Source organism: Oncorhynchus keta, chromosome 36 (assembly GCF_023373465.1).
Source record: "Oncorhynchus keta strain PuntledgeMale-10-30-2019 chromosome 36, Oket_V2, whole genome shotgun sequence".
NCBI lineage: Eukaryota > Metazoa > Chordata > Actinopteri > Salmoniformes > Salmonidae > Oncorhynchus > Oncorhynchus keta.
This window is the reverse complement of record NC_068456.1, coordinates 8,609,917-8,885,639: the sequence shown is the minus strand read 5'-3', so window position 1 is coordinate 8,885,639 and position 275,723 is coordinate 8,609,917. Positions and strand designations below refer to the sequence as shown.

Below are 275,723 nucleotides of genomic sequence, written 5' to 3'. Positions count from 1 at the left end.
CCGTGTGCATCAATAAGCCTCACATCACTAGCTCTCTCTGTGTTGTTGGGTTTCATGTGGCTGCCTGCATAGACAGAGAGCTGCGTCTCTTTACAGACCTCAGATCAGCTGCAGCAAAGTCATCAGGCTAAGCACAAAGACACCCTTATCTGTGGTGACTCGGTTTTAAACAAGCCATGGAAACTCAATAAATAACCCACTGACAGACAGGTTTCAGGGTAAGATATGTGTCGGCCCAGGTTCCCATACACGCAATATCTCATCTCATACCAAAGTGCAGCCCTTTTCAAAGTTTGAAACCATTGACTACTGGCCCTGCCTTCAACCATAACCATGACAAGAGTGTTCTAGAATCTTGATTAGAGTGCAGATTGCGGTCCAAAAGGGGTTTGACCGTGACTGATTGTCAGGTATGGAGGGAAACGCCAAGCTAGTCCCAGTATGTGGGTCACGTCTGTCATCGGCTAATCCTGTGTGATGCATTCTTGTTTGAACAGCCACCAGGTTCTCAGACCTTTGGTTATGTAACTAGTTAATGGATGCCAAGACACCAGAGAGAGTGAGAGAGGGTGAGAGAGAGAATGCCCTCGATGCCCCCTGGCTTGGCTGAGGAAGATATTGGTCCAAGGTGATGGGGTTATCTGGGGTTTTATTTGGTAGCATGGATGGACTTTCTGACAGAACACTCTCACCTTTGAATTCACTGCACCTCTGGGCTGAAATAAAAGCCAAGCCAGGCTCTGTCGCAGCCGGCCATGACCGGGAGACCCGTGGGGCAGTGCACATTTGGCCCCAGCGTTGTCCGGGTTAGGGGAGGGTTTTCCCGGCAGGGATGTTCTTGTCGCGCACTAGTGACCCCTGTGGCGGGCTGGGTGCAATGCACACTGACACGGTTGCCAGGTGTACAGTGTTTCCTCCGACACATTGGTGCAGCTGGCTTCCGGGTTAAGCGGGCGTTGTGTCAAAAAGCAGTGCAGCTTGGCTGGGTTGTATTTAGGAGGATGCATGGCTCTCGACCTTCGCCTCTCCCGAGTCCATTCAGGAGTTGCAGCGATGGGACAAGACTGTAACTACCAATTGGATACCACGAAAAAGGAGTAAAGATTTTATTTATTTAAATGGTACACTTTCAGTACATTATTGAGTGTAACCTATAGATCAGATTCAGACAACTCCAGTATTAATACAAGTCAAAAGGGGAGAAATACAATCAAAATCTCTGTCATATAGTCAATCTTTCTCTTCAGTGGGGATAAGTAGACAGGAATCAGAGGCCTGGACTCACACTGACAGACAGACGCCATGCAGCTTTATAGTACTCCATTACTTTCATTGCAACGGTGTGTGTGTGTGTGTGTGTGTGTGTGTGTGTGTGTGTGTGTGTGTGTGTGTGTGTGTGTGTGTGTGTGTGTGTGTGTGTGTGTGTGTGTGTGTGTGTGTGTGTGACGCAGTGAACCATCAGATCCTCCTCTCCACCCTCTCAGGGCTGGGCGTCTCAGGCTCTGCACACTTTTGGATTGCATCCTACCTGGTGACATGGAGAGGATCTATGTTTGCACCCCTTACTCTCACCACTTGTGTCCACCAGGGCTTGGTTCTAGGCCCTCTTCTCTCTATACACCAAGTCACTCGGCTCGGTCATATCATCACGTGGTCTCTCCTATCATTGCTATGCGGATGACAATCGACTACTTCTCTCCTTCCCCCTTTCTGACACCCAGGTGGCGACACGCGTTTCTACGTGCCTGGCAGATATCTCAACATGGATGTCGGCCCACCACCTCAACCTCGACAAGACAGAACTGCACTTCCTCCAGGGGAAAGCCTCCCCACTCAAAGACCGCTCCATCACAGTTGACAACTCTACAGTGTTGCCCTCCCAGAGTGCAAAGAACCTTGGCGTGACCTTGGACAATACCATGTTGTTCTCTAGCAAACATCAAAGCAGTGACCCGCTCCTGCAGGTTCATGCTCTACAAAATCCGTAAAGTATGACCCTACTTAAAACAGAGAGCAGAGCGGGTCCTAATCCAGGCATTTGTCCTCTCCAGTCTAGACTACTGCAACACGCTGTTGGCTGGGCTCCCCGCTTGTGCCATCAAACCCCTGCAACTTATCCAGCACGCTGCAGCCCGCCTGGTTTTCAACCTTCCCAAGTTCTCTCATGTCACACCGCTCCCCTGCACACTCCACTGGCTTCCAGTCTAAGCTTGCTTCCACTACAAGACCATAGTGCTTACCTACTACCTACGGAACAGCAAGAGGAACTGCCCCTCCCTTACCATCGGGCTATGCTCAAACCCTACACCCCAACCCAAAAAATCAGTTCTGCCACCTCAGGTCTCTTAGCCCTCTCACCCCTACGGGAGTGCAGCTCCTGCTCAGCCCAGTCCAAGATCTTCTCTGTCCTAACACCCCAATGTTGGAACCAGCTTCCCCCTTAAGCTAGGACAGCAGAGCCCCTGCCCATCTTCAAAAACCATCTGAAACCCTACCCTACCAATTTGGCCTGATTTCCAGAAAACAGTATATTGAGTTAAACTGGTGTTGAGAACAATGTAGCCATTGGGCCTGGATAAAAGCGCAGAGAGAGCAAAACTCTCCTTAGTTATGATCATCTGAATTTAAACCAGCTGATCAGCTAATTTAAACCAATAGTCATATGTGGTCATTTTCACACTGTTTTGATTGGGACAGAACCAGCGCATTGCTTTGAGTTCAATAGAGAGAGAGAGAGAGAGAGAGAGAGAGAGAGAGAGAGAGAGAGAGAGAGAGAGAGAGAGAGAGAGAGAGAGACAGAGAGACAGAGAGACAGAGAGAGAGAGAGAGAGAGAGAGAGAGAGAGAGAGAGAAAGGAAGAGAAGTTTTCAGTTGTGTGGTTCATTTAGGGAGGAATTTCTTGGCAGGTTTTTGTTCCAAGTGTGAGATGAGATGAGGTTTGTGTGTGTGTGTGTGTGTGTGTGTGTGTGTGTGTGTGTGTGTGTGTGTGTGTGTGTGTGTGTGTGTGTGTGTGTGTGTGTGTGTGTGTGTGTGTGTGTGTGTGTGTGTGTGTGTGTGTGTGTGTGTGTGTCAAAACCAACATTCATATCATTTCACTCTACTGTTTAACCTTTCATTTGCCATGGTGAAGGCTCCAACTTCAAAACTGATGGAAAATAACTGGCAAAACACCTACAGCAGGGATCATCAACTAGATTCAGCTGCAGGACGATTTTTTTTCTTCAGCAGATAGTCAGGGGAGCGAAACATAATTACAAATAATTTGCAGACTGCAAATTGCATGCAAGAAGCCCAAACAGATATAATATTTGACTAAAGCATAATCATTTTTAACCTTGACTACATTTGTATGCTATTACATACACTGAGTGTACAAAACATAGGGAACAACTGCTCTTTCCAAGACATAGACTGACCAGGTGAAAGCTATGATCACTTATTAATGTCCCCTGTTAAATTCACTTCAATCAGAATATTTTTAAGGCTTGAGGCAATTGAGACATGGACTGTGTATGTGTGCCATTCCGAGGGTGAATGGGCAAGACCAAATATTTGAGTGCCTTTAAACGGGGTATGGTAGTAGGTGCCAGGCGCACCGGTTTGAGTGTGTCAAGAACTGCAACGCTGCTGGGTTTTTCACGCTCAACAGTTTCCCATTACTATCAAGAATGATCCACCACCCAAAGGACATCCAGCCATCTTGACACAACGATGGGCAACGTTGGAGTCAACATGGGCCAGCATCCCTGTGGAACACTTTTGACACCTTGTAGAGTCCATGCCCCATCGAATTGAGGCTGTTCTGGGGGCAAAAAGGGGGTGCAACTCAATATTAGGAAGGTGTTTCTAATGTTTTCTACACTCATTGTATATCTCTCTATTATGCGTGGAAATACGTTTGAACAGATTTCCAAACGTAAAATCACTTGGAGCTTGTTGCTGATATTCTGAAGAAAATGCCCAGTTCACTATTAAACACACTATAACAGTGACACATTGCCACTCCATATTGAGACACACACACCACACCAAACAATCCATTGCCTGGCAACTATCACCTGAAGACCAACAGTGTGCATCATTGACCAAAAGGGAGTTATAATCTGATGTTTTTGTGTTGCTGTGTACTTTGATTTGAGCTATAGTTTTGGCTGTGTTTAAACATGACTTTTGATGTCTTATACATTTCACTATTGCGACTTACTATTGCAACCCTTTTGAGAAGCATTATATGGAAAATGTGTATTGATGAATTGTGCCAGGTTAATTCCAGCCTAGTGTATGCTTATTGTGGATTTATGTTGATTTGATAACTGCCAACTGCTTCCTTTGTTCCTAGAGCCAGTCCTGATTCCGAGTCCCTCTGACAGGAGCCTTTTGGCAGCCATCACCATTCTCACTAAAACTACCCAGACAGTCCTTTCAAAACTCTTACAGAGCTTTTTTTTTCGCTGGTATTTTAGTTTTTTATGTTCAACAAAAATGTAAATATATTATTTTGCGGGGGATAAAATCACCCACGGGTCAAATTCGGTACGCCAGTCGGGGAACCCTGACTTACATTAAATCAGCATTAAATGTTAACCCGTTCTTTGATGGTCCGTTCTGCAGCCCTCGGCCTGAAGCCCAATGACCCAGAGCAGCGTTTCTCTGACCTGTTACATAAAGCCTGGCTCCTGGGCCAACAGTCCTGCTCACTGACTACACGGGTCTGCCGACCAGGCTGCCCAGTCACAATCACTGCCTTTGCCCCTGTAATGATTAACCAGTTGGTGGTAATCTGATTGCCTTCTATTGCACCTGTTTATGTAATATTAGGGTAAGCCCGCTCCCTCCCTACCTACTACCCCTCCTTCTTCCACATCCCACAAACCGCCATTGTTCTCCTTCACATGGAACATTGACTAGGGACAAAGTGTGCGCGCGTGCGTTCCCATCCATTCCTGCGTTTGTGTTTAACTGTCTCAACCATGAACACACAACACTTGAACTACTGTAGAATGGCCTAAGTTTAAGATAATGGCGTATGTGTGTTAATCTTATCAGCCCTATAATGACCGTGATGCTATAATGACTGACCGTGGGTAACCCAAATAACTGCATGGTTGGTTTGGTTTCATCGTACAGCTGAGACGTTGACTTTATTCTTCACAGAACAAACTGGCTCTAACTTGACCTACAATCAGCATGTACTGGTACGTATGCCAGCTTAAGCATTGAAGACAAGAAAAGGCACTATTGTTTTCAATGGGGTTACTGGTATGGGTGTGTATTGTATCTCAAACACCAATATCGACATGTGGTTGCTGTGTTTGGGTCTCTGGGTTTCTGTGTCAGCGATTAGAGGGGACCTGAACCCGCTGATTTGGCCTCGTTTTTTGTCTTGCTCCTGAAGAAATGCTGGCGGCCAGGAAACATGGGCCCGTCACTTTACATGTTGCCTTTAATATTTTTGTTCAGTGCATAACGGTGTACACCTTTCATCTTTCATTGTCACTCCCAGCCAATACAGGTATTTTGCCTATCAGGATTTTGTCTAATGGTAATTGGGCTACCTTTGGCAAACGTGTCAGTGGTCATACCTTCCTGTGTGGTGTCCCATATACAACAGGAGTTCCCCTGATCCTGGTGCAGAATACATTGGGTTTCTCCCTTCTCATATTGACTGATACCATTCAATGCAATAATAAAACAATGACAACACAAGTAAAAGTGTAGTAAAATGTTAAAGCGCAGTGTCAGGTCTCTCTCTCCATTCAGAGACATCCCTATCAAGCCCCTCTGTCAGTCTGGACCTCCTTGCATCATCTTGCGAGTCTCCATGCTGGCTCCATACATGTTTCTGTGAACACACATAATCACTGTTCTATTTGCAATGGCCGTTATGATAGGTAATATCTCGCACACAAACAGCTACTATGTTGCAGTTTGAACAAGTCAGACTAAACCTACCTAATTCCGTTCTCCCCATCGACCACCATTGGTGAGCAGGCAAGAGGTGAGGCTGGAGGTGAGGTCTTTGCCAGAGCCCAATTGATGCGGGTAGCAGCGTAGATCAGCTCCTGAGCCCTCATCAAAGATACTGGGTCAGTCACACACAAACACACACAGAGCACTGATTGCATTATCAATGGTGGTTATGATTGGCCCGGTGGAACCAACCTGATCGCTGCGTTCGCCTTTCTATTTCACTTCAGACGATCAGGCTGGTTCCACCAGACTAGGTTACGCCCTGGACATTGTACGCAACTAAGAAGTAGAAAATAAGCAACAAATAATGTCGATTTACATAAAGGAGGTTTCACAACTGGGTTCTCAAATGAATTCAAAGTAATGAAGTGGGTTACCTTCTGTAATTGTACAAATGATGAGCCTGTGAAAGATGTTCCTGCTGACAGGTGAAGGTTGCTGACCGGATACTTGCCCACATGCTGACTGTTCCATTCTAGGCAAGTCAGTTAAGAACAAATTCTTATTTACAATGAAAGCCTTGGAACAGTGGGTTAACTGCCTTGTTCAGGGGCAGAACAACAGGTCAGCTCAGGGACTTGATCTAGAAACCTTTCGTTTACTGGCCCAACACTGTAACCACGATGCTACCTGCTCACAGCGAGGGCACGTCTGCATGTTGCTGATGAGGGGCCCCTTGCTGGTCTTCTCCATGATGTATGTTCGGCTGCAAACTGGACATCTCTCAAGCAACTGCAGCAGGTAATCTTATGAGGTGGTGTAGATTGGGAGGGCCTGTGACAGGTTGATATGATAGACAGCGTTGGTAAACTGCATTTAGTTCTAAACAAAGCTTTTTGCTAATGGACTTCACAACTAAAATGACTCTATTGTTGTATCTGCTCAGCTAGGGGAATTAGCCTGCTATTTTATCAAGCTGGTTATTTATTTATACAACTTTTGACATAACGCACATTACCTGTCGTTGTTGAGGAAGCCGTCTGTGTCATCAGGGCAGTAACTAAGGTCGCTATCAGAGGCTTCATGATGGCGTGTCCTTTTCATAGGAGTTTGGGAGGGGGGTTTGCACGTGGAGCTTGTCAAAGGGGGCATGACTTGTTGACATAATTGTAAACCTTAATTTACTCGTTGTGACACACTGAGCATCCAAACTCCATTTTAGACTAGACTGGCTTTATGACCAAAATGATCCTATTTACACTTTGTAGTCCATTTTCATACTAGAATAAGTGTTTCTGGCTCATATAGATGCCACATAGCCTACACAAAGGGATTTGTTGTTTTTTAGGGGCAGTCACTCTTCAAGTGTTGTTTTGGGGAACATTTGCGGCCTGAACGGTGTTGAAAATCTGTGTGATGTGTGAGCTATGATCACTATTGTTGAACACGATTATTCACTCAATGTTTCAATGTGTCTGTTGTATTGGTCACTATTCAAATAAGCCATACATTTAACAAAATGAAATATTCTGCTCAATATTTAATCAGTTCAACCTTTAATAAATTGCAAATGCAAATGACATTAAACTCATGAGCACTTTTATTTCCAGTGTCAGATGAATCCCTGGTCAAAACAACTTTTTGTTGGAGTTAAACTTGGCCTTTGACTTGAAGCATGGAAACCAAGAGTTCATTAAAAGGGGAAGACTTACTTGCCCCAGGGAAACAGAACCAGTCAGTCATTTTTCTCATTCCAGACATACTTAAGACTGCAGCAGTCCCTTTCTCCGAAGCGGTGCTTTTTCAGCTGAGTTTAGAAGGGCGAGAGAGAGGATGGAGGGAGAGAGATGATACAGTGACGTGTTGTGGAGAGAGAGAGAGAGACAGAGAGAGAGGATGGAGGGAGAGAGATGATACAGTGACGTGTTGTGGAGAGAGAGACAGAGAGAGAGGATGGAGGGAGAGAGATGATACAGTGACGTGTTGCGGAGAGAGAGACAGAGAGAGAGGATGGAGGGAGAGAGATGATACAGTGACGTGTTGCGGAGAGAGAGACAGAGAGAGAGGATGGAGGGAGAGAGATGATACAGTGACGTGTTGCGGAGAGAGAGAGAGAGACAGAGAGAGAGGATGGAGGGAGAGAGATGATACAGTGACGTGTTGCGGAGAGAGAGAGAGAGAGGATGGAGGGAGAGAGATGATACAGTGACGTGTTGCGGAGAGAGAGAGAGACAGAGAGAGAGGATGGAGGGAGAGAGATGATACAGTGACGTGTTGCGGAGAGAGAGAGAGAGACAGAGAGAGAGGATGGAGGGAGAGAGATGATACAGTGACGTGTTGCGGAGAGAGAGAGAGAGAGAAGAGTTTGAGAATGAAAGATAGTCTACTGTATAGTTAGGCATGACCATTCGAGGCTTACTGCAAGAAAGAGATGGGTCGAAACAGTTATGGAGTTACCACTAAGGATGCATGAGATGAACTGACCGCTGAGTTGTGTGTAGGGAGTGTGGGGTCACTCTCCGGCCTCCTGTCAAGCCCATTAACCTGCCATTATCTCACGCTCCACTGACCACATCACAGCACCTTTACGTAACTCGTCTTCAGTAACCTCGCACACACTCAAACTCCTCTACTCATCACAATAGTAGGATGGGAAGATTCCATACTATACTTTGGGCCAGGGGTTTGTCCTCTTTCCTGACCCTGTGAACTGAACAGGAAAAGCTCCTTGCCAGGTCACATGTTGAGAAAAAACTCCAGATCCTCTCTGTACTGTTAGATGGTCTGAAGCTGCTAGAAGGCATTCTGGCTCTAGTGTCTCCCTGTCTCTGACAGCCAAGTGTAAAGTTATCCTTCTGCAGTGCAGGGCCAGTGACTCAGCCTGAAACAATGACAATAATGAGCTTTCTTCACAGTAGAATGGAAAAGGACACGTACGCAGCTCACCAGCGAAAAAAAAAGCACTGCTTGGATGATTAACATACTTTCATGACAGTGAGACAAAACTTTGCTGAAAGGCCAAAGGACACACACACACTAGAGGGTGTCATGTGGGCTAAGGCACCGAGAAGAACACACACACACACACACACACACACACACACACAAAAACACTCTGGCAGCAACAAGGAAAGAAACACTGTTTAGAACGCCCTTGAAATTGGACAGGGATAAACACACTATGCACGTTTGCAAATACACCAAACAACGGGTGTTTAAAAAAAGCAAGTGCAAGGCCACAGAAATCACAGCTTTGCCAGGGTTATGTTCCATGTGAACACCATAGGGAGGAAAAGTGGCAGTTTGCAATGCCAGTATGTCTGTAAAAATGACAAGTGAGCTGAAAACCACAGTCAGGCTCTGCCCCTCAGTACCTCCCGTTGGGGCCTGCAATGCCCTACTGAGAATCCTTCACTACTATAAGGCAACATTTTCCCACAGTGCACTACTCCCCTCAACAAGACTAGGGACAGAGAGGAAGAGGCAAAGCAAGAGGTTTTACTCTGCCCAAAATCTGTCCGTGTAAATAAGGCCACGAAGTAAGGAATTTTTGTACGGAGGTCAATGAGAGAGTCTCAAATTTGTTTAACAAAAAATGTATTTCCATTACTAGAGCAGTCACTAGAATTGATTTAACCGACCTGGAAGACCAGGTGTGTTGACTTTAGGCAATCCCTGAACTGATCAATTAGCTCAGTTGGTCGGGTGTGGTGACTAGTTGGAACAAAATCCTGCAGTACCTGCGGCGCTCCAGGAACAGGGTTGCCTACCACTGATGTAGGCCCTATAGGGGCTGGAGAGCCTCTATTGATGGCCAGGTTATCTGTAGCGTTGGGGTCAGCTTGACCCAAGGCACAGTCAGTCATCTACTCTGACCACACCCTTTTTTATATTCTAACATAGACGATTGGTTGTTTCATAACAAAACCGTGCACAACTATTGGGAAAAACAGACGGGGTCGGCTTAGATTTTTGACAACATGTCATTTATATTTAGTCTCCAAACTCTTGAAAACATAAATGCATTTGCACGAGCACTTGTTGTCTCCAAAACACATCTGTAGAGTTGCTGGTTAGCTAGCTAGCGAATGTTGCCATAATAGCATTGACATGAAATCAGTCAAAACACCTCAAGACAAGACATGGTTTCGAGAACAAGATAAAACTAGCTGAAACGAGCAACCTACAATTCCCCACATGAAAGCTTCTTGTCATTGTTGCTAGCTATCTGACCGTTCAGAATCATAACAAAGCACATTTTTTTGTGACATTGTCAGCCAACCTGTCTATTAAATAAAAATTTTAAAAATTGTTTTAAAAAATGAGGTGGAATGTATAGCGGTTAAAGTGTGGAGTGTCCAGGGTAGAATCACAGTAATGAACTTTTACAACCCATGCCGCTGGAGATTGGAGCACTTGATGAGATAGTGGCTGCGGTCAAGGCTTCTGTGATATGGGTGGGGCGTTTTAATGCAGACAACCCGCTTTGAGGTCGTGCCAATATGGATCGGAACAGGAAAGTTATAACCACGGATTGGTCTGCAAAAACAATGGAGGTGATTGGGTTTTCCCATTCCGAGCTCTTTTGGCTGAAAACTGTTGGTGGAAGTGAATTAAAGACCTAGACCCTTGTACTCTGAAAAAGCTTGGTGTGAGGAATTTGCAGAGAAATGTGCAGAAGGAGTGAATAAGGTTAATAGTGACTGATCCATTGAAGAATGGAATGAATCCCTGTGTTCAATGATAATTCAAGCTTCTGTACTTACTATCCCACAGAAAAGGCCCCCCTAGGGCACGGATCTGTGTGCCCTGGTGAAACAACGATTGTGACGCTGCGGTTTGTGCTATAAATTTGGCACACAGGGCCCTGAGACGATATCCAATGGACAGTTCAGTGGAGGTGTGTGAAGACCAAAGGGAAGTAGTGAGGAAGGTCATTAAGGGAGCTAAGCGGGAATGTTGGAGGAAATATTGGGGGAAATTGGGGGCGGTACAGAGTGGGAGACTTGTGAGCGGTTATTCGGCGAATGTCTGGAAGTTACAGACGGTTGGCTGTGCCAGTGTTGGAGGATGGAGAAGAGATTGCCGTAAATGAGGTAAAGTTGAATTATGTGTCAAAGCAGGCTATGACATGGCTATGACATGGAAAGTATTGATGTCAGACAGAGCGGATGAACTTGAACCCAACTATGACAATATTGACCAGAGCAACGTGTTTTAAGAACAAATGATCTGCGCCGGGCGATACAACTTGTTGCTACGAACAACTTAAACACCTGGATGATTTGGTACTGGAGGAGGTACTGGCGTTAATTAATACAGTATGGGAGAAGGGGACGTTACCAGCAGTGTGGAAGCAGGCCATAGTGGTGCCAATTGTGAAACAGCGAAAACAAGCATCCCACCCGGGCTCATACGGACCTATAGTGTTGGCCTCTGTACTGTGTAAAGGAATGAAAATAATGGTTACAGACAGATTAGTACATATGTTTGAGAGTCTCTCTTCTCTTATCCCCATACCAGAGCGGATTTAGGTTAGGGCGTTGTACCATGGACTGTGATATAAAGAAGGGGATAAGAAGGGGATAAAAGAAGGGGATAAAAGTATTTAGTCAGCCACCAATTGTGCAAGTTCTCCCACTTAACAATATGAGAGAGGCCTGTAATTTTCATCATAGGTACACTTAAACTATGACAGACAAAATGAGAAAAATAATCCAGAAAATCACATTGTAGGATTTTTTATGAATTTATTTGCTAATTATGGTGGAAAATAAGTACTTGGTCACCTACAAACAAGCAAGATTTCTGGCTCTCACAGACCTGTAACTTCTTCTTTAAGAGGCTCTTCTGTTTTCCACTCGTTACCTGTATTAATGGTACCCTTTTAGAACTTGTTATCAGTATAAAAGACACCTGTCCACAACCTCAAGCAGTCACACTCAAAACTCCACTATGGCCAAGACCAAAGAGCTGTCAAAGGACACCAGAAACAAAATTGTAGACTTGCACAAGGCTGGGAAGACTGAATCTGCAATAGGTAAGCAGCTTGGTTTGAAGAAATCAACTGTGGGAGCAATTATTGGGAAATGGAAGACATACAAGACCACTGATAATCTCCCTTGATCTGGGGCTCCACGCAAGATCTCATCACGTGGGGTCAAAATTATCACAAGAACGGTGAGCAAAAATCCCAGAACCACACGGGGGGACCTAGTGAATGATCTGCAGAGAGCTGGGACCAAAGTAACAAAAGCCTACCATCAGTAACACACTACGCCGCCAGGGACTCAAATCCTGCAGTGCCACACGTGTCCCCCTGCTTAAGCCAGTACATGTCCAGGCCTGTCTGAAGTTGGCTAGAGAGCATTTGGATGATCCAGAAGAAGATTGGGAGAATGTCATATGGTCAGATGAAACCAAAATATAACTTTTTGGTAAAAACTCAACTCGACGTGTTTGGAGGACAAAGAATGCTGAGTTGCATCCAAAGAACACCATACCTACTGTGAAGCATGGGGGTGGAAACATCATGCTTTGGGGCTGTTTTTCTGCAAAGGGACCAGGACGACTGATCCGTGTAAAGGAAAGAATGAATGGGGCCATGTATCGTGACATTTTGAGTGAAACTTGGCTGGGTCTTTCAGCATGACAATGATCCCAAACACAACAAAGGACAACAAAGGGCAACAAAGGAGTGGCTTCGTAAGAAGCATTTCAAGGTCCTGGAGTGGCCTAGCCAGTCTCCAGATCTCAACCCTATAGAAAATCTTTGGAGGGAGTTGAAAGTCTGTGTTGCCCAGCAACAGCCCCAAAACATCACTGCTCTAGAGGAGATCTGCATGGAGGAATGGGCCAAAATACCAGCAACAGTGTGTGAAAACCTTGTGAAGACTTATAGAAAACGTTTGACCTCTGTCATTGCCAACAAAGGGTATATAACAAAGTATTGAGATAAACTTTTGTTATTGACCAAATACTTATTTTCCACCATAATTTGCAAATAAATTCATAAAAAATCCTACAATGTGATTTTCTGGATTTTGTTTCTAATTTTGTCTGTCATAGTTGAAGTGTACCTATGATGGAAATTACAGGCCTCTCTAATCTTTTTAAGTGGGAGAACTTGCACAATTGGTGGCTGACTAAATACTTTTTTGCCCCACTATATAACAAATATTTAAAGAGTAGCTTTTTTCCATGCCATGGTAGTAGCTGTCAGGCGCACTGGATTGAGTGTGTTAAGAACTGCAACGCTACTGGGTTTTTCACGCTCAACAGTTTCCTGTGTGTATCAAGAATGACTTGCCACCCAAAGGACATCCAGTCAATGGCAGGCTAGTGGTCAAAACAGCTACCCAGCACTAAATAAACTTCAGCTAGTGATAAATAAGGTTGCTAGAATCTTGACTAGAACCAAAAAAGGTAATCATATTACTCCAATGCTAGCTTCCCTCACTGGCTTTCTGTTAAGGCTGGGGCAGATTTCAAGGTTTTACTGTTAACCTAAAAAGGCTCCAGAGTGGCGCAGTGGTCTAAGGCACTACATCTCAGTTCAAATCCAGGCTGTATCATATCTGGCTGTGATTGGGTGTCCCATGGGTGGATCACAATTGGCCCAGCATTGTCTGGGTTTAACTGGGGTAGGCTGTCATTGTAAATAAGAACGTAGTTATTAACAGACTTGCCCAGTTAAAATAAGGTTTAAAAATGACATGGACTTGCTTCTACCTATCTCTCTGATTTGGTCCTGCTGTACATACCTACATGTGTGCTGCAGTCACAAGACGCAGACCTCTTTACTGATCCTAGAATTAATATGATTGAGTGTAGTCTGGTCTAGGGGTGCGAAGGTGAGCGGCAAACCACTGGAGTGACAAACCACCCTTGCCATCTCTCTTTCTGGCCGGCTCCCCTCTCTCCAACTCTTTCTTTCTTTGCCTCTGACCCTATTACGGGGGCTGAGTCCCTGGCTTGCTCGTGCTCTCCCATGCCTTCCCTAGGGAGGGTGCATTATGAAATATACGTTTTCTTGACAGAAATCCATTTTCTAAATAGGATAAAATGTTCTATTTAATTTTCCTCAAATCTGCCATCAGCTAGCTTGCTAACAAAAGCTAGCATAGCTGCATTTTACTTAGAAAGATATTACCTCACAAACATTAAAACCCCTAGCTAGCTATATTCATAACCATTCAGGTATATGACAAAATAGTTTATTTTGCTGTATTTGACTCTGGTGACAATAATAAAACAGTCATTGAAATTGAGGGGCCTGTATTTTGTTTACAGGCTATACAATTACATTTCCTGTTTAACTCTGAGCGGTTGTTTTTGGCTCTGTAAAGGGCCTGTTCAGACAGAAAAAAAACTGCTACAGCCCTCGTCTTTTTGGAAATGGAACTCAAATCTTACTCCTCCTTATGTCCTAAAAATCCCCTCCACCCTCCATAAAGGCCATAAATCATGCGCTGTGGTCATATTCATAGAGTATGCAATGTCTGTCTAGTCACCAAAAGTGTGTTACTATTGGAATTTGTACATGTTTAGAGTGTAGTATACAATATTATACGTCTTTTAGAAAATGCCACCAGAGGGTGTTAGAGTTTAAGATATATACATCATCCCACTGAGCACACGCTGGTTGAATCAACGTTGTTTCCATGTCATTTATATTAAATTACGTTACCAATTTCTATTAAATTACGTTACCAATGTTGAAAAGACTTTGAACTGACGTCTGTGCCCAGTGGGATATAATTATAATCAAGATTGATGATATTAATAATAATAATAATATTAAGTGATAATTATTAATGTTCCACAAAAATATCGAAATAATGTTTTAATACATTTCATTTCTATGAATAAATGAAGTTTAACATTAAAATATTGAAATGACTCATGTACTCTCATTTCTACTTCTTCACAATAAAGAATTAAGTGTCCCGCTTTGCGAATCAAGGTGTCCCAATTTGCCAGTATCAACTGAAATAACAATTTGTGTTTGAAGAAGTCATCTATCCTATGTTTAATATTCCTTTATTTTTGTTTAGTTGAGTTCCTAAGCTATTTATCATGCACCATGCTGGGGTTAAGACAATGGGATGATACTGTAAGGTGTTCCAGAAAGCTCATTTTCAGAAAGTATCCCGCCCCAGTTAGCACAATTAGATCCTTGGAAGTTGTGGTAATGTACATTTTTGGTTTCCTATTTGGTATTCTATTAGTATCCCCATTAGCTGTTGCAAAAGCAGCAGCTACTCTTCCTGGGGTTCGCACAAAACATGAAACATGACATAATACAGAACATCAATAGACAAGACCAGCTCAAGGACAGAACTACATACATTTTAAATTGGTTCTGGAAACGAAGCCATACGTTTCTTGACCAGTAAACATTTAAGGTTTTTTAAACATTCTGAGAATGAAAGTGAACATTTTGCCTGTTCCGGTAATGCAAATTCTTAAGTTGCAGGGAGGTTCTGAGAACATTTTACTATGGTTCCCTGAAAGTTTTCCAGGGAGGTTTTAATGTTATGAGAACGGAAATTGTAGGTTATTTGGTGGTTTTTGAATTAATATTTCAATAAGACTTTTAATTACACTGCTAGTGTAACTCAAGCACACATAGGATACATGTACATTTATTTGCTTATTTAAACAGGCACCGTTTCAAAGGAAACAAGTGCTCATTTAGATCAGATGTGGCCAATTAGTGGGCGTGGCCAACGCTGAGAATGGAATGTATATGTTTTTAAATAACATTCTTAGAATGGTGTTATTCCCACAGAAGAACATTGTTTATTAACGTTCTCTGAGCGCTCTGAAAACATAACTTTATAGAGAGCCATGAGGAAACGTTATGCTGAAGTACTGAAACTCCCACCTAAGATACTTATGGTTCTCAGAACGTTATTTGCTAGCTGGGTATCCTGCACCCTTCCCAGAGCGTTGTGGGACGGTTGTATGCAGAAAAACCATAGTACAACCATGCTCTGCCAACTCTAAGAAACATTTCCTCTTCTCTACTCTCCTGCATGATGCTGACCCTATATCTCCCCCCTCTCTCTCTCCCTCTCTCCCAGTGGTGGAGCCAGTCCCTGAACACTGCAACACATCTACTGTAGTCCCTGTAGCTCTACACAGAGACGAATGTTTCAAGGATTAGGCCCTGAAATGGCTGTCATATAAACACTACAATGGGAATCCAAAAATGGACGCCAGGACTCAGACACATCCATCTGTTCTTGTGCAGGAATTTGGCGTGTCTTTTGTCTATTTTCAGAAACACTGCTGTGTACTCCAGTACTTTCCCTCAGTCATATTTTTACTTTACAGTGACCATTAGGAAGCGTAGTCAACTCACTATCTCACTTATCTTCACCTCCTTGACCTGACTGTTAAACTCATCAGCCTCTCTTTCTCTCTGTCTCCATTTCATTTATGGTTCTCATTCTCTCTCTGTCTTTTTCTTGCACCGCAAGAAAAATCTCTCCCTCCAAAAAATCTCTCCCTCTTTATCTTTATCCTCTCTGTGACTCTCACTCCCTCTTTCCCTCATTCTCTATTTCTCTTCTTTCTATTTCTCAATCTCTTCTCTTGCCTTGTCTTCTCTCTCACTCTCTCTTTCCACCCCCTCACTCTCTCACTCTCTCTCTCTCTCTCTCTCTCTCTCTCTCTCTCTCCCCCTCTCTCTCTCTCTCTCTTTCTCTGTCTGTCTCTCTCTCTCTCAACCAGTGTTAGGGTTACCCGTTACGTAATCAGATTACTTTTAATGAGTAACTAGTAATGTAACTTTTTTTTAAACTGGGTAATATAATTATAGTTACTTTGTCAAGTAATGGATGAGTTACTTTCAGAATCATATCTCTACCCGGAGCATGTTTCCATGATCCGATGTCGACTTGTTTCCTCATTTAGTTCTCGAGTGAGCGGGAAAAGGGTGTTTGGAGAAATGTCAGGACAGCTGCAGTCCCTAAAAATGTATAGAGGGCACGCCTTTGATCTTTGTCATTGATCGCTTCTACGATAGCAAAGCCCATAGAGGGCTTCACCGTCTAGTGGCAAGTGTACACTCTATACATCTCTATTGATCTGTGTACACACAGTCTAACCACAACCTTTCAGTGAGAGAAAGGAACATAATGCGCTACGTTTGTTAAATGTAACGAGTAATATATAATAACTAATTCCAACACTGATCATGAGTTCCGCTTTGCTCTTTTAATCCAGAGTACTCTCTCTTTCTCCTTCCCTCCCTCCTTGTGTGCTTAGCTCTTCTATTATATCTAGTTTGCTATCTCTCCCCCTCCCTCTTCGCTCTGTGTTGACCTGTGACCTGCTGTTGACATCGGTGTGGAGGCTGCTGGGTAGGGCCCTGCTCGCCCCAGAGTCATGGCTCATGTTGGCATTCCTGGCGTTGCTGCTCTCTCACTCCGACACCCCCCACTTCCTGACACGGCTCTGTTTATGTTCCAGCGTCCAGTCTAGTGTCTGTCATTCAAAGTGGTGTTGAACTCAATGCCGTGTTGTATTTTCACAGGCAACAGGTTTCGATTTGACAACCGACTTTTACATTGTCCCAGAGTGTTTGAATAAGGAGCGATATTAGTGCCACTAGAATTGAATTCAGAGGCGATCTCTCACATTTTGCTAGAAGGTGTGTATGTGCAGGCATGTGTGTCTGTCTGTCTGGAGGGGCGGAGAGGTGAACGTTATAGGTGGGAGGGTTTATCAGTGGGCTCGACTCAGGGCTCAGGGCTGATGGGCCTGATCTGGGAGAGTTGGAATTCAGCAGCAGGCTGTAGATCGTTGCCTGGGATGACAGGTCAATCTTTAACCCAGGGGCCCTGCCCCTCCACTCCTCCAGTCATCCAGGCCTGCACCATGTACTATGCCCCAGCTCACTGACACAGTTCACATCCAGCAGCAAGGCTCTATAAAGAAATAAACACAGGAGGAGTTTAATGAGTTCAATACACACAGAGAAAGATATGCACATAGACACACACACACACACACACACACACACACACACACACACACACACACACACACACACACACACACACACACACACACACACACACACACACACACACACACACACACACACACACACACACACACAAGCATTAGGTGCATGCACACACACATACACTATCCAGCTAGCACACTTGGTTCCTTTGGAAGTTGTGGGAACGTACCTTTTGGGTTTCCCATTGGCTCTGGGAATAAAGTGATACGTTTCCTGACCCGTAAAAGTGAAAAAAAATTTAACGTTCTGAGAATGGAACTGAGACTTTGCCTGTTCTGGGAACATAAATTGAATGTTTCAAATAAGACTTTTAATAACACTGCTAGCTTAGTTTAACCTGTTGAGTGTAGGGGGCAGTATTTTGATGTTTGGATGATAAACGTACCCAAATGAAACTGCCTATTTCTCAGGCCCATAATCTAGAATATGCATATAATTGTCAGATTTAGATAGAAAATACTCTAAAGTTTCCAAAACTGTCAAAATACTGTCTGTGAGTATAACAGAACTGATATTGCAGGTGAAACCCTGAGGAAAATCAAACCCGGACATGCTGTTTTTCCTGAAAGCTCTCTGTTCCATTGCCTGCCTTCGCTCCATTTAAAGGGATATCAACCAAATTCCTTTTCCTATGGCTTCCACATGTTGTGAACAGTCTTTAGACATAGTTTCAGGCTTTTATTTTGAAAAATGAGCGAGGAAGATCAAATCGCGTCATTGAATGGCTGGGTGCCAGCAGTGTTTTGCATGCGCAACAGCTTGGAGCAGACATTTTCTCTCTCTCTCCTATTGAAGAAGCTACAGTCCGGTTGAAATATTATCGATTATATATTGTAAAACCAACCTCAGGATTGATTATAAAAACGTTTGAGATGTTTCTACGAACTTTACGGATACTATTTGGAATTTTCGTCTGCCTGGTCGTGACCGCTCAAGCCTGTGGATTTCTGAACATAATGTGCCAACCAAATAGAGGTATTTTGGATATAAAAATAATGTTTATGGAACAAAAGGAACATTTATTGTGTAACTGGGAGTCTCGTGAGTGCAAACATCCGAAGATCATCAAAGGTAAGCGATTCATTTGATTGCATTTCTGACTTTCGTGACCAATCTACTTGGCTGCTAGCTGTTTGTAATGTTTTGTCCGCTGAGTGAGATGTCCTTACATAAACGCTTGGTAAGCTTTCGCTGAATAGCTTTTTTGGAACAAGCTAAGCTGTGTTTTGCTATATTGCACTTGTGATTTCATGAAAATTAAATATTTTTAGAAATTTTATTCGAATTTGGCGCTCTGCAATTCAGCGAATGTTGACGAAAATGATCCCGCTAACGGGATGAGTGCATTGAACTCCAACGACAGATAAGATACCTTTATTTTTAATTGTGGCATGGCATCAGTGAGTTTCAAACCTATGATCTTATGTTCTCTATCCATGAAATTAGGCCTCTGCGCCACTAGGTTGAAGCACGGCATTCAAAGCTGTTCAAACAAGCACTCATTAAAATCAGGTGTGGCCAATTAGTGGGTGCGGTCAACACACCTAATCACACTTAAATTCTTAAGGCTAGGGGGCAGTACTAAATCGAGGATAGAGAGAGTTTTGTTGACGCTGAGAACGGAATGTATACTTTTTTAAATAACATTCTCAGAACATTTTCAGAACATTACTAATGTTTTCTTGTGTGTTTAAAGGAATGTTTTCTTAATGTTCTGAGGACATGACTTCAGATAGAACCATGAGGAAACCTGTAGTAAACATTACATTGATGTACTAAAATTCCCACAGAAGAATGCTGTTTCTTAATGTTCTCAAAACAATTTGAGAACATTACTTTAAATAGAACCATGAGGAAACGTGTAGGAAACGTTATGCTGAAGTACTGAAATTCCCACAGAAGAATGTTGTTTGTTAAAGTTCTCTGAACTATTTGAGAACATTCCCAATGTCAAACAAGTTGGAGAACATTCCAGGAACATTACCAAACATTAAATGAAATGCAACCATGTTTGAACTAGGTAAAGTTCTGTTAAAGTAATGAAATACCAAGAAAATAACATTATTTTGTCAAGTCCCTTAAATGTGCTGAGAATTCTCCAAAGCCGATCAACGATCCTGCGCCATTCCCAGAACGTTGTGGAAAGGTTGTATTCAAAATAACCATAAGACAACCACACTCTCACCAAGCTCTAAGAAACATATGGTTCTCAGAACGTTATGTGCTAGCTGGGTAAACACTCCTCCACTGCCAGCTCGCCTTTTGTTCACACAGCCTTGATTTAACCTTTGTCAGCGCTGGTATCTGCTGTTTTAAAAAGTGCTGGAGTGTATCTCTCCGCTGATAGGGCCTTTCCAGAACCTCGGAGCCTCCACTGCCTCTCCACAGTGTGAATGAATAAAACACCTAGGCCACAATGAGCTATGGGGACAATAATTTGTGTATCTTATCGTTTGGGTCCACATCTACAAGGGCAGAGGAAAGAGGAGCAACCTTCACTATGAGACAGGCCTTGGTTCCTCAGAGAAAACAGGCTCCATGCCAACAGAGAATCTACCAAAATGTACAGGGAAAGAAGGTTGATCGAGAAATGAGGAATATCACGAGTCAATAGAAATAAGGGAAATCAAAGGAAAGTTGAACGGATAATCATTTGTTTTACTAATTGGATAATGTTTTTTGTTGAAACCCAACATACTGTATGTAAGTGTAATCCTTATGATTCCTCCTCCATGATTCCATACTTGGATACTGTGTTCATTTCTAACTGACTATCGTTGTTCTTTCTATTTTTTCCCCACACTTCTCCACTACCTGTGATGCCAGGAAGTGTGTAATTTAAAAAAGGTGCTGACACTCGCCGCAGGATCTTCGGTGGACTGACAGGCGTCTGGGGCCAAGATGTCTGAAAGAGAGCGTCTCTCCAGTTGGCCTGGTCTGTGACTCAATGCCAACCAGTGGCGATTTTAGCATGGAAATCTTGGTGGGGCAAACAAAAAAAGATTGGGGGGATGCATGCCAGCAAAGCCACTACACAACACTAAACAATACATTCATTGCACTATAACAGTGACAACCTGTGCCCACAAACTGTTAGGGCCTATATAAGCTGTCCCAACAGCAGAGCTTTCTTTTCAGCACCATGTAGTGAATCCTTACCACTGCTACACCTGGCTATCAGCGGAGCCTTGTCTGGCAACTAAACATTTAATTAAGCCTCATTTACTGCCTTTTATAAAACATAGCTGATATGGCTGACTTCCTTAAACAAATGTGGATTCTACTGACAATTGAAATGTACAAACTATGGCATAAGGGAACAACGAGCAGATAAGAGACAATCGATCATTTCAATTAAGACATTCATGAGCGAGCTAGGAAGGACATAGTCAATATAACTATTTGTTCAGCATTTTTTTATGTACAGAGCCAGAATTCAGAACATGTGCCATTCTTACAGTTTTCTCCCTGTACACCCAGTCAAAACTGTAGGAGAAATAAAGGGGGCATATAAGCAGACAGTGAAAGCTCTTACAATATTCAATTATGATATTTCTCTAAAACAGGCTGTAGGCTACATGTGCACCATCAAGTCAGAAAAATAGGCTAAGTTATGAGGGAGGAAAGGGATCAAATTATTAGGTTGAGGCTCATGTGCTACTAACAGCTTACTACACAACATACACTTTCTTGGCTACAGTATACATATCTGTATACTGGCATATTACATCATTTATACAGTCGGAGCTAGTTTTATCCGAGTTCCCAGTTGTCTTGAACTCACTGAAGTCTGAGATTTCCCAGTTCTGAGTTTCCAGTTGTTTTGAACGAAGCAGAAGTCATGCTGGATTGACTGCTCGCTTAACCCGGAAGCCAGCCGCACCAATGTATCGGAGGAAACACTGTCGAACTGACGACCAAAGTCAGCTTGCAAGCGCCCATCCCACCGGGATGTCGGTAGAGCACTACGAGACAAGGACATCCTGGATGGACAAACCCTCCCCTAACCCGGGCTACGCTGGGCCAATTGTGCGCCGCCTCATGGGTCTCACAGTCATAGCTGGCTGTGACACAGCCTGCGATCGAACCCAGAGCTGCAATGGCACCTTAGCACTCATTGTTAAATTTGCGATTTCCAAGTTGTTGTGTAATGTTTATGTCCAATGGCCGATTGAGCACCAATAGGTTTTATCTCTAATTTCTCTTCATATGACAAGGTTTGAAAATGATTTGCCAGTAGATTGTTGACTTGACGCATGATGATGACTGCGTTTCTAGCTAAGATTTTGAAAGTACGATGTTGACATGATCTGTCCAATCAAAGCTACGGTAGATGTAACGTGATTTGACGTCATTTTATCTGTGGCCAATGACCTTGAGCCTTCTTGGATGGGCACTTCTAATGTAAGTCTATGGTTGCACCCGAGGGGCTTGAACTTTCGAGCTCTACCCGTAGAGCTGCCCCTTCTCTGAATGACGTGTCGCCACTGATGCCAACCAAGACAGAGTGAAAGTCAAATAGACAGGTAGAGGGCTCTCTAGCTGCTCTCTGAGAGTGTAGAAGAGAAAGCATTTTATTTTTTATCTTTATTTAACTAGGCAAGTCAGTTAAAAACAAATTCTTATTTTCAATGATGGCCTAGGTACAGTGGGTGAACTGCCTGTTCAGGGGCAGAACAACAGATTTGTACCTTGTCAGCTCGGGGGTTTGATCTTGCAACCTTCCGGTTACTAGTCCAACGCTCTAACCACTAGGCTACCTTGCCACTACCTTGCTGCCCCAGATAGACAGAGAGAGCGTGAGAAAGAGGGGGAGAGCGCGAGATAGGGAGATGAAGAGAGAAAGAAAGGGAGAGTCAGCTCTCTCGCTCTCATCGACAGGATATGAGAGCGGATGGAAAGACTCCTGAGTGTCTCAGTGGGCCCAGCCTGTGACAGAGCTGTCAACTCTGTGTCTCACATACCCCTGTTTCCTCTCTTCCCTCTCCCAGAGAGGGCCACCAATCTGATCAAACGTCAACCTTTCTACCCAGGAACCACCTGTCCCCTCCTGTCTACTCTCGTCTCTTCTCGTATCCCCTGGGTTTTCAATGGAATCTTTGGTTAATGGGATGGCACATCCGTGAATGAAGTGGTTTTCCGAATTGCACTCTTTTTCCAATGAGCCCCCGGCCGACAGCAAGGAGGAACAGGGAGGGAATTTTTCATAGTCATGTTCCTTCACGTTGGCCCCCAGCGGGGCCATGAAATAACAGTCACTTGTCAGCATCTTGCAGCCATCCAAATCAGAGCTGGGAGCTACTATCATCAAACCTGCCTTCCAGACTGTGTCACGCACGCGCGCGCACACACACACACACACACACACACACACACACACACACACACACACACACACACACACACACACACACACACACACACACACACACACACACACACACACACACACACACACACACACACACACACACACACACACACACACACACCCTAAGCCAACAGTGTGTTATGTTTGCCCGTTTGTGCTTGTCAGTCAGCCTGCCCATGGTTCCCACGCAGCATGATTGGAGGCCAGAGAAGCACAGCCAGTCTGGCCAATAAACAGGTGCAGAATGTATCCCCACGGTGATGTCACTTCCTGTCTCTTCTGCCATAAGGCACCTCTTGGCCCAAGTGCTCCAACTCTCATTCTCTCCACTCTCTCCACTCTCAGCGTCTCCTTCTGCCATCCTTCCTGTCAAAAGCACATTCATATTAAAAATTGCTCTCCTATCTGGCCATTTTCCTGTCACAGATGGCCAACAACACTTCCTGAGGTCACAGATGTTCATGAATACTGGATACGGGATACTAGATGAATGTTAGCTCTGCATCTCACCATCTTCACAAACAGGAATGTTTATGTTGCTGTCATTTTACCAGTGAGTATTTTGATGGAAGTTGAGTCCTGTCCAACATTACGTTGGGATTTGATCCCAGCGACAGATGTTGGTTCCTTATCAGTGACCTGGTCCCATATCAGCTGCCCTACATACTGTATGAGGAATCAGAAGACCCAGTGTGTGTGGGGGGGTAATGTTTCCCAAAACATAAAGTGTCTGAAACAAAGCATGACAGGCTGTTTATCTGCTACAACCAGCAGCGGTGGGTAAAATCACTGGCGAAGCCCAGCCCCATGCAGAGAGACAGAGGGGCGCAGCTAATTGTAGGGCCTGACTTCCCTCAGCATCCATGAACACAACAGCCCATAACCTGATTCAACCTTTATTTAACTAGACAAGTCAGTTAAGAATAAATTCTTATTTTCAGTGACGGCCTAGGAACAGTGGGTTAACTGGTCTAGGAACAGTGGGTTAACTGGTCTAGGAACAGTGGGTTAACTGGTCTAGGAACAGTGGGTTAACTGGTCTAGGAACAGTGGGTTAACTGGTCTAGGAACAGTGGGTTAACTGGTCTAGGAACAGTGAGTTTACTGCCTTGTTCAGGGGCAGGATGGGAGATTTTTACCTTGTCAGCTTGGGGATTCGACCCTGCAACCTTTCGGTTACTAGTCCAACTCTCTAACCACTAGGCTACCTGCCGCCTCCCTAAACAATGACTATGACATGTAATCAGGAAATAATCACAAGGGAGGATAAAACTTCTACTATTCTCTTAACGAACATGAGGCGGATCAGGAATAGTGTCCACATTAGGATAGCCTGAGTCTGATGAACTCCCGCTGAGACTAACGCTTTTCTAATATCGGCACTGTACAAATATCCACTGGATGTGATGGGGTACAGTCAGACATCCTCCCTCCCTGTTAAAGCACATAGCCGGGGTAGTCACATAGTCTCAGCCCTGAGGGCAAAGATGTTCCCTAGTCTGGTCTGGGACTGGACTATCCACAATACAAACAGTTGTCCAACTCAAAGTCCCCAGGGAATGGGTTTTATGTCCCAAATTAGCCTCTGTGGCACAAGTCATAGGCCTCGAGTCCACGGGAACACCCTCCATGAGGTCATGACAGTGTCAAAAAATACAGACACATAGACACACATGTACGCATGCGCACACACACAGAGGCTGCCTGTGTGTGTGTGTGTGGCACCTTAATTGTGGAGGACAGGCTCATAGTAATGGCTGGAACGGAGCATGTGTTTGATGAGCCTGTCCTCCACAATTAAGGTGCCACACACACACACACACACAAACACACACAAACACACACAATTCTCTAAAGCTAGAATGAGAGAAATCAAATCAGAAACATAAAGCTGAACTGACATCGACTTGTTTTGTCTCTGCTTCCTCTGTAGCAATGACTCCCACATCCACGTAAGATAAGTTCCATTAACCAGACACATGAGTATGGATAATGTGGTGCAACAAAAATGATAATCATGCATTGTAGCAAGACATGAATAACTTAACAGATTACGAGTGTTGGAGGAGAGGGTCAGACAGGGACAGATAGACCCCAGACTAATGCTGTTGGAACACTGCGACGAATACTGTGGAAGCTTGTCTCGATCACTGAACTCCAGACAGGCCCTTCTGAGGAAGCCTAGGCCATGTAGGTGAAGAGGTGACTTTTTGGTCTGCAGCTGTGCAGACGTACACACAACCGTAAAGGATGAGATGAGTCAGAGCTGAAACCACGTCAACTCCCCCCTAGACAGTTTCAGTGTGTGTTGAACGCTAACACAACCCAAACACACATGTATATGAATAGACCTGTCTGACGTCATGCCATGTCAGACACTGCACAGACACGGCTGGTTAACACGTCATGATGGGGAAAGGGTGGGAAATGGGTTTGCATAACACAATTTCTCTTCTCTCTATCTCTCACACACCCCTTTATGCACACACACATACCAGTGGAGGCTGCTGAGGGGAGGATGGCTCATAATAATGGCTGGAATGGAGTGAATGGAATGGCATCAAACACCTGGAAACCATGGAAACCATGTGTTTGATGTATTTGATACCATTCCACTGATTCCGCTCCAACCATTACCACGAGCCCGTCCTCCCCAATTAAGGTTCCTCCATTTTTCTTATAGTAGAATATGCACACGCACATTGTGTGTGTGTGTGTGTGTGTGTGTGTGTGTGTGTGTGTGTGTGTGTGTGTGTGTGTGTGTGTGTGTGTGTGTGTGTGTGTGTGTGTGTGTGTGTGTGTGTGTGTGTGTGTGTGTGTGTGTGTGTGTGTGTGTTGGGGTGTCCGTGTAAGTAGAGTTCAGTGTGTGTGCGCACAGAGTCAGTGTAAGAGAGTTAATGCAAAAAAGGGTCAATGCAGGTAGTTCAGGTAGCCAGTTTTTTTTTGTCTTGTTTAGTAGTCTTATGGCCTGGTGGCACAAGCTGTTCAGGGTCCTGTTGGTTCCATACTTGGTGCACTGATACCGCTTGTCATGCGGTAGCAGAGAGAACAGTCTGTGGCTTTGGTGCCTGGAGCCTGACAATTGTTTTGGGCCTTCCTCTGACACTGCCTGGTATAGAGGTCCTGGATGGCAGGGAGCTCGGCCACCATGATGTACTGAGCCGTGCTCACCACCCTCTGTAGCGCCTTGCAGTTGGTTGCCTTGTAGTTGCCATAACGAGCGGTGATGCAGCCAGTCAAGATGCTCTCAATGGTGCAGCTGTAGAACTTTTTGAGGATCTGAGGGCCCATGACAAACCTTTTCAGCCTCCTGAGGGGGAAGAGGTGCCCTCGTCACAACTGTGTGGGTGTGTGTGGACCATGTTATTTCCTTAGTGATGTGGACACCGAGTAGTGGACTTTAGAAGATCGACGTTGTTCCTAAAAATGCTTGTACAGACAAAACATTTTTTTTGTAGCACTTACTATACAATTTTATACTACATTGTAATAGACTGTCCCTTAAGAAATGTTACCATAGTATAATATAGTATGTACTATAGTTTACTACAGAATAACTCATAAAAAATGATACCGTCTTTTTTAGAATGCTAGGCTTACAAATAAATGTGTGTACTATGATAACATGGGGGGGAACAGAGGGTTAAATACACAACAGTGGAGGTCGTGACAACAGTATAGCTCAGTATTTGCATTATTTATTTTATAAAGTAATCATCTTAATCTGACTGTATATTGACAGTGGGCTATTTGTTACTTTTAGATGGCCCCTTTAAAAGCTACATTCAGGTTGGCAACAAGGCACTCTACACAGGAGATTTACAGTATGTCTGCTGATTATATATATAATATGACTCTGTTGCATGTTATTGTCTATCCTCTTTGGGAGCAGTGCAGGGAGTCTGTGTGTAAGAGACCAGGAGACTAAAAGTCTAATGAGTTTATAACACAAACTAAATCTATTTTATAATCGGTGTCCCTAACTACCTCCCTAACCTCATTCCCAGAGACATTTCCAAATCATTACATATTTCCCTACAAAACCCAGATTCGTCTGTTGGACTGCCAGATGGTGAAGCGTGATTCATCACTTCAGAGAAAACGTTTCCACTGCTCCAGAGTCCAATGGCGGCGAGCTTTACACCTCTCCAGGCGACACTTGGCATTGGTGATTCCATGCTCGACCATGGAAACCAATTTCATGAAGCTTTCCGATGAGACGTTGCTTTCAGAGGCAGTTTGGAACTCGGTAGTGAGAGTTGCAACTGAGGGCAGACCATTGTTATGCGCTACAGTGCTTTGCAAAAGTATTCATCCCCCTTGGCGTTTTTCCTATTTTGTTGCATTACAACCTGTAATTTAAATTGATTTTTATTTTTATTTCATGTAATGGACATACACAAAATAGTCCAAATTGGTGAAGTGAAATGAAAAAAATAACTTGTTAAAGGAATTCTAAAAAATGGAAAAGTGGTGTTTGCATATGTGTCCCCTTTACTATGAAGCCCCTAAACAAGATCTGGTGCAACCAATTTCCTTCAAAAGTCACACAATTAGTTAAATAAAGTCCACCTGTGTGCAATCTAGGTGTCACATGACCTGTCACATGATCTCAGTATATGCAGCAGGGTAGGGTAGCCTAGGCAGGGTAGCCTAGTGATTAGAGGGTAGTCTAGTGGTAGCCTAGCTGTCTGGTCATAAATAGTATGACATTGTTGCAGCCCATAGCGTTGAATGCAAAGGAAGCCAGTGTGCATTTGGCTTCCCTTAATAAAAAAAAGCATAAAATAGCCAATCAGCGTTGAGCTAAACTGAGTGAGCTCAACTGTGAATGATCCTGGAGCACCCAAAAACAATTGTCATAAGGAAGCCAGCTCAGATTTGGCTTCACTCCAATCACATTGCATCAAGAGAAATATGTCATTGACAGAAACAACTACAATTGTTACATCTCGTTGTGTTGCTGTCCTCCGGTAGCTAGCTAGCTAAAATTGTCCCTTTCCTAAATTAGCCATGGATGGAGAAAGGGATTTGGACTTGTGGTTTTACTTAATTCTCTGTACTGCCCCAATGATTATAACAGCGATTCTGATCCAACCATAAACCGTTAGACCGTTAGACCGTTTCGACAACATGAAACAGAGGATAACGGCATTGGGGTTTCTCTACAAGTAGTGTGAGTCTACATGCTTTTTCTATTTGCACAAACACACGCACACACAAATCAGTACCATGGACAGCCACATCATACTTAGCTTACGTTGATTGGACTAAATTGTTTTGGTGTCTTTTAATTGTTACTGTATGAGACTAAGCATAGGTGATTTGATGTTAAAATGTTGAAGTTGAAATGGTTCTGGAATAGAGGAGGCAGCTTGTTTTCATTGCGACTTGGGGTAAGTCTCTGTGGTTCTAAATCAATAGTTGTTTAGTAGTCTGTAAATACTCACTTGACCATGCTGTAGGTCATGTAACTGTTTGTTACACGCAATATGCTTTGTGGACTTCACAGGACAGAGGTTGCTCTCCGGTTTTGTGATGAAATAAAGGTGTGGTTGACTTTATTCTGCCACTGTGTCTCCTTATTGTCTCGGCCTTTAGGCCTGTATACATTATCACGGTGTTAAGGCATATGAACTAACAGGTTATAGAGCAAACAGCACAATTATCACCACACGCAGGTTGTAATATGGCTTGTTTTCTGGCTTGGCTTCCTCAGTGATTTTACCCACACGCCTCTACTGAATGCACTAAGGCCTGCTGTTCCTCCAGCCTGACCCCTCCTGTGTTTCCATGGTCTCATGATCAATTAAAACACAGTGGGACAGAGAGCGGTGGCCTGGCAGTGACGTCCACCCTGACATGGGGTTGCCACGGTAACGGCTGGCGCAGCCTTTCATTTTTTTTGTTTGCATGAACGGGCGATTGAGAGAGGTTGAACGTTGAGCCGTGCTGGCTGCTTAGTCAGAGGGAGGGAGGGATGGAGAGAGAGAGAGAGCTCTTCACAGTATCCCAGGTCCATGTTTGCTCTGCGTCAGTCGGGGTGGTGTAGATCATTAAATGTAATCATGTGCTTGGTGTTTATGGAGAAGCGATGCGGTCAAATGATGTTCAACACCTCTTTATTCAACAGAGCACCTCACTTCTCACTGACACAACAAGCTCCATTTTGATACGGCCACCCAGTGTTACATCGTTCCCCTTATCGTTATACGGTGAATTCTAGCTTTTCAGAGTGCAGTCAGCAGTTTAACCCATTCATCTATCTCTCATAGATCCCATTATCAAAACAAAACATTTTTATTTCTCATCTCTCCCTCGCTGTCCCTGTGTCTGCCCTCATGATGTTTACTCCCAGTTAGGCAACAGCTTGGTTGTCTTAAGATGTTCCTCAATGTTTGTCCATGTTTCCTGCCTGCTGAGAAAAGAAAGGGGGAAAATAAATTTTTTGTGTGTGTGTGTGTGTATCTTGAGGTGACTAAATTGCTGTGTGCAGTGATCAGCTGTGGCCCTGTGGCTAGGAGGAGGAATTCCTCTGAGGTTGTACAGCTCTGCCTGGCTGCCCCTCTTTTTCTTTCTCTCAGTCAGATGAACTCTCTCACGCCACTGCGGCACGTCACAACGCCACGCAGGTTCCTTGGGGTTACAACGTGGCAACGAGGGGGATTGAGGTGACGTGGAGTGGGCCCCTATCAGGTGGCAGGGCCCCTGGTGGAGGTCTGGGGTCTGGAGGGGTTCTGGAGGTGGTGGCTGACAAGCGGGCTAGATCCCAGAGACGATGGTGTTTACCCGGGATGCACCAGGCCTTGTGTTTTTATAGTGGTGACAGCTGCATGGGGTCTCCTGTTAATCCACTTCTTTGAACCCTCTGGAATACCACATGCTGCCTGCCTCTCTGACGCGAATGGAAAGTGTGTGTGGGGGTTTGTGTGTGTGTGTGTGTGTGTGTGTGTGTGTGTGTGTGTGTGTGTGTGTGTGTGTGTGTGTGTGTGTGTGTGTGTGTGTGTGTGTGTGTGTGTGTGTGTGTGTGTGTGTGTGTGTGTGTGTGTGTGTGTGCGTGCGTGCGTGCGTGTTAGCCACGCAAACCATTTAGGGACTGGGTGCCCATTCGAACTAAAATAACACATTAACACCACATTGCATGATTCATGCAATTCTCAGTAACAGCCATTTGTTCTACTGCAGGAACACTTAATCTTGATGGTCCCATGGGCAGCGGTGGACGGAGAATGCAGTGTCTCCCGGTGAATAAACAGGATGGGTCCTTCTGTGCTCAGGCAGCTCTCAGACACAAACCAAGTCTCCCAATCGCTCTCTTTCTCTGCTGGCTCCGTGCTGCAAACTTCCTTCCCCCGAAGCTGCACTAGGCAAAAATAAAACGCTGAGAACAATCGCTGGCTCTGACAACACTGGGCGCCTCTGGGAAACGTTTCATTGCCCACATGAGCACAGGGCCGCTGTCAACCGTGAAATCTCCACAGATAGGTGGGGAGAGAGATGTCCCCTTCAAGTGATGGTGACACCCAGTGGTCCCGAGGACATTGATAAGTAGATTTGTAACATTCAAGACGAAGATGACATCACCAAGTGAGGGAATTGGATTAGTTCCCTGATAAAGAAAATGAAAAAGCGCCGGTAAACATATGTTTGGGATATGCATGTCACCCTCCTGATTTCCATAGCAAAGTGTAGAAAGTAAAACAACTACAGTACACAAATACAGCACGAATATGGCAATGTAGCCAATTCTATTTCTAATGGATAACGTACAGGCAGATGTATCTGGCTAGTAATGGCATGGAAGGGTGCAGCAAGGCTATGGGTGAGAGGTTAGGGTCAAGGTAGTTGTTGTGACGTTACAGGATAGTGTAGGTGTGAGGGATGGGGGCGTGTCTGCAGATGTTTCCATCTGTTCTTGTCCCCTACCTGGTGCCCAGGTGATTTGGGGAGGAGTCAGCCTAATGACACCCACACACACTGGGCCCTGGCTTATGTTCTCTACTCCTGCACACACATATTTGTACGCTCAAATATAACAAAGACATACACACATAGACACATACACGCAGACACACACAAAGAGAGACTGCAGGGTTTACATAGGTTCAGATGACGCTCCTCGGGTCTCTGGCTGAACAACACAGATCCTGTGGTGAATCACACATCCCACTCAGACATGATGCCCTTGGGTTCGAGTCCAGGCTCTGTCGCAGCCGGCCGCGACCGGGAGACCCATGGAGCGGCCCAGCGTCTTCCGGGTTAGGGGAGGGTTTCCTTGTCCCATCGCGCACTAGCGACTCCTGTGGCGGGCCGGGCGCAGTGCACGCTGTTTCGAGGGGACGCACGGCTCTCGACCGTCGCCTCTCCAGAGTCCGTACGGGAGTTGCAGCGATGAGACAGGACTGTAACTACCAATTGGATACCACGAAATTGGGGAGGAAAAGGGGTAAAGAAATAATAAAATACATGATGCCCTTAAACCATAGCATGTGTATGTTTGAGCACTCAACTGTGTGTGTGTGTGTGTGTGTGTGTGTGTGTGTGTGTGTGTGTGTGTGTGTGTGTGTGTGTGTGTGTGTGTGTGTGTGTGTGTGTGTGTGTGTGTGTGTGTGTGTGTGTGTGTGTGTGTGTGTGTGTGTGTGTGTGTGTGTGTGTGTGTGTGTGTGTGTGTGTGTTTACCATCGGAAGGAATGTACAATATTTGGTCATGTGAAAAGGAACCTCAGTGGTTGAGGTGTGTACAAACACACTCAGTTTTGTGGGATGGAACAGTATTTCCAGTGAGTACACACAGGCGGTAGTGCCAGAATTGACTTAGTACCCTAACTCCCAGTCCAAGTCCTTCACATTCAGTAGTATTGGGCATGTGCAAGACTATTGCTATTTGGATGTTGCCGTGTTATCTTTAGATAACTAGGGCCTATGACTTGAGGCAAGATAGTAATATGTTTGTGGATATTGAGATGAGATTTTCACTAATCCATCCATGAGAAAGGTGATAACAGCTTTATCTCCTGAGGTATTATCCTGTTTTTCATTAATGACAGATTAAGTACAACATATTTGCAACCTGACTAAACACAAACCTGAACTGATGAGAAAAGAATGAGTGTATTTGTATCCAGTACATAGTAACTTCATATCCTCCAATTCAATCATCTGAATTGATGCAGTACGAGCTCCTGTGTAGCCTTGTTATTTCTCGGAGTGCCTGGTCAGAATGGTGTTGTGTGTTGGTTGTGTAATGTTTACTATTACTACCTGTCAGGGCAATGCGATTTTGACTGTAACCTCATATAAATATCTATAATTTTAATTGATGATGGCCTCTCTTTTAAATTGCATATTCAACAATTTACAAAAACAATGAAGCTGAAGTTGGGATATTATTTTAGGAATAAGGCCTGTTTTTATTTTTCCTTTTGTTTTTTTACCCCTTTTTCTCCCCAATTTCGTGGTATCCAATTGTTGTAGTAGCTACTATCTTGTCTCATCGCTACAACTCCCGTACGGAAGAGACGAAGGTTGAAAGTCATGTGGAGGGTACACCGTGCACCTGGCAACCTTGGTTAGCGCGCACTGCGCCCGGCCCGCCACAGGAGTCGCTGGTGCGCGATGAGACAAGGACATCCCTACCGACCAAGCCCTCCCTAACCCGGGCGACGCTAGGCCAATTATGCGTCGCCCCACGGACCTCCCGGTCGCGGCCGGTTACGACAGAGCCTGGGCGCGAACCCAGGGACTCTGATGGCACAGCTGGCGCTGCAGTACAGCGCCCTTAACCACTGCGGCACCCGGGAGGAGGCCTGCTTTTCTTTTGAAGCCAAAAGGAGGGTAGTATCAGCTACATTTATGCCTTTACTAGACTATGGGGATATTTTATTTATGAATGCTTCCGCTCAGTGTTTGAGATCAATTGACACCCTTTACCATGGCACTTTGAGATGTATTTTAAACTGCAAAACCCTTACGCACCACTGCACTTTGTATAACAGGGTTGGCTGGCCTTCTCTAGTCACTCGTAGGCTCAGTCACTGGTATACTTTTATTTACAAAGTCATTTTTTGTTTACTACCATTTTATTTTGGAATTTTTATTGTTCAGAAATGTGGTGGGTACTCTCTTTGTTCGTAGGACTTTATCCTGCTAACTGTTCCAAATGTCCAAACTGAATTTGGTAAAAGGGCTTTTATGTACTCTGCGCCATCGTCTTGGAACGCCTTACAAAATACTTTTCAACTGGAAGAACTTGTTCCGATTGGTGTTTTTAAATCACTGATGAAGGACTTTGAGACTGATTTCCTGACCCGTCAATGTTTATGATTTTGTTATATTCTATGGTTTTTACTAGATTACTTGTACTTTTTCATGTTGTACGTCTGTAATTGTGTAATGACTTGATGCTGCCTATCTTGGCCAGGACGCTCTTGAAAAAGAGATTACAAATCTCAATGAGCACTTCCTGGTTAAATAAAGGTTAAATAATAGAACATAAAAAATACCTATCCTCTCATTAAGCCTGATAGAGGGAGCAAGAATACAACTTGACCAGTTCTAGTAGAAGGCCTGTCTGGTAGATCAGAACAGGCTCTAGCTGCTATCTCTTTCTCCGCCCGTGGGGAAAAGTAGGTCAGTGTCGCAACCCCCAAGGTCTAGCTGCTGCAGGTGAAATATTGACACAGGGATGAAGACGGGAACTCACTCAACAGGTAACCTGGTTACCACACTGCTCCAGGTTGTCAGGGCAACGCTGAAGGCTATTGTACATCATGAGGCGAGATAATCCCTCTAAATACCACATGGGAGGGAGAGAGACAGAGAAAGAGAGAGAGAGAAAGACGGAGAAAGAGAGCGACAGAGAGAGAGAGACTGAGAAAGAGAGAGAGAGACAGATGGAGAAAGAGAGAGAGAAAGAGAGCGACAGAGAAAGATAGAGAGAGACAGAAAGAGAGAGAAAGATGGAGAAAGAGAGCGACAGAGAGAGAGAGATTGAGAAAGAGAGAGAGAGACAGATGGAGAGAAAGAGAGAGAGAGAAAGAGAGAGACAGAGAAAGACAGAGAGAGAGATAGAGACAGAGAGAGAGATCAAGCGAGTGAGCACGAGAGCGAGAAGACAAGGCAAAAGAAGAGACTGAGAAATAGAAAGAAGAGAAATAGAGAATGTGGGAAAGAGGGAGTGAGACTCACAGAGGAGAGAGAAAAAGAGGGAGAGGGTTCGCGGTGCAAGAAAAAGACAGAGAGAGAATGAGAACCATAAATGAAATGGAGACAGAGAGAAAGAGAGGCTGATGAGTTTCACAGTCAGGTCAAGGAGGTGAAGGTAAGTGAGATAATGAGTGTACTACTCTTCCTCATCTGTGAACTTGTTCACAGATCATACTGTTTTCCTTTAGAGACCAATGTGCTGACAACCAGGCCTCTTCTCAAACTAGGACTATGTTTTTTTCCCCTTTTCCAGGAGAATAAAACCCTGTAAAGCCACTGCCATGGAAACGACTCCCATGAACATGACTCTATATCTGAGATATTTGACAGGAATTAATGTTGACCGAAACCAGCCAAAACACTCCACCTGTAAAGAATCAGCCCATATACTTTTCCAGAAATAAAAAAGCAGGAGCATTTTCATAAACAGTTGATCTAACTCTTCTCTCATAAACACCAAACTGAATGGCAAACTGAAGTACTTCCAGCCTTAAAATGGAAGTAATCTGAAATACATCGCTGGGGCTCGACAGCAGTGTAACGTGCCGTTAGAAAAACATACTGACAGGTTGGAACTTATCGAGGGAGAAATCTCAACCTCTCATTTCCTTAGGCGCCTCAGGAGTCCTTTCGGACCAAACCACTGGGGAAGAAGGGGGGATCAATCAGGGGGGATTTTGGACTGAACCACTTTGAAAACAAGGCAAGGGGGGCAAGGTAAATATGCTTTTTGGCTTTCGGTTGAAACTGAACTAACTCTGTGGTTAGAAATGGTAGTAGCCTACAGTTTAGTCATTGTTACAATGTCTTACAGTGTCTGCTTTGAACAGTTGAGACACGTGACTCCTAGCTGACTAAGGCCATTAACTTCAGTGAGTAAATGGGTTATAGACTCTAAAAACAGTCTGCCAAGCAATTAGACCTTACATACGGTCTGGCTGTAGGTAAATAGACCATGCACTGTACTGTACACGGATACAAAATGTGAGAGATCCTCTGATTCAGGTCAATACATCTGTGAATCACAGTCTAACATTACCACAACGTTAAACAAATGTTCCAAAACCCCTCTTACTCAGTCGGCCTGGCGCAATACGATGGCTGTGAACATTTCCCAGTAACCCCTAAATGATGAATCAAACAAGTCTCGTTCTCAGCCCCCAAGGTGAAACAGAGGAGCGGTTCTTCTCCAGAAGTGATGTAACGTGAGAATACATGGGAGTGTATGTTAGAAGGGCCACGCGGCACTGTGTATTTGACCCACTTTGAGCCATCAGAGATCACACTCTGTCCTCCTGACGAGAGGGTGAGGGTCATCTTTACTAAAGACTAAATGCACTCTGGACCTCCCATTTATTAGAACGCACAGTGGCACACACCCGTTGGTCAAGGACCCATATTGTACATGCTACATAGACATGTTATAAATGGTCTGACATCGCAGTGGAATGAGAGAGTACATGGAAATGTTGAGGGGAGTATAGTTTGTTTTAGCTATTGAATTTCACTTTAATGTGAGTTCTGTTTTCGAAATGTAACGCATCTTTATTGACAGTGTAGTTCTGTGATGCTAGTGTGTGTGTGGTTGTGTCCGTGCGTGTGTGTATGTGCGTGTACCATTGAGAGTGTGCAAGCAGCTAAAGGTGGGCTGAGTTCGAGTCCACAGATGGGGGGGTTTATTTGCTCGGTCCACGGCCGGGCGTGTGTGAGCACACAGGGGCCGCTCAGAGTGTGCGCGCCATGGAGTGTGTGTGTGCTCTCCTGCACTGCCATGAATGAGCAGCCTGAACGTGTAGGATAAAGGTGGTCTGTGCCTGGACTCGGCCCCTGGTCCACTGACCCTTAAAGGCCTTATTGATGGAAGTGCAGCAGTAAGGCTTAGATGAGCTGCACGGCCAAGGGAAGAGGGCTCCATGTCAGGGAAGAGACACTGTCTGAACCACACAAACTAGAACTAGTCTTGACGTCCCAGCCAGAGGCGGTGGTCGTGTAATACCGGTAATATCTGTGTAATAACACAACGTGTGTGATAGACACAGTCCAAAACGTGACTCAGATTGTAACAATCTGGTTAGTGGTACGGTGAAGGTAGAATGGTGTACCGATGATGACTCGTGCCTTTCTCAAAATTCAACACACTTTATATTGTGCGTGGGTAACTCACCCCTCCACCACCAATGTGTAGCACCCATTTGGGCAGCGGTGTTGTAGAGGGTAGACACTTCTCCGGGCACCACTACACCACTGCATTTGGGTGATGCAAAAGGCAGCCATAGTTCACCAAAACACTCACCACATTGTGGGTCCAAAGATAAATATTAGTTAGGCGGATATGGATTTTCCAAATCCACAGACCTGACCACAAAAAAAATAAAAATGTGTTTATATGAATGCTCAACCAGTGTGTGCATGGGTACGCAAAAGCCTAACATAATACTAGACTACACGTGTGGTTCGGTAGAGAAATGGGACATACCAAAGGAAAAACAGAGGGAATTAGGAGAAATATAACATCATTAGCATGTACAAACAGTCATTTCCTGCCCTCTGTAAAGAGATTGTATCAACACAGCCTTTGTTTAAAACCCAGTGATATGAAATATGGACGTGAGTAAAAGCACCGCCCTCTCTCTACCAAGCAGTCAGCCAGTCTCCCCAACCAACATCCGCCTGTAAGACGACCTTTGACCCATTTAACTTCCTCCCAGATGCAGGTAAAACCTCAAAGGCTGTCTCGCCCCTTTTTATAGAACCGTCTCTCTGTGGCTCTCGTAAAATATACCTTTCCAGCTGCATGACAATTCCGCACAGCCTGCCTGGGTAATCACTGAGCGGGAACACTTCTTCACGACCAGGCTCTCCTATACCACACCACCCATCATAGCTACACTATTTGTACAGTATAAACATTTTGGATGATTATATGCAATTACTAGCGATGCATAAACACACATCCACGGATGCGAGCGCACACAGACACACACACACACACACACACACACACACACACACACACACACACACACACACACACACACACACAAGGATTTGTGTTCCATGCTACGAACTCTTTCTTCAGTAATATCGTTTAAGTGAAAGGAGACATGGACTTAAACGCTGCCAAGAACTCCCCCATATGAACACCACTCATTAAATATTTTCATACTAACACTCCCACTTAAGGTGCTATTCCATAATTCTAGTGTGTGTTTGTCTCAGTGTGCTCAGTCCACAGCAACCAGAGTCAGGTTTAATTTACTGAAACAGCACGAATGGCCTACATCCTGTTCATTGCGGGCCTGAGGATGCGGGCATGAGGATGCGGGCCTAAGGATGCGGGCCTGAGGATGCGGGCCTAAGGATGCGGGCCTGAGGATGCGGGCCTGAGGATGCGGGCCTGAGGATGCGGGCCTAAGGATACGGGCCTGAGGATGCGGGCCTGAGGATGCGGGCCTGAGGATACGGGCCTGAGGATGCGGGCCTGAGGATGCGGGCCTAAGGATACGGGCCTGAGGATGCGGGCCTGAGGATGCGGGCCTGAGGATACGGGCCTGAGGATGCGGGCCTGAGGATGCGGGCCTAAGGATGCGGGCCTGAGGATGCGGGCCTAAGGATGCGGGCCTGAGGATGCGGGCCTGAGGATGCGGGCCTACAGATGCGTGCAAGATAATGATCATAAGTGGATCCTACATTCACACTCACAGTGGCATTCCTTTATAGACCACACACCCTGTCAGCTCACTGACACCTGCATATGGCCATGCTCTCAGGTGTCAATCACGTGTGAGCCACAACCAATCGACGTGAAGCTTCACTGAGGTGGATAGGCCATGTCACATGTTACAGCTTCACCAAATACCCAAGGCCATGAACCTCTCTTCTCTGTGAGATTCACACATCCCCATCATGTTTGGCTGTTATGTGTACATGTGTCAAGACGACATGAATAGAACACAGATAGGGGGTTATTTTACATTTACTCTCTTATTGGGTCTCTCCATACAGCGAACGGTGCTGTCTAACTCATACGGGCTATATAATTTGGACTGTTGGGTAATCTGGAGTACTGGTAGCAGAGGGGTGGTAAGAGAGCGCTTTTAAATCGGCTATGAAAAGCCAACTGACCTTTTTATTCCTGAGGTGTTGACCTGTTGCACCCTCGACAGCCACTGTGACTATTATTATTTGACCCTGCTGGTCATCTATGAACATTTGAACATCTTGGCCATGTTCTGTTGTAATGTCCACCCTGCACAGCCAGAAGAGGACTGGCCACCCCTCATAGCCTGGTTCCTCTCTAGGTTTCTTCCTAGGTTCTGGCCTTTCTACTGAGTTTTTCCTAGCCACCGTGCTTCTCCATCTGCATTGCTTGCTGTTTGGGGTTTTAGGCTGGGTTTCTGTACAGCACTTTGTGACATCAGCTGATGTAAGAAGGGCTGTATAAATACATTTGATTGATTGATAATAGTTTCATAGCGGTCCTGGATGTTGTCAGCGCTCGATCTGCTCCATCCTCAGTAAACACTACCCTCTCTCAGATGTTCTGGAAATAAGTTCTATGGTAATAGTCATGATGTGGCTCACGCCTTACTGAGCATGACAAAAACAATGCCAGGACAAGCCAAGCTGCTCTCAAGCAACGCACTGTTGCAAAAATAGGAACATCTAGAAGCAGCCATCCCACCGACCCGGTCAGAAGGAAAATAAAAAAGACTTTGCAGAGCAGGGGAGGTGAGGAACTGGGCTCTTCCTGCCGTAGTCAGAAGTCAGAGTATTTCCTGTCATTGTATGTAGGAGCATGCACCCCCCCACCCCCCCCCGCCACCCCCCACACACAGGTACGTGAACCCTACTTGGCGCAGGCATCATGGGCCCTTCAGCTCTCTTCATAAACACTTCATTATGAAAACCTGAGGACTCAGTAAATATTTGCTCAGCCTTTATCACCCTCCCTTATCTTGGCGTGAACTTTCCGCACTACACAGCTTCCAGGGCTTTATTTTCTTAATGACTTTGTGGGTTCTGATAACTTCCCAGAATCGACAATTGAAAATGGGTGGAGAGTTCCTTGAGGGGCTCCTGAAAAACAAATAGTGCTGCAATACCTTTTAAAATGGGTTAACAACTCTCACTTACCCTGCCCGTTTGACTTCTACCTGCTCCAGACCTGGCAAACAGGCGTGAGACCTTTGCAGATTTATTTCAAGACTAAATCATAACAGGGAGGTTATGGCTACTCTCATCCATACAGATGAAACATACAATGTGGGGATGACATCCACACCTGGTATGATCATCCTAATTTGGTAGCCTATTAGTGAAGTATGTATGGAGACTGCTTTATCACTTAACACTACACCCTACCTACTTACAATTCAGATTTGGTCCAAGATCTGACAAGTATAATAAAACGAAGTCACATAAAAAGGTAGGTTCCTCAGGCCTCACCTCCCACTAGTGTCGGGGTTGTTGTTGTGCTGTGGAGAGTCTACTCGAGTCAACACAAAGCCCCATTGGCCCCTAGCCAAGACAAGGTCAGAGTAGGCCTCTGAGGATAGATACTTGATACAGCTATGCCAGAGATGGGTGCGTTCACTAATGACTCAGGCCTTTTCCCCTCAATGATGCTGGGGGAGTTAATGGGGGGGATTTATAACTTAGTGTGTTTTTGTTAGGAGCATGGCAAACCTGAACATGCTAGTATCTTTAGGAGGCAGTATCCTTCCTGTATGAATGATTGAGAGGGTGTAGTGTTGAAAACAGATGACACTAGAAAAAGATCTTCCCAGCAATACCAAGACACTTGCTTCATTCTTTCTGTGAAGGATAAGACCAAACAGCACAAAACTATTTTCAAAATCATTTTATTGGGAGAACTACAAAAGAAAATGTACAGTACAGTCTCACACTCAATTTGTAGTGAACTGACTCTCCAAAAATAATTATATTACAACTCAGGTTGTCTTTTTGTCCGTTTTAGTTACATTCAAAAAGCTTTACTTCTGATAAAAGTAGTCAAAAAAATACATAGTGCGCATCCCCTGAACTAGTCAATATCAAACAAAATCAAAAGTAGAGGAATGGGGAATTATAAAATAGTATGGTTGTCCCAGGGTCTTATGATAAGTGGTAACAACCTTCAAAAGTAATTCAGCTACATTCAATTATAGTTGTGGAAAAGATATATGTAGGAAAAATACTTTATTTGGTTAATATTAAGGCATGTAAGATGGTGAACCCTGTAGGCACTACAAAATAATACTGGGGCACAATGGATTGCTACATTCTTTAGCGCGTGGCTGGAATCACAGTGTGACCTCGTACAAACAGAACACAAAATACTTTTTTGGTTAATTTATTTACTTGGGTTCTTTGTCACCGAGTCTGATCTATGGAGAAAAAAAAATGCAAGGCTAGCTCAGGTTTGGACGGTCTGCACAACCACATCGTTTATACATTCTACAGAAACATCTAGATAAGGATTCTCAAAACACCTTCCACAGCTCTTACAAGCAACCTCAGAACAGCAAATCACGCAAACTTTTGTTTTAATAAACGTAAACAAAATTTAGGAAATAAATATCACATACGTTCTCTTAAATTAAGATTTTTTTTTTTTTTTAAACTAATTTACAATAAAAATAACCAAGTGAAGTTACAAAAGGAGACCAAAAACAATATATATATATATATTACTGTGAAAAGGACATACACTCCACTTTATGCAGATTAATAATGGCGATCATAATTTAAACATAAAAGAATATAGATCTATTGCTTCATCATACTTGATAAATACAGTATGGACAAATTACCAACATATAGCCTACACTTTTCACAAGATAATAAATAAGTTAAATATTTCATAGCCAGTTACGCACTGCTATGTAATCACTCAAAACAGCTAAAAATATATAAAATATATTTTCAACCATCTGCAGTGATTTCCCCAAACAAACCTAACTCAGATTGCTTCAACTAAGCAACAAACTATACTACTCAAACAAACCACTGCGTGGCGCTGTGAAAAAAGATTAAAGTTCTGGAATGGAAGTTTAAGCTTTCAGAAAGGAACACGTACTTAGAAGAAAAAAAATGTACATTGTGTCAAGGCATTTCTTGGCAGGATGGAGGAAATCTGAATCTGCTTTACAGTCCCATGTCAAGTTTTGTACACATCTATCCCAGGGAAGTGTGGCTTGCCTGAGACAAATACTGCCCTTACTTGCAGCGCAAAAGTGTAAGTCACCGATGGAATGCCTTCTGTTGATATCTACTTCTATACAACCCTCAATACAAAAAGGAAAAACAACTAATGCCATGTCATGGACAAATTTGATCCATTGAAAATAACATGGGATGTCTAGTCATCAGAAATCGACAGCCTGCTGAAGATTGGCAAACGTTTCCCAGCATCCAAACTCGGAGACTCAGAGCCGCTAAGACTCCCAGAAGAGCTGAGGGACCCACTCGCATAGCTCTCCCGGTCTGAGAGGGAGTCGGGTGGGCTAGGAGGGGAGTCGAACACCGGTGAATCGTTGAGGCGGCGCAGGGACTGCAAGTGGCTCATGTTGTATGAGGGGGGAGAAGGGGGGCACATGTTGGCTTGAATGTTCCCGTAGTAGGCACCATTGAAATGGTTGTTGCCATAGCCGTTTTGCGTATGCAAGGCCAGGGGAGCAAGTAAGGCTTTCAGGTCATGTCCAGGAAAACTGAATGCACTGTTCACACAAGACATGGAGTTGGGAGACCGTACGTCCTCATAATAGTTAAGAGAGCAAGATGAGTTTGAGGGGGGTGGTGGTGTGCGCGACGTAGGGCTCTCGAGTAGTGGCGACTCAAGTCCGTGGTGGCTGGAAAAGCCTGAAAAACTCAGGCTGTGGTGAAGCTTTGGTCTGTCCCGGCTGTACCCAACTTGCTGCGGCACGTCGCCGTTTTGACCATAGCCGCAGAGCTCGCGAGACGACTTGGGTTCCCCCTGCACGTTGGCGTTGCTTGGAGCGGGTCTGCGCTCATCCGCGTTGTGGATAAAATGACAGCGGGGACCGTAGGGGCAGAAGCCAATAGTGTGGAAAGTGCGACAGGGCTCGGTTTTATACTTAGGGTGACGAGACAAATTTCTCAGCTCATGGTAGCCGTGCGCGAACTGGCATTTCTCTCCGTATTTGCACGCTCCGTTCTCCTCGAAGGGTCTGCAGAGTTCGGTTTTGTAGCGGGTGGAGTTGATCTGAGAGCCTGGCTTCTGCTGCACGATCTGCAGCTGCTGGCTGCGGTCCCCATTCTCGCTGTATGTCCGGTCGCGGAACTTGTTCTCCTTGTTCATAATGGCAGTGTTGCTGCTCGTTGCGTTCTCCATCAAATTACTGTAGGAGTTGCCAGAGTACTTGTTGCTGTTGTTGGTCATTGCTTCCATGTTGGTGGTCGAGCTTCTACGGAAAAATCCCGGCGCGAAAGAACTATTGGAGCTGTGTGTGGTCACTGGAGGCCCCACCGCTTTCTTGTCCAGTATGCTATTGATGTGATTCACAGCGTTCATGTTCATATCTTGCTGTTGAGAGAAAAGACAAATTAGCAATGCATTTCCAATAACGCGGTTTTGGACGAACACATGCATTCTCATAAAACAAAACTGCAAACGTACACTTTGTTACAAGTAAAAACTGCATGCGCGTGCCAGCAACACGTTATTGCAACCTACTGAAAATAAATGTGTGCTCTAAGTTTGCTAGCCACCATACTTGGTAAAAAAATATTTGCCAACTCCAAACAATGGGGAAACATACCTTGTAAAGCATGTCGATGTCGTAGAAAGCGGACAAGATGGTTGCAGACATCTCTTTTTCGGAAGTTCTGTCGCAGTAACGTTACAGTAGCTCTCATAGAGGACCGACCAGGATCCTTCAATGCACGAGGCAACGGTTGTAAAATGGTGCCACGACTTTTTTTTTTTTTTGAGCGTTAGAAGGAAAAACTAATGTGCAATTCCAGCGATGGAGAGGAATCAACAAGTAGGTGAAAGTTCCTTGTGTATGGCAGGTTCTTCCTTAGAGAAGCGCCGAGCCAGACTGCTTCACTAACTGCTTTCCCTCTGCACATGGATATAAATGCTTCGCGGTAGCTCGCGTGGGTGGAGTTTTCTGAAGTTGTAGCAAAGTTTTCTGCAGGGTACGCCCCCGGTATTCAATCGTCTTCCAGTCACTGGTTGGCCGCCTTGAAATTGTACCCCTCCACAATTCTATCACACCACGAACTTGTGTAAAGTTCCATAGAATTTGTCATTAGAATACTGATACTGGGAACTAAATAGGAGCTCTATGCTTGAATCTAGCAATACCGTACAGTAGTAGTTGCTGGAAAATCTTTTTTTTTTGTACACGTTTAGGCAAATACAAACTGTAAGGACCACTGATCTCTCGCTCTCTCTCGAGTTCGCACGTTTGAGAGGGACAGCAAGTGTTTGGGGACATCGTATGAATGAACGCAGCCAGAGTGCAACGTCTTTTTGTTGTTGTTTAGGTTTGTACCCGAGCGGTTGCATAATGATAATCCACACCCCCTAATGTATGCCCTAGATCAGGGCTCTAAAAACCATGTTCCTGGAAAACTATTGTCCCATAGATTCACTCCATCGATCATTTCTAGGGCATCCGATTCATATAGCGTGTTGATAAACGGAATCAAGTTAGTAACAACTGGGGCTGGTGCGAAAACCTACAGCTCTCCAGGAGCAGGGTTGTGGGGAAGTCCTGTGCCTGGTCTCTTACAACCTGGTGAAATAACAGACTTATTACAACTACAACAAAAATAGACATTGTGTAAGTTGAATTGTTGTGCAGCACAGTTCATTTACACATACGATGGCTAATTGAAATATAACAAGGACACACGAGTTCAAAGTAGCACTCATTGAAGCCACTCGTTAAACGCAGAGCGTTCAGCCATCTATTCTATACTGTGGCTCAACCGCACACAACCTCAGAATACTGCACCGAGACTTGACTGAAGGAATGTGAATCTCTGTAAAAGAAGAAAAAAAAAAGCAGTGGAACACTGCCCCCCTGAGAGCAACGCCCAAAATGATTTCACAGACTTGAGCGCCACCTGCTGAGGTGCAAGGCATGATTTACATTTAAAATAGCCTATTTTGTCAGTGTGATGTAACAAACACTAACACCATCCGAAAACTATGACAGTGTGAGAATGAAAATACTCTAATTTGGAGCTGAACCAAGTTCACAGCCACACCATACAAAGACTGCTTAATTCACAATGAGGTGCAGAGCAGCATGGCTATACTAGGGTCCCCACAAGGGATATATTTTTGTTTGGAGTATGTTACAACACTGTAGAAAACATATCACCAAAAATTGCAGGTTTGTGACACCAGTTACCATCAAGTCTTTCCCAATTGCCCAAATCTGAAAGTGCATTGTGCTTCATTCAATAGTCATACTGTGAGTAGTTCAGCTGCTGAGAGCTGGCTATAAAAAAAGCCAACTAGCAACAGCCGAAACCAAATGACAACGGGTTGGAATCTACTACTACGAACCTTTACATTTGAGCTCGAGCGTTTATGATAAATAGTCTAATGACAAGGCAAGCCTCGTACTTTTGAGAAATCCCTTGATCATGTCCTCATCCTCAAAAAAAAAAAACTCTCCCATCACACAGTGCTGTTTTTATTGGGGGGTGTTCCAAGCGTTCCAAAAACCACTCTCCCATCACACAGTGCTGTTTTTATTGGGGGGAGTTCCAAGCGTTCCAAAAACCACTCTCCCATCACACAGTGCTGTTTTTATTGGGGGGTGTTCCAAGCGTTCCAAAACCACTCTCCCATCACACAGTGCTGTTTTTATTGGGGGTGTTCCAAGCGTTCCAAAAACCACTCTCCCATCACACAGTGCTGTTTTTATTGGGGAGTTCCAAGCGTTCCAAAACCACTCTCCCATCACACAGTGCTGTTTTTATTGGGGGTGTTCCAAGCGTTCCAAAACCACTCTCCCATCACACAGTGCTGTTTTTATTGGGGGTGTTCCAAGCGTCCCAAAAACCACTCTCCCATCACACAGTGCTGTTTTTATTCACACAGGGGGTGTTCCAAGCGTTCCAAAAACCACTCTCCCATCACACAGTGCTGTTTTTATTGGGGGGTGTTCCAAGCGTTCCAAAAACCACTCTCCCATCACACAGTGCTGTTTTTATTGGGGGGTGTTCCAAGCGTTCCAAAAACCACTCTCCCATCACACAGTGCTGTTTTTATTGGGGGGTGTTCCAAGCGTTCCAAAAACCACTCTCCCATCACACAGTGCTGTTTTTATTGGGGGGTGTTCCAAGCGTTCCAAAAACCACTCTCCCATCACACAGTGCTGTTTTTATTGGGGGGGTGTTCCAAGCGTTCCAAAAACCACTCTCCCATCACACAGTGCTGTTTTTATTGGGGGTGTTCCAAGCGTCCCAAAACCACTCTCCCATCACACAGTGCTGTTTTTATTGGGGGTGTTCCAAGCGTCCCAAAAACCACTCTCCCATCACACAGTGCTGTTTTTATTGGGGGGTGTTCCAAGCGTTCCAAAAACCACTCTCCCATCACACAGTGCTGTTTTTATTGGGGGGTGTTCCAAGCGTTCCAAAAACCACTCTCCCATCACACAGTGCTGTTTTTATTGGGGGGTGTTCCAAGCGTTCCAAAAACCACTCTCCCATCACACAGTGCTGTTTTTATTGGGGGGAGTTCCAAGCGTTCCAAAAACCACTCTCCCATCACACAGTGCTGTTTTTATTGGGGGGAGTTCCAAGCGTTCCAAAAACCACTCTCCCATCACACAGTGCTGTTTTTATTGGGGGGAGTTCCAAGCGTTCCAAAAACCACTCTCCCATCACACAGTGCTGTTTTTATTGGGGGGTGTTCCAAGCGTTCCAAAAACCACTCTCCCATCACACAGTGCTGTTTTTATTGGGGGGAGTTCCAAGCGTTCCAAAAACCACTCTCCCATCACACAGTGCTGTTTTTATTGGGGAGTTCATCAAGCGTTCCAAAAACCACTCTCCCATCACACAGTGCTGTTTTTATTGGGGGAGTTCCAAGCGTTCCAAAACCACTCTCCCATCACACAGTGCTGTTTTTATTGGGGGAGTTCAAGCGTTCCAAAACCACTCTCCCATCACACAGTGCTGTTTTTATTGGGGGAGTTCCAAGCGTCCCAAAACCACTCTCCCATCACACAGTGCTGTTTTTATTGGGGGAGTTCCAAGCGTTCCAAAACCACTCTCCCATCACACAGTGCTGTTTTTATTGGGGGAGTTCCAAGCGTCCCAAAACCACTCTCCCATCACACAGTGCTGTTTTTATTGGGGGAGTTCCAAGCGTTCCAAAAACCACTCTCCCATCACACAGTGCTGTTTTTATTGGGGGTGTTCCAAGCGTTCCAAAACCACTCTCCCATCACACAGTGCTGTTTTTATTGGGGAGTTCCAAGCGTCCCAAAAACCACTCTCCCATCACACAGTGCTGTTTTTATTGGGGGAGTTCCAAGCGTCCCAAAACCACTCTCCCATCACACAGTGCTGTTTTTATTGGGGGAGTTCCAAGCGTTCCAAAAACCACTCTCCCATCACACAGTGCTGTTTTTATTGGGGGAGTTCCAAGCGTTCCAAAAACCACTCTCCCATCACACAGTGCTGTTTTTATTGGGGGTGTTCCAAGCGTTCAAAAACCACTCTCCCATCACACAGTGCTGTTTTTATTGGGGGAGTTCCAAGCGTCCCAAAAACCACTCTCCCATCACACAGTGCTGTTTTTATTGGGGGAGTTCCAAGCGTCCCAAAAACCACTCTCCCATCACACAGTGCTGTTTTTATTCACACAGTGCTGGGGGTGTTCCAAGCGTTCCAAAAACCACTCTCCCATCACACAGTGCTGTTTTTATTGGGGGAGTTCCAAGCGTCCCAAAAACCACTCTCCCATCACACAGTGCTGTTTTTATTGGGGTGTTCCAAGCGTTCCAAAAACCACTCTCCCATCACACAGTGCTGTTTTTATTGGGGGGTGTTCCAAGCGTTCCAAAAACCACTCTCCCATCACACAGTGCTGTTTTTATTGGGGGGTGTTCCAAGCGTTCCAAAAAACATGACAGAATTTTTACAGTAACAGGGAACGTTGCCAGTACTACAGAGCGAGACTGCCCAGCTGTCTGCACGGGTCGCAGGCACGGGACAGTGGACCATTGTATTGCCCTCCTAATTACGTAACCTAGGACACCAAGGGGGCATAAAAACCTAAACAAATGGTGGAGAAGAGTCCACTGGAAAATATGTTAAATATATGAAAATTACCTCTCTTACAACATATCCCAGGACAGCTGTAAACAGAACAAATTGAATTCAGAGTGTAATTTAGGGTAAACATCTGCGTTACTCCCTCCTCCCCATTAAAACCACACTGTTGGTGCTTCTGCTTTTGAGGACCTTATGACTCCGGGTGTTGTGTGGATTTCATCTAAATGTCCGAAGTGCACAACATCCTTGGAGGCAATGTTTATATAGGGTAGAGTGCACTGTATACATGTGCTGGTTCGAATCCCCAAGGCCGGCAAGGTGTATACATTTGCCGTTCTGCCCTTGAGCAAGACAGTTAAACCCCCCCCCCCCTCCGCTGGCGCCGATGACGTGGACATCGATTAAGGCAGCCCGCACCTCTCAGATTCGGAGGGGTTAGGTTAAATGCAGAAAACACATTTCGGTTGAATACATTGTTGTGCAACTGACTAGCCCTTTCCCTTTCCCTGTTACAGTGTAGTGTATATGAGAACAGTGCACAAAGTGTTCTTTTTCACATGTAGAGCTAAAGGAATACTATGTCCCAGCACATATGTTGAAGCCTCAGTGCACAGTCCTGTTGTACAAGGTGCTGTGAGGACACATACATACACATAACGCCCTGTGGTTGTTTTCAAAAATTACGAGGCACATGAATTAGGCATCTTTAATTTGAAAAACAGAATCAAAACTCAAACATAAACACTTTCCACAGTACATTCCCTTCTAAAACAAATACAACCGCCGCTGATTAAAATGTTAGTCGTTAAAATGTGTACTGCTTGCATAATTGTTCAAATCAAAATATGTATTGGAGTAGCGAGACCGTTGATGCATTTCCAGGCACTAAGTGATGTCTCACAGCTGAAAAATGTAATTCCATAACTGTGGTTAATAGATCATACTCCACCCCCTTTTCACCATCAGTTATCTTAACAAGTGAAGACTTGACAGAACTCCAACCTGAATACAAATACCAAATCCACCTTTACTCTGGTCTTGACCCCGGAAACCGACCAAGAATGTTAACTTACTAGTGGCTATGGTGTCTTAGACTGACATCGATCTTCCCTGGTCCTCAGCCTGACAGACCAGTCTGTCTCAGGGTCCCCAGTATAGCCAGAGCCAGTGTGGCCCTCTCCTGCTGTAGGGCCAGCCGGGCATGCTCTATGGTGCAGGAAAACTGGGGCAGGGCTGGGAGGCCCTCTAGAGCCTGCTGGGTGGCCAGGGATAGGGCCTCTGCCTGGGCTGAAAGTCTGAGCAACTCTGCCTGGTTCTGGTTCAGAGCCGTCAACCCTGGGGCCTTGAAGAGGACACCCAGGTGTCTGTGTAGTAACCGTGCCCACTGGACAGGCTCGGCCCAAAGGTTCAGATCGCCCTTCTCAAACAGGAAGTCCTCTTCATCCTGAGCAGAGGAGATGAGAGTGAATGGAAGATGAGAACTATTGTGTTCAAATGGAAGAAGGTAAAGAATGGATTCAGATTGAATGAAGTACATTTGATTCTTTAATGCATTTCAGAGATTAGGATGAAGAAGATACTCTGCCAAAGGGCATAGACGTCAACTCTCCATTCCAACTAATCTTATCCAGTCGAATCCCAAGTCTTCGGGAGGTGTGTGTGTGTGTGTGTGTCTCCTTACCAGGCCAGTTGCTTCTGCTGTGGCTGTCTCTTGCTCCAGGTCTCCCAGCAGCCACTCTGTCAGGGTGAGGATGCCCATTGGCACCTGCCCCCACAGCTGGAACAGCTGGCATAGCAACCCCACACCCATGTCCAGGGCAACAGGTGGGCACACCGAGACACAGGCCACATCTACGGACACAGGGGACAGAGTCAACAACATGAGGTTGGGGTTCACATACCTACTTTCACATTCTGGGAATCTGGAGAGAAGAGACAGGGGTAAGTATGGTTCGGAGAGCAGGGGAGTCTTTAAGGGTAAACAGGCACCAGAACGAGAAGCACTGTTCTAGTACAGCAGCACTGACAACGCTACAATGTGGATGTTCTTTTGGTTCACAGCATCCGTCACCATTAGGCCCAAAGAACACTAAATAAGGAGCAGGAGAAGAAAAAATGAAGTCTGCTCCCAACCTGTTGCCTGACACAGGATCAATGCCAAGCTTATACACAAGATTGATGTGCTTCTGTCTTTATGTTCCAGACCAAGTGTGCGTTCTCTTCTGAGCCTGGAACCTATTATGGGAAAGACATTTAAATAAAACACACACCAAGGATTGAGCTGGGAAAGAGTATGGGAGAGAGCACAGGAAGAGCGTAAGTGAAGAGGCGGCACTTTAGATGGGAAGACATGACAGTATTAACGCTCATCCAGCAACAGCCTATAGCCCTAGATGTAACGAATCCACGCATCAATGTGAAAGCTCTCCGCAACTGTGTGCATGGTTATGTCTTATTATCCCTTGACCATGCCCTTGACCATGCCCAAAAAGGGGGGGGGGGGGTCACCTTAACCCCCATCAACATCCCCACACATCATCCCAAACCACTCCTTAACCACCACCACCCCAACAGTGCTGGGGATAGTGGCTGTTCAGGAAGATTGGTTTTCCCTTCTAGAAGAGGGTGTAAAACCAAGGACTTGAGATTCATGGAAACCCACTCCGAACCTAGGAAGATGGTAATTGTACGGTATTATCAGGGATTTTGTGTGTTGAGCCGGAGTGGCATGTTCCTTTCTCAAACCAAAGTGTTGTGCCGCCCCCTCTCTGGGTTGTCCCAGCTCTGGTGTCACCCCAGCCATTCATCCCAAAGGGGGAGAGAAGGTGACAGGCTTACCACTGGGCCTGGCCCAGCATGCTTCAAAACACAACCAGCCCCAAACATTAAGGCATAATAGGAAACTAGCCACTTTTCAATTGATGAACTTTTGGGAGGTTTCACACTTCACTAACACGATTTCCCCTGGTCTGTCCTCGGCTTACAGTACTCAACATCCACTACACTCCTCTCAGGGGATTGGCTTTCCCCTACTATTAGTCATGTGTGTGTGTGTGTGTGTGTGGTGGGGCAAGAGTGTCAGTGTTAGAGTGTGTTGTTTATGTGAGTAATAGTGTTTATCTAACAATCTTATCGGAGAGAAGACGGGGCAGTGCCACCATCTTCCTGTTGGTTAATGGGGCTGGCAGGGAGTGACTGACCCACCACTACAGCTGGCACACTAAGCCTGTTGGCATTCAGTGGCTAGAATAGAAAGAGTGTGGAGAACAATCCAGGAGTATACACGACACAAAGTATATGGAGTCCTACAATTAAAACATCTCATCATAAAACCATAACATGAGGAAAGGTACTGTAGGGCATTGTATGAGCTACAGCTGCACTGGAAATAGATTTAGACTCATTTCAGAGAGATCAATGCCTGTTCCAAGTACTGCCCTTCGGTCACGGCAACGGTATTTCGGGGGGTGAATTTTTCCCATCCGCCTCGTTTCTGCACCGTTACGCAGCCAGCAAGCTCAGTGCCATGTTTCGCTATGAAACAGAGCCAAATTCCGGCGGGAAAGGAGGATGCTTAATTCCTGAAATCAATATGTGGTGCGAGTCTTGGGCTGGAACTAATAAAAAAAAAAAAAAAAAAATTGGACATAAGGAAAGAGAGAAGGGAGCTTTGGTGTTCCGCAAATCCGGGACATAGTTTCTGCAGCTGGGGGGTGTCGGGTGTACCAATGACAGAGGAGGGCTGTAATGATAGTGGTAAAATACGAGATATTGGTGGACCCTCCTGCCGTCATCATACGGTGTGTTGGAGTGTGAGGGGGGAGTTACACGCCCACACTCCATTCAGCTGCTCAGCCACCCACATCAGAGAGATAGGGGGCCACAGTACGCCACTTCTTTGCCCAGTTTTAATCCACCTGGCCCCCTAACCTTGGGAACACACAGGCCCCTGCCCCAGACCCCTCCACCTGCATTTCTAACAAGGCCCTGCTTAATCTTTCACTCCTCACAGATCAGAGAAACACATTTTGAGTGCTGATACACAAAATGGTGACAATCTTGGTTTACTACAGTGTAGGCTTTTGTATACCTGTACCTATATGTTCACACACATTCACTGGCAGTAGCACACACACACCAGGGTTTTGTGACCAAGAAAATGTTAATTTACCAGACCCATATATGCATTGGGTGTGTAATCCATTAGGGCATCCACCCAAGGTGCTCAGAACGACAGAAATTACACACTTAGATTATGGTAATCTTAACAGAACATGCAACACCTGTAATGAAGCTGCCACTAACGTGTCATTTTCAAACATTTGCCAAAATGCAATTCACAGGGAAACACAATTTTAAACAGCGCACCTGATGCAAGCGGTTCCATATGTAACAGAGATGAAAACCTGTTGTGAATCTAAAAGACTCATCAACTAGGATAGTTTGCTAATATGACTAGGGATTGTGCTTTTGGCTTCTGGACAACGAAAGAAAGTTGATACAAAAACCAATAGAACAGGAGATGCTGGTTACAGCATATGAGGAAGTCTTTATGAAATAATTGCCTCCAGATTTCAAAATGGTCGGATTTTGCCTAGGCTACTTTGAAGCAAGGTAAGACACGCTTCATAATATGAAGTAAAACGTTCAGGTTTCAAACAATTAAGTATCAGTTCTCAAAATGCATGCCTCCAGCTCACATTGCAAAGGGGTGGGTGACGCGCTGATAGCCTGCCTACCGTTGCCGATGTACATGAATGGTGAAGAGGCCGCTTCAATTACCAGTTGAGATTATTATTTTTTTTAAATGGTGGCCATCAAAACAAGTTAACATGCAATTCCATTTAGAATTGCTGCGCAATGACTGGGATAATATAAAAGCATGTTTCACTCCAGCAGCAACGAGGTGAGGAGCTGCAGCAGCAGCACTCACTGAGGTGATATTCCTCTCAGAATAGGCTCTTTATATTGTGCACGTGTGACAAATAAGATACACTACATGACCAAAAGTATATGGACACCTGCTGGTCAAACCTGCTCATTCCAAAATCATGGGCATTAATATGGAATTGGTCCCCCCTTTGCTGCTTTAACAGCCTCCACTCGTCTGGGAAGGCTTTCCCACTAGATGTTGGAACATTGCTGCGGGGACTTACTTCCATTTCGCCACAAGAGCATTAGTGAGGTCGGGCACTGATGTTGGGCGATGAGGCCTGGCTCACTTTCCAATTCATGCCAAAGGTATTCGATGAGGTTGAGGTCAGGGATCTGTGCAGGGCAGTCAAGTTCTTCCACACCGAGCTCAACTAAACCATTTCTGTATGGACCTCGTTTTGTGCATGGGGGCATTGTCATGCTGAAACAGGAAAGGGCCTTCCCCAAACTGTTGCCACAAAGTTGGAAGCACAGAATCGTCTAGAATGTCATTGTATGCTGTAGCATTAAGATTCCCCTTCAATGGAACTAAGGGGCCTAAGCCGAACCAGGAAAAAACAGCCCCAGACCATTATTCCTCCACCAAACTTTAGTTGGCACTATGCATTGTGGCCGGTAGCGTTCCCCTGGCATCCGCCAAACCCAGATTTGTCTGTCGGACTGCTAGATGGTGAAGCGTGATTAATCACTCCAGAGTCTAATGGCGGTGAGCTTTACACCACTCCAGCCAACACTTGGCATTGTGCTTGGTGATCTTAGGCTGCTCTGCCATGCAAACCCATTTTATGAAGCTCCCGACAAACAGTTCTTATGCTGACATTGCTTCTTTCAGAGGCAGTTTGGAACTCGGTAGTGAGTGTTGCAAATGAGGACAGCCGATTTTTACGCACTACGCGCCTCAGCATCCCTTTCTGTGAGCTTGTGTGGCCTACCACTTTGCAACTGAGCCGTTGTTGCTCCTAGACGGTTCCATTTCACAATAACAGCACTTACAGTTCACCAGGGCAGCAACCTAACTTGTTGGAAAGGTGGCATCCTATGACAGTACCACGTTGAAAGTCACTGAGCTCTTCAGTAAGGTCATTCTACTGCCAATGTTAAGCTATGGAGATGGCATGGCTGTGTGCTCGATTTATACACCGGTCAGCAAGGGGTGTGGCTGAAATATCTAAATACACCAATTTGAAGGGGTGTCCACATACCTTTGTGTATATAGTATACATGTAGACAAACTAAAATAAACGCACCAATTTAGTTCCACTGAATTATGCAAATTACCGATAAGCATGACGTCAAACGTATTTACATCGACTGGTATGTCTATCAGTAGCTAGGTTTCTATCCAATTGGGTGACAGATTTTCATGTGAATATTCAAAAATCCACATAGAGATACAGTTCCATCAAATTGACTTGTGGCAGATAAAAGGCTGTGCGTGATGACGTAGTGCACATAAAAATACCTTGTCTGATTACATTTCCATGTACCTTTTTCCCCTCATCATGTACCAACTAAAAAATACAAGTTACAGGTTTCCATCACATTTTCAACGCTACTGATGGCTTGTGTTATGTAGCGAGTACACTCTGGTATTGGTACATGCACTCTAGCCAACAGCGCACTTTATCTTTGCACAGTTGGCTAGAGCGCACATTTAGCCTACTCGATATGACAGTTATTATATTAATATTTGCGCACCAACATAATTAATTAATTTTAGACACAAAAAGGTCCCAACTTGTCTAGTGTATTTAGTTTGATTTGACATTTGGAAGGTTTAATGAAACATTTCATCAGGACTTTATCCGACATGTACTTCACCTGCATAAAAACGTTAGATGCAAACTTGGTTAATTAATAATAAAGCATTATTTTACAAATGGCAGTGTTTTTTTCTCCCGTTCAATTTGGGCGGCGACAATTCAAATGTATCGGATTTTCATATAATATTTTGCTAAAAGCCATCAAGGGAAACCCTGACACACACACACTGGAGATTGTGCAGAGGTGCGGAGACCAGGACGTGTTGACGTGTGTGACAGAGACAGAGAGAGACAGAGACAGAGAGAGACAGAGACAGAGACAGAGAGAGACAGAGACAGAGAGACAGAGAGAGACAGAGAGACAGAGAGACAGAGAGACAGAGAGACAGAGGTGTTGGTGTGTGAAATAAAAACACCTTAGAGCCCCAACTTCCTCCTATCGCTCAACAAGAACCAGTGGGCGAGATAAAGACTATAGCCTCGCAAGAGCCTCTACTCTAGTAATCAATAACAACAAATCATGAACATATAAAAGTCGGTTGTACTACGCCAGTGCTGGTGGGACTATCTGGCCATCTCCAGACCAGTCTAAAGTAACAGTGACACTCAGGAGTGATTTTAGTTCTAATTGGAGGTGATTTTCTCCGCCTTCACCTCAAAGCTTTTTCTTCAGTCGTCGTCAGTAGACTAAACTGGGCCTCAGATTTGACAGAGGGTGCTTCCAGGCTAAAAAAAGAGACTTGATAGTTACATATTGGGACGTTCATTTTTATGATGTGTTGTATCATTTTGACAATATACTTATTTTGCTAGTTGGCTTTACCTGAACCAAAACGCCAGGATTTATCCTTCATAGCTTGTTCTCGTTTTTCTTTTAAAATAGGCAGTCAAATTGTTTTCAGCACTTTCATTTCCATGACTGATCAAAACTAGGTTGTCATGGCTCTCTCTTGCCCCCTTGCAGCAGATATATGGTGAGCAATTTGTTTGAAACATGGAGTCGCAAATAAAATCAGTGTTGAATCGCAATACATATAGAAAGGGGACGGGGATACATAGTCAGTTGAACAACAGTGCAGTCAGGGGGCTGACTTAATAGATATGCACATCATCGGTGCCCGGGGAGAAGTTGGTGGGGGTTAACGGCCTTGCAATACATATCATATCGGCACTTAAGTATCGTGATCATATCGTATCGTTATGTCCCTGGCAATTCCCAGCCCGAATGCATGCTCCATTCATACACTACTAACCCTGGTTTAATGACTGAACGATTCCCAGCCCTAATGCATGCTCCATTCATACACTACTAACCCTGGTTTAATGGCTGAACGATTCCCAGCCCTTATGCATGCTCCATTCATACACTACTAACCCAGGTTTAATGACTGAACGATTCCCAGCCCTAATGCATGCTCCATTCATACACTACTAACCCTGGTTTAATGACTGAACGATTCCCAGCCTAATGCATGCTCCATTCATACACTACTAACCCTGGTTTAATGACTGAACGATTCCCAGCCCTAATGCATGCTCCATTCATACACTACTAACCCTGGTTTAATGGCTGAACGATTCCCAGCCCTTATGCATGCTCCATTCATACACTACTAACCCAGGTTTAATGACTGAACGATTCCCAGCCCTAATGCATGCTCCATTCATACACTACTAACCCTGGTTTAATGACTGAACAATTCCCAGCCCGAATGCATGCTCCATTCATACACTACTAACCCTGGTTTAATGACTGAACGATTCCCAGCCCTAATGCATGCTCCATTCATACACTACTAACCCAGGTTTAATGACTGAACGATTTCCAGCCCTAATGCATGCTCCATTCATACACTACTAACCCTGGTTTAATGACTGAACGATTCCCAGCCCTAATGCATGCTCCATTCATACACTACTAACCCTGGTTTAATGACTGAACGATTCCCAGCCCTAATGCATGCTCCATTCATACACTACTAACCCAGGTTTAATGACTGAACGATTCCCAGCCCTAATGCATGCTCCATTCATACACTACTAACCCAGGTTTAATGACTGAACGATTCCCCCTAATGCATGCTCCATTTTAACCCTGGTTTAATGACTGAACGATTCCCAGCCCTAATGCATGCTCCATTCCACTACTAACCCTGGTTTAATGACTGAACGATTCCCAGCCTAATGCATGCTCCATTCATACACTACTAACCCTGGTTTAATGACTGAACGATTCCCAGCCCTAATGCATGCTTCATTCATACACTACTAACCCTGGTTTAATGACTGAACGATTCCCAGCCCTAATGCATGCTCCATTCATACACTACTAACCCTGGTTTAATGACTGAACGATTCCCAGCCCTAATGCATGCTCCATTCATACACTACTAACCTGGTTTAATGACTGGATTTAATGCATGCTCCATTCATACACTACTAACCCTGGTTTAATGACTGAACGATTCCCAGCCCTAATGCATGCTCCATTCATACACTACTAACCCTGGTTTAATGACTGAACGATTCCCAGCCCTAATGCATGCTCCATTCATACACTACTAACCCTGGTTTAATGACTGAACGATTCCCAGCCCTAATGCATGCTCCATTCATACACTACTAACCCTGGTTTAATGACTGAACGATTCCCAGCCCTAATGCATGCTCCATTCATACACTACTAACCCTGGTTTAATGACTGAACGATTCCCAGCCTAATGCATGCTCCATTCATACACTACTAACCCTGGTTTAATGACTGAACGATTCCCAGCCCTAATGCATGCTCCATTCATACACTACTAACCCTGGTTTAATGACTGAACGATTCCCAGCCCTAATGCATGCTCCATTCATACACTACTAACCCTGGTTTAATGACTGAACGATTCCCAGCCCTAATGCATGCTCCATTCATACACTACTAACCCTGGTTTAATGACTGAACGATTCCCAGCCCTAATGCATGCTCCATTCATACACTACTAACCCTGGTTTAATGACTGAACGATTCCCAGCCCTAATGCATGCTCCATTCATACACTACTAACCCTGGTTTAATGACTGAACGATTCCCAGCCCTAATGCATGCTCCATTCATACACTACTAACCCTGGTTTAATGACTGAACGATTCCCAGCCCTAATGCATGCTCCATTCATACACTACTAACCCTGGTTTAATGACTGAACGATTCCCAGCCCTAATGCATGCTCCATTCATACACTACTAACCCTGGTTTAATGACTGAACGATTCCCAGCCCTAATGCATGCTCCATTCATACACTACTAACCCTGGTTTAATGACTGAACGATTCCCAGCCCTAATGCATGCTCCATTCATACACTACTAACCCTGGTTTAATGACTGAACGATTCCCAGCCCTAATGCATGCTCCATTCATACACTACTAACCCTGGTTTAATGACTGAACGATTCCCAGCCCTAATGCATGCTCCATTCATACACTACTAACCCTGGTTTAATGACTGAACGATTCCCAGCCCTAATGCATGCTCCATTCATACACTACTAACCCTGGTTTAATGACTGAACGATTCCCAGCCCTAATGCATGCTCCATTCATACACTACTAACCCTGGTTTAATGACTGAACGATTCCCAGCCCTAATGCATGCTCCATTCATACACTACTAACCCAGGTTTAATGACTGAACGATTCCCAGCCCTAATGCATGCTCCATTCATACACTACTAACCCTGGTTTAATGACTGAACGATTCCCAGCCCTAATGCATGCTCCATTCATACACTACCTAAGCCTAATGCATGCTCCATTCATACACTACTAACCCTGGTTTAATGACTGAACGATTCCCAGCCCTAATGCATGCTCCATTCATACACTACTAACCCTGGTTTAATGACTGAACGATTCCCAGCCCTAATGCATGCTCCATTCATACACTACTAACCCTGGTTTAATGACTGAACATTCCCAGCCTAATGCATGCTCCATTCATACACTACTAACCCAGGATTAATGACTGAACGATTCCCATAATCATCCATTCATACACTACTAACCCTGGTTTAATGACTGAACGATTCCCAGCCCTAATGCATGCTCCATTCATACACTACTAACCCTGGTTTAATGACTGAACGATTCCCAGCCTAATGCATGCTCCATTCATACACTACTAACCCTGGTTTAATGACTGAACGATTCCCAGCCCTAATGCATGCTCCATTCATACACTACTAACCCTGGTTTAATGACTGAACGATTCCCAGCCCTAATGCATGCTCCATTCATACACTACTAACCCTGGTTTAATGACTGAACGATTCCCAGCCCTAATGCATGCTCCATTCATACACTACTAACCCTGGTTTAATGACTGAACGATTCCCAGCCCTAATGCATGCTCCATTCATACACTACTAACCCTGGTTTAATGACTGAACGATTCCCAGCCCTAATGCATGCTCCATTCATACACTACTAACCCTGGTTTAATGACTGAACGATTCCCAGCCCTAATGCATGCTCCATTCATACACTACTAACCCTGGTTTAATGACTGAACGATTCCCAGCCCTAATGCATGCTCCATTCATACACTACTAACCCTGGTTTAATGACTGAACGATTCCCAGCCCTAATGCATGCTCCATTCATACACTACTAACCCAGGTTTAATGACTGAACGATTCCCAGCCCTAATGCATGCTCCATTCATACACTACTAACCCTGGTTTAATGACTGAACGATTCCCAGCCCTAATGCATGCTCCATTCATACACTACTAACCCTGGTTTAATGACTGAACGATTCCCAGCCCTAATGCATGCTCCATTCATACACTACTAACCCTGGTTTAATGACTGAACGATTCCCAGCCCTAATGCATGCTCCATTCATACACTACTAACCCAGGATTAATGACTGAACGATTCCCAGCCCTAATGCATGCTCCATTCATACACTACTAACCCTGGTTTAATGACTGAATGATTCCCAGCCCTAATGCATGCTCCATTCATACACTACTAACCCAGGTTTAATGACTGAACGATTCCCAGCCCTAATGCATGCTCCATTCATACACTACTAACCCTGGTTTAATGACTGAACGATTCCCAGCCCTAATGCATGCTCCATTCATACACTACTAACCCAGGTTTAATGACTGAACGATTCCCCCTAATGCATGCTCCATTCATACACTACTAACCCTGGTTTAATGACTGAACGATTCCCTAATGCATGCTCCATTCATACACTACTAACCCTGGTTTAATGACTGAACGATTCCCATAATGCATGCTCCATTCATACACTACTAACCCTGGTTTAATGACTGAACGATTCCCAGCCCTAATGCATGCTCCATTCATACACTACTAACCCTGGTTTAATGACTGAACGATTCCCAGCCCTAATGCATGCTCCATTCATACACTACTAACCCAGGATTAATGACTGAACGATTCCCAGCCCTAATGCATGCTCCATTCATACACTACTAACCCTGGTTTAATGACTGAATGATTCCCAGCCCTAATGCATGCTCCATTCATACACTACTAACCCTGGTTTAATGACTGAACGATTCCCAGCCCTAATGCATGCTCCATTCATACACTACTAACCCAGGTTTAATGACTGAACGATTCCCAGCCCTAATGCATGCTCCATTCATACACTACTAACCCAGGTTTAATGACTGAACGATTCCCAGCCCTAATGCATGCTCCATTCATACACTACTAACCCTGGTTTAATGACTGAACGATTCCCAGTTAAAACAGAAAACGTGGTTTATAGGTGAAAAATCTGCATATCCTCCTACCATCATGCTGCTGTAAGTGATTGGACAGAGCGGCACACACACACGACATAATATTGAAGTTAATATTGACATAGGCTGAGAATGGCCTGACAGGTCAGCACAGCCCATAATACCACTACTGTTGATGCTATTCAGTCTGCAGAGAACCACACTTTATATCTGACCTATAAGGTTGACAGTTCAATGCCACTGAGCTAATAGGTAACTAAATGCTGAACATTCTAAAATGGAATAAACTACTACAGTTGTCACCATAATTAAGTAACATAATTAAAAGGTGATAGACAGGATTTTTTGCATTGTAATTTCAGGAAATGTCTATGATATATCTGGCGCTAATAGTGGAATGATAGTAGCTCACTGGTAATACTGTGAAACGCGATGCACAATACCAGTCAAAAGTTTGTTTTTCTTCAATCTTACTATTTTCTACATTGTAGAATAATATTGAAAACATCAAAACTATGACGTAACACATATGGAATTATGTAGTAACCAAAAAAGTGTTAAATCAAAATCGATTTTGTATTCTTCTGGTCAATGCGGTCATCAAAGCAAAAGGTGGCTGTTTTGAAGAATCTCAAATATAAAATCTATTCATGATTCCATGTGTGTTATTTCATAGTTTTAATTTCTTCACTATTATTCTACAATTGAATGAGTAGCTGTGTCAACTTTTGACTGGTACTGTACATCCACAAAGAAGAAACCATATAAAACTGCAACGTCTCTTCTCCTGTGAGTTTGGTAGTCCAGTGAGCGATTGAGTGTCGTTTGTAGCTAGTGTAGTAATACCTGCATAGTACTGTAATAACCACAAGGAACGGTGTTACGACTCATGTGTGGCCCAATCATTTGTGGCTGAAAAACAAGCAAGCTTTGAAGTCGGGAACAGTTTGTCCGGTTGAAGCGAGTGGATTGGAGTATGGGAACCGTGCGCACGGCTACTTATATGGGGTGCTAATTTCAACCCAAAGGACTTCGATGGCTTAGTTTAACCCGTGGAAAGCAGGAATCGGAATGAGACTGACTGAATCCAGGTGCTAAGCTGAGTGTTAAGCCTGTGACATCAATTTCCTACTGACGTACTAATACATTGCGAGTGTCAGCAGTGATGGAGACAAACCGGGTAAATTCAATGTGGATTTACCTCACTATATTGCTATTGGACGAGCGAGCTGACTCTCACTCTGGAGGACGAGTCTTGACTCTTTTTTTACTTTGGTAGCTAACTCAGCCGTCAGCCTCTATACTTTCTATCAGCTGTTTTTTGGTGGGTTCCTGCCTGTGCTAGACTAGTTGTTATCCGGCTTACTACTTAGCTATGTTGACATTGGTGGTTGTCTAGCTGGCTAGGCTAGCTAGCAGTTTAAACTTCAGCTGGCTTTACATACAGTTTAAGTCGAAAGTTTCCATACACTCAGGTTGGAGTCATTAAAACTAGTTTTTCAACCACTCCACCAATTTCTTGTTAACAAACTATAGTTTTGGCAAGTCGGTTAGGACATTTACTTTGTGCATGACAAGTCATTTTCCAACAATTGTTTTACAGACAGATGATTTCACTAATCATTCATTGTATCACAATTCTGTTGGGTCAGAAGTTTACATACACAAAGTTGACTGTGCCTTTAAACAGCTTGGAAAATTCCAGAAAATGATGTCATGGCTCTAGAAGCTTCTGATAGGCTAATTAACATCATTTGAGTCAACTGGAGGTGTGTGTACCTGTGGATTTCAAAACCTACCTTCAAACTCAGTGTCTCTTTGCTTGACATCACAAAATAGATGGCATCATGAGGGAGGAAGGTTAGGTGGATATATTGAAGCAACATCTCAAGACATCAGTTACAGCTTGGTCGCAAATGGGTCTTCCAAATGGACAATGACCCCAAGAATTCTTCCAAAGTTGTGGCAAAAAGGACAACAAAGTCAAGGTATTGGAGTGGTCATAAAGTCCTGACCTCAATCCTATATAATATTTTGGGGGCAGAACTGAAAAAGATTGTGCGAGCAAGGAGGCCTAAAACCTGACTCAGTTACACCAGCTCTGTCAGGAGGAATGGGCCAAAATTTAACAAAATTATTGTGGGAAGCTTGAGGAAGGCTACTTGAAACGTTTAACCCAAGTTAAGCAATTTAAAGGCAATGCTACCAAATACACTCAATTAGTATGTAAACTTCTGACCCACTGAGAATGTGATGAAATAAATAAAAGCAGAAATAAATAATTCTCTACTATTATTCTGACATTTCACATTCTTAAAATAAAGTGGTGATCCGAACTGACATAAAACAGGGAATCTTTACTAGGATTAAATGTCAGGAACTGTGAAAAACTGAGTTTAAATGTATTTGGCTAAGGTATATGTGAACCTCTGACTTCAACTGTAAGTATTCAGACCCTTTACTCAGTACTTTGTTGAAGCACTTTTGGCAGCGATTACAGCATTGAGTCTTCTTGGGTATGACGCTACAATCTTGGGCACCTGTATTTGGGGAGTTTCTCCCATTCTTCTCTGCAGATCCTCTCAACCTCTGTCAGGTTGGATGGGGAGCGTTGATCCACAGCTATTTTAAGGTCTCTCCAGATATGTTCGATCGGGTTCAAGTCTGGGCTCTGGCTGGGCCACTCAAGGTCATTCAGAGACTTGTCCCGAAGCCAGTCCTGCGTTGTTCTGGCTGTGTGCTTACGGTCGTTGTCCTGTTCGCCCCATTCTGAGGTTCAGAGTGCTCTGGAGCAGGTTTTCGTCAAGGATCTCTCTGTACTTTGCACCATTCAACTTTGCCTCGATCCTGACTAGTCACCCAGTCCCTGAAAAACATCCCCACAGCATGATTGTGCCAACACTATGCTTCACCATAGGGATGGTGCCAGGTTTCCTCCAGACTTGACACTTGATATTCAGGCCAGAGAATCTTGTTTCTCATGGTCTGAGAGTCTTTAGGTGCATTTTGGCAAACTCATAGCGGGCTGTCATGTGCCTTTTACTGTGGAGTGGCTTCCGTCTGGCCACTAACAAAAAATGACTAATTGTTGGAGTGCTGAAGAGATGTTTGTCCTTGTGGAAGGTTCTCCCATCTCCACAGAGGATCTCTAGAGGTCAGTCAGAGTGACCATTGGGTTATTGGTCACCTCCCTGACCAAGGCCTTTCTCCACAGATTGTTCAATTTGGCCAGCTCTATGAAGAGTCTTTGTGGTTCCAAACTCCTTCCATTTAAGAATGATGGAGGCCACTGTGTTCTTGGGGACCTTCAATGCTGGAGAAATGTATTGGTACCCTTCCTCAGGTCTGTGCCTCGACAGAATCCTGTATCGGAGCTCTACGGACAAGTCCTTCGACCTCATGGCTTGGTTTTTGCTCTGACATGCACTGTCAACTGTGGGACCTTATACAGACAGGTGTGTGCCTTTCCAAATCATGTCTAATCAATTGAATTTACCACAGGTGGACTCCAAGTTGTAGAAACATCAAGGATTATCAATGGAAACAGGATGCACCTGAGCTCAATTTCAAGTCTCATAGCAAAGGGTCTGAATACTTATGTAAATAAGGTAGCTGTTTTTTGTTGTCATTTTTGGGTAGTGTGTAGATCGCTGAGGAATTTTTATTTATTTATTAGGCTGTAATGAATCAAAATGTGGAAAAAGTTGAGGAGAATATTTTCCGTAGGCACTGTACTTGCAAGGTATATACAAAAGTATGTGGACACCCTTTCAAATTTGTGGATTTGGCTATTTCAGCCAGACCTGTTGCTGACAGGCGTATAAAATCAAGCACACCGCCATGCAATCTCCATAGACAAACACTGGCGGTAGAATGGCCTTACTAGAGAGCTCAGTGACTTTCAGCGTAGCACCATCATAGGATGCCTCCTTTCCAACAAGTTTGTTTGTCAAATTTCTGCCCTGCTAGAGCTGCCCCGGTCAACTTTAAGTCCTGTTTTTCTTAAGTGGAAATATCTAGGCGCAACAACAGCTCAGCCGCGAAGTAGTAAGCCACACAAGCTCACAGAATGGGACTGCAGAGTGCTGAAGTGTGTAAAAATAATCTGTCCTCGGTTGCAACACTCACTACTGAGTTCCCCAACTGCCTCTGGAAGCAACATCAGCACAAGAACTGTTCGTCTGGAGCTTCATGAAATGGGTTTCCATTGCAGAGCAGCCACACACAAGCCTAAGATCATCATGCTCAATGCCAAGCGTTGGCTGGAGTGTTGTAAAGCTTGTCGCCATTGGACTCTGAAGCAGTGGAAATGCTTTCTCTGGAGTGATGAATCACGCTTCACTATTTGGCAATCGGACGGACGAATATGGGTTTGGCAGATGCTAGGAGAACGCTGCCTGCCCCAATGCATAGTGCTAAACGTAAAGTTTGGTGGAGGAGGAATAATGGTCTGGTGCTGTTTTTCATGGTTCGGACTAGGCCCCTTAGTTCCAACAAAGGCAAATCTCAACTCTACAGCATACAAAGATATTCTAGACGATTCTGTGCTTCCAACCTTGTGGCAACAGTTTGGGGAAGGCCCTTTCTGGTTTCAGCATTACAATGACCCAGTGCAGCTTAATCATGATGGGCCCAGGTGCCCAAACAAATTATGGGCCCCATCCCCACCCATATTTCCCTTAAAATGTAACTCATTTTGCTGGTAAGGCTGTCTGGTAATATTACTAAGCATTGTAACAGCAGAGTAGAACCTAATCTAAGGGCACATTTGAAGCAGTTACCAGAGAAGCCGCAATATAGCCAATACATTCAGCACCATGGACGCTGTCAGAAATGAACCCATATAAGTCGATCAGCACCACGGAAAGCACAAAGCGGTCAAAAAACACCCTATTTTATCTGCTAATAGGCAATAGCCTATATTATAAAACATAAATATATAGATCCACCTCGACAGAAACACCGAAACATAGCTAATTACCTAGTACATGCTCGCTGAGGTTATGCACGGTGGCAAAACTGACATACCGGTATCTCAAATGATCTACCTCCTGCAGAGGCCTATAGCAAAAACACCAGCAAATCAATGAAGTGGAGCATTCAAACAGACTGCATAAATGGCAGCATGCCTTTAAACAGTATATGATGCGTATGCACTTACTATTACTATAGCCTAGTTAGACTAGGATGACAATGAAATGGCTCAGCGGCTGTGCACCACAACATGGTTTCTAAAGACAGATCGAGCATAGTCATAGATTGACAAGCAATGTAAATTAATCTCAATAAAGCTTGATTTATATAGGCTGTCTGGGTAGCCTGCCCTGTAACAATATAAGCTATACTCACTCATTTGATTGGCATTCAACGGGCCTTGCGCTCTGCGAAGTCGTTGATTATGGCACTCAAATCTATGGCCCTGGTGTTTTCAATGGACAGAATGTAAAACCCACGCAGTCTGTCCTGTCCCATGCTGCTGCTCAGGTATGATTTCATTGTTGTCCGTTTTGAAAAGGAGCACTCGGCACTGGCTACCGTTACAGCGATGCTCCTTTCTATGACTGCCTGTAACTACTTTCCCCAAATGTAGCAGTGACTGAATTGTAATCCACAATGAGCATCTTGGCCAGGTCTCTGACTGTAGTGTGCTTTGCTATTTCCTCCTTACAATAGGCCCTGAGAGAGAGTAAATGGCCAGAGAAGATATATCTTTGTTCATATCTAATGTTCAGCCAGCCGGCTGGCGGTCTCGTAGAGTTCATCATCTGCGTTGGCCAGGGTAGTGGGATGGATTGAGTCAAACAGACTCGACGTTGCCCGCTGACTTTTAAATCCGTTTGACAGCTGGTGGATAACGATGTCAAGGTTTGCATTAAAGACGTAGACTCTAAAACTACTTTCCCTATCAGACAGACGCTCGTCCTCGCATAACTCATCAAAATGACGCCTCGCCTTCCTTCTCAGAATGTCTTCAAATGCGCTCTAAGCTCCCCATTTGTCGGCAAGGGTTTTTGCAGTGACTTTGTCCTTCTCAAAATCCTGTCCGGACAGGACCCCTATGTCCTTGAGTAGGATGACTGCTCTGTGCAGGTTTGCATCTTTGGCCTGTAGCATTTTGGAGACAACTTTCCCACTTTCTAAAACCTTAGTCTGCAGAACAAAACAAAATGTCAGTGCTGCTGCATCCTCCCTCTCGTTCTTCTTGTCACTTAAAAGCACAATGTTGGTGAGGTCCTTCATTACGTCCACATATCTGTATCTCAGGGTGGCAAGGGACTCCTATCTAGATGACCAGCGGGTGGGACATAGTCGTTTTAGTGTTACATTTTCTTTTTCCTGGTGCAAAATCAAATATACCACTCAACATTGATCTCTTTATGCTATTCCCAGAGAAGGTGTATAACAGTTCATCAGTCTCATAAAACTGTTTAAACTCACATTTTTGACAGAGACATTGAGCAAGGTTATTAAGATTGTGCGCTACGCAACGCACAACAGCAAGCGTCTCTTTTTCAGATATTCTGGCCTGCACACCCGAATAGACCCCGCTTATGTTCGCAGATCCATCATACCCCTGCCCAGGACATTTTGAAATATCCCACTCATTATCCTCTATGCTGCCTAGGACATTAAGTTGATGCTCAGCCGCTGATGTATCAGCAGCCTCCAGAAATCCCCAAAACGACTCTGACAGTCAGATCTGTGGCGACATCATCGGCATCCCTTATCACTCTCACAAAGCGATGAACTTGGTTTTACTGGTCTACTTTGGATACATCCAGTGTCCATAATAATAGAAACAAAAAAATGGGGCATCCTGCATCTCTCCCTGGATGTCACACTTCATTCGCTTGGTTAAGATATAAATCAGCTCGTTTTGGTTTTGAGGACTGAGATAGTTAATTAACAGATCCTGTGGTGCGTTCTAAAAGTTCTCAGAACTGGGTCGTAAAATGACAGTTCAATTATACTGAGACGATTCCTGTCCCAACTTTTCACGGTGCCCCTAACTATGCGCTAGAACAAATGTGCTGCATTTCTGCGTCAATAGCGCCATTGAGCTTCCATTGCTCATATACAAAACAGGCACCCATGTGAATCTGGGATGTCTCATGACATGCTATTTTGTATTTTTATTGGCGCCAATCTCTCACCCCATTCACCCATGCATCAGAGAAGGGGCACTCCGATCTCCGAACAGCCAGCAAGGCTCACAATATGCCCAATCTAGCCTGGCCGAATAACATAGCCATGTTCGTGGTCATTTGATTCCAGCCTTGGTTGTAGTGGTGCAATACGACTCGGAAAAACAGTGTCGGAAAAATGCAATAACGTGTCGCTTAACCTTTGCATCCATATTTGTTGCATAATGCCCCCTGTCAGTTAGATAGGTTAAAAGGCCATCAGCCCCACTTCCACCTGTTTCCTCAGCCGCCACGATTCTAGCCTTGCCCTGCTCCTCTTCCTCCCTGCCCGGCCCAGGGATAGTCTGGCTTGTGCTCAGGGTCATATCCGCCGATGCCTGACAACCTGTATCCTCCTCTGTCAAAGTTGCTGTTTCTGGCACGATGGAACAGCTTGGCCTTGGCTCACTTGACCCGCTAAAAGCTGCTGCTGGCGATGACAAACCTACATCCTCTTCTGGTCCCGCTACATTGCTTGTGCTAGCAACGGCTGCACTTGAACTGCATTTGAAAAAGGAATCTAATTTAACTAATTTTGATACCTCCTTTGCTTTCTCATTTTTGGCCTTCCTCTTTTGGGCTCCACTTGTGTTGATACATAGCTGATTTTTAAATCCTTAATTTTCTATTCTCGACTTAATTTTTCCCCCGGCCGTTGTCTCTTGATAGCTAGCTCAACTGTTGCTTAAAACAATGACAGAAACAACAAGGCTCTGGAGAGTATTTGCACGATGAATCCCAGAATGCATTTCATTATCTTAACATGGTATTGAAACTATTGAATAATGTATTTAGCAAATTAATTTGTCAACTATACACTAAAATACCATGCTGACTTTGTTGGTGAAACCATCAGTGGGATCATTTATCATATAGCCTGTGTTAAAGAAAGATCTTCAACATATCTTAGAGTTGATGGACCCACGTCAACAATTAATACTTGAGCATGGTAGGGTGGTATTCAAATTACATAGGTGGCCCGCGGCTCCACAGAGCCGGGACCACCGGCTGCAGCTACGGCACCTGCCCCGTGCACAAAGCAAGATCCATATAGAAATGGTTTGTTTGTGGAAGAATTTGACTGGCCTGCACAGAGCCCTGACCTCAACCCCATCGATCACCTTTGGGATGAATTGGAACGGTGACTGCGAGCCAGGCCTCATCGCCCAACATCTGTGCCTGACCTCACTCATGCTTTTATGGCTGAATGGAAGCAAGTCCCCCAGCAATGTTCCAACATCTAGTGGAAATCCTTCCCAGAAGAGTGGTCTGTTATAGCAGCAAAGGGGAGCCAAACTCCATATTAATTCTCATGATTTTGTAATGATATGTTCCCTGAGCAGGTGTTCACATACTTTTGGTCACTTAGTGTAACTGCATATACCGATAACATTATTTGATAACTGGTTAGATGGTGTTAAGTATTTCCAACACATTTTAATTTGACATTATAGGGAATAGGCTGAATAACCAGGCCCTCCATTTAACGTCACATCCCCTAAATGTTTTTTTCCCGGCATGACGTCAGCATTCTTTGGAATTGAAATAACTCCAACAACAGAAAAAGGTGTAACTTTGCATTGGGACTTTTGAATCATAATCGAATAGAAGTCAGTTGTAGTGGGTGTGGCCTATGGCATGGTTTTAGATGCCCTCCTCTTGGCCACAGTGATAGCATTTTACAGTTTTAAAGTTTCCTGCTATTCTACAAATGTTGCCATTGGGCAGAGAGAAACATTCTATTGGCCATTGGCTCCATTGGCTTGTGCCTTGTTCTATCGGTTTTGGAATTTCATATTCTCCCTGACTGTCATTTTTATTTTGGATATGGTTAGTTCTCAAAGATGGTCTTATTAAAAAAAGATGTGATGTAGCAATGCATACTTTCTACATACTTTATCTGGTTTTAGTCATTTAAGTTTACACTGAAAACATTTTACCATCCTGATTATTTTGTTTTCAGTGGCGGCCATGAGTTATGCATATAGGGGAAACACAGGGCTCCACTGTAGTTCAGCCTTATCAGGCTACAAGGACTGTATAATACTATAGAACAAAATGTTGAAAGGTTGTTCTCGCTCTCATACTTCTACATGCAAAACTAACTTGTAGAAAAAAAAGAGGGAAGTGCTGCTAGGATACAAAATAGTAGATCTTTATAGATAGATAATGTGCTCTTTGGTAAATGGATTAATTGGTTATTTTAGAAAACGAGGACATGACTAACTTTCCAAGTCAATTGACCATCTACTGTGCTGGCGTTGACAATCTACCATACCATCTATTGTACTACATTGAGTTTTTTGGGTACTAAGTCAAGCCCTCTTCCTTTATATACCACCCCTACGTTGAAATACGTCTGTGGATATGAAGTAGATGTAGAATACCTGATTGGGTCTTCTGGGGTGAAGGGATAGAGTCTGATTCACTTGCATATCAAAAGGCAGAGAGCTGGTCATTACATGGCCTTGGCTTGACACCACCGCTACTTTACCCTGCCATGTTAGGTCGTAAACATGCCCCCATCCCCATTACAGTACTCTGTAGGCAGACACGGTGGCTGGGCTGAATGTAGACAGGACATCAACACACAGTGTCCCTTTGGATAGCAGAATAATGTACGCTCTGTAGAGTCCATGAAGAATTCTGCCGCCCACACATCAGGGTTGAACTCTCAGGAAATGACTAGTGTGGTGAGGAGGGAGAAATGACAGGGGATCCCCAGGACACACACACACACACACACACACACACACACACACAGCAATTATGTTAATTTTATTCCCATCCTGTTGTAGAAAAAGCATATCATTCTTAGTCCTCTGGTTCGTATCTGACCCTGCTCGGCCCCAACGTACACATTGATGTATAGACATGGATGTTCTTTTTATTAGAGAACAATGAGGTGATGTTATCACTGGAGGCAGATGCAGCGACAATAAGGGTGGCTCCTGTGTTTTCACCAGGAGAAGAAGCTGGGAAAATAAAGGAAGTGTGTCTTGAGGAGAGAAAGTCACACTGAGCAGACAGATGTCAATACCAGAGGTTGGAGCAGGTTCAGGGAACAGAACAAAACATTTTTTTTTTGAGGAACAACTGATAACGAAAGTAATCTATACTGTTCCGGAACAGAACACTTATTTAAAAAGCATGGAAACTGGTTATTTAAAAAAAAAAAAATTGAACCTTTATTTCACTAGGCAAGTCTGTTAAGAACAAATTCTTATTTACAATGACGGCCTAACCCGGCCAAACCTGGACGACGCTGGGCCTATTGTGTGCTGCCCTCTGGGACTCCTAAACACGGCCGGATATGATGCAGCCTGGATTCAAACCAGGGACAACAGTGACACCTCTTGCACTGAGATGCAGTGCCTTAGACCGTTGTGCCACTCGAGAGCCCCGGCTAATAACGTTATTTTACTTTACTTTTTTTTTTTTTACCCAGTCCCACAAAAACAAAACAAAGCGCATATGTAAACCCTGACTGTCACTCAGAAACATATTCCAGTGTCTGCCTGCCAGCTGAAAATCTTCACCAGTGTGTGTGTAGGCTACCTTTTCCTCCCCTCCGACCGAGAAATGAATGGTCTACTGTAGCTACTGACGTTACAGGCATGATTCAGAAATTAGGGAAAGAACATTTTTTTAAGAGAACAACGGACACACTTTTTCAATGCTAGTTAATAACCCTTTAGAACCCATTGCGGTTGTCGACGGCCTTTCTTTACTATAGCGGCTTCGAAAGGCCTTGTTTTTCTAACAATTTTGCCCAGTCTCTTTCTTATAGTTGAGTCATGAACACTGACCTTAACTGAGGCAATTGAGGCCTGCAGTTCTTTAGATGTTGTTGTGGGTTCTTTTGTGACCTCTTGGATGAGTCGTCGCTGCGCTCTTGGGGTAATTTTGGTAGGCCGGCCACTCCTGGGAAGATTCACCACTGTTCCATTTGTGGATAATGGCTCTCACCGTGGTTCGCTGGAGTCCCAAAGCTTTAGAAATGGCTTTGTAACCCTTTCCAGACTGATAGATATCAATTACTTTGTTTCTCATCTATTCCTGAACTTTTTTGGATAGCGGCATATCTTGCTTTTTGAGATCTTTTGGCCTACTTCACTTTGTCAGGTTCTATTTAAGTTATTTCTTGATTCAACAGGTCTGGCAGTAATCAGGCCTGGGTGTGGCTAGTGAAATTGAACTCGGCTTTCAAAAAAATGCGATTAACCACAGTAAATTCATGATTTAACAAGGGGGGGGGGGGCAATTACTTTGTCACAAGGCCATTAATACTTTTTCATGAAATAATTGTGAAATACTTTTTCACAGCACTGTATGTTTGATGCTGTGAAATTTGGGGAACAGGTGTCGTGCAGCTGTCACGTTAGGGTAGATGCCCGCGCAATGGAGCTCATATGAGAAGTTGGATATTTGTTTGCATAGCCAGCTAACAAGTTGCTTGTTTTGTCCCGTTTCTACCGACGCAATTTATTTGGAAACTGTCGTAAATAATCAGCTAACATTGGCAAACTCTGTAGTTAGTCTGTCAGACGAGAAAGCAATCGTTGATTTAAGGGGAGAGAAAGAGAGAAACGAATGGGAAGCGTGTAACGTTTTAATATGGAAACCCCTTGTTAGGAAGAGAGTATGTGAATGGTTGAGAAAAAGACCGTGTGAGAGGGAGACAGAGAGATCATTTTCCACCTACAATTGTATCCTATTTGTTGCTCCTCTCCCTCTGTTACTCAGTTCCTCTGGGTCAGTGAAAGTGAGGGAAGTGATGAGGAGAATCAGGGCTCAGGAGCAAACGACAGGGAGGAAGAGGAGTTCGAGATGATTGGAGGGTTAGAGATGTGGAGCAAGGAGGGAGGGGTGGAGCGAGAGTGGAGGGAGAGAGAAAGAGGAGAGTGAAGAGGAGGGAGAGTAGAGGGAGAGAGGAACATGGAGAGGAGGAAGAAGAGGGAGGAGGAAGGAGAGGGAAATAGAGGAAGAGGTGGTGATATTGAAATGTTATTTCTGTTCCAGAGCTTGCAATGGATTATAACAAGAAAATGGGTGGGGTTGACCATCTTGACCAACTGAGGAACTATTACAATGTTGGACGCACAGTCCGAAATTGGTGGAAGTAAGTGTTTTGGGGGATGCTCAACATTGTAATTATAAATGCCTTCATTGTGTAGGGGACCCTGCAAAGGCTCCTCCCAGAAACCTCAGGCATTGGTCCCCGAAGGCATTCAAAATGAAGCTTGTGCATTCACTTTGTGATAATGCTACAGTGGCAGGAAGAGGGGAGCCAAGACTGTGGCACCAGGGCGTGTGAACCGATATGGAACTCATTGGAAAGCAGGTGAAGTTTGAAGGGCACAAGAGAGGGTGTGTGGTGTGCATCCAGAGGTGATGCTGCAGGTCAAAGAGTGGGAGATGTTTAAGAAACCTCCTTTGGGTGCTCTTTGTGTCTGTGCCACTTTACAGGAGGGGGCAATTCTTCCAGAAGTTCCATGACATGTTGAAAGCTAAATGTAAGCCATCTTACATTGTAGGAAACAATTTAAGATGGCGCCGACAGACATGGCAGCTCTGCTTCTAGCTCCTAAGCAACTTTGTTTTTGTGTGTGTTATTTCTTACATTGTTAGCCCAGAACGTTTTTTGTGATATTACATACAGCCAGAAAGCACTTTTGGATATCAGAGCAGCTGTAACTCAACAGCATGACGACCAGGAATAAGACTTCTCCGAATTGCATCCTTAGTTCGTACCCTTCAGGGTAATTTAACTTATCCCAGAGGCTGCTCCATGATGCCACCGGTGGAGAAGAGGTCATCGAAGTGGACTTCTAGTCCGACTCAGGAGACGTGCACACCATCCACCGCTTCAGAGTATATTACTTGCTAATTCAGTCTCTGGACAATAAAGTAGACGAGCTCAGGGCGAGGATCTCCTTCCAGAGAGACATCAGGGACTGTAACATGCTCTGTTAGAATCATGGCTCTCTCGGAATAAACTGTCCCCGTCCATACAGCCAGCTGGATTCTCAGTTCATTGCGCAGACAGAAATATAAAAAAACTCTGGGAAGAAGAAAGGTGGTGGTGGTGTATGTTCCATCATTAACTACTCATGGTGTGATAACATACAAACTCAAGTCCTTTTGTTCACCCGACCTAGAATACCTCAATGTATTACCACCCAAGAGAATTATCTTCGGTTAGTCACAGCCGTGTATATTCCCACTCAAGCTAATACCACAACGTCCCTCAAGGAACTACACTATACTTTATGCAAACAAAACCACATATCCCGAGGACACATTTATTGTAACTGGGGATTTTAACAAAGCAAATTTGAGGAAAACACTACCGAAGTACTAGCAACAGCGGACTGGGATAGGTTCCGGGTAGCCTCTGAGAATAACATTGATGTATACATGGACACGGTGACTGAGATCATCAGAAAGTGTATAGGTGATGTTGTTCCTACGGTGACTATTAAAACCTACACAAACCAGAAACTTTGGATAAATGGCAGCATTTGCGCAAAACTGAAAGTGCGAACCAAGGCATTTAACCATGGCAAGGTAACTGGGAACATGGTTGAATACAAATAGTGTAGTTATTCCCTCCGTAAGAAAATCAAACAGGCAAAATGTAGGTACAGAGACAAAGTGGAGTCGCAATTCAACGGCTCAGACACGAGAAGTATGTGGCGGGGTCTACAGACAATCCCATATTACAAAGGGAAAACCAGCCACGTCGCGGACACTGGCGTCTTGCTCCCGGACAAGCTGAACACCGTCGCCCGCTTTGAGGATAACACAGCGCCACCAATATGGCCGCTCCCGAGGGCGGTAGGATCTTGTTTGCCTTGGCCCATAAGACCTTCACAAAATCACAATTGAAAGTATCACTGCCTGGTACGGCAACTGCACCGCCCGCAACAGCAGGGCTCTCCGGAGGGTGGTGCAGTCTGCCCAACGCATCACCAGGGGCACACTGCCCGACCTCCAGGACAACTACAGCACCCAATGTCACAGGAAGGTCAAAAAGATCATCAAGGACATTAACCAAGGCCTGTTCACCCCACTATCATCCAGAAGGCGAGGTCAGTACAGATGCATCAAAGCTGGGACCAAGAGACTGAAAAACAGCTTCTATCATCAGACTGTTAAATAACCAACACTAGCCGGCTACCACGGAGATTTGTATAAACCTTGCCGTCTGTCCAACATTTGCAACATTGTTTCAATATTGAAATTCGGTCGCCAGCTGATCCATCGTAATGAACGTGTCGGGAGACGGGATGAGACAGACAGCCAGTCGAAATCATGAATCAGCTGGGATCATTTTTATGGATATAAACAATGAAATGTCAATAGAAAACGGGTACAATTAAATGCAGATAGTTTGCAGTCTTTCCAGCTTCAGTTTGAAGTGATTGTGTTAGCTGTGTTGTTGGCTAGCTCTTCTGAACAACAGTCTCCTGACGAGAGAGCACATTTTCTATACCAGGCGAAATCACGCATCATTAGATCATTGTTATGGATGTAACTACAAAATGGTAAAATGTTTTACATTTTACTTTTGGTGCCACTCTGCACACACAAGCTTGTTACCAAATAAATGTCACTAGAAAACAGCTTAAACTAATGCGGCTACTTTGCTGTTATTCTGGCTGCATTGTTTGACGTGACTAAGTAAGCCGTATTTGGCTGGCTAGCGAGCAAGGGAAAATAATGTTGCCAGACAGTATGGCAATTGAACATTTAGAACGAACGACTGGGTCGTGTCTCTGACTTGTGGAAGGATGAAATAGTATAGTATGAATAAATTCGCCAAAATAACATTATTTGAATCGTTGGTAACCCGTTGTATAAAATTGATAATACCCTCGAAGTCGGTGTTGGCTGGATATATTGGGCCTAACACCCGTGCCAATATATCCTCCAAACACCGGCTTCTCTTGCATGATCACTTAAACAGTTACCACGTTTCACATTGGAGTTATTAACTACAAAATGGTAAGATGTTTTTATTTTAATTTTGGTGCCACTCTGCACACACAAGCTTGTTACCTAGCTAGGTTGTTGGCTAGCTCTGGTCTAGCTCTGGTCTAGCTCTCAAACTCTAGGAGGCATTATGTGTAATGTAATGGAACTGAGAGTCATGATCAAGGGCTAGCGCTGGTCCAATGTTAAGACAATTCTCTGAAATTAAAAGACATTCAAAGTTCCTTCATAGAAGCCGCTAATCCGTAGGCCTAATTCAGATAATGCATGTCATAACAGATTGCCAGCGCTCTCCTCACCTGCAAAAATTTCAGCAGCATGTCGCACCCTACACTACACTTGTCTCTCCAATGCATGTACATAGCTTGCCTGTTCCATAAAGCTGCTCTATCGACTGGTGAAGTCATTTCAAGTTGGGATAAATGTGAAATAAAATAAAACATTAAGACGTTTTAAAAAAAGAACAGAAAGGAATAATATAAACTGCTAGTTTTGTTTTGAACCAGTTGAGAACTTTATTCTGCTGGACGGAAAAGTGGAACTGAACAACAAAAAAAGTGGTTCAGCGAACCAATTGGAAAATAAGTTCAGTTCCAAAGTCAAAACTCTGGTGCTGTGAGTGCCTGCTTGCGCAACAAAAGGGGTGTTTTTGAGCGGTCTCATATTTCAGTGAGTGGGGCAGCGTGTGTGTTAGTTTGAGAACGCAATCTGGAGGCGAATGAAACGCACACCTGTTTAGGCGAGGTGCTGGCTAGCAGAGTAAAACACTTGAAAGACGAAAGGAGAGCCGCACACTCTAGGAGCTGAGATGCAATCATTTAATAACCTAGTATCCAACGTTTCACCTGATGAAGACAGCCTGTCTGTCGAAACGTTGGATATTAGGTTATTAAATGACTGCATCTGAACTCCTAGAGCGTGCAGCTCTCCTTTTCAAGTTTGAGAGCGCATCCATGTCCCAAGAGCTGGAGTCACAAAATACTTTGCAAAACAAAGAACAAACGCTTCAGAGCTATGACGAATCACCACACACACAAATGATACCCAGCACCGGTGTAAACCCCCCCGCCTTCCAAACTAGATTTAGCACCCCTCATTCCGGGAACCCTCCCCAATCTTAGCGAGAAACAGCGTCAGTGCCCCTCCCCAACATGTGTGTGTGTGTGTTTGACACTGTGACAGAGACGGTAATAGAAAGATTATGGGGTAACTGTATATGACCTCTATATCTAAAGTATTTACAACACATCCACAAGCACTAACTAAACATGATGTAGCAGCTGAATGTAGTGCTACTCGAGCACTAAAATGTTCGATTTCGAATCAGATGGAATTTGGTTAAGCAGCCCTTGTGTGTGTGTGTTTCAGTGCGTGCGTGTCTGTGCTGAGGTGGTGAGCGTACCTGGGTTCAGTAGGTGTGTAGGGAGGTTGGAGATGAAGTCAGCAGCTCTGTCTCGGACATCCTGGTCCTCGTCCTGCAGTAGAGTGAACAGACCTCTCCACAGAGACACTGTGTGGGACACACCTGGCACAATCAAAACTTCATTAGGACACAGAGAGATGTATGAAAATGTATTAAACTATATTCGCATTCCTCACAGTCCGTTTCTGCCTTAAAGTTCAACTTATCGATTTTTCTTTTATGGACGGGTTGCATATGCACAAAGTTTGTTTTGGCAGACAATCATCGTTGTCCAGCATCCTTCCACGGATGACTCCAATTAAAATTTTAAAAAGCATTGTCTACCTGTAATTTTCATACACACAATCTTTGTGGCTGTGTCCTTAAAATCACAACCAGAAAATACCAACACAAACCAAAAACAAACTACTGTAGCTCCCACAAATACATTCAACTTCCATATAGACCTCCTCACCCAATGGTAGGTTGGGGCTGGTCAACAAGGTGGGTGTGGCGTTGACCAGTACCTCTGCAGCCATCATCTTGACCTCTGCATTTTGCTCCACACCGCAGGACTGAGACACTAGCGCCCCCCAGCGCCCCAGACACGCTACTGCAGCCACACCCTGATCGGAGAAGGACATAAACAAAACGTATGTCACTGCAGGGCATGGTAAACGCACACAATTTCCCAGCTGGATCATTGGTGGTTCTTACCTGAGGGTCACTGTGTACTAGGTGCACCACCAATCTAGAGGCCAGGGTCAGGGACGCACAGTGCAACTCCACACTGGAATACAACACACACACACAACAGTAAAACACAAGGACAGTGTGAGATCTTTATCAACTCAATACTGGAGTAACACACTGCACAAAGAAAATGAGCCCCTACACAACACCATTCAATAAAGCTGTGTGTAAAAACATTCACACAGAGCTAACGTATCAAATATGTGTCACATGCGCCGAATACAACTGATGCAGACTTCACCGGGAAATGGTTGCTTAAGAGCCCTTCCCAACGACACTGTTTAAAAATAAATAATAAAATAGTAACACAAGAGGAATAAAATAAAAGACACTGAACAAAAAAATAAAACACAGCATGTAAAGTGTTGGTCCATGTTTCATGAGGTGAAATAAAAGATCAGAGAAATATTTCACATGCACAAAAAGCTTATTTCTCTCAGGTGTGGCATATCAAGAAGATGATTAAAACAGCATGATCATTACACAGGTGCACCTTGTGCTGGGGACAATAAAATGCCATTTTAAAGATGTGCAGTTTTGTCACACAACACATTGCCACAGATGTCCAAAGTTTGAGGGAGCGGGCAATTGACATGCTGACTACAGGAATGTCCACCAGAGCTGTTGCCAGAGAATTTAACGTTTATTTCTCTACCATAAGCCACCTCCAATGTCGTTTTATAGAATTTGTCAGTACGTCCTACTAGCCTCACAACCGCAGACCACGTGTATGGCAGACTACGTGTATGGCATTGTGTGGGCGAGCTGTTTGCGGATGTTAATGTTGGGAACAGAGTGCCCCATGGTGGTGGTAGGGTTATGATATGGGCAGGCATAAGCTACGGACAACAAACACAATTGCATTTTGTCTACGGCAATTTGAATGCACTGAGATGCCGTGACGAGATCCTCATGTTTCAGCATGATAATGCACAGCCCCATGTCACAAGGGTCTGTACACAATTCCTGGAGGCTGAAAATGTCCCCAGTTCTTCCATAGACAGCATAGCCACAAACCATTCCACGACCTGCACAATTCTGAACTGAATTTCCTCCTTTTCTGGCTCTCTATTCTCTACATGCTGCAGTGTAGGAGGATGATCTAGATCGACGTGTACGACAATGTGTTCCAGTTCCCGCCAATATGCAGCAAATTCACACAGCCACTGAAGAGGAGTTGGACAACATCCCACAGGCCACAATCAACAGCCTGATCAACTCTATGCTAAGGAGATGTGTCACGCTGGATGAGGCAAATGGTGGTCACACCAGATACTGTGATCCACACCCCTACCTTTCAAAAAAAAGAGTTCTGTATTCCCAGTCATGTGAACGCCATAGATAGGGGCCGGATACATTTATTTAAATTGACTGATTTCATTATATGAACTAACTTAGTAAAATCTTTGGAATTGTTGCATTACCAATCAATGTGCAGAGGTATGAAGTATTTGAGTCAGATACAGTGCCGTCAAAAAGTATTCACACCCCTTGACTTTCTCCATCTGCACTTGTAGCCAGAAAGCTGTCTAAGAGCAGGTTTAACCTCTACTATTAGAAAGCCAGATCAACGAAGAATACCTAAGAGTTAATTAAACTATTTTGAAAACGCAATTAAGGGAATTAACTGGAATGATCTCTTGTCCTATACAGATGTGGAAGCTGATAGTCAGGTTTATCTATCCACAATAAATAGTTTCCTAAAGAAAATCAAATCCAAACCTGGCCAGAAGAGCATTCTTCCTTGGAGAAATCTGGAAATTGATGAAAGAACGTGATTATGCTCTAAAAATAGCCCTAAGACCCAAATTAGAGCAGGACAGACGTAGGTTTACCATGTTGAGAAATCAGACAGACCAAGGCAAACTTTTTTATGAACATAATTGGTGAAGCAAAGGGAAATTCTAAATTGATCTGTAACACTGCAAAAAGACTAGAAATCATGGTGAATAACAAACACAGGATGCAGTCAAAATAGCAATAGCCTTCAATTCCTACTTTATTGACTTTGTCAGGGTACTGACACAGAACCCCTCCACTGGTTTCTTGGGCTCAGTGCTAGTAAATGACGCTCAACCTGTCTTCATCTCTGAGTCAAGTGAACAAGGTGATTAGTCTCCTGGAACTCTAAACCAAAGATGTGTTTAAAAACTACAAAGAGTCACTCATTGGCCCCATTACTAAGGTCACCAACACAACTATTGGTCTCGGGGTGTTTCCAAGGGTATCGAAGTCAACCATAATAAATGGCCATCTTAATGACCCTGCTGACGTGAGTAACACCTGTGGTGTCAAAGGTTGTTGAAAAGTGCGTAGCAGAACAACTGATTGCCCACCTCAACAGCCCTTTCACATTACACTCCATGCAGTTTGGCCTCAGAGCGAAACACTCCACAGAAACGGACAACTGTTTTCTTCTGGAAAATGTGAAGTCCAAGATGGACAAAGGGGGCGTTGTTGGGGCTGTGTTTCTGGACCTAAGGAAGGCTTTTGATACTGTTAACCATGAGATTCTCATCACAAAATTGTCCAACTTCAACTTTTCCCCCCGATGCCTTGATGGCAGAACTCAGTGTGTCAGAGTGAGCAATGAGCTGTCGCTCACTCTTAGCTATGATAATAATGTATGCAGATGATAGTGATATATGTGCATGCAAAGAGCAAACAACAAGCTGCACAAAAACTCACTAATGTAATGGTCCAGGTTACAAAGTGGCTCAGTGACTCATGTTTGCATCTCAATGTGAAAAACAGTTTGCATGTTCTTCACAGAGGGCAACAGATGCTACTGAGCCAGATGTCTGTGTGTCAGGGGAGAAGCTCCAGGTGGTATCTGATTTTAAGTACCATGGCATCATACTTGATTCCAACCTCTCTTTTAAAAAGCATGTGAAAAAGGTAATTCAGATAACCAAATTCAACCTAGCTAATTTCAGATTTATACGAAATTGTTTGACTAGAGGTAACAAAACTGTACTTCAAATCTATGATATTCAACCACTTAACATACTGCTCGACTAGTTGGGCCCAAGATTGCTGTACAACATTAAAACCTATTCAATCTGTCGACAAACAGGCTCTCAAAGTGCTTGATGCCCAATAGCCACCATCACTATTATATCCTCAGAAAGCATGAGCTCCTGAGTTGGGAAAATCTTGTGCAATACACCGACGCATATCTTGTATTCAAGATCGTAAAATGGCCTGGCTCCCCCTCCACTCAGTACTTTTGTTAAACAGAAAACCCAAACATATGGCAGCAGATCCACAAGGTCTGCCATGAGAGGTGACTGTATAGTTCCCTTAAGGAAAAGCACCTTTAGTAAATCTGCTTTCTCTGTGAGAGCTTCCCATGTCTGGAATACACTGCCATCAGACACACATAACTGGACCACATGTCACACTTTTACAAAATGCATGTAGACATGGCTAAAGGTCAAATCAGCTTTGTGAACATGGTCCCTAGCTGTGTGTTGCCGCTTTCCATGTTGTCTGTTGTCTGTAGCTTGTGAGGTGTGGAAACACTGTTGCTTTTATGAATTTTGTCTTGCTGCTTTTTGTTCTGTTGGTGTGTCTGTATGCTACGTCTTGCTTGTCCTATGTTGCTCTGTCTGTATGCTACGTCTTGCTTGTCCTATGTTGCTCTGTCTGTATGCTACGTCTTGCTTGTCCTATGTTGCTCTGTCTGTATGCTACGTCTTGCTTGTCCTGTAGCTGCTCAATGATGGTTTATATTGTAATTGTTTTTAATATCCTGCCCAGGGACTGCGGTTGAAAATTAGCCGGCTGGCTAAAACCGGCACTTTTACTGAAACGTTGATTAATGTGCACTGTCCCTGTAAAAATTAAATAAACTCAAACCTTTGTGTTACAGCCTGAATTTAAAATGGCCTACACACAATACCCCACAACGTCAAAGTGGAATACTATTTTATTTGTATTTTTTTTTTTTACAAATTAATAAATAATGAAAAGCTGTAATGTCTTGAGTCAAGTATTCCAAGTATACCCCTTTGTTATGGCCTAAATAAGTTCAGGAGTAAAAATGTGCTTAAGTCACACAATAAGATGCATGGACACACTTTGTGAGCAATAACAGTATTAAACATTTTTGAATGAATACCTTATATCTGTACCCCCCCACACAACTATCTGTCAGGTCCCTCAGTCAAGCAGTGAATTTCAAACAGATTCCACCACAAATACCAGGGTTGTTTTCCAATGCCTCGCAAAGAAGGGCACCTATTGGTAAATAAAAAAACAAACAGACATTGAATATCCCTTTCAGCATGGTGAAGTTATTTATTACACTTGGATGGTGTATCAATACACCCAGTCACTAAAAGATACAGGTGTCCTTTCTAACTCAGTTGCCAGAGAGGAAGGAAACAAGGGATTTCACCACAGTGATTTTAAAACAGAGTTGAATGGCTGTGATGAGAAAACTGGATGGATCAACAATATTATAGCTACTCCACAATACTAACCCAAATGACGGAGTGAAAAGGAAGCCTGTACAGAATACAAATATTCCAAAACATGCATAATGTTTGCAACAAAGCACTAAAGTAATACTACAAAAAATGTGGCAAAGCAATTAAACTTTTGTCCTGAATACAAACATTTATGTTTGAGGGCAAATCCAATACAGTACACTACCAATCTCCAGGTTGCATCATGTTACGGGTGTGCTTGTAATCGTTAAGGAGTTTCAGAATAAATAAAAAATGGAATGGAGCTAAGTACAGGCAAAATCTTAGAGGATAACCTGGTTCAGTCTGCTTTCCACCAGACACTGGGAGGTTAATTCACCTTTCAATCATGTCCAGCTTGTTTCGGTCATAGCAGACGGTCGCAGCAACATTATGTACAAAATTAGTTAAAAACAATGAGGGAAAAAACTAACAAAATTACACAGTTGGTTAGGAGCCCGTAAAACGGCAGCCATCCCCTTCAGTGCCACTATTATAAGCAGGACAATAAGCTAAAACACAAGGCCAAATCTATACTGGAGTTTTGGCAAAAGTATTTTTTTATTTTTTTTAACCAGAAATATCACAGTTACAGTATTCAGACCCTTCTCAGTACTTTTTTTTAGCACCTTTGGCAGCGATTAGAACCTCAAATCTTCTTGGGTATGACGCGACAAGCTTGGCACACCTGAATTTGGGGAGTTTCTCCCATTCTTCTCTGCAGATTCTCTAAAGTTTGTCAGGTTGGATTGACAGTGTGACCGCTGAACAGCTATTTTCAGGTCTCTCCAAAGATGTTCGATCAATCGGGTTCAAGTCCGGACTCTGGCTGTGCCACTCAAGGACATTCAGAGACTTGTCCTGAAGCCACTCCTGCATTCACCCCAGTTTGAGGTCCTGAGCACTCTGGAGCAGGTTTTCATCAAGGATCTCTCTGTACTTTGCTCTGTTCAGCTTTCCCTCAATCCTAACTAGTCTCCTAGTCCCTGAAAAACATCCCCACAGCATGATGCTACCACCACCATGCTTCACCGTAGGGATGGTGCCAGGTTTCTCCAGATGTGACACTTGGCATTCAGGCCATAGAGTTCAATCTAGGTTTCATCAGACCAGAGAATCTCGTTTCTCATGGTCAGAGTCTTTAGGTGCCATGTGCCTTTTACGGAGGGGTTGCTTCTGTCTGGCCACCCTACTGTAAATGCCTGATTGGTGGAGTACTGCAGAGATGGGAGAACCTTCCAGAAGGACAACCATCTCCACAGAGGAACTCTGGAGCTCTGTCAGAGTTATTGGTTCTACATCTGCATTGTTTGCTGTTTGAGGTTTTAGGCTGGGTTTCTGTACAGCAAGCACTTTGTGACACCGGCTGATGTAAAAAAAGGGTTTTAAAAATACATTTGATTGATTGGTCACCTCCCTGACCAAGACCCTTCTCCCCGATTGCTCAATTTGGCCAGTGGGCCAGCTCTTGGAAGAGTCTTACTAGTTCCAAACTTCTTCCATTTAAGAATGATGAAGGCCATTGTGTTCTTGGGGACCTTCAATGCTGCAGTAATTTTTTGGTACCCTTCCCCAGATCTGTGCCTCGACACAATCCTGTCTCGGAGCTCTACGGACAATTCCTTCCGACCTCATGGCTTTGTTTTTGCTCAGACATGGACTGTCAAATGTGGAACCTTATACAGACCGATGTGTGCCCATAAATTGAATTTACCACAGTTGGACTCTAGTCAAGTTACAGAAACAGCAAGGATGATCAATGGAAACAGGATGCACCCGAGCTCAAATTCGAGTCTCATAGAAAAGTGTCTGAATACTTATGTAAATAAGGAATGTCTTATTTAAAAAATGTTTTTATAAAATGTTTAAAAAGAGGTTTTGTCTTTGTCATTATGGGGTAGTGTGTGTAGTAGATTGATGAGAAAACGATTTAATCAATTTTAGAATAAGGTTGTAATGTAACGAAACAAAATGTGGGAAAAGGTGTCTGAATACTTTCAGAATGCACTGTAGAATGCACTCTATTGAATGTGCGTCACTGCAAGATAGTCAGTGCAGATTACTTGGGTATCAGTAATTGACTATTTAGCAGTAGTATGGCTCTGGGGGTAGAAGCTGTCTCGGAGCCTGTTGGTCCGAGAACCGATGCTCCGGTACCATTTGCCAGACGGTAGCAGAGTGAAAAGTCCATGGCTTGGGTGGCTGGCGTCTTCGGCAGTTTTTCTGGCCTCCCTCTGACACCACATGATATAGAGGTCCTGGATGGCAGGGAGCTCGGCCCCAGTGATGTACTGGGTAGACAGAACCTCCCTCTGTAGTTCTTTGCGGTCAAAGGTCAACAAGATGCTCGTTGGTGCAGCTGTATAACTTTTTGAGGATCCGAGGGTCCGTGCCAAATCTTTTCAGACTCCTGAGGGGAAAGTGGTGCTGCTGTGCCCTCTTCACGACTGTGTGGGTGTGTGTGGACAATGTTAAGTCCTTAGTGATGTGGACGCCAGGGAACTTGATGATCTTGACCCAATCCACAACAGTCGCTGTCCGTCAGCCACAACATGCTTCGTACAGATTGTGGCCTGGCCATTTTATTATATATATTTTTCTTTAGAGGAGGCAAGTCTTTGTAATCCAATCCTTATTCTCCACTCTCATTCTCTCACTGTTAAAACAGTGGTGTGTGTGTACAGAGGTGTGGGGTGTCCCACAGGTACTGGGAGGGGGACACAATTGAGTCCCATTCAAAATCCTATTTTCCCTAACCACCAACCCCAAAACCTAACCCAAATTCTAACCTTAACCCTAAACCCCTTAGAAATAGCATTTGACCTTGTGGGGACTAACAAAATGTTGTCAGTTGGTAAAAATGTTGTTCATTTACTATTCTTGTGGGGACTGGTCCCCACAAGTAGAGTTAAACACGTCAACGCGCACACACACACACGGATGAACACACACAGTCGGACAGATCTCCACACCTGTCGCCAAGTGCACGGGGCAGTTGGGCAGCTAACATAAGACCCGGAGTGAAGGGAGTGCTGGGTAAATCTATCTCCTTAATCCAAGGCTTTGGCTCTGAATACACGAGTGGCATCCTCACAACCACAGGTATGTGGGTCCTTTCATAGACGGACAGAGAGAAGAGGGAAAGGAGGGAGGCTGCACCTCACCTACTGTTCTCCCACCTCTCCATTCAAGCCTGTACATCAATCATGGATGGCTTAGGGCCGTTTTGGCAGCCGGTTTTCACTGCTAGTCCAGATCTGTTGTTTACAAAGCATGTGACAACATTCGATTTGAGGACAGGGCCCCATTACCAGCGGCCATTTTGAGGTCATTCCTAAGGTTTCCTCACCTCCCTCTATTTCCCAACCTCCTCATAACATACAGTGCCTTACAAAAGTATTCAGATCCCTTGGATTTCTTCAATGTTATTGTGTTACAAAGTGGGATTAAAATTGATTTGTCATTTTTTTTGTCAACAATCTACTTAAAAAATATATATTTTTAAAGATGAATACAAATTTGATAAAATAGTCAACCCCTTTATTCAGGCAAGCCTAAATTAGTTCAGGAGTAACATTTGGCTTAAGAAATCACATAAATTATATTTACTCGCTGTGTGAAATAATAAGGGTTGACATGATTTTTAAATGCCTAATCCTTCCTCTGTACCTCACTCATACAGTCATCTGTAAGGTCCCTGAGTCAAGTATTTATTAAAAAAAACAGACTAAGCTACAAACACCAGGGAGCTTTTCAAAAGCTTCATAAAGATGGTGATTGGTAGATGGTTAACAATAACAAAATCGGACATTGAATACAATGAGTGTACAACACATTCGGAACACCTTCCTAATATTGATTTGTACCTCTTTTGCCCCGAGAACAGACTTAATTCATCGGGGCATGGACTACAAGGTTGTCGAAAGCCTTCTACAGGGATGATGGTCCATGTTTACTCCAACGCTTCCAACAGTTGTTTCAAGTTGTCTGGACATGTTTTGCGTGGTGCACCATTCTTGATACACACGGGGAACAGCTGACCGTGAAAAACCCAGCAGCGTTGCAGTTCTTGACACACTCAAACTGGTGCACCTGGCACCTACTACCATACCCAGTTCAAAGGCACTTCACTCTTGTCTTGCCCATTCACCCTCTGAATAGCACACATACACAATCCATGTCTCAACTGTCAAAGGCTTTAAAATCCCTTCTTTAACTCTTCTCCTCCCCTTCATCTACACTGATTTAACAAGTGACATCAAATAAGGGATAATAGCTTGCACCTGGAGTCACCTGGTCAGTCTATGTCATGGAAAGAATTCCTAATGTTTGTGCATTCAATGGATATCTTTAAGCATGGTCGAGTTAATTATGCTATGGATTATGTATTAAACTACCCAGACACATCAAATATAGCATTTATTCTGAACAGAGCTTCAGGACAGCAATGAAACTGCTCAGGATGTTACCTCACCAAAATTGGTGATTTTAAAACGGAGGCTGGATGAACAACATTGTAGTGGCTCCACAATAACGACGTAAATGACAGAGTGAAAAGAAAACAAATATACACAATACAAATATTCAAAAGCATGCATCTTGTTTGCAACAAGGCACTAAAGTAATACTGCAACAAACAAAAAAAACACAGCAAAGGAATACAATTTTTTAAAATCTTAAATGCAAAGCCTTATGCTTGGGGCATATCCAACAACCTATCACTGAGTAACTACCTCCTTATTGTCAAGCATTGTTGTGGCTGCATCATGGTATGAGTATGCTTGACGTCGGCAAATAGTGTGTTTTTCAGGATAAAAAGAAAATGGGGAGGCGCTAAGCACATGCAAAATCCGAGAGGAAAACCTGCTTCAGTCTGCTTTATACCAGACACTGGGAGACAAATTCACCTTTGAGCAGGACAATAACCTACAACAAGGCCAAATCTACAGTTGTTGCTTACCAAGAAGACAATGAATGTTTCTGAGTTACAGTTTTGACTTTAAAATCTATGGCAAGACTTTTTTTTGCTGTCTAGCCATAATCCCCAACATCTTGATAGAGCTTGAAGAATTATGAAAAGAACGGGCTAATTTTACACAATCCAGGTATGTAAAGCTCTTAGAGACTTATCTAAGAAAACTCACAGCTGTAAATCGCTGCCAGAGGAGACAGCGACTCCACTGCCTGCAAGGTACTACAGAGCGTTGTACGCTCATCCGAACACTGCCTACCCTCCAGGACACCTACAACACCAGGTGTCGCAGAAAGGCCAAGCAGATCGTCAGGGACTTCAGCCACGGCCTGTTCTTCCTGCTTCCATCACTCAGACGTGGGTAGTACAGGAGCATCATGTCTACAACAAACAGACTGGCCAATAGCATCTACCACCAGACCATCAGGCTGTCAAATAGCCACCACTAGTCAGCTACCTGCCCCCCCCCCATACACTGCAACTACATCTGCAAACGTGTGCGTTTTAATTCTAAGGTATTTTTTTGTGTAGATTGTTGACAAAAATGTACAATTAAATCCATTGTAATCCCACTTTCTAACAATAAAATGTGAAGAAATCCAAGGGGTATGAATACTTTTGCAAGGCACTGCACAGCTGGAAGAGAGTGTGACCTATGTCACAACGTCTCACAGGCTGGACTGGGAGAAGTTCAAGAGCACTATGCCTGATATTGAAAGTAATGGAATCTTAGGCTGATAGGATAAGAAGAGAAAGCACTCAATGACTCAGTGTTGTGGACGTGCTGAGGCTTACTGACGGAGATCCTAACCCATCCTCAACTCGACTTTTGTGAAGGACTGTGCAGGTAGACCTGATTCACACTAGCGTGCCCGAGTCCGCTGACCTGAACCATTACTGTGCTGGTTTTCCACATTGCCTTACAAGCATGGCTTCAACAACTGTGGTGGTGGATGAGCAACCAGGCCAGCCTGGGTTTGATTGGCTTGACTCAGTAGTGTGAAAAGGATAATAGTGTATTGATGTTTCAGGCCCTTGGTGGCTGGGCTCACCTGTGGGCAAAGCCTTCAGCCAGAGTGAGAACCCGCTCCAGGACCTCTGTCTGGGTCAGATTCCGCAGACTGTCCCTCCACAGCAGGTCAGAGTTCACGCTGAGGACAGACAGCACCTGCAGCACCTGAGGAAAGAGGGATGGAGCGGGAGAGAGACAGCGAGAAAGAGAAGGAAAGGAGAGAAATAGAGTAAGAGGACTGAGCAGCACCACATCTGAGTATTAAAATACTCGATTCAAGGTTTGTATTCGATTACTAATAATTGAATACAAGTCATGGAAATTACTGGTTCAATCCCAGGCTGTGTCATGACCGGGAGTCCCATAGAGCGGCGCACAATTGGCCCAGCGTCGTCCGGGTTTGGCCGGGGTAGGCCGCCACTGTAAATAAGAATTTGTTCTTAACCGACTTGCCTAGTTAAATAAAATAAATAGAGGTGAAGTGAGAGCAGGATTTTTTCCTGACTAATGTCTAGTCTTGAACATGAACTACTGGGTCCTAGCTTCAGGCCCACAGCTCTGGTGTCTGTCCTGTGTGAGTTGGCACTCTGCCCTGGATATATTTTTACCCCTCTGGACGTTCAGATCCTCCCAGCTAACCCAAACCACGGGCACACAGCTGACACACACACACATCCTGTACCTCTGTGTGTCTCTGGCTTTCATCCCTTTCGCTCACTCTCTGCCTCATTGCTAGATCTGTCTGTCCTTCTCTCCCTTTCCCCTTATCCACTTTCCAGGACCTGACTACATCTACCTTCCTCCAGTCCCACCTCAACCTGAGGGATCAGCCGAGCGAGTCGAGGGAGGAAGTTGAGGGAGTTGTTTTCCCTCAGAAACCCCAACACCTGTTGACATTCCTTCTGCATATTTCTTTGATGATCATTTATTTTTAAAGCATGGAGCTGTTATTGAAGCTTTAAAACGATCCCTGTATGGGGTTAAAGGGATAGCGGTTAGAGTGGGTGTCAGTCTGGACTGGACGTGAGCAGGTTCTACGGCTTCTGTGGCCCTCAGCTTGTGACAGTGCTGCCGTCTCAGACAAATATTAAAGTAAAAACGATTTTTAGCCTCTGGTCTCTCTGCTGCTCCATGGCTTTTCATTTTTACTACCCCCCCCCTTCCCCTTTAATGGGTTCGTGTCTCACCATGCACTGAAATCACACACTCCTAAAACAAACACAGCAACAGACAAGCTCACAACCTCCCTGACACACACACACACACACACACACACACACACACACACACACACACACAAGGGATGTGCATGGTTATTTAAATATTTAAATATCTGAACAGACGTTAGTGTGAGTACTTGTGTTCATTTTTAAGTTTATTATTTTACATTTGAACCCTTTTTTCTCCCAAATACAGTTCTGATCTCGTCTCATCGCTGCAACTCCACAACGGGCTAAGGAGAGGTGAAGGTCGAGTCATGCGTCCTCTGAAACATGATCCACCTAACCACGCTTCTTAACATCCACCTGCTTAACCCGGAAGCCAGCTGCACCAACGTGTCAGAGGAAACACCGTTCAGCTGACGACCGTGGTCAGCCTGCAGGCCCCCGGCCCGCCACAAGGAATCGCTAGAGTGCGATGAGCCAACTAAGACCCCTCCGGCCAAACCCTCCCCTAACCCGGACGACACTGGGCCAATTGTGCGCCGCTCTTTGCGACTCCCAGTCATGACACAGCTTGGTATTGAACCTGGGTCTGTAGTGGGGCCTCAAGCACTGCGATGCAGTGCCACCCAGGAGGCCCTTTATAGGCCTATTTTAACACTGAAACTGCTTTTTCTAAATGAAGTGAAAATATCCATGTGACACTGACACATACAGTGGGGCAAAAAAGTACTTAGTCAGCCACCAATTGTGCAAGTTCTCCCACTTAAAAAGATGAGGCCTGTAATTTTCAACAATGACAGACAAAATGTTTTAAAAAATCTAGAAAATCACATTGTAGGATTTTTAATGAATTTATTTGCAAATTATGGTGGAAAATAAGTACTTTGTCACCTACAAACAAGCAAGATTTCTGGCTCCCACAGACCTGTGAGAGGCTCTTCTGTCCTCCACTCGTTACCTGTATTAATGGCACCTGTTTGAACTTGTTATCAGTATAAAAGACACCTGTCCACAACCTCAAACAGTCACACTCCAAACTCCACTTTGGCCAAGACCAAAAAGCTGTCAAAGGACACCAGAAACAAAATTGTAGACCTGCACCAGGCTGGGAAGACTGAACCTGCAATAGGTAAGCAGCTTGGTTTGAAGAAATCAACTGTGGGAGCAATTATTAGGAAATGAAAGACATACAAGACCGCTGATAATCTCCCTCGATCTGGGGCTCCACACAAGATCTCACCCCGTGGGGTCAAAATGATCACAAGAACGGTGAGCAAAAATCCCAGAACCACACGGGGGACCTAGTGAATGTCATGCAAAGAGCTGGGACCAAAGTAACAAAGCCTACCATCAGTAACACACTACGCCGCCAGGGACTCAAATCCTGCAGTGCCAGACGTGTCCCCCTGCTTAAGCCAATACATGTCCAGGCCCGTCTGAAGTTTGCTAGAGAGCATTTGGATTATCCAGAAGAAGATTGGGAGAATGTCATATGGTCAGATGAAACTAAAATAGAACTGTTTGGTAAAAACTCAACACGTCGTGTTTGGAGGACAAAGAATGCTAAGTTGCATCCAAAGAACACCATACCTACTGTGAAGCATGGGGGTGGAAACATCATGCTTTGGGGCTGTTTTTCTGCAAAGGGACCAGGACGACTGATCCGTGTAAAGGAAAGAATGAATGGGGCCATCTATCGTGAGATTTTGAGTGAAAACCTCCTTCCATCAGCAAGGGCATTGAAGATGAAACGTGGCTGGGTCTTTCAGCATGACAATGATCCCAAACACACCGCCCGGGCAACGAAGGAGTGGCTTCGTAAGAAGCATTTCAAGGTCCTGGAGTGGCCTAGCCAGTCTCCAGATCTCAACCCCATAGAAAATCTTTGGAGGGAGTTGAAAGTCCTGGTTGCCCAGCAACAGACCCAAAACATCACTGCTCCAGAGGAGATCTGCATGGAGGAATGGGCCAAAATAACAGCAACAGTGTGTGAAAACCTTGTGAAGACGATGTGTGTAGCTTGGCCAATCAATGTAGCAAAGAGGCTCGCAATTGGAGTGAGAGTTCACTAATGCAATGAAAGATGGAATAGCATTACATTCTGCCTGTCTGCTTGCTCCCATGTCCCCGCCACCTCCGTAGCTGCAGCATTAGAGCGCCAGCCTCACCCTCGCGCAGCAGTGCTCAGGTTAAAAGTAACTGAACATGTATTTTGAAGATCCGATTTCGAATAGTGGAATTTTTTCAAACCCCCCCCCCCACACACCTTACTCAGCAAATAGCAGTTCCGTCTGAGACTTTTAAAGCACTCTAAAGCTGTAAAGTGAGAGTCTGGGCTGAGGAGGATTGCAGGTCCGTCTCACAGGAAGCGGAATGCCCTGCTCCCGCTCTTTTAAAGGCCAACAGATCCAACCCACAGAGGAAGTCAGGCCCAAACGCAGTGTTTCCTTCCAGAATGCTTTACTGGAGCAGAGGGCTAGCCATGGAAACGGTGTCCTTGGCGCGGAGAGATGCGGCTTAACGGACCGGCTGGTTAAACATTAACGGCTGGGCAATAAAACAGCTTTCAATGAAACACACAAACGCGTGCACGCACACACCATTTCCAGTAGTGACAAGTCCTGTCAACTCTTACACAGCTTAATGATAAAAATGGCAGGGCAAAGATTTGGGTAATGGATGGCTGTCCAGTGTTTATGAGGAATTGAAATATGATTCTAGCTGGGATAAACAGGCTGCCTTTTCACTTAAACCTCCACCGTGGTGCAGGAGGTTCTGCCTGGTGGAGGAGTGGAAAGTTACCAAACCTTAGAGGGACCGAGGAGGGAGGGAGGGGGAGAGAGGTTCTCTTGGCGTAGCCATATGGCGCTTGAAGACTCTCAAGCAATAATAAGGAAACCAGATTTCTACATGTAATCGATTTGTTATAATTGTCTTGAGTTTGTCACTAGGGAGAGGGAGGTTGAACACAATTGAGATGGGTGGAGTTGTAGGTTTGATCCCCCCCCCATGGCTTCATAAAACACCAGCTACATGACCAACTACCGAATAACCCATTCAACATGTTTAAGAGCCCTGGAGTTTATGCTTAAAACATGACCAGACATGAGGGAAAAACTCTGGTCCTCGTGGCCCTCCCCATGGTGTCTTACCTTGGCCAGAGACTGGGGGTGGGCCTCATGCAGGGACAGGGTAGTGAGGTTTGAGATGATGGTCTCCTGGGGCCAGTGAGAGCTTCTCTCCCCCTCCCCCTTCCCTTCATCCCTCTCTCTTTCCAGCCTCCTCAGGACCTCTCCCAGGGCCAGCTCACGGACTTCGTAGTGCGGGCACTGCAGCAGACACCCCAGGAGCAGGGGTCCTCGTGATGTGTTGCCATCCTCCATGCCCCACAGCAGTGGGCTCTCCACGCTGGCGCTGAGTGCCAGGCGTGCCAGGCTGAGGAGATACTGGGTGGTGCCGGGGGGGCCTGAGGGGCCACACACAGCAGAGGGGCCTCCAGGGGTCACCAGCTCAGAGGCCATCAGGAGTGCCAGCGTTTCCTCACGCAGCTCCTTTAGCTCAGAGTCTAAGGAGAGACGGAAAACAGGAAGAGAACATTTGCATGCACACAAAGACACACACACACACTTGAGGGAGGTGCTGCCAACCCTCTGGGGTGTACAGGTGACGGATGTACCGCCTTTGTTGTACTCTGTTGGCCTGGCGCCTTATTGTGCCAGTCACTTCACACCTCCACACTCAGTCCGTCTGTCCTGTCTAGGCTCCAGTGGTTGATATACATACAATGACCACACACGTACCCACACCAGTTCTCCCTGAAGCACAGCTTTACCGCGCTACCAGGAAGTTTTTTGGTAACTCAATATCTTTCTGTAGCTCCATCCCCAAACCCCTCCCCTGCTACACTGCTCCAAAATCCAAGACATCTTCACAGGGCCTCCTTTCACAGCCAGCTTAATATTAACACACACACCACCTCCCTCCACCCCCAGAAAGAAGAAGTGCAACTCAACCTGCCCCCCCCCCCGAGCGCCACTCAACATGAGCCAGACAAAAAGGAAGGGAAATGCTGCATTCCCCGGGTACGGTCTAAGGAGACAGACAGACAGACAGAAGAGGGGCATGTCTGCATTTGGGGGAAGGACACTGCAACCCTATCTGGATTGTCAGGCCTTTCCTCTCCAGTTAGACCCCATGTAGAAGTATCCACACGTGCACAAACACTCAATCTAGATCGTACAAAACTGCACCATACCAGTGTTCCACAACTCCAGAGGCCGGCCTGAGTAGCAGGGTGACGGCAACAACCCAAACAGAGCTGGAGGGCAGTGAATCAAGTCAAACAGGGAGCAGCCCAAACTCCTGACTTCCCTTTCAACTAGGCCAGTAAACTGATGTTAGGGAGAGAGAGGGGGGAGAGAAATAGTGAGAGAGGGAAAACATAATTAGGCTGAGAGCAGAGCTGTTTTTATAATGGCATTCATCAAAATAGCGGAGTCTCGGGGACCGCAGCCGGGATTCAGTGAGGAAATTAAAGGCGTTCCACCACAAACTGGCTGTGTGTGTGTGTAGACACTGGATGCCAAAGGCCAGTATCTCTGTGTGTGTGGACAGTGGATGCCAAAGGCCAGTATCTCTGTGTGTGTGGACAGTGGATGCCAAAGGCCAGTATCTCTGTGTGTGTGGACACTGGATGCCAAAGGCCAGTATCTCTGTGTGTGTGTGGACACTGGATGCCAAAGGCCAGTATTTCTGTGTGTGGACACTGGATGCCAAAGGCCAGTATCTCTGTGTGTGTGTGTGTGTGTAGACACTGGATGCCAAAGGCCAGTATCTCTGTGTGTGGACACTGGATGCCAAAGGCCAGTATTTCTGTGTGTGTGTGTGTAGACACTGGATGCCAAAGGCCAGTATCTGTGTGTGTGTGTGTGTAGACACTGGATGCCAAAGGCCAGTATCTCTGTGTGTGTGTGTAGACACTGGATGCCAAAGGCCAGTATCTCTGTGTGTGTGTGTGTAGACACTGGATGCCAAAGGCCAGTATCTCTGTGTGTGGACACTGGATGCCAAAGGCCAGTATTTCTGTGTGTGTGTGTGTAGACACTGGATGCCAAAGGCCAGTATCTGTGTGTGTGTGTGTGTAGACACTGGATGCCAAAGGCCAGTATCTCTGTGTGTGTGTGTAGACACTGGATGCCAAAGGCCAGTATCTCTGTGTGTGTGTGTGTGTAGACACTGGATGCCAAAGGCCAGTATCTCTGTGTGTGGACACTGGATGCCAAAGGCCAGTATCTCTGTGTGTAGACACTGGATGCCAAAGGCCAGTATCTCTGTGTGTGTGTGTGGACACTGGATGCCAAAGGCCAGTATCTCTGTGTGTGTGTGTGTGTAGACACTGGATGCCAAAGGCCAGTATCTCTGTGTGTGGACACTGGATGCCAAAGGCCAGTATTTCTGTGTGTGTGTGTGTAGACACTGGATGCCAAAGGCCAGTATCTGTGTGTGTGTGTGTGTGTAGACACTGGATGCCAAAGGCCAGTATCTCTGTGTGTGTGTGTAGACACTGGATGCCAAAGGCCAGTATCTCTCTGTGTGTGGACACTGGATGCCAAAGGACAGTATTTCTGTGTGTGGACACTGGATGCCAAAGGCCAGTATCTCTGTGTGTGTGGACACTGGATGCCAAAGAAAAGTATATCTGTGTGTATGTGGACACTGGATGCCAAAGAAAAGTATATCTGTGTGTATGTGGACACTGGATGCCAAAGAAAAGTATATCTGTGTGTGTGTGTGTGTGTGTGTGTGTGTGTGTGTGTGTGTGGACACTGGATGCCAAAAGCCAGTATCTCTGTGTGTGTGTGGACACTGGATGCCAAAAGCCAGTATTTCTGTGTGTGTGTGGACACTGGATGCCAAAGGCCAGTATCTCTGTGTGTGTGTGTGTGTGTGTGTGTGTGTGTGTGTGTGTGTGTGTGTGTGTGGGGAAACTGGATGCCAAAGGCCAGTATCCCTGTGTGTGTGTGTGTGTGTGTGTGTGTGTGTGTGTGTGTGTGTGTGTGTACACTGGATTCCAAAGGCCAGTATCTGTGTGTGTGTGGATACTGGATACCAAAGGCCAGTATACGTGTGTGTGGGCACTGGATGCCAAAGGCCAGTATCTCTGTGTGTGTGGATACTGGATGCCAAAGGCCAGTATCTGTGTGTGTGTGTGTGTGTGTGTGTGTGTGTGTGTGTGTGTGTGTGTGTGTGTGTGTGTGTACACTGGATTCCAAAGGCCAGTATCTGTGTGTGTGTGGATACTGGATACCAAAGGCCAGTATACGTGTGTGTGTGTGGGCACTGGATGCCAAAGGCCAGTATCTCTGTGTGTGTGTGGATACTGGATGCCAAAGGCCAGTATCTGTGTGTGTGTGTGTGTGTGTGTGTGTGTGTGTGTGTGTGGAAACTGGATGCCAAAGGCCAGTATCTCTGTGTGTGTGTGTGTGTGTGTAAACTGGATGCCAAAGGCCAGTATCTGTGTGTGTGTGTGTGTGTGTGTGTAAACTGGATGCCAAAGGCCAGTATCTCTGTGTGTGTGTGTGGATACTGATGCCAAAGGCCAGTATCTGTGTGTGTGTGTGTGTAAACTGGATGCCAAAGGCCAGTATCTCTGTGTGTGTGTGTGTAAACTGGATGCCAAAGGCCAGTATATCTCTCTGTGTGTGTGTGTGTGTGTGTGTGGGAAACTGGATGCAAAAGGCCAGTATCCCTGTGTGTGTGTGTGTGTGTGTGTGTGTGTGTGTACACTGGATTCCAAAGGCCAGTATCTCTGTGTGTGTGTGTGGATACTGGATACCAAAGGCCAGTATCTCTGTGTGTGTGTGTGTGTAAACTGGATGCCAAAGGCCAGTATCTCTGTGTGTGTGTGTGTGTAAACTGGATGCCAAAGGCCAGTATCTCTGTGTGTGTGTGTGTCTGTGTCTGTGTCTGTGTCTGTGTCTGTGTCTGTGTCTGTGTCTGTGTCTGTGTCTGTGTCTGTGTCTGTGTCTGTGTCTCTGTGTGTCTGTGTCTGTGTCTGTGTCTGTGTCTGTGTCTGTGTGTGTGTGTGTGTGTGTGTGTGTGTGACACTGTGTGTGTATCTGTGTGTGTGTGTGTGTGTGTGTGTGTGGACACTGGATGCCAAAGGCCAGTATCTCTGTGTGTGTGTGTGTGTGTGTGTGGACACTGGATGCCAAAGGCCAGTATCTGTGTGTGTGTGTGTGTGTGGACACTGGATGCCAAAGGCCAGTATCTGTCTGTGTGTGTGTGGACACTGGATGCCAAAGGCCAGTATCTCTCTGTGTGTGTGTGGACACTGGATGCCAAAGGCCAGTATCTCTGTGTGTGGACACTGGTGCCAAAGGCCAGTGTGTGTGTGTGGACACTGGATGCCAAAGGCCAGTATCTCTGTGTGTGTGCGTGTCTTTGTGTGACACATGACCAGACACTGGATGCCAAAGGCCAGTATCTTCAAACAGGCCCGGGGCACATCGACTGACCACTTGGTTCTAAAAAGACTCAATAGCCTGTCCAGTTTGGCAGTGGGTCTTACAAATACTGAAACACAACATAACAGAAGTATCCACGATACAACACCATTTTTCACGCTAATGATTTTCCATCAAAAAGCATTGACAAACCTGAAACACACTGAACGTGGAAATGGGAGCGTTTGTGAGAGCGAGTACGTGAGAGAATTATATCGGCACTATGTGTGTGGGTCTACTCAAAACACGTCAAATATTTAAACAAAAATGAAACCACATTTGGTTTAAATAAACTTTGCCAGGGTAACACTGCACTGCTTTAAAACGTGTAAATATCCATCCGGTGTATTTAGATTCAAAGTAAACAAACTTCTCGCTGTGTAGACTTTCATAATCCAATCCAAGATGTATCGTAAACACCCAGTCCAACTCACAAACCATTTCCTTTCGCTCCCTCTTAGAAAGTGTCTGTGTGAGAGCAAACTTGTGTGAGGCTTGGAGGTTATACGTGTTTGTTATGTTATGTTATGTTATGCACTGGGAAGGTATGTGTGTCAGAATAAATTATTGTGCTGGTGTGTGAGTGTCTGTATGAAACATATTATTATATCCTGATATATGCAAGCCCACTATGTAAGAAAGAGGTGTGTGTGTGTGTGTGTGTGTGTGTCTAGGTATGTCCGTACTTCAGTTTCTTGAGTTTACCAGTACACATTCACAGCTGGATTTTACATCATGCTCCCCCGTCATTACCCAAACTGTGAAAAACAAAACCCCAGACGGTGTATGTGTCTGTGCTGCAGATGTGCTCTTTCCCATGATGGAGGAGCCTGTACGACCTGCTGGCATCACTCCCTCTAATTATCTTACAGGCCCTGGGTGGGTGGGTGGGTGGGTGGGTGGGTGTGTGTCGGAGCATGTTTTTGAGACTGTGTGTCTATGGGAATGTGTGTGTTGACGTTGATGATTCGTGTGTGATGGACACAACCCTTTCCAGAAAAGCCAAATCCTCTAGTAATTCAAATACATGTGATTCAACACTAGGATCAGCTCCAGATGGTGCTAACAACTTTGAGTGTGTGTGTGTGTGTGTGTGTGTGTTTAACTGAGATAATTTAAGGTGGATTTAGTCAAGTGAATAACTCATCTGAGGGGTAAGGATAGTGCTGGCCATGGAGTCAGTGGGGTTGGATTTCAGAGCCAGAGAGACAAAGAGCCAGAGCGCTCCTACAGACGGCCAGAGAGCCTGCCAGAGAGAGCCTGACAGAGAGAGCCTGACAGAGAGAGCCTGACAGAGAGAGAGAGAGCGAGCCTGACAGAGAGAGAGAGAGCGAGCCTGACAGAGAGAGAGAGAGCGAGCCTGACAGAGAGAGAGAGAGCGAGCCTGACAGAGAGAGAGAGAGCGAGCCTGACAGAGAGAGAGAGAGCGAGCCTGACAGAGAGAGAGAGAGCGAGCCTGACAGAGAGAGAGAGAGCGAGCCTGACAGAGAGAGAGAGAGCCTGACAGAGAGAGAGAGAGCCTGACAGAGAGAGAGAGAGAGAGCCTGACAGAGAGAGAGAGAGAGAGCCTGACAGAGAGAGAGAGAGAGCCTGACAGAGAGAGAGAGAGAGCCTGACAGAGAGAGAGAGAGAGAGAGCCTGACAGAGAGAGAGAGAGCCTGACAGAGAGAGAGAGAGAGAGCCAGACAGAGAGAGAGAGAGAGAGAGCCTGACAGAGAGAGAGAGAGAGAGCCTGACAGAGAGAGAGAGAGAGAGCCTGACAGAGAGAGAGAGAGAGCCTGACAGAGAGAGAGAGAGAGAGCCTGACAGAGAGAGAGAGAGAGAGCCTGACAGAGACAGAGAGAGCCTGACAGAGACAGAGAGAGCCTGACAGAGACAGAGAGAGCCTGACAGAGAGAGAGAGAGCCTGACAGAGAGCGAGAGAGAGAGCCTGACAGAGAGCGAGAGAGAGAGCCTGACAGAGAGAGAGAGAGCCTGACAGAGAGCGAGAGAGAGAGCCTGACAGAGAGCGAGAGAGAGAGCCTGACAGAGAGCGAGAGAGAGAGAGCGAGAGAGAGAGCGAGAGAGAGAGCGAGAGCGAGAGAGACAGAGAGAGCCTGACAGAGACAGAGAGAGCCTGACAGAGAGAGAGAGCGAGAGCGAGAGAGCGAGAGAGAGAGAGCCAGAGAGAGCTCCTACCGACGGAGACAGAGCCAGAGAGAGAGAGAGCCAGAGCGAGAGAGAGAACGCTCCTACAGACAGAGCCAGAGAGAGAGAGAGCTCCTAACTCCAAAATGTGCTGCTGCTGTTTTTACTGGCTTGGTTGGAGCAGAGGTGGAGGGAGGGAGGGATCAACTGTGCTGCCGTCGAGAGCCCCCCACCCTCCTCCTTCACCCCTCAGCGATGTGACTGTCTGCAGGAACTGCCCAATACATTTCCAGTTTCTACTTAGTGGATGATGCCAGTAAAAGTGAAAAAGGATGATTTTTCATCATCCCATGCCCCCGGTAAATGGCAGTCTAACTCTAACCCAACAGTCTAAGCCAGGGGAGGGATATTTTGGGCCTTACTGCTATTAGCCCATAACAACACACTGAATAACAGATTCACTACATGAACCAACAGATAGTCCAATACAAAAAATCTAAAGGATTTTATGGATTTAAAAAAATCATTATGCTAATTAGGCAGAGATGGACGGAGGGATAGGGCAAAGTTGGGCTGAGAGGGGTTCAGAGGCTGCAGTGTATTTGTTGGGCTGAGAGGGGTTCAGAGGCTGCAGTGTATTTGTTATGTAAGGTTCCAGCAGGCAGGCTGAATGCAGACTTGTTTTAAAACAGCCGTAAACGTTTCCACTGGCCGGGACATGTGTTGAGCACATGGACCAAAAACACACACAACACCCCTCCTCCTTTAACTGGGTCACAGGCACAATCCCGCCATCTGTCAGAGGCTCGCCTTCGGTTTCACATTCTTCCTTTGTGGAGACCCTGATCACGCAGACGAACACACACACACACACACACACACACACACACACACACACTTCCCTAAATCACCCAGGCCACAAACCAACCAACAGTTCTGTGAATCGGTCAAAATGGAGGACAGTTGGACAGGCCATGCCAACACACGTCAGTTATTATCATTAAGAAAATGGAGAGGTCATGCTAAGTGATCGAAGTGAACTCTCCAGACCAGAGAGATAAGCCAGATGTTTGTTATGGCACAACATTCACCAGGGTATAGAAATCACCTTCAGAAAAGGCTTAGCTGAAAATGTGTAAACCGCATTTTACCGCTATTTGTACTCCAGGGTTTTCTTATGTCCTTCCCTCCACCTCAAACCAAAGTTGTTTCCATATCAAACCAACTCAAATGTGTTCCATGCCACACTTGGAAGGGTCACATTCAGTTGGCATCAAATGAGAGAAAACCGTTTGAAAAGGAGGCAACAGTAAAAACCTGGACTTGAAGCACTCCATTTTCTTGCCTAGTGAAGGAATAGGGAGGCAGTGCAACACATCAGTTGTCTGTCTGGTTCACTTACCTCCAACAGGAGCAGCCAGGGGTCCACACACGGCCCCCAGCACGTCCACAAACACAGCTCGGGTCACTAAACACAGGTTCTGCCTGGAAACAGGAGGGAGATATTGAGGAGGAAGGGGATGTGCGAGAGGATGGAGGGAGGAAGGAGAGAAGAGACCGAACAATCAGGTTTCACTGTTCTTTGACTTGAGGCGTATTTTCTGCTTGATTCAAAAGATACCCATAACAATACAAGAGAGGCATCTGTTGACAAAATTGAATTCTCACAATCAGTTGTCTTGACCAAGGTGAGAGTTAGCACTGAGCATTGCGTCAGTCACTGTTATTTGGATAAAACATTAAAAATGGTTAAAAGCTAATTTATGACATTGCTGGGAGTGTGTAACGTGCATTTTTTATTACCATATCATTTTTGAATGTTCTCCATAGTTATGTATTTAAATGTATTAATTGACCAATTCGGCACATTTGGGCAAACTTGATATAACATTTTGAACAGTAATGCAATGGTTCATTGGATCAGTCTAAAATTTGCACATATACACACACACACATGTAATATTCTTATTAAATACTTTTTTATTTACATAGTTGAATGTGCTGACAACAAAATCAACAAAAATGGAAATCAAATTTAATCAACCCATGGAGGTCTGGATTTGGAGTCACACAAAATTAAAGTGGAAAACCACACTACAGGCTGATCCAACTTTGATGTAATGTCCTTAAAACAAGTCAAAATGAGGCTCAGTAATGTGTGTGGCCTCCACTTGCCTGTATGACCTCCCTACAACGCCTGGGCATGCTCCTGATGAGGTGGCGGATGGTCTTCTGAGGGATATCCTCCCAGACCTGGACAGTCTGTGGTGCAACGTGGCGTTGGTGGATGGAGCGAGACATGATGTCCCAGATGTGCTCAATTGGATTCAGGTCTGGGGAACGGGCGGGCCAGTGCATAGCATCAATGCCTTCCTCTTGCAGGAACTGCTGACACTCCAGCCACATGAGGTCTAGCATTGTCTTGCATTAGAAGGAACCCAGGGCCAACCGCACCAGCATATGGTCTCACAAGGGGTCTGAGGATCTCATCTCGGTACCTAATGGCAGTCAGGCTACCTCTGGCGAGTACATGGAGGGTTGTGCGGCCCCCCAAAGAAATGCCACCCCACACCATGACCGACCCACCTCCAAACCGGTCATGCTGGAGGATGTTGCAGGCAGCAGAACGTTCTCCACGGCGTCTCCAGACTCTGTCACGTTTGTCACATGTGCTCAGTGTGAACCTGCTTTCATCTGTGAAGAGCACAGGGCGCCAGTGGCGAATTTGCCAATCATGGTGTTCTCTGGCAAATGCCAAACGTCCTGCACAGTGTTGGGCTGTAAGCACAACCCCCACCTAACCAGGGGTCAAGGTCGAATTTGCGTTTATCGTCGAAGGAATGAGCGTTACACCGAGGACTGTACTCTGGAGCGGGATCGATTTGGAGGTGGAGGGTCCGTCACGGTCTTGGACGGTGTGTCACAGCATCATCGGACTGAGCTTGTCGTCATTGCAGGCAATCTCAACGCTGGGCGTTACAGGGAAGAAATCCTCCTCCCTCATGTGGTACCCTTCCTGCAGGGTCATCCTGACATGACAATGCCACCAGCCATACTGCTCGATCTGTGTGATTTCCTGCAAGACAGGAATATCAGTGTTCTGCCATGGCCAGCGAAGAGCCCGGATCTCAATCCCATTGAGCACGTCTGGGAACTGTTGTATCGGAGGGTGAGGGCTAGGGCCATCCCCCCCAGAAATGTCCAGGATCCTGCAGGTGCCTTGGTGGAAGAGTGGGGTATCATCTCACAGCAAGAACTGACACATCTGATACAGTCCATGAGGAGGAGATGCACTTCAGTACTTAATGCAGCTGGTGGCCACACCAGATACTGAATAACTTTTGATTTTGACCCCCCCTCTGTTCAGGGACACATTATTCCATTTCTGTTAGTCACGTGTCTGTGGAACTTGTTCAGTTTATTTATCAGTTGTTGAATCTTATGTTCATACAAATATTTACACATGTTAAGTTTGCTGAAAATAAACGCAGTTGACAGTGAGAGGATGTTTCTTTTTTTTTTGAGTTTATAATGGCCTCTTGCATTTCAAAGATGATTAAAAAAAAGAAAGCAAGATGTATTATCTTTAACCAGATTAATGTGTTATATTCTCCTACATTAATTTCACATTTCCACAAACTTCCAAGTGTTTAACTTCAAATGCTATCAAGAATATGCATATCCTTGCTTCAGGTCCTGAGCTACAGACAGTTAGATTTGGGTATGTCATTTTAGGCGAAAACTGGAAAAAAGGGTATCCCTAAGAGGTTTTAATCGCTCAACACAGAATAGCAACATGCGCACTCCCTCAAATCGTTTGGAGAAAATATCCTTTCTATTTCATTCAGCTTTGTTCATTTGTATTCTTCATACTATAAAACAATATAAAAATTAATGACATGGAATTCTAAGCAAATCTTGTCTGCTAAATGAACTAGTGTAGCCCACAGCCATATTGCATAACCAGATCAGGGCCTAACATAAGGACAACTCAGAGTATGCTATTTTGTTCTTCTGAAATAGGAAACATGATATGAAGAAAATGTAGTCTGAGACCAGTCTATTGTGATGGTGTAGGCTATATTACATGAATTTATTAGACTTTTAAAAATGGAACATCAACGGCTTGTTGGCTATACGTGGAAACCAGGAGATGCTAAATGTGTTTATGTTGATTAACAGTCAATTACCGTGAGACCGGCAGTTATTTGCTTGACAATCACCGGCTGATGAAACTTGGTGACCGCCACATCCCTATTCATGAAGATGAAAAATCCCAGGATAGAGGCGGTCACATGAGATGCCAAAGGGCCTACAGAGTCCCATCATCTCCACGGTGTGTGTGTGTGTGTAATATGTCAGTGAGTCACCAGACAGACTTCTGTAAATATACACGAACGTAACTGTGTGTATGTACAACAGACACCAGAGCAGCTTGTGTGTGTGTGTGTGTGTGTGAGAGAGAGACGGGAGGTGTATGTGTGTGTGCTCGTCAAGCGTGTGACCACAGCGTTCGACCTCAGCGCTGCGAAAGCCCACAAGCGCGTGTGTGAGAACAAGGGGGACAGTGTGTGATGTTGACGTCACATTTTCATCACTCGGATATTAAACACACACACACACACACACACACACACACACACACACACACACACAGGAAGAGAAGAGTGAGGTTTAAGTGAGAACAGATTTGTAAAGGGATGAGCCTCATCCCAACCTGGCTGTTCCAGCACTGTGAAGCTGTATTTAAGATCCTGAAGTGTCAGGGTCCTGGGTGAGGCAGCGGTCAAAAGCACTGCACTGCAGTACTAGGGCACCACTGACGGGACCGGGAGCCCCCATAGGATGGCAAACAATTGGCCCAGCACCACCCGCGGTAGGAGAGGGTTTGGCCCGTGGCTTTCCCCGGCTCATCATGCTTTTGCGACCCTTTGTGCTAGGGTCGGGTGCCTGCAAGCTGACTCAGGTAGTCAGTCGAATGGTGTTTCCTCTGACACATTGGTACAGCTGACACCCGGGGTTAAGCGAGCAGTAAAATAAAAAAGTAGGAGGCTAGGTGGGTCATGTTTCAGAGGACACGTGACTCGACCTTCGCCTCTTCCGAGCCCATTGAGGCGTTGCAGAGGTGGGCCAAGGGATCTAATTCAGCAAGATACGCTTGTGGCCATACCAAACTGAACACGCCTGTTCAGGGTCGGGCCTAGTAAAGCGTCAGATGTCAAGCAAAACAATGCACTCCATATGATCCTTAGGCATTAGTAATGGCCACATCTAGGTAACTGCCCAAAGAAAGGCAACACAAACAAAGTGTCTTCATAGGGTGTTGGGTCACCACTAGTTAGAACAGCTTCAATGCACCTTGGCATAGATTCTACACATGTCTGGAACTACTGGAGGGATGCAACACCATTCTTGCCTGAGAAATTCCATCATTTGGTGTTTTGATGGTGGTGGAAACCGTCGTCTCAGCCGCCACTCCAGAACCTCCCATAAGTGTTCAGTTGGGTTGAGATGCGGCTGACAGACGGCCATTAAATACGGTTCACATAGTTTTCATGCTCATCAAACCATTCAGTTGCCGCTCATGCCCTTTGGACGTGGGCATTGTCATCCTATCAGGCCATAACCATGGTAGCCAAAATAATGGCATGCCCAGCATTAATATACATGACCCTAAGCATGATGGGATGTTAACTTCAGGAACCACACCTGTGCGGAAGCACCTGATTTCAATATACTTTGTATCCCTCATTTAAGTGTTTGCATTATTTTGGCAGTTACCTGTATGAAGACACTGGTATGGGTGAACCATTAAAAAGTGTGTTGGTATGGGCCTCTGTAGTCAACGTTGAATACACTGGGAGAGCAGGCAGCCATTTTGACGGTCAGTAGCCTGATGCTGACTCATTCTAGCATATGAAAACTTTAGTGACCACAAGCCTAAAAAATTGGAGGATAACAACTGACTCAAGCTAGAATTCAATGGTTATCCACTCATACGGGGGCTAAACCAGAGATACAGGTTACTGATGGCCTATTCACGGCGCAGTCAAGAGCAGCTATTGCGCCGTTTCCTTCTGCATGTTGTTGGAAGACCATAGTGAAAGTAAAATTACATTTGGGACACAAAGTGATGCATCATGATAATCATAAATGGATTTAAATGTGAGCGTGAGCATTTTGGTCCAATAAATAAATGACTTGCAAGGACAAGTTGTTTTGTCTAGGAATTTTTGTTTGTTTTGACATTTGGCAATGTGAAACCAACCAGACGAAATGAAAAAAGAAAATTACAATGCTACAAATAGTCAAACTGATTCGAACTATAGCTCAAAACCGTGTGTGTGAAAATGCAAGAGTTGTTTGCAAAGTTTGAATTCCTATTTGACAATGCCCACAACACATAGGTAAAGGATGCTTCAAATGAGCTCAGTTGTAGACTACCCCTAGGACTGTTTCCACTGGGGGGGGGTAGAGTCTCTCTGCCCCACCGCCAGCGTGTGCGTCCTGTATCTCTGCAGGGGGTTGTGAAGCGGCAAGCGATCATCAAACGGACAGATGGTGCAGCGCCTGAGCGAACAAGAATCCACCTCGGCATCTTAATAAGGAGTCACTGGGACCAAGCGCAGCAAGCTAGCTAATCCCCTCCACACCCCTCTGTGCTATCTCCTGCTTACCTGGTCAGGCCCTGGTATGGGGCAGAAAGACTGGTGGTTGTGGTGGGGGGGTTGCTTCCTTTGAAATGGAAGCCTGTGTGGGGTGTGAAGGGAACTCAGCCAAAGAGGATGGGCAGTGGAAAAATAAGCTATTCTTAATATCAGGAACGGATGGTTATCTGTGTTGCGGTGTGTGTGAGAGAGCGAGCAAATGAGTGCTGACCTGGAGGCGAGCCACAGTCGTGGACGCAGGGCTTGGCTGATGTCACTTCCTGCCGCCTGGGGTCTGTGTGTATCCGTCTGGTAGGAGCGCAGCAGGAACAGCACCTAGACCACACACACACACACACCATTTCAACTGGTTAAGTAATAACCGTGTGTGTAGCTGAACGACTGAGGCGTGAAGTGCCATGCGTTCGACTAGGCAAACAATCGCTGAGGTTCGGAGACGTTCACAAACAAAGTCTAAGTAGTTTACATTGGTCTGAAAAACGTTGTGTGCAGTTACCATGTGGCTGTTTGGGAACAAGAAAGACATAACATTTTGTTACGTGCATTACAAAATGGCCTAATGATAATATTACTCAGTTGAGATTAGGGATGCACATTTTGGGGAATATTCAGAGGTAGAAACTTTCCATGGGAATTCACGGGAATTAATATTAATAACATTTAAATGTAGATGTTTCCGGCATTGGATATATTTAACATATCATATGGAGACAGAAACATAACACTTTTACCTTGTCATAAGTAGACATAATTGCAAATGATTAAATCCTTCCAATAGAAATAAAAATATTAATTTTGTAATGAATTTAAATTAAATGAGTTTACTCTTCATGGGATGATTTCACTGAACAAAATAAAAGGAAATATTGAATGATCCATCGCATCTCCCAAAAACATTTTTACATAGATCTGTAAAATGATAGTTTCTAGACTAAAGCTTTGGTTGTCTCCCTCTCAGGCTTCCATGTCTTCTCCCTGGACCTCCTCAATGTCCACCTCTTGAACATCAGACTGAGTGAGGCCTCATCTTCACTGTCACTTTCCAACCTTGTTGAGGATGGTTTGTTGTCAGGCTCAAAAAGCCTCAAATTTCCCAGATGGCCAGCAATTTTTCAACCCTTGTATCGGTGAGCCTGTTGCATGCCTTAGTGTGTGTGTGTGTTCCCAAACAGGACCAGTTGTGCTCTGAGGCAGCTGATATTGGTAGGATTTGGAGGATGATTGAGGCAACAGGGGAAAGAGTTTCAGATACACAAAGTCCCTTCCACCAGGTGGCTGATGCAATATGGCAGTCGTGCCAACATATCTTATCTCCAACCCAAAGCCCTTGCTTGGAAGTGTACTTCACCAGACTGCCAAGAACCTTGCCCTCATTCAGGCCAAGGTGGCGAGACACAGTAGTGATGACACCACAGGCCTTGTTGATCTCTGCACCAGACAGGATTCTCTTGCCAGCATACCTGGGGTCCCACATGTACGCTGCAGCATGTATAGGATTCAGGCAGAAGTCGTCATGCTTTTTGATGTATTTCAGAACTGCAGTTTCCTCTGCTTGGAGCAACAGTGAAGTGGGCAGGGCAGTACAGACATCTGACATCTGCAGCAGTCTGATCAACAGACAGGATGGCATTGTCTCCCTCAATCCATGTAATGCCTACTGCTATAGGTTTCAGGAGTTTCAGGCTTCGTAGCACTCTCTCCAAAAATACATCATCCAGGAGGATCCTCTTGATGGGGCTGTCAAATCAAATATTGCATTTAATATTTATTTTACCTTTATTTAACTAGGCATGCCAGTTAAGGACAAATTATTATTCTCAATGACGGCCTAGGAACAGTGGGTTAACTGCCTTGTTCAGGGGCAGAAAGACAGATTATTACCGTGTCAGCTAGGGGATTCGATCCAGCAACCTTTCAGTCACTAGTCCTACGCTCTAACCACTAGGCTACCTGCCGCCCCGTATATTGGTCACATACACATGGTTAGCAGATATTAATGCGAGAGTAGCGAAATGCTTGTGCATCTAGTTCCGACAATGCAGTAATATCTAGTTTGATTATCTAAAGTAATCTAACAAACTATAGTTTTGGCAAATCGGTTAGGACATCTACTATGTGAATGAAAAGTAATTTTCCCAACAACTGTTAAAAGACAGATTATTTCACTTATAATTCACTGTATCACAATTCCAGTGGGTCAGAAGTGTACATGCACCAAGTTGACTGTGCCTTTAAACAGGTTGGAAAATTCCAGAAAATTATGTCATAGCTGTAGAAGCTTCTGACTAATTTACAAAATTTGAGATGTACCTGTGAATGTATTTCCTGGCCTACCTTCAAAGTCAGTGCCTCTTTGCTTGACATCATTGGAAAACCAAAAGTAATCAGCTTAGCAATTTCCAAATGCCTCAAGGTACCACGTTCATCTGTACAAACAATAGTATGCAAGTATAAACACCATGGGACCATGCAGCCGTCATAACACTCAGGAAGGAGACGCGTTCTGTCTCCTAGAGACGAACATACTTTGGTGCGAAAAGTGCGAATCAATTCCAGAAAAACAGCAAAGGACCTTGTGAAGATGCTGGAGGAAACAGGTACAAAAGTATCTATAGCCACAGTAAAATGAGTCCTATAGTCGACATAACCGGAGGAAAAAGGGGGAGGCTTGCAAGCCGAAGAACACCATCCCCAACCGTGAAGCACGGGGGTGGCCGCATCATGTTGTGGGGGTGCTTTGCTGCAGGAGGGACTGATGCACTTCACAAAATAGATGGCATCATGAGGAAGGAAAATTAAGCAGATATATTGAAGGAACATCAAGACATTAGTCAGGAAAATGGCTTAATGACAACAAAGTCAAGGTATTGGAGTGGCCATCAAAGCCCTGACCTCAATCCTATAGAACATTTGTGGGCAGAACTGAAAAAGTGTGTGCGAGCAAGGCGGCCTACAAACCTGACTCAGTTACGCCAGCTTTGTCAGGAGGAATGGGCCAAAATGAACCCAACCTATTGTGGGAAGCTTGTGGAAGGCTACCCGAAACGTTTGACCCAAGTTATAACAATTTAAAGGCAATGCTACCAAATACTAATTGAGTGTATGCACACTTCTGACCCACTGGGAATGTGATGAAAGAAATAAAAGCTCTACTATTATTCTGACATTTTTAAAATAAAGTGGTGATCCTAACTGACCGAAGACAGGGAATTTCTACTAGGATTAAATGTCAGGAATTGTGAAAAACCGAGTTTAAATGTATTTGGCTAAGGTGTATGTAAACTTACGACTTCAACTGTACCTTTATTAAGTCAATTTATTAAAGTAACCAGAGATTTGAGTATATACAGTGAGGGAAAAAAGTATTTGATCCCCTGCTGATTTTGTACTTTTGCCCACTGACGAAGAAATTAGTCTATAATTTTAATGGTAGGTTTATTTGAACAGTGAGAGACAGAATAACAACAAAAAATACAGAAAAACACATGTCAAAAATGTTATAAATTGATTTTCATTTTAATGAGGGACTGACAACATATCCCAGCCATGTTTCTGTGAAACAGAGATTGTTACAATCTCTGATGTCTCTCTGGAAGGCAACTCATGCCCTAATTTTGTCCACCTTGTTATCTACAGATTGGACATTGGCAAGTAATATGCTCGGAAGCGGTGGATGTGTGCTCGCTGACCAGTAGGCGGCTCCGTTTGCCTCTCCTGCGGCGACCGCGTTGTTTTGGGTCGACCTCTGGGATAAGATCCCATGTCCAGGGTGGAGGTCCGAACAAAGGATCCGCTTTGGGAAAGACGTATTCCTGGTCATAATGTTGGTAAATTGTAATCTCTTTTATATCCAATAGTTCTTCCCGGCTGTATGGAATAAGACTTGAGAATTCCTGGGCTAACAATGTAAGAAATAATAAATAAAATACTCCTTCCCCTCCAGGAGACTGTCAAACATGATGACAACACCACCCCAGCTTCTTCTCACTTTGCTGCTATAACTTGATGACCCACATACCTAACCATTTCCTTGGCTCTCTTGTAGAGTGTATCCATTGTTTTCAGTGCCATGATGTCCTTGAGGAGCAGATTCAATGCATGAGCAGCATAGGTGTAATGTGATGGTAGGACTTTAGACCAAGCAGCCTTCATGTTTGCAGCATTGTCTGTCACTAGTGTCTTCAGCTCATCTGCAATGTAGAGACCGGTGTGTCTGTTGTCCCTTGTGTCTGTGCTCTTGTAGAATACTGGTAGAGGGGTGGAGATGTATTTAAAACATTCGACCACCCATCAGAGATGATTACAATACAGTCTGCTTTCTCTATGATTTGCTTGACCTTCACTTGAACTCTGTTGAACTGCATCCAGCAAATGCATAGATAAAGCATGTATAGTTGGAGGGGTGTATGCTGGGAGAAGAACTTTCAGAAATCACTTCCAATACACATTGCCTGTGAGCATCAGAGGTGAAAGAGTTGCATACACGGCTCGAGCAAGACATTCATCAGTATTTCTCTGACTACGTTCCTCCATTGAGTAAAAAAAAACTCCTGATACCAGGAGGACCGTGAGTTGTTGCTATCGATAAGGTGTCTGATTCATCATTTTTACCTTGAATAGAAGTAGAGTGACTTTTGTCAAAGGTTGCTTGTTGTGAGGGCTGAGGGAACTTTATGCACTTGGTCAGATGATTCTGCATCTTTGTTGCATTCTTCACATATGATTTGGCACAGTATTTGCAAATGTACACAGCTTTTCCCTCTACATTGGCTTCAGTGAAATGTCTCCACATCAGATAGTGCCCATGGCATTTTCCTGTAAAGATTAGGGAAAAAATGAGTAAAAAAACCCCAACACAAATACAATTCCAAGTACAGATAAATAGTTCAGCAGTTTAAACAACTCATTTGTAAGATCGATGTTTTAAAATGAAACATGTTTGGAAACAGGTGAATTAACACTCTTCGGTTAACAGGCTCAAGCAAGCTAAAACCAACATGGTAGCAAAAACTAACTAGCAGAAACTTAACAAGTTAGACATTAAACACACTTTGCTATAGGCTACTATTTACTAGTTAACAAAAAAATAATGTCATAAAATATATATTAATCCCACCCAGTATTGCAATCAAAACTTACCAGAAAGCATGTCGTCCTTGGCTCAGACAGTGTAGTAGTGTTGGCTCAATAGCATCTCATTAGTGTGCAAGATCTTGAGAATCAGCTGTACATGTGATGGAAGAATGCACTGTGAATGCAGAGGGTTGCAATTCCATTGTATTGGGGATAGTTTAACCAGAATATGCCACAAGACGTAGAATTGCGTGTATCACACAAAAAAGGTTCACTGTCATTAGCTAACTTTTTTTAAATGAATTTAAGAAAAATTCCCGGGCTTAACTTCCCATTGAAAATTTCCAGAAAAATTCTGGAAATTTACTGGAAAGTTTCCTACTCTTGCAAACCCTAGTTGATATATTGCCGATGTTACAATGGAGAGACCAAGACCGATATTCTGAGGCTAGGTCGGATGATGTGTAGTCTGTATAGGATGTATTCTGACGCAGTGCCTGTGTACTCGGCATCCTCGGTTCTCTGTGTACTCTGTGTATTCTGGGCCCTAGTAAGTATACTCTTTAGCTGGGCCACAGCCACAGTGGAGGAAGCCATTCATTACACCATGCAGGGAAGGCAACAGGGGAAAACCAGGCAGACCACGTAGCACCAGACCTGGCTCCCAGCCAACGCCCATTGGCCTTCACAAACAGCCCCCACCACACCCCTCTTTTCTCCCTGTCGCCGTCGTTCCCTGCCCCCTACAAACTCTGAACTGGGAAGTCCCTAGTGGGAGTCTCAGCCGGATTAATCCGGACTCGATCCGAGGAAACACGAATATTTATAGAACCCAAACAGTCCTACAAAAAGCATGAGACTGAGCAAAAACCAGAGGCGGGACGAGAAGGGAGATGGGATGAGACGGAGCTAAAATAAAGAAGCCCCAGTCAGATGAGATCCATAAAGTAGAAGGGTCATGGTCCGATGTTTTAGCCCAGGAAGGAGAAGGGAGATGGGGGTGAGAGGTCACTGTTGTGTCCCTGCCTGGAGATGGAACCGTGGCGGAGGTGGACCTATCGTTTGACCTGTCGTTTTGATGAGGGACACCATCTCTTTGGGGAAACTTTATGGGAATGGTTTGGCAACGTTTGAGATGAATACAAAACAAAATCAAACTCTCTTTGTAAGGTTTGTTTTTTGTGAGGCGTTTTACAGTCAGTGTTGAGTGTGTGTGTTGGGTGAGTGTGTCACTTTTAGCCCGGTAAAAATAGTGGTGGTGTAGGAGGACTCTTCCGAGCCTGTTATCAGGCTGCAGTCCCTCCCACATCCACAACCAGGGACAGACCACAGGGCACGGCTAGACACACACACACAAAAGTACAGCCTTATGCAAGGACCCACCAGAAAACACAAACCACACACAAAAACTTACTGAATAAGATGCTTACCAAAAAAAAAGCATACCCTCTATTAATTTTGTCACATTTACACACAAGCATCCAAACAACACACAAACAAAAATCAAAACCAATGATAAACATGGCACCCCACACACACACACACACACACACACACACACACACATACACAAACGTTCTGAGACACATTTACAAACAAGCAAAAAGCAAGCCCAGACAAACAAGCCCATCATCAATCGTGACGAGTCGGAGGTCAACTGCACCCCGGGGACGTGTTGGTTATTTCCATTTGTGCAGACGGTGGAGAGACATGAGCAGTGTGTGTGTGTGTGTGTGTGTGTGTGTGTGTGTGTGTGTGTGTTTTGAAGGGTCCGAGCAGACCCGAGCAGCTGGGGTCGTCGTATTAGAACATTGAGCCAGAGAGAGCATGGAGTGGTGACCTGTGTTCTCGTTCATCAGTCACGTAAGTAGGCTTGGGCGGTATCTAGATTGTCATACCTTTATACCTACTCCACATAACCAAAAGTATGTGGACACCTGCTTGTCGAACATCAATGGGCATTAATATAGAGTTGGTCCCCCTTTGCTGCTAGAACAGCCTCCGCTCTTCTGAAAAGGCTTTCCACTAGATGTTGGAACATTGAATGGAATCAAGTCCTCGCAGCAGCCACAAGAGAATTAACGAGGTCAGGCACTGATGTTGGGTGATTAGGCCTGGCTCGCAGTCAGCATTCCAATTCATCCCAAAGGTCCTCGATGGGGTTGAGGTCAGGGTTCTGTGCAGGCCAGGCAAGTTCTTCCACACCGATCTCAACTAAACCATTTCTGTATGGACCTCGCTTTGTACATGGGGGAATTGTCATGCTGAAACCAGAAAGGGCCTTCCCCAAACTGTTGTCACAAAGTTGGAAGCGCAGAACCATCTAGAATGTCATTGTATGCTGTAGAGTTAAGATTTTCCTTCACTGGAACTAAGGGGCCTAGCCCAAACCATGAAAAAAATGCCCCAGACTATTATTCCTCCACCAAACTTTATACTTGGCACTATGCATTGGGACAGGTAGCGTTCTCCTAGCATTCGCCAAACCCAGAATCGTCCGTCGGACTGCCATATGGTGAAGCGTGATTCATTGTTTCCACTGCTCCAGAGTCCAACTGCAGCGAGCTTTACACCACCGCACCGCAGCCAACGCTTGGCATTGTGATCTTAAGCTTGTGTGTGGCTGCTCGGCCATGGAAACCCAAACTCATTGCCCAACGAACAGTTCTTGTGCAGACGTTGCTTCCAGAAGCAGGTTTGGAACTTGATAGTGAGTGTTGGAACTCTGTAGTGAGGACAGACTATTTCTACACGCTACACACTTCAGCGGTCCTGTTTTGAGAGTTTGTGTGGCCTACCACTTCGCGGCTGAGCCGTTGTTGCTCCTAGACGTTTCCACTTCACCATAACACCACTTACAGTTGACCGGGACAGTTCTAGCAGGTCAGACATTTGACAAACTGACTTGTTAAAAATTCTATGAAGGTGCCACGTTGAAAGTCAGTGTGCTTCAGTAAGGACATTCTACTGTCAATGTTTGTCTATGGAGATTGATTGGTTAGCGCTCAATTTTATACACCTGTCAACAACGAGTGTGGCTGAAATAGCCGAACCAACTCATTTGAAGGGGTGCCCACATACTTCTGTATATATAGTGTACATTACACAATACCGGGACATTCGGTAATACCGGCACTGAAAACAAGGGCTATTTTCAAACCCCACTGAATCTTTGTAATATCAAGGTTAGTAATGCTAATAAGTATATGTAAACATATGTGAACCCTTTGGAATTACCTGATTTATGCATAAATTGGTCATAACATTTGATCTGATCATCTAAGTCTCAACAATACACAGTGCTTAACCTAATAACACACAAATTATTGTATTTTTCTTGTCTATATTGAGTACATAATTTAAGCATTCACAGTGTAGGTTGGAAAAAGTATGTGAACCCCTAGGCTAATGACTTCTCCAAAAGCTAATTGGAGTCAGGAGTCAGCTAACCTGGAGTCCAATCAATGAGATGAGATTGGAGATGTTGGTTAGAGCTGCCCTGCCCTATAAAAAACACTCACAAAATGTGAGTTTGCAATTCAAATGAATAATTGTCTAATGTGAACTACGCCTCGAACAAAAGAGATCTCAGAAGACCTAAGATTAGGAATTGTTGACTTGCATAAAACTGGAAAGGGTTACAAAAGTTCTCAAAAGCCTTGATGTTCATCAGTCAACAGTAAGACAAAGTGTCTATAAATGAATAAAGTTCAGCACTGTTGCTACTCCCTCTAGGAGTGGCCGTCCTGCAGAGATGACTGCAAGGGGCGGCAGGAAGCCTAGTGGTGGCAGGTAGCCTAGTGGTTAGAGCGCTGGGCCAGTAACGAAAGATCGAATCCCCGAGCTGACAAGGTAAAAAAGCTGTCATTCTGCCATTGAACAAGGCAGTTAACCCACTATTCCTAGGCAGTCATTGTAAATAAGAATTTGTTCTTAACTGACTGTTTTAAATATAAAAGAGCACAGCGCAGAATGCTCAATGAGGTTAAGAAGAATCCTATAGTGTCATCTAAAGACTTACAGACATCTCTTGAACATGCTGACATCTCCGTTGACGAGTCCACGATACATAAAACACTAAACAAGAATGGTGTTCATGGGAGGACACCATGGAAGAAGCCACTGCTGTCTAAAAAAAAAAAAACATTGCTGCACGTCTGAAGTTCAAAAAAAGCACCTGAATGTTCCACAACTGGATAAATATTCTGTGGACAGATGAAACTACAGTTGAGTTGTTTGAAAGAAACATAAAATCGTGTGGAGAAAAAAAAAAAAAGGCATAGCGACATCAAAACCTCAAGCCAACTGTAAAGTACGTTGGTGGATCATGATTTGGGGCTGCCTCAGGGCCTGGACAGCTTGCTATCGTCGACAGGAGAATGTATTCCCAAGTTCATCAGAAGAATGTAAGGCTATCAAATCAAATGTTATTAGTCACATGCGCCGAAAACAACAACCTTACAAGGAAATGCTTACTTACGAGCCCCTAACCGACAAGAATAGGAGATAAAAGTAACAAATAAGGAGCAGTAAAAACTAACAATATATTCAGGGGGGTGCCGGTACAGAGTCGATGTGCGGGGGCACCGGTTAGTTGAGGTAGTATGTACATGTAGGTAGAGATAATTAAAGTGACTATGCATAGATGACAACAGAGAGTGGCAGTGGTGTGGAGAGGGGAGGGGGGCAATGTGAATAGTCTGGGTAGACATTTGACTAGATGTTCAAGAGTCTTATGGCTTGGGGGTAGAAGCTGTTTAGAAGACTCTTGGACCTGGTAGCAGAGAGAGCAGTGTATGACATGGGTGGCTGGAGTTTGACACATTTTCAGGGCCTTCCTCTGACACCGCCTGGTATAGAGGTCCTGGATGGCAGGAAGCTTGGCCCCAGTGATGTACAGGGCCATTCGCACTACCCTCTGTAGAGCCTTGCGGTCGGAGGCTGAGCAGTTGGCATACCAGGTAGTGATGCAACCGATGGTGCAGCTGTAGAACCTTTTGAGGATCTGAGGACCCATGCCAAATCTTTCCAGTCTCCTGAGGGGGAATAGGTTTTGACGTGCACTCTTCACGACTGTCTTGGTGTGCTTGGACCATGTTAGTTTGTTGGTATGTGGACACCAAGGAACTTGCAGTTCTCAACCTGCTCCACTACAGTTCCTTCGATGAGAATGGGGGTGTGCTCGGTCCTCCTACTGTAGTCCACAATCATCTCCTTTGTCTTGATCACGTTGAGGGAGAGGTTGTTGTCCTGGCACCACACGGCCAGGTCTCTGACCTCCTCCCTATAGGATGTCTCGTTGTTATCGGTGATCAGGCCTACCATTGTTGTCATCGGCAAAATGAATGATGGTGTTGGAGTCATGCCTGGCCGCACAGTCATGAGTGAACAGGGAGTACAGGAGTGGCCCAGTCAGAGTCCTGACCTCAACCCGATTGAGATGCTGTGGCATGATCTCAAGAGAGAGGTTCACACCAGACATTCCAAGAATATTGCTGAACTGAAACAGTTTTGTAAAGAGGAATGGTCCAAAATTCCTCCTGACCGTTGTGCAGGTCTGATCCGCAACTACAGAAAATGTTTGATTGAGGTTATTGCTGACAAAGGAGGGTCAACCAGTTATTAAATCCAAGGGTTCACATACTTTTCCCACCCTGTACTGTGAATGTTTACACGGTGTGTTCAATAAAGACATGAAAACGTATAGTTTGTGTGTTATTAGTTGAAGCAGACCGTGTTTGTCTATTGTTGCGACTTCATGCCAAAATCCAGGTCATTCCAAAGGGTTCACAGACTTTTTCTTGCCACTGTACTAAATTAGCAAACCAATTGTACAACTACAGAGCATTGAGCACATTTTAGACAGCTAACTGAATAGCTATAAGATATCCAGCTGGCAAACATTTAGTTGTGAATTCCATACTCTAACTAGATCACCTGGAGAGGGCTGCAAAACATTGAGTGACTCACAAGGCTCCAGTCTATCGTCGTTGTGTGACTGGATGACTGGATACTACCGGTAAGCTTCATAACGAAACATTTCGACAGCTGAAACATATTGCACAAGTTAACCGCAGGTATTTACTTAAAAAGTAGCTACAAATATTCAAATGTATGAACATTTTCAAAGGTATTGAAAAACCATCCAGTGACTATTTCCAAATACCCCAGTATAAGTGGTATACCGCCCAAGCTTACATACATGTACGACTCACTACCCACACTACACTCTGTCCAGCGACAGTACAGCCTGGTCCCAGATCTGTTTGTGCTGAACTAGTACTACTCCCTACAGACCCTTTCTAGCTATAGCCTGGTCCCAGATCTGTTTGTGCTGAACTAGTACTACTCCCTTACAGACCCTTTCTAGCTATAGCCTGGTCGCAGATCTGTTTGTGCTGTTTTGCCAACTAACCAACTCCATGGTCAACCATAGGACTTGGTAAGACAGCACAAACAGGCCTGGGAACAGATTTCCATCTCCTACAGAATAGTGCTGAGACTACAAAAACCTTTCTTTTTTTTTTAAATACCAAAGAAAAATCCATGAGAGAGTCTAGAGTTCAACTCCGGATTTGTGATGTGAAAATACACAAAAGGATTCATTCCCCAACGCACAACCTCAAAACACTACTGACCGCGCCAGGCGTACTGGGGAGACAGGCCTACATGGCGTCGCTGGAGCGTGCAGGAAGGGACGTCGTGTTCTGTTAGTGCTGGTCCGACGGTTTCCTCGCTAGGCAGGTCCAGGGGAACCCGGGTTGCGTCAACAGAAACTTACTGGGTCTCTCCAATAAACTCTAACCTGCCTGCTGATGCACAATTCTCTGGGGACTGTCTCCTGAGGACACTGCAGGTCACACAGCTAGGGGTGTGGGAGAGAAAGCCGACAAGAGTGGGTCAATGTACTAGTAGTGGGTATCGATGGGTCTCGGCAGGTATGCTGTGTGCTTGTGCACTGTCGATGGAGGTGAGAAGGGGCATTCTGGATAGCAACATGTTAAATCTTCAAAAATGAAAGCCAGGAAGGTTTTACCAATATGGAAGAAGACTCCCACATCTGCTACACACACCAACTGACTCCCTGACAGTGGCCAGAACACATTAACATACATTAGCCATACCTTGCAGCTGAATGCACTGTCCTCGTCATTTCAGCAAAAACAGGCCCGCAGTATCTCCGCTATCTAGTGGGCCCTGGGTGATGCTCCGGTCTACACGTACGCTCTGTCTATCTCTACCTCTCTCCTCCACAGTGTTTACGCCTGCATACAACCCCGGCCCTCCCCCCCCCAGCCAAACACGACCCAGCATATCCAAACACTCCAGTTTATCTGGGGCGCATCACGGGAAAGACACCCCTCCGCATTCAGATATACCAAGCGGGACCTGACACGCTGCGTTCCTGCCCAGTCTATATCTGTGGTGCATCGTCTGAAGTGAAGTGCCTGGCTGCAAAGAGGCAAGAGCAGGCACGCAAACAGATAGATGTGGGTATGTAGCCCATCGCCGCTCTCTCCTCCCTGGCCACAGAGAGAGGGCTCCCTCTGTCATCTTCCACAGAGAGAGACACAGAGAGAGAGACACACACACAGAGAGAGACAGACAGAGAGAGACAGACAGAGAGAGAGAGGGCTCCCCCTGTCATCCTCCACAGAGAGAGAGAGACACACACACACAGAGAGAGAGAGAGAGAGACACAGAGAGAGAGAGAGAGAGATCTGTGGAAGCTCCACATATGACCACCATGACATGAAAGAAAACAAAACCCTGCTCCTCCAAAGCCTCACATAAGCCTCTGGGAGTGCACTTCCCCTGCCATCCCTCACTTTCCATGGCTCTCTTTCTTGCTCCCTCTCTCTCTATCTCCCGCTCACCCCCCCTAACAGTTTCCATCGCTCTCTCCCCATTCCTCTCCCTCTATCCCATAGACCTCCATGAAACCCAGCCAGTATTGAATACAAGAAACCACTATCAAATCGTAACTGTCAGATCACGGAAAGAAAATACTAAACAAAGCTGTTCATTCCTCCCCCTGACTCTGCACCACCCCTGATTTGGGCCACACTGTCCCCCCATGTCCCATTAGGAGTGAGCCCAGCGCCAATGACTCATCAGTCTGTGTTGATATTACTGTGTGAGTGTTTGGTTGTGTTGTCAGAATGTGTTGATAGTACTAAATATGTATTTACCCTGGACTGTCACAGTGTGATAATGGGGCTGATGGGATGTGCACTGTGTTGACAGGATGTGTTGAGCGCTGTGGGTGTGGGTGTCTTTTTTCAGTATGTCGCCAGTATCAGAGAGCGGAATTGGTTCTAGACCTGGAGCAGGATTCCGTGGATGTGGTTCTGCTGGGTTCTAGGCCCGGCTTCCAGAGGCAGGTCCTCCAGTAGAGTCTGGATGGTGGAGGGGACCTGGGTTACCATGACGAACGGGACCAGGGCCCGGGCGGCCATCTCACGGGTCCGGTAGACCGCAGAACGACCACACCTGGAACAAACAGGGCAGGTTAGAGGAGGATTCTATAAAAAGCCATACTAACTGCCCACACACACCCCTCTGTTTGGGTGAACAGTATACTGTATGAGAATAACTCCAAACCAATGAGTGGATTGATGTCGGAGACTGAATAAATATCCGTTATCTAGCTCTCAGGGAAGCAGGACGACCCTCTTTCACACACACGGTCCTCTACTGTACCGTACATGAGAGGTGTCAGGGAATGTGCTCAGTCACCCTTAACACCTGCTAAAATTAGCCTTGTTTACTAGTGACGGTCCGCCCGTCCCTCTCCAATGTCAAAGCTTGCATGGAGGCGGCGTGGGCGGGACATGGGTGAGACGTGTGAGGGAGGTGGGTATGAGGGCCTTTCGGTTGACTTTTGAGGACCGATTGACAGACTGATTGACTTACATTAACAGACAGACATGGCCCCTCCATGCATTGCCTGAATGGTGAGAAGCAAGTCTCACTGGGGCTTTTTCAGCATCTTGTGCCCCAGCCAATATGGGGGGGGATTAAGAGGTGAGGGGTAGGAAAGACAGGAGAGTTACGGGGTAGGAGAGTTAGGGGTAAGGGAATTTAAGGGTGAGGTGACTGGGAGCTGCTGCGACTTTGGCTGTTTGCAGCCGGGGCCTGCTGCGTCACACTGCGTGTGTGTGTGTGTGTGTGTGTGTGTGTGTGTGTGTGTGTGTGTGTGTGTGTTTACAGGGCCGCAGAGGAGCCGAGTGCTTTACGAGCGGCTCAAGCCAAACAAACAGCCTTTCGCCATGCCGCTCTGGAAACTCCAGAGGAGCGTCCATCCATCACCGCGGCGGCTTATGGAACGAAATGTCTCAATTAAGACGTTCTGCTGCTCTGAGAGTTAGCTTGGCCTGGAAGATACGTTTCCAAACCACACAACTGTTCCTTCCCCTTCTCTACCCATGCATTAGAATCACACACACATACACTGTCAACAAATGGCCCTCCACCTGCTGTGTCATAACTCACAGACCGAAACAAGAGGCCCTGTGTCAAACAGATACAACAGTTATAATTCCTCTGCTCTGAACTGTCTCTCTCACACACACACACACACACACACACACAGCCTAATGAACAACCCCTCTGCCTGCCCCCTACTTCATCAACCCCCCCAGCCCCATATGTTAACGATCAGTGCTAATTTGTCCCATTAAAACTCTTTGTAGAGGAAATGACCGTTTGGAGGGGTGTAATTTTAGAAACAGGGCCGTCCGAAGCCGTCTCCAGGGGGTCAGGACACAGACTGGGGACGGGGGGACGGAGATCTGCTCTAAACACCAGCCCAGAGGAGGGGAGGGCCAGTGGGGGCATCTGGGGCTCATTTGGGTCCTGGCAGTCCAGTTTCCTCCCTAGTGACTGTCTCTGTTAACACTAAACTAGCTCCATTCTGAGCCTTAATGGAGCCCGTTAGGGAGGAATGGATACTGACTGTTACAGTGAAATGAGATCGGCAGAGGAGACCACAGCGAGAAAGAGAGAGGGAGGAACAGAGGGAGGGAGGAAGGACATGCAGAGTCAGAGACACTTGGTCTGGATAGTGGAAAAACGATAAACGGTATCAGGTTAGTCAGAAGCAGTGCCAGTCAGCCAGGGGCACAAAGAGAGGGAGAGAGAGAACGAAAACAGTCTGTTCATCTTCCACAGATGGAGGGAGTCATGGGTAGGGAGGGACGGGGGAAATATTGCGACCCTATCACCCTTACTGACGAGGGTAAGGCTGAGCCGATAGAGGAACGCAAGAGATGGTGAGATCGGTCAGAGAGAGGCAAATCAGAGGAAGGGAGCTGGGGATGAGATGGATGGCGGGAGATCGGGATGGAAAGGTGGATTAAGACTGCTGGGATAAGAGTGGAGATAAGTCCTGGAGGTAGGGGAGGTGGTGGCAGATCGTTATCACCCTCCCAGACACATCCACACCCGCCTGGGGGAGAGAGAGAGAGAGAGAGAGAGAGACAAGGCCTGAACCAGAGCCGCCAGGGCCCTGCTATATTTAACATCCTCAACATGTGGGTTTCATTTGAGGGGGATGTGCACTGCATACCTCCACTGACAAGAACCAGCCAGCCAGCACTCTGGCCTTGGAGCGGTTAACCCCCACTGTACCAGACCAGCAATCCTCTATCCATCAGGCAACATAGGGAGTTGAGCCAGAGAGGTGACTGAGCACAAAGCATACATTACGTCGAGGGGGGAAATAAATAGGGGTTTAAATCTTTCAGGACAAACACCATAAAACATACTAGAACACAACAAAGTGAGACCCTACTCACAGAGTAAAGCAGCTTGGTCAGTGTCCTGTTGCATAACATCTTAGAGGGTATCATTATGTCTTCAGACAGCTTTTTCTCATTCAGTGGTTATTACAGTGGAACTGTGTGCACTTGGGAGTGTGTGTGTGTGCATGCGTCAGCTCCTCTGCTGAACGTTATCTGGCCGGTCACAGAGCATTCCAACCTCAAGGCCCTGTCCTCCCTGACCCTGTCCTCCCTCTGTCCCAGGCACCGAACACACACAGCCCTCCGCTCCTCGTCCTCCCTGCCTACTTATGGTCTACGGCAGTGTTTCCCAGCTCCAGTCCTGGAGTAGCCCCAACAGCACACATTTCTGTTGGAGCCTGGGACAAACATACTTCATTCAACTCATTTAGGGCTGAAGGAGAAGTTGAAGAGTACTTTTGGGGTTACACTGGTCTAAGGGAGAACCTCTTCAAAAGAGCATCTTAAATAAGACTTCTGTCCCCCAGCCCGTAAAAACATCGACTTGCACTTGTATTTTCATACTAGTACAGATTTTGCTGAGTACTACTTTATTGGCGGAAAAATACTTCATACGACTGTGATATGGATGGGCGTGGCCTCCGGCTCCTGGGCGGTTTGCAGGTGCTGCGGGGGAACATGTTCCAATAATATTTTTACGCCTTTTCTTCCAGCTCCAAGAAATGAGAAGAATGTGCGAGCAGATCCGCAGTTTCCCATGAGTCTGCCCGGACCGCCCCCCACACACGACACGGTCAGAGCAGCAGCGATAAGGGAGTGGGAATCTGGGAACGCCGTGAGACGTGGCGAGTACAGAGGTACCCTCACACATGCATCCTTTGGCACGCGCACACACACTCTCACACACACACTCACAGACAAGACACGCACGCAGCCTCCACACCCGATTAAACACTGTCATAAATACTTTAGACCAGAAATTAGGTCTATTCTTGGCACCGTTAGGGTTGGGGACAGCTATGGTTGGTTAGATGTAGATAAGACATTGTTCCGGTGTGGTACCGTCTTCTCACATATGCCAAAACATACTGGGTGACCTACCTTAATTGTGTACAGTATCAACGAAACACAGTGGCCCATGTGTGATCCAAAAGAGTATGACTTTCGCTAATCACAGTGGGAGGAGGACAGTGAATGACAGTACCTCATGTGAGTTCTAACATCCAATAGCTGTGTGTGTGTGTGTGTCCTTACCTGATGATGAAAGGCATGAAGGGGGCTAGGCCCAGGGGGGAAGAAGACCCGTCCATGGGCGAGGGGAAGAGACGCCCCAACACCAGCAGCAACAGGAACAGGCTGGGGTGCAGAATCACCTGACCCCTGTCACTGGAACAGAGAGTTTCAGTTATTATCCGCCATCTGTAATACTTGGGGTACACGGATTTAACAGCATTTGGTCTCTCGTGACTGAAACATAAAAATGTTATGTCTTATCGGGCTGTGATCATCACAAAGATGATTCCGGTGTGCTGGTTTTGCACTGGTTTTGAGATGTCACAGAGGTGCCCCCACAGTTGGAAGGGCTTTGTTTTGTTCTCGTTTTTTTGTCGTCACTCGCATTAGTCCCAAAGTAACGTCCTCCTGTCCCAGAAGCACATCCAGTATCCAGACGCGAGGTTTGGTTTTGGCTTGCCGAGATTAAACATTCGACTTCACCTTCATGTAAGAAAATGGACGGGGTGGGGTCATTTAAAAAAAGAGAGAGCAAGGAAAAACAATGAAAGGATCCCCTAGAATAAGGGGGGGGCAGAAAGTGGGAGTCGGTGAGCTTCATTGTAATGCTTTACTTATCAATGACCCATCTGGGGTGACGGGCTCATTGTGCAAGCATGCTATTGTGTTCAGACAACCTTTACACACCTCTATTGTAGTTTCTTCCCATTTCAATCCATCTCTCCTACTAGCCCCTGTATCTCTTCCACTCTAATCCTACATCTCCCTACGCTCTCCCCGACTCCGAATAAAAACCGTCACTGTGAGCCAGTGGTAACTATTTCATGGTTGGCAATGTCAATCTGAAACACCTAGAGAGAGAGAGAGAAAAGTGGATGAAAGAAAGCAAAGGCCATAGAAGGTCCCAAACCAGAACCCCTTCCACCCCACTCTGCCAGCTGGGCCTTATGCTTTTCATTATTCCATTCAACAATACAAACCCCCCCCCACCGGCTCCTCTGGGATGGCCTGGCCAAGCATTAGGAAATGTTACAGTCCGCTAATTACGGCCCTGCGTAATGTGTTTAGCATCCGATTTCAGTCAGGCACGGCCACGAGTGATGTCATGTAGCACCAGAGAGGAATTGTTAACATATGAAGCTCTGCTGGAGACGGACGGAGAAAGAGAGAGACCTGCTGCCACAAGAAAAGGGCAACCAGTGAAGAACAAACACCATTGTAAATACAACCCATATTTTATGTTGATTTATGTTCCCTTTCGTACTTTAACTACTTGCACATCGTTGCAACACTGTAGAAAGACATATGACATTTGAAATGATTCTATTCCTTTGGAACTTTTGTGAGTGTAATGTTTACACTTCATTTGACTTTTGTTTATCTATTTTCACTTGCTTTGGCAATGCAAACAAATGCTTCCCAATAATGACATTTGAATTGAATACAGAGAAAGAGTGGTTTAGTAATTGTTTTTACATTTCAGTACTAATTTGTCTCACAGAGCAAGCCTGTCAACCCGCGCTGCCGACACCCTTACTGTGGCCCGCACCGTACCGGCTCCACTTACTCATTGCTAGCCTCCACAGGGATTCTAGGCTGCATCAGGTTAGTTCCCTACTCATGCCGGACAAAGTTAACACACTTGAATAACTTGACACGGCACATCGCTAGGAAACGTTGAAACCGTTAATTACTGTTCGCAAAACATACATGGCCATGGAGGCTAGAGAACTTTACAACACAAGAAGATACTGGTGGCTTCAGGCTTTACAGGCTAACTTCCCTTGCTAGCTAACAGATAAAGCCAATTCACCAACCTTGTACTTTCAAACCATAACGCAAAACATGCCGATTGCCACCAAAAACGTTATTAATCCACTTACTCTGTCTCACTCACGTCTCTCCCAAAGATGATCTATTGTCTTAGCCAACTGACCGCGATCCGACATCATTGCTTGTTACGAGACAGAGCTTTTATTTATTTTTTTAAGTCCCAAATGGCAGGGAAACAGATTGTTTGTCCTCTGTAGCCTCATGAAAATCAGCCAAAAAAGTCCATTTATCAACAGAGATTTACCATTACAATACATGATTACCATTTTTGTTGTGTAGTTAGATTGGTAAAAACCACATTGATTGTATGAATGTATAATTGATTCATTAATGCATATACAGCTGTCTGAAGAATGTTGACATGAGACAACTCAAATGTAGTTGAACTAAAACGACCAACGATTGAACAGAGCAGCAGCTGAGTTTCTGTCTGGATCAAGTGCCATTCTGTGACTTTGGCTAAAATGGCCTCTTTTTTTTAATGCCGTGGTCTTTTTTTGCTATCGTTTCAGCATCGTCGTGGCATCGAGTATTATGATAATAAACCTGGCATCGAAGTCAAAATTCTGGCGTCATGACAACACTACAAGAGATGGAGGGATTGAGAGGGACAGTGATGGCGATGAAAGGTAAGGGGGGATAAAGAAAAAAGGGTAACAGGAAATGAGAGGAAAGAGAAAGTGAGGGTAGAGGGAGGTAAAAGAGTTCACGAGCCTCGCAAATTACCCTTATGTCAGAGTAGGACTGACAAGCGGGCAGGTTAATAGAAGAGAAGAGGGGAGATGTGTCTGGATGGAGTTGGGCCTGGGAAGCTCTGGTTTGTCACGTCTCTTACTGTGAAGCACTGCACCGCGCCCTGTACGGGCTCCACAGAGCAGACGACCCAGCTCTGCTCCATCACCGACTGTATTACATGACCTAAACAGACGGTACACATCTGAGAGAAGTTTACAGTCCCGGTCTTTCTATTTGGAGGTTGAGGGGGCAGAGGGTTTAGTTTCGTAGGAAACTTAATGACTTCTACGAGGCAATGGAGGGACTGGGAGTGAAAGGTGAGAGTGATAGAACAAGAGAGAGAACAATATAGAGGGAGGGAGGAAGAGAGTCTGAAAAAGCATCCAATTCATTTGATCCATATTAAGATAACATTGACTGGAGAGCCTGTTCACAGTCCAAAAGCTTTTAGGGGGAACTAACTGGTAGAGATAAGAAGGCCAAGAATCTTCCAGAGAGTGGAGGAGTCTGCCCATTCCTCCTCCGAATCGGTCCATCTCTCCCAGGAAACTGTCCATCAGCCCAGCCAATAGCCTTAACGAGCTTCACGGGCCTAATGAAGCAAGGGTTTCATTTCGGGTCCCACAGAAACCAGAGGAGGGTGAGAAGAGGAAGAGAAGACAAGGCTGCTGTCAGCTTTAATTTGAGGGTATTTTCATCCATATCGGGTGAACTGCTTAGAATTTGCAGCACACTACACAATACACCAAAAGTTAATTTAGGTGTATTAAAGTAGTAAAAAGTTCAGTATTTGGTCCCATATTCCTAACACGCAATGACTACATCAAGCTTGTGACTCTACACATTTGTTGGATGCCTTTTCTATTTGTTTTGGTTGTGTTTCAGATGATTTACTGTCTATCAGAAATACATGGCAAATAATGTGGAGCTCACAGTATACTGTGCTGGCTTGTATATTGGATTTTATTTTCCATCAAATTCAATTAACTTTCTGGTGGATGTGGAACCAGGCCAGCACAGCTCAGCTTGTCCTCTCTTGTCCCCTCTGTAGTGTGAATCAGACATGAACGTCCCTCTCGGCATAGCTTGAACCTTAACTCTCACCTGTCCACCGACGCTGCAGCCTCCTCCAGCTGGCTCAGGAGGAAGGGATAGAGCGCCGGGAAACGAGTGAAGAACTCCCGGCCCGTCATCCTATGGAGAAGGAAAGAGGTTGTACATCAGTACAACTGATGTATCTGTGTACAGTAAAACATCTTCAGCCACATACTAAATACATCTGTCTTATTTGAACAGTTGTGTAACATCAGCAGTGGGTGCACCCTACCCAGCTCTGTAAACCATTTGATAATTACATAAGTTCCCTGTGCAGAGAAAAGCAAAGGAGAGAGAGAGAGAGAAACACACTTGTATAGAGAAAGAAAACAACCTCTCCAGCGCTGTCTGGCTTCTAAACCACTTCCTTCCATTTCAAAGCATTACAAGCCAATAAAAAGCTAATTAGGAGCCGGCCAGCAGGGTCGGCTTCTCAGGAGGCTCATGCCAACTAGCAACCACCCCAGACCCAGAGGGAAACACACTTCATTTCAGGTTGCATCGTTTGTTTATCCCCAAGACAGGCAAGGCAAGCAACGTGTCTGGAAATAAATGTACTGTGGACACTAGTCTGACTTGGTCACTTTATGTGCGTGTTTGGAGGGGGGTAGTGTGTGTGTGTGTAAGGGGGGAAAGTGTGCGTGCCTGCGTGTGAACGGCATTCTATGCATAAACTGACAACATTGAACTTTGGCAGTGTAATCTCCAAAAGCTAAATGCCACCATTCACATCAAGCCAATATTTTTTTGTAAAAGCCTAACATCTAAATCAAGTGCCCTGAAACGTAAGGGGACGGAACAGTTAGGTTAGCCTGCAAAGCCAAACAGCGTAACCCAACAACGTAAAGAGCAGAGCTCACATAAACTTCCGCCAAAACTGTGCCAAATACACCCCTCTCTCCTTTCCTCCCTCCCTCCCCACCAGGCCTGGTCCGAGTGAGAGCCGGGGCACCGTCAAGGTAACGAGGTGTGTCTGTTGTGTCGGTGGGGCCCGCATGTGGCGGCAGCTTCAACGCGCAACACGGAAAACGCTCCCCCGATTGCGACTGAGGTGGGCCAACGGGGTAGAAGTTACATGTTGCACAAAGACCTGTATTCTTTCACTTAGGGTTAATGTAGTCTTCCTGCCAGGCTGAGCGGCATGAACACATAAAACGGTAGAGCAGACGAGGACATGCCTACAAAACCGGTCGATTGCAGGCCTCTGACCTATACACGTAAATCACCTTTGACCTCTAGACACATGCACAAGCGGCTGCGCGAATGCACACACACTAACCCCTTGCAACGGTATGACTCGTCTTCCTTCTGTAAGCTTTGAGGCTTTTCTAAGATGTCAGCTATCTCACAGGGAGATAAAAACCCGGCTACCTACAAGATTGACTTGCACTTCTAAGTATTCGAAGAATAGGGCCTTAAGAGATGGCAGAGGACTAACAGTAGACAAACAGGCCTCTCCTCTCCTCCCTCCATAATGAGGCCCTCTCAGTGGGACGTCTCACTCCTCCACTCGACCCTTCCATGGGGTCAGAGGTTAAAGGTCATGTCTGGGCAGATTAGCCAGGTCAGGGTCAGTGGGGGTGAAGGTGTCTGAGGACAAGCTCCGTCTCATCTGCCTGCCGGGGCCAGCAGGCCTCACAAAATAACAATGATGACTTAACAAAAGCAGGAGAGAGAAAGGGTGAAGACTGAGAACACTGATATACTGTAGCTGTTGGCTTGGGTTTGCAGAGCAAAAGTCTCTATGAACTTTGAGGAGTGTTACCCAAATAAAATCCAGACGCGGAACGGATATAAGAAAAAAAATAATAAAATAAGCATATTATAAAACACAACAAACAATCACCTCCAGATTCAAACGTCGTACAAATAAATCTAACATACACACACACACAGGCCAGTGGTCAGCTGGCCTGACGGGTCTGACACACTTCACCTCCACTGGTACCATGGGAGCCAACCCAACACATACACACAGGCCAGTGGTCAGCTGGCCTGACGGGTCTGACACACTTCACCTCCACTGGTACCATGGGAGCCAACCCAACACATACACACAGGCCAGTGGTCAGCTGGCCTGACGGGTCTGACACACTTCACCTCCACTGGAGCCATCCCAACACACACACACAGGCCAGTGGTCAGCTGGCCTGACACACTTCACCTCCACTGGTACCATGGGAGCCAACCCAACACATACACACAGGCCAGTGGTCAGCTGGCCTGACGGGTCTGACACACTTCACCTCCACACTGGAGCCATCCCAACACATACACACAGGCCAGTGGTCAGCTGGCCTGACACACTTCACCTCCACTGGTACCTGGGAGCCATCCCAACACATACACACAGGCCAGTGGTCAGCTGGCCTGACGGGTCTGACACACTTCACCTCCACTGGAGCCATCCCAACACACACACAGGCCAGTGGTCAGCTGGCCTGACACACTTCACCTCCACTGGTACCATGGGAGCCAACCCAACACATACACACAGGCCAGTGGTCAGCTGGCCTGACGGGTCTGACACACTTCACCTCCACTGGAGCCATGGGAGCCAACCCAACACACACACACACAGCAGTCTGACCAAACAGACCAGCAACCAGCCAGCCATTGGAGTGGACAGCCTGTCACAACGCATCGACTGTAGCCAGAACACACAGCCAAATAATCACAGTAATAACACGAGCCAGACCCAGAACACAAGAGTAGTATAGACACACACACACACACACACACACACACACACACACACACATCTTTCTCGCTCCCACACATATGCGTGCACACAGCAACAACATGAGACAGACTAACATACAGCGAAAAAGTAAATAAAAAGCCTCCAAAAACAATTGACTTGGCCCGGAGGGATCAGAAGGCTTCTGGCCACACAAGCAAATTAAACTAAATGAAAACAGACTGTGCGGTTGGACGGGCCAAAACGACCTTGATTGGACTTCATCATGAGAAGGAAAAAAATGTCTTCAGATCAACTCCTCTGCCCCCATGGGTACCTGTCACTGTGGATAAGAGCTCAAAATAACCCTATCACACACACAGCATCTACACAGGAACGGGCTTTTAACCCAGGACTGTAAGACTATCACTGTAAACAAGCAATCAAACCCTTTCCTCTAAGCCTCAGCAAGTCTCTCTCTCTCTCCCCCGCTCTCCACTCACTCAAAATGTGACCTCTGTCCATATCCACAATGCAGTGTTCTGACGAGGCACTCGCTCGGAGCTGTCCTCGGCGGCTAATCTCGCCCTTCACGGGACAGTCGAGCGAGCGCCCCCCTCACTGTCTAAGCACTGCATTGTGGGTATGGACAGAGGTCACATCTGGAGTGAGTGGGGATTGATGACAGTCGAGTAGGGTGGAGGGTGAACAGAGTGAGCGCTGCAAGGGGTCCTGTCAAAGACTACCCTCCCCCACACAGTAACAAACACACACAGGTCAGAAGTGAAGGCCAGTGGAGCAATGACTGGAGAGCACGTAGGGGTGCGGGAGGTCGGTGCTAGACAACAGGAGCTTTGCTGTCAACTGGTGGAGGTGTAATGTGGTCCTTCTGTGGCTCAGTTGGTAGAGCATGGCGCTTGTAACGCCAGGGTAGTGGGTTCGATTCCCGGGACCACCCATACGTAGAATGTATGCACACATGACTGTAAGTCGCTTTGGATAAAAGCGTCAGCTAAATGGCATATATTATTATTATTATTATTAATGCTGGGGGGAGAGAGAGAGAGAGCATGTCTGTTTTGTGTGATTGTGTGCCACTAATCGTGCATGTCCATCTGTAGATGGGTGTACAATGTAGCCTACATGCACTAGACTTGATTGAAACAAATATCAAAATCATTCCAGAGCCAAGAGTCCTGGATATCACACTGAGAAAAATAATGAGAGAGTGAAAGAGCAGAACGGGGGTAAAAGAGAAGGAAAGCAGAAGGGGAGTTGGAGAGTGCAGAGGATCTATCCTCTCTGAAGACAGTGTGAGAGTCTTGCAGGGAATAGCAGCATTCAACTATGTTCCTGCCATACTCCAAGCAAAGAGAGAACGAGAGAGTAGAGTAGGCCTGAGGACTTTTGACCTGGGGCCGAGGGGAGGCCTGCCTGGTGTGGACACACTGCCCCCTGCTGGTACGGGAGAGAATCCACAGGGCAGAGCACAACATGCCAGGGAGAGATCAAAGGTCAAATCATAACTCACAATACCCTTTGGCTTTTGTGTATAAACCGTGCATAAATGCCAACGGGAGATTTGCACTAAAATATGTTAGCGAAGGTACAATAGAGAAGGACTGAGGGTGAGCAAGCAGGTGTGGGATACTGCTGCTTTACTACGGCAGTCAAAACTGTTGTCTAGGAGACTCGCTAGGGATCCAGACCTGTTCTCTTTGGAGTGCTCGTCCTTCCCTTTCTTCACTCCAAAGATCCTCGTGATCAGAGTGCTGAAGAGCAGGGTGGAGGAGTTCCTCACCTGAGACGGAGAGAGAAGGGGAAGAAGAGAGATGACATTCAGAAGAGTATCGTCTTGCAGGACAGATTCAGAGTGGAGAGGACGGGGGGGGACTCACAGCCCAGACGGGGGAGGTGAAGCCCAGGACAGCAGCCTGCATTCCCTCAGAGACAAAGGGAATGATGTTCTCCCCCAGACGAGTGTCTCTGTACAGAGCCCTCAGGATGTTGAGAGCATGAACCTAGAGAGACAAACAGGGACGTCACTATACTGCACGTGCAAGCATACATGTAACCGCTACAATGTATATTATACAATTTGATATTTAGCAGAGGCCTTTATCCAAAGCGACTTAGTTATGCGTGCATACATTTTCCGTGTGGGTGGCCCCAGGGGAATCGAAACCCACAACCCCTGGGATACAGTATAGGCACTTAGCCTATAGTTACTGTACTGAATCAGTGCTAGGCTCAGAATCTCAAAACGGTTCAAAATGTCACCCAGGGAGGATTCCAAAAATCGACAAGCTCAGGTAGAACCGAATTCAATTTCAACCACATTGTAACGCGTGATCCCTCCTGTAATTGTTGCCTCAGGTGACAAACTGTGTTCAGCAGTAGTGTTTAGTACCTGAGGGACAGTGGTCTGGTCAGTGGCTCTGTCAGGAGAGGGCATGGCCAGGGCGGTCAGCTCTCTCATGGTCATCTTCAGCAGGCTGCAGCTGGACGACTTGGGCTCGGATGACAACAGGGCCTGGACAGGAGACAAGACCGACACAATGAGGTCAGACAGGCCACAGATGGTGTGTCAGCCTGCATGCCAATAGTCTGGACTATAAAAGCATCCTTTCCTTCAGCAGCAGCACTAATCAGGAAGTAACTGGTTCATGGAATAGCGGCCCTCTGACAGATCTCCACTGTGTTGCCATTGGTGCAGAGGGAAAAGAGACAAGGAAAATAAGTCACTTGGGCTACGTTTACACAGGTTGCCCAATTCTGAACTTTTGTAGCACTAATTGGTGTTTTAACCAATAGATCAGGTCTTTTGCCCTTAAATTAGGCAAAGGATCAGAATTGGGATCACTGCCACTACAGTCATTAAGTAACACAAGCCTTTGTACAAACATGGCGTGGTGATATCATCCGCGTGCTGGCCGGCTGTGGGTGCTGATGAGAGACAGCTGTGTCTCTGGTCTGGGGGCAGAGAGTCTGGGCTGGTTCCTGTGACGTCTGTCCCAGGCCAGCAGCACACAGGCCAGCAGCACACCGGCCAGCCCTTTCCAGATTTCACCGCAGGAATGGAATGCACAAGCCTGCCAAGGTGCAGAGATCAGCCTCCTCTCTTTACCCTCTCCCTAATATCGCTCTCTTCTCTTGCTACCTCACAGTACCTACTTAATCTTCAATCTCTCTCCTTTCCTCTCCCGCAGTCCACGTCCTCCCTCATTCTCTCCCTCCCGACCACCGCTCTCCCCAAAGTTTCCATCTCCCCCTCTAATATGTGATAATGACAGACAGAAACAGACAGAGAGACAGAGAAGGATGACTGCTTTAGTGGCATGCCAAGAATTTCCTTTCCAAACATAAACACACACCTGGATGTAGAATGGGATGCCTGCGCTGCGGCGCGTGGCACACAGTTTGGAGGAGGGGTCGCTGGACTTGACCTCCTGTAGGACCTCCGTGAGCCAGCGACCAGGCAGCTGCTGCAGGGTTCTGCTTCCACTCCTAACAAAAAATAAAGAAAAAAATCTCATTAGAGGCTCTTAATTAGCCACGGCTGAACGGCGATGTCAAAAACATTTACAGAACACACGCACGAACACATAATATCTTGCAAATATCCTGTATGTGGCATTAAGCTGTATAATGCACTCACACAAAAACATTGTTTAACTAAAATCCTAAAAGCGACTACGTTGCAGTTCTTTAGTCATGTAACTAACTCTCTCTGACAACAGAGTGTATTGCTGTTCCAGAATAGTTTATCAGACCTAACTACTTTTAAATTAGGAAACATGCCCTGAGCTACTTATTCATTTTGCCATAGCTTTCAAATAGGCACTCTGTATTTTCCCGAGATTCCGTTTCCTCCGTTGTATTTTTCCTGTTTTTTTTTCAGTTTTTCACTCTAAAAATGACAATTATTTACAGAGGAACAATTCCATTTCTGTGCCCATGTCAATGCTTAAATAACATCAGAAGACAATTTGAGGGCAAAATAAATTGAAAAATAACCTTTTAAATTGTGCATTTTGCAAGAGTTTGCCAACAAAAGCCCACCGAATGATATAAACAAACATGATATTATTCTGCCAGTTACTTTGCAGTTGACATGTAAATTGAGAAGGTTTTGGGTAAAGTCTGTCTACCCTGAAGACAGTTACCATTATCACTAACAGCCTACACAAAGTAAATGATAGACAAACTCGAACCACAGACATACAAGGGAAACAGTCCTAGAAATTAATTGCCAGATGTTTTACTTTTGAATCCAATTGTGCTTCACTAGGGTTGCAATAATGTCAACGTGGATTTGATTGGATAGTAGGCGGGTGTCTGATAGTTGTGATATGTTCATGACAGTTTGCGGTGGAACACGTGAAATAAAAAATGTTTTGCGAGCTGCTCAGGTGGGCTGCGAGCTACTCGTAGCTAGTGACCGATCTGTTGGGAGACCCCTGGGTATAGGCTATATTGTTAACCACCTGAGGAAGTGGGAACTTAAGACAAATCACTAGATTTCAAACGCTAAATACATTGCTGCTAGCCATGTAGGCTAATTGATTAAATTGATCAGTAAATGTAGATCAAACTTTCCAGCTCCTGGTCGAGGCTACTTGATGTAGGCAGCAAATGGCGCATTCCGCTCGGCTCTGCAGGCGCATCAAATCTACACTTACTTCAGCCTACTCTGGTTGTAAAGTGGTGCCACGCATTCAACATTAAGAGGTGAGAAACACATGACATACTCACAGAAAGCTGTGACTCTTTTCTATAACTTGAGCAGTAGTTGCTTTGAAAACGGTCTTTTTAGCATTTTAAGCAATATGCTTGCGCTTCTCAGAACGCATCTCTCCCTCCTCCGTGCGCACAGTGAGGAGAGGGAATTTGTATGTTTTATTTGACCTTTATTTAACCACGTAAGCCAGTTGAGAACAAGTTCTCATTCACAACTGCGACCTGGCCAAGATAAAGCAAAGCAGCGCGACATAAACACAGAGTTACACATGGAATAAGTAAACATACAGTCAATAATACAGCAGAACAAAAGTCTATATACAGTGTGTGCAAATGGCGTGAGGTGGTAAGGCAAAAACAGGCCATAGTAGCAAAGTAATTACAATTTAGCTAATTAACACTGGAGTGATAGATGTGCAGATGATGATGTGCAAGTAGAAATACTGGCGTGCAAAAAGTAAATCAAAACAATATGGGGATGAGGTAGTTGGATGGGCTATTTACAGATGGGTTGTGTACAGCTGCAGCGATCGGTTATGTTTAAAGTTAGTGAGGGTGATAAGTCTCCAACTTCAAATTGGTTCCAGTCATTGGCAGCAGAGCTGGAAGGAAAGGCGGCCAAAGGAAGTGTTGGCTTTGGGGATGACCAGTGAAATAAACCTGCTGGAGCGCTTGCTTCGGGTGGGTCTTGTTATGGTGACCAGTGAGCTGAGATAAGGCGGAGCTTTACCTAGCAAAGACTTGTAGATGACCTGGAGCCAGTGGGTCTGGCGACGAATATGTCATGAGGGCCAACAGACGAGAGCATACAGGTCGCAGTGGTGGGTGGTGTATGGTGACAAAACGTATGGCACAGTGATAGCAAACTGGATGCAGTCTGAGTAGAGTGTTAGAGGCCATTTTGTAAATGACATCGCCAAAGTCGAGGATCGCTAGGATAGTCAGTTTTACGAGGGTATGTTTGGCGGCGTGAGTGAAGGAGGCTTTGTTGCGAAATAGGAAGGCGATTCTAGATTCCATTGTGAATTGGAGATGCTTAATGTGAGTCTGGAATGAGAGTTTACAGTCTAGCCAGACACCTAGTATTTGTAGTTGTCCATATATTCTAAGCCAGAAACGTCCAGAGTAGTGATGCTAGTAGTGCGGACGGGTGCGGGCAGCGATCGGTTGAAAAGCATGCATTTAGTTTTACTTGCATTGCACTGAAGCTTGTTTAGAGGTTAGTTAACAATGTCCAAAGAAGGGCCAGATGTATACAGAATGGTGCCGTCTGCGTAGAGGTGGATCAGGGAATCACCCGCAGCAAGAGAATGAATCATCAGCCGAAAGCAAAACGGGGACAGGCAGATACCTTCATGGCAGGAATCAATATAAATGTATAGTCTATTACTGTTGTGACGACCCTCCCACTCTGTCTGCCGTATTCTCTCTGTTATTTCCTTATTAGGATGCTGGTGGGCGGAGTAGGGAGGGTCGTCAGCTACATGGGAAACACCTGGGCCCGGTGTCTCCCAGGATAAATACACCACTTCCCCATTCATGGAGGAGACTCTCTCCATGCAGACACCTTTTGTAGATTGTGTTGTGGTTCTTGGTGGACTTTTGTTTGTTTGCTTTGGCACCTTTCATCACCCTGCATTATCACATTCATGTATGCAAAACACTCACTTACACTACTGATTACTGATTACACACACCATTGTATATTATACTTAGTTGCTTTAGTTAATAAATACACATTTTGCTACTCCTTATCTCCACGTTGTCTCCCTTTGTTACGGGCTTTGAGCCGGTTCGTGACACTGTTGACCAAACTATGGTTTTAGAACAATCTACAGGACCGTTGTGTAGCTAAATCACCGGAAATGACAGACTTAAGTAAGCCAGATGCTTCGGAAAGAGGAAGGCAATGTCAGTGTCGGTCATTTTAAGTTTATTGTCCCAACTCTATTCTATTCGTTTAAAAACTGCTCCCAGACCAGACATCCCATCAGTTCGATTTTCTGCCATAGAGCAAAGCCCTGAACCTGAAAAGCTTTGGAGAACATCTTGCCCTCTCAAAAGCGAAGTGCATATGCTGAATAAATACATCTAAGTGCCTGAGTGATTTGATGAGGGGAATGTTCTTGTAGGTTGGTGTCAGAAGAAGGGTGTGTGTGTGTTGTGAGCCAGAGTGCTAGGGTGGAAACAGTAGTCTGGATTAAATACAAGAATACAGAATAGGATTTTGGGGTTGTTGGTTATGGGGTGCCTAACTGCCCAGCTTTTGAAGCTTGGTTTTGTTTCTGGGTTGCTATGTTCTACTGGGCTCTAGGATATGGCAGGGTGTGTGTGTGTGTGTGTGTGTGTGTGTGTGTGTGTCTTGTCCTCCGCCCATCCTACACAGTGGATTGTTTGATCTGGCCAGCTTGGTCCACTGCCCCTGGAAAAACAGCAGCCCTTTTCACAACAGGAGGGCACATTCCTCCCCAGCTGCACCTCCCAAGTGTGCGCTTTGGTATTGATGTAGATAGAGCGTGCGCACACAAACACACAATCTGTCTCTCTAACTCACCTGCGCAGCATGTCGGTGAGACGTACAAAGCCCACGTAGGCCAGCTCAAAGGCCCCTCGGTGACGAGACTGGAGGAGCTGCTGACGGAAGTACAGGCCCACCCCCTCCACCTGGGATAGGAGAGCGGTATAGAGCGAGAGTAGAAGGGAAGAGAGGCATAAGAAGAGAGAAAGAGGGTGTGGCGTATGGGAACATAACACATTTCTTCATTCCTCTGGATGATTTAAAGTGGTTAGGTAAACAAACACAGAAGTTAGTCTTGATTGACATTTCACTAGCATTAAAACAGGTAAGTCAGTGATTAGCTACAACATAAAATTACATGTGGTCATGTAATTAACTAAACCGTCATAACATTACAGCATATCAACACAGCCCACACGTGTTGGTGTAGTTAGTCAACATGTGGGGGTAAACCAGGTGAGGTAGAGCAGGGTGGAGCAGGCTGAGGCCTCCTCGCCCTGTCATTACACTGTCTCTACCACAGGCTGGACCCAGGCACTATGCAAGCCTGGGGTGGCACAGAGAGGGACAGAGGGGTGGGGTTGGGGGGGCGCAGCTAAGGCTGTGGTGGTCATGACAATTTTGTCAGCCGGTAACTGTCACGCAAATAACTGCCAGTTCTCACAGCAATTGACCTTTAATTAGCATAAATAGGTTTAGAACTTTCTGGGTCCACGCATACCCTACACTGATGTGGTCGTTTGGAAACCTACATTTAAAAGAAGTCAAATGAAACCATTTAATATGGCCTACACCATCACAAAAAAATCCATTATTTTAGGCAAATCTAAAGAAACATGATATGAAGAAAATGTTTCCTATTTCAGAAGAACAAAATAGCATATTCTGAGTTGTCTTTATGTTAGGCCCTGATCTGGCTATGTCATACGTCTGTGGGCTACACAACAAAAACTCCATGCGGTTTCTTACCTTACGCCTCCGGTCACACCTACAGTGTCATTGTGAAAAATGGTACGCATCATCTGGATGTGTGTGCAACAATTGTTCAACAATCACCTTCTGCTGCCAAGCCGTCTATACATACAGTTTGAAGCATACGGTTGATAAATCCAACGTATGGACCACACAGAACGCAATGCAACTGCCTCTGCAACGCAACACTGCGAGGCAGACACAGCGGTCCATTGGAAATTAATGTACTTCTGGTGTACCAAAACGCAACGACGCTGCAGAGGTGTGATCGAGGCACGCGCTGGGCATCATTCACAAGTGCTAATATTCTCACCCGTCAGACTATTCTCAATGTAATCTCGTCTTTACATATACTAAATTATGTGTGTGAAATTAGTTTTGATCATGCACCGGTCAGAACAGGGGCAGGTGGTATAAAAGACTTGGCATCTGCATGCACTTGAATAGCGAACGGAGGACGCTTTTCCCACGGTCAATTTTCATGCCAGCCAGGTAAGCTACTCCAGTTGTAAAGCGAAGCAATGTGGTTAATATTAAGGAAGTTGAAAAATAAATATAGCAAGCATGTAGAAAACTGGTGGGACCCTCCTCTTTTTAATAGAGGCCATCAAAAATGTTTTCTTACGCAATTGCAAAGCCTATGGAAATGTTGCGCAACATGGGCTTGGGCTTATAGGAACACTTATTTCAATCTATTCAGCAACCAGCCATGATGAGCTGGATCTCGCTGCAAAACAGGCGATGCTATTCAGTTCGAACTCTAAATGCTAGGGCTCTCATGAAGTGTTTGATTTGATTTTTGATTGCATTGATGTCCGATCGATTAGGGGGACAAGAAAGCCGAGTACCAGGCCACTAGCGACTGTCCTTTGCAAGTCTGGTAGGCTACTAATGACCATCCGCAGCATCAGAACGCAGTTTTGGAGAAGCCCAGTTATAATGACTCAACGGCGACGTGGAATTTGACTGCGGTCATGACTCGCAGAAAAGGAAAGTCCATTTGTAAGATATTCGATTAACCATAGCCAATACAGGACGAGGGAGGTTGCCTTGCGGTATGTGTACTGTGAGCGAGTGAAACAGAAGCCAAAAGGGAGGGACAGGCAGCAACCAATCCGACTTGCGCTTGTAGACTAAGTTCTAACTTGGATATTTATCATCCAATATGATAAAGTAGTACACCCGTCTTAACTACATCAAACCTGGAGAAGCGAATTGGCTAAAATAGCTATCTACACTAGCTAGCCAAATTGGGTCTGCATGCACTTTCTTCCTCTCCTACAGTTAAATAACAATACCTTTATTCAGATTTTTAAATAGCAGCCTAACTGTTGGTTCTTGTTCGTTGTAGCCTACAGTTATCATAAAACATTTTATTCCAGAATTGTTATTCTAACTTGCTTTGCCACACACGGAGGCCAACAACAAGCTCTACACTCCACACTCTGCAGAGGCTATTCTCGTTGAGCAGTGGAAAACATGCTGTTCACTTTTTATCCACAATCTCTGTCAATCGCAGTTGTAATCAACTGTGAAGCCAAAATGTTTCCAAACTGTAAACGTTGGTTTAATCGAACCCCACCACCTACAAAGTTCCCGGGCTGCGCCTCACACAAGGACAGTTTGAAATCCGCCAGTTAAGATTAGAATTTTGATTACATTGTGTGCATAGGCTGTACTTGTTTTAACGGAATAGCCTTCAAAGTTGTTATTTTCAGCTCAGATTTACTCACGAGGCAATAGCATACAACGCAGTGTAGGCAGAGCCTACAGGCCTAGTGTTATGTATTCACTAGGGTTTCACCGTGAGAACAGAGGTCCCCGTACCGAATGATTCAATACCAATATACGTAGCATTACAGCCAATGTCAATGTTGAATATTTCTATGGTCTTACTTCCTTGATTGCCCTGCTCTCTTAGCCTGTTGCATAATCCCCACGGGCCCTCCAGTCAATGGCATCAGATCAACAACAGTAGCAGTAGCGCATCAGCAACAGTTTTCCCTCCTTAAGGCTCTCATACCCACCGCCAGTCCAGGCCCGGCAGCCTGCCCAGTCGTCAGGAGGAAAAGCAGCTATTTGGGTCACTGATACAGCCCTGTGTAATTAGGACGTTGGGAGACAAGGTTAGCTTTTCTGAGAAATGGGCGCGTTGCAAACAGGAAGTGTCCCATCTAAATTAAGTTCCCCCCCACCAACCAGGAACCCCAGTGGAAATTTAACGATTACACAAAACGCCTTGCACCTTAAATAGCTGCCCCACTCTCGGCCGCAGCGAGGGCCCAGCACCGCACCGCACAGCGGTTAGGTCACTGCCCTCCCTTAGTGGCTTTCACTAGAGTTTTACTGCAGTGAGGTCAGCTCTGTCCTCAGGTTGCACTCTAGACTCAGAGTTGTGAATGAGCAGATCTGATGGGACACTCATTGGGTTGGTACTGCAGTGGTTACGTTGGTAATGCACTGCTATACAGCAGGGTGTAGGATCACAGTTTGGGGCAATGAGGTCAGATGAGTTGATGGCACATTCTTGTATTGGGTTTGTCATTCTTGGGTTGGGTAAAAAAAAAAAACATTTCAATGAATGCGCATGATGGAGTATATGCAATGCTTTAAAACAATGTCTTAGTGTGGATAATATCCCACCAACTCTGTCCACAACACTTCCAGGAAAGCAATGATCCATACTCCCACCCACCCTTACCCTTGTTCCTGACCCTTACCCTTGTTCCTGTTTCTAATTTTTTTTTTTTTAAGGTGTTTGGGGAAACATGAGCCACACAATAAACAGATGTTATCAATAATCGTAAAATGCTAAAAGAGAGAACGAGGGGAAGTGTCACAGTCCAGAGAGGCCACACTGCTGGCTGTGTCTCCACTGAAGACCAAACGGTCCATCTATTCCAGGCCAGGACAAAAACAAACACTACAGCTGTAAAACCACGGAGGACCTCAGATTCACACCGGCACCAAGCACACAGAAAGACGAGCAGTCACATCGCCACCATTCCACTCCCGTCTCACAGAACACACATCTCTATAGACTACGAGGACCTCCCAAGATGGAGGAGACGTATCCCAGAATGCCCCCAGGGTTTAAACGGTCCTGGCTCTGTGGACTGTCTCAGTCTACCATCTGAAGCCCAGGCAGTCCCATGAATATGAAGGATTAAACACCATCGGCCAGCAACTGTGACTAATGTTTAAGTTGCTATGGCGCCGACCAGGCACAGAAACATCTGCCACGTCGCCATGGCAACCGGAACGCAAAACAGTGCGCTGCCGTAGGCCAGGGGAGGTTGACTACACGTGTTAGAAAGATGTATCTCACACACACACACAGTAGTATTGACTGAGCGTGCCAATCTCTGTGGCAGGTTAGACAGGATTCTTTCTCTCTGCGCAGACAAGACCCATTCTACAAACACAGAAAACTGGATTGATCCTAAAAATCTAGATTTTTTCAAACTTATTGGCAATATTCGCTCTCTCGGCTGTCCTTGACTAACAGAGTCGTCCTGTTCTTGACAGCGAGTGCCTGTGTGACTGGCGCATGTCGTCTCCCTCTCCTCCCTACTGCAACTAAAAGGCACCACAGCACAGCTAGTGTTTATTGCTCTGTCCGTGCTGAAGCTGCTACATCAAGACTAAACAGGACGGGTTCTTAGTCCTACAGCTCGAGGGTAGTTATACAAGGATACTATACCAAGCCTACTAATGATAACGACTGACCTTCATGTCTTAAAGTAATGGATGGACTGTTGTTTCTCATTTGAGCTGTTCTTGCCATAATATGGACTTGGTATTTGACCAAATAGGGCTCCCTTCTCTATACCACCCCTACCTGTCACAACACAACTGATTGTCTCAAACACATTAAGGAAAGAAAGTCCACAAATTAACTGTTAACAAGGCACACCTGTTAATTGAAATGCATTCCAGGCGACTACCTCATGAAGCTGGTTGAGAGAATGAGAAGTGTGTGCAAAGTAGTCATCAAGGCAAAGGGTGGCTACTTTGAAGAATCTCAAATTAAAATATATTTAGATTTATTTAACTTTTTTTTTTGTTACTACATGATTCCATATGTGTTATTTCATCATTTTGATGTCTTCACTATTATTCTACAATGTAGAAAACAGTAAAAAATTAAGAAAAACCTTGAATGAGTCCAAACTTTTGACTGGTACTGTATATTTAAGCAATAAGGCACGAGGGGGTGTGGTATATGGCCAATATACCACGGCTAAGGGCTGTTCTTATGCACGACTCAATGTGGAGTGCTACATCACATGACCTGGCCTCCACAATACCCGACCTCAACCCAATTGAGATGGTCTGGGATAAGTTGGACCGCAGAGTTAAGGAAAAGCAGCCAACAAGGGCTCAGCATATGTGGGAACCAACTGTTTGAACAGCATGCTAACCTGTCCACTTCAGATGTCAAAATCAAGTGGCCTACATTTCTTTCTCAGAGTGTGGAGGTGCCAAATCCTTATATAAATGTGTTTTATACTTACTGCACATTTATAAAACACATACTAGACAGATAGCATAACAGTATTTGGCTAAAATGCTGCTAGCGGTAGATGGAACCGCAATGCTGCGGACGTCAACCTGAGCATTCATTTTCCAGAATCAATGTTCATTAAAACTCGTTTTAGTAGTGTCTGCGCTGCGCACTATTTGAGTAGTTGAGACAAACAGTTTATCCTCTCATCTATAACAGTAAAATAATGCCTCAATGTGTTTCAGGGTCCATGTGACCGACTCTGTTGGACCAAGCCTCAAATGCAAGTAGCGAGTTGAAACAGCTCGTCTGAGAGGAAGAAGTGATCTCTCAACTTTGTTGGCAGTGGCAGGGGGAGGGGCTTGGTGTGTGTGTGTAAACAGAGGAAGAAGTGATCTCTCAACTTTGTTGGCGTGAGTGGCAGGGGGAGGGGCTTGGTGTGTGTGTGTAAACTGAGAGGAAGACGCAAAGGGAGAAGTTTCTCTCGCCAAAATCTGTCCGAAATAAGCCCAATGTGTTTCTATGGGCTTGTTTTGGAACTAAGCTCGTCCCCTATTCCCGCCTTTGGGATGACTCCCATCGTTAGGACGGAGACATGAGCATCTCTTCATTATATTCAGATCTCTGGTGTAAATGGGAAGGTGCACACAACACAGAAGGAGACGAGACCAAAAAGAGACAACATGAGATCAAGCGGACATAAACGCTACAGCCTATTTGACAGTGCTGGCCTGGGGTAAGGGAGTGAGGTAGGGGGTGTCTGAGCACTGAGCAGGCTGTCTGTTGGTGTTTTGCTATGTGGCCAGAGAGAACAGGGGGCGGGGGGGAGGGCCGGAGTGTTTTTAGCATTTATCTATTCAGGAGCGGGTCGGGCGGTAATGGAAGTGATTTGGAAAGAATGCGAGGAAAGTTGGGAAACGAGGCAATCGTGGCCGTTAAAACAGCAGGTCGTCCTAAAATGAAAGCGTTCCGCTAATGAGGGCGGATGCTAATTGAAGATTTTCACGACAGTAAAAATGCGTTGCCATCCCCAAACACGACCTCCAGGCCCACATCCATGCTGGGAAAGCGGAGTGTGTTGGCGTGTGTATGTGTCTGGATATAAACAACAACATACAGTTAACTGGGATTGTCTGTTCTACTGGTATTTTGTTCAAGCGTGTATCCACTGGGTGTCAGGCTGTCCTTACATATTCGGGTAAACGAGATGGCATTGAGTTCACGTTTAAGTGTGTGTCTGTTTAAGTGTGTGTACCAACAACGACGAGACGGCCTACAGGGAGGAGGTGAGGGCCCTCGGAGTGTGGTGTCAGGAAAATAACCTCACACTCAACGTCAACAAAACTAAGGAGATGATTGTGGACTTCAGGAAACAGCAGAGGGCCCATCGATGGAACAGTCGTGGAGAGGGTAGCAAGTTTTAAGTGCATACACATCACAGGAAAACACTGACAGCCTGAAGAAGGCGCAGCACAACCTCAGGAGGCAACGTCAGCACAAAACTACAGATGGAGATGATTGTCCGGACTCCAGAGGGTAGTGAGGAAACAGCAAACAGCCCTCCAGGACACCTACACCACCCGATGTTACAGGCAGGCCATAAGGATCATCATGGACATCCACCACTGCCTGTTCGCAATCATGGAACAGCATCAAAGCTGGGACCGAGAGACTGAAAAACAGAGGTCATCAGGTTAAACAGCCACCACTAACATTGAGTGGTTTTATTGACACTGACCCAACTCCAGCCACTTTAATAATGGGAATTGATGGGAAATGATGTAAATATATCACTAGCCACTTTAAACAATGCTACCTTATATAATGTTACTTACCCTACATTATTCATCTCATATGCATACGTATATACTGTACTCTATATCATCTACTGCATCCTTATGTAATACATGTATCACTAGCCACTTTAACTATGCCACTTTGTTTACTTTGTCTACATACTCATCTCATATGTATATACTGTACTCGATACCATCTACTGTATGCTGCTCTGTACCATCACTCATTCATATATCCTTATGTACATATTCCTTATCCCCTTACACTGTGTATAAGACAGTAGTTTTGGAATTGTTAGTTAGATTACTTGTTGGTTATCACTGCATTGTCGGAACTAGAAGCACAAGCATTTCGCTACACTCGCATTAACATCTGCTAACCATGTGTATGTGACAAATAAAATTTGATTTGATTTGATTTTGTCTCTCACCTGCTCCTCGGTGATGAGCCCCTGGTCAGAGTGTTTGCTGGAGGTCTGTAAGGGGAGGCTCTGACACACTTGACCCAGCACCATGGACACCTCCTTCATACTCCTCCAGCAGCACACCAACACCATCTGAGCGGTCACCCTGTAGCCCTCACCACTACCCCCTACAACACACGCAGATGCGCACTGAAAATACACTGGACATCACAGCACACGACCCACCCAAAAGCTTTCTGGAATGAGTAATGACAAAAATAGTATTTTCACTGTTGTATCCACTAATAGTGCATAACAACTGTCCCAGCAGGTGAGGGGTGGTGAAACACAGATGGCTGTAGTACCGGTTCTGTCCTGACGGGGTCGGTGTTTCACCCCTCATCTGCTGTGTCTGAGGAGTCTGATAGAACACAAGACACACAGCAGCAGCACAACATGTTGACATGATATATCCCAGTTCAGTGAGTGAGTGGAAATGTTTATTGCTGACCTGTGCTGTCATGCTGTGGCCTGTCTGTGGGGGCCGCAGGTCCGTTCTCCTGTCCAGACGGCTCGGTGTCCAGTTCTCTGACACTGGTGAAAAAGTCGTTGGTGTCGCGAGGCTGTATCTCCTGCAGGATCCTCTGCAGACCAGCAGACGTTTCTGAAAACAGGCACACACACACACTGTTAATACACCATCTGCCTTGTCAGGTGTTTTTCCCTTACCAAAAACCAACTCTGGGCACTAGTTATGAGGCATCATCACTCACTAATCTAGACCAGAGGTGCTGACCTGAGTCTGTATCCATGGGGATGAGGCCTTCGGGGGAGGAGCTCTGGACGACAGGTGACACTACGTCAGACATCCTATAGGACACTGTGATGAGCTCTGACATCACATTCCTCCACTGGCCTGTCAGAGTCAGACACCTGGACACACAAACAAGATAAACAATACACACAGACTGACTAAGACAAGAGTGTGTGTGTGCGCACGCGTGTGTCCTCACCCGGTGTTGAGTTGCTGTAAGGCAGCAGTGATACAGTGGGCTCGGCCGTAGAGAGGGTAGGAGGCTGCCGCCAGCAGGAGAGACGACTCTGCCTTCACCACCTCAGCCTTCAGACACAGCAACAAGTACTGCACCACTGAAACAAAACACACACAATCACACCACAGTATAGCATGGTCATTTCAATTACTGCAAGTGTAACAGTACAGACTTTACACCCGTCCCCTCGCCCCGACCTGGGCGCGAACCAGGGACGCTCTGCACACATCAACAGTCACCCTTGAAGCACCGTTACCCATCGCTCCACAAAAGCTGCGGCCCTTGCAGAGCAAAGGGAACCACTACTTCAAGGTCTCAGAGCAAGTGACGTCACCGATTGAAATGCCACTAGCACGCACCACTGCTAACTAGCTAGCCATTTCACATCGGCTACACAAGCACTGAGCAATATCTGTGAGATGAGGAATATGACAGCCGGTGCAGTTAAAATAACTTCAATGCAACCCCATACAATGCAAAGTGCTTTGATTTTAAGAAGAGAAACCAAATCAATATCAGCATTACCTGCCAGAGTGTTCGTCTCCAGGGTGAGGGCCTCAAAAGCCTGGGGCTGGGTTAGAGCAGGAGGCTGGAAGGAGATGCCCTGCTCCTGGGCACAGAGCAACAGTGCCTGGGGCAGGGCAGGCTGGCGAAGGAACAGGTTGAAGAGGTGGGCAGCCGTGACACTGTCAAAAGGTTTGGTGCTGGTGCTGAGGTCCAAAGCTGCCTGGAGCAGAGTCTGCATCCTGCCTGGCTCCTATATGGGGGGGGTAATGGATAAAGCAGCCATAAGTACAACACAACTTCAATCTGACACACACATTCAAGATCTCCAGTCGGCCAACTCTTTGATTAAACCATCTAAGTTTCAATCCAGACTTGAGTTTAGAGGTACAGGTTAATGTCCCACTAACCACACTGCAGTGTGAAGGTGTATGTGTTGTGTGTACATAAAGTGAGATATAGCATAGAGTACACAACTCTGCACGTAGTGACCAAGGGCAGGTCTACGGAACCATCGAAGCTCGTCTCACTGACCTGCAGCCCCACGGCAGACGGAGGGAGTTGCCGTAGCAACGCGGAGGCCAGCTGCTTGACCTCCAGGAAGTTGCTGGCGATGCAGTAGAGGACATTCTGCGCTTGTGCAGGGGTTACCACCTCTCCCAGAGCAAACACATCATCAGACCCTGAGAGCGCGACAGACAGAGAGCGCGACAGACAGAGAGCGCGACAGACAGAGAGCGCGACAGACAGAGAGCGCGACAGACAGAGAGCGCGACAGACAGAGAGCGCGACAGACAGAGAGCGCGACAGACAGAGAGCGCGACAGACAGAGAGCGCGACAGACAGAGAGCGCGACAGACAGAGAGCGCGACAGACAGAGAGCGGTATATGATTACAGTGATAAGAATTATAATGATGGAGAAGTAATTGATGGTGAAGATAATGTAAAGTGTGTGTGTACAGTACCAGTGTTGAAGGTGAAGAGGTGGGCCAGCTGGCACAGCAGGTGGAGGGCTGTCAGGCAGGTGGAGAAGGAGGCCCCGGGGAGAAGCACACTGAACAGGCTCTCACACAGCCAGCACAGGAACTCCTGAGCACACATTCACCCACGTTATATACGGAGCATTTTAGGTTGAAACTCTCCCTCCCATTTACCCAAACATTGCCATCAGTGTCTTCCCCACTGAGGATACATGGTACAGATCATTGAGCCCTATATAACTCAACCCGTGATCATAGTGTACCTTGTACGTGTCCAGGATGTATTGGTCTCTGTCCTTCTGTCCCTGGTCTCTCTCCTGGACCATTCTCCTCTGCAGTGACTGACCACTGTCCTTCACTCTGCACAGCAGCTACACACACAAATAAATAGATATCTATTTGTCAGTCTACACCTAGACTAAAAAGGACTTTCAATAGGCAATTCATTGAAAGTGCTTTAGTCCAGGAGCATGCGTAATCACAATCTGGGTCTCTGCAATGCCTATTAATGTAGAACACAATAATGGATTAAAAAGCAGTGTCTGACCTTTTTGAGCAGGCTGACAGTCAGCTGCCTGACTCCTGGTGATTGGCTGTTTAGACTGGAGGGCAGGAAGTGATGAAGCAGCTCCATTTCCTGCGATGTCAGAACCTCTGTGCGACGATGACTCTCGCACAATAACCCAAGAGCGTCCATTCGCACCTGAGAAGACAAAGAATGACATTATTAACACACACACAGTGTATATGTGTGTACGTATATATAGTTGAAGTCAGAAGTTTACATAAAAAAGTTAATGCCTCCAAACTACGTGTATCAACCAATTTACACATTTCTTGTTAAACTATAGTTTTGGCAAGTCGGTTAGGACATCTACTTTGTGCATGACAAGTAGTTTTTCCAACAATTGTTTAGACAGATTTCACTTATAATTCACTGTATCACAATTCCAGCAGGTCAGAAGTTTAACATACACTTAGTTGACTGTGCCTTTAAACAGCTTAGAAAATTCCAGAAAATGACGTCATGGCTATAGAAGCTTCTGATTGACTCAAATTATGTCAATTAGCCTATTGGAGATGTACCTGTGGATGTATTTCAAGGATGACCTTCAAACTCAGTGGCTGAAGGTACCACGTAATGTAACAATGGTCATTATGGCCAAACAGTTCTATTTTTGTTTCATCAGACCAGAGGACATTTCTCCAAAAAGTATGATCTGTGTCCCCATGTGCAGTTGCAAACCGTAGTCTGGCTTTTTTTAATGGTGGTTATGGAGCAGTGGCTTCTTCCTTGCTGAGCGGACTTTCAGATTATATCGATAAATAGTTTTACTGTGGATATAGATACTTTTGTACCTGTTTCTTCCAGCATCTTCACAAGGTCCTTTGCTGTTGTTCTGGGATTGATTTGCACTTCTCTCATCAAAGTACGTTCATCACTAGATGACAGAACGCGTCTCCTTCCTGAGCGGTATGACGGCTGCGTGGTCCCATGGTGTTTATACTTGCGTACTATTGTTTGTACAGTTGAATGTGGTACCTTCAGGTGTTTGGAAATTGCTCCCAAGGATGAACCAGACTTGGAGGTTTTTCTGAGGTCTTGGCTGATTTCTTTTGATTTTCCCATGATGTCAAGCAAAGAGGAACTGAATTTTCTGGAATTTTCCAAGCTGTTTAAATGCACAGTCAACTTAGTGTATGTAAACTTCTGACCCACTGGAATTGTGATACAGTGAATAAGTGAAACAATCTGTCTGTAAACAATTGTTGGAAAAATTACTGTCCTAACTGACTTGAGTGGTTGAAAAACGAGTTTTAATGACTCCAACCTAAGTGTATGTAAACTTACGACTTCAACTGTATGTATGTATGTATGTATGTATGTATGTATGTATGTATGTATGTATATATATATATATATATATATATATATACACACACACAGCTCCTTCCTCACCTGGTCGTGTTTGTGAACCAGAGCCTGACGGAGCAGAAAGAGGGGTACAAGTCCCCCCCACAGCCCCTCCTCTGACTGGACCACCCCCTGGGCACGTGCTGCACGCAGACACGTCATCAGAGCACCCAAAGCACCCCTACTGCCCGGAGGTCCTAAACATACACCACAACAACAAAAATTATATCAATGTTTTGTTTTATTTATGACATTTTGTATATATAGGGATGTGTATGCATGGGTCACATTAGCTTTCAGAAATGTGCATTTTCAAAACACAGACCAACAAAAGAATCTTTGTTATAAACCATTTTTGGGCTTAAATAGAGTAATAAGGGGTGTGCGTCTACAGTTTTCCTTCACGCAAATTACATTAAGCGCAACACATTCGGCAGAAAATCATTTTCATCAGATGACAACGGAAGTGCAAAGCTATTTGGCTAGCAGCCACACAAATGTACTTACGATGAAAAAGCAAAGTATTTATTTTTTCAAAAATGATTATTGGCCATCATATTTCTAATGTTTATCATAGAAAGAATTTAGCCAGCTGTATTTCCTGATGTTTTGGTTGAAGTTACCTGCATTTTAACTTGCTACCCAAGAAAAACTACACCGGAGAAAAGTAGCATAGAAAAGTATCCTACACGTGATGAGAGCTAATATATTTCATCTCTGTGGAGAAGTGCAACTGAAGCATGAAATTAGTGCTTCTACATTTACGATGGGGAGTGAACTCTGAAGCCAAACAGAATTTACAATAAGAAACATTTTGTGTTGTTGTCTAAATCGCCGTGACCCCCAACCAACCTCTCTACTCACTGGACCCTTTTGATCACTCGACTAAGCATGCCTCTCCTTAATGTCAATATGCCTTGTCCATTGCTGTTCTGGTTAGTGTTTATTGGCTTATTTCACTGTAGAGCCTCTAGTCCTGCTCACTATACCTTATCCAACCTATTAGTTCCACCACCCACACATGCAATGACATCTCCTGGTTTCAATGATGTTTCTAGAGACAATATCTCTCTCTTCATCACTCAATACCTAGGTTGACCTCCACTGTATTCACATCCTACCATACCTTTGTCTGTACATTATACCTTGATGCTATTTTATCGCCCCCAGAAACCTCCTTTTACTCTCTGTTCAAGACGTTCTAGACAACCAATTCTTATTGGTTTTAGCCGTACCCTTATTTTACTCCTCCTCTGTTCCTCTGGCGATGTAGAGGTGAATCCAGGCCCTGCAGTGCCTAGCTCCACTCCTATTCCCCAGGCGCTCTCTTTTGACGACTTCTGTTGGTGAGTCTCTGATCCACCTCTACGCAGACGACACCATTCTGTATACTTCCGGCCCTTCTTTGGACACTGTGTTAACAACCCTCCAGGCAAGCTTCAATGCCATACAACTCTCCTTCCGTGGCCTCCAATTGCTCTTAAATACAAGTAAAACTAAATGCATGCTCTTCAACCGATCGCTACCTGCACCTGCCCGCCTGTCCAACATCACTACTCTGGACGGCTCTGACTTAGAATACGTGGAAAACTACAAATACTTAGGTGTCTGGTTAGACTGTAAACTCTCCTTCCAGACCCATATCAAACATCTCCAATCCAAAGTTAAATCTAGAATTGGCTTCCTATTTCGCAACAAAGCATCCTTCACTCATGCTGCCAAACATACCCTTGTAAAACTGACAATCCTACGAATCCTCGACTTTGGCGATGTCATTTACAAAATAGCCTCCAATACCCTACTCAACAAATTGGATGCAGTCTATCACAGTGCAATCCGTTTTGTCACCAAAGCCCCATATACTACCCACCATTGCGCCCTGTACGCTCTCTCGTTGGCTGGCCCTCACTTGATACTCGTCGCCAAACCCACTGGCTCCATGTCATCTACAAGACCATGCTAGGTAAAGTCCCCCCTTATCTCAGCTCGCTGGTCACCATAGCATCTCCCACCTGTAGCACACGCTCCAGCAGGTATCTCTCTAGTCACCCCCAAAACCAATTCTTTCTTTGGCCGCCTCTCCTTCCAGTTCTCTGCTGCCAATGACTGGAACGAACTACAAAAATCTCTGAAACTGGAAGCACTTATCTCCCTCACTACCTTTTAGCACCAACTGTCAGAGCAGCTCACAGATTACTGCACCTGTACATAGCCCACCTATAATTTAGCCCAAACAACTACCTCTTTCCCTACTGTATTTATTTATTTTGCTCCTTTGCACCCCATTATTTTTATTTCTACTTTGCACATTCTTCCACTGCAAATCTACCATTCCAGTGTTTTACTTGCTATATTGTATTTACTTTGCCACCATGGCCTTTTTTGCCTTTACCTCCCTTATCTCACCTCATTTGCTCACATCGTATAAAGACTTTTTATACTGTATTATTGACTGTATGTTTGTTTTACTCCATGTGTAACTCTGTGTCGTTGTGTGTCGAACTGCTTTGCTTTATCTTGGCCAGGTCGCAATTGTAAATGAGAACTTGTTCTCAACTTGCCTACCTGGTTAAATAAAGGTGAAATAAATAAATAAAATAAAAATAAAATACATTTGCGTTTATAAAAACACAGCAACATATATCTTTCCCTTTCTGAGTGAAAAACACAGAATCATGCATTAACATGACCCCTGGTATGCGTGCATGTGTGTGTGTACATTTATATCTACCTGCGCTGCAGGGTGGGGTGACCTGTAGGGCCTGTACCATGTGGGCCAGACTGGAGGGGGAACAGCGCAGCAGCTTGGGAAGGAAATAATCCAGGATATAGGTGGTCTGGTCCAGCCTGGCTCTACACAGCACCTGAAGCAATGGGGTCACCCAGGTCTGGTGCCACCTCTCCATGCCCGCCTCTGTGCCCCCTGTGCCACCTTCCTCAACCAGCTGGGCCTTGTGACTGACAAACAGCCTCTCTAGCAGGTCGCTAGCGTAAGGTGCCAGGGTCTGGTCCCCCATCAAGCCCAGGAGACGTGAGGGCAGCTGGGGGTCCAGAGCCAACAGGTACCCTGCCCCTAGGAGCTCCACCAGGCAGGCCAGAGAGCCATACTTCCCTCTCTGGTGCCACTCCAGGCCCAGCAGGTTGTGGGTTAGCTGGGTAAAGTATGGGTCCTTGTAGGGGTCAGAAAAGGCTAGAGGGCTGCTGTGCTGGTGCAGGAGGAGGAGGTTCTTGAAGAGGGCGCGGGTCTGGTGGCGGACCCCATCCAAGGGGTGCTCCCAGTGGGTGTAGACGTGCTCCAGCAGGTGCCCCTGGAGCTCTGAGCCCCCGTGGAGGGAGTCGTGAAGCAGGCCTGGGGGAGACGACAGCCCACCCTGCAGGCTTTCCAAGGCAGCTCCGCTCCACAGGGTCAGCACGCGGGCTACCACCATTGCTGTGCTGGACTCCTTTACACTACAAACACACACACACAGAGACAGACAGAACAATAGTCAACCAAAATGACAACCATTTGGGTGTTAGCAATCGCACAAGTGTGAGTATGTTTGCATTCGTGTGTGTCTGTGCGGCGTGTCTGCGTGCATGTGTCTAACCTGGTGTCCAGCGCCAGCAGTGTGTGAGGAACCAGCAGCAGCAGCTGTTCCCTCTGTGGCCCCTGGGTTGCCCCTCTCCAGTTTAGCATAGCCAGGGCCCCATGACACAGGTAGAGGGACACCCCCGCGGGACGGCCACTGTCATACAGCCCCCTACAGCTCTGTGTCAGCCACACGGGGGCGCACTCACCACTCTGCTCTGAAACTTGCAGGAGACCTGCCACCTGGACAGGCAGATGGACAGTGACAGAAAAACATACAGAAATAGACAGACAAAAGGTTCCATCATTCATCATCATGGCCATTACTAGTATAAATGAACAACCCAAAATAATTCATTCAGGGTACTTGTGAGTGTTTTGGGTGTAGGGGTCACTCACCACTGCGGCCACTCCATCTCCACTCCCCATGACAGACCGGGTCAGCAGGACCACTGCCATGCCAGCCGTGCTCTGCACCGCCTGCAGGAAGTTCTCTGGTGGGGGGAGGGGGGCAGACGAGAGAGAGGGGAGATAATGAGATATATGGAAAGAGTCGGATGCTCAGTGCCCAGACTTTATGAGCTGATGTTGAGTAACGAGGGCTGTATTCATTCAGACCAAGCCACAGCAAACAGTTGAAAAACGTTTTTCAACAGAAACGGTTTACTACAAACTGACAACGTTTTGCAACGAAAACGAGAGTTTATTGGAAAAATTCAGGTAGGTCCTTGTTTCGTTCTGTTGGCTTCCGTTTGGTTCCTTGTGAATAAACCCCTAGTATAACACAGTCCTCACCATCTGTGAGGATGTGTGTGTAGCAGTCCAGTAGGCCACTGAGGGTGAGCTGCAGGGTGCAGTGAGGATTAACTGCCTGTAGGGCAGCGCTGATGAGCTCCTGGGACCTCTGCACCACCAGCATGGAGGCCTTCACCGCAGCCAGACACGAGTGCATGAGCTGGGCCTGGACCACATGGCGACCTGCTAGACCACTGAGGAGACAGCAGGGGGCGACAAGCACACAGTCAGTCAGTCAGAGGGCACGCGCTACATGTGTGTGTGTGTGGGGGGGGTGCAGGTTTTGGTTTAAGCCCAGCACCAACACAGCTAATTTAACTAATCAATGAATGAAGACCTTAATTAGTTGAACCAGGTGTTTTCGTACCGGTCTGGAAGGCAGGCCTGCCGTCCTGTGGGATTTAGCAGCACAGCCGCTCTTACCTGTTGAGTTGGAGGTATTCACTCAAGGCCTTATGGAGGAACGGTAACACTGGGGAGAACAGAAGGAGAGGCATATTATCCAAAGACATCAACAAACTACGTTTCTGTGCTTGAGCTCACCGTCCTGAGCAGGCTTGATATAAACCTAAAACTGATCAACAAAGCACTCACCCTCTGCTAGCAGCCTGTGTATACACCTCTCACCTGAAAGGCAATAGAGCATTAAAACGCGCATCTTATTCAAATTATACCAAACACAAGAGACAGTCTAAACAAGGGGATTTCATACGTACCGAGAGGGAAGGCATCTAGACAAGCTGTGATAGAGTCTATTAGGTGCGAGTATGAGCTGTGGTCCGAGCCCACAGTGGACAGACTGTCCGACAGGCACGCGGATAGACAGATGACAGTCTGCTCCTGCAGCCAGTCCGGTACAGAGCTCAGGGCACTGCCGAGAGAGAACAAGTAGATTCAGTGTTTACGTTACTGTAGCGATTCTATACCTTGTTTGCTAGTCTTCTTTAAAAATAAAAATAAAAGAGGAGAGACATTTTCACAATACTTGGTCCTGGATATGTGGGCTTTTGTCCCACTTCCAACCCAGCACTAACACACCTGTTCAACTCATTAAGGTGTTGATCAGCAGTTGAATCGGTTGTGCTTGTGCTGGGCTGGAACAAAAGCCTGCACACCCTGTAGCTCTCCAGAGACTGAGGGAGAGGAAGATGTGCTGAGGAGAGGAGGTGTACCTGGCGCTGGCCCTACGGAGGGGGTTCTTAGCCAGCAGGGAGGTGTAGATGAGGGCCATGGTGTGCAGACAGGCCTGGAGGAGAGGCCCACGGGATGTTTCCTCCTCACTCAGCAGCTCCAACTGAGATCCTGCCTGGAGAGAGACACACTGACATGATTAGACCAGCCAGGAGAACCGGGGAGGGGTGGACAAACATGTAGAGATGAAAACACATGTGCAGGAGTTAATTGGATGACAGTATTCTATGCCTAATGGTCTGTGTCATGTAGGACTTGTGGTTGACAGTCTCATCTCAATATTGGCGTCTTCTCTGTTGCAGTGCAGGTCGAGTTGACCTGCTTCTGAGCCAGTTCTCACATCTCTGCCTGTTTATGTCAACCCAACCCACAGACTACCAGAGGTGTGACGAGGCCTGTGACGATACTACTATTACAATATTTTTTTCATGGCAAAAATGAAAACAAAGCAGACCAAACTATTTGGTCCTTTAAAAAGCAGCTGCGTGTAAAATATGTGCTATAGCTTGGAAAATAAAGAAATACTGCCCCAAAAGATCCACAGACGACGCAATCGCTATTCCGCTCCACACTGCCCTTTCCCACCTGGACAAGTGGAACACCTATGTGAGAATGCTGTTCATCGACTATAGCTCAGTGTTCAAGACCATAGTGCCCTCCAAGTTCATTGCTAAACTCAGGACCTTGAGATTAAACACATCCCAATGCAACTGGATCCTGGACATCCTGACGGGAAGCCCTCAGGTGGTGAGGGTAGGCCACAACACACCTGCCACACAACACAGGGGCGCATGCTTTGTCCCCACCTGTTCACCCACGACTGCGTGGCAGTGCACAACTCCAACACCATCATTAGGTTTGCTGAGTGGTTGGCCTGATCACCGATGACTATGAGAGCCTGCCATCCAAGAACTCTATACTAGGCGGTGTCAGAGGAAGGGCCTAAAAATTGTCAGACTCCATCCACTTAAGTCATAGCGCTACTGATGCACCAAGTCTGGAACAAAAAGGACCATGAACAGAGTCTACCCCCAAGCCATAAGACTGCTAAATATTCAGAATAAATATATATATGAAAACAACCATTTCAAAAGATTTTATTGAATTACAGTTCATACAAGGAGATCAGTCATCAGGCCCTAATCGATGGATTTCACATGACTGGTAATGTAGATATGCATCTGCTGGTCACATACCTTTAAAAAAAAAGGTAGGGGCGTGGATCAGAAAACCAGTCAGTATCTGGTGTGAACACCATTTGCCTCATGCAGCATGACATCTCCTTCTCATAGAATTGATCAGGCTGTTGATTGTGGCCTGTGGAATGTTGTCACATTCCTCTTCGATGGTTGTGCGAAGTTCCTGGATATTGCATAGCTTTTTTCAGGTCTCTCTAGAGATGTTCAATCGGATTCAAGTCCGGGCCACTCAAGGACATTCAGAGACTTGTCCCGAAGCCACTGCTGCATTGTCTTGGCCGTGTGCTTAGGGTCGTTGTCCTGTTGGAAGGTGAACCTTTGCCCGTCTCAGGTCCTGAGCGCTCTGGAGCAGGTATTCATCAAAGATCTCTCTGTACTTTGCTCCATTCATCTTTCCCTCAATCCTGACTAGTCTCCCAGTCCCTGCAGCTGAAAAACATGCTTCACCATAGGGATGTTGCCAGGTTTCCTCCAGACGTGATGTTTGGCATTCAGGCCAAAGAGTTCTAACTTGGTTTCATCAAATCAAATTATATTTGTCACATGCGCAGAATACAACAGGTGTATAATATACCTTACCGTGAAATGCTTACTTACAAGCCCTTAACCAACAATGTAGTTAAGAAAATATTTACTAAATAAAAAAGTAAAAAAATGTAAGAGCAACAATAAAATAACAATAACGAGAGTCAATGTGTGGGAGTAGAAGTTGGTCAAGGTACTTGAGGTAATTTGTACATGTAGGTAGGGGTAAAGTGACTATGCACTGATAATAAATAGCGAGTAGCAGCAGCTTAAAAAAAAAGGGGGGGGGGGTCAATGCAAATAGCCCAGGCAGCCATTTGGTTAGCTGTTCAGCAGTTTTATGGCTTGGGGGTAGAAGCTGTTAAAAAGCATTTTGGACTTGCCATGCAGTAGCAGAGAGAACAGTCTATGACTAGGGTGGCTGGAATCTTTGAAATGTATTTAGGGCCTTCCTCTGACAAAGAATCTTGTTTCTCATGGGCAAACTCAAAGCGGGAGGTCATGTGCCTTTTACTGAGGAGTGGCTTCTGTCTGGCCACTCTACCATAAAGGCCTGATTGGTGGAGTGCTACAGAGATGGTTGTCCTTCTGGAAGGTTTCCCATCTCCTCAGAGTGACCATTTGGTTCTTGGTCACCTCCCTGATCAAATTATGCCCTTCTCCCCTGATTGCTCAGTTTGTCCGGTCGGTCAGCTATGGGAAGAGTCTTGGTGGTTACAAACTTCATCCATTTAAAATGATGGAGGCCACTGTGTTGTTTCAATGCTGCAGAAATGTTTTGGTACCCTTCCCGAGATCTGTGCCTCGACACAATCCTGTCTAGGATCTCTAATGACAATTCCTTCGACCTCATGGCTTGGATTTTGCTCTGACATGCACTGTCAACTGTTGGACCTTACATAGACAGATGTGTGCCATAATAAGTTGCATGGACTCACTCTGTGTGGGCTGTCATGTGCCTTTTACTGAGGAGTGGCTTCTGTCTGTGTGCCTTTCCAAATCATGTTCAATTTAATTTATCACAGGTAGACTCCAGTCAAGTTCTCAAGCATGATCAATTAAAACAGACTGCACCGGAGCTCAATTTCAAGTCTCATAGCAAAGGGTCTGAATACTTGTATAAAAAATGTAAAACAGAAATACCTTTTTTTAATCTTTTTTTTTTTTTACATATTTGCATGAATTTCTAAAAAAAACTTTTCACTTTGTCATTATGGGTTATTGTGTGTAGATTGGTGAGGAAAAACATGAATTTAATACGTTTTATAATAGGGATGTCATGTAACAAAATGTGGAAAAAGTCAAGGGGTCTGATAACTTTCCAAATATATCAACCTCCATTACCTTGTACCCCTGCACATCGACATACATTGTGTATTTATTCCTTGTGTTATTATTTATCTTTATTCCTCTGCATTGTTAGGAAGGGCCCACAAGTTTACACCTGTTGTTTACGAAGCATGTGACAAATACAATTTGATTTAATAAAGGTGACTGGATAATGATGTGTTTCCAACATTTGGGCTGTTTTCCTAAAGAAGTTAAATACGCTTTGTGTTTTGTTTCCTTGCCACGATACTAACAAGCATCGGCATATTGGTATCGACCCAGCCCTAGGTGTGGCCCAAATCTAAAATACCAAACACTATCAGTTAGTTGAGGTAATGAGAGGGAGAATGGACACAAACCTTCTTGACCAGTTGGATCTGCTGCATTGGGTCAGTCAACACCAGACAGTCCTGCAAGGTCTGGGCAAGCTGTCTGATCCACTCATCTCCTCCATCCACAGAGAGAGACACTGAAAAACACACATACATACAGAGAATCACTTTACACAGCAAAAACAAACCACCACCACAGTTACAATAATCAGTCACTAACACCAATTCCATCATCTCACCTATCAACTTGTCACGCCTGTCCTTGTCCAATACCACAGCCTCCACTTTCACAGTTTTCTTCTTTGTCACCATGGCTCCCCTGACAAGACAACCAGGTGAAGAGTGAAACAGACAGCACAGGGCACACTCTAGATGTAGCTCTCCAGGGACAGGATTGGTGACCACTGCCATACATTGGAAATTTGCTCTAGAGCGACTATCCTGGTGAATAATGCGGTGTTCATAACCAAGTGGGAAGTTGGTATTTACCTCCTACAAATGGGAAAGAAATCCTAATTCACGCCCCTCCAACTGGTAATTATTAGTGGGAAACGTATCTATAATTCCCTGAGCCCCAACTTCTCCCACATGCTGACCTCTGACATCAACTACTAAGGGAATTCTCAATAACAGCATTTTTTAAAATAAAAATCCATCTATTACTGTTTCTGAAGACTCATTTGTTTACAAGCATGATAGTTGTACGTTCATTATGGTTGACGCAGCTTGTTGACCATTAGACAATCCGCGTTTCTCAACCGAAAACAAACAAAGCACGTGAATGCATTCAACTGGTATTTAACGCTTCACAACTTGGAATTACCACCTTCCCACAACGTTATGAACGCAGCACAACTAGCTAGCTAGCTAGCTATAGTCTTCTTAATTGCAAGACAAGTATAGCTATACTTTTCCGTAACGTTACATTTGATAACTTTAAAAAAACAATTGTCGTTAGATATGTATAGCTAGCTAAATTATGCTCAATGAAACATACATGTAAGTTCACTTTACCCATGAGCTAGAGAGGTAACGATAACGTTACACGTTAGCATGCAAAAAGAGAGGAAGCTACTAAAGAACGTAGCGTAAAATACCCACTCACCAGATTTTGAGTGATTTCACGTTTAGGGAAGGACTTTTTAATAAACATGCAAAATTGCAATTAACAACCTGATATCACAAATAATCGTTTATGTGGCTTCTCTCAGCTGCTGCTAGCCACCATCATGCTACACGTGTATAACGTCAAATCCGGAGTTTCCATAACCCCGCCCTGAAGATTCTCCTATTGGCCAATAATTTTGTTGGAACAAAATTGGTAGCGTTCATTGGTTGAAAAATATGTCGCTCATATTGGATACATTACTTGTTTAAATTTACATAGCCACGCTTTTACAACATTCGATTGGACGAAGTTGTTGGAAAACACGCCTTGGAGCCAGAGCCAACCCTCTTTCAACTTAGTGATGAAATGAAAACTTGGAAAGGAAGAAACTCTTCGATTTTATTTCGTAATTAGGATAATACGACATGAACAAGGGGAATATGGATGGAATAACTGATATGGAGTAACATCTCTCTCACCGTCTGCTTTCGTCAACCATTTTCAGGGTAAGACAAGAATGTAGAAGAATATTGATGCTTTTTTTCTCTTTATTGGAGAGATGGAGGAAGAGCTATCAATCTGAGTGTCATTTGCTCTCTAGCTATATCTGGCATTGTAGAACTGTACTGTAGGAATGCAGTTGACATATTTATTTTCATGATCACAATCTCATTAATTCTAATTCTCTTTATGCTTTCAGAAAGTGTCCATAACTCTTGACTTATTACACATTTCATTGTTTTACAGCCTGAATTCTAATTGGTAAAATATATATATATATATATCACCCATCTACAAACAATATCCCACAGTAACAAAGTGAAAACATGTTTTTAGAAATGTTTGCAAATGTATTGAAAATGAAATACAGACATATGTCATTTATATAAGTATTCACACCCTGAGTCAATACTTTGTAGAGGCACCTTTGGGGGCGATTACATCTGTGAGTCTTTTGAGTAACTCTGTAAGAGCTTTGCAATACCTGGATTGTACAATATTTGCCCATTATTCTTTAAAAATACATTTTCATGTCTTGCCATAGATTTAAGCCAAAACTGTAATTAGTCAACTGAGGAACATTCAATGTCATCTTAGTAAGCAACTCCAGTGTAGATTTGTCCTTGTGTTTTAGGTTATTGTCCTACTCCTACTGAAAGGTGAATTCATCTCCCAGTGTCTGGTGGAAAGCAGACTGAACTAGGTTTTCCTCTAGGATTTTGCCTGTGCTTATAGCTCTATTCCATTTATTTTTATCCCCAAAAACTCCCTAGTCCTTGCCGATGACAAGCATAACCATAACATGATGCAGCCACCACCATGCTTGAAAATATGAAGAGTGGTACTCCGTGATGTGCTGTGTTGGATTTGCCCCAAACATAACGCTTTGTATTCAGGACAAAAAGTTAATTTCTTTGCCACATTTGTTGTAGAATTACTTTAGTGCTTTGTTGCAAACAGGATGCATGTTTTGGAATATGTTTTATTATGTACAGGCTTCCTTCTTTTCACTCTGTCATTTAGGTTAGTATTCTGGAGTAACTACAATGTTGTTGATCCATCAGTTCTCATATCACTGCCATTAAACTCTGTAGCCGTTTTAAAGTCCCAATTGGCCTCATGGTGAAATCCCTGAGCAGTTTCCTTTCTCTCCTGCAACTGAGTTAGGAAGGACGCCTGTATTTTTGTAGTGACTGGGTGTATTGGTACGTTACACGTAAGCTTAATTAATAACTTCCATCAGGCTCAAAGGAATATTCAGCATCTTTTTATATTTTTACAAATCTATCAATAGGTGCCCTCGTTTGTGAAAAACATTGAAAAATGTTCGACAAACAAAATTCCATCAGTGAAAAAAAAAATGTAAATTTAATCAATTACAAATTCGGGCTGTAACACAACAAAATATGGAAAGAGTACGGGTGTGAATACTTTCTGAAGGCAATGTATCGCACTGAAGCTGCCGAAATGTTTAAATACCCTAAATCAAAAGTGATTTGACATGACTAAGTAACTAAGTAACTTTTTTTTTTTTTTTTTTGCTGTTTTTAATTGGGTTTTGCTCGTGTGTTATAACTTACTGTAGGATGCCCTATGGATTCAATATAATAAAACGCAATCCAATGCAAAATGATTGTTCACAATCATTAGATAGTCATCCTAGTCAGTAGAGACTAATGTTATTCTGTAAATATTATTACATGATACTTAAAATTTTAAAAACATTGCCGTCCAGAGAACGTTCTTCAATGATATCTTGGATCAATGTAAGCACCAGATCTCTAACTGAAAACTACGAACAAGGCCTCAGTATGTGCACCGATGTCACTAATGGTGTACTACATCACCACTTGTCTTTCTCTGGGCTGCTCTGGCTCTCCTCACAGGAAGCGAGTGGAGATAGAGACAGCTCTCCTCCCTTTCCCTGGGGGCCGAGGGTCAACTGTCCTTTGATGTCCTCCGCTCCCCACATCACCTCATCACACACACACATACACGCAATGTGGAATTGAACGAGGGAGTGAACGAGAGAGCGCCAGGGAGTGAAGGAGAGAGGGAAGGAGTAAAGGAGAGAGGGAAGGAGTAAAGGAGAGAGCCCCGGGGAGTGAAGGAGAGAGGGAAGGAGTAAAGGAGAGAGCGCCAGGGAATGAAGGAGAGAGGGAATGAGTAAAGGAGAGAGCGCCAGGGAGTGAAGGAGAGAGGGAAGGAGTAAAGGAGAGAGCGCCGGGCAGTGAAGGAGAGAGCAGCGGGGAGTGAAGGAGAGAGGTAAGGAGTAAAGGAGAGAGGGAAGGAGTAAAGGAGAGAGGGAAGGAGTAAAGTAGAGCGCCATGGAGTGAAGGAGAGAGGGAAGGAGTAAAGGAGAGAGGCCAGGGAGTGAAGGAGAGAGGGAATGAGTAAAGGAGAGAGCGCCAGGGAGTGAAGGAGAGAGGGAAGGAGTAAAGGAGAGAGGGAAGGAGTAAAGGAGAGAGCAGCAGGGAGTGAAAGAGAGAGGGAAGGAGTAAAGGAGAGAGCGCCAGGGAGTGAAGGAGAGAGGGAAGGGGTAAAGGAGAGAGCGCCAGGGAGTGAAGGAGAGAGCAGCGGGGAGTGAAGGAGAGAGGGAAGGAGTAAAGGAGAGAGGGAAGGAGTAAAGGAGAGAGCAGCGGGGAGTGAAGGAGAGAGGGAAGGAGTAAAGGAGAGAGCGCCAGGGAGGGAAGGAGAGAAGCGGGGAGTGAAGGAGAGAGGGAAGGAGTAAAGGAGAGAGCGCCAGGGAGTGAAGGAGAGAGCAGCGGGGAGTGAAAGAGAGAGCAGCGGGGAGTGAAGGAGAGAGGGAAGGAGTAAAGGAGAGAGCGCCAGGGAGTGAAGGAGAGAGCAGCGGGGAGTGAAGGAGAGAGGGAAGGAGTAAAGGAGAGAGCAGCGGGGAGTGAAGGAGAGAGGGAAGGAGTAAAGGAGAGAGCGCCAGGGAGTGAAGTAGAGAGCAGCGGAGAGTGAAGGAGTAAAAGAGAGAGCAGCGGGAGTGAAAGAAAGAGGGAAGGCGTAAAAGAGAGAGCTGCGGGGAGTGAAGGAGAGAGCAGCGGGGAGTGAAGGAGAGGCAGAGTCAGTGTGATGCTGATGGAGAGGAGGCAGACACATGGAAGACAGATTTGTGATGTGAGGCCAGATATGGGAAGCAGATATGGGAAACGTCATAGCTCTTTGGGGAAATGGGCTTATCAGGCTCATCAGAAAGTATTACCAAGCGAGAGCCATGTGGAGGCCAAGGATTATTATAGATTGTTTTAAGAGGTGCAGGCCTATGAGAGAATAGGATTTAGGGTTTTGTGTAAGGGCTTTTAGGATAATGAGTTTTTAGATGTTGGTAATACACACTAATTGTTCTTCTTTGATACAGAATAACAGAAATGGTATGTTATTCTTCTTTCACTGGCACATTACGTTGTTTTCTTTCAGACTGATACAGACCCAAAGTCCGGGTCTTAGTCATTGTTTACCACAACATACACCCAACAAAAACAGCCAGTGGAAATTAGTTAATTGCCTTCCACACATGTTTGTGCTCCCTGTGTGTGGAGCCCAAGGCTATAAAAAGAGGTTATTATAGTATAAAAGTTACTTAGTCTTTCTTACTCACTCTCTCTTTCTCTCTTATTCTCTGTCTCCCTCTCTTGCTCACTCTCTCTCAATCCCTCTCTTTCCCTCTCTCTTGTTTATCCCACTAACATGTGTTTTTCATGATAAGGGTATTTCCATGGAAAAGGACCAATGAGCAGCAACATATGATATGCTTCTATGAACTTCACATCGGGTGTCAAATTAAAGCTAAGAGTCAATGTTTTTGGAAAATGAAGGCGTAGTTACATTTTTCAATCATTTCCCATCTTAAAAATGTGATGTAAGTAAGCGCTTTGATTTCTGGATAAATACTGTAGATGGAAAAGGTCTTAAAAGGTATCAGAAAAACATCAAAACACAATAATGTTGACTTAAAGACCCCTGCCAACTAATATCAAAATGTATATTTTATTTTTGGAGAAATTGTTTAATTGTGTAAGTTTAAAAAACATTGCCTTGTGCCTTGTAGTTCCGTTACCAGAAACCCACAAATCTTTAATATATTATTTTGTTTCTCTCCCTCACGAGGAGGGAGGATAATGAAAGTTCACAGAAGAAACACACAGTGGTACACCTACCAATTAGTTAGTGATTTTACTGATATCAATTTTGTTTATGAATTATTAAAACTTGTAATTCCGTTACCAATTTGGTACCCAAAAAAATCTGTAACGAAATTACTGCAAATTAATTGTCTACAATGGGAAATCCTAGTAGTCACATAGAGCACAGTTAGGACACTTGCTACTGTCTTACATTCCACTGGTTAATGTTAATCTCCATTTTCTTTGTCTTTGTTGTCTAGTGGTCAAACCAAGAGTGTAACAGTCTGATTCTGGACAACCCCTCCCTCTCTCACTCTCCAGTGAATGTCACCTCTCGCAGCTCTTGTCATGCCTAGGAGAGAGGGAAGGAGTATGCCTTAATGATACGACTAGATCACAAACTAAGTTAGTACACATGCATTGATCTGACCTTCTGTAATGTACCATTGCAATGGTTAAAAGCCAGATCAATGCCAGTGGGCTGGACAGACCATAATATTGTGACCATAACCATAAACACCAAGGTTCCAAAGAAACCCCTAGGATTGTGGTCAAGATACATTTTTTAAACATTTAATCATGAGCTCTTTCTAAATGATTTGGCTGCTGTACCCTGGGAGCTGATTTATCTAGAGGATGATTTAAATCACACAACAGAATGTTTTATTGATTTGCTCACTGAGGTAATGGACCATCATGCACCAGTCTGAAAGAGTACAGTTGGGGCTCGTCCATCTTCATGGATTGATGATCAACTGCATGGTTGAGGCATTTTGTCAAAGCAGCCAAATCTAAACCAGAAATTAATTGACAGAATTGTAGAACACTGTGTAATCATGCAGTTAAATTAAATTGTAAGATTGTCAAGGGTGTACTTGGCACATCTATTTCATCATGCCCATCTAGTGTGGAGGTTGACAGGAGAACAATAACAAAACCAGCTGATATTGTCAAATCATTTTGCTGATTTCTTTTTTACAAAGAAAATGAATTGACTGAGCGATAATGTAAACAAACACCCATTCTTCCAAACAAGCCATTTTTAATAGATTGATCATATTATGAGCAACAACAAAAAACGGTTATTTTAGTCTATAAACAGAGTCAGTAGAGGAGGTGTTTAACCTATTGAAGGCATTATCCGATGGTAAATCTACAGGTGATGAACTTGTGATCTTACGGACAATGTTTTAACTTCGCTGTGCTGCTCCCCAGATTGCAGCTCCACGGAATATTTCATTGGTCACTGGAAAAGGGGACATTTCCAAATGCATGGAAGCATGCTAAACTGTGTCCAATCCCGAAAGACAGCAAAGAACCCATTACTCCTGCCAATAGTCGACCAATTAGTCTACTCCCTTCACTCAGTAAGATATTTGGAAGCTATTGTGCTTAGACAAATATGGGAGTACATGGAAAAGAGTAGTCTGATGGCAGCAAATCAGCATGCTTATCGCAAAAAAACATTCTACTACCATTAAATTGGTTGACATGAGTGACCAGTGGCTCTATGCTATAGATAGGTTTGTGGGTGAATTATTTTTTGATTTTAGCACAGCATTTGATTTAATGGATCATTTAAATGATTTTGAAAAAATGATTGCGTTATGGGTTTAAGGAGGCAGCATTGAATTGGGTACAATGATATCTAACAGTCAACCTATATCAATGGGTTGTTTTCTTCCCCTCATGCTTTAAACTGTGGAATACTGCAGAGTGCAACTGCCTTGGGCCACTTCTTTACTTAATATATACAGTTGAAGTCGGAAGTTTACATACACCTTAGCCAAATACATTCAAACTCAGATTTTGCCACAACTTTGGAAGTATGCTTGGGGTCATTGTCGATTTGGAAGACACATTTGTGACCAAGCTTTAACTCCTGACTGATGTCTTGAGATGTTGCTTCAATATATCCACAGAATTTTCCTACCTCATGATGCCATCTATTTTGTGAAGAGCACCAGTCCCTCCTGCAGCAAAGAATAACATGATGCCTCCAATGGGATGATGTTCTTCATTGCAAGCCTTCCTTTTTCCTCCAAACATAACAATGGTCATTATGGCCAAACAGTTCTATTTTTGTTTCATCAGACCAGAGGACATTTCCCAAAAAAATCTTTGTCCCCATGTGGTCTTCTGTCTTTTTTTTATGGAGGTTTACCACAAAACATTCATCTCCAACAAAGAACAGTCTCTTTCCTGAGTGGATGATTAGTGGTCCCATGGTGCCTTCCACTATTGTTTGTACAGATGAATGTGGTAACTTCAGGCATTTGAAATTGCTCCCAAGGATGAACCAGACTTGTGGAAGTCTAAAAATAAGAGGTCTTGGCTGATTTCTTTTGATTTTCCCATGATGTCAAGCAAAGAGTCACTGAGCTTGAAGGTAGGCATTGAAATACATCCACAGGTACACCTCCAATTGACTCAAATGATGTCAATTAGCCTATCAGAAGCTTCTAAAGCCATGACATAATTTTCTGAAATTTTCCAAGCTGTTTAAAGGCACATTCAACTTAGTTTATGTAAACTTCTGACCCACTAGAATTGTGATACAGTGAATTATAAGTTAAATAATCTGTCTGTGAACAATTGTTGGAAAAATTACTTGTGTCATGCACAAAGTAGATGTCCTAACGGACTTGCCAAAACTATAGTCTGTTAACAAGAAATTTGTGGAGTGGTTGAAAAACGAGTTTTAATGGCTCCAATCTAAGTGTATGTACATTTCAGACTTCAACTGTACAAACAACCTTCCTTATGCCTGTGTTATCCAGACAGAAAAGAGAAATAGGCTAACATGTAGATTCTGAGCAATAAAGAAATTGAATAATGTATCTGAACAAACCAGAAACCTTTCAATATATACATTCCAAAAATACTTTAGAATGACATTTAAGTAACTTAAGGGGACTGAATAATTTTGCACGCCCAATTTTTCAGTTTTTGATTTGTTAAAAAAGTTTGATATATCCAATAAATGTCATTCCACTTCATGATTGTGTCCCACTTGTTGTTGATTCTTCACAAAAAAATACAGTTTTATATCTTTATGTTTGAAGCCTGAAATGAGGCAAAAGATCGCAAAGTTCAAGGGGGCCGAATACTTTCGCAAGGCACTGTATACAGTTGAAATCGGAAGTTTACATACACTTAGGTTGGAGTCATTAAAACTCGTCCCCAACTTATTGTGGGAAGCTTGTGGACGGCTACCCAAAACGTTTGACCCAAGTTAAACAATTTAAATGTAATGCTACCAAATACTAATTGAGTGTATGTAAACTTCTGACCCACTGGGAATGTGATGAAATAAAAGCTGAAATAGGTCATTCTCTCTATTATTCTGACATTTCACATTCTTAAAATAAAGTGGTGATCCTAACTGACCTAAGACTGGGAATTTCTACTCGGATTAAATGTCAGGAATTGTGAAAAACTGAGTTGAAATGTATTTGGCTAAGGTGTATGTAAACTTCTGACTTCAACTGTAATACATTGGAAGGTTGAGCAGGACTATGGTAGATGAAGGAATCAGTCTATCTTTTCAGACTGTTAGAGTATTCATCTGGTCAATATGTCAGTGTATTTTGTCTGTTTGTAACAGTATGTAACATATGTAACATATGTGAAAACGTGATCATATTATAAATTGTATTTTAATGTTTAAGGACTCTTGGAAGATTCGTCCAAATGAGGACTAAAAGAGATCCTAATCAAATCAGAGTAGAGTACAATACACTACAGTACAGTGAGGAGGCCACCGTAGAGAACAGTCTAATACAATACAGTTGTACGGTTCAACACAGTACAGTAAATACAAGTAGTGTAGAGTACAGTATATTGTACTGAATTATCTACTTTACTGAACTCTACCGTACTGTACTCTACTACACTGTACTGAACTCTACCATAGTCTGCTCTGCTGTATTGTACTCCACTGTACTCCACTGTGCTCTGCTGTACTCTACTGTGCTCTGCTTTATTGTACTGCACTCCACTGTGCTCTGCTGTATTGTACTCCACTGTGCTCTGCTGTATTGTACTCCACTGTGCTCTGCTGTTTTGTACTCCACTGTGCTCTGCTGTATTGTACTCCACTGTGCTCTGCTGTATTGTACTGCACTGTGCTCTGCTGTATTGTACTCCACTGTGCTCTGCTGTATTGTACTGCACTGTGCTCTGCTGTATTGTACTCCACTGTGCTCTGCTGTATTGTACTCCACTGTGCTCTGCTGTATTGTACTCCACTGTGCTCTGCTGTATTGTACTCCACTGTGCTCTGCTGTATTGTACTGCACTGTACTCCACTGTGCTCTGCTGTATTGTACTGCACTGTACTCCACTGTGCTCTGCTGTATTGTACTGCACTGTACTCCACTGTGCTCTGCTGTATTGTACTGCACTGTACTCCACTGTGCTCTGCTGTATTGTACTCCACTGTGCTCTGCTGTATTGTACTCCACTGTGCTCTGCTGTATTGTACTCCACTGTGCTCTGCTGTATTGTACTCCACTGTGCTCTGCTGTATTGTACTCCACTGTGCTCTGCTGTATTGTACTCCACTGTGCTCTGCTGTATTGTACTCCACTGTGCTCTGCTGTATTGTACTCCACTGTGCTCTGCTGTATTGTACTTCACTGTGCTCTGCTGTATTGTACTGCACTGTACTCCACTGTGCTCTGCTGTATTGTACTGCACTGTGCTCTGCTGTACTCTACTGTACTGCACTGTACTCCACTGTGCTCTGCTGCGCTGTAATGTCCAAAGTTGTGAAACATGAGGAGAATTACATTTATTTGCATAATTATTCATTTCTGTGTAGTACAATCAGGCACCCATGATGTAATTCTGTTCCCATAATTCCGTTACCAGGTGTAAATCCACTTCACTTACTGTAGTTCAATAACCAAAATAGATGTTTTCAAACTCAAGATGCCATGTCATAGCTGAATATCTGACCTCCCATTCTTTCTGCAGACATCTGTGAATCTTAATTCAGAGCAGATATTTAACAGTTTTGGGAAAATATGGTCGCATAAAAACCTGAGGGAGATTTTACAATATTTCTCTTACATATGTTCTGTGTTGGACTGTGATGTTATTCCTTTCATAAACTCCTGGTATGTCTGCACCCTGACACAAGGCCATTTTGTTCCTGAACTGTTACTTGTATAAAATAACAATATGATTGTATGATCACCTCCCACTATATAAGGGACATGTGACCATTTACTCTTGGAGTTCTTCCCTGTGAAACCAGATACTGTATATCTCCCTCGCAGCTGCCTGATTTAAAGAGTGTTCTACTATGCAATTAAATAATCCCTTCCTTAATCTTTGTATCAAGTTTTTTTTGTTGTTGTTAAAAGTAGTCCTTTGTTTGGTGTACATTTTAAATTTGAAGGAAAAAAACGGAGTCAAAGTGTAATTCTGTTACCGTGGAATTGCCCATATACACGTTTCTCTCACATTGCTCTGTTTGACTACCAGTTGTGTCCAGTCCAGCCTCCTCAAGCCAAGCCTTGGAACATTTGAGGGGTGCCAGATGGGGAAATACAGTTACAGTTTCAAAACAGCAGCTACTCTGTGTCTATCTGTCTCAGCTGCATGCATCTCATCCACCCTCTTATCAGAATTCCCAAGTAACAATACTAAATAGACGTGACCGCACCATTGTCATTCATGTATCTTTCTCTTGTGTTCCACAGGGGCTGGAGGGGGCAGGGACAGGGGCCATGGCAGAGGCAGAGGAGGCTCTGGGACAGGAGGACTGGAAGGAGAAGTGTTTCGTCCTGGAAGCCCTGCTCATGAAGTTCCGGGTGCAGATCATCAAGATCAGAGAGCTAACGGCAGACAAGGTTGGTCCTAAGTAACAAGTTGTATCAACTGAAATGTTAAATGATCCCAAGTAGCCTTACATCCCAGGCTCTCCTATCGGAAGCAAACTAAAGCAAACACACCAGCAGTAACGCATCGGCTAAAGAAGACCGTAACACTCTCAACCCCCCCAAAACAGTCATCTGGAATATCATCCTTTACCATTCCAAGCAGCCAGTCCTTCATCCTTTCTCATTAGCACACTTAACTGACCGTTTCACAGCGTATCTCATGCTGACTGAGCAAAATATTCCATCTCAACCACATTCCCTCATTTGGAGCTGTTATTAACTGTTACTGTTACAGAACAAGGAAGTGGTTTTATCCACGGGTTTCCTCCCACGTTGGAGAGGCACATCCTCTTGCCCGAGGATCTCTGTTCGGAGCCCGACTCTAAATGAACTGCCATCTCTATTAAAGTCAGTCAGACTTGAAGCGTCTGTTGAGTGTCTGCTGTGGGGAAAGGTCAGTTGGGAGAGCTGTTCTTTCCTAGGCTCTCTCTCTCTCTCTCTCTCTCTCTCTCTCTCTCTCTCGTACACAAACACACTCTCTCCATCTCTCTCTCTCTTTGTGTTGAAGTGCAGGATCTTCTTAAACACCAGTCCATGTATGGTGTGGAATAGTGTTCTACTATCTAGGTTATGGAGTGGTGGGGTATGGTTTATGTGTGCTTGTGTGTGTGCAGTAATGTAGAACTGTGAGAAAGGTAGAGGGAGAGAGAGCAAGAATGAGGTAGGATGACGAAGACTTGGCTATGTGACAGGCGGCAAGGCTGTGTGTGTGTGTGTGTGTGTGTGTGTGTGTGTGTGTGTGTGTGTGTGTGTGTGTGTGTGTGTGTGTGTGTGTGTGTGTGTGTGTGTGTGTGTGTGTGTGTGTGTGTGTGTGTGTGTGTGTGTGTGTGTGTGTGTGTGTGTTCCAGGAAGCCATGACACCCACCATCTCAGAATGTTCTGAAATTGTTTCTATAGTTAGAAACAGATAAGATTAGCATTCCTGCGACATTATTTTGTTGAAATATAATTTAATATCTGAGATTGGTTGGAGCCAAATTGGCCATTTTTAATTCATAGGATTCATATTATAGTCAAATATTTTAACATCTGATTTGGACCAAACTTTTTCATACAATGAGTAAGACATGAGGAATTCAAAGAAGTTGTAAAAAGCCACCCACGGAAACCCCCCACGTCAAACCAACAGCAACCTCCCCAACCAACAGCAACTAGACCATATCAATTCTCTATGTCTGACTAGTAGTATGGAGCTGTGTCTCGGAATATTGTTTGTTCATCCTATGTAATGTAGTGAATTTGGTGATGTTTTTTTCCCCCACCTGTTCAGAGAAATTTGTCATTGAGGTTGTTAGGTTTATGTCCCATTCTACATGCTGACATTACCAGGTTCTGAGCACTAAATGGTGATGTTCCTGCTATTATGTGTTTTTTTTTAAAGAACCCCCCCCCAACGTTAAAGGGATAGTGTACACAAACTGGTTTCCTTCAAATGCTAACTTTTTATCCTTTCTCTAATCTAATTGTATTAGTCACATGCTTCATTAACAACAGACGGTAACAGTGAAATGCTTACTTACTGGTCCTTTTCCAAAAATGGGGTCACTTAGAAATGTCCTTGTTTTTGAAAGAGAAACACATTTTTTGTCCATTAAAATAACATAAAATTGATCCAAAATACAGTGTAAACATTGATAATGTTGTATATGACTATTGTAGCTGGAAACTGCAGATAAAAAAAAAATGGAATATCTACATGGGCGTACAGAGGCCCATTATTAGCAACCATCACTCCTGTGTTCAAATGGCATGTAGTATCCAAGTTGATCATTTTAAAAGGATAATTTATCATTAGAAAACCCTTTTGCAATTATGTTAGCACAGCTGAAAATGGTTGTTCTGATTAAAGAAGCAATAAAACTGTCCTTCTTTAGACTAGTTGAGTATCTGGAGCATCAGCATTTGTGGGTTCGATTACAGGCTCAAAATGGCCAGAAACAAATTACTTTCTTCTGAAACTCGTCAGTCTATTCTTGTTCTGAGAAATGAAGGCAATTCCATGCCAGAAATTGCCAAGAAACTGAAGATCTCGTACAATGTTGTGTACTACTCCCTTCACAGAACAGCACAAACTGCCTCTAACCAGAATAAAAATGGGAGTGGGAGGCCCCGGTGCACAACTGAGCAAGAGGACAAGTACATTAGAGTGTCTAGTTTGAGAAACAGATGCCTTACATGTCCTCAACTGGCAGCTTCATTAAGTAGTATCCGCAAAACACCAGTCTCAACGTCAACAGTGAAGAGGCGACTCTGGGATGCTGGCCTTCTAGGCAGAGTTGCAAAGAAAAAGTTGTATCTCTGTCTAGTGTCTGTTCTTATGCCCATCTTAATCGTTTATTTTTATTGGCCAGTCTGAGATATGGCTTTTTCTTTGCAGCTCTGCCTATAAGGACATAAACCTATCAACTTCAATGAGTAATTTTTCTGAACAACAGGAAAAAAACATGACCAAATTCACTGAGAATACATTACAGAGGATAAGGAAACAATACTCTGAGCTGCATCTCCATACTACTTGTCAGACAGAGAACTGATACTATATACTTGTTGTTGGGGTGGGATATGCGTGGGGGGGGGGGGTCAGTGTTTTTTTTTGTTGTTGACCATTCCTTATGTCTAACTCATTGTTAGAAAAATGTTAGGAACATTAGGAACACCTGGGTCCAGGTGAAAGCTATGATCCCTTATTTGATGTTGCTTGTTGAATCCACTTTAATCAGTGTAGAGCAGGGTTGCCCAACCCTCTTCCTGGAAATCTAAAGTCTTGTGGGTTTTCAGTGCAACCCTCTTCTTTGCGATCTACTGTCCTGTGGGTTTTCAGTGCAACCCTCTTCTTTGCGATCTACTGTCCTGTGGGTTTTCAGTGCAACCCTCTTCTTTGAGATCTACTGTCCTGTGGGTTTTCAGTGCAACCCTCTTCCTGGAGATCTACTGTCCTGTGGGTTTTCAGTGCAACCCTCTTCTTGGAGATCTACTGTCCTGTGGGTTTTCAGTGCAACCGTCTTCCTGGAGATCTACTGTCCTGTGGGTTTTCAGTGCAACCCTCTTCTTGGAGATCTACTGTCCTGTGGGTTTTCAGTGCAACCTCTTCTTGAGATCTACTGTCCTGTGGGTTTTCAGTGCAACCCTCTTCTTGGAGATCTACTGTCCTGTGGGTTTTCAGTGCAACCGTCTTCCTGGAGATCTACTGTCCTGTGGGTTTTCAGTGCAACCCTCTTCTTTGAGATCTACTGTCCTGTGGGTTTTCAGTGCAACCGTCTTCCTGGAGATCTACTGTCCTGTGGGTTTTCAGTGCAACCCTCTTCCTGGAGATCTACTGTCCTGTGGGTTTTCAGTGCAACCCTCTTCTTTGCGATCTACTGTCCTGTGGGTTTTCAGTGCAACCCTCTTCTTTGAGATCTACTGTCCTGTGGGTTTTCAGTGCAACCCTCTTCCTGGAGATCTACTGTCCTGTGGGTTTTCAGTGCAACCCTCTTCTTGGAGATCTACTGTCCTGTGGGTTTTCAGTGCAACCGTCTTCCTGGAGATCTACTGTCCTGTGGGTTTTCAGTGCAACCCTCTTCTTGGAGATCTACTGTCCTGTGGGTTTTCAGTGCAACCCTCTTCTTGGAGATCTACTGTCCTGTGGGTTTTCAGTGCAACCCTCTTCTTGGAGATCTACTGTCCTGTGGGTTTTCAGTGCAACCGTCTTCCTGGAGATCTACTGTCCTGTGGGTTTTCAGTGCAACCCTCTTCTTTGAGATCTACTGTCCTGTGGGTTTTCAGTGCAACCGTCTTCCTGGAGATCTACTGTCCTGTGGGTTTTCAGTGCAACCCTCTTCCTGGAGATCTACTGTCCTGTGGGTTTTCAGTGCAACCCTCTTCCTGGAAATCTACTGTCCTGTGGGTTTTCAGTGCAACCCTCTTCCTGGAGATCTACTGTCCTGTGGGTTTTCAGTGCAACCCTCTTCTTGGAGATCTACTGTCCTGTGGGTTTTCAGTGCAACCCTATGCCTGGAGATCTACTGTCCTGTGGGTTTTCAGTGCAACCCTCTTCCTGGAGATCTACTGTCCTGTGGGTTTTCAGTGCAACCCTCTTCCTGGAGATCTACTGTCCTGTGGGTTTTCAGTCCCAACCATCTTCTTGGAGATCTATTGTCCTGTGGGTTTTCAGTGCAACCCTCTTCCTGGAGATCTACCGTCCTGTGGGTTTTCAGTCCCAACCCTCTTCCTGGAGATCTACTGTCCTGTGGGTTTTCAGTGCAACCCTCTTCCTGGAGATCTACCGTCCTATGGGTTTTCAGTCCAACCCTAATTTAGCACACCCGATTCTACTAATTAGCTACTCAATAAGACGTTAACTAGCTGAATCAAATATGCTAAATTAGGGTTGAACTGAAAACCTACAGGACAGTAGATCTCCAGGAAGAGGGTTGGGCAGCCCTGGTGTAGATGAAGGGGAGGATGCAGTTTGAAGAAGGAATTTTAAATCTTGAGACAATTGAGACATGGGTTGTGTATGTGTGCCATTCAGAGTTTTTTTTTTTTTTACGTTACAGCCTTATTCTAAAATTGATTAAATAGTTTTTTCCCTCGTCAATCTACACACAATACCCCATAATGACAAAGCAAAAACCGGTTTTTATTTTTGGGGGCATATTTATAAAAAATAAAAAACTGAAATATTACATTTACATAAGTATTCAGACCCTTTACTCAGTACTTTGTTGAAGCACCTTTGGCAACGATTACAGCCTCAAGTCTTCTTGGGTATGACACTACAAATTTGGCACACATGTATTTGGGGAGTTTCTCCTATTCTTCTCTGCAGATCCTCTCAAGGTCTGTCAGGTTGGATGGGGAACGTGGCTGCACAGCTATTTTCAGGTCTCTTCAGATATGTTAGATCGGGTTTAAGTCCGGGTTCTGGCTGGGCCACTCAAGGACATTCAGAGACTTGTCCCAAAGCCACTCCTGCATTGTCTTGGCTGCATTGTCTTGGCTGGGTCGTTGTCCTGTTGGAAGGTGAACCTTCGCCCCAGTCAGAGGTCCTGAGCACTCTGGAGCCGGGTTTTCATCAAGGGTCTCTGTACTTTGCTCCGTTCATCTTTCCCTCGATCCTGACTGGTCTCCCAGTCCCTGCCGCTGAGAAACATCCCTGCAGCATGATGCTGTCATCACCATGCTTTACCGTAGGAATGGTGCCAGGTTTCCTCCCGACGCTTGGAATTCAAGCCTAGGAAGAGTCGTGTTGGTTCCAAACTTCTTCCATTTAAGAATGATGGAGGCCACTGTGCTCTTGGGGACCTTCAGTGCTGCAAAAATGTTTTGGTACCCTTCCCCAGATCTGTGTCTCGACACAATCCTGTCTCGGATCTCTAAGGACAATTCCTTCGACCTCAGGGCTTGGTTTTTGCTCTGACACTGTCAACTGTGGGACCTTATATAGACAGATACGTGCTTTTCCAAATCATGTCCAATCAATTTAATTTACCACAGGTGGACTCCAATCAAGTTGTAGAAACATCTCAAGGATGATGGGGCGGCAGCGTAGCCTAGTGGTTAGAGCGTTGGACTAGTAATCGGAAGGTTGCAAGTTCAAACCCCCGAGCTGACAAATCTGTCGTTCTGCCCCTGAACAGGCAGTTAACCCACTAGGCCGTCATTGAAAATAAGAATTTGTTCTTAACTGACTTGCCTAGTTAAATAAAGGTCAAATTAAATTAAATGACAAATGGATGGAAACAGGATGCACCCGAGCTCAATTTTGAGTCTCATAGCAAAGGGACTAAATACTTATGTGAATAAGGACTCTGTTTTTTTTATTTGAAAAAATTCTAAAAACCTGTTTTCGCTTTGTCATTATGGGGTAGATTGATGAGGAAAACATTTAATCTAATCAATTTTAGAATAAGGCTGTAACTTTGCAAAATGTGGGAAAAGGGAAGGGGTCTGAATACTTTCAGAATGCACTGTAAGAGCCTTTTGAACTGGGAATGGTAGTAGCTGCCAGGCCCACTGGTTTGAGTGTGGGTTTTTCACGCTCAACAGTTTCCCGTGTATCAAGACTGGTCCACTACCCAAAGGACATCCAGCCAACTTGACACAACTGTGGGAAGCGTTGGAGTCGACATGGGCCAGCATCCCTGTGGAACGCTTTTGACACCTTGTAGAGTCCAAGCCCTGACGAAATGAGGCTGTTCTGAGGGCAAAAGAGGGTGCAACTCAATATTAGGACTCAGTGTACTTATTGAATAACCTGTAAATTAAAATGGCCAATTTGGAGGCAATCTATTTGCTTCATTTCTCAGAGATCAAATTATATTTCAACAAAATAATGTTGAAGGAATGCTAGCTAATCTTATCCGTTTCTAAGAACAGAAACTATTTCAGAACAATCTGAGATGGTGGGTGACGAAATTCTCTTTCTTGTGCTTTTGAGGTGGAACGACCCAGAGAGATACAGAGTGAGCGAAAGAGAGAGACGGCCCAAGCCATGGTCTGGTCTGGCCTGCATGGTGGGGTGGGCCAGCTTGGCCCCTGTAGTTCGCTGGCCTAGTTCTGAGGCCTGAGGTCTCCAGGGAGGCCTGATTAGAGGTTAATGTAAACAGCAGCCTGACCACAGGGCTCCATCACGCAATGCATTCTGGGATGCCACTGACTTTATTGAATTACAGTTACCGCTCAGTTGTTGAGCAAAACAATCTTTAGGAAAATGATTGTGCTTTTGTTTAGGCCTGGTGTATTGAAGTTGATTGGGTGCATTTTGAACAATTTAACTATTTGAAAGAATGATATGTTTCCCATATTTCATCATTAACCATGTAATATACAGTGGCCTGCGAAAGTATTCACCCCCTTGGCATTTTTCCTATTTTGTTGCCTTACAACCTGGAATTAAAATTAAGGGGCGTTTGTATAATTTTATTTACACAACATGCCTACCACTTTGAAGATGCTTTGTGACATTTAAGGTTTTAAGATTTTTAGTGAAAACAGACAAGAAATAAAAAGGTTTAAAAAAAGAACATTTTAACCTTCATAAGGGGGTCCTTCTGTAGCTCAGTTGGTAGAGCATGGCGCTTGTAACGCCAGGGTAGTGGGTTCAATCCCCGGGACCACCCATACGTAGAATGTATGCACACATGACTGTAAGTCGCTTTGGATAAAAGCGTCTGCTAAATGGCATATATTATTATTATTATAACTATTCACCCCCCCAAAGTCAATACTTTGTAGAGCCACCTTTTGCAGCAATTACAGCTGCAAGTTTCTTGGGCTATGTCTCTATAAGCTTGTCACATCTAGCCATTCTTCAAGGCAAAACTGCTCCAGTTGGATGCATCCTGGTGATGTACAGCAATTTTAAGTGATACCACAGATTCTCAATTGGATTGAGGTCTGGGCTTTGACTAGGCCATTCCAAGACATTTAAATGTTTCCCCTTAAACCACTTGAGTGTTGCTTTAGCAGTATGCTTAGGGTCATAGTCCTGCTGGAATGTGAACCTCCGTCCCAGTCTCAAATCTCTAGAAGACTGAAACAGGTTTCCCTCAAGATTTTCCCTGTATTTAGCACCATCCATCATTCAGCCAATGAAAAACATCCCCATAGCATGATACTGCCACCACCATGCTTCCCTTTGGGCATAGTGTTCTCGGGGTGATGAGAGGTGTTGGGTTAATGCCAGACATAGTGTTTTCCTTGATTGCCAAAAGCTCAATTTTAGTCTCATCTGATCAGAGTACCTTCTACCATATGTTTGTGGAGTCTCCCACATGCCTTTTGGCGAACACCAAACGTGTTTGCTTTTTTTTTTCTTGAAGCAATTACTTTTTTTCTGGACACTCTTCCGTAAAGCCCAGCTCTGTGGAGTGTACGGCTTAAAGTGGTCCCATGGACAGAAACTCCAATCTCCGCTGTGGAGCTTTGCAGCTCCTTCAGGGTTATCTTTGGTCTCTTTGTTGCCTCTTTGATTAATGCCCTCCTTGCCTGGTCTGTGAGTTTTGGTGGGCGACCCTCTCTTGGCAGGTTTGTTGTGATGCCATATTCTTTCAATTTTTTAATAATGGATTTAATGGTGCTCTGTGGGATGTTCAAAGTTTCTGATACTTTTGTATAATCCAACCCTGATCTGTACTTCTCCACAGCTTTGTCCCTGACCTATATGGAGAGCTCCTTGGTCTTCGTGGTACCCCTTGCTTAGTGGTGTTGCAGACTCTGGGGGCCTTTCAGAACAGGTGTATATATACTGAGATCATGTGACAGATCATGTGACACTTAGATTGCACACAGGTGGACTTTAACTAATTATGTGACTTCTGAAGGTAATTGGTTGCACCAGATCTTATTTAGGAGCTTCATAACACCATCATTTTTTTTCATTTCACCAATTTGGACTATTTTTGTATGTCATGAAATCCTAATAAAAAATCCATTTAAATTACAGGTTGTTAATGCAACAAAATATGAAAAACGCCAAGGGGGATGAATACTATTGCAAGGCACTGTACATGTAATGTAGGCCTCAACAATGTAGGCCTCATAACTTCTAAATTGTAAATAAGATTATTTTTTTAACTGATTTGCCTAGGTTAAGTAAAGGTTAAATAAAAATGTAAAATGAAAACACCATAAACGTACGCCAGGGTTCAGGGGTAGGGTTGAATAATATCGGATAACGGGTTAACGAGACATATCAATATTTCCCGCCCAAACCCACTCCCTTTTCCCCGGGATAAATAACAGCGAGAAACTGGTAAATTACAATCAATTATTTCTATGAATAGCATGATGTGAAATGGAACTGTTCAACTATATAAAATGTCTAAATCTGGCTTCTCTACAGCCTTCTCTCTGCATGATCAATCACAACGCTGAGGGCGGGACAGACAGCTCATCTCAGGCGGAGCGCAGTTCACAATGCATGTTTCATCTCATGTTTTTTTCTTGTGACAGGTGGGCCTATATTTGCTGCAGCATAGCCTATGATACCGTAATATAATGACTGAATGCGCGTCTAATTTACACATCTCCATCTGTTTATCGGGTGCCATCTTAGTTTTTTTTATAAGTGCTTATTTTTTTTTCACTCGAATATAGTTGCTTTAAATCAGTGCATACGGTATTTGGTATTTTATTAGGGGGTCCACACAAAACATGACATAATACAGAACATTAATAGACAAGACCAGCTCAAGGACAAAACTACGTAGATTTACGGGAGCACGCTCTCGCAGTCTCTCTCTCTCTCCAACAATTCCATTCAGAATAGATCATCCTTTTCATATAGATGTCCGAGCCTACCCCTTTCAGGTAATTAATTCAATGCGGTATTAGACATATATCGAATGAATTATGGGCTATGCATAGGTGTATAGCCTCTGTCTCTTGTGCAATACGCATCTGTGCACCGCTGGCCTTAAAAAAAATGCTCCTTAGCTCTTAGTCCCACGACAAGCTAGACGAGAATAGTTTGCTGGAATTTGTTTGTGTGCCTTTCTTATATCCTACTAAAAGGCTATTCGAAAAAGGATGCAAGCTCTTGTTTTCAGCAGCCAGTAGAACTCACAGGGAGAAGAGCGAATGCGTGATGGCTGTGTCAGTTATTTATTTAGACCCGTCACCCATAACCAAGCAATCTTCGTGAAGAGAAGTGAAAGCCGTCTGCATCTGGTTCTAGTCCTTAATTATTCAAGCATGTCATTACGACGATGAAGATGAGGACCACAAAACTTATTTAATTTAACTTTTAAAAGCGATGTCGCACAGTAGGGGAAATATTATGAGAGGTGCCCTAGATATGCGTCAGCCTACTAATTATACAAATGTAAAATAGGCCCTATTATATTTCCAAATGACCTCATTATCCTCCTTCCCTCCCTCTGTGGTCTGGCCCTGAGTGGAGTCAGCCTGGTTTTCCTCCTGTGACCTTTGACCCCAGTCCTACTGGATTTCCTACTGTGGCGAGATGAGCTCATCAAGTGAAAATCCCCATGCAGTCATCCCAGTGTGTTTTTGTTCCTCTACTGGGCTTGCGGTGCGTCAGCGCCTGTTGTTTTAAACCATGCATCAGTGTGTGGGGGTGCACGTATACCTCAAAGAATCTCATTAATCTCCCACTTTCTCATCTGTTTGGTGAATTGCAGGCACCTAAATGGTGTGTGTGTGTGTGGATCTACATTTTTATATTTAGCAGACACTCTTATCCAGAGCGACTTACAGGAACAATTAGGGTTAAGTGCCTTGCTCAATAGCACATCGACAGATTTTTTTCACCTTGTCAGCTCGGAGACTCTTATCCTGTGACCTTTCGGTTACTGGCTCTAACCGCTAGACAAGGACAGGTTGTGTGTGTGTGTGTGGGGGTGGGGTCTAGTTTGCTGAGTGGGCAGTGCAGTATTAATGTGACCCAGGCCGAAGGTGTGTTTCTTTTTGTGGTACAGTGCTCTACAGTTGTGTTAGCGAGACGCGAGTAGAGTGGAGCTTTTCTCTCGTTAATAGAGGACTTGAGATCCGGAGTGGTGTGCTGGGTAGGTGAAACGAGATGAAGCATCAAGATAAAGAAAGACCACCAACCACACTGATGTCATCACCGCTACCAAAAAGCTCTGAGTATCTCACTAAGGGAATAGAGAGAAGGTACACATTTGTAGGAAAACCTGGGACATTGGTCAAGTAGTAGAGAGTGAAGGTAAAGAAAGAGGGAACGGAGAGACGGAGTAGAAATAAACGCTCTTGTAATCATTTGGCGGCCCAGGGGAGGAAATTCCTGGGTTTGTAAACAGAGAGCGTGTTGCACAGGAAGTGACCGAGGCAGAGAGAGAGAGACAGTCTACACTTCTCCATGTTTGGAACGATGGAAGGATGTGGGTCACAACTAGTTTTTCTCTCTCTCTCTCTGTCTCTCTCTCTCACCCTCACACACTTACGTTTTCTTCTCACTCTATTTTGACTCAACTTTCCCTCACTCTCTCCCTTCTCTCACTCTCTGTAATGGTTTCCTTTCACCCACACCTTGCCTGTGGTATTTTGGGGAGGTAGTGGAGGGCTAGGTGGGGCGTTGGTTTTGGCCCCTGAACTAGCCAGCTGGAACAGTAGTCCACACAGCTCATACTGGAGACAAAGAGACCATGTGTGTTTTATTTTCCCAGGATGCTGCTTTGCACCCTCTCTCCCTACCCCCTTCAGTCTCTCGCTCTCCGCTTCTCTCTTGCTCTCTCTCTGTCCCAGACTATTTTCCTCTCATTCTCTCGCTCTCTGTCTCCTATATTCAGTCTCACTCTCACTCACAGGCCCTTTTAATACTACTGCTGTCGCCTTTTTACTGAGTAAATCCACTCACCACTACAGTAGAACCCTGAGCAGTTGAGTCGACACAGAAAGGGAGGATGAAGTATTTGGGACCTGGACGTTCAGTGGCCTACTTTTATGGTCCAGATCCCCACACACACATGTTAAAAGACAGGAACCACATTTGGGGTGGAGAAATGTGCTCTGGTTTTAGCGTTCCCCCCACTTCCTGCCTTTCACTCCCAGATTGATTCCACATTTATGTGGGTGGTGGCCTCCTGTGGGGGTGTTGGGGTTAAATGTCACGTGGACCAATCATCTCTCTGACAAGGGCATGTCAATCACACGCAAGGCTGTGAAGTAAGTAGAGTGGACCACCATAGTTTTACCTTACCGATGGCCAGTCTGTTGTACTTACAGTAGGATGGCAATAGCATCCGCAAACTCAGTTGCAAAAGAGTAGTCTGTTATCGTAGGCACACACATACACACACACACACATATAAACAAACATGCACACGCACTAACACAAACACTCAGAGAGAAAAGCCAGTTGTATCTCTTTAGTAAGACTGTGGTGCCTCTCCACACCCCCTGCAGTGTTCACACAGACATATGCTTCCGATTTCAGAGCAGGCCCAGCAGCCACCAATCTCAAGATGGGATTCCGCCTACGTCTCTAACCTTGAGATATTTGCTTGGTTCTCCACCGGTTTCCTCCCCATGACAGACGTGTGTGTGTGTGCGTGTCTATGCATGTGTGTATGTCTTTGCATGTGTGTGTGTGTGTGTGTGCTCGAATGTGTGCGTGTGCAGGCATATACTGCATGTGAGCCGGCGAATATATGAGCGTGTGTGTGCAAGTGTGTTTGTGTGAGCATATGAGGTGTGTGTTTGTGTAGGTGACTCAAAGGGGCTCTGTGTCTGCTGTAATCACTGAGATGTGTGTGAGGGCTACAGTTCTATCCCCTCAGCACAAGTCTCCCTCTCACCAGTAGTCAAGTGTCTGCTGTGTGGAAGGACTCTGATGGAGCCACTGCACGGAAATCAGTTATTACCATTGCTTTACTGTAGTGTTCTGCTGCTATGATGTTGAGCTACTGCGGAGTAAATATGTAGGCCTGGTGTCCACAGAGGGAGGCTTTGTGAGCTGGCTAGGCTGTGGATGGAGGGTTGTGTGTGTGTGTGTGTGTGTGTGTGTGTGTGTGTGTGTGTGTGTGTGTGTGTGTGTGTGGGAGGGTGTGTGGTGTGCTGTGTGTGGTGTGGGAGGGAGTGTGGGTGCAACAATGAGGCAGGCCCGGAATTCCAGGAATGGTAGGCAAACTGGAGTTTGGATCCAGTGAGGATGTAGAAGGGTGGAATGATGGAGAGATGTTAGGGGTTATGTGCATTGACATGGCTTCTGTTGAGTCCTTTTTTGTGTGTGTGTTTCAAGTGTGTAAACATTGTGTGTTCATGTTATTTCGACGTTGTCATTCTAGCTGTCTGACTGGGAGTTTATTTCAGGGACTTGGTAATGGACCATAACACAGATTACCACAGTGTAAATTCCAGTAACAAAGTCCCATTAGAGCTGCTCAGGAAATGATGGACAGTGATGTATCCTTACACACGTGTGTGTGTGTGTGTGTGTGTGTGTGTGTGTGTGTGTGTGTGTGTGTGTGTGTGTGTGTGTGTGTGTGTACAGCTGTACTCGCTATATGGCCTGGGCACATCAAATTTTGTGTCAATCAAATGAAAGCTAAGAATATATATGTTTTAAGGCATATATAAACCATGTTCCAACCATGTTCCTTCCTACAGAAATCTGTAACAGAGTGACTGCAACTGAATTGACTACAATGGGTAGTCATAGTAGTCACAAACCAAAGTTGGTTCACCTGCTACCAGTGTTGTATGAGTCCGGTCTCGAAGACCACTTTTGAGGGTCTTGTCTGGGAGCCAGGCGTGTTGTGGCAGACCAACCAACCCACAGAGAAAAGGAGTCACCATCGTATATTCGAGTCTAGGGTGAGATGGTGGGTGGAAGAGCGCGCTTGATTAAAATGGAAAAGCGTCGCAGTAGCTTTTGGAAAAAGAAGAACCTCAAGACAAAGCATCTGCGTTATAAGTGGGATGCCCTGTTGAGAGCTATATCCCAAAGGGTTTGTTCTGATTGTACAGAGATTGTGACCGCCGGTTAAATGGTGTCCCTTGAGAAGCCCAGAACAAGATTTATCACAGGAGAGGTGCAGTATTATCATAAGGAGTACAGTGGAGGAATGGACGGGAAAAAGAGAGGCAGAGGAGGTCTAAGAGAGAGGGGGAGGAAGAGAGAGTGAGCTTGAGTCGGTTAAAAATGGTGGGGGATGTTTGTTGAAGAGGAATGGTTGAAAGTTTAAGCTGAGTGAGTGAAGACAGGAGGAGAAATGGAAGTGAATGAGGTTTAAGTATCGGACGTGGTAGGTGTGAGGAAGTTCTCGAGCACGAGGCTTGTACCGAGGGTCAGGATAAAGATGAGTCAGTGACAGTAGGAGTGAGGTTTTTGGAAAAAGTGGACTCTTGGCTTTTGGCTGATCCATTTGTGGTTTCAGGGTGGGTGAAAACAGAGTTGGGTGCTGTGGAATCGGGGACGGTAACCAGAAGTGGTCTTGCAATAATTGTTTGTTTCTGCTGGTCAGAGGAAGAAGGCGCTCTGCGTTAAACGAATGCGGGCAAGAAATGTGAATTGTTTTGCGCTCAAGAAAATGGCGCCATTGAAAGAAGTGATTACTGGGGTAGCGGTAAATGTAGAAGTTGAGCAACTGAAGGGGAAGATTCCCTGTGTTTGTTTTGCTCGTTGTTTGGTGTGGAGCAGACAGGGTGATGTGAGTGGTGAAACAGAAGAGTCATTGTCTGTTCTTTTGCGTTTTGATGTTCTTAGGATATATAAGTTATCCTGTACGAGCTTTTGTGCCGAATACATTACATTGTTACAGGTGTCAAGCTTATGTAGGAGGGAGGTTCCTAGGTGTGAGAAGTGTGCAGAAGGGCATGAGACAAAGGAATGTGTAGCATTGGGGAAAGTAGTGGTGTAGAGGTGCCCATGTGGCTGGTGATCAGATATGTTCCGTGTGAGAGAGGCAGGTTGAGGTTTCCACGGTTAGAGCAGTGCAGAAGTTGTCATCTGCTGAGGCAGTGAATTTAAAAATAATAATAATTGTACCTTTTATTTAGGCAAGTCAGTTAAAAACAAATTCTTATTTACAATGACAGCCTACCAAAAGGCAAAAGGCCTCCTGTGGGGACGGGGGCCTGGGAATAAAAATAAATAAATACAATATAAATATAGGTCAAAACACACATCACAACAATAGATACAACACTACATAAAGAGAGACCTAAGACCGCAACATTTTTTTAAAAACCTTTATCTAACTAGGCAAGTCAGTTAAGAACAAATTCTCATTTTCAATGACGGCCTAAGAACAGTGGGTTAACTGCCTGTTCAGGGGCAGAACGACAGATTTGTACCTTGTCAGCTCGGGGATTAGAACTTGCAACCTTCCGGTTACTAGTCCAACGCTCTAACCACTAGGCTACGCTGCTGTCCCATAACAACAATATGGTAGCAGCACAAACATTATTAGGCACAGTCAACAGCACAAAGGGCAAGAAGGAAGAGACAACAGTACATCACACAAAGCAGCCACAACTGTCAGTAAGAGTGTCCATGATTAAGTCTTTGAATGAAGAGATTGAGATAAAACTGTCCAGTTTATTGAAGAAAGTAGAGGAAGATGGGTCAAGGGTAGTAGATCTGTACCAGTACAGAGGGATAAACCAACAAGTGAGAGATGTTTCAATAAGATTGGATTTTTAGCATTTATAGCAATGGTTATCAACTGTACTGCAGGGATGGAACGTAGATCTCAGAAAATTTAGGTTGTGGTGGCAGCAGCAGAGAGATATTTGGGTGTGCGAGACTTGACATCAGAATAGTTACAGGGTGTGTTGAGTGGTGGTGTCCCTTCCTTTCAGGTTGTTGGCCTGTGGTAGGTCTACGTAGATTTAAATAGTGGAGTAGGATGGTGTTATTTTCTATTATTTAAATGTTTTTGAGAGTGTGTTGTTAGATGGTAGGGTATTTGTAAAAAAATAAAAATTAAAAAAATTAAAAAAATGGATAATGGAGTTGTACTCCAGGCTAGTAGGTGGCGGTAATGCAATGCCAACCGCTGTTAAAACTCATCAAAGAAGAAGATGTCCGCGTGTCAGATACATTTTTACTTGGTCTTGACTCGGTATCGGACAGTGAGGACTCCTAACATCTTCCCGAGACCAGCGGATTAAAAAACTTGATTTTATCAGCTTCCATTCAGTCAGCGCATAAAAGAGCATCACCAGGACAAATATATACACTCCTTTCTTGAAACATTCATGTGTTATGGCCTATTGAAACCTGGGATTCCTACTTTACTCGTAACATTACTGTCCTCTACTTTCATTGAAAAATATCCTCTTTGTCCGAATTTCCTTGACTTGCTGGTAGGGAAGAGTGGGGGAAAGTTGCACGCTTACTAACAGTAAACGGGGAAATTGTAGCTCTGTATATCTATTATAGACATGTATGTGCAGTGGCGAACCTATTGGACATCGGCCTTCAGCGTGTGATGCTAAAAGGACACCAACCGTAAAAACCAGCGCACTCTTGTTGTGAGGACTGGCCACACTTCAGAGCCCGGTTCCTCTCTAGGTTTCTTCCTAGGTTCCTGCCTTTCTGAGGAGTTTTTCCTAGCCACCGTGCTTCTACATCTACATTGCTTGCTGTTTGGGATATTAGGCTGGGTTTCTGTATGGCACTTTGTGACATCGGCTTATGTATAAAGGGCTTTATAAATGTGACTGATTGATGTAGGAGAGTGCACTTATTTGTACAACAAAGGAAGTGGAGGCTATACACAGGTATACACCGTATACTCACTTTTTTTCAGTGGGGATTGCTTTACTCACTTCTTAATCCCTTCTGTTGCGTATCAAAGTAGTGTAGTGGAGGCATACAACTTATTAATTATGTAGTATAATTAGGGTTGGAAACTTTATGGTAAATCTACAGTTTTTTCAGAGATTTTCCATGGGAAGTTAAGCCCTGGAATTTGGGGAATTTAGCTTAAATTCATCAAATAAGTTAGCTTAACAGTGAACCTTTTTTTGTGGGATACACAAATGGCAATTCTAGGTTTTGTGGCATATTTTGGTTAAACTATCCCCAATTCAACGGAATTGCAAATGCAAAGTGCATTCTTCCATCGCATGAGCAGTGCACTCTTCCATCACATGTACAGCTGATTCTCAAGATCTTGCACACTAATGAGATGCTATTGAGCCCACACTACTACACTGTCTGAGCCAAGGACTACATGCTTTCTGGTAATATTGGATTACAATACTGGGTGGGGTGAATATATTTTATATGACAATATTTTTTGTTAACTAGTAAATAGTAGCCTATAGCAAAGTGTGTTTAATGTCTAACTTGTTAAGTTTCTGCTAGTTCGTTTTTGCTACCATGTTGGTTTTAGCTTGCTTGAGCCTGTTAACCGAGGAGTGTTAATTCACCTGTTTCCAAAGATGTTTCATTTAAAAAAAATCTATCTTACAAATGAGTTGATTAATCTAACTGCTTAACTATTTATTTGTACATGGGATTGTATTTAATTTTGTTTTACAAAATTGTTTCTAATCTTTACAGAAAAATGCCACGGGTATTATCTGATGTATGGAGACATTTCACTGCAACTATTGTAGAAGGAAATGCTGTGCACCTTTGCAAATACTGCGCCAAATCGCATGTGAAGAATGCAAAGACGCAGAATCATCTGGCCAAGTGCATAAAGTTCCCTCAGCGCTCACAACAAGCAACCCCTGACAAATGAATATGATGAATATTTTATTTAGTAAATTACAAACAAGCAAAAAGTGAGATGAAAATTATGAATCAGACACCTTATCGATAGCAACAGCTCATGGTCCTCCTGGAATCAGAAGTTTTTTTGACTCAATGGAGGAACGTAGTCAGAGAAATACTGATGAATGTCTTGCTCGATCTGTGCATGCAACTGGTTCACCTCTGATGCTCACAGGCAATGTGTATTGGAAGAGATTTCTGAATGTTCTTCTCCCAGCATACACCCCTCCAACCAGTCATGCTTTATCTACTCATTTGCAGGATGCAGAGTTCAAGTGAAGGTCAAGCAAATCATAGAGAAAGCAGACTGTATTGCAATCATCTCTGATGGGTGGTCGAATGTTTCTTGAGCAAGGAATAATTAACTACATCATCTCCACCCCTCAACCAGTACTCTACAAGAGCACAGACAAAAGGGACAACAGACACACCGGTCTCTACATTGCAGATGAGCTGAAGGCAGTCATCAATTACCTTGGACAACAGAAGGTATTTGCACTGGTGACAGACAATGTTGCGAACATGAAGGCTGCTTGGTCTAAAGTGGAGGAGTCCTACCCTCACATCACACCCATTGGCTGTGCTGCTCATTGCTTGAATCTGCTCCTCAAGGACATCATGGCTCTGACAACAATGGATACACTCTACAAGAGAGCCAAGGAAATGGTTAGGTTTGTGAAGGATCATCAAGTTATAGCAGCAATCTACCTCACCAAGCAAAGTGAGAAGAATAAGAGCACCACATTGAAGCTGACCAGCAGCACCCGTTGGGATGGTGTTGTCAGCATGTTTGACAGTCTCCTGGAGGGGAAGGAGTCTCTCCAAGAAATGGCCATATCACAGTCTGGCCCATCAAGAGGATCCTCCTGGATGATGTATTTTGGGAGAGAGTGGTAAGCAGCCTGACACTCCTGAAACCTATAGCTGTGGCCATTGCACAGATTGAGGGAGACAATGCCATCCTGTCTGATGTTCCGACTTACACGCCGCAGCGTACAAGTATGCTGGCAAGATCATCCTGTCTGGTGCAGAGATCAACAAGGCCTATGGTATCATCACTACCGTGTCTCGCCACCTTGGCCTGGATGAGGGCAAGGTTCTTGGCAGTCTGGCGAAGTACACTTCCAATCAAGGGCTTTGGGATGGAGATGCAATATGGCAGACGTGCCAACATATCTCATCAGCCACCTGGTGGAAGGGACTTTGTGGATCTGAGGCTCTTTCCCATGTTGCCTTCATCATCCTCCAAATCCCACCAACATCAGCCCCCTTCAGTGCGCAACTGGTCCTTGTTTGGGAACACACACACCAAAGCACGCAACAGGCTGACCAATACAAGGTTGAAAAATCAGTGGCCATCCAGGCTAATTTGAGGCTTTTTGAGCGTGACAATGAGCCATCCTCAACAAGGTTGGAAAGTGACAGTGAAGATGAGTCTGTTGTTTAAGAGGTGGACATTGAGGAGGAATCATAGAATCCTGAGAGGGAGACAATCAAAGCTTTAGTTTTTTAGACTATCATATTGCAGATGTATGTTGAAAACATTTTTGAGAGTTGCGATGCATCATTGGGGATCATTCAATATTATCTTTCTTTTGTTGTTCAGTGAAATCATCCCATGTGAAGAGTCAACTCATTTAATTAAAGATCAATTCATAAATACTTTTTTTTCTTTTGGAACGATTTAATCATTTGCAATTATCTACTTATGATAAGGTAAAATGTTTATGTTTGTCTCCATATGATATGGTAAATATATCCAATGCAAATAAAATCTACATTTAAAATGGTATTACTATTCATGTGCATATATTTCCGTTAATTCCCATATATTCCCGTTAATTCCCACGGAAAGTTTCCACCTCTGAATATTCCCCAAAATGTACAACCCTAAGTATAATAGAGAAATCATGCACAAAGTAGCCTACACAATCGCAAAGCACGTGAAATATATTCAAATGCGTTCAGCACCCATAGTCTAGTTTCAGCGGCATGTCATCTGCCGGCAGCAATAGTGCGCAGCGCTCAACTGTTTGTCGAATTTAGCAGCTCACAGAAGAATGACATCGGTAGGAAAGACGTTTCACCCTATGATATCTACCAGTAAATGCTAACTAAGGCAACTATGGCTATGCAAACCAGGTATTGAAAAATATTAGTCCTTAGTCTTGGCTAGTAGGCTATTTGCAATGTGCAATCCAGTCATCATGCCCTGTTTGCATGAACATTTCTAAAGGCTTTGCCGAAAAACCTTCCCAATGAAATGTTGACTGCAATGTAGGCCTACCTGTCAGAATTATATAATGCTGATTTGTATCCACGGGGAGGGAATTTGTTTTGCTCAATTGAATTAAAAGGGCAACTACACCCTCCCAGACATTTCTTCTTTTTGTTCTCCCCCAGACGGTCTGCTGATGTGGTTTAAGCATGGTTGTGGACTTAGAACTTAACATTTTAGTATATTTTTAAAGTGTGATTTTGAGAGTGGAAATCTGACAAATCTAAAGGAAAACAGCATTTTTCACACAGGGTGCCATTCCTTCACACAGGACCCAGTTCTCCAGGCACCACCACACCACTGTATAGGTCCGATGGAAAGACATCAGTCCATTAACTCTGACATAATAAGCCAGTAGGTCCCAATCAGAAGAATACAAAAACACAACCAATAGGCTAAGCATTTCCCAATCGAAATGTACAACTATTACTTCCCGTTGCAAAAAAAACATTTAACGTTTAGCACACGAAGTAACCGGTGATCTAGAGTTTAAATGCAACAATGTTTCACACACAAGTTATTTTCAAAGAGATGTGAGCTGCAATAAGACATTACAGTTCCACTCACCAGATGATGATCATTTGAAACGTCACTTTTTGTTGAAAGTTATTCTTGAAAAGGGAGAAGCTAACAAATTAGCAACAATATCCTCCTCGATAACACCTGCCTGCTACAGCCGCTGCAAACTAGCCTACAACAAAAGCTAGCTAGCTGGACCGTGGGAAAACTACTGCTCCCAATTGCACAGTGACTTTTTGGCCTTCGACCTGTTGGCCATTAGAAGTCAATGTGATTGGTTGATTCCACTGTCGCTCTACATTTTTCCCCATATACAGTTGAATGATAGATGCCTTCTATCAAGCTTCTGATGGCCTAGCCAATGGCTAACTTAGCTAGCTAAATGTATCTACCCAGAGACTGCCAAAGAAAAATTCTGGTTGAATATTTTTTGTCTTCAACGTTGACCTTTTCCTTTCTAACAAAAACTGAAGAGATTAAATCAGAACATAATTGAAACTAATAATATATCATTCTAATTATTTGTATTATTTTATAAATCCTTAGCCTTTCTCTGAAATTGTAGAAGGTCCTCATTGTTCCCCACTGTGTTTGGGTGTGCATGCACTTTTTACACCATTCTGAATGTCTTGAGAATCCATCTGTTCTTCTGAAATATGAACACAGAAATACCGGTCATGATCTTGAGTTGGACTCGCATTTTTCTGGTATCGGTCTTGACTCTGACACGGTCCCCCCAGCTCATAACGGTTTTCTTTCTCTTTCTATCGCGTGGTGGTCAAAGAAAGTGTGTGAAAACAGTTTGAACAACCCCTCCCTCTCTCTCTCTGTCTCTCTTCTCTTCAGTTAATGTCACCTCCCCCGGCTCTTACTGGCACCTACCCATGAACCCTCTCTCTTTCCATTCACTGTAACCAGCCCTGTCACCCACTGAGCACCAAACAAAACCAGACATCCATGGACATTGAAAAGTAGTTGACATTTGGTCAACCCAAATCTGAACCAATCCAAGACTTATTTTTCACAAGTTTGGACAGCGCAGTACAATAGAGTAAAGAAAATGATAGCTTAGTACAGTATAGTATAGTACACTAGAGTAGAGTACAGTATAATTTCTTGTACAGTACTGAATTATACTCTACTGTAATGTACTAAGCTCTACTCTATTGTACTGTATTGTACTGAACTCTACTCTGCTGTGATGTTCTGTACTGTACTTTACTGTGCTGTACTGTGATGTCCAAGCTTGTGAAACGTAGACGTCTATGATTGGTACAGATTTGATGCCGTCCGGACCAACCAGATTTGGTCTTGTTTTGGGGGAGAATAACACCAAAAACATGAAAAGGAGGATATTGCATTTTTCTATGTTTGTGCACCCATTCAGGATACATCACCATGAACATTCATAATTATGCATTTGTGTATGGTATAGATCAGGGACCCATGGTGTCATTTTGTTACCAGGTGTTAATCCACTTCTCTTACTGTAGTTCAACCAAAATACATTTTTAGAAATGTATGGTGTCATGTCATATCTGACACCCCATTCTTTCTGCAGACATCTTTGAATCTTAATTCGGTATCGATATTTAACAGTTCTTGGAAAACGTGGTCACATAAACAACTGAGGGAGATTTTCACTGGAAATTGTTAAAAGTAGTGCTTGTGCATGGAGTTGTGTGGCTTGTGCATGGAGTTGTGTGGCTCGTGCATGGAGTTGTATGGCTCGTGCATGGAGTTGTGTGGCTCGTGCATGGAGTTGTATGGCTCGTGCATGGAGTTGTATGGCTCGTGCATGGAGTTGTATGGCTCGTGCATGGAGTTGTATGGCTCGTGCATGGAGTTGTATGGCTCGTGCATGGAGTTGTATGGCTTGTGCATGGAGTTGTATGGCTCGTGTAGCCCTTTATACTCATACCCATATACGACTTGAAAATGGCAGATTTGGGCTCTGATAAACGCAGTGGCTGTACAGTAACATGCTATACATGACACCAGTGCTCTGACTGCGCTTCACAGCGCTGGATGGGTTTTGACTGACAGCTGTTCTGAACTTGAGCACCTCGCGCATCAAGACGTTGCCACCATCCCTCCCGCTAAATTGGGCAACTTTTGCACGTTTTGTTGTCTGAGTGAGGAAAATGCTGTAAATTATGAGGACTATATATTTTAAAAGATGAGACATTGAGGATCAATAAATACCGATTTGAAGTCGTGCAAGCAAGCCAAACACCTGTGAGTCCAAATGTGCACTTCACATTTCCATATCATAAAACTAATGTTATATACAGTGTCAACGTTTATAATCACCATGTGTGATGTAGAGTTACGAGATGACATGGAGTCATACCCTGCGTTGTTCTGAACAGAATGAGCCTATGTTTGTCTATTTGCGAAGGACATTTGCTGAATGCAGTCACGTCTTCATTCTATATGCACCAAAATGTTGATCTGTTTCCCTGAATTGACAATAGAACAGGCTTTTTGGAGAGGTGTGTGACCACTTGGAGACACCAGTTAGTCCTCTCACTGAGAACCCTTGTAATTATTTTGTCTTTTGTTGCACTTACCCCACATTTTCCAGGAATATCCTTATCATGTTACTGAATGTATCCAGATTATTTTCTGATTTCTTTATCAACAAATGCAACGAAGGGTACAGTAAAATTGTCAAATGAACAAAATCAAAAGTGTAATTTTTGGATTCGGTCTTGTGTCAGGTGAACTGTTGTGTTCTCACCTTTTGGTCAAATAATTTTCCTATAATCTCGAAACTGTTCCTTTTCAATTGCTACCATGTTTATGCATATGCTTTTTATATTTCTTCTGTAAGAAGCATCTCAATTTAGCCCTTTGCATATCGGCCAATTCCCACGAGTGTAAAGGGTTAACTTTGCAATCGATGGTTTTTGTTTGGCATACTTTTAAAGTGAAAAATCGGAGTCTCGGCCTCAATATGCCACCATGGAATTGCCTGCCTGTAATTACAGTTCTATTCTCTGCCTGATGCTATATCTGTGCATTGAGATAAAGCTGTGGGTTGTCATTTGTGGACGGCCTTGGGCTCTGGAGAATCCTTCCTAAGAAGATGTGTGTGTGTGTGTGTGTGTGTGTGTGTGTGTGTGTGTGTGTGTGTGTGTGTGTGTGTGTGTGTGTGTGTGTGTGTGTGTGTGTGTGTGTGTGTGTGTGTGTGTGTGTGTGTGTGTGTGTGTGTGTGTGTGTGTGTTCGTGAGTGCTTGCCTGCCTGCCTGCCCCTTTGTGTGCATATGCGTGTGTCCATTTGTATGTGTGTGCAAGGCTGACCCTAAGCGAGATTTGGTTGGGGGGCCCCCACCTAGTGGGCAAAACATTTAAGTGGCCCCCCTCTTGACAAAGTTTTAGCTTACATTTCCTGCAATTCTTCATATTTTGTCATAGGGCATGGATAACATTTTGCACTTTTAAAGCAAGTTTTCTGAAGTTCTACATATTTTGCCATGGGGTGGGAGAACATTTAGCAAATGTATAACTCATTTCATGCAATCATACTCTCTATATACTTTGCCATGGCGCGGAGAGATACATTACATTAGCAGTTTTACATCCAATTTCCTGCACATTTTGCCATGGGGTGGGGAGAAATTGTTGAAGTTTTAAAGCTAATTTCCTGAAATTTTGCCATAACTTATGCCATATTAATGTGATATCGGAGTGAGAATGACTAACAAAATCATTCAGGGCCCCTGGTGATCAGGGCCCCTGAGCACGTGCCCGGTCTGTAAATCTGCCATGATTACTTTTAGATAGCTGGCTAGATTAATTTATCTATCTAAAAATGAGTTGAAACCCTGACTGAGTAAAAAATAAGTAACAAAAAAAAAGGATGACACTTATGCCCTGTGTGTGTGTATGGTGCCGTATTGGAAAGGGGAAAGGGTTCAGTTGCACAAGTCAATGCATTCAACCGAAATGTATCTTCCACATTTAACCCAACCCATCTGTAGGTTTCATGTGTGTTTTTGATCTGAACACACCCTTTAGTCCAGCTGGCACACCACTGGCCACAGTTAGGGTAGTGTGTGTGTACAATTGTGTACAGTCTGCCCCTGCTGTGAATAGGCTCCAGGCCTTCCTTCCCTCAGCCGGAGTTGGAAGACAGAGTGGACCCGACTGGTTCAGACAGGATTTGCTGTGTACCACTGGCTTCACTGACTGCCCTTTTTAAAATATTTCACTAGGCTTTTAGGTCTACTGAAATATCCATAAAACAACGTCCTTGGTTCTTGCTCCCTATGTACACACACACACACACACACACACACACACACACACACACACACACACACACACACACACACAGAAAACCCATACATTACAGTTTTGATCCGCATGGCGAGTCTTCCAAACGTATTATTCTCCTGCAATGGAAACTGTGTGTGTGTGTGTGTGTGTGTGTGTGTGTGTGTGTGTGTGTGTGTGTGTGTGTGTGTGTGTGTGTGTGTGTGTGTGTGTGTGTGTGTGTGTGTGTGTGTGTGTGTGTGTAAGGGCATAGCATCAGCTAACCTCTGGGTCCGGCTGGGCTGGGTCCATTTCCCAGTTACTAGAACTAAAGGGAAACACATTGCTGAGTAGAACCAGTGCCAGAGCAATGAGAGTCCAGCAGCAACTCTGGAGCCAGCTCTCCAGTCTATACAGGCTCCACTATAGCCTCACCATGATGTCATGATCCCAGAATACTGGACTTGTGTGTGTGTTTTGGATAGAATGCCGCTGCTGTAATGGGACTTTGTTGCGGCACATTCAAAGGCCGTGTTTGTCAGAGGGCTTGGGATTCTTCGTGTGCCTCCTCAGAAGACATTGGTTTCTCTGCCACTTCCGCCACTTTGAGCTGAGGCATTTGACAGGAATGCTTCTCATAAGTTCTTCCACATTCCCCGTTCCCACAAAGCTGTGTCTGTGTGCGCGTCAGTGCGTTCTTTCCTTTGTGTGTGTGTGTATGTTCGCGTGCCCGTGCGTGCGTGTTTCCACTGTTATTGTGACCAAGTGGCGTGCGAAGTGCACTAGATCTGTTAGACGTCTCGTTGCAGTGTAAACAGTGGTGTTCTCTGGTATTAATGGCGCTCTCTGTGTCTCTGTGGTTTAACACGAGCCTGACAGCTTTCTTAGAGTCCTCTCTGGTCAGGGCACACAAAGGACCGGCTGTAACCGTGAGACTTGTCACCCGTAAACTTTCACGTCCAACCAGACTTCCGTGTAACACACTGTAGCCGTAACCAAGAGGGGCAGTACAACAGGAGTCAAGTCTCACATAAGTAGGCAAAGAGTTAGTCTTTACTATACAGGTTTAGTGATGACATAGATGCATTTTTGTTATTAGTCACATTTTTTTAAAAATCGAATACAAAATATATTTGACAATGGATGCTCAAGGCAAGAGCATTTGGGGAATGTAACGGTTCCCTTTTCCATTTAGGAACATAAATCAGGAAGTGTTATCAGTAATGACACTCACTATGTCTAGTATGCACCACCTCCCATTCTTTATTTGGATGTAGTTGTTGCATTTGGGCTTGAGCGGAGGTTGATATTTCTCCTCTAAGTCTGTATAAATATTGTTTTAATGTGCTAGACCAAGAGGGGAATGAAAGGTCTCGTTCACATCATTCAGTGCAAGTGAGGGGAGTGGGACTGAGGATGTAGTCAGTGACTCTGTATGTAAACATGGAACATAAACATCGTCCATCATTCTCCCCCTTACAGATTCAGCAGCTGGAGACGCAGGTGGTAGAGTCAGACAAACGTGCCTTCAAAGCTCACCAGCAGGTAAATGAGGTGTGTGTGTGTGTGTGTGTGTGTGTGTGTGTGTGTGTGTGTGTGTGTGTGTGTGTGTGTGTGTGTGTGTGTGTGTGTGTGTGTGTGTGTGTGTGTGTGTGTGTGTGTGTGTGTGTGTGTGTGTGTGTGTGTGTGTGTGTGTGTGTGTGTTTGTTACATGTACAGGTAAATGCCAAAATAAAGGCAACACAAACAAAGTGTCTTCATAGGGTGTTGGGTCACCACTAGTTAGAACAGCTTCAATGCACCTTGGCATAGATTCTACACATGTCTGGAACTACTGGAGGGATGCAACACCATTCTTGCCTGAGAAATTCCATCATTTGGTGTTTTGATGGTGGTGGAAACCGTCGTCTCAGCCGCCACTCCAGAACCTCCCATAAGTGTTCAGTTGGGTTGAGATCCGGTGACTGAGACATGGCATATGGTTTACACGTTTTTATGCTCGTCAAACCATTCAGTGACCACTCGTGCCCTGTGGATGGGGGCTTTTTCATCCTATGGGACCATAGCCATGGTAGCCAAAATAATGGCCTGCCCACCATTTTTATACATGACCCTAAGCATGATGGGATGTTAATTGCTTCATTAACTCAGGAGCCACACCTGTCCTTTTGGCATACTTTGACATACACCTCATTTACTCAGGTGTTTCCTTTATTTGGGAAGTTACCTGTATATTTCTTGAGCTCATTCTATTATGTGTGATGTGTGCGTATGCATACTCTTTGTAACAGTGTGTGTGTGTCTCTCTCAGGTGCAGTGGATGGAGGAGAAGGCGAAGGCTCCAGACGGTCAGTCAGGTGACTCTGAGGTGCGGTTGTTCAAACGCTGTCAGGACCTACAGTCTCTCCTACAGGAGAAGGATGATGTCATCACCCTGCTGGAGACACAGCTGGAGGAGCAGGTAAACAGTTGTCCCTAGACTTTCTCCCTTAATGGTTAAGTTTAGGATTGTGGGAGGGTAAGCTGATCCTAGAACAGTGTGTGTGACTACAGCTGGAGGAGTAGGTAAAGAGCTGCCACTAGACAGTGATCTAAGGTCAGTTTTGTTCTTTCCCCCCGTAATGGTTAAGGTTAGGATTGTGGGGAGGGTATGCTGATCCTAGATCAGTGTTGATATCTGTCTCTCTCCCTTACCAGAAACAGATCCGAGCCCAGGATGCTAAGACTGTGGAGGAGAAAGCAGCGAAGATCAAAGAGTGGGTGATGCTGAAGCTGTGTGAGGTACAGTACATAAAGTGTATGTCCTCACACGGATAACAAAACAAGGAAAACATTTTGCCAACATTCTCCACGAGGAAAAATGCTATTTTAGGCTTAGGGTTGCAATTAGGGTCAGGGAAATAGGACTTACAATGGGAATCAATTGTTTGGCCACCACAAGGAAAGTAAATCAAGCGTGTGTGTATTTGTATAGTATTAGTGTTGATGCTTTTTGGTGTTACAAGAGTTTGTGTTGTTCCCAGTTTGAGGTGGAGAATGCTGCTCTGAGAGAGACCAACATTCAGCAGGAGGCTCAGATCCAGGAGATACAGAAACAGATGCAGGGTAAGGACCACAGGAAATACACACACACACATCCAAGTCCCCTGGCTAGACATTTTAAAGTCTCCGTTTCATGTATGTGTTCCAGCCCTGGAGCAAAAGCGAGGAGTTGGTGTCCAGTCTAAGCCCGGGGAAGCCCAGCGTCTCAGCAGCCTGACGTTTGGCTGTTTCCAGGTACGAGGGAAGAACCCCCAGGTCCTAACAGGCCCCGAGCCCGTCCAGAGGACCCTCAGAACCCAGCCCGAGGCCGAAGGGGGGAACAACACTGGTCAGTCCCTACCTCCTCATATCTACTGGATGACCATCACTGATCATTTCTATGACTCAATGTCGTACTACATATGTAGGATCTTCATTTGAGCCTGTTTTCTACAACAGGAAAATTGTCCTGCAGCAACAGGAAATGTGAATTATAATTCATGGAGATTTTTGTAGGTGTTGATACATTTTTTGTTAAGGCAAATCATGTCTGACATTTAAGTAGAAATTACAAAGTTTTAAAAACTTTAAAAACTTTGAATATACTACATGTTTGCATTTCCTGCCCCACAGGACAATTCTTAGCATCAGAAGACTGATCAAATTAAGATCCTACATCGTATGTTCTTCATTTCTGGTCCATGAGAACCACTAGTCCAGTGTATAGATTGTTCCATTTTATGATACAAGTATCAAACTTGGTACATTAACACTAGATATCTTAAGGAATATTTTAAAGATTGAGGCTGTCTGGGAAGCCTGTCAGTTAATCAGGGTGGCCATTTTAATAAAATGACTGCCATGTGGATTTCCTGGTAGAAGAAAATCTGGTAATATCATGCCAAACTAATGTTATCTACCAACTAAAAAAAACACAGATAATATAGACAATTCTGATTGTGACCTTAATAGGGGTCATTTTGACCACAGTCCAGCGGCTACATATTGTTATTTGTCATGGAGCCACCAAATTTAACACATCTGTCAGCACTCTGACAATGGCGTCGGAGGGGATGGCTGCCGCTTTACAGGCTCCTAACCAATTGTGCTATTTTGTGTGTTTTTTTGCCATTGTTTGTAACTTATTTTTTACTTCTTTTGTACATAATGTTGATGCTCTTATGACCGAAAAGAGCTTCTGGATATCCGAACAGCGAATAACTCACCTCGAACTGGACAAAGTTATTTTCTTTAATGAGTCGGACGCAAAGGATATAATGGCCTTAATCCCCATTATTCACATGAAGGAAATAAAGGGGGCGGAGATCAGGGTGCCTTGTGAGAATTTGTTGGCGAGTGGGTAACCCACCCACCTCTACCGTCCATTCTATTGCTAGCACAGACTAGAATATGGCATTGAGGAGTATACCACCTCAGTCACCGGCTTCATCAATGAATGCATCGACGACGTTGTCCCCACAGTGACCGTACGTATATCCCAACCAGAAGCCAACATTCACAAGGCCGCGTGTTTACTCCCCTCCTGTACTCCCCTGTTCACCAACGACTGCATGGCCAAGCACCACTCCGACACCATCATTAAGTTTGCTGATGACACAACGGTGGTAGGCTTGATCACCGACAACAATGAGACAGCCTATAGGGAGGAGGTAAGAGACCTGGCAGTGTGGTGGCAGGACAAGAACCTCTCCCTCAACGTGAGCAAGACAAATGAGATGATCGTGGACTACAGGAAAAGGAGCGCCGAACAGCCCCCTTCACATTGCCAGGGCTGTAGTGGAGGGGGTTCAGAGTTTCAAGTTCCTTGGCGGCCACATCACCAACAAACTATCATGGTTAAACACGTCAAGAAAGTCATGAAGAGGGCATGACAACACCTTTTCCCCCTCAGGAGACTTGATTTGTCATGAATCTCCAGATCCTCAGAAGGTTCTACAGCTGCACCATCGAGAGCATCCTGACCAGTCGCATCTCCGCCTGGTATGGCAACTGCTCGAGTATCCGACCATAAGACACTACAGAGGGTAGTGCATACGGCCCAGTACATCACTGGGGCCAAGCTTCCTGCCATCCAGGACCTATATAGTAGGCTGTGTCAGAAAAAGGCCCAAAAAATTGTCAATGATTCCAGTCACCCAAGTCATAAACTGTTCTCTAATGCTACCGCACGGCAAGCGATACCGGTGCACCAAGTCTAGGTTCAATAGGCTCCTTAACAGCTTCTACCCCCAAGCCATAAGACTGCTGAACAATGAGTCAAAGGGCCACCTGGACTATTTGCAATTACACTCTGCTGCTACTCGCTGTTTATTATCTATGCATAGTCACTTTACCCCTACCTATATGTACAAATTACCTCGACGAATCTATATCCCTGCACATTGACTCATATTGTTATTTTATTGTGGTACTTTTTTTGTTTTTGTTCCAGCACAGATTTTGTCCATATTTATTAAATTACTTGTGGTTGGACATGGTAAAGTTGCATTTGTGTGTGGATCTGCAACAAAGGAGAGACCTTGTAAGCAGGTTGCATAACGTAAAGGTGATGAGGATGAATCTATTAAACCAATATATCTCAAATAAGGAAATTACATGACCTCTTAATGTTATAACTTAACTAAAATAGACATGGAAAATAGGAAACAAACGTACTCTTAACTTGGACGCACACAACTGGAAAGAAACCTGAGGAATGGCTTGACAGGATTGAAATATCAACTGAAGGTGAATGAGCCTATCAGGGCAGGCCTGATAATTAGTGACAGGTGTGTGGCATTGAGAGAGAGTCAACAGGAGAAATCGACTTGGTTGATCAAGTTCATCTCAGTAGTATGATGCTCCACTCAGGGCTTGTGTACAGCTGCCAACCAGCTGCATTTGGCCGTATTGGAAAAGATTCACAAAGCCATATCTCCATAAAACTCTACTCAGCAAACTGGTTGTAGTCTGTCACAGTGCCATCCGTTTTGTCACCGAAGCCTCATTTACTACCCACCACTGCGACCTGTATGCTCTCGTTGGCTGGCCGTCACTACATATTCGTCGCCAAACCCACTGGCTCCAGGTCATCTATAAGTCTTTTCTAGGTAAAGCCCCGACTTATCTTAGCTCACTGGTCACCCAGCAACATCCGCAGCACACGCTCCAGCAGGTATATTTCACTGGTCATCCCCAAAGCCAACACTTCCTTCGGCCGACCTTTCCTTTCAGTTCTCTGCTGCCAATGACTGGAACCAATTGCAAAAATCACTGAAGCTGGACTCTTATTTCTCCCTCTCTAACTTTAAGCATCAGCTGTCGGAGCAGCTTTCCAATGGCTGTGTACAGGTACAGTGAATCTGTAAATAGCACACCATACTACCTCACCCCCATATTGTTATTTATCCTATTGCTCTTTTGCACCCCAGTATCTCTACTTGCACATCATCATCTGCACATCTATCACTCCAGTGTTAATGCTAAATTGTAATTATTTCGCCTCTATGGCCTATTTATTTCCTTACCTCCCTAATCTTCTACATTTGCACACACTGTACATAGATTTTTCTATTGTGTTATTGACTGTACATTTGTTTGTGTGTAACTCTGTGTTGTTTTTTTGTCGCACTGCATTGCTTTATCTTGGCCAGGTCGACGTTGTAAATGAGAACTTGTTCTCAACTAGCTTACCTGGTTAAATAAAGGTGGAAAAATAATAATAATAATATTTGGTTCCTAAAGCCCAATGATGGCTTAAAATGTTTGGGGGGGGGTCTGGAAAACACAATAAAATGTCCCAAAGATGCCATATATACATATCCTTTATTTATTTTGTTGAAAAGTAGTGAAAATGTGGTTTCCATGGATAGTTCCAATAGTTTACAGGTTAACACTCTAAAAGTAATATGTGAAATCTACTAAATCTACTGAATGCAATGATCTATATGATATTCTGTTTTGTGTACATTTTAAGTAATTTGACTGGAAACCTGCCCTGTACACGTCACTTTAAGTAAAATCCCATAGGAATGCATTATGTCCAGCTGAGAGACAGGTAACTTTCACAAAGTGAGTCAACTACTACATAAAGATGTATAGTGCCATTGCAGATTGAATCATCTATTATACTCTGAAAGACCCCATTTCCAAAATGACCGCCAGCCAGCTACTTTGGTTCTAGTTGGACAGGATTCACATGGCCATATGGAATAAATGATTGGTACATATACAGCCCAATGATTGCTTAAAATGTTTGAGGTGGAGAACACAATCAAATGAACCAAGTGTCCCTTATGTATGTTTTCTTTAAACATATGCAGAAATGTGGTGGAAATTGAGAGGATCAAATTTCAGCATGCTCCTAATGATAAAAAAATATTGTGTGATATCTGAGGATTAGAATGATATGTATATACAGTGGGGCAAAAAATGTGTTTAGTCAGCCACCAATTGTGCAAGTTCTCCCACTTAAAAAGATGAGAGGCCTGTAATTTTCATCATAGGTACACTTCAACTATGACACACAGAATGAGAAAAAAAAATCCAGATAATCACATTGTAGGATTTTTAATGAATTTATTTGCAAATTATGGTGGAAAATAAGTATTTGGTCAATAACAAAAGTTTATCTCAATACTTTGTTTTATACCCTTTGTTGGCAATGACAGGTCAAACGTTTTCTGTAAGTCTTCACAAGGTTTTCACACACTGTTGCTGGTATTTTGGCCCATTCCTCCATGCAGATCTCCTCTGGAGCAGTGATGTTTTGGGGCTGTTGCTGGGCAACACGGACTTTCAACTCCCTCCAAATATTTTCTATGGGGTTGAGATCTGGAGACTGGCTAGGCCACTCCAGGACCTTGAAATGCTTCTTACGAAGCCACTCCTTTGTTGCCCGGGCGGTGTGTTTGGGATCATTGTCATGCTGAAATACCCAGCCACGTTTCATCTTCAATGCCCTTGCTGATGGAAGGAGGTTTTCACTCAAAATCTCACGATACATGGCCCCATTCATTCTTTTACACGGATCAGTCGTCCTGGTCCCTTTGCAGAAAAACAGCCCCAAATCATGATGTTTCCACCCCCATGCTTCACAGTAGGTATGGTGTTATTTGGATGCAACTCAGCATTCCTTGTCCCCTAAACACGAGTTGAGTTTTTACCAAAAAGTTCTATTTTGGTTTCATCGGACCAAATGACATTCTCCCAATCTTCTTCTGGATCATCCAAATGCTCTCTAGCAAACTTCAGACGGGCCTGGACATGTACTGGCTTAAGCAGGGGGACACGTCTGGCACTGCAGGATTTGAGTCCCTGGCGGCGAGTCCCTGGCGGCGTAGTGTGTTACTGATAGTAGGCTTTGTTACTTTGGTCCCAGCTCTCTGCAGGTCATTCACTAGGTCCCCCTGTGTGGTTCTGGGATTTTTGCTCACCATTCTTGTGATCATTTTGACCCCACGGGGTGAGATCTTGCGTGGAGCCCCAGATCGAGGGAGATTATCAGTGGTCTTGTATGTCTTCCATTTCCTAATAATTGCTCCCACAGTTGATTTCTTCAAACCAAGCTGCTTACCTATTGCAGATTCAGTCTTCCCAGCCTGGTGCAGGTCTACAATTTTGTTTCTGGTGTCCTTTGACAGCTTTTTGGTCTTGGCCATAGTGGAGTTTGGAGTGTGGCTGTTTGAGGTTGTGGACAGGTGTCTTTTATACTGATAACAAGTTCAAACAGGTGCCATTAATACAGGTAACGAGTGGAGGACAGAGGAGCCTCTTAAAGAAGTTACAGGTTTGTGAGAGCCAGAGATCTTGCTTGTTTGTAATTGACCAAATACTTATTTTCTACCATAAGTTGAAAATAAAATCATTAAAAATCCTACAATGTGATTTTCTCATTTTGTCTGTCATAGTTGAAGTGTACCTATGATGAAAATGACAGGCCTCTCTCATCTTTTTAAGTGGGAGAACTTGCACAATTGGTGGCTGACTAAATACTTTTTTGCCCCACTGTATATATAATTTGTACCAAAACAGTGCTTGTATGATAAGTAATGGTAGCCTTAGTATCGTGTCCCATACATTCCATTCAAAAAGGTAGAGTACTATTAGAATGGCTTAAGGTCAAAAGTTTGGGCACACCTACTCATTCAAGGTTTTTTCTTTATTTTATACTATTTTCTACATTGTACAGCTGAAGTCGGAACTTTACATACACCTTAGCCAAGTACATTTAAACTCAGTTTTCACAATTCCTGACATTCAATCCTAGTAAACATTACCTGCCTTAGGTCAGTTAGGATCACCACTTTATTTTAAGAATGTGAAATGTCAGAATAATCGTGGAAAGAATTATTTATTTCAGCTTTTATTTATTTCAACGCATTCCCAGTGGGTCAGAAGTGTACATACACTCAATTAGTATTTGGTAGCATTGCCTTTAAATTGTTTAACTTGGGTCAAACATTTTGGGTAGCCTTCCACAAGCTTCCCACAATAAGTTTGTTGAATTTTGGCCCATTCCTCCTGACAGAGCTGGTGTAACTGAGTCAGGTTTGTTGGCCTCCTTGCTCGCACATGCTTTTTCAGTTCTGCCCACAAATGTTCTATAGGATTGAGGTCAGGGCTTTCTGATGGCCACTCCAATACCTTGACTGTTGTCCTTAAGCCATTTTTCCACAACTTTGGAAGTATGCTTGGGGTCATTGTCCATTTGGAAGACCCATTTGCGACCAGGCTTTAACTTCCTGACTGATGTCTTGAGATGTTGCTTCAATATATCCACATAATTGTCTGTCCTCATGATGCAATCTATTTTGTGAAGTGCACCAGTCCCTCCTGCAGCAAAGCACCCCACAACATGATGCTGCCACTCCCATGCTTCACATTTGGGATGCTGTTCTTCAGCTTGCAAGCCTCCCCCTTTTTCCTCCAAACATAACGATTGTCATTATGGTCAAACAGTTCTATTTTTGTTTCATCAGACCAGAGGACATTTCCCCAAAAAGTATGATCTTTGTCCCCATGTGCAGTTGCAAACCGTAGTCTGTTTTTTATGGCGGTTTTGGAGCAGTGGCTTCTTCCTTGCTGAGCGGCCTTTCAGGTTATGTCGATATTGGACTCGTTTTACTGTGGATATAGATTTTTTAGTTTTATACCTGTTTCCTCCAGCATCTTCACAAGGTCCTTTGCTTTTGTTCTGGAATTGATTTGCACTTTTCGCACCAAAGTACGTTCATCTCTAGGAGAGCGTCTCCTTGCTGCGTGGTCCCATGGCGTTTATACTTGCGTACTATTGTTTGTACAGATTAAAGTGGTACCTTCAGGCGTTTGGAAATTGCTCCCAAGGATGAACCAGACTTGTGGAGGTCTACAAAAACAATTCTGAGGTCCTGGCTGATTTCTTTTGATTTTCCTATGATGTCAAGCAAAGAGGCACTGGGTTTGAAGGTAGGCCTTGAAATACATCCACAGGTACATCTCGAATTGACTCAAATTATGTCAATTAGCCTAACAGAAGCTTCTAAAGCCATGACATCATTTTCTGGAATTTTCTAAGCAGTTTAAAGGCACAGTCAACTTAGTGTATGTAAACTTCTGACCCACTGGAATTGTGATACATTGAATTATAAGTGAAATCATCTGTCTGTAAACAATTGTTGGAAAAATGACTTGTGTAATGCACAAAGTAGATGTCCTAACCAACTTGCCAAAACTATAGTTTGTTAACAAGAAATGTGTGGAATGGTTGAAAACAAGTTTTAATGACTCCAACCTAAGTGTATGTAAACTTCTGACTTCAACTGTAGAATAATAGTGAAGACATCAAAACTATGAAATAACACATAAGGAATTATGTGGTAACCAAAGCTGACATCAAGGAAAGGATGGCTACTTTGAAGAATCTCAAATATAAAATATATTTTATTTGTTTAACACATTTTTTGGTTACTACATTATTCCATGTGTGTTATTTCATAGTTTTGTGCTAACAAACCTTATGAAGCTTAACTAATCATAATTCAAAAGCCTGCACAGCATCGTCTGTGGGTCCCCAGTACCAGGGTTGAAGAACATTGATTTGGTATGTTATTTGGTACATGATATTGACATGGAGTGTGTTTGTTTACTTTGACAGATAACGGCACTAACCAGACATCATACTCCTCCGGGGCAGAGAGTGGAGGCCACAGAGCAGCGGATGCTACCTCAGAGGAGGAGTCTGAGAGTGTGTGTGAGAGCGCAGGAGGGCCAGAGTTTCACTGTGTGTCCTCTGTGCTCTCCAATGCTGCTTCAGAGGGTGAGGGTGGACGTTTCAGTGAGGGAGGGGGGTGTCCTCTGAAGTACAGCCGTCCCGGCAGCGATACCTACCTCACGGCGTCCGATGACAGCAGCTCTCTGTTTGATGATGACATGGAGCGTACTAAGCGCCCCCACTTCCACCTGCCGGGGTCCGGGGAGGGGGGGCTAGCGGAGAAGGATGGGGTCAGGGAGAGGAAGCTTGAGGACTGCTCCTCGGACGAACTCAACAAACGCTTCCAGTCCCAGAGACTAGACTCTTCGTCCTCCTCCAGTGACCCCTCCAACACCCCTAGCCCCATCCTCACCCCCACCCTCACCCCCAAGCGCCCCACCTCCACCCAGGACTCCAGAGACCTCCCTGCCTCCCCCAAGCAGCCCCGCCTGCGGACGACCGCTGGATTTGGAGTGATGAGCGTGGCCCTGGCCAAGAGACACCTGAGCCAGCCGCCAATCAGCACGGAGGCGGCTCATGGACGGACACGCAATGCCATCAGCATGCTCCGCCCCCTTAGGCCCCAGGAGACCGACCTGGATCAGGAACAGGAGGTCAGCATGGAGACAAGTAGAGACACTCTGCCTCAGCCAGCCACCAAGCCGACCTTGAGCACCTCACCAGCCTCACTCGCCACGGACGAAGAGGAGCCCCCAGAGATCCCAGACCCTCCTCCCACGGTGCCAGGGAGCAAACCACCAACACCCCCTCTACACAGGTTCCCCTCCTGGGTGAGCACTAAGTTCTATCTACCTTTTATTGTACATACTTTGAGTGTTTTATGCTTTGCTTGTGTTGACTGTTACTTTAGGAAAGCCGGATATATGCAGTGGCTAAGTCTGGCATCAGACTGTCAGAGACCTCATGTACAGACCAGACAAGCAAAGGTGAGCGAGAGAAGACGAAATTACTGGGTCAGTACCGTTCTGCCATTGGCCCTGTGTTTTGTAGAAGGCTCTGTGATTGGCTGATTGAACTGTCATTTCTGTTCCAGACCCCTCCCTCCAGTCCTCGTACCCTGCTTTTGTGCTCTACACATCCCTCATCTATAAGAACATGACCACGCCTGTTTACACTACGCTGAAGGGGGTAGGTGTGTGCATGTGTACGTGTGTACGTGTGTACGTGTGAGTGTGCAAATATACTGTGTGTGTGTGTGTCACCCACAGAAGTCCTGTTTTTAATGTGACCCTCTAGTGTGTGTGTGTGTGTGTGTGTGTGTGTGTGTGTGTGTGTGTGTGTGTGTGTGTGTGTGTGTGTGTGTGTGTGTGTGTGTGTGTGTGTGTGTGTGTGTGTGTGTGTCAAGCTAATGGTGTGTATTACCTTCTCTAGAAAGCCACTCTGCTGAGCAGTAGTCCATTCTCAGAGTCGTGCAGCTCAGAGTCGTCGTCCAGCTCAGAGGAGTCGTCCAGCTCAGAAGTAGAGGAAGCATCTAAATGTAGCTCACACCCCTCTAGATCCGGCTCACGCAAGAACAGCAACCCCGGCAGCCCCCGCTCCCTCAAGAGAGGTACTGCGCACACACACAGACTCTTCATAAATACAGACACACACGGTCAGACACCTCACACACATACACACACACACACACTACAAGAAAACTCACACAAGAGTACGCATCTCACATTGCTTAATATTAAAACCAAATCCATACGTGTTTATTACCATGTTCTCATGACTGTTTGTGTTGCCCCTGCTTGTCCAGCAGTGTCCATGTCGTCCATGACATCAGAGAGTGACTATGCCATTCCTCCTGATGCCTACTCTACTGACACAGAGTGTTCTGAGCCAGAGCAGAAACTGCCCAAGACCTGCTCCAGCACCCGCGACAACGGCAAGAGTGTAAGAACATTGTCTTTTTGTTGAGCACAAGCCACGTTTCTCTCTCTATAGCTAGGTTTCCATCCAACTGGCGACAGATTTTCATTCCAATATTCTAAAATCTGCATGATACAATATGCCACCAGAGGGGTGTTTCCATCAAACTGACTCGTTGCGGATAAAAAGGCGCTGCGTGATGATGTACTGCACATAAAAAACACTTTAGCAGTTAAGTTCCCATGTATGTACCAAATTAAAAAATCTAAGTTATATGTGTTTCCATTGCATTTTCAACTCTACCGATGGTTTTGTCTCATCAACTGTTCCAATAATACAGCGAACTTGCCCAATCTGGTTTTGGCGCACGCTCTCTTGACAAGAGTTTGCTGATAACGTGGACAGGTTATATGATGAAATTGTGGATAATCATTTTATTTGATAATTGGCAACCAAGCACCGATCATCATGTCACCAGCAATCAAATAATAGCCTACCCTCGATATTTAGCCTATTGAAGATTTGTATGATCAACTATAGTTAATCACCATGTGAAGTCCATAACTTTTTTTCATCTGCTGATAAACTTTTCATGCGTTTCCACGTCATGGTGGTAGGCCGACTCCTTGTGGCGGGCCGACACATTGGTGCAGCTGGCTTCCGGGTTAAGCGAGCGGGTGTTAAGAAGCGCGACTTGGCGGGTCATGTTTCGGAGGACGCATGACTCGACCTTCGCCTCTCCCGAGCCCGTTGGGGAGTTAGAGCGATGAGAAATTGGGGAGAAAATATTTTTTTGTAAATAAGTTTTATTTTATTTTATATATATATATATATAAGTATTCAGACCCTTTGCTATGAGACCTGAAATTGAGCTCAGGTGCATCCTGTTTCCATTGATCATCCTTGACATGTTTCTACAACTTGATTGGAGTCCACCTGTGGTAAATTCAATTGATTGGACATGATTTGGAAAGGCACACACCTGTCTATACAAGGTCCACACAGTTAACAGTGCATGTCAGAGCAAAAACCAAGCCATGGGGTCGAAGGAATTGTCCGTAGAGCTCCGAGACAGGATTGTGTCGAGGCACAGATCTGTGTGACATTAGTGCTAGTAATAACTTGGACCCAGGTGCAGAGGTAAGTGTTCCACCAGGGGTAGCTGAACATCGACGGAAGACCCGAATGAGTCCTGGGTTCAAAATATCCCGGGCCAGAACCCAGGAACGTTCCTCAGGCCCGTAACGAGATACTGAGTCCCTCGCCGGAACTGACGACTGGAGAGGATGCGTCGCACCGTATAGGCTGGCTGTCCCACTATCATGTGAGGCGGAGGTGGAGGCCGAGTGGCTGGAACCAGAGGACTGAACACCACAGGCTTAAGTCTGGAGATGTGGAAATTAGGATGAACCCTCATGGACCGGGGGAAGACGATAGACCACTGGATTGATGCGCCGTAGAACCTTGAATGGCCCAACGTACCAGAGATCAAACTTCCACACGTAGAGATAGATCCCTAGTAGACAACCAGACCATCTGGCCTGAACGCAGGAGGGGACTCAGGCGGCGATGATGGTTGGCCTGTCGTTGAACCCAAGCTGAGGACCTCAGGAGCGCTGACCGAGCCCTCTTCCAGGTCCAGCGGCAACGAGAGATGAGTCGTTGAGCGGAAGGAACCGTCACTTCAATCTCCTGATCTGGAAACAAGGGGGCTGGTAACCGTATAACACCTGGAATGGTGACAGGCCAGTGGAGGAACACTGGAGAGTGTTGTGTGCATACTCCACCCAGGGAAGGTGCTGACTCCAAGTGGGGGGGTTGGCGGACACACAGCATTGTAAGTTGGTCTCCAGATCCTGGTTCACCCACTCAGTTTGACTGTTGGACTGAGGGTGATAACCCAAGGACAGACTGGCTGATGACCCCAGAAGAGTACAGAATGCCCTCCAAAGTCTGGAGGCAAACTGGGGGCCCCGGTCGGAGACTATGTCCAGAGGAAGTCTGTGGAGGCGGAAATAATGCTGAATGGCAAATGGAAGCTTAGGCAGCGGAATGAAATGTGCCGCCTTGGAAAAGCGGTCCACAATGACCAGGATGACCGTGTGTCCCTCTGAGGATGGAAGGCCTGTGATGAAATCCATAGAGAGATAGGACCAGGGTCGAGAAGGTGTTGGCAGCGGATGAAGAAGCCCCAGAAACTGCTGACGAGAAGTCCTATACCGGGCGCATGTCGGACAGGCAGCCACAAAGGTCTGAGTGTCCGTCTCCGCTGAGGGCCACCAAAACCTCCTCCTCAAAAACTCTAGCATTCGCTGCCCTCCCGGATGAGAGGTGAAACGCGACGAGTGAACTGAAGTTCCTTGGACCGTGCCCCAAGAGGAACAAAAAAGTCTGTTGCGTGGACAGACGTCTGGAACTGCCTCCCTACCTTGCGCCTCCCTCACTACAGTCTCTATACACCAGGACACCGGCGCAAGGATTGGCAACCTGGGAATGAGAGATTCAAGCTGCCAATCCTCACTGGAACTGGCGAGAAAGGGCATCCGGCTTCACGTTCTTAGACCCCGGACGGTATGATAACATGAATCTGAACCAAGTGAAGAAGAGAGCACAATGAGCCTGTCGGTGGTTGAGGCGTTTAGCCTCCTGGATGTAGGCCAGGTTCTTGTGGTCAGTCCAAGCTGTAAAGGGAAGTTCCAAACCCTACAACCAGTGTTGCCATTCCTCCAAAGCCAGTTTGACCGCAAGAAGCTCCCGAATGCCGACATCATAGTTCCTCTGCGCTGGAGTGAGATGCCTGAAGAAGAAGGCACAGGGTTGAACGCTGTCTTCCACTCTTCTCCGTCTGATGCGCACCAGATTGTATGCGTTCCGTAAATCCGATTTAGACAAAAACGTAACTCCCTGGAGACTCTTAAAAGCTGATGACATAAATGAAAGGGGATAACGGTTCTTGATGGTAATATTATTTAAACCCCGGTAATCGATACAGGGACGTAATCCCCCATCCTTCTTCCCAACAAAGAAAAAACCCGCTCCTGCAGGTGAAGTGGACAGCTGAATAAAATCAACTTCCAGCGCCTCCTCAATATAACTGTTCATGGCTGCAGTCTCTGGACCTGAGAGCGAATACAGCCCTCTCTGATGAGTGGTGGCAGACAGGAGGTAGATGGCACAATCGTAGGGCCTGTGAGGAGGTAGTTTGCTGGCCCTCTGTTTGCTGAAGACCTGACCCAAATCCCAGTAATCCTGAGGTACGCGCGAAAGATCAGGCATGTCATTCCCAGCCAGAGGAACAGGAGGATCGGAAGTCTCCAGACGAGCAGGACCGGAAAGGTGTGGAGAGAGTTGCTGGCAGGTGAACTGGCATGAAGGATTCCATCCCAGAACTCTTCCCGAAGGCCAGTCAATTTTAAGATTATGGGTGGAAAGCCATGGATGTCCAAGAACCAGGGGAAGCTCAGGAGAGTCCACCAGATGAAACTGGATAAGCACCACATGGTCATCCAAAACTTGTAGCTGAATAGGCATGGTGAGTTGTTTCACCTTCCCAGGCTCTAGGGGTTGACCATCTAGCACAGTGACCGACAACGGAGTGTCCAGCTTAGTGAGTGGCAGCCTCTTTTGGCGAGCTAATGTGTGAGGTGCGTACAGTATCAGTTGTAGGAGACTGTATCTGACTCTCCAGAGCGGAAAGTGTGGCGCCTCCCAATTGCATCGGCTCCTCTGAAGGAGAACCATAGCCAAATTGAGAACCCTGACGGTGGACAGGCTCAGCATATGGCAGTGGAACAAATGAAGAATCGACTCCCTCAGCGGAGCCCGAAACACTGGAACCAACTCGGGACCCCTCCATCCGCTCATGACGACATTCCCGAAGCCGGTTGTCGATCCGGATGGCCAGAACGATAAGCTCCTGTCACAAGTCAGGTTTTCTCCCTTGAATGTACTACCTGTGGTTGCCACTGGAGAGCATCCCTGGGTTTCTTCTAGTATCCAGGTGACCCTGATTGGGATCACCTGCTGGATGACTATTTAGGTTCCTCTGTGGACTGGGCCAGTGGCTCAGGTCTACTGTGATATTAGTGCTAGTACGAACTTGGACCCAGGCGCAGAGAAACACTGCAGGCAGAGGTAAGGGTAAATCCAGAATATTTACTTAAGGTCTTCATAGCAAAACAACAAAGCAAGGGCACACGAGAACATTGAACAAAACATGACAACTGAGCAACTGGCAGAGTCCACAGAGGAACCTAAATAGTCATCCAGCTGGTGATCCCAATAAGCCCAATCAGGGTCACCTGGATACTAGAATAAACCCAAGGGTGCTCTTCAGTGGCAACCACAGGTAGTCCACTCAAGGGAGAAAACCTGACCTGTGACAATCTGGGGAAGGGTACCAACACATTTCTTCAGCATTGAAGGTCCCCAAGAACACAGTGGCCTTCATCATCCTTAAATGGAAGACTGAGCAATCGGGGGAGAAGGGTTTTCAAAAACAGAAACAGAGTTTCTCTGTGGAGATGGGAGAACCTTCCAGAGAGTGGTCAGGCAGAAGCCACTCCTCAGTAAAATGCACATGATAGCCCACTTGGAGTTTTCCAAAAGGCACCCAATGGACTTTCAGATTATGATAAACAAGATTCTCTGATCTAATGAAGATTGAACTCTTTGACCTGAATGCCAAGCGTCATGTCTGGAGGAAACCTTGCACCATCCCTACGGTGAAGCATGGTGGTGGCAGCATCATGCTGTGGGGATGTTTTTCAGAGGCAGGGACTGGGAGACTAGTTACGCTTGGCATTCAGGAGACTAGTTACGCCGGGAGACTAGTTACGCTTCTAAAAACCTGTTTTTGCTTTGTCTTTATGGGGTATTCTGTAGATTGAGGGGGGGAAACGATTTAATCAATTTCAGAATAAGGCTATAACATAACAAAATGTAGAATAAGTCAAGGGGTTTGAATACTTTCCGAATGCACTGTATACCCTACAGCTGATACTATACTCACACACCACTCCCCGCCTCGTGGGTTTCTAGGAGCCCATGGAGAAGTCAGGGTACCTCCTGAAGATGGTGAAGACGTGGAAGAAGACGTGGAAGAGGCGCTGGTTTGTCCTCAAAGATGGAGAGCTGCTCTATTACAAGTCACCGGTCAGTTAAAGAAAGTCACACAGTCACACACACACACACTCGCTCAAATCATGTATACCAACTGTCCTCAAGAGTTTGCTTTGAAATGAATGTGGACTGACACTGTTTGGATCTGTTATTTATGGGTTTATATATAGCTGAGGTTATATTTAGTGTGTGCTTTTCTGCCATGTCTCCTTGTACAGGCTCAAGTCTACAGAAAACGGATCTTAATTTGAGCCAGTTTGCTCAAATAAACCTGTAGCAACAGGAAATGTGAATTATTATGTGGATTATAATTAATATACATTTTTTGTTGAAGTCTGATATTTTAAAGTGGAAATTACAAACTTTAGAAGTATTTTTATTAAACCTTGAATACAATACACGTCAACAAAAGAGTGATCAAATGAAGCTCTACGTCTGTAGCTCTCATGACTGCTCTGATGATTTGGTTTAGTGAACTGTAACACTCACTTATGTCATTTACTGAACAAGCCCATGTGATTGGTCTTCCCAGAGTGATGTCATCCGGAGACCACAGGGTCAGATTGAGGTCAACGCCACCAGTAGCATCGCCCGTGGTGACGGGAAGCAAGTGCTCCAGGTACTTGTGCGTGCGACAGAGAGAGCAAGAGTGTGTTCATGTGGATATTTGCCTGCACATTTTTAGCATTAACTATCATGTGTGTGATCTCAGATTGTTACAGGGAAGAGGGTATACTATCTGAAGGCAGACTCTCCCAACCTGCTAGAGGAGTGGCTGAGGGTTCTACAGAGTGTTCTGAGGGTCAAAACAGCCAGCCCACTTTTTGCTCAGCCTGAGATACGACCCGGGATGAAGGGCCACCTCATCAAGGTTCTGACTTACATCACTAAATATCCCTGATAGCCATGAACTTTAAAGGGGCTACATCCGTTTTGTTACTTTTTAAAATTCATAATATATATCTATTAGTTCTTGAGGAATATAACTTATAAATGCCTCAGGAGCTTAGTTCAACTGTCTAACCCAATCAGAAGCCGAAATATAAGCTTTTTTTACTCCTTTGTTTATAAACAATGTCATTGTAAACAAACCTTGTACAGCCTCAAAATGTTGTTTAAACTAGCATATCATGGATGATCAGCCCTTGCATCCATAGCTCTGTCTATACATTTTAGAGTGGTTACATTTCTTCAGCCCTACCCCTCATTTCTGCATCGCTGTTTCCCAAAACAGTGGCCAGGTGCAAGGCTTTGTTATTGTTTGAACTGCAGATTGACCCTTAAACTCTCTATTTGAACTATGACTCTATGAGTTGACTGTTGACATTTGGTTGACTACGGTGGTTACCAATGACCAGTGCCTCATTGAAGCGAAGGTAACTTTTTTTTGTATCTCTGTCAGGTGAAACATGGCTACTCCAAGCGGGTGTGGTGCGCCCTCATCGGTAAAACACTCTACTACTTCCGCAGTCAGGAAGACAAGGTACACAACTCATTCACTAATACTCACACACTCTACTCTCATCTATCTTCCCATTCACCATACCAACGCGTAGTGTGCATGTGTGCGTGCTTGTGTGCCCCATCAGTTCCCCCTAGGTCAGATCAAGCTGTGGGAGGCTCGGGTGGAGGAGGTGGACAGGTCACATGACTCGGATGAGGAGCTGAAGTCATGCGGGAGGGGCTTAGAGGCCCCGCCCCACACCATAGCTGTCCATCCCCAGGAGCAGGGCCCCACCTACCTGCTCATTGAATCCCGACATGAGAAGGTATGAGAGGAGCCAAAATCAGTATGGATGCATGGTCGAGAACATCCCATGATAAAAAGCCAGTACAGTATGGTCACACAGACACAAACATTACCTACAGTGAATACATTTTAGTACGTGTTCCACATGCTACAATCAAACCCACAACTGAGGTGTTGCAAAAGCACCATGCTTTACCCAAGTGGTAGATACTGCTAATACTGCCGTATTTAGCCAATATACTGTACAGTGCCTATCATAATTCCCCCCCCCTCCCCCCCTGCCCAGTTTTCTGAACATTTCATTGTGTTACAAAGTGGAATTTAAATGTATTTCATAGGGACAAAATGGTCAAAGATCTACACAAAACACTCTGTAATGTCAAAGTTAGATTTTTTTAGATTTTTTTATAAAACACACATTTAAATAGGTTTTCACCCCCTAAGTCAATACATGTTAGAGACATCTTTTTCAGCAATTACAGCTGTGAGTATTTTGGGTAGCTAAGTCGCTAAAATCTTTGCACACCTGGATTGTGCAATATTTGAGCATTGTTCTTTTCAAATTCTTCAAGCTCTGTCAAGTTGGTTGTTGATTATTGCTAGACAGCCATCTACAAGTCTTGCCATAGATTTTCAAGCGGATTTAAGTCAAAACTGTAACTAGACCACTCAGGAACATTCACTGTCTTCTTGGTAAGCAACGCCAGTGTAGATTGTCACCAGACCTTGCCGATGACAAGCATACCCATAACATGATGCAGCCACCATGCTTGAACATATGGAGAGTGGTACTCTATGGTGCTGTGTTGGATTTGCCCCAAACATAATGCTTTGTTTTCAGGACAGAAAGTGTCTGTTTTTTTTTCTTACCCGTCTACCAATCGTTGCCCTTCTTTGCCAGGCATTGGAAAAGCTCCCGGCTCTTTGTGGTTGACTCTGTGCTTGTAATTCATTAATCAACTGAGGGACCTTACAGATAATTGTATGGGTGGGGGGTACAGAGATGGGGTAGTCATTCAGAAATCATGTTAACCACTATTATTGCACACAGAATGAGTCCATGCAACTTATGTTGCTCCCAAGTGGCACAGTGGTCTAAGACACTGCAGCTCAGTGCTAGAGGCGTCACTACTACAGACAACAGACAACCTGGTTTGAATCCAGGCTGTAAAACAACCGGCCGTGATAGGGCGTTTGGCCGGTGGGCCGTCGTTGTAAATAAGAATTTGTTCTTAACTGACTTGCCTAGTTAAATTGTTAAGCACTCCTGAACTTATTTAGGTTTGCCATAACAAAGTGGGTTAATACATTTCATTTTTAATACATTTGTAAACATTTATATAATTTTCTTTTCACTTTGACGTTATGAAGTATTTTGTGTAGATTGGTGACATAAAATCCCAATTAAATCCATTTCAGTGTGAAAAAAATCCAACGGGGATGAACACTTGATAGCCACACCGCTAAAGCTACGGTGCCTATGTGAAAGTTCTGTGCTGTCTTCTGGTTTCTTTAGGATGCTTGGCTGTATCACCTGTCGGTGGCAGCGGGCACCACTTTGGGCAAGGTGGGCACAGAGTTTGAGCAGTTGGTGGGCAAACTCCTCAATGTGGAGGGAGAACCAAGTGAGTGTCATACTGCTCTTCCTGACTTTTGTCTGATTCAGTATCTCAACAGTTAGTCACTTTCAACAGCTGAAGAGCCTGTAAGTCGGGCGTGCAAGACTTCTCCTCAGTATGTCAATAGTTTAGACTGCGCTTTCCTAACTTGCTATTTGTCTCTTGCTCTTTCGTTCAGACTCTCAGAGCTGGAGGCACCCCATGCTGTGTTTCAGTAAAGAGGGTCTGGTCTCTGCCCTCACCACCCTGCCCTCTCAGGCCCTGCAGACTGAGGCCATCAAGTTGTTTAAGGTAGGATACACACACACACACGCACACAAACACTCACACACACCAACAGACATGTACGCGCAAAGAGAGTTGGTTAGCATTGCAGTCGTTTGACAATAAATGATATTCAAAGAGCTATGTCCGTTTTTTCCGAGGACTCTCTCCTCCTTTCTCTTTCTATCTCTCTCTCTCTCTTTCTGTCCCCCTCTCTCCCACTCCTCCAGACATGCCAGCTCTTCATCAACGTGGCCATCGATGCTCCAGCTATTGACTACCACGTGTCCCTGGCCCAGAGTGCTTTGCAGGTGTGCCTGACCCACCCAGAGCTACAGAACGAGTTATTCTGTCAGCTCATCAAACAGACAACCAAGAGACAGCCCCAAGGGCAGCCCTGGCCCTTACAGGTACACATACACACTCTTACACCATCCGGGGGCAGCAGGAGTACATGAAAAACTGCATACAGTCCACACCTGACAAACACAATGGCTTGTGGCGGCCATGAATAGATTGTTGCGAATGCGTTAAACTGTAGCATGCAGAGTATGTATTTGAATATGAACTGGTGAACTGCAATGGATTTAAACAGAGTTTGCCCTTATCCACTGAGTGTACAAAACATTAAGAACACCGGCTCTTTCCGTGACATAGACTGACCAGGTGAATCCAGGTGAACGTTTTCATCCCTTATTGATGGCACTAGTTAAATCCACTTCAATCAGTGTAGATCAAAAGGAGGAGAAGGTTTAATGAAGGATTTTTAGGCCTTGAGACAGTTGAGACATGGATTGTGTATGTGTGCCATTCAGAGAGTGAATAGGCAAGACAAAAGATTGAAGTGCCTTTGAACTGCGTATGGTAGTAGGTGCCAGGCGTACCGGTTTGTGTCAAGAACTACAATGCGGCTGGGTCTACAATGCAATATTAGGAAGGTGTTCCGGATGTTTAGTATACAGAGTTAACAAATCGGAGTGTATGTGTGTATGGTCTTCTACAGGGCTGGCAGTTCCTGGCTCTGTGTGTGGGTCTCTTTCTGCCCCAGCACCCCTTCCTTTGGCTGCTGCAGGTACACCTTAAGAGGCATGGAGACTCAAGGTGAGCACCCACACACGCCCACATGCAAATTGTCCCTAGTCTGACTTCCTAGTCGCTCATTTGCTCACCCAACCCTGTGTTTACCTGCGATTTGACTGTACTTTCCCCTGTGTCTCTCTCAGAACAGAGGTGGGTAAATACGCCATCTACTGTCAGAGGTCGGTAGAGCGGACACAGCAGAAGGGTGAGCGCCAGGCCAGGGCGTCCCGTATGGAGATCCTGTCTATCCTTCTCAGGAACCCATACCACCACTCACTGCCCTTCAGTGTACCTGTTCACTTCCTCAACAACACATACCAGGTACAACACATACTCTCTCTACCAGTTGGTGTACACAGGGAGAGAGAGGCACAGGGTGTGCCTGCTAGGGTTGCCGAGCTAACCGGTAATTTACCAAAGTTAACGGAATCTTCTGTGATTTTTGTAATTAACAGGTCATATATGGCAGTCTATGGTGGCTTTGGTCATTTATACTTAAATCACTTTTTAAACTCTGCAACACTTTCAACTATTTACTTTTTTTCACAACGGCCACCAGTTTGGTATCACAACAATTACAACAAAGAAATTTGACATGGTAAAATATATCAAATATATTTCCTGCTGAAACCCTCATATTAAACACCAGTGGTATTCACTAAATAATCTTATTTGATTATTTTATATATTCTACATGTGATAAGGCCACACAGTGAGATAATTACAGACACCTGTGATAATCTGAAGTACCCAAAAGGCAACTAGATGTAATCTGATTTTTTTTAAATAAAGTTTCAAGTAATATGCAACCCTAGTGCACACACACACACACACACATTTACAGTGTATTTACAGTGTATTGTACCCCATACAGGTAGTGGGCTTTGATGCCTCTACCACAGTGGAGGAATTTCAGTGCAGACTGAACCAGGACACAGGCATGAGGAAAACTGGTCAATCAGGCTTCAGCCTCTACACGGACGACCCTACTGGACGAGAGCTGGAGCACTGTCTACAGGGGGGCATCAAGGTCAGACTGAATAGCTGGCCGCGTTCACAGAATCAACACACAAATTAAATGAAGGAGTTTTCTCCACTTAAAAATGTGGGACAATATCTGCTGTGTTTATTAGAAAAGCACTTAAAGGGCAGTTCCGACACTTTTCAACCACATATTCATTGTCTTCAGCACCATACCAGTGTCTACATATGTAAAAATGGCGTGTTTCTATGATCGGTGGTTAAAAAGATGAGATTAAAGGTCCTATAAAATGCTTCTCTAGGGTTTTCTCCAGAGTTTCTAGACGCAGGGAGGGTATTTTCTTGCTCCTCACGTCAACGCGAATCTCATTGCGTTTGTTTTTACAATGTTTCAACTTTTGATAATGTCATCGGGCAGAACTTCTTAACCGGATATTTGTTTGTACAAAATATAAAAATGTGCCGTTTTCACATATGTCGACACTGTTATTGTGCTGAACAAATTGGTGGAATTGCCTTTTCAGGGTTCTTTATTCATTTTTTTCCCCAACAAAGCCATCACAAAAGTTGCGTGTCTTCCTCTCTCGCAGATCTGTGACATCATCTCCAAATGGGAGCAGGCCTCCAAGGAGCAGCACACGGGCAAATCTGAGAACACCAGGACTGTCAGGCTCACCTACAAGAACAGGTAGATTAGACACTTTACATTCACATACTGTTTGTATGTAGAGATCTCATTCGCCACCAGTCAACCTTTTGTAACACTCTACCTGTGTCTGGGTGTGTGTTTTTGCAGGCTCTACTTCTCTCCACAGGTGAGAGGTGAGTCCGAGAGAGAGAGGCTGCTCCTGGTCTATCAGGCCAACGATGCCATCGCAGCTGGACACTTCCCTGTCAACAAGGAGCTGGCTCTGGAGATGTCTGCCCTGCTTGCCCAGGTCTGTGACGCCCATATGCCTACTGTATATCACCACATAAGTTATACACATCATTGGTGTCTTTTCTCTCTCCTCACTGTCTGCCCATTGTAAATGATGTATCATCTATTCTGCCTTTGTCTATGTGTTGAATGGGGATTTTTCAATTGTATTGAATGCCATTGCAGTACCCCTAGCCTGGGTGTGAGCAGTTTGCCAACTTGTCATTGTCTCACCTTGTTTTGAAAGTCAACAGTGTATTCAGAGTTGTAGAATATAGACAGGTTTAATGGGAACCTTTTAAAGTATTCCCTGTCAGTCGTGAACATTAGACGGTATCGCACTGTAAAGCCTAGTGTCCCCTTTTTTAATGTTAATGTCACTGTTTTTGGTCTCAGGTGGAGTTTGGAGATTTTGAGCGTCCGTTCTCCACCCCAGCCAGCCCCAACTCAGCCCAGACCAAGTCCAACCAGACCCTGAAACAGGTACTGGAGAGGTTCTACCCAAAACACTACCGCAGGACATCCACTGAGGAACAACTCAGGTAAGTTGCTAGAATGTGTTACATTATAAAGACCTGGGTTCAAAAACGTTTGTCTGGAATTGACACAAAGGAACCAATAGAATAGTTTTAAAAGTGCAAAGCCTGACCATATGACACTCAGGGCACGCTAAAGCAAATGCTAAAAGTATTTGAAAGATTTCAAATAGTATTTGGACCCAGGTATGATGTTATTTCCTTCTTTACCCAAGTTTCACACACCTCTCGAAGGGTAATTATTACTCTCTCTTGGTCTCATTCAAATACTTTCAGTTATTTATTCATCCCCCTCACACACACTCTGTCATTGATAAACTACCCTCTCCCACCCCCCAGGCAACTGCGCCAGCGTCTGTCCACCCGATGGGCATCACTCAGGGGTCGAAGTTCATCCGAGTGTGTACGCATCTACCTGACTGTGGCTAGGAAGTGGCCCTTCTTCGGGGCCAAGCTGTTTGAAGCAGAGGTGTGTGTGTGTGTGTGTTTATGTACTGGACAAAGACTTCTGCATACACATTTACCTATTTGTTGACATTTCAGACGACCTCATCATTGGGTTTTTTCTATGACCTGCACCACATGAAGAGACTATGTGGTGGTGCACACGTTAATATTGGCTATTTTAGAAACAAAAAAACACTGCAGAAGTGTGTGTGTGTGTGTGTGTGTGTGTGTGTGTGTGTGTGTGTGTGTGTGTGTGTGTGTGTGTGTGTGTGTGTGTGTGTGTGTGTGTGTGTGTGTGTGTGTGTGTGTGTGTGTGTGTGTGTGTGTGTGTGTGTGTGTGTGTGTGTGTGTGTGTGTGTGTGTGTACCAGCTGGACAATATACTGCAGGTACACACTTAGCCTTACATAGTACAAGTTAGCCTTTATAAAAAGCCATGATTTAGTCAGCAGTGTGTTTTCTCGTCCAATATCAAATTTTATTTGTCACATGTTCCAAATACAACAGGTGTAGACCTTACCGTGAAATGCTTACTTACAAGCCCTTAACCAACAGTGCAGTTCAAGAAAGAGTTAATAACATTTTTACCAAATGAGCTAAAGTTAAAAAAATAAAAAGTAACACATTAAAAGGTTCCTTAACAGCTTCTACCTCCAAGCCATAAGGCTGCTGAACAATTAATCAAATGGCCACCAGACTATTTACAGTGACACCCCCCCCATCTGTTTTATACACTGTTGCTACTCCCTATTTATTATCTATACATATAATCACTTCACCCCTACCTACATGTACAAATGACCTTGACTAACCTGTGTCCCCACACATTGACTCGGTACTGATACCAAATAAACAAAAAATAATAACAAGTAACACAATAACGGAACAATAACGAGGCTATGTTTTGCCTTGCGGTAGCAGAGAGAACAGTCTATGACATGGGTGACTGGAGTCTTTGACAATTTTTTGGGCCTTCCTCTGTCACCGTATATAGAGGTCCTGAATGGCAGGAAGCTTGGCCCCAGTGATGTACTGGGCCGTACGCACTACCCTCTGTAGCGCCTTATAGTCAGATGCCGAGCAGTTGCCATACCAGGCGGTGATGCAACCGGTCAGGATGCTCTCGATGGTGCAGCTGTAGAACTTTTTGAGGGTCTGGGGACCCATAGCAAATCTTTTCAGTCTCCTGAGGGGGGAAAAGGTTTTGTCGTGCCCTCTTCACGACTGTCTTGGTGTGTTTGGACCATGTTAGTTTGTTGGTGATGTAGACACCAAGGAACTTGAAGCTCTCAATCTGCTCCACTACAGCCCCGTCAATGTTAATGGGGGCCTGTTCGGCCCGCCTTTTCCTGTAGTCCGCAATCATCTCCTTTGTCTTGATCACATTGAGGGAGAGGTTGTTGTCCTGGCACCACAAGGCCAGGTCTCTGACCTCCCCCTATAGGCTGTCTCATCATTGTCGGTAATCAGGCATATATATGTGTTCCTTGCATTGAATGAAGATGTTAACCACCTATCACTCTTTCTCTGTGCTCCCCCTGATTTGTCTCTCTGACCCTGTGATCGTTCAGTCCATCACGCCCTCTCCTGAGCAGGGTGCCCACCTGTGGCTGGCAGTGCATGAGGATGGCATCAGCGTGCTGGAGCACAACTCCATTGTAAGCATTTCTACTACCATCTTTTCATCTTTTGGTTTATGCATGGTTTCCTGTGGTTTCCCACTAGTCTCTCCGCTCACTACGCCCATCACTCTCCATGTTCCCCTTTACTGTGTAGAAACTGCTGGTGTCCCACCCTTATAAGAACCTGATGACGTTTGGAGGCTGCAGGCAAGACTTTATGCTGGTGGTAAGCCAGAGCATTGGCAGTAATGCTACCAAAGACAAGCCCACAGAGAAACACCTGTTCACTATGGCCACCTCCAAGGTTAGTGTGTGAGAACACACTCTCCCTATCCCCCTCTCTCTCTCTTCTTTCTCTCCCTCGCTCTCTCTCTCTCTCTCAATTGTGCACTCTCACTCTCCTACTCTCTCTCTCTCTCTCTCCGTCTCTCCGTCTGTCTCTCTCTCCGTCTCTCTCTCTCTCAGTCTCTCTCTCTCTCCGTCTCTCTCTCTCTCCGTCTCTCTCTCTGTCTCTGTCTCTCTCTGTCTCTGTCTCTGTCTCTCTCTCTCTCTCTCTGTCTCTCTCTCTCTCTCAACAGCCATTTCTGATTTCAGAGGCTCAGGTGAACTATGTGCAGGTAGATTTGCACTTATGTAAAGAGGTGAAAAGGTTCTGTTTTGTTTTGCAGAACAGGGAGATGACCCTTCTCATCTCCAGTTACATCAACAGTGCCCATCAACAGAAAGCCGCCACCCACCACCTCTCTGCCCCTGCCTTGCTGGTGGCTCAGCCTGTCAATCTCAAGAGCAAAGAGCTAAGGAGTAAATCACCACCGGCGGCGGGCAGACCTAGCAAGGCACCTACTCTCCTGTGATCGCCCTTCTACAAGCTGCAAGAACCGCTACATACATTTATATCAGGCCAGGGGATCAGCGGAGTACGTGGAATCAGGGTTGTGTTCAGTAGGTACGAAATGGAGTGAAACAGTGGGGGGTACAATCTTAACCTGTCCAATAAGAAACAACCATTTACTTTTCCCATTGCAAAACGTTTTGATACGTTGTGGCTTAATGACGCCACCCAGTCTCGTCTCTGATCACGTGACAGGGGACTGACGAACTCCAGTGCAGAGACTTATGGCATGGTACAGTGAGCTTTTTCTCATCCCTGTGCACTTTAATTCATCCGCTGTAGATCCTTCTGTTCGCTCACCAAAGAGCAAGGTCGGTGTTATTTATTGACAGACAGCCTTAAACTCTAAAGCCTTCTCTAGTTTAAGCTTTTCAGTATTTTCTATTGCTTGTTTTATATTTTTGTAACTTTGTACACAGTTTACTTCCTGCCTTTAAACTTTTGTACCTCTATTACTATAATAATAATTCTGGGGGTGCTTATATTTGTCCTGTTACACACTAGTGTGTACTCCAAATGTTTTTTGTTTGTTGCATATCCCAACTCCCCATTAGACACCCACAAGGAGTGGGGTCACGGCCAGGGTCGCCGTTGTATAGCGCCTCTCGATATTTTTCTTCTGTTTTTACTGCGACCTATAATGCCAGTTTCCAACAGAGGACCTTTTTTTGTTGTTCATATTCCTGGGTGTGAAATAAGGTAAAGGAAACCAACACGATCAGCCTATGATATAGCCTTAAGTACAAGTGCCATGTAGAACAGGATTATTGAAAGGATATAGGATGACGTTGGGGTTGCTGTTTTAGCCAACCGGCCCACTATTGTTGGAGTGAAGAGATGAATAAGCTTCCTTCGTGCAAAGTTGGTTGCATGGACAGTACAGAGATTGAGGAAAGGGAGTGGTGTAAGTGGCTAGTTTGTGGAGACGTTGGAAAGAATGCAATGGAAGTGATTGATGCATATGATTGGGTAAGTGGAAGTGACACAGTACAGGATTGAGAAAGACCGCTTTATGAGTAGTTGGTATGTTAAAAGTCCAATGCAGCCATTTAAAAAAAATCTCAATTCACATTTCTGGGTAACAATTAAGTACCTTACTGTGATTGTTTTCAATTGAAATGGTCAAAAGGGAACAACAGCAGCTTCTTAGAAAAATGATATTTCTCCAGCAAGAATGTTGCTAGGACTGTCTGAGAGTGGCCTGAGTGAGGGGCCTAATCGGAGGAGCCTAATCAGAGGAGCCTAATGGGAGGGAAGTGTAACCTTAAAACCAGCTTTTATTGACAGAGATGAGGGCAAACTCTCTTTGTTATTGGTCTATTAACTCATCTCGCTTGGTGATGTCGATTGGCGGTCCAAAATTCCACCCAGTCAAACAAGCTGAAATGTCAGGCACCCTTTTTAAAACAGCCCTTACACTAAAAGGGCATTTTCACAATTTCACAGTATTATTCCAACCTTTATAGTGTGGAAATATATATCAAACACAGCAAAATCATGTTTTAGACTGCACTGCCCCTTTAAAAGATGGTCGAGCCCTATGAAGTGGTGAGGAAATACTGCATCAACTTCAAAACTCCCTTGCTAGTGCTACAATCATGTAACTAAGAAACTTGCTGGAAAGTAACTTCAAAATGATTTATTGTTTTGTTGAATAGTCATGACTGGTTTAAGATATCTGTCTGAAGATGGCGGTGACGAAGAATATCATTGCTGCATTCCAGTGAATTTCTCAATTAAATGATTGTATAACTAGCAAAGGGATACTGAAGTTGCATTATTTATGGGCTCCCGAGTGGCGCAGAGGTCTAAGGCACTGCATCTCAGTGTTAGAGGCATCACTACAGACACCCTGGTTTGAATCCAGGCTGTATCACAACCGGCCGTGATTGGGAGTCCCATAGAGTGGCATACAATTGGCCCAGCGTCGGCCGGTGTGGGCCGTCATTGTAAATAAGAATTTGTTCTTAACTGACTTGCCTAGTTAAAATAAAATGTATTTATTCTGAAGTTTGGCAATGAGGATGAAAACTAGCATAGTTTAGCCAGGGAAAACCAGCTCGGGCCAGTTGCACATGTGCGCCAATGCACACTATTCAGTATATGCGTTGTGGGCCTGGGGGGGGGTAAAGGAGTGCAATTTTTGGAAGGAGTTTGGGAGGGTGTGACAGTTGACAAATGGAATTTAAAGCAAAGCACAACCCATTTGTTCCATTTTGCATCACGTTACTATAAAGATGAACTGGAAAGCATATTTTTGGATCAGAATGATCATTCATTAGAATCTGAACCCATTTTGAGCTGTATGTTCCTTGTTTCTCGTGCGTGTTTTGCTGTTCATGCTGTGTGTCATTCAAAAATACAAGCTTATACTGTATGACTTAGGTATTTATTTTGATATGCCATACATTTTTATAAATATATGTAGAATGCATCTTTTAAAATGGTCATTATTTGTACAAATATTTAAATAAACGCCATTGGCAAACGGACACCCTTGGAGTTGTGCTTCAGACAGGCATTTGGAATCCCCACAAAGATGGTCCAGGGTTAACCGACTGCCTGCAGCCATTTAAACAGTGTAATTATCCTATTAAAACAGACTTATTAAAAAATATATATATATCTCCCAGTAGTATTGACTGTTGTTCTCTCTTTGGCTGATGCTGTGGAGCTTTCAATAGGGCCTGTTCGGGGAACTGACACACCCTCATTCCAGGAACAGTGGGCGGAAGGAGAATATCTGACACCCAAACCTGTCTAAACTAGTTAGAGAGGCACTTTGTGTCGCTTAGGAGAGGAGGGAAACAGTAGAAGGAAGAAGAGTTTGAATGGGAAACATAGGGAAAACAATTTGTCATGACTATTGAAAATAGCAATTATTAATTTTTAAGGCTATTTTTGTATATTTGTGTAGTGTTTTTGTTTGAAGGAGTAAGAGAAACTCCAGTGAGAAAGGAAATCCTTTGTCAATAAGTAATGTACCAAATGCATGATTATAACACTTAGACAGACAGGTGTCCAATTCATTGGTTAATCAATGTTGACACCTAGAAACATCCAAAAATGCAAATGATTTGTAGCCATACTGCTAGTAAAAGAAGAATCTCCAGAACCAAACACCAAACCCAACAATGTGAGTAAGCTGAGACAGGTTTTCAATAGTTAGCTTCTGGTGTTCATAATGTGGAAAAGATCTCTTGCCCTGCACCTTTCAAATGCAACAATCGTAACCCTTGTCAATTTGGCTAATAATCTCTCTCTCAGATGTAGATATACTATTCAAATCAGATGTCATTTGTCACATGCGATGAATACAACAGGTATACTAGACTTTACAGTGAAATGCTTACTTACCCACAATGCAGTTTCAAGAAAAGTACAAAAATATAAATAAATTAACAAATAATTAAAGAGCAGCAGTAAAATAATAACGAGGCGATTTACAGGGGGTGCTGGTACAGAGTCAAGGTGCGGGGGGACTGATTAGTTGCGGTAATTGAGGTAATATATACATGTGGGTAGAGTTATTGAAGTGACTATGCATAGATAATAACAGAGAGTAACATCAGAGTAAAGGGGGGGCAGGCAATGCAAATAGTCTGGGTAGCCAGTTGATTGGATTGTTCAGGAGTCTTATGGCTTGGGGGTAGAAGCTGTTTAGAAGCCTCTTGGACCTAGACTTGGCATTCCGGTACAGCTTGCCATGCGGTTGCAGAGAGAACAGCGTATGACATGGGTGGCTGGAGTCTTTGACAACTTTTAGGGCCTTCCTCTGACACCACCTGGTATAGAGGTCCTGGAAGGCAAAAAACTTGGCCCCAGTGATGTGCTGCAACCCGTCAGGATGGTGCAGCTGTAGAACCTTTTGAGGATCTGTGGACCCATGCCAAATCTTTTCAGTCTCCTGAGGGGGAATAGGTTGTGTCGTGCTCTCTTCGCAACTGTCTTGGTGTGATTGGACTATGTTAGTTTTAGTGATGTGGAAGCCAAGGAACTTGAAGCTCTCAACCTGCTCCACTACAGCCCCTTCGATGAGAATGGGGGTGTGCTCGGTCCTCCCTTTCCTGTAGTTCACAATCATTTCTTTTGTCTTGATCACATTGAGGGAGAGGTTGCTGTCCTTGCACCACAAGGTCAGGTCTCTGACCTCCCTATAGGCTGTTTCGTCGCTGTCGGTGATCAGGCCTACCACTGTTGTGTCATCAGCAAACTTAATGATGGTATTGGAGTCATGCCTGGCTGTGCAGGGAGTACAGGTGGGGACTGAGCACGCACCCCTGAGGGGCCCCCGTGTTGAGGATCAGCGTGGCGGATGTGTTGTTATCTACCCTTACCACCTGGGGGCGGCCCATCAGGAAGTCCAGGATGCAGAGGGAGGTGTTTAGTCCCAGGGGCTGCGGTCCAAACACTTAAAAGACACACCCTCGTCCACTTACCCTCGCCTTAATTCCCTTGGGGGAATCCCCGTCGCCATCTTGGAGGGCGGTCCAAATGAGTAGCCATGATTAGCCCTCGTTTTTAGTCGGCTTTGCTCGTGTGGAATTATATTCGCTCTGGGGCCTGAAACTCCCCACTCCCCATCGCGACGATCATACATCCGCTAAGAAAAGTCTGAAAACTTAAAAACATCAATGGAGAAGTCAACATACAAGTGTTAGTAAAAATGAATGCAAGTAAGTTCGAAATTGTGCTACTAATGCACATGATGGCACAAACACATCTCGTAAAAAGAAAATATGTTTTTGTTAGTCATCTTTTGGAAATTGGAAATTTGGAAAAATCCTTCAGAAGTTCCAGCTAGGCAAGCTGACCTTAGTTAGATAATTAATTTGCTAGCAATCATACAGTAGGGATATCTTAATAATGATATATTTAATATAAATAGACATGCACTCATAATTGACTGTAGCGCATATAAAGCACCCACAAGCTACCGATGGCTGAAAACACAACGCGAGATGAACGAGTGACGAATATCCAACCAAGGGTGGTCCATTTAAATATCATTCCTTCCTCCCTCGCCCTGCAAGTGTATACTCGTCATGATACGACATCAGAAGTGTCCACTTAAGTTGTGGGCTGAAGGGAGAAGTCGTTTAAGTGTTTGCACCGCAGACCGGGTCCTGAGTTTTTAGGGCACTGTGGTGCATAGAGAGACTGGTTACCTACAATTCTACTGATGTGCTATGACCTTAAGGTGTTTGGCTTGACATTCTGACACCAACAGCTCTGATAAGAGAGCAGTAAATACAGTTTACCATCCTGAGATGGCATGCCTCACACAAACTCAGTCCACCTCTTGGTTAGTAATAGCATAGAGAATTATGTGGACCTAAACTTAACAAACAGGGCTGATGTGATGCCAAACAGTTTCAGAGCCGAGGTTGACTAACCACATCCATTTTATCCAGAGCAATAAGGGTTAAATGCCTTGCTCAAGACCAGACAGATTTTTTGTTGTTGTACCTATTCGGCTTGGGGATTCGAACCAGCAACCTTTCCGTTACTAGCCCAATGCGCTTAACCGCTAAGCTACCGAGTGCCCCATGAAACAGGTGGTGTCATATCTACACATAGGTCCTTCTCAATCGACTGGCATGAAAATACATTCTCAATTTAAAGCAATTTATGTTAATATTAACACAAGCTCAGAGATAATAGATCTTTCATAAACAATTCACACATTCAAGCATTCATGGTCATAGCTCATCTGTATGTATTGAATATACCTGGAAAAAAATACAGGCATACTTTCAAAAGCCCCCGCAAAAAGTATCAATGATCCCATGATAGTAAGGTCTATAGAGACTAGACACTCAGTGGCATTTCTAACAGAGTATAAACAGATACTGAACGTGTGACTCACATGGAGCAGAGACCAGAGGTGACCACGCCCTATTGAGTCTTTTCACCTGGGGAGAATAACAAAACTGTCTCTGAATGTAAACAAAGTGAAATCAAACCATAGTTGACTTTTCTACTGGATTGACTGACATACTCGGGACTTGTGGGCAGTGGGGTCAGAAAGAGAAATACGGGCACTACAGAGAAACTATAGAGAAGATTGAAGCCATTTCCACATAACATGGATTAACAGTCCTATTTGGCAACATATGCAAATACACACCCAGACAATTAGTTTGTACAGTGTTCAAACATGTCTGAAGTACACAATGTGTGTCAACATGCTCAGTGGTTCTCGTTTCTTCACTGCCTGAGCTCAGCTGGGATCAAGTCAGAGATGGGTAAATGGGCATGGCTGAGGTTCAGTGAAGTGCCATGACCAATACTCGCCATACTATGATGTTTAGGGGTAACAATGTTTACATATACTTAATATAAATGCCTACATGCAACAATTTCTATGATTTTAGTGAGTTACAGTTCATAAGGAAATCAGTCAAATTAAATAAATAAAGTCTTTATCTATGGATTTGACATGATGGGAATACAGATATGCATCTGTTGGTCACAGATACCTTAAAAGAAATGGACCTCAGGATCTCGTCATGGTAGTTCAGTGCATTCAAATTGCCATCGATAAAATGCAATTGTGTTTGAAGCTTGTCTGCCCATAACTCCACCGCGGGCAACTCTGTTCAAAATGTTGACATCAGCAAACCGCTCACACCCATGAAGCTATACACAAGGTCTGTGGTTGAGGCCGGTTGGACATACTGCCAAATTCTCTAAAATGGTGGCTTACGGAAGAGAAATGAACATTCAATTCTCTGGCAACAGCCCTGGTGAATATTCCTGTAGTCAGCATACCAATTGCATGCTCCCTCAACTTGAGACATTGCGGCATTGTGTTGTGACAAAATTGTATATTTGATCAAATAGAAGTTTCGTAATATTTAGCTTGTGTACTGATACAGGACACTCGACATCCTGGCAACTTTGAAAAGATTAGAGTTGTCGAGATGCCTATGCATATTCACGTGGCCAGTAGCTCTCCACTGAATACAGGCAGCTAACACCCCTCAAATATTCCAACAAGATGTATCCACCAATCCAAAGAGGAAAAGGCAGGCGCTTGACAAGCACGCCATTCTGCTCTGGACAACAAATCCCTATTGCTAGGGTGGCGACAGACAGCATTAAATACAGTTGAAGTCGGAAGTTTACACACTTAGGTTGGAGTCATTAACTCGTTTTCAACCACTCAAGTGTCTTAAATTATAGTTTTGGAAAGTTGGGTAGGACATCTTTGTGCATAAGTCATTTTTCCAACAATTGAGTATTTCACTATGACAATTCCAGTGGGTTAGAAGTTTACATACATTAAGTTGACTGTGCCTTAAACTGCTTGGATAATTCCAGAAAATGATATCATGGCTTTAGAAGCTTCTGATAAGGCTAATTAACATGATGTTTGTCAAGGCCTACCTTCAAACCCAGTGCCTCTTCGCGTGACATGGGAAGTAAATAGAAATCAGCCTAGTCCTAAAAAAAATGAAAAGTGTACCACATTAATCTGTGCAAACAATAGTACGCAAGTATAAACATCATGGGACCACACAACCGTTATACCGCTCAGGAAGGAGACACGTTCTTTCTCCTAGAGAGGAAAGTACTTGGAGTATAAATCACTCCCAGAACAGCAAAGGACCTTGTGAAAATGAAGGAAATCTGTACAAAAGTATCTATAGTGACAACCTAAAAGACCGCTCAGGAAGGAAGCCACTGCTCCAAAACCGCCATAAATTTGACTACGGTTTGCAACTGCACATGGGGACAAAGATTGTACCGTCGGGCAATATGTTCTCTAGTCTGATGAAACAAAAAAAATCTAACGGTTTGGCCATCGTTATGTTGAGGAAAAGGGGTAAGCTTGCAAGCCAAAGAACACCATCCCAACCGTGAAGCACGGGGGTGGCAGCATCATGTTGTGAGGGTGCTTTTCTGCATGAGGGTCTGGTGCACTTCACAAAATAGATGGCATCATGAAGGAAAATATATTGGTCGCAAATGGACAATGACCCCAAGCATAATTCCGAAGTTGTGGGGAAAACGACTTAAGGATAAAAGTCAAGGTATTGGAGTGGCACTCAAAGCCCTGACCTCAAGCCCAAAGGAAATGTGTGGACAGAACTGAAACGCATGTGTGAGAATGAAGACCTACAAATCTGACTCATGTACACCAGCGCTGTCAGGAGGAATGGGCCAAAATTCCAACTTATTGTGGGAAGGCTACCTGAAACATTTGACCCAAGTTATAATGTAAAGGCAATGCTACCAAATACCATTTGAGTGCATGTAAACTTCTGACCCACTGGGAATGTGATGAAAGAAATAACTGAAATAATTATATTATTCTGACATTTCACTGCATTAGGACAAAAGTGGTGATCCTAACGGACCCAAGACAGGGAATGTTTACTAGGATTAAAATGTCAGGAATTGTGAAAAACATAGTTAAATGCATTTGGCTAAGGTGTCTGTAAACACCACACACCTCTAATCTGACTGCACAGTAATTTTCCTTTGAGACACCTTACAAAAAGTAGTACCTGGCTCAAATGCTGAATTACTTGGCTTAGGAGAAAAGCAATTGACAAATATATATATTTTTTTAAACAAATAGGATACATTTTAAAAATCCATACTTTATTAAAAAAGATCAAAAACACAAAGTTCATATGAAACCATACAACCTGCCGGTTCTGTTCTACCTGATACTAAAATTGCACCTACCTGGTGCCCCAGGTCTAAATAAGTCCCTGACTAGTGTGGAACATTTTATTATTAAAGTGGAATTGGCATCGATGTCCAGAGTCAAGTTTGCGGAATCTACAGCATTCAAACATTTCATTTAAATCAAGGTTACACATTTAAATCAACAGCTCATAAATAAAAATGCTGGGTAGTAGTAATAGTGCTAAATAGATTTGACCAATTCTTTACAAAACGGCATCCCTCAAGTAACAATATTAAACAGCACAACTGCAAACAGAATGTTATATAAAGGGCACTATACAAGGTGTTAATATTTCAGCGTAGAACCAGCTCTGTGGTTAATATTTGTCTACATGGCCTCCATCTCTCTGGGCTGAAAGACACAAGCAACAAAACATCAGGCATCAGGGGGCAATTGTTTTTTCGCCAACAGGTTAGTACGGTTTTGATGATCGTAAACTAGTAATGATAGAGAGGGTTGCATTAATAAAACAATGACCACTTTACACATTTCAAGCGCTTAAAAATCAATGAGACCTATTGGACCACTCACCTCTGCTTTGCTGTACCCCCGCTCTCGCCTCCTCCTAAGGTAGAGGACCAGCAGTCCGGCGGCCACGGCCAGGATGACCACCACGATGACGGCGATGACTCCCCCGGTCAGCCTCTTCATGGTGAAGGTGGGGCCCTCCTCGTCTACATAGTACACCAAGATATCCTCCATCTCCAGCTTCTGACCGTCCACACTGGGTTCAAACTTAGCCTGGTCCTTGAACAGTGGCAGCACCTTAACCTGGGAATAACATGGAATATTCACAGGTTAATCTGGGTTTTGACAAAGTTTATTTTAACTGGGAAGTCCCATTGAGGTCAGAAGGCATCTTCCCAACCTTGATCTTTGTTACTTTAGTGAAATCCTAAAGCAAAGAGAGGTCATGGCTTACGTCTTTCTCCATGTAGTAAGCCATACGAGACAGGTCGGCCTTGCGGTCTCCCTTCTCCTTCTTGACATCGACAACGATCAGGCGAGCCTCAGGGTCGTACTCCACCCCCTTCACAAAGGTCTTGTCAAAGCTGTAACGGTTCTGGATGGCAGTTGCTATGGCACTGCATTAGGACAAAAGTTCAGTTATTCCACGCAGCAACAATTTACAAGTGCTGTAATATTAATTCTAGAAAAATAGACGACTACTTACGCCTGCAACTTAGCAGCATCCACAGCGTTGTTCACTGGCTTGTGCTTGAGCTCCAGGCGAACCCAACTAGGAGAAAGGGACAGGGGGTAGATTAGATTTAAATACCTGGTACAATGGCCTAGTCATCAGAATTGAGATGAAGCCTATCACTCTTTGGCATCTCTACCCTTCATTATCTCAACTTACTCATCCTGCATGTATGGTTCACATGTGTAGCATAGGCTGTACGGCAAGGCCAAAAACATCTCGCATGAATGATGCTAACCCTTGATTCTAAAATGCATGAGGAATGACAATACACGATAGGCACTTACTAGGTCTCCACCAACTTCTCACACCGAAGGCTCTCGTCTCCCTTGTCGGTTCTGCGCACGCCAGCACTGTTGACACACCAACACTCCTTAGTGTTATTGCACTGCTTGGCCCGGAAGGCACCAGTGGTCTCACAGTCTGGGTCGTAGATGCCATCGTTGTCCACAAAGGCGGTCTTGACTGGCTTTCCTCCGGTACGAGTGGACAGGCCTTTCCTCGCACGGTACATCTCTGCCTTCATCAGGAAGCATTTGGGGACCACTGACAGGAGAGGGATAATAAATATTGAAAATATCACCATCCAGGGACTGACACTTTTCTACCCATGAACACAGACTGTCGTTGCAGTATTCGAAACAGGAAGTATATAAAAATGTCCAATAGCCATAAATTATTTGATATTGCTAACAAGTGTCTTCAATTAAATAGTTAAAAGAAACAAAAAGCTTCTTAGGAAAAAGCAATTTCTCAAGCAAGAATATAGCTACAGCGGTCTGGGAGTGGTGAAAACTGAAAAGTCTTTATTGGCAGAGGTCTTGAAAGCAGGAATCGTTTGAAGACGGCAGGGGGAAAAGGGAGGTGGTTTGCCAAATGGTGGAAAGTGTAAGCCGCACACTGGCTCAAGGTCAGAGGTCAAATTAAAGTGAATACGGGTATATTAGCAGAGGTGGCGGGTGTGGTGAAGTTCTCAGAGCCCGAGGCTTGCACTGATAAAGATTAGTGACAGTAGGAGTGACGTTTTGAGGAAGTGGACACCTGCCTTTAAGCTGATCCACATGTGGTTTCAGGATAGCTGGAAATGAGTTGGTGCTGTGAATTCTGAAGGTAACCTGAAGTAGTCTTGTGATAGTTGCTTGTGTTTCTGCCCGTCAGAGGGAATGGTTACTGCAGTTGACATGATTGATTACTGGTGCAGCCATAAAATGTAAAAGTGGACCAACTGAAAGGGAATATTCCCAGTGTTTGTGATGCTCGTCGTTTGGTGCGATGCAGACTGGGTGGCGTGAGCAGTGAAACGGAAGTCTGTTGGATCTTTTGAGTGTTGATGTTAGTTATTGCCCAACAAAGTGATGCAAGGATATTCCAGTTATCCCATACAAGCTTTTGTGCCAAAGCCATTACATTGTTACAGGTGTCAAGGGGGAGGGATCCAGAGAGGATTTGTGAGTAAATCTGTGCCAGTACAGAAGGATACGCTTCAGTAAGATTGGCTTTTTAGCATTCAAAGCAATGGTTATCAACTGTACCACAGGAATGGGACGTAAGTCGTAGAAAATGTAGGTTGTGGTAGCAGCTGCAGAGAAGTATTTGGGTGTACGAGATTTGAGGTGAAATCTAAATTTGTCACGTGCCGAATACAACAGCTGTAGTAGGCCTTAGTGAAATGCTTACAAGCCCTTAACCAACAATGCAGTGAAGAAACCAACAATGCAGTTAAAAAAAAAAACCCCGCAAAGAGAGATAAGAACAAATAAAGAGCAGCAGTAAACAGCAGGCTATATTTTTTTTTTACCTTTATTTTACTAGGCAAGTCAGTTAAGAACTCATTCTTATTTTCAATGACCGCCTAACCTTCCGATTACTAGTCCAATGCTCTAACCACTAGGCTACCCTGCCGCCCCATATACAGGGGGTACTGGTGTCGAGGTAATACGTACATGTAGGTAGAGTTAGTGACTGCATATGCAAATAGGTCAGAAGAGTTAGTGTGTGTTGGGGTCTCATCCTTCCAGGCCATTGGCCTGAGCTGGACCAGACAGGTTTAAAATAGTGGAATAGGGTGGTGGGTTAATAATGTGTAGGGTATCCCCCTTTTCTCCAAACAAAGTATAAAATAGTAATCACATAGTAGGTGGCAGTAATGCAACATGTATTGAATGCCAGCCACAGTAAAACAGCAAAGAGGTTTGGAACTTATTGGTCAATTAATAAGAAAATGTACTGCTGGCAGGCCAAAACAGGCTGAATTCTCAGGCCATCTTGTCAAACATCTCTTACAAAAAGGCATTATAGAAAGAATTCGAGAGAAAACAAAATCATGTTTGACTGCACCTTTGAAAAGTTACAAATATTAGATGAACGTGGCCTGTTATTGAAGAGGTACTTACAGTTAGAGCAGTTCAGGTTCTGCATCTCACCAGTTCCCACCAGAACGCCACACTGACAAGGGGTGCCATCACATGTAGCCCACTTAAAACTCTCACATGTGCCTGTGGAAGACAAATTAAACCGGTTAAGTCTACATGAGGCTAACCGGTCAAGTAATTGACCTGTCTGCTAGAAAAATAGCCATTATATGCTAGAACGAAGTGACAAAGGAATCCCCATGGAGGGTGTAATTAAGCCTACCCGTAGAGAACTCGAACCGGTTACACAACAGACCGCTCTTTGCGCACCGAAACTGATGGTTTGAGTGGAACTAAAATTCATACAATTACGTCATTGTAATATTTAAGCAAACGGTGTTATACCGAAAAGCTTGATTAGACCTGGCTGTCTATATGTAGGCAGTTCAAGAGCAGAGGGCAATATAATTACCCACGCAATTTACACATTTTAGCCAACAGCCTCAAAACTTTTGAAAGTTGGCTAGAGGTCAGGGCTACCGTAAACATTACTATATGTATCTGTTAGAAAACAAAATTATTAGAATACATTTACCTTGTTAAAAATGCCCATTTTTTAAAAAAGCAACTTACATTGAGCTGATGCACCCACTGCGAAAGTCGCAAGAAGAAGTGCAATCCAAATCTTCATAGTTGAATTTGAGAAAAACCGAGAAAAAAAAATGGAGTAAACACCTGAACGACACAAAAGCGTACTCTCTTCCTCACAGCTACGACTCGTTCAACCAGTTTACACACTCCAATGATTCCTAGTTCACCAAACGAGCAACGGTATGTCCGCGTAGCACCTGTTTAAACGCTTTATGCAACAGCGTTGTAACGTCTATTTCTATATGATGATGTAGTTAAGAATCGTTTGATTTATAAGAAAGGTCAGTCTCATGACGTCAGCTAATTTACATAATGGGAAAGGGGTATATGGGGTATTACCTGGCTCACCTTTTTTTCCGTCTTGACCATATTAGGAATCAATCTCTCTCCCCAACCCTTCTCTCTCTCTGTGTGTGTGTGTGTGTGTGTGTGTGTGTGTGTGTGAGTGAGAGAACGAGAGAGAGAACGAAAGAGAACAACATGAGTCAAGGGGGAGGGAACTTGAGAGGATTCATGAGAGTAGATCTGTGCCAGTACAGAGGGATATGCCAACAAGTGTTACATGTTTCATATCGGCATTTTAGCATTCATAGCAATGGTTAGCAACTACCACAGGGATGGAATGTCAGTCGCAAAAAATAGGTTTTTGTGGCAGAATATATATATATATATATAAAATCAAACTAATAGCAATGAAAAATAAGATGAGGTAATTAGAATATCTAGGCTTTATTGGTAAACTGTTTTGAGAAAATAATCAAGATTTGTAAAAAAAAGCATACATTTATTTCCCCTACAATGCTCATCCCCTGCTGTTCTCTTCTACACATGCCTTGCAAAATACCAGCTGTACAAGAAGTTTTCAAACTACAGGCTTCATTGTTGATATATATCATTAGATTCAGTATCATTTAAACAACCCAGGTAAAGTTTTCACACAAAACTGAACCAAAGCTTGAAACAACGCTGATCAGTTTTGCTGATGCACTGACTCAAGTCTCCACGGTGATGACTAATTTCTCTATGAGTCACATTTCTCAGATGCATCAGTAAATGCAGTGTGGGAAATTATTTACTGATCCACCAGTGAAAAATGTAGTTCGATATTAAATAGAAATGTATTGTACAACTATTGTACAGCATGAATAATCATGATATTTTTCTGAAATATGATAATATCAAAGCTTTTTATTGACCAGACAATAAAGATATCAAAACACTCTATTCAAGTGATTGTTCCACCTGGGAATGGAAGTGATAAACCAGACAGGTAATTTCCCTTTAAATGGCCTCATTTACACAGTAAACTTACTTTATTACTTTATAACCGAGCATATATTATCTACCTGTAGTCTTTATCTCACCACACAGCTGATTAGCAGGTTTACGAGTGAAGCACCTGCAATGTATCCACAAAGCATCTCAGAGTAGGAGTGCTGATCTACGATCTGTCCTGATCTTATTCATTATGATCTAAAAGGCTAAACTGATCCTAAATCAGCACTCCTACTCCTACTATTTGGACTCCTGGGGCCGTATTCACAAAGCATCTCAGATTAGGAGGACTGATCTCAGATCCGTTTTGCCTGTAGACCTTAATGAATAAGAAGAGAGACCTGGTAGCCTAGTGGTTATAGCGTTGGGCCAGTAACTGAAAGGTTGCTAGATTGAATCCCCAAGCTGACAATGTAAAAAGCTGTCCTTCTGCCCCTGAACAAGGCAGTAAACCCACTGTTCCTAGGCTGTCATTGTAAATAAGAATTTGTTCTTAACTGACTTGCCTAGTTAAATAAAGGTTTAAAAAAAATACTCTGAGATGCTTTGTGAATGTGGGCCCTGATTCCTAGAGGCACATTCTGTATAGTTTATGGAAAGGCCTTCCTCCGAGAAAACAATAAGTAATCATGATAAATGTAGAATGTAACCCAAATGTAAAATGCCCACATCCTATAATTGTGAACTATTCTCAGTAGAATAACACTGTAAAACTCGAACACTTCGTTACAGATTAACCTATCCCGACCAGTGTTCCTTGTCTATTTGACTCTATCCCTTTACAGTGAGGAGGACAAATGAATGCCTCAGGGGACTTGTCCAGTTATTGTGAGAGGAATGATACATAATGAAAAATATGGGTGTTCCCCTTCTCAGCGGTTTAAGATGTCAGAGGGCTCTCAGGTATGTTAGAACTCCTATTGTTTTGGGTCCCTCTGGGAGACAAGAGACAGGAGTGGAGGAACTGGCACACAGCCTGGGTAAGGAAGGAGGAGAGGACACGGTCACATCCATCTCAGAGAGACGGAGAGACACACACCTTACAGCCGAGAGAAGTCTGCACTCTCAGCCCCAATGAAAGCCTCATAGACTCTGAGAATATAGAAAAATATGCGGTGAGTAAATCTCTGCTATGAAACCTGTAAATGTTTGATGTCCTTTTTGAGTCATACACATACATATATGTTTATGCAAGTTGTTGGTGCACTCTGACTTTTAGACACACAAGGGTTTCTAAATGATACATTTTGGTAAGGTTCCTAATTGGTCATTTCATACTTATTTTCTGTGATTTAGAAACATTTTTGATGGTCATTTTAATAACGTTTTGCCTAATTCTTCATGTGCTCCGGTGTCTGACACAGCAGGAAACCCAACATAAAGACATTGTCTGATGACACACTTTTCCCTAGCAAGGTGGACAGAACATTTTCAAAGGCAATCCTTACATCGATTGATTTAATAACATGGTCTATGGTGGCTGTGATGTTAGGGTTGTTCTGATGTAATGTACTTGCAATTGTATCTTGCTATATATTTTTCATCTTTTACTTTAAGGTCTCAGGGCACCACTGAAAATGAGAACCTGGTCTCCCCTGATTAAATAAAAGTAAATGCATAAAATTGGTCCTTGACCATATAGTCTTCTAGATTTTTTAACAATCTATACCCGTTCTTTGGTACTCAGTAAACGTATCCGTAACTGAAGGCGACGGTACATGCATGTCTCGTTCACCTTCATTTGCCAAGTTGTGATATAGATCATTTGGGTTTCAACATTGAAACTGGAATGTTGTATTAGAGCAATTACATTCTAATAGATTTCAACTTGAACCATTTCTGGACCTGAAAACAAATAGCCTACACTTCATGGCCCAGTAACTTACCCATAGAGTACAGTGGATACTGCACCTAATGTTGAAATGTAGGGGTTTGGTAAGAGAAAAACATGACCTTTTAGTTCACTGTAACTGTATAACTTTACTGTGTAGAGTAAGGTCCTCTGGAACTTACAGTAGACTGTATTTTTATGTAAAACAACTCACCACCACCTAGGTTTATACTTATGAAGCTCTGTCCCCACAGGCCTCCACACGGACACACACTAATTGAACCTGGCCTAGAGGGAGTCTTAGCATTTAGCTTGTAACCCAATCAGAAAACAGGGATTATTCTTATCAGTTTCCTCTATTCAGTGGGATATTGTTAGGGGACTTGTATTTCCAACCCCTCTGGACTTAGACGTCTCACCTATTTGGAGGCTCAACAATACAGTCAAGGACATTCTTTGCACAAACAATAATGGATTCCAGTTCAGTGTCCTTTTTTTCCCTTCTAAAGGTTGTTCATTTTGTGGACTAATCAAACAGCAGTTAATGCCAAATGATTAGTAAAAACATACAGTAGCAGTCAAAAGTTTGGACACACCTACTCATTGTCACGCTCGTCGGAAAGGACGGACCAAGACGCAGCGTGAGTTGAGTTCCACATCTTTCATTACTGTGAAACTTAAACAAACTACTACAACCGTGACCGCCATAGTGCACAAAACACTAACACAAACAATATTCCACAATGCAGGTGTGAACAGGGACTCCTTAAGTATGATCCCCAATTAGAGACAATGATAATCAGATGTCTCTAATTGGGAACCATACTCAAACCCAAACATAGAAATATAATTGACTAGAACACCCCTTAGTCATGCCCTGACCTACAACACCATATAGAACCAAGGGCTCTCTATGGTCAGGGCGTCACACTCATTCAAGGGTTTTTCTTAATTTTTTACTATTTTCTAAATTTTAGAATAATAGTGAAGACATCAAAACTATGAAATAACACTTATGGAATCATGTAGTAACCAAAAAAGTGTGGCTACTTTGAAGAAATGAAAATATAAAATAGATGTTGATTTGTTTAACACTTTTTTGGTTACTACATGATTCCATATGTGTTATTTCATAGTTTTGATGTCTTCACTATTATTCTACAATGTAGAAAATAGTAAAAATAAAGAAAAACCCTTGAATGATTAGGATTGTCCAAACTTTTGACTGGTACTGTATACTCAAAATCACGTTTTATCACCAGATAATATCAAATACTTTTTTGGAATATGTCTTGACAAAATGTATATTTCCAACCCAAATATGAATAGCAGCAACCTCTATAATTCTGTTTCGTTTACTCCCTGTTTTATCCCATCAATGTTTAATAATATTCCGGTTTTAATTGGATAATAATATCAGTACCTTTCACTGATCTCTTGTGGTGGGATGATTCTTGTCTCAAAAATAATGTTAAGGTCATAGTAGACCCTGCACCATTGTTTGGAGTGGAAGAGGGTTACGCAAACTAACAAAAAGGATCCCCACAAATTTAACAAATTCCCTATACCACCATTAAGCAGAACAAGGAATTGACCTACTTTCCCCAGAGTTGAGCTCTATGATATAACGGCGTCTCTGCGACTCATACAAATGCAAGGGATGAAGGTTAATGCACTGACAAATAACAGGACTTCCAGACCCTCCAAATCAGTCTCAAGCCGGTGTCAAATACATTTGCAAACTTCTATGTTATGCATTTCAATGTCACCATTTTCTCTGTACTCTGTTTCTTGTAGTTTGCCACTGCTAAGACTGGTGTGTCTTTGTGCAGTGCTGGGATACTGCTCCATGGGTGAGTCTGTCCACAATCTGGTTGCATGTCATCTTGACTGTAGTCATCTCTCTTTTTATCAATTACATTTTGTTTCGGCGTAGTATAGTATATGAGTTCTAAATAAAGTCATTGCATAAATACGTTTATCTCTATTCTAACAAGTGCTTCTTTCTCCTCCTTCTCCCTTTCTCTCTAGTTGCCGATCTGAGTGACTGTGAAACGGTGGGAAGTAAATGCCACACCCATGCCGAGTGCCTCAAGGCTAAAGGCAATAGCTTTGTATGTGTGTGTCGGTTTGGCTACCATGGAGACGGACTACTGTGTGTGGACATTGACGAGTGTGTTACCGGCCTCCATGGCTGCCACCCAAAGGCCCGCTGCTTCAACACACTGGGCAGCTACAGCTGTGTGTGTCTGGATGGCTACTTCGGCGACGGAGTCCAATGTGAGGATGTCAACGAATGCCAGACGAAGAACGGCGGCTGCCACCCCAGTGCCCTCTGTACGAATAGAGAAGGAGGGCGAGACTGCAAGTGCAAGGGAGGCTTCAATGGCAATGGGTTTCAGTGCACGGACATTGACGAATGCACAAACAGTGGCATCTGCCATTGGAATGCCACCTGTATTAACAACCCTGGCTCCTATGTGTGCACCTGTAACTCAGGCTATAAGGGCAATGGGAACTACCTGTGTCTGGATTTAGATGAGTGTTCAGAGACTCCCGGTGTATGCTCGGCCTCCTTTGGCTACAAAGGCTGTAAGAACCTGCCGGGATCGTACCAATGCACCTGTAGTATTGGTTACCAGAGCAATGGGCAAACCTGTGAGGACATTGATGAGTGTGCTGGTAACATCTGTAGTTTCTATGCTGACTGTGTCAACACGCTGGGCTCGTACCGCTGCGCCTGCTTCGATGGATTCATTGGGAATGGGCTGGCATGTAGGGACATCAATGAGTGTAATGGGGAGAATACATGTGACCCCAACGCTGCCTGTGTCAATGTGCTGGGCAGCTATGACTGCTCCTGCCGCACCGGATATCTAGGGGATGGAAGGAAGTGCACCGACATCGATGAGTGCGCCACCCTTAATATCTGCCCTGCTTCGGCCGCGTGCGTCAACACCAAGGGGTCGTTCTACTGCGACTGCGGCACGGGCTACACCTTTAACGACTCCAAGTGTATGGACCTGGATGAGTGTACCATCGGGCGCTGTAGCCCCTTCTCCACCTGTGCCAACTTCCCGGGCTCCTTCACCTGTGAGTGCAGGGCAGGGTACAGGGGCAACGGCATCACCTGCGAGGACTTGGACGAGTGCTCCTTGGCACAGCAGTGCCACTCCAATGCCCTCTGCACCAACCTTGCGGGCACGTTCAACTGCCAATGCCAGGTAGGCTACTCCGGGGATGGGGCGATCCAGTGTGCGGACGTGAACGAGTGTCTGGTGGACAACGGAGGCTGCCAGAATAAAGCCACCTGCGTCAATAGTAAAGGTTCCTTCTCCTGTCTGTGTCCGCCTGGGTTCAACCTGGTCAACCGCACCACATGCCAGGATATAGACGAGTGCCAGGCCATGGAGAAGCCATGCCACCTCAATGAACGCTGCTCAAACACTGAGGGGGCGTATGAGTGCCCCTGCCGGGTGGGCTTCGCCCGCCCCACAGCGACCAAGGCCTGTACGGATATCGACGAGTGCAAAGTCAACAACCCCTGCCACGTCAACGCCACATGTTTGAACACAGTGGGCTCCCATACCTGTACGTGTAAGCACGGATTCATAGGCAACGGCTCCAGGTGTGAGGATGTGAACGAGTGTGCTGAAGAAGGCACATGCCACTCACGGGCACTGTGTGCCAACATACCCGGGGATTTCTCCTGCTCCTGCCAGCAGGGCTTCTTTGGGGATGGCTTCCGGTGCCAGGATGTGGATGAGTGTGCCCTTTCCAACGCCACCACCTGTCCCCCCATCTCAAAGTGTGTCAACTCCCCCGGAGCCTACGTCTGCTCCTGTATGAATGGCACAGTGGCCTATAATGACACCTGTGTGGCCCCCAGTCCCCGGTGTGCCCCTGCCTGCCACCGTCATGGGCTCTGCCACCGCTCGCCCACTGGCTTCCAGTGTGTGTGTGACCTAGGCTTTGAGGGGGATGGACTCGCCTGTTCGGATATAGATGAGTGTCAGAAAAATGTGTGCCCTCAGAATGAGACAAAGTGTGTGAATATCCCAGGCTCTTTTTCCTGTCTCTGCAAAGTGGGCTACAGACAGAACGGGACCAACTGCGTTGGTAAGAGGATTTGATTTAGTCACAAATACTACCAGAACCACTCAATATTTCTCAATAAACACTCGTTTGCAAAATCCTATGTGTTTTCTTCAAAATCTGGTGTTACAAATGATTTAGGATATGTTGTACTATAAAATTGTAAGATGTTAATCAGGTGATATTCTCTCTCTCTCTCTCTCTCTCTCTCTCTCTCTCTCTCTCTCTCTCTCTCTCTCTCTCTCTCTCTCTCCCTCTCTCCCCCTCTCTCCCTCTCTCTCTCTCTCTCTCTCTCTCTCTCTCTCTCTCTCTCTCTCTCTCTTTCTCTCTTTCTCTCTCTCCCCCCTCTCCCCCTCTCTCCCCTCTCCCCCTCTCCCCCTCCCTCCCTCCCTCCCCTCTCCCCCTCCCTCCCTCTCTCTCCCCCTCCCTCCCTCCCTCCCTCCCTCCCTCTCTCTCCTCCTCTCTCCCCCCTCCCTCCCTCCCTTCCCCCCCCCTCCCTCTCTCTCTCTCTCTCTCTCTCTCTCTCTCTCTCTCTCTCTCTCTCTCTCTCTCTCTCTCTCTCTGTCTCTCTCCCCCTCCCCCCCTCCCTCCCTCCCTCCCGCCCTCTCTCCCTCCCTCCCTCCCCTCAGATGTGGATGAGTGTGTGTCTGGAGACAAGGAGTGCAGTGAGTTTGCCCAGTGTGTGAACACAGTAGGGAGTCACCTCTGTTTCTGTCTCAGTGGCTTCACTGGCGATGGGAAGAACTGTTCTGGTAAGCACAACATTTCTCTTAGAATTTCTATCATCAGTTTACATCACATAACTCTGTTAAGACTGTTCATGTATACCGTACCTGCTCTACTTTTGTGTGGATTCTCTTGTGAGCTTTCTTTTAGCAACTTGTGGGGCTGTTTTCCTGACACTGTCCCATTTTGGATGAATTATAGACATTGATGAGTGCCAAAACCAAAATGGAGGATGCCACCCCATTGCCAGCTGCTCAAACACTGCCGGATCACACAACTGTATCTGCCCGTCTGGCACTGAGGGCACTGGCATTGAGTGTCAGGATGTTGACGAGTGTGCCGACAACTCCACCAAGCCCCACAACTGCAGCCGCCTGGCCCAATGCAACAACACGGACGGCTCCTACCTCTGTCTGTGCCAGGAGGGGTACCAGGGGGACGGGTTCGTCTGTGAGGACGTGGACGAGTGTCTCTCACCCTCCACCTGTGGGAGGAACTTGACATGCCACAACACCCCCGGGGGGTACAACTGCACCTGCATTCTGGGACTAGCCTACGAAGCAGGCACGTGTGTGAGCGTGGAGAACTGCCTGAACGCCAGCCGGGCGTGCCACCCTCACGCAGCGTGCCACCCCACCAAGGGCTCCTTCTACTGCCACTGCCAGGGTGGTTTCTATGGCAATGGGGTGGCCTGCTGGGATGTGAATGAGTGTAGCCTATCGGGGTGGGAGTACTGCCCGGAGTTCTCCTACTGCTTCAACACAGAAGGCTCCTATACGTGTGACTGTTGGGATGGTTACCAGGACAATGGGACACACTGCATGGATGTGGATGAGTGTGAGGCGGGGAACTACACCTGTCCTGACAACAGCACCTGTACCAACACAGAGGGCAGCTATCGCTGCCGCTGTGATCTAGGCTTCCTGGCTAGTAACAACTCTCAGTGTCTGGATCTTGACGAGTGTGTCTTGGGGCTGGCGCGATGCCCGAATAGCTCAGATTGCCAGAACACACCTGGCTCCTTTGTCTGTAACTGCTGGGACGGTTACCAGGGCAATGGCACAGGCTGCCAGGATATCGACGAATGCCTGGACAACTCCACCTGTCTTGAGAACAGCACCTGCGTCAACACCTATGGCAGCTTCCTGTGTCCCTGTAACGTAGGATTCCTCAGTATAAATGATCGGTGTGAGGATATCGAGGACTGTTCGGACCCCGACCTCGGGCCGCTTTGTATCAACGGAACATGCATGAACACCATTGGTTCATTCTTCTGCTTATGCTACGTGGGCTTCTGGAGCAACGATACTGAGTGTGTGGATGTGGATGAGTGTTCTGAGGTGTATTCCAACTCCTCTACCTCGGTCTCTGTCTGCCAGCCCTCCTCCACCTGTATCAACCTCCCTGGCTCCTATCAGTGTCCCTGTAATAGTGGCTTCCTCCTGAACGGCACAGATTGCCAGGATGTAGACGAGTGTAGCGACCCGGAGGGCGCCCCCTGCCCTGATCACTCCGTGTGCAAAAACACTATTGGCTCCCTCCTTTGTCCCTGTCTGGACGGGTATGAGCCAGGGGCACAAGGCAATGACACGGTGTGCGGGGATATTGACGAGTGCCTCTTTAATACCACATGTCGCGTTGACCAGGTGTGCACTAACTTGCCCGGGACGTACCACTGTGACTGTCCCGGGGGGTACCATGAGGATGTGGGAGCGTGTGTGGATACGGATGAATGTGGGAATAGTAAGGGTGCCGAGGTGTGTCACCCCTCGGCGCGCTGTTGGAACACTCCAGGCTCCTACACATGCCTCTGCTCCCAGGGCCACGCGGGCAACGGCACCTGGTGCGAGGACGTGGATGAGTGCTCCGTCCTGAAGGCACCCTGTCACAAACGCGCCCTCTGCTATAACACGCCCGGGTCATTCCTGTGTGTGTGCCACCCAGGACTCCTGGGCATCGGGGCCCTGTGTGTGGACCTGGACGAGTGCCAACAGAACAATGGAGGATGCCACTCTGCTGCCACCTGTTCTAACTCTGCGGGGGGGTTCCAATGCCACTGTGCCAGTGGCTGGGATACCAGGGGGGAGAGAGGGGGGCATGGGGACAGAGGGTGTGTTGACCAGGACGAGTGTGTGTCGCCCTCGGCATGCCCCGCCCACACGTCCTGTAGAAACTACCCAGGGTCCTTCAACTGCTCCTGTGCCTCTAACAACACTGTTTGTATTGAGCTGGCTAAGGGTGGGCTACTCCTTCATGAAGCTACGCTGCAAGTTAACTTTGCTCTGTGTTCTGTATGTGGTTAGGGAAAGAATGTCTCTGCATGTACACTACCGTTCAAAAGTTTGGGGTCACTTAGAAATGTCTTATTTTTTTAAAGAAAAGCACATTTTTCATCCATTAAAATAATATAAAATTGATCAGAAATACAGTGTAACATTGTCCATGTTGTAAATGACTACTGTTGCTGGAACAGCTAATTTTTAATGGAATATCTACATAGGCGTACATAGGCCCATTATCAGCAACCATCACTCCAAATGTATCACTTTAAAAGGCTAATTGATCATTAGAAAACCCTTTTGCAATTATGTTAGCACAGCAGAAAACTGTTGTCCTGATTAAAGAAGCAATAAAACGGTCCTTCTTTAGACTAGTTGAGTATCTGGAGCATCAGCATTTGTGGGTTTGATTACAGGCTCAAAATGGCCAGAAACAAAGAACTTTCTTTTGAAACTCGTGTTCTTGTTCTTTTATTCTTGTTCTGAGAAATGAAAGCTATTCCATGCCAGAAATTGCCAAGAAACTGATGATCTGGTACTACTCCCTTCACAGAACAGCGCAAACTGGCTCTAACCAGAATAGAAAGAGGAGTGGGAGGCCCCGGTGCACAACTGAGCAACTGACGCCTCACAAGTCCTCAACTGGCAGCTTAATTAAATAGTACTCGCAAAACACCAGTCTCAACGTCAACAGTGAAGAGGCAACTCTGGGATGCTGGCCTTCTAGGCAGAGTTGCAAAGAAAATCTCAGACTGGCCAATAAAAATTAAATATTAAGATGGGCAAAAGAACACAGACACTGGACAGAGGAACTCTGCCTAGAAGGCCAGCATCCGGGAGTCGCCTCTTCACTGTATTTCTGATCAATTTTATGTTATTTTAAAACAAGAACATTTCTAAGTGACCTCAAACTTTTGAACGGTAGTGTATGCTGAACACATACTAAATGTGAATAGTAAAAGTAGATACTAAAAGTAGTTGAAGTGCTAAATAGTGTAAAGAGCTTGTTTACTTCTTCGAATATTCTTGCAGCATAAATAGTAATTGGCATTTTGCTGCATATTTTCTATGTGTGAAAAGTGTATCAAAATGTCACAATTACAATGATGTAATTCACAGAGAGTGATTTGTACCCGTTTGGTGATGAGGTGGGAGATATAGGAGTGTGGTTGGACACAAAAGATGGGAACTCTCCTTACATCACACCACCTCTGGGTTTCCCCTTCATAGGCAAGTTGTATGATCGGGTCTATGTAAGTATCCACATCTTCACTCACAACTCTCAGACTGGCAACCCTGAACTGAAGACAGCAAGATAAATGATTAGTTCTATTTTTTAACTCTACAGTGTTTTATTCGATGTAGATGCAAGAAGATGTACATCAGTGTATTTATTCTCTGAAATTGCCTTTGCTGTGAAACTCTATCTGCAATATTAAAACTGATCTACCCCCCACCCCCCCCACACACCAAAAAACAACAAGACTAAACACTGATATATGTGCAAAACTACAACACATACATTCACCAAAATAAAAGAATCACCTTTGACGGAACTAAGGATAAGCAATACTCAAAGAGGCCAAAGGATTGGTTCTATAGTACCGTATAAAGCCAGACTGGGAAAGACGTATTCTACCACAATATTGAAATGTATTAATATGACAACAAAGATGTGCACCATTACGGTGACAATCTGCTTGGCCAAGTCAGTACCAATATTTTGATCGATAATGCTTTCTCATTGGTCAAATTATCTTTCCAAATGTTATAGTAAAGGACAAATCAGAATAGTTTTGACTAGAATGCATGTTTCATAAGACATACTGTAGGTTTGGCAATGAATATATATATATATATAATAAATAAATAATTCTCTCTCTGGTTTAGTTCTCAGATAATGGACTCATTCAGTTCCAGTCTATCAGTCAGAATGAGCAGTTCCTGCTTCCTGTCCCTTTCCCTACGGGTTTCCATGGCAACGAGGGCATGGCAATGCTGGCCGTGTTCTGGGACGATGCTGACCTCACCCTCGGGGAGGGGAAGCTGTTCTATCAGGTGAGATTTCAAGGGTTAGGGGTGAGTTTGAGTCAGAGTGGAGTCAAAGTGGGGATGACAGTCATTGGACTAATCTCATCTAATCTGAATTATTTTTCTCTCTCCTAGGAATTCCACAAACTGAATTTGTCAGATAGATATTCCCAAATTGTCTTCAGCCGTACAGCGGACGATGTGACGCGGTTTGAGGAACGGAACAACAAACCTGCGTTCACCCCAGCCTGGATTCTAAAGATCACTTGGGATCATGTGATGGCTGTCTCCTATCAGAAAATCAACTACTCTGAGGTATTGGTTCAATGTCCATGTCCCAATCAGGTCAATCTCCAATAGAGGCATTTCCTGTAGGTGTCTATTGGCGCTAAACATAATTGTACGTCTAGCAGGAAAGTGGGTTATTGGATGCTACAAGGTTTGGTAGTGTATGCCCGGATGTCTGTCCTAGATTAGCATCCATTGTTGCTCAAGTGTTAGCTGGGAGAATGTAACCTACCTGATTCATCAGCCCTCACATATCACTTCTCTCCCTGTCTTTTTGTTCTTGTGGTGCCACCTTGTGGCCTGTTCCAGGCTAACACCTTCCAGTGCATCCTGACTACGGACGGGGAGCGCTCCTTTGCCCTGCTACGCTTCGGGGAAATGTACTGGGGTCCTGGCCAGAGGATCCACCATGACGCCCTCACTGGCTACACCGACGGTGGAGCCCACTTTTTCAACGAGACCACGGATCCAACAAATCTGTTTGGCCCAGGGGGGCGGTATAGACCTCAGGAGGTGAAGGGGAACACAGGTCAGCTGGGTCAGCTGGTGTATGACCTGACAGGGCCCGCAGAGCGCGAACAGGACCCGAAGATGAGGTGCCAGGTGTGGGCCCTAAAGGAGCCCGAGCCGAAGGAGTGGGCCAAGGGGGTGTCCTCGTGCCCCTGTACCCGCGCCCAAGCACTGGAGGACTTGGCCTTCGGGCCTGAGACCCTGCCCCCCAACCAGCAGGATCGGGTACGGGTGACGGAGCTACGGGGGCTGCGCTGGGGGGGCAGTGGGGGTCACGTATTCCAGTCCATCCTGTCCAATCGGCACGGCTCAGGGAAGAGATGTGTGTATGACCCACAAGGTCCCCTGTTGGCTGGATACAGTGAGCGCTACTTCTCTGGAGCCACTGCACAGAAACACATAGGTACCGTCTCAGTTACGTCATATAGTGAAAGCTCAACCTGCCATTCAGGATGCTGTTCAAATCAATAACGGCATTCATCGAAGTAACCACCAGTTGCATGTCTTTTAAAGCAGCAAACTCATCCCTATGGCCTGTTGTCGTCTTGTTTCTCCCCCTCCATCTCTAGATGAGGATCTCCTTCCGTTCCAGTGGTGTTGTATCCAGTCTCCTCTGTGCCACCTCTATCTGGCCAAGAGACCCCTGGACCGTTGCCAAGGTTACGGCTGGGTGAGCCCCGACTGCTGCATAACCGCGGCCAAGGCAACACAGGGCATTGGTGAGAGCTTACCTGTACTCAGCGGAATGGGGGTGATTTACTTTCAACTCCTGTCAACTCGTTGAATTAATTATTATTGACTTGTGTCACAGACATTTATCGGACCGTATACCAGTTTATATTAGCAATAAGGCACCTTGGGGGTTTGTGATATATGGCCAATATACCACACCACCTCGGGCCGTGTTGCTTAATAATACATCATTTTGTCACTGTTTGTGAATGATATACAGCCCACATGTTTGGTCCCATTATGCGATAGTAGACAGATCCTTCACTGTGTGCCTGTCTGCTTGGACCCATTAGTGTAAATGAGTGTAAATGTCCTGTGTAAAGTCTCGGTTAGTGAAGTGTTTCCTTCTCATACAGTACGTACCTGTCTTGTCCGCAGGCATGGTGTACGGCAGCCTTCATTTCATCACCTTCGATGGGACTGAGTACTCCTTCAAGGCCCTCGGCGAGTTTGTCATTGTGCGCCTCTCCTCCTACACGGGCTCCAATATCTTCACGCTGCAGGGTGAGACGTGCGAGCTGAAGACGGACGGACAGGCTAGACGGGTCCCCACGGTGGTGAGGATGGCTGCTTTTCACCAGGGCATCGGCAAGGTCAGTGTGTTGTGGGTGTGTGTGTGTGTGTCTGTCTTATGGGTTGTATTATGGGCTGTAGATCTCACGTGCTTGATTGTCCTTGCCTCTGTGTGAATGTGTGTGTGTTCAGGTTGAGTGGCGGTGTGCAGAGTCAGGAGAGGGACTGGAGGTCCTGGTGGATAATGTGAAGGTCCCAGTCTTTGTCGGTAAGAAATCTAAGCGGTGCACAGGCCTACACTTGGCCTACCATAGCAAACATGGCACAGAAACAGGACAATTACTATGAAACCTTTTACTACTATTCTACCGGACTAGACAATGCAATTTAGGAATATAGTAAATCTCTATACAACTTTACAAACGACCTGGAACATCATTCTCCAACCCTTGTTACATACAATATTACAGTAGCGTCTTCTTCTTCTATGATATCATGGCGGTTCCGCAAACAAACGCTGAAGGTGCATGCCGCCACTTACTGGGCCGGAGTGTGTGGTCAATCAGAGTTTACAACATTAAGCTCCACGTTTCTAAATCCTCCTACCTAACACAGTACCAACGCAGTCCAATCTCAATGACCCTACACTTCAAGCTTTCCCTCTCTTCAACATACTTACGACAATATGACAACGCGTGCTCCGCCGTTTCCTCGACCGTACACTCCAGACACAAACCATTCACATGCTGGCCAACCGGATGTAACACCACCTCTTCCTTCCTAATCTGACCTTTGAATCTTGGTCCACCGACCTTTCTATCGAGGGCACATAAATGACACTCGGCCCTTGGGCTCAGAGTCCCATCTCTTCTGCCACACGTCCATCAAAATGGTTCTGATCTTACATTTGGCCTCGTCTTTAACCAGTGGAAGATGAATATTAATTATATGGCTATCTGGTCTGCAATTTCATTCCCTTCCACACCCGAGTGGGCTGGGACCCAGCATATTGCAGTAGCAATGGAACGCTATCCTCATATCCCTTTAAGATGACATGACAGTGCCCTCTGCTGTCCTTGCAGGTGTGGTGCACATGGGCAAGGAGGGTTTTGCGGTGCGCTGTACTTCGGCCAGTAGCTGTGCGGCAGTGTACGCCGGGGGGCTCCACGTGGTGGTGTGGAGGGTGGGTGGAGGTGGTGGTGCACAGCAGTTGGCCGCCCTGGTGGAGGTCCCCCAGACCTTCTACAACCGCACAGTGGGCCTCCTGGGCTTCTGGAGCTCCAACCGCACCGATGACTTCCTGCAGTCTGACGGGAAGCTGATGATCTCCCCCAAGAGCAACCCTCCCCTGGAGGAGAGCCTGCGCCAATTTGGCCTGTCCTGTGAGTGAGGCTGAAGTCAATATTTCACATTGAAGGAACTGGCGGCACATTGAATGTCAATACTAACATACCAATTCGAATCCATGTCCAATACATTGCTTCATTCTAGGTAGCGTGCTAGTGTGGTCCCTCTACCCTAATTCAAATATAGTGTATCACGCAGATTAAGTACCCCTAACTCCACTCATGTGTAAGTAGCCATTCACAGACATTGCTAGGTGTCTGACGGATGTCTTGTAATTTGTTCCATAGGGGCTGTGCCCGTTCCAGAGAGCCTGCTCTTCTCCATCCCACCCACTGGTCGGTTTACTCCAGCCTCGACAGAGGAGCTGATGTCAGTGAGTCCAGCTGTACAAGACAGACTGAGGAGGACATGTCAGGGCAATTTGCAGTGTGTTCATGACATCCTGGCTTCTAACGACACTGGACTGGGTTTGCAGAGTCTGGAGTCCCAGGAGCTGTACCACAAGCTGGCTACGGTGTTTGGTGAGTCAACTGTTATGTCAGCCAGAGGATCAAGAATTTGTATCTTTATTGTAGATGTTGGCACTTCCTCTTCGAGTCACATGCTCTGGGTCAAAGTTGCCCTCTTGACAAAGATCTAGGATCAGTTTACCCTCCCCAATTACAGAGTCTAATCTTAAAATATTAGCCTAGTTGGGCTAGTTTAGGGGGGTAAACACAAAACTAACCTTATATCAGTGTCTATCAGTGGTGTAAAGTACGTCAGTAAAACTACTTGCGTATATTTACTTTACTTTACTATTTATATTTTTGGCTACTTTTACTTCACTACATTCCGAAAGGAAATAATGTACTTTTTACTTCATACGTTTTCCCTGGCATCCAAAAGTACTCGTTCTATTTTGAATGCTTAGAAGGACGGGAAAAAGGTCCAATTCACGTACTTATCAAGAGAACATCCCTGGTCATCCCTACTACCTGATCTGGTGGACTCACTGAACACCAATGCTTTGTTTGAAAATGATGTCTGAGTGTTGGAGTGTGCCACTGGCTTTCCGTAAATACATAAAAACTAGAGAATGGTGCCGTCTGGTTTGCTTAATACAGTGCCTTGCGAAAGTATTCGGCCCCCTTGAACTTTGCGACCTTTTGCCACATTTCAGGCTTCATACATAAAACTGTATTTTTTGTGAAGAATCAATAACAAGTGGGACACAATCATGAAGTGGAACGACATTTATTGGATATTTCAAACTTTTTTAACAAATCAAAAGCAGAAAAATTGGGCGTGCAAAATTATTAATTATTAATAAAGTTAATAAAGTAGTCAAGTCTCCTTATAAATGCACCTGCACTGTGATAGTCTCAGAGGTCCGTTAAAAGCGCAGAGAGCATCATGAAGAACAAGGAACACACCAGGCAGGTCCGAGATACTGTTGTGAAGAAGTTTAAAGCCGGATTTGGATACAAAAAGATTTCCCAAGATTTAAACATCCCAAGGAGCACTGTGCAAGCGATAATATTGAAATGGAAGGAGTATCAGACCACTGCAAATCTACCAAGACCTGGCCGTCCCTCTAAACTTTCAGCTCATACAAGGAGAAGCCTGATCAGAGATGCAGCCAAGAGGCCCATGATCACTCTGGATGAACTGCAGAGATCTACAGCTGAGGTGGGAGACTCTGTCCATAGGACAACAATCAGTTGTATATTGCACAAATCTGGCCTTTATGGAAGAGTGGCAAGAAGAAAGCCATTTCTTAAAGATATCCATAAAAAGTGTTGTTTAAAGTTTGCCACAAGCCACCTGGGAGACACACCAAACATGTGGAAGAAGGTGCTCTGGTCAGATGAAACCAAAATTGAACTTTTTGGCAACAATGCAAAACGTTATGTTTGGCGTAAAAGCAACACAGCACATCACCCTGAACACACCATCCCCACTGTCAAACATGGTGGTGGCAGCATCATGGTTTGGGCCTGCTTTTCTTCAGCAGGGACAGGGAAGATGGTTAAAATTGATGGGAAGATGGATGGAGCCAAATACAGGACCATTCTGGAAGAAAACCTGATGGAGTCTGCAAAAGACCTGAGACTGGGACGGAGATTTGTCTTCCAACAAGACAATGATCCAAAACATAAAGCAAAATCTACAATGGAATGGTTCAAAAATAAACATACCCAGGTGTTAGAATGGCCAAGTCAAAGTCCTGAATCCAATCGAGAATCTGTGGAAAGAACTGAAAACTGCTGTTCACAAATGCTCTCCATCCAACCTCACTGAGCTCGAGCTGTTTTGCAAGGAGGAATGGGAAAAAATCTCATTCTCTCGATGTGCAAAACTGATAGAGACATACCCCAAGTGACTTACAGCTGTAATCGCAGCAAAAGGTGGCGCTACAAAGTATTAACTTAAGGGGGCTGAATAATTATTATTCAGCCCCCTATTGTTCCCCTTATTAAAGGGGAACAATGAAAAAAAAGCAAAGGAATTGGCTTCGAGTTCCAGAGTTGAGTTTGACATGCTTCAATTTCTCTCCTATGTAGGGAACATGCCTCCCATAGTGACTGAGCCCACGGTGATCCGTTGTAAGGTCAAATCCACCGTTCGCGTGCAGATCAGCACTCAAGACTCCAACCTAGACCCTATAAGCTTCTCACTGCTCTTCCCCAGACCACCACAAGCATCTGTAGGGAAAAGTGAGCTAGAAGCACACACACACACACACACACACATGTACACTCACATACACACGTACACATGCACCCCCCTTGGCAAAGTTTCCTATAATTCCTTAATGTATCTCTCCCTATAGGTGATGGCATATTGACCTGGACACCACTCAACATCCAGCCAGTCTACCTGACCATCAGAGTTGATGACCAGCTGTTGAGCTCTCAGTTCACCCCCATCCTGCAGGTGTGCAACTGCCTCAACGGTGGCACCTGCCAATATAACAGCATAGTGGACAACCATCTGCAGGGGAGATTTCTGGTAAACAAACATGCAGACAGACAGACAGACAAAACAGTAAGGGGAGTATTTCTATATGGGCTTGGGTGTTTTCTCCCAGAGCGCAATATGAACTAGTCCTGTGTTTTTTGAGTGTGAGATGATGTTCCCATGCCGATCAACCCACGCACCCTTCCTTTGTGCCTTGTCCTCCCAGGTGGTAGGGTGTCTGTGCCCTAAGGGTTTCAGTGGGAAATTCTGTGGGAATACCACCGACGTGTGTAAAGGGAAACCTTGCTTCCCAGGAGTGCAGTGCCAGTCCCAGTCTCAATCCCAGGGAGAGCCAGACCAGTTCACCTGTGGAGAGTGCCCCTCACCCACCATCTACGGGGACAAGCAGGGATACAAGTGCTTTGAGAATGGTTGGTATACGTTGGATAACAAGGGGTGTGTTCATTAGGCACTAAACAGGAGAGAAAACAGGTTGGGGCTACCTGCTCGCTTTGTGTTGCCTGCCCTTATGAGCACGACTCTGCTAGCAACTTCTTTACCTGTATTCAGGAAATTATTCATTACGACTAGTCAGGAGTTTTTCCTCATCCAGATAAACTCCTAGCCCTATTCATTACCATTGAGCTGTTCTCATTCATGTTTCTCCTTCTTTTCCTCTCAGACCTCTGCCTCCCTCCCTTCCCATTTCCCTGTCACACGATGGCCGACTGCCTCAGCTCAGGGTACAACTACACCTGCAGGTGCAAGCCTGGCTTTACTGGGGATGGACGCAACTGCACAGGTACTGACACTTGACCCCTGACCCCTGACATAAACATACTGTGTTGTAGAAAAGTCAGGGGGTCGTCCTGACCGGGGCTTGAGCCGTGGACTTTGTGAAAGTCAAGTCAACACCATAGCTTTCACGACAAGAGATCCAAACCTCTCAATGACGTTGTAGGTGTTGAGTTAAGGTCACTACAGTATACATACATTCTGAAAACAATGTAAAATACACTACATGGCCAAAAGTATATGGACACCGGCTCGTCGAACATCTCATTCCAAAATCATGGGCATTAACATGTTGGAACATTCCTGCGGGGACTTGGTTCCATTCAGCCACAAGGGCATTAGTGAGGTCTGGCACTCATGTTGTGCGATTATGCCTGGCTCGCAGTCGGCGTTCCAATTCATCCCAAAGGTATTCGATTGGGTTGAGATCAAGGGGCTGTGCAGGCCAGTCAAGGCCAGGCATCCGTCAGGCCAGGCATCCGTCAAACCCAGATTCATCCATCAGCCTGCCAGATGGTGAAGCGTGATTCATCACTCCAGAGAACGCATTTCTACTGCTCCAGAGTCCAGTGGCGGCGAGCTTTACACCACTTCTTCAGCACTCGCCAGTCCCGTTCTGTGAGCTTGTGTGGACTACCACTTCGCGGCTGAGCCATTGTTGCTCCTAGATGTTTTCACTTTACAACAACAGCACTGACAGTTAACCAGATCAGCTCTAGCAGGGCAGAAATTTGACGAACTGACTTTTTGGAAAGGAGGCATCCTATGACGGTGCCACGTTGAAAGTCACTGAGCTCTTCAATATGGGCCATTCTACTACCAGTGTTTGTGTATGGAGATTGCATGGCTGTGTGCTCGATTTTATACACCTGAACAGCAACGGGTGTGGCTGAAATAGCCCAAATCCACAAATTTGAAAGGGCATCCACATACTTTTGGCCATGTAGTGTATCTCTGAGCCATATTGCAGTTGTTTTCTGAAGAGATTACAGTACATAATGGTAATATTCCTCCTGACTCAGACATAAATGAGTGCCTGGACCCATCGGCCTGTCGTAACGCTAAGTTTGAGTGTGTGAACACGCCAGGGTCCATCCGATGCTCCTGTCGCTACCAGAGCACTGAGGAAACCGATGGCTGTGGTACGTACACAGAACGGCCCAGTTACTGTTCCAGTATTGTACTGCATGAAACAGTATCTTCTGCAGGGCATTATTGATCTTTACACTATGTCAGGCATGTAAAGGCTCTCTGTATAATGATGATACCATTTAATTTGTTCCTTTGCAGGGGACTCTGCCAATCCACCAGGTAAGCCTTCTATTTTTCAAAAGAAAAAGAAAGAAATCCCCCAATACTGCACAGCAAGACATGACTACTGTGTCACCATGGTGATCGTGACCACATTGTGGTTGTGTGAGGTCATCTTCAGGTGGAGGCCCCATCTTATTGATGTTGTTGATGTTGTTGACAGGGTTCAATGTCTTCAACGTGTCCTTGGGCTGGAGGAACCAGGGGTCTGGAGGAGAGGGGCTGAGGCAGGTGAGAGAGAGAGAGGTTGTGTGTGGGCTCCAAATGAAGAATTGTTACATTTGTGTGTGTGGAACACATAAAAAGATCTATAGGGCCATACGGTTTTTCCAGACCACATGACCTGACCAGGGATACCAGTCCAGAAATGGAAAGGGGAAAACTCTGGCTCCTAGGATTGTGTGTGTAAATTTAGATCATGGGTGTGAGCGGTGTGATATAATGATGTGGCGATATGTGTATTTATACCAATGATGACAAACTTCTCCGTCCTACAGCTGGAGGAGATTCTGTCAATGGGCTTCCAGAACAAGTTCTACAACGCTGTGATGAAACGGCCGATGCAGGGCTCAGGTCTGGATGAGTACAGGATCAACGTGTCCAGTGACACACCCCACTGGTACATCAGAGACTACCTGACCCGCGTCAGTGCTTACTACAGCATCAAAACCGCTGAAGTTGGAGGTAAAAGGAAGGCGTTTCTCTGTTAAACTCGACTCTATAGTCACGAGGAGTTGTCAGACGGAGAAATTATTGATTGCAATAGTTGTAGGAAAGCGTTATTATCCCTGACAGGTGGCAGTGCAGGCGGCCGTCACACTATGTAATGTAAAACAATGCTCTCTATGCAAAATGTGAAACGCACATTTTGCATTATCACGTCAACTATGATGATAATGGCGATTATGATTAATGCTGTTGTCAAAGATGCAGTCCTAAGTCGGTGTTTGCCAGCAAGAATTGAGATGGTTTTGTATTACAAATTGTTTGTCTCTTTTATCCTCTCGCCTCTGTTATCCTCTCGTCTCTCTCTCTCACAGACTTGGATGAGTGTAAATCAAATGAGGCTGTGTGTAGGCAACCTGCTCTTTGTGCCAACACTTACGGAGGGTACAGGTGTGTGTGTAACGGGACCACCGACGTCGACTACACCCAATCCTGCATTTTAGGTGAGGCTGTGGGAAAAGATGGGTCGTTGACCGTTTACCATTTTATGCAAATACCCAGGGTGTGATGCTTTTCCTGGTCATTTCACATGGTCATTTCATACTATGGTTATGGAAAAGAGTTTCCACTAAGCCTGTATTCTCTGAATCCAGAACTAAATGCACTGGCCAGCTACTAAATTGTGTTAACTTGGGAACTGACCAACATTTTTTTGGGGGCCCTAACTAAGTATGACACAATAATGTGTTAATGGCCTATTAAACCTAACGGTCCACTGTTGTCCCACTATTTAGACATGGGTGGATTGAACAGGACGGGGATAGCCGTGGCCCAAATGGCGGAGGATAAGAAGCCCCTGATCCTGGGCCTGGTTTTAGGCATCGGGATCCCTGTCCTCCTCCTACTGTCTGCCCTCGCCTGCTTCTGCTGTTCCCGCAAGAAGACCATCACAGGAGAGTGAGTCGCCTGAATGTCCTCACAGACGGTTACATGGTGTATGCAACATTCACACAGACCTAATGGTATATAGTACCTTCCCGAAAGATACTGAAACCACAATATATATATATATATTTACAGTAACAGATGCATAGTTTACCCTCAGTTCAGTTCACAATGTTTACTGTTAATTGCAGCAGAACTACAAGGCAGTACATAATCACAAAAACACAAGATTGGGTGGAAACACGACACCAAGTTTGTAACGAGTGCGCTGAGAGTCTGGACGCAAGTACAGGGAGTGAGTGTTTTAATAAATAAACAAAACAATGAACACGAACCACAAAAAACACACCGATATGATCAGCAGCCTGATGACCTAGAGGCCGGAGAGGGAGTATACGTGTCAAACGTCATGAACCGACAACCTCAATATACTAGCTAGACACTAACTGCACTGGTAATCACATCAAATGAAATCCACAGTAGTTCTCAGAAGCAGAAGAAAACCTTAACACTGTGTTGGTCTACCTGACCTCTGCAGGATAATAGAGGTACATCTGGTGTCCGTATGTCCATCAGACCTGTTTGTGTATTATCTCCATGACTGCAGTGCTACAGTCTGCAGATGTACAGCATCTGGAGCAGGTGGCAGTAGTCTAGAGACACGTAATCCTGCTGAGTCCCGGCCCTGCTTTATACTGTAAACCACAGTGTAATGTATGAGTCATTCTATTTGAGTTCACTTTTTGACCTTACCCCTTTTTGAACTTTCCATACATGGTAAAAGGAGTCAGAAAGTGACTTTTTGAACCTAAATACCAAGATATTCCCGGAGGTAGAGGTGCTCAAAGTTGACCCATTTTGCATATCCCACGATACCATGAGACAAGTCGACATCACTGGATAAAAGTGTACGGTTGAGCTTGATATAATTTAAAAGCTTGCCAAACAGGATTGATCTCCATAGACAAACATTTGTAGTAGAATGGCCTTAGCGAAGAGCTCAGTGACTTGCAACGTGGCACCGTCATAAGATGCCACCTTTCCGACAAGTCAGTTCTTCACATTTCTGCCCTGCTAGAGCTGTCCCGGTCAACTGTAAGTGCTGTTATTGTAAAGTGGAAACATCTAGGAGCAACAGCGTCTCAGCCGCAAAGTGGTAGGCCACACAAGCTCACAGAACAGGGCCGCCGCCTGCTGAAGCGAGTAGTTCCAGCAGAATGCTATCTGCCACAATGCATAGTGCCAAGTGTAAAGTTTGGTGGAGGAGGAATAATAGTCTGGGGCTGTTTTTCATAGTTCGGGCTAGGCCCCTTAGTTCCAGTGAAGGAAAATCTTAACACTACAGCATACAGTGATATTCTAGACGATTCTGTGCATCCAACTTTGATATGTTCGGATAACAGGTGTTCACATACTTTTGGTCATGTAGTGTATGTCATAACCGCTGACGTAACTTGTCATAACCATCCATGGCTATATTATAAACAGGTAATGACACCTACATAAGAGTGTAAAAACCCACACAAACTACCACACAAGGCAAAACATTCCAAAACACCATAGCCTATATGTCAATAGTATGTTTGCTACATACAACAACAACAAGAATTGACCATATTAAATGATCATTGTTATTGCACACACATCAGACATGCACCTACCCCAATGCTCTGTTGCTGATGACTGGGATAAATGCAGGAGCAAATTTCAGCAGCCGGACAATACACCCTCTTTTTGATTGATGACCGACATAAGGGCATGTACATACGTAGGCCTATCTGGCTTATATGATTATGATGGTCATAATGCTTCTTGACAGTGTTATAAAGTGACGTAGGCCTATCTGGCTTATATGATTATGATGGTCATAATGCTTCTTGACAGTGTTATAAAGTGACGTAGGCCTATCTGGCTTATATGATTATGATGGTCATAATGCTTCTTGACAGTGTTATAAAGTGACGTAGGCCTATCTGGCTTATATGATTATGATGGTCATAATGCTTCTTGACAGTGTTATAAAGTGACGTAGGCCTATCTGGTTTATATGATTATGATGGTCATAATGCTTCTTGACAGTGTTATAAAGTGACGTAGGCCTATCTGGCTTATATGATTATGATGGTCATAATGCTTCTTGACAGTGTTATAAAGTGACGTAGGCCTATCTGGCTTATATGATTATGATAGTCATAATGCTTCTTGACAGTGTTATAAAGTGACGTAGGCCTATCTGGCTTATATGATTATGATAGTCATAATGCTTCTTGACAGTGTTATAAAGTGACGTAGGCCTATCTGGCTTATATGATTATGATGGTCATAATGCTTCTTGACAGTGTTATAAAGTGACGTAGGCCTATCTGGCTTATATGATTATGATGGTCATAATGCTTCTTGACAGTGTTATAAAGTGTATTTTCTTAGTCCAAGTAAAGTGACACAGGATGGTCATAAAGCTTCATGACAGTGTCATAAAGTGTCTTTTCTACAAGTTGTTTAAAATTAGAATGAAAAATAACATGACTGTAAAGAATTGATAACTACAACAAAATATTGAAGAAAATGTTAAGCTTACAGAAACTTCTTTGGGGGTAAAACTCATTTGAATAAATGTGGGTTCTGACCCTCTTAAGTAGGTGTCATAACAGCCATAACATAACGCAATATATCTCACAACAGGTGGAAATATATGGGTCATGACAGTGTTATGATCATATTGTGACAGGTTATGACAAGTTATGCCAGCTGTGTCATAACACGCCCAGTGTCATAACACCTTATGACACTGGGCGTCAAGTAAAGTGTTACTGAAATGGTAATTGAATTGAAATGTTAACTTCCAATTATTACCACAAAGATGGCCATCAGTCCACCCACCGTCGGATGTCAACTTAAATGGGAACGTCTATTCTATTATCTATATTTCAATAGGTTCCCTATGGAAGATTGACAGTATAATTTAAAACAACTGATCTTTACGCATTTTATAATCAACAACAAAAAGAATGATCCTCCATCTCCTGAATGTTTAACTTTCTGACCACTTCTACCATGGGCAAATATGTATGGAAAGTTTCATTCAAATCAAAAGGGCTTCGGTCAAAAAATAATAAAACTCGAATGGAACGGCCCATATACCCTATGGACTTCATGCTCTGTGGGTGGGGGGGAGGGTTCGGGGGGTCATTGGGGATGTTGTAGAATTAGGTTATTATAATGATAGGAAATAGGCAATTGTCACAAGGACACACATAGTGCTCTTCATCTGATAGAGATTATGCAACATATTTGGATTGAGTCTGTGTTACTGTATTCATGTCTAATGGCATAATGCCCTTCTTTTTTTAAAGTCAGTACTGAGTGTGCCAGATGTAAGTGTTACTGTTGGACAACTCTCATTCCTTTGTGTTGATTCTGTGCAGAATTCCTCAATTGTTACCCGAATATGTTCAGGAGCAGTACAACCCCCCGCCCTTCAACTACTCGGACCCGGCTCTACACTACAACGTCCACGTCAGCCCGCGCGTCATCGACGACCTTACACCCAGGAAGCATCGCAGTACAAACTTCACACACGCTTGACAGCGCTATTATGATTGTACATGTCAAAAAAATGTAACAAAGTAAATATATTATTTGTACTGTAATAACCAATCGCTTAAAGCTGAGGGACTTTCAAAGTCAAATGTATTTCAGAAAAGAAGAAGTGGACACAGAGAGAAGCTACGCATATCTCGTGCTGTGATTCTGACAAGCACTCCTAGCAAGTACATGGAAGTAAAGGCTGGACGGCTCTGGGCGAGGGAACTTAATAAAGCCGTAGACAAACAAACATGGAGCCATTCATGTGCCTTAAGTATTTCCCATGTGACACCGAATGCTTTCTGATCATTATTTTTTTATCATAGTTATTATATGCATGTGTTAAACACATTTGTATTAATATTACAGCGTGAGCATTGCCACATATTTGTACATGCAACGGATTAACACAGAGAAGATTGTATTCATTTGATTTATCTGACAACATGTTGTGGGGTCCTCTTCTTAAACTTCAGTCCATCAGCTGTTTTACTTTAGAGCTTAATGTCTACCGCTTTGTGTTGGACTTGTGGTGGAGGGTACTGTAGGGTTCTGAGTCTTGATGGTTATGAAGATACGGAGAACGAATGAGAAGCACTTGAATCCAATTCAAGGTTTCCTTAACGACCGGTCGGTAAGAGTAGTATACACCGAGCATATAAACTTTGTCATACATGGGTCTCAAACACCCTTATATAAGTTATGAACGGGCTGTCACCATTATCCTGAGTGGAGAGCTCAAAAACAAAACCTCATATCGATCTACAAGACCAGAGAGAGTCAGCAGCGACAGAGAAGTCTCAGTCAGTCGATGGCTGGGATGGCGAGGCATCGGTGAGACGCGTTGTTCACCACATCCTCCCTCTACTCAAGCCATGTGGTTCGCTCTTGACTGTCACTCCATCTTTTGGTAGCTTGAAATCTTTTTTTTTTTTTAAACGTTCAACTCTGGCTGAAAATAGTCATCCAGACCCGAATCTATATAGCTGTTTTATTTGATTCTTGTTTGTTCAGCTTTTTCAAACGCTTTGAGACTCATTATTTAATGAAAAGCGCTATAGAAGTAAAATCAATTATTATTGTCATGTACATTGAAGAGAGAGGAGTCTCCTTTGCCTTAAACCTATGGAATACATGCAATATTAATAATGATACATCTCAATGTTCTAAAATAAACTAAATGCATGATCCCTTGGAGACGATGTTTTAATCGCTGAAGTCATGAACCAGACAATGGTATGCCCTCGATTCAATTAGAAAACAAAGGGGGTTGCATGTTTACAAGAGGATACATGTTTCACGATTGCCACCCATGTTACAGAGAGGCACAGATGGTGAAACATACACTACATGGCCAAAAGTATGTGGACACCTGCTCGTCAAACATCTCATTCCAAAATCATGGGCATTAATATGGAGCTAAGTAATGAATATGGTCCCCCTTTGCTGCTTTAACAGATTCCACTCCTCTATGAAGGCTTTCCAATAGATGTTGGAACATTGCTGTAGGGACTTGCTTCCATTCAGCCACAAGAGCATTAGTGAGGTCGGGCACTGATGTTTGACGATTAGGCCTGGCTTGCAGTCTGTGTTCCTATTCATTCCAAATGTGTCCGATAGAGTTGAGGTCAGGGCTCTGTGCAGGCCTGTCAAGTTCTTCCACACCGATCTTGACAAACCATTTCTGTATGGACCTTGCTCTGTGCACATGGGCATTTTGGGGCTCAGCGGCCTAAGGCACTGCATCTCAGTGCTAGAGGCATCACTACAGACCCTGGTTCGATTCCAGGCTGTATCACGACTAGCCGTGATTGGGAGTGCCATAGGGCGGCATACAGCGTCGTCCAGGTTAGGGTTTGGCCAGAGTAAGCTGTCATTGTAAATAAGAATTATGCTGAAACAGGAAAGGACCTTTCCCAAACCGTTGCCACAAAGTTGTAAGCGCAAAATCATCTAGAATGTCATTGTATGCACATGGGGATCTTAGGCTTGTGTGCGCGGCTGCTGGGCCATGGAAAACCATTTCAAGAAGCTCCCGACGAACAGTTCTTGTGCTGAAGTTGCTTCCAGAGACAAATTTGGAATTCAGTAGTGAGTGTTGCAACCAAGGACAGGGCATTGTTCCGTGCTTCAACACTCGGCGGTCCCGTTCTTTGAGTTTTTGTGTCCTACCACTAAGCGGCTGAAACGTTGTTGCTCCTGGACGTTTCCACAACAATAATAGTACTTACAGTTGACCGGGGCAGCTCTAGCAGGACATACATTTGACGAACTGACTTGTTGGAAGGTGGCGTCCTATGATGGTGCTACGTTGAAAGTCACTGAGCTCATTAGTAAGGCCATTCTACTGCCAATGTTTGTGTATGGAGATTGCATGGCTGTGTGCTCAATTTTATACATGAGGCTGAAATAGCTGAATCCACTCATTTGAAGGCGTGTCCACATACTTTTGTAGATATAGTGTATCTGCTTGGCTATATATTACCATCAATATTTTACAGTACCACCATACTTTGACCATTCCCATCCTGTGGAGGTGTTATACCTTTTCCAATCATTAGGTGTCAGCAGCGAGTCACGCAGACAGGGGCAGCAGAGAGGCTGATCAATCACATTGCTTGTGGGAGGTTGAGTTGAGCTGAGTAGCACAGTAGCACAGCAGTCACCTGCTCAGACTGCAGCCCCGGCTCCTTAGAAAGTGGCTGCAGCATGCCGTGTGGTGCCCCCTGCAAGATGAGATCATCTGAGTGCGGTGCACAGCGCAGCTCTGCAGTTCCCAGCACCGCAGAGAGGCAGCAACACTAGGGTCAAGGGCAGGGCACTGCCACCGCACTACCCAACCCACTTCCTGAATGTGGATCCCCCTCTACCCCGCCCACCACACCTCTGCAGTGCCACAGTTCCTCTTGATTTCATCCTTTGGAGGAAGCGAACACAGATAAGGTCAAAGTCCTCTTCAGAATATGCATAGGAAAAGTGCTATAAAGAGTCATTGAGAGATGACATGGCAAGCAACACAGCTGACACCTGTGCATGAAGAAACATCAGGTCGAATGAAGAAATACCAGAATAACTCACCTTTGTAATAAATGGAATTAAGCATTGAAGATGAAAATATGACAAGCACTTAGCCTACTTCTATCCTGCATAGTTTAGTCTGGAGCTAAAGTGAAGGCTGCAGCGTTTGAACAGGGATCCTACTCTGACTGCAGCAGACACCTGGAGGTACGCCAGAAGGAGGAGAGAGAGAGCTGAGCGCTAAGATCAACAGCAGGGATTCGGTTTGACAGTTTCTAAGTGGTGGTGTCCTTCTGAGCACCTCAGATTAATTTTTAAAAAGCCAGCGCGATGACTTGAGCTACAAAGATACTCACAGATGGACAGAATTAGAAGAATTAATTTGGATTCAACACTGTTCATATCCATTTCATCAGAACATGATTGAAATAGCTTGGAAATATCAGCAATGCTAAATCCTCTTATCAGATTTGGCTCATGATAATGCAATTGTGAAAACAACAAGTCATTGTTCTGTAAAAGGTAGCTATGCATGGATCTGCTTACTGTTTAGCTTGTATAGAAGGACAATAACAACTTTTATCCAGGCATGATGTCACAGTACATTGAGCAGTGACACTAATTAAAATGAAGTGGTTGGACACAGTGCCAGAGTCCCTGACTACAGCCCGCCTCCCCTACACATGACCCTGACCTTGTGGTGCGACACCAAGAGCTTGTGGTGTAAAGTACTTAAGTACTACTTTTTTGGGGAGGGGGTATCTGTACTCTGTATTTTTTGCCAACTTTTACTTTTACATCAATACATTCCTGAATAAAATAATGTACTTTTACATTTTTCCTGACACCCAAAAGTACTCGTTATAGTTTGACAGGAAAATGGTCCAGTAAACACTTCTCAAGAGAAAATCCCTGGTCATCCCTACTGCCTCTTATCTGGCAGACTCACTAAACATAAATGCTGCGTTTGTCACGACTTCCACCGAAGTTGTTCCCTTTCCTTGTTCGGGTGGCGTTCGGCGGTCGACGTCACTGGCTTTCTAGCCGCCACCGATCCATGTTTGATTTTTCCTTTTGTTTTTTCTGTTTACACACCTGGTTCCCATCTCATAATTATGTTCCTTATTTAACCCTCTGGTTTCCACTTCTGTTTTGTGCGTGATTGTCTTTTGTTCATTCCGGTGTGTTGGATTTTGAGTCCTGTTTTGTTCCTTGTTTGGAACAAGCTTTTGTTAAGTTTTGATGGAGTAAATCAGTGTTTTGTTACTCTTTACTTGTGTCCTGTGCCTGACTCCTTCGCTGTCTAGTACATTTTAGAAATTCCATTTACTTTTGATACTTGAGTATATTTAAAACCAAATACTTTTAGACTTTTACTCAAGTAGTATTTTACTGGGTGACTTTCACTTTTACTTGAGTCATTTTCTATTATGGCATCTTTACTTTTACTCAAGTATGACAATTTAATACTTTTTCCACCACTGCCAAGAGCAGCTGTCTGGAGGAGTGTGTTCGGGGATGGGTTGCCTGTTGCAGATATGGTCTCACTCTCCGGAGCAGTTATATATTCACACATGCTAGCAATGCTTGACTTGGCTGAAATAGGTGCTGGTACTGTTTATATTTAGGTGCAGGAGCTCCACAATACTGTGTGAGGTAATAAGCACTGCACATGCATACCATACAGATGAGAGGTGGCATGACAAGAAAGGGGAGGTTACTGGGCTAGTGCATAGGCATATATGTGCACGTGTGCACACTCGCGCGGGCACACACACGCACATACATAGGCACACACACATACTCCCTCTCCCCCCCCTCCCGGAGGACCTGAGCCCTAGGACCATGCCTCAGGACTACCTGGCCTGATGACTCCTTGCTGTCCCCAGTCCACCTGGTCGTGCTGCTGCTCCAGTTTCAACTGTTCTGCCTGCGGCTATGGAAACCTGACCTGTTCACCGGACGTGTTACCTTTTCCCGGAACCTGCTGTTTTCGACTTTCTCTCTCTACCACACCTGCTGTCTCGAACTCTGAATGCTCGGCTATGAAAAGCCAACTGACACTTACTCCTGAGGTGCTGACCTGTTGCACCCTCTGTTGCTCCCTCTACAACCACTGTGATTATTATTATTTGACTCTGCTGGTCATCTATGAACGTTTGAACATCTTGGCCATGTTCTGTTATAATCTCCACCCGGCACAGCCAAGAAGAAGACTGGCCACCCCTCAGAGCCTGGTTCCTCTCTAGGTTTCCTCCCTGGTAGCTGACCACCGTGCCTCTACGTCTGCATTGCTTGCTGTTTGGCGTTTTAGGCTGGGTTTCTGTACAGCACTTTGTAAGATCGGCTGATGTAAAAGGGGCTTTATAAATACATTTGATTGAAAATTTGTGTCACGACTTCTACCGAAGGTGGCTCCTCTCCCTGTTCGGGCGGCGCTCGGCAGCCGGTCTACTAGCATTCACCGATCCCTTTTTCCTTGTCTGTTTGTTTTGTCTTTGGTACTTTTTCACACCTGGTTTCATTTGCGTTAATTTCTGTGTGTATAATTGTAACCTGTTGCCTGCCTAAGTTTGTGCAGGATTAGTTGTTGATTGTGAGGTGCTCAGTTAAGTATTACGGTTAATTATTTTCACGGGTTCTGAAGTATAGGAGTGTCGGAACTTTGTTTGTTCCTCCGTACGGGTTTTCTGTTGTTGAGGGCGCTGTCCTTTTGATTGTGCCATTCCTGTGTTGGTAGACTTTCTTATTAAACACGCTTCTCAGACATCCCTGCTCTCCTGCGCCTGACTCCTACACTTACCACCTAGACACACATTGTCACACAATGAGTAAACTATTGCATGTAAATCTATTGAAACCAACCAATAAAACCCATACATATATATACAGTGGGGAGTATTTGATACACTGCCAATTTTGCAGGTTTTCCTACTTACAAAGCATGTAGAGGTCTGTAATTTTTTATCATAGGTACACTTCAACTGTGAGAGACTGAATCTAAATCACATTGTATGATTTTTATGTAATTTATTTGCATTTTATTGCATGACATAAGTATTTGATCACCTACCAACCAGTAAGAATTCCGGCTCTCACAGACCTGCACTTGTTTGAACTCGTTACCTGTATAAAAGACACCTGTCCACACACTCAATCAAACAGACTCCAACCTCTCCACAATGGCCAAGACCAGAGAGCTGTGTAAGGACATCAGGGATAAAATTGTAGACCTGCACAAGGCTGGGATGGGCTACAGGACAATAGGCAAGCAGCTTGGTGAGAAGGCAACAACTGTTGGCGCAATTATTAGAAAATGGAAGAAGATGACGGTCAATCACCCTCGGTCTGGGACTCCATGCAAGATCTCACCTCGTGGGGCATCAATGATTATGAGGAACCTGGTCAATGACCTGAAGAGAGCTGGGACCACAGTCTCAAAGAAAACCATTTGTAACACACTACGCAGTCATGGATTAAAATCCTACAGCGCAGGCAAGGTCCCCCTGCTCAAGCCAGCGCATGTCCAGGCCCGTCTGAAGTTTGCCAATGACCATCTGGATGATCCAGAGGAGGAATGGGAGAAGGTCATGTGGTCTGATGAGACAAAAATATAGCTTTTTGGTCTAAACTCTACTCGCCGTGTTTGGAGGAAGAAGAAGAATGAGCACAACTCCAAGAACATCATCCCAACCGTGAAGCATGGAGGTGGAAACATCATTCTTTGGGGATGCTTTTCTGCAAAGGGGACAGGACGACTGCCCCGTATTGAGAGGAGGATGGATGGGGCCATATATCGTGAGATCTTGGCCAATAACCTCCTTCCCTCAGTAAATGCATTGAAGATGGGTCATGGCTGGGTCTTCCAGCATGACAACGACCCGAAACACACAGCCAGGACAACTAAGGAGTGGCTTCATAAGAAGCATCTCAAGGTCCTGGAGTGGCCTAGCCAGTCTCCAGACCTGAACCCAATAGAACATATTTGGAGGGAGCTGAAAGTCCGTATTGCCCAGCGACAGCCCCGAAACCTGAAGGATCTGGAGAAGGTCTGTATGGAGGAGTGAGCCAAAATCCCTGCTGCAGTGTGTGCAAACCTGGTCAAGAACTACAGGAAACGTATGATCTCTGTAATTGCAAACAAAGGATTCTGTACCAAATATTAAGTTCTGCTTTTCTGATGTATCAAATACTTATGTCATGGAATAAAATGCTAATTAATTACTTAAAAATCATACAATGTGATTTCTGGATTTTTGTTTTAGATTCCATCTCTCACAGTTGAAGTGTACCTATGATAAAAAATTACAGACTTCTCTACATGCTTTGTAAGTAGGAAAACCTGCAAAATTGGCAGTGTATCAAATACTTGTTCTCCCCACTCTATATATATATATATATATTCAGTATACACACACAACCCCCCATGAATCACTCACAAGTTACATCACAGAGTTGGTTTAATGTTTTAAAGACCATGAACTCATTTCTCCAGGGTTCCAATCAGGCCCATCCATATTAACCTCTAACCTACCATCACCTTTGATTCGGAACAAGTCCACAGGGACCCAGGGGGAGCGAGAGGGCATGTCACCAACCACCACCCAGCTGATTCTGCAAATGTATGGGAACCACTATAATAGATGGGATAGAGATGGAAAAACATAATGGTGTGACTGTGCCCACATTGTGGCCATTAATATCTTTGGTTTGCAATAACATAATTGCAGCATTATAAATTAAACAATACTTAACCAGAACATCATTTGTCACACCGAGTTCCTTTAATATACGGAGACAAACATTTTCGTCACAAAGTTCATAAACGCCTCATATGGTGCATTTTCACACTGAAACACACACACAGATCCCAGCTTATCTGGTTCTTGTGACAGATTTAAGCCTTTGCGCCGTCTCCTTACGATTGACATAATCTGCACTGAGAGTAAAATCCTGTTGCAGGAAAAGACCTTTCACTGAATACACATGTTCCAGATTAGGTAGAGAAAAGCCTGGGAGGTGACATTGAATCTGCTCACAAGATCACACATCACATCTACAACTAAAGCTCTGTGAACAGAATGAAATGAAAGAGAATAGAGAAGACATTTGTTGCTCTTTCTGCTTTCATTTACAGTATGTCACCAACACAAAGGGTCTAACAGAGGACTATTAGAGGCAACAGGCAGCATTTATGTTCCTTGTCAGGTTTCAGGTATGACTCGGATGCAGACAGTGTCGAAGAAACAAAAGTTTATTTCTAGTACAGGGACAGGCAAACAACAGGACAAAGGCAGGCAGAGGTCAGTAATCCAGAGAGGGTGCAAAACGTCCAGGACAGCAGGCAGTCTCAGGGTCAGGGGTCAATAATCCAGTGAGGTGGGGCAAGGTATAGAACGACAGGCTCAGGGCAAGAAGAACGGTCAAAACCGGGAAGGACTAGAAAACAGGTGCAAGAACAGATAGGAGCAGGGGAACAAACGCTGGTAGGTTTCACGAAACAAAACTAATTGGCAATAGACAAACAGAGAATACAGGTATAAATACACAGGAGATAATGGGGAAGATGGGGGGGTGTAGACAAGCACAAAGACAGGTGAAACAAATCAGGGTGTGACATTCATAAGGAAATTATCTCAATGTTTTCTCTAGGAAGCAATGGTGGAAAGAGTACCCAATTGGCACCATTTTCCTTTTTTTTTCACGAATAGCCAGGGGCACACTCCAACACTCAGACATCATTTACAAATGAAGCATGCATGTTTAGTGATCAGAGCCAGTAGGGATGACCAGGGATGTTCTCTTGATAAGAGCGTGATTTTGACCTTTTTCCTGTCCTGCTAAGCATTCAAAATGTAACGAATACTTTTGAGAGTCAGGGTAAATGTGTCAGGGAAAATGTGTGGAGTAAAAAGTGCATTCTTTTCTTTAGGAATGCAGTGAAGTAAAAGTAAAAGTTGGCAAAAATATAAACAGTAAAGTAAAGTACAGATACCATAGAAAATGACTTAAGTAGTACTTTCAAGTATTTTTTACTTAAGTACTTTACACCACTGCTAGGAAGAAGAAACTTCATTAGACCTTTGACTGTCAGTGAAAGAGACTGAGAAAGGTGACTTGAGGTAGAGAGATAGATTCTGTTACATTCTCAATGGTTATTCAAATCCTCCTCAGCCTAAGAGTTTCCATCTTCCCCCTGCCTTGTGGTTCCTATGGGACAGGGACAGAGACAGAGACAGGTGGCCAGTGGGAGACAGGAGAGCAGCCAAGCATATTAAATCGGGCTATCAGATACTCCCATCCACACTACCAACGCAATTAGCCCTGAGAATCCACAGTAAGCTGACAGCCACTGACTGCTGCACACCTGGTCACGTCTGTTATCACACATCAGATCCCACACACACACTCACCTGCACAAACACACGTATGTTTATAAAAAACTAGGAATTTCTATTGGTGAAAACTTCATTTCATGTGATGTTGGAGCTCCAGTCTACCCACACTAGTCTCCGCTCAACTCCATCGTAAATCATGGAGTTGAGTAGAGTCAGCTAACTCGAATATGGCTGTTTAACCTCTGCACTCTTGTCTGACCTATTATCTCATCTAGTGTATTTAATTTCTATTTTAGCCTTATTTTACCAGGTAAGTTGACTGAGAACACATTCTCATTTAGAGCAATGACCTGGGGAGTAGTTACAGGGGAGAGGAGGGGGGATGAATGAGTCAATTGTAAACGGGGGATGATTAGGTGACCATGATGGTGTATGAGGGCCAGATTGGGAATTTAACCAGGACACCAGGTTTAACACCCCTACTCTTACGATAAGTGCCACGGGACCTTTAGTGACCACAGAGAGAGTCAGGACACCCATTTAACATCCCATCTGAAAGACTGCACCCTACACAGGGCAATGCCAATCATCGCCCTGGGGCAGTGGGATATTTTTTTAGACTTGAGGAAAGAGTGGCCCTATGAAACAACTTCCAGCAGCATCTGGTCTCCCATCCAGGGACCGACCAGGACCAACTATGCTTAGCTTCAGAAGCAAGCCAACAGTGGGATGCAGGGTGGTATGCTGCATCTAGAATCCACTGAGTTAATTCGGAAAGTATTCAGGCCCCTTGACTTCTTCCACATTTTATTGCGTTGCAGCATTATTCTCCTCATCAATCTACACACAATACCCCATAATGACAAAGCGAAAACAGGTTTTTAGAAATGTTTGTAAATGTATTCAAAATAAAAAACAGAAATACCTTAATTACATAAGTATTCAGACTCTTTGCTTGACACTTTGAAATTGAGCTCAGGTGCATCCTGTTTCCATTGATCATCCTTGAGATGTTTCTACAACTTGTTTGGAGTCCACCTGTGGTAAATTCAATTGATTGGACATTATTTGGAAAGGTATACACTTGTCTATATAAGGTCCCATAGTTGACAGTGCATGTCAGAGCAAGAATCTTCCAGAAGGACAACCACCTCTGCATCACTCCACCAATCACAATCAGGCCTTTATGGTAGCGTGGCCTGACGGAAGCCACACTTCAGTAAAAGGCTCATGACAGCCCGCTTGGAGTTTGTTAAAAGGTTGGAAAATGACTCTCAGACCATGAGAAACAAGATTCTTTGGTTTGATGAAACCAAGATTTGACTCTTTGGCCTGAATGCCAAGCGTCACATCTGGAGGAAACCTGACACCATCCCTATGGTGAAGCATGGTGTGGCAGCATCATTCTGTGGGGATGTTTTTCAGTGGCACGAACTGGGAGACTAGTCAGAATTGAGGAAAAGATGAATGGAGCAAAGTACAGAGAGATCCTTGATGAAAACCTGCTCCAGAGCAGTTAGGACCTCAGACTGGGGCGAAGGTTCACCTTTCAACAGGACAACGACCCTAAGCACACAGCCTAAACATCACATGAGTGGCTTCGGGACAAGTCTCTGAATGTCCTTGAGTGGCCCAGCCAGAGCCCGGACTTGAACCAGCTCGAACATATCTGGAGAGACCTGAAAATAGCTGTGCAACGACGCTCATCCAACCTGACAGAGCTTGAGAGGATCTTCAGAGAAGAATGGGAGAAACTCCCCAAATACATGTGTGCCAAATTTTTTGTGTCATACCCAAGAAGACTCGAGGCTGTAATCGCTGTCAAAGGTGCTTCAACAAAGTACTGAGTGATACTTCAGTTTTTTATATGTAATAAATTTGCAAAAATGTCTAAAAACCTGTTTTTGCTTTGTCAACATGGGATATTGTGTGTAGATTGATGAGGGGGGGAAACAATTTAATACATTTTAGAATAAGGCTGTAACTTAACAAAATGTGGAATACTTTCCGAATGCACTGTGTATATGTGTGTATATATATATATAAATTATTTATTATTTTTTGGCGGGGGGCAAACTCAATATACTGTAAAATGACAAAGAAAATCTAAATTGTGTAGAAATTATAATGGATCTACATGCATAAAGTTTCCAGCTCGCTAATAATCACCGAAATGAAAGCTAGACAATCGGGGAGCATAGAAAATTTAAAAAATGATGGATAAACTATTTTTTGCCAATTTGGACATTTAAGACTAACTGGGCCTGATGGGATAGCAGAGCTGCTCTTTTCTGTCCATATATATGTAGTTCTCTTGGGTGGGAGGAAGATGCAAGGATCAAGGAGGGAGGGCGTGGTTAGATCAAGACATTTCTCTGCTTAAATGTGGCTTTAAATGTAATTTTAAATGTGCTCTAGGGCATTGGTTCCCAACCTTTTTCGGTTACTGTGCCACCAACTGAATTCTGCTCTGCCCGGAGTACCCCTGAAGTACCCCCTCATGTGCATTTTACCCATAGGCCAATGGTCACATGAGTCTTCTCAAGTACCCCCTGTGGATAGACCAAGTACCCATAAGGGTCCTAGTACTCCTGGTTGGGAACCACATTATTTTTTATTTTAAACAAACTTTAGAAGGATAAAAGAGAACTAATAAATTAGATAAGATAGTAGATGATTATAAAGTCAATAATATTAGATGAATAGGGAGGGGTGGGGGAGAGGACACGGACCGGATTGGGGTAACGGGCGGGGGTAGGTTTAGAGCAGGTATTCCCAAACTGGGGTACCCTCAGGGGTACGCGCAATGCCGTCGGGGGTACGTCAAATAAAAATGTGATTCACATAATATTAATATTTTTTCAATGTTTTTTTTCTTCACGTTTTCAAACGGTACATTTATATTTTCCAACAGGACTTCTCGCCTGAGTAGCCTCGTTTCAATAAAATTAAACCGTCTAGTGTTCAACAAAATAACAACACAGTAGCCTAGTCAAATAATTAACATCCAATCACATTAATCGTTACTCTCTCACGGGAAACCTTCACTCTTGCACAGACATTTACAAATTAATCATGACAATTATAAAAATAAGCCACAGGATTTTTTTGAGCGAGAATAAAGACGACTTTTGAGTAGTAAAACATGTATAAAAGCAACAGATACCATTAATAAGAAGGGGCTAGAAGTCTCTTAAATGGTGAGCTACCGAGTGGCTAGGACAAGCGAGCCCCATACCATTGTGGAGGACTTAATTCTTCCTGCTGCCGCGGCTATGGCTGGGACAATGCTGGGAGGAAAAGACCAAAAAACTATGCAGACAATATCTTAATCAAACAACACTGTTTCAAGACGCATCAGTGACATGGCAGGAGATGTTTTGAAACAATTACTGCTTCGCTTACAAGCCAGTGAATTCTATGCATTACAGCTGGATGAGTCAACAGACTGGTATATGTCCGTTACATTTATAGGGGGTCAATTAAGGAAGACATCCTCTTCTGCAAACCACTGGAAACCAGGACAACATGAAAGGATATTTTGAAAGTACTGGACAACTTTGTGACATCAAATGGACTTTGATGGTCAAGATGTGTTGGTATCTGTACTGATGGCGCAAAAGCCATGACAGGGAGACGTAGTGGAGTGGTAACGCGTGTGCAAGCAGTTGCTCCCGATGCCACTTGGGTACACTGCAGCATCCACCGAGAGGCTCTTGCTGCCAAGGGAATGCCTGACAGTTTGAAAGACCTTTTGGACACTACAGTGAAAATAGTTAACTTTGTTAAAGCAGGGCCCTTGAACGCTCATGTATTTTCTGCATTATGCAGAAATGGGCAGCAACCATGTAACGCTTTTACAACATACAAAAAGAAGTGCGCTGGTTATCAAGGGGCGAAGTATTGACACGTTTTTTTCACTTGTCTGACCGCTTGCATAATGACACGTTTCTCTCGCCTGAATGATCTGAATCTAGGATTACAGAGACTCTCCGCAACTATATTCAATGTGCGGGACAAAATTGAGGCTATGATTAAGAAGTTGGAGCTCTTTTCTGTCTGCATTAACATGGACAACATGCAGGTCCTTCCATCATTGTATGATTTTTTTGTGTGCAAATGAACTCAAGTTTACGGACAATGTCAGATGTGATATAGCGAAGCACCTGAGTAAGCTTGTTGCGCAATTACGCAGGTACTTTCTCGAAACGGATGACACAAACAACTGGATTCGTTATCCCTTTCATGCCCTGCCTCCAGTCCACTTACCAATATCTGAACAAGAAAGCCTCATCGAAATTGCAACAAGCGGTTCTGTGAAAATTTAATTTAATCAGAAGTCGCTGCCAGATTTCTGGATAAGGCTGCAGTCAGAGCTTCTTGCCTTGGTAAATCGCGCTGTTAAGACACTGATTCCCTTTGCAAACACGTACCTATGTGAGAGTGGATTCTCGGCCCTCACTAGCATAAACTAAGTACAGGCACAGACTGTGTGTGGAAAATGATTTAAGACTGAGACTCTCTCCAATACAACCCAACATTGCAGAGTTATGTTCATCCTTTCAAGCACACCCTTCTCATTAACCTGAGGTGAGTTATTGTCACGCCCTGACCGTAGAGAGCCTTTTAATGTCTCTATTTGGTTTGGTCAAGGTGTGATTTGGGGTGGGCATCCTATATTTCGTATTCTATGATTTGATGTTTCTATGTTTTGGCCGGGTATGGTTCTCAATCAGGGACAGCTGTCTATTGTTGTCTCTGATTGGGAACCATACTTAGGTAGCCCTTTTTCCCTCCTTTCTTTGTGGGAAGTTAACTTTGTTTGATGGCACATAGCCTTAAGCGGCATGGTTTGTTTTGGTATTGTTTATTGTTTATTGTTTTGTTGGCGACATCTACTATTAAAAGTATGTACGCTCACCACACTGCACCTTGGTCCTCTTTTTTTAACGGCTGTGACAGTTATTCACAATTTTTGATGAACAAATAAGGTTTTATATGTAAGATGGCTAAATAAAGAGAAATGATTGATTATTATTATTTGTGCCCTGGTCCTATAAGAGCTCTCTGTCACTTCCCACGAGCCAGGTTGTGAGAAATTCACACCCATTCTTATGTTTAATAAATGTATCGTATAGTGTGTGTGGCAGGCTTACAATGATGGCAAAAAACAACATTTGAGAGTCCGCTGACCCTGGTGCTAGAGGGGGTACGCAGTTGGAGGTTGAATGTTTGAAGGGGTACGGGACTATAAAAAGTTTGGGAACCACTGGTTTAGAGGATAAGAACCCGTATTAGGGTAATGGTAGCAAATAGGGGGAAGGGTTAGTTATATTAATTATCATACAGTTTAGTGCTAAAGGGATAAATAGCATGTTTAAGATAGTTGTTGTAGGCCCTAAATAAATGTAAAGTAGGGAAATTAAAGATAGGTAGTAGCCTATCTAAAAATATAAGTTAAGTGAAAACTAAATAAAATACAAAGAGGAAACGATGGTCATGTGTGGTTGGAGTCAGTTCTGTTTGGCTTGGTGGGGCTATATTAGAGAGAGGGGTTTGTGTTGGTAGAAATTTTGACAGTGAGGAAATATAACACATTTTCAGTGCAGCCCTCTAGACCTCGTTAAAGACCTGATGCGGCATCCTAGGGCAACACGAGTTTGACACCCCTGATCTAGAATCTCTTTCCCAACATGTTTCACTGAATTGGAGATGCAATAAAATATAATAAAATGTGTTGATTCTGAAAGCTGTGGCACTACCTTTTTTGAAAACGGTCCCCAACAGAAAAAGTGGATCATGGAGTCTGTGCAATGTATACTATAATGAGCAGCTCTCTGAAACGGAATGCATGTCACTTCAATCTAAAGCCTTATGTATGATATTCAATCTACGAGATCATTCCTACACTACAGACTGCTACGTCTTCTATGCTGTGCCTGTGGCAAATCCATGTCTGTGTGGACTACAATGCAGCCGCAGGCCAAATCCAAGCAGTGACGCATTGCAGGTACAAACCCACCAA

General features: G+C 44.6%; 5 protein-coding genes across 6 annotated transcripts; 2 read left to right on the top strand and 3 right to left on the bottom strand.

Moving 5' to 3' along the window:
• Window positions 1-40,374: 40,374 nt before the first annotated feature.
• LOC118369570 (mRNA decay activator protein ZFP36L2-A-like) lies at window positions 40,375-43,635 on the bottom strand. Its single transcript, XM_035754057.2, has 2 exons — window positions 43,310-43,635; window positions 40,375-43,074 (listed from the first exon to the last, which is right to left on the bottom strand). Exons 1-2 carry the CDS (start codon window positions 43,358-43,360, stop codon window positions 41,890-41,892), a joined length of 1,236 nt encoding a protein of 411 aa, XP_035609950.1. The 5' UTR covers window positions 43,361-43,635; the 3' UTR covers window positions 40,375-41,889.
• A 4,858-nt stretch (window positions 43,636-48,493) lies between these two features.
• Window positions 48,494-158,517, bottom strand: thada (THADA armadillo repeat containing). The gene is made up of 38 exons (XM_035754056.2): window positions 158,363-158,517; window positions 157,497-157,576; window positions 157,285-157,394; window positions 153,854-153,987; window positions 153,398-153,552; window positions 153,276-153,308; window positions 153,105-153,153; window positions 152,682-152,875; window positions 152,286-152,380; window positions 151,906-152,129; window positions 151,047-151,765; window positions 148,361-148,512; window positions 146,948-147,103; window positions 146,664-146,771; window positions 146,386-146,509; window positions 145,954-146,102; window positions 145,441-145,672; window positions 144,877-145,012; window positions 144,660-144,796; window positions 144,375-144,527; window positions 143,891-144,051; window positions 136,221-136,330; window positions 132,301-132,433; window positions 131,337-131,459; window positions 130,825-130,947; window positions 130,636-130,727; window positions 126,256-126,345; window positions 122,605-122,736; window positions 118,930-119,098; window positions 105,744-105,847; window positions 100,267-100,349; window positions 92,385-92,797; window positions 88,107-88,231; window positions 77,575-77,647; window positions 77,333-77,483; window positions 76,858-76,980; window positions 49,483-49,652; window positions 48,494-49,245 (listed from the first exon to the last, which is right to left on the bottom strand). Exons 2-38 carry the CDS (start codon window positions 157,567-157,569, stop codon window positions 48,919-48,921), a joined length of 5,835 nt encoding a protein of 1,944 aa, XP_035609949.1. The 5' UTR covers window positions 157,570-157,576; window positions 158,363-158,517; the 3' UTR covers window positions 48,494-48,918.
• Window positions 158,518-158,725: 208 nt separating this feature from the next.
• Window positions 158,726-224,057, top strand: plekhh2 (pleckstrin homology domain containing, family H (with MyTH4 domain) member 2). 2 transcript variants are annotated; one of them, XM_052498416.1, is made up of 30 exons: window positions 158,726-158,871; window positions 168,711-168,860; window positions 194,687-194,749; window positions 195,516-195,665; window positions 195,902-195,985; window positions 196,228-196,309; window positions 196,395-196,574; window positions 204,360-205,246; window positions 205,327-205,402; window positions 205,510-205,604; window positions 205,848-206,025; window positions 206,224-206,357; window positions 211,374-211,487; window positions 211,987-212,073; window positions 212,167-212,325; window positions 212,857-212,937; window positions 213,044-213,223; window positions 214,721-214,829; window positions 215,002-215,114; window positions 215,318-215,497; window positions 216,091-216,188; window positions 216,311-216,488; window positions 217,042-217,197; window positions 217,739-217,836; window positions 217,945-218,086; window positions 218,464-218,609; window positions 218,943-219,072; window positions 220,621-220,707; window positions 220,826-220,975; window positions 221,340-224,057. In XM_052498416.1, the coding sequence occupies exons 2-30, from the start codon at window positions 168,738-168,740 to the stop codon at window positions 221,523-221,525; spliced, it is 4,446 nt and encodes a 1,481-aa protein (XP_052354376.1). In that variant the 5' UTR covers window positions 158,726-158,871; window positions 168,711-168,737; the 3' UTR covers window positions 221,526-224,057. The 2 variants fall into 2 exon arrangements, with proteins under 2 accessions (XP_052354376.1, XP_052354375.1); XM_052498415.1 differs by having other exon boundaries at window positions 206,221-206,357.
• A 6,098-nt stretch (window positions 224,058-230,155) lies between these two features.
• Window positions 230,156-234,727, bottom strand: epcam (epithelial cell adhesion molecule). The gene is made up of 7 exons (XM_035754054.2): window positions 234,453-234,727; window positions 233,862-233,963; window positions 231,756-232,014; window positions 231,442-231,507; window positions 231,190-231,352; window positions 230,799-231,038; window positions 230,156-230,618 (listed from the first exon to the last, which is right to left on the bottom strand). Exons 1-7 carry the CDS (start codon window positions 234,508-234,510, stop codon window positions 230,595-230,597), a joined length of 912 nt encoding a protein of 303 aa, XP_035609947.1. The 5' UTR covers window positions 234,511-234,727; the 3' UTR covers window positions 230,156-230,594.
• A 4,484-nt stretch (window positions 234,728-239,211) lies between these two features.
• Window positions 239,212-261,532, top strand: si:ch73-105b23.6 (fibrillin-1). The gene is made up of 24 exons (XM_052498413.1): window positions 239,212-239,429; window positions 239,608-241,695; window positions 242,301-242,423; window positions 242,599-244,635; window positions 245,796-245,929; window positions 246,567-246,734; window positions 246,843-247,022; window positions 247,305-247,908; window positions 248,075-248,224; window positions 248,616-248,830; window positions 248,943-249,018; window positions 249,833-250,132; window positions 250,385-250,618; window positions 252,644-252,796; window positions 252,913-253,091; window positions 253,267-253,471; window positions 253,723-253,842; window positions 254,858-254,977; window positions 255,126-255,146; window positions 255,310-255,377; window positions 255,644-255,830; window positions 256,187-256,315; window positions 256,607-256,769; window positions 260,183-261,532. Exons 1-24 carry the CDS (start codon window positions 239,228-239,230, stop codon window positions 260,340-260,342), a joined length of 8,016 nt encoding a protein of 2,671 aa, XP_052354373.1. The 5' UTR covers window positions 239,212-239,227; the 3' UTR covers window positions 260,343-261,532.
• The last annotated feature ends 14,191 nt before the right edge of the window (window positions 261,533-275,723 follow it).

What these genes read in the sequence shown, in the direction of transcription:
- LOC118369570 (XM_035754057.2), bottom strand. Translation starts at nt 43,360, where the DNA reads ATGTCTGCAACCATCTTGTCCGCTTTCTACGACATCGACATGCTTTAC. An exon ending in ACATCGACATGCTTTACAAG is followed by an intron (nt 43,075 to 43,309) that starts GTATGTTTCCCC and finishes TTCTCTCAACAG; the next exon opens with CAAGATATGAACATGAACGC.
- thada (XM_035754056.2), bottom strand. Translation starts at nt 157,569, where the DNA reads ATGGTGACAAAGAAGAAAACTGTGAAAGTGGAGGCTGTGGTATTGGAC. An exon ending in CTCACCGACATGCTGCGCAG is followed by an intron (nt 132,434 to 136,220) that starts GTGAGTTAGAGA and finishes ATTTTTTGTTAG; the next exon opens with GAGTGGAAGCAGAACCCTGC. An exon ending in TCACCTCCCCCGTCTGGGCT is followed by an intron (nt 130,728 to 130,824) that starts GTGAGTCCCCCC and finishes TCTCCGTCTCAG; the next exon opens with GTGAGGAACTCCTCCACCCT.
- si:ch73-105b23.6 (XM_052498413.1), top strand. Translation starts at nt 239,228, where the DNA reads ATGCAAGGGATGAAGGTTAATGCACTGACAAATAACAGGACTTCCAGA. An exon ending in AGAAAATCAACTACTCTGAG is followed by an intron (nt 247,023 to 247,304) that starts GTATTGGTTCAA and finishes GGCCTGTTCCAG; the next exon opens with GCTAACACCTTCCAGTGCAT. An exon ending in ACAAGCATCTGTAGGGAAAA is followed by an intron (nt 252,797 to 252,912) that starts GTGAGCTAGAAG and finishes CTCTCCCTATAG; the next exon opens with GTGATGGCATATTGACCTGG.
- plekhh2 (XM_052498415.1), top strand. Translation starts at nt 168,738, where the DNA reads ATGGCAGAGGCAGAGGAGGCTCTGGGACAGGAGGACTGGAAGGAGAAG. An exon ending in GTCTACAGGGGGGCATCAAG is followed by an intron (nt 217,198 to 217,738) that starts GTCAGACTGAAT and finishes CCTCTCTCGCAG; the next exon opens with ATCTGTGACATCATCTCCAA. An exon ending in TCACTATGGCCACCTCCAAG is followed by an intron (nt 220,976 to 221,339) that starts GTTAGTGTGTGA and finishes TTTGTTTTGCAG; the next exon opens with AACAGGGAGATGACCCTTCT.
- epcam (XM_035754054.2), bottom strand. Translation starts at nt 234,510, where the DNA reads ATGAAGATTTGGATTGCACTTCTTCTTGCGACTTTCGCAGTGGGTGCA. An exon ending in GAACCTGAACTGCTCTAACT is followed by an intron (nt 232,015 to 233,861) that starts GTAAGTACCTCT and finishes CTCTCCTGTCAG; the next exon opens with TGGTCCCCAAATGCTTCCTG. An exon ending in GGGGGTACAGCAAAGCAGAG is followed by an intron (nt 230,619 to 230,798) that starts GTGAGTGGTCCA and finishes TGTGTCTTTCAG; the next exon opens with CCCAGAGAGATGGAGGCCAT.